We start from the raw sequence: 288,358 nt of genomic DNA, 5'->3' as shown, positions 1-288,358 counted from the left end.
TGTGTAACGTGGGCTACTCAGTTTTTTTTTTCTTTTAAGAGTGGGGAGTGGTTATTGCATTCACGGCCGTTTTTTCGAGCGTTTCAGTTGGGGGAGGCGTCAGCAGCTGCGAGGAGCTATCGATCTTTGAGCGTTCAAAGATTACGGCCAAGATAACGTGACTCGCAAGCATTACCAGGAACTCGGGACAGTTCCCAACCAGTGCCGCTAAGCCTAGCGGCGTAAGACGTTCTGTTCTGCAGTGACTATATTTCTTACGTCACGGATGATGTCAACACGCTATACTGAAAATGCTCAAAGCCATGCGGCACATGGTGGCAAGCAAGGAAACTACAAGCGTATGTCCTGAAATTCTTGGCAATGGCTAAAAGCGGAAAGATGGGAAAGCGCTTGTTAGATATCAATCAATCAATCAATCAATCAATCAATCAATCAATCAATCAATCAATCAATCAATCAATCAATCAATCAATCAATCAATCAATCAACCAACCAACCAACCAATCAATCCTATAGCCAAGACATTCAGTGATTTAACTGACTGCCAAGTGGGAAAGCTGCGCAAAGAACAGGAATTCATGATAAGAAGGAGATGCACTCACTGAACGCGCTTGAGTCGTCTAATTTAACGGTTACAATTTTTCTTGGATAAGGGATGAATACAGCAATCAGGAAGAATTTGTTTCATCGCCGAGTATTGAGGAAGGCTCCAATGCGGCACGACAGGTAGCAGGGGACTGTGGTATAGAGGTCGGACGCACGAAGAGCAGAATATGCACATCATGTAATGCAATTCAGAAATATCAGTCGCTAGAGAATCTCACAGAGTGACCGACTATGCCCACGAGCCAAAAGTAATGTGGGAAAGGGGAAAGCATGAAAAGTTGTACGAAATTATTTAAAATGATCACGTCTCTGAATGCACGAATAAATGAAATGAAACCTAATGAGGAATTCGTCAACCAGTCGCATGAAAAAAAAAACAGAAGCGCATTGTTTTCGGAGACTATATACAAGTACAGAGGGCAAAACACATGCCTAGAACAACCAAACTGTGTCTTCCGGAGCTCCCAAAGCCACTGCGACCAAGAAGGCAAAAAATGACGATGAAATTTTATGAGTTTAACTGCACATGTTTACAACGAGGCCATTTTTAACCAAGTATTATCGCTAGTTACCGCGTGTTACGCCCGAAACACGCTCAGAGCTTGTTCTAGACATGCGTTTTGCCCTCTGTACATGCAATAGAGAAGGAACGTTTTCTTATTCTGGTTATCCACTGAAACTAATAAGCGTCATGTTGAGCAATGTGCAAAGGAAAACCACACAGCAAACAACAAACAGAACTACAAAATAAAAGCGGATACTATGGCTGTAATGGGTTTTCCTTTGGAAACACGTAAAGGCTTTAATCACGCTTGGAATCATGCACAGACTGTAAAAGAGGAGCTGGTGAATGGTATCAAAGAAAAAAAAAATGCGTCTTGCCTAATACAGCATGATGGGGGGGAGACATCGTTTCGCTCCGTCGCTTTGATGCGACCCGACGCGACAGCACTGACTCCACAACATGCACAGCTGTGCCGCTCTACCAGACCGGCCAAAATCGGGGGGGAAATACAGGCCTTTAAGAGGTTCAGTCCGGTCGGATAAGTGAATACTTTCCGGACATACCTCGAGTACATAATGCACGTAACATAGCTTCTTTTAGGCTTAGTTATGTGGCCGTCCCAAATAACGCAGAAAGACTGTTGTTGGAACCGTAAGAGAGATCATGTTTCAACAGAAGAAGCAAGGAGCTAGGTACGTTAAAGTGAGCATAATATTGACGCGGAGCGCATATGTGAGCCCAAGCAGAACGCGCTTACGTGTAGAGGGGTATGAGCAAAGCGAAACAGCCCTTGAAAGCAGCTTTGCCCATATTTCCCTCAATACTGCTCACGTCACTTCCGTTCCCTGAATAAAAACACAAATAAAATCATGCCAGCTGTAGCTGCTATGCGAGAATGAAGAGAATAACACATCCGGAGGCGCTGGTTAAAAAAAGCAATAAAAAAGACGCAGCACGCTGTCGTATGATCAACGGATGAGAGTGCATTGACTCTGCCATGTCTGGCTGTAACAGTGATGACAGAGGGGGGGGGGGGGGGGGGAGAGATTTTAAGTTAATGACATTTCTTCTGACAACAAATCTTGCGGCTACCATGCCGCCGCTACTGTCAAATTATTAAATAACTCATGAGGAAGTATACTTGCTCATAATCCCTCTTGAATACGAACGAGTATGGTGATGCATTATTTTAAGTGCTTTATTCGCTCGGTGGATTAAACGATATGCTGTTAAGAAAAAAGTAGGAGAATTCACTAAGTTACCTCTAACCAGACACTTGTAGCCAGAACCATTACGCTCTTGGTAACTGGAGGTAGTAAAAGTAGAACTAGTGAAAGTTACTACCTCACGAAGCTAGCGAAGAAAACAAGTCCTAAATACAAAGGCTTCAAAAGTGAGCAGAAACTTCTCGCATATGCTCCTAGGTTCTTAGTACGGCGTGTTGAGAGGCTTGCTAAATAAGCGTGCACTGGAAAAATAAAACACCTATATGTTCAATTTGACTAGCGACCGACACCACAGAGAGCTACCAGAATGCACTAGCCACAAATCACACACCACTTAGGCTCATACATAGTGGGCATTAGGTGTACGTACAAATGATGCGAGGTGATTGTATCAAACATCCCAGCCGGGCACACACAAAGGTTCCAGATGCAAGATGAGTACACATCTGGAAGGTTCGCATAAGCTCGACACGTGCATTGCGCTTTCCGGGATGATTCTCCGTCTCATACACTCTGCAAATCTGGCTCTCCGTTACGGGCTCGTGGCTCTTACCCGTTGAGCTAAGACGCTATCCTTAATTATTAAGTTGCGATTGTAGAAGCAGGTTAGTTACCTATCCGGACTACGCTGCAGAAATGTTTTATTACTAAGCCATTTTATTCACAGAACATTCTGTGTCAAGTACATTCTACGACCAGGTACTAACTAGAGACCATAAGTAGTAAAAAGGTAGGAAGTTCCGACTTTTATTAACTATCCTGAAGAGGTTAGTCAACATTTATTAAAAATTAGTAAAAAGCAGCCCATGTTATTAACTGCTGCACGTACTAACTACCTCTTCTTTAGCAATGTACGCCACCGTTAATATGAAGAATCTTTTTTAACTTATTGTGATCTTGTCTTGATCAGCTTTATCACTGATTTATTGTGCTAAAGTTTCGACATCTTCTGAACCAGCGTTCCGCGGACATGCATACAGCTATGAAGCATGGCCCAATAACTATATTTTACAACCCAATTCAGTCTATTACAATCCAACAATTCCTTGCAATGCATTATGTAAAATTGTTTTCCGCAACCCAGTCTGGTCAATAATGAAGGCTAGATGGCTGTCCAGGCAGTAGAAGCCGAAGGTTGTTGTATGTTATGTATAGTGGCGCGTAAGCATCTAAAGCTATCATGCGCCAAGCTCAGCAGGCCGAAGGATGTAAACGGATTTTTCCTGGATTGAATGACGCTGCGAAATATCAGTTACAATTTCGAAAGGCTTTCACCACAGTTGCATAGCTAAATGTTCCCACTTTCCAGCGAAGATGCAGGAAAGTAATGGAGTCGGTGTAATCGACTAGCAGATGCAATAACAAGTATTAAAGGTATACACTGCTGAGGAGCAACGCGATGCATCGATAGAAATAGCCGATAGAGTACCAGGGCACCAAGTCCTTAAAGCCTTTAGAAGTACGTGTGCTGGAGGCCTGATAGCATAATGTCGAGGTCCTCGGTCATTCACATTCGGCACGCATGAAACCAAACTACAACGTAAAAAGAACGCAACGGCCGGTCAGGATCACGTCATAGAAAATGCCATTAGTGTATCAACTAGATGCACAAAGAAAAAAAAAGATACCTGTCACGTACTGCTTTCTTGGCTGAGTGCACCTAAGTAACACCCCTTTTTTTTTTGCATTGAGATGATTCGGAACTTGGTTTTATCTAACAGCGCAGGACATGCATACTTTTGTAACAATCTCTCGAATGTTTGCCGCAGCTATTACGGGTGCAGTTGTGCTGTTTTGCTCGCTCCACGAAACACGAATCGAAACGTGCACTTTATAAACGTTTTTCCAACTTGGTCCAGTTACTGGCAAAGTTCCTTACAGTCGTGAAGTTAGTTATATTTCATGGTTCGAAAAAGAATTTGGTTGTTTTTGTTCCGTCATAAATGAAACATTTCTAGACACAAAAGATTTCATAGAAGTCGACGAAAAGATTCTATAGAATGTTTTCTTACTCATCAAGTAGCTGAACTGATTTGAATTTTGCTGTGAAACAGTATGGTCCAGAAATCAATATTAACTGCACATAAAAAGAAAGGTGACTGGGGTAAAGGCGCGGTGTCTGTAGCGCATGGAACTGCTTCCAGTTCTTACAGGACTTATCGAACGTGGCAACCATTCCTCTCTAATTGCTGACAGCTGTTCGATACGCACGGAAACAGCTGTGCAACCGGACGCCTCGTTCAAATTCGCACCGTCTACTGGGTGAGGTGCGAATTTCCCGTACTAGGTGCCTGGCATGAGCGCCCGCATACAAAGTGTCGATAAGCAGCCATGCCGCCGGCATGCACTGAGAACAGCGCCCTCAGTCGGAGCAACGAACTATCGGCGCATAGTTCACTCCACCGGGGTTCAAGGACGCACCCTCGTCGAGTTGTCACCAAACCTGTTTCCAAGATGCGCCAAGCACGTATATACCAGCCGCCTGTACAAGATATCTTCATTAACCTCACCGGCGCCACCGCAAGGCCGAGCAGCCAGTGGGATTCGCTATGTATACATAGCACACTCCACGTACAGTATCCGGCCGCGGAACGAAGTGGTATACGAATGTGGGATGGAGAAGCAAGCCTTTATACAAATATGCGGTCAGCTCTGCATAGCACACTGCCTTGAATCCCAAATCACTCCGCAGACCACACAACGCTGCTTCTTAGGCAGCGCCAGTGTTAAATAACAATAAAGTAAGATGATATTCAAATTTTCTGCCCGCCACAGTTTGGACCGGTGACTCGAAGTGTGTTGTAACCTGCAGACGTCGTGTGGTCATATTATATAGTACAGACAATGTTACGTTTCTACGTACCTATTTCATCATATGCGGTAATGTTAGGAGAAGGTAATTGACGCCAACCAAGTAAAATACAGGAAAAACACGACGTTTCGGGACCGGCTCGGCCCCTTCTTCACGGTGTGACTACGGGCGAGCGCAGCTTGGCTTTTTAAGCCCCTTGGTTGGCGTCAATTACCTTCTCCTAACATTAAATTTCCCAACCAGACAGACTTCTGTCGAATGTTTTCTTTTGAGTCTATATGCGGTAATGTAATATTAGTCACTTTGGGTTTCATGCAGCATAAGCAACAATAGCGCATCACACGCATTTGGTGCTGTGCAGCTGTAAATATGCAAATGAAAATAGGCAACGAGCTCTTGTTCCTTTTGCGCATACTGAAGTTCTCAGAAATACTTTCTCCTTTTTTGCCTACATGCCTCCTTTATGCACTAATCACGATAGTTACAATTTTGTAGTGAAAATTGCGGATGGCCTCTAAAATGCACATCAATCTGAAAAAACAAAAACACAAAAGCTTCCCGTGCAAATCTATTATTGGTTTACAGAAGCAGGGAAAACGGGAAAAACAAACACTTCGAAATCTGCATACACATGCACGTCGGAGTTATTAACTCGTGTTCCCAGGGTCGACAATAAATGAAGTGCAAAGACAATATAGGCAAGCAGAAACAAATGCTGCAAGAAAAAGTAATGTGTATGGCGTATCACTGATATCAAAGATAAACCCGGTTACTTGTAGAATTAGTACAGGCGCATATTAAGCGAACACATAATTCCCTAACTCACTGGCCACTTTAGGGAAATCCGAGAAAACCTAGTTATGGGGACAAGTACCTCTTTCGTTCGAAGCAAATAAAAATGAATGAAATCGAGAACAAGAAAAAAAAATGATACGAGAGCCTCCTGAACTATAGGGCTCATTTAATGAAAGCTCTCTTACACAGATTACTCCTAAATGCATGCACGAGAAAAAAGGGTGAAGCACTCAAGCGCTTAAACGTAATAATGAAACAAACAAACAAAAACCCTCGGCAGCGAACGCGAAGTGTCAGCGACGCGGGCAGCGGCAGGCAAGGTTGCGAAAAGTGCCGATGCACGCCCCGCTCATAAAGATAGACGACTTGGCCGTAAAAGCAGCACTTTGAACAGGCGCGAAATATAACCTTCGATAACGTACGAGCGCCCTTTCTCACATATGCCACGCTCTCCTCAAAAGGAGCAGGAAGCGAAAACAGGAGAAAGACGCAAAAAAAAAAAAGCGCTGCTGCGAACGGGTTTCTCCCAGACAGCCGAATAAAATACGCGAGGACCGGGAGTACTTAGGCTTCCATAAGCGACCACGAATGTCGCTGAAAATAGTGACGTGACAGCGCCTTCAACTTCTCCTTGTAAAGATACGGCCGAGCTGTAGATCGCCCTTGTCACGTCGTCCGGAATAGAAGGCAAGAGAAAGAAAACATCGCAATCGGGAGGGAATTGCGGCTATGAATACTGAGCTCGATGTTGCGTTTTGTTAACCACGTCCCATCTTAAACACAAACTAGCAAACGGACTAGGCACTAGGAAATTTGTTTGTTTGACGAGAAAGCCATTTTTTTTATTGCTTAGTATCTTGCAGCTGAGCTTACGCTCGTGATCATCTTTTTTTTTTGTAACGATGCAGTCGTTTCTTAAACTTGCAAGGTCTCCTGTATTTTTACAAATATTTCAAGTTCTGAAACGACACGTATATTTGTGCACAAATAAAAAGACAAAATGGAAAAGTTAAAACAATAAAAAAAATTGCTGTGCAAACTTGTTCCTTCCATATGCTCGAATTATCCACTGTCAGTGTTGCAACAAGAGTAACAAGGCGCACTCGTCCTTAATAAGTTAGCAATAATTAGACATCAATATTATTTTGATGCTTCGTAGTCTAAAGCCCACCCTTACGTAGTTACAAAAGGCGGCTTTCTAGATGCATTTATCTCATTGCGTGATCACCTTTGCAATATTATTAGCACGCAGAGGAATGCTAATTTTAAAGTTCTGATATCCCCATTCTAGCGGTGAGTCAGAAAGCCGGGCTCAGAAGTTCCTTCTTAAACAACACTGGCCTGCATCAGTTCCAGCTAGCGCCATCTGAAGACGTAGACTCGAAGTGCGGCGGGAAGCAGAACAAGCAAAGGAGCAAAATAAACTTCGCACCGCCCCACGGGGGAGGGGCTTGCGGGGCAAGCGCACTGGCGCCCTCCAGTGCAGAAAACGTAAACCGCAACGACGCGCGTCACTGGTGCCATCTCGTGGAGGTTTAGAGAAAGGCAAAGACGGCGCGGCCATCTAGCGGAAGAAATGCGAAACGCTTCTGGTTTCGGTTCCAGTTTCAGTTTCGGGATGACTGTTAGGCTTGAAAATTTTGTTACTTTGCTTTGAGTAATATTTATTTACAGTAAAACACCACTAGGCAAAGTAGCAAACTGCTATATTATTGAAATCCTATTCGGCACGTGAATATTTCTGACAAAACAGGCAAAGCCCGCGAAATTAAAAGCTGTCCACTGCCCAAGCTGTGGCCGTATTGATTTGTTACTACGCACAATGTGTCTTATTAAGCATTTTTTTCTATTTTCGTCACCCATTTGAATACAAAGCCTGTTCAATTTCCCCTCCAGAAGAAAATTAAAACAAAGAAACTTGAACGCGTACACATGCTAATAGTATTCGCCCAGCTCATCAATTTTGTTTAGATCAGCTATGTGACAGATGAAGTTTGCGAAACCATCTTTGACGCTGTAGCCATTGTTCGGTTTCTTTCAAACAATTTCCTGCGATGTTAACTAAAATTTTCTAAATGTCACCAAGCGAAACATACGCCTTCTTACCAAAAAAGCTTTTGTGTGGATACTATTTCAATATAGCATTTGTGTGCCACTCGTGATACGCGGTTCCAGATTGAGGTAACACTAAAAAAGAAACTCTGGCCGTCGTTAATCTTTATTTTTTCTCCATTGGTTTTCTCAGCAGCCAGAAACCAAAATTCCAGGACTCGCCGAGTTCAAATGAAAAAACTGCGGGGACGCCTGAGATATTTTTAGCACATGAAATTTGTTGCATGAAATCAGTGAGACTTAATTCACGAAAGCGGTCACGTTATTCTGTAAACGTTTTCGTTTATTATACTGCGCACACAAGTTACCACGCTCATTCTATATATCCGTTTTTCTTTGACACTACAAAGAAACCGTATGTGCACTTAGACTATTTACGGACAGTTGCAATCCGAATACTGAAAATGACCAAAGATGTGAAAACACCTTCACCTGGTTCCGAACGTGTAAGACCGACCTACTTTTTAAAGACACCTCATTAGAGGTGCCTTACCTCAAATAAAGGCGCTTTATGTGAAGCTAACGAGAGAAGAAAAATCATTTGTTACGAACGATTGCCCGGAATTAAACTGAGTGTGCCGAGGCCGTGACAGCCTGCAACTGCATATAACTTAAATATGCAAGGACACCGCCGAAAATTACATATGGAAAATTCCGCTTTTGACAGGCAAATAAGTAATTGAATGTGTAATTGTCATATCTTGTATAAGCCGGAAAATATCTCGTATACATAAAAATGCATAAAGATATTCTCACTCCGGATACACAACTTCAAAGCGCACCCTTTTCTTAATAAAGTGCTTCGCCATTAAGTAGCTGAAATACTGCCACAAGGGATTTGTGTAGAGTGTGTAAGCTCATAAAACTGTGGCTCACATCGAAATGGCTAAACTACCAACGCACACCCAAGTACAGGACTGAAATTATGGCCGCTACATATTCTGAAACATCCAATGAAGCTTAGCGAGTGGTACGTATAATCTGCGAAGAATAAAATGCTCTTTAATGTTTCAATACATGGATTACAGATTCCTCAATCTTCTTAGCTTGAATATTTCTCTTCTTTTGAGCTTGCGCTTAATAAATTTTGATGATATCGTGGATTCAGTATAAATTCCGTGAAAGTCTGGCAGTGCTTTCATGTTTCGTTTACTCAAGGCTCCATTGACAAAATGTTACGTAAGCACCTTATGCGCAACTGCTTTTGCTGCCGTCTATCATGTCTGCATAACTTTTTTTTCCTCACAATACATACACCAAGGCTGGACATCCCGAGATGTTTCTTGCACTGTCGTTTCATTCATACGCGCCCACACGTGCGCTCGGACTAATCTATTCAGTCGCCTCGGACTAAATGAAAGAAAGGGGAGAAAAAGTAAGAGAATGGACCCCGGCACGGGCGGAGTAAACCGGTCGCTTCAAGGGCGGCCCGTAAATTATGAGCAGCTGCGCGGCGTTGACGGGCGCGACCAAGTCAGCCTCTTTTGTGCTATTCTGTTGCTCGTCGCGGTAGCCCTTGAGCACGTTGCGCGCTATGCATATGCGGGTGCACTTGCTACATCTGTGCGCCGGGCCTGCTTTCTGGAGGAGACCACTGCGGTTGCTCCTCATGTATGTACAGTGCGCAGATATCGCCTGTGTATTAATTTTTTTTGCTCGTGGGAATGATACACTAGCCATAAGAAGTCCCAGTGGGGGTATACAGGTTGTAAACAAAAAATGAATTACTTCAGTAAAGACTATACGAATTTCACCGAGTCGATGACTGTTAAGCTAGTATTTCAATGAAGATGGTTTGGTTTCGTTTATGAGTTTTACGTCCGAAAGCGACTCAGGCTATGAAAGACGCCGTAATAAAGGGCTCTGGAAATTTCGACCACCTGGGGTTCTTTAACGTGCACTGACATCGCACAGTACACGGGCCTCTAGAATTTCGCCTCCATCGAAATTCAACCACCGCGGCCGGGATCGAACCCGCTTCTTTTGGGTCAGCAGCCGAGCACTATAACCACTGAGCCACCACGGTGGCCATTTCAATGAAGAAATGAATTGTTCGGTGTATATGTCCATCATGGCACGGTAATCAGTTCAGCCTACTGGTAATTTTACTGAGGCATACCCGTATAACATGCCTTTGTCGAATATATTTTGCTTTCAATTTCATTTTCGCCTTTTACACTAAGCCGCCGCGGTGGCTCAGTGGCTATGGTGCTCGTCTACTGACCCGAAAGACGTGGGTTCGATCCCGGCCGCGGCGGCTGGAATTTCTTTGGAGGAGAAATTCTAGAGGCCCGTGTACTGTGCGATGTCAGTGCACGTTAAAGAACCCCAGGTGGTCGAAATTTCCGGAGCCCTCCACTACGGCGTCTCTCATAGCCTGAGTCGCTTTGGGACGTTAAACCCCATAAACCAAACCAAACCAAACCTTTTACACTAAGTGCACAACGTCAACAGGAATTCTCTCTGTCGAGATGAACAGCCCTTTCAGATTATGGATATTTCGCTTCAGTAGAACAACCCCGCACACCTATACAGAAGGAAGAACATTTTTTGCCAACATGGAAGGTTCCGGACTTTGCGGATTACTGTGCGCCGTGAAGAAGAAGCTCGGTTTCAGGGGGCCCCCGGTTTTGGCATGCAGAAAATGACTCAAAATATATTTGAGCACTTACGTGCCAAGAAAGAGTCATGCTTTCACACAAGCGATATCAATGTCTATTCAAGATGATCATCCAGTTCTCGACCATGCGCCGCTGCCCAAGCATCACGTTTCAGTGATCGTGAGAACGTGCATGCGATCGAAAGGATGGCGCTCGGCACAGCAACAAATTATGCAAACTATTAAGGAAAAACACCTGTGCTGAATTAGGAAGGAAACCAAAAGGCACATTTTTCAAGTTTGCGAGTGAAACTGTTTAGTGGGAAAGGAAAGGCGGAGTAATTATCGCACTCTCGGTTAAAGCGCTGCTTTGAGTCGAAGTTGTGAGGAAAATGCAAAGCGAATACTTCAGTGTTCACAGAATCGGCAGATCGCGATGGCGTGCCGATAACAAGGCATCTTGTCTTTAGAACTGGGCATTGGTTTCGAATCTGTAATCGAGTACAGTCGTGTTTTTCAAAACAGTGCTATTCTGGGTCGTTTCTGCCAAGGAAAACAGTTAACTATGCTCTATCTTATAAACACTCAGTACAAAAAATAATAAACGAATATTTTACTACCAACAATATATTCAGCAGGCAGCACAAATGACGTGTTTCACAAACCAGTTTTACCTTCTTCATTCATTTAAAACAAATTTTTATCATGCAAACTATCATCCGCATGTGTGTCAATTAGATCTACTTGCATTTTCATGCACCCCTCGATTACAATATTTTAAAATGAGAGCGACCACCCTGAACGGATAACAACGTTACAGCAGGATATTGTTAGCATGGATACGGGATTAGTATAGTGACCGATGCCAGTAAGTCGTCGCGTTGGTACCTGTTTCCCGACGTCCAACTCATAAATGTACTTTACGAACTTAGGGTACCTCGAAATGAGCCCGCGCTTTGGCTAGGAGGCATTAGGGGGGGATTAAGATGACCAGCAATTAAATGAAAACAGCTTTCTAGAATAGGTACAAGATATCCGCTACTTTCCTTGAAGCAACTTGAGCTTTCTGTACTGACAAGGAACTTTTTTTTTTTTTTTGAAGGTGCCATTTGGGCCGCGAGGTGAAACCGAGCTTGATCAAGCTTCCTAATAAAATGTGCCCGGAAAGCGGGTGGCGATAAAATTAGGTTTTGTTATAAAGCGAAGTACGCAGCAAAATAAGCGTGCGCGCTCGCTTAGATGAGGTGCACTTCGTCGTCCCGACGACTACCTTTAAATATGCCAATGCCTTTGAAATCGCACTGTGCAGCAAAAATTGTATCGAAATCTTTTTGATTGCTGACAGCTACACACCAATACACGGTGAGTGTAGTCCGTCACAGTTTACTATGCACATCTCTACCGAACAATGGGACGCCATTCATTCGCTGTGGCCACTAATTTTTATTATTATATTGAATGTTGCACCGTTGCATTAGCATGGACGCTACTTAATGTTATTCATCCTTGCGTACTATTTGTCTACAGCATGACAGTGGAGGAACAAAGTAATATAATGCAGAAACGGCAATAACTGCAACAAGAATGACGAGGTTTTAACGGGTTGCATTGAGTGCAGCCAAAGCGGGCTCACAATGTAAGGACAGCGTTATCTTTCACAACTTTTCGGCGAGAACGCACAGGGCAACGGGGGACATAAGTGTCCTCTGTTACAATTTTGTCGTTACTCTCTACACTTCTAGGGCGTTATGACATTTTTAATAAATAAGAATTCAGCGATTGGACAACCGACCTACGACGCGCCTCTGTACATTTCGTATTTATTGCTACTTAAATAAAACTTGTCGCATGTTTATAGCTAACTTCACATCCATTTGCAGTCTCTGAAACAGCGTTAACTGAATTTCACAAGACTTCCCAGCTGATCCAGCATGCTCAAGATTTGCTGCAAAAAACTGAGATCACACTTGCCGCTACTTTTACACATGCAACCTACCTACAGCCTCATAGTATTTTTCAAACCCGATGATTCCGACTATTCGCCTCCATCCCAGGACGTTCAAGGTTTTAGCTACAATACAGCAAGTAACCACTTCACTAGTCTTACAAGTTTTTCACGGCCTGGCCAGCCCAAAAATTGAATAAAGTTTTACAGTAAGAAACAGAGTCCGAGAGATTGAGATATATAAGCCTTAGACTGTGTTAAGCAGCAATAATATATTTATTGAGAAACTTTTGTTCAAAAGTACTGAAATTTCCTAATGAGATATAATGTTCCAGTCCAATGCATCTAGGAGCAACGTTCAAGAGTAATAGTAGATTTAGAGTAGATGCATAGCGTTATTTGTAACCGTTGGATTATGTCTGGTGGATGCCAGTGAGGAATTACTCTCAAATTATAACGTTCTTGTTGCAGGTCAACATGGCTTTCAAAAATCTTAATCGGCCAGAACTGCAGTTTCATCCCGATGCAAAATCATAAAATGCGCGCTTAACAGCACCAGTGTACCAATGGTTCTACCCTTATAGAACAAAAAGTCATTCAAGGCTGTATACTACGATATTGCGGCTAGAAAGCTCGAAAAGCATTTTTTCAGAGGCTTGAGCTACCAATTTTTGTAAAGTTATTTATGTAACCGCAACCAAAGAGCAATTATCGACGGCCACACCTCAGAACTGCCAACGAGTTTTCATGTGCATTCTACAAGGCTCACTATTCGGCCCTATTCTTGTCTCCTTTTCCCAGAATGACGTGCTTATATACCTTAGGAAATGACATGTTATCATGTATGCAGACTCTACAGGTGGTTACCGCTAAATGCTAGGAAGATACTGAAATTACGCCAAATAAGGAATTCTAATGTGATAAATTAGGTATTTCTCTAAAGGATTGTAATTAAACATAACTGAAACCACATACGCAGTTTTCATAACTCCACACAAGCCCTGTGTACCAGAACAAATCAGTTAGAACAGGCAAACATGATTTAATACTTAGGGGTAATAAGCTAAGATTGCAGAAGCAAGCTCTTAGACTGATCAACCTTGCAGCGCCGAACTCCATCTAGACACTCCTTTCTGGAAAACAAAACTGCGCCACCTTTAAATTTATGATGTCATTGCTTAGCTGTTTCTTTTTTCCACCAACATTACTTGCAATAGTACCAACTACCCTTTAGTTTTGTTCACATTGCTTGCACCTAGTTTCTGCTTAGCCTTACAATGAAAATACTTCCAACATGTAATAGTTCACCATCAAAAAATCTTGTATGAATTCATTGTGCCGCTTATGAATTCATGTGAGTTACATACGAGTTACTATGCGCGACAGGAGTGTGTCGTATCACCCTACATGGGCTGCATACGAGCTCGTGCGTGTCACGAGCGTCTCGAATAAACACATGTACTGCATGCGAGCTCATACCTGTCATAAAGGTTTCTTTTGTGAATTCGTATATACCGCATATAAGTTCGCGCGCGGCACAAGTCTGTCTGTCTTGTATTGAGTTACAGGTACTTTTTAGTCGTTCTATATTGTATGGCAGCTATTTATTACTTCAATTCTTAATTTCAGCCCAGACATATATGACACATCAAATAAACACACATATACGAGACACATATGATACACATAATTTTAGATAGGGAATCACAGTGATGGGAATGGCCAAAACCATTTTGTAGCAGGCCTTGTAGCAGGAAAATATTCGCTTTGTAGCAAGCGTCACTTGTTTTGTAGCAAGAGCCGGCATTTCCGAAAAAAAAAGCTTAGAAGACAAATTTATAGTTTATTTGTAACAGCATACATCAATGCAATGCAATACAGAAACACACAACGTGTATATTGACTAGCACTGGTAATCATTACCATGGTAATTGTACCGCAAGACAAAGAAACATTGTCTTCACCAGCAACAAAGAACTGAGACCGAAGTACTCAAAATATTAAAATAAATTATGAGTGTAAACAGGAGCAGCCACTGAACTAAACCTGCTTTCGAGAAAAAAAGGAACTGACCATCTTGGATTGCAGTAAGCATGTATGACAACCCTTCGCACAAGAATCAAGAGAAATGAAAGGGAATTAGGCATGTGCTTTAAAAATACTGATATCAGATGGACAGGCCTATGTTCCTTTGATATCAGATGGACAGGCCTATGTTCCTTTCTTTGAGCCCTTATTAAAGGCAGCCAGATGAGAGACACTATCATTCATTTTTTCCCTAGCTTGGCTCAATATTGCCTGGCCACTCGCAATGTCACTGAAGTTCTTCAGCTTCATGCCCCGCTCAATCAGCAATTCAGCATTTCTGAACATGTGCTGCGCTTCATCTACCTTCTGTTTCGCTTGTGCTTTAGACAAGCTGGCACTTGCTAGCACTGGATCCGCACCTGCACGTGGCCTTTTCGACTTCTCTTGTTCGCAGGCAATGCGCTCTGCATACCGTTTCGATGCGCCTCGAACGGCCCTAATGACATTTGGACAAATTGAAAGCTGGCATGGGTCACTGTTGTACCTTCTGGCAAATGACATAATCTGGCGAATACCATTCACGCTTGCCAGACAAAGGTTCGACCTCTCATTCAAAACCCTTGTATTCTGGCTGAAGCCTCGCTCAACATCAGCGTTCCCATGCGGAAGCGAAAGAAGGGCCTTGACAAGCTTAGTCAAAAGCGGATATTTTCTCTCACCTTGAGCGCCCTTGATGATAAATATATTATGCCAGTATTTGTCAAGTGGCCCATCAGTGCCCACATTCAGCGCTTCAGAGCTTAAGAGTGTCACCTCATCAAGGAGAGATGAAACTTGGCTAGGTTGTATCACTTGAGGCGCACATTTTGCAAGATATCTGAACGATTCTGCTGAAGACTCCTGGGAGTGGGTGTTTGGGTGCAAGCACCTGAGGTGCTGAAGTGTCAAATTCTGAAGAGGAAGCCTTGTCAGAAGGTACTTTGAGCACGCTATGTAAAATGACCTAGCTCCTAGTCGAAATTCAGCTTTCTCTGAAGCAGACCAAGATTTCATAGCTTCCTCAGTATCTGCCCCAACTACTATGCTTTCCTTCCAATTCTGCGAACTTTCGACATCAATGGAAGCGAGCTCATGTCCCTGTTTCAACATGAACACCTGAGGCCTCAGAAATCTGCCCAAAATTTTCTTCAACATCATCACCATTTCATCATAAAGAACATGCAGCAAAGGTTCACTCTTTTGAAACAGCGTCAGAAATCCCACAACTAGGTCACCTGCATTCTTCACAAACAGAGCCTTTGCGTAGAAACTTTTGTCATTCAGGTTTCTGTTTAGTCTCGCCCTCATGCTACCTGCAGCACGCACTGGTTTCTGGGAGTCTAGGATGCTCTTTAGGGCAGAAAACTGCTCGACTAGTCTTTCCACGGCTGGTACAAGAGACAACCAGCGACAGTTGACATGACGCAAAAACACAGTTTCAGGCAATCCAAGAGCCTCTTGTTTTTCTTGGAGCTGGGCACTTTGCACCGAAGATGTCTTGAAAAAGTAATACACGTCACTGACTACAGTTTCAACTTCACTACCAAATGAATCAAGAGCACATGAAAACGCGTTGTGCACCTTGTGCAGCGAGCACTCTCCGATTTCCATTAAGGGGCCGTTTTCCTGGGTCAATTTTTTCTTTAAACACTTCATTACATTTGGACCATCACTGAAAAATGAAAAAAACCCTGCTCGAGGAATATTTTCAGTGGCTTCATTTACACATTTCAAAAGGATATCAGCCGTTGCCCTCCCCAAACGAAACGACTGCAGGTGCTCGACCACTACTCCTTTTTCAGCACCAGAAAAGTAGCGCACGAGAACATCAAACTGCTGGCACCGCTGTTCTGGCAGTGGTGTTTCATCTACACTGATACTGTAAAACACACCAGGACGATTCAGTTCCTCATGCACAAGTCCCTTGAAATAAGGCCCAAGCCCATCTGACACAACGTAAGACACTTTTTTCCTACTACAGGAGAAGTCTTTAGCCACCTTTGAGTCGGGAAACATCAAGCGATGAAGGGGTGTAGCCGTATCCGCCCATGAGTATGGGAGACCTTTTATCGTCAATGCCAAAACAAAAAGTGCTTCGCTAGCTGTGACACGGTCTGCATGGGTCATCGTGCCTGTCGATGAAAAATCCAACGATGCTTGAACAGCAGCTGGCCTCTTCAGCCTCCCGTCAGGGCCCCGAAGCTTGCTGGTCAGCTCCAAGTGCTTTTTACTCTGTGAATGCCGTTTCACTGCTGTGACACCATGCTGTGAGCAGTTGATTGTCTGGTTACAAATAATGCAATAAGCATTTTCTTCCCTTTTTCCTGGTCTGCACCACACCTCGAAGCAATCTCCATTGCAGTCGACATCTTTCAATATGCCAGAGTTAAATTTGCTGTTGCGTCCTGCAAACGATAAATAATAATGTTAGTTTGATGAAATAAAAAGCTGTTATGCAAGCAATATGATCCTGTAAATTAGAGAATAATTGTTGAGTGCTTAAACATATTCTAAAAAAAAAAATAAAGACCCAGGAAACACTACGGTTCTTTTCCCACAACAGTCATGGTTAACAATTACACACTTCATTCAAACGTGGCAGTACAAGTTATAGAAACACGTTCCTCGATACAGAACTGAATATTAAAAATTAACTTTAACAAAATTTCAATGGAGGCAAAATTCCAGAGGGCCGTGCGATGTCAGTGCACGTTAAAGATACCTAGGTGGTCGAAATTTCCAGAGCCCTTCACTGCAGCGTCCTTAGGTTGTAGCTGTTGCACTAATAGCTGCAAAAGTAGCTTTTTCAGGGCTTTCAGAGCACCTGAGCTGCACATACCGGCAATCTTTCCTGCACTAATTTGATGAATAAACGTTAATTTGGATAAACGTTAATTTGAACACGTAAAAACAAAAGAGCAGTTTGTTATAAATCCAGAATAAGCAAAGTGCCAAAAATTTGCAGCTCACTAATTGCAAAGTATTGAAGGCTTCTGTCTAGATGTTTGGCAGAGCAAGCTCCATTCTAAAAACCGGACACGTGTAATTATAAAAGCAGTACCACTTTCGCCGACAAAGAGCGCACCTGCTTTGAGCGCGCGATCGCGCTATCATGCAGTCCTCGACCGCCGAGGAAGGGTGGAGGCTTTCTCCCACGTATCCCTTACCCGCCCGTTAATTGCTGCCCTGAAAAACGACCTTGTTTCCCCTTACTTTTTGAAAGCTTCCGCCGTAAATTCGCGAAGCCTGCCAAGCTTCGACAACAGACAGGGCCGTCAGCGCAGCGCCAAAATCGTACGAACGTAGCGGGCGCGCCAGAAGACGCTTGTTGCTTCATCGTATAGCCGGAAGGCTGCAAAATACCGCGTTCCGTGGAACTTTCTTTCATTTTCGCCTCGGAAGTTTTTTTAATTACGGCAGCAACACGAGCACGAAGGCCAGAAGGCCCACCAACTCCGTGAGAAATGTACGGCGTCATATACGTCCGCGGTATACACTTTATTTCAGAAGCCGCTACATAAAACTCCTTAGCATGAGTTCAGTGCTCATATCCATATAACACTTTCAGCTCAAGCTGCAAAGGCACCGCTTTAAGGACGTCTTTCAATCAGCCAAGTGATGTCAGGAAAACGCATTCCGTAGGCTCCGCAGCCGGACAATCCGAAACTACCAAGCGACCTCGCATGCCGAGTGAATAAAGGAGCGCGTGAATGGCCCGGTCGCCGGCGAGTTTTATGCATTTCGTGCCGCAAGGTTGTTATGGGCAGCCCGGACGTCACTGTAGCTTTATTTCAACCACGGAATTCGTAGAACTGCGGATGGCAATATGAAATTACTGAGCGACGTTACACGGCTGCCCAGCACGCCACGTGCTCCAGGGCTTTCGAAGCTGATACTAGCGTAAGACGAACGCCACAAAACTACAAGTACTCTTTCATAAAAAGTAAACAAACCGGGAATTAACAGCACCCTCTCTTGCAGGCTCAAACTACCGCGGTTCTGCAACGTGCATCCACCGCCATTCGCTCAATTTGCTACTGTTAAGTCATGTTCAGTTTCTAAATTTGAACCCCGCCACACTGACTCATCAGCTCTTATGTCCAGAAAGACTCATTTGAATAAACTAAAAGGCGCAAAAAACGAGAAAAAGCTTACCTTTCAGTTTCGAGAGCGCCATCGTGACGCCGCCACGACGCCGCTGAAACCGCTGAAACCACGCAGTCGAGGCGAACGAGCGGCGGGAAAGTGCAAGAGCGCGCGCCGACGCGCCAAGGCCTAGCCACGGCCCACTCCACCAACTACTCGCCTCCGGTGCCGGCCCACCGGAAACGCTCGGAGCTCGGACGCGGTGGAAAGCGTGACGCGTTCACGACACCCTCACTCAGTCACACTCTCCCATCAGAGACGAAGTAGACGGAGCACCATGCGGAGCACTCTAGACGAAGACTGAGAACTGGATCGTATTGGATTTTACCGGCTACTCTCAGACTTCAATGGCGGACAACAGTCGCAAGCATAGTTCCCTCACAGGGCAGTACCTGACGTTGGCGACGGCTCGTTTTGGCGCAGCTTTGGCGCAATTTTGCAAAAAGGCCCCTTTTTGGAGCAGCATGTAGCAGCTTTATCGAAATGGCGCAGATTGGCGCAATTGGCGCAGCATTCCCATCACTGGAATCACTACGGTCCCCGGCAACTTGGTTTTAGGGTGTTGAAAATCTGGGAGAACACCCCCACCTTTATCGTACTTTCACCTCACGTTACTAAAGCACTCAAAGTTTTTGTTGTTTCTTAAGAGTATTAATTACTCAGCTTTTGTGGTGACAGTTTTTCAGCATGCGATGTGGCCTAATAGCATCGCTAATATGACGCACCTGTCAACTTTCCTTAACATCACTCAACATGTGCTGTGCAGAAAATTTTATAGATCGCGTTTATCTTCGCTTTCTTGGTGGGCTTGCTTCATTTCTGCCCTACTGAACGTACATTTCTATATGCTATATTTCTCGTTGCGCCGAATCTTCACTACAAATACTTGTATCCGCAATTACATCCACGAGTTGCCACTACGTAAGGATCCTTGTATGCGAGTGAGATGTGTATGCATTGAGAAATAAAGAGGAGACTTCTCAGCTTCTGTTTTTTGCCACTGGGCACGTCAGTGCAGCACTATAGGAGTACTATAGCACTATAGGAGCCCAATAGGAGCACTATAGAAGTAGTATGAACGAAATTATTATTTCGTCTGTGGGTCTCTTTTCCTTGGGGTGTTACCATAGCATTTAATTCCACGTAAAAGTCGCTCTGAGTAAGTGCACTTAAATTAGTAGAGACACTAAATTTTTGCGTCCGCTTTTTCTTCTTTCAAATGATGTGTTAACGTTAGTATATAGAGGCCATACCGGGATACATCATTCGTTGTCATTCCAACTCTTGAACCAGGCTGGTGAACTGGTATAGCGGATTAAAACTACCTATCAGCGTTTATACCGCAGTTTTCTTTTGTGCCTTACGTGGCCTAAAGGCAAACTGTACGTCAGAGCCATCCATCGGCCGATGAAAGCGAAATAGGATCAAGAAGAAACTCAATTAATTAAAAAATATTTAGTGGTTGTAAGTGAATTCCCCGCGGTGGTACATATATTATAATGTATAACGCATAATTAAAAAAAAGCACCAAACTACAGTTAGGTGTATTTAGTACTTTTATCCCAGCAAGACCGTTAACGGAGCGACTGACCGACTGAGTGGTTTATCAGCCGGCCGTGTTGGCCAATGACGATCCGTCACAGAACTAACCCTTGCCATGGGAAGAGAACTGGTTGCATCACAGCATGAGTGTGGCGTAGCTGAATGAAAGGCTAATAACTTGTATTGCAACTATACTATTTTCTCGATTTCTGTCAACAGGATGTGGATCCCCTGCAGAAACAGGTATAGGCGCTTTCTAAACGGCTCACCGAAAATAGAACGAAGGTAAGGGCTCGTACGAATTCCGCAGGGTGATCCCATTCCCTGCCGTTTAGATTATACGCGTCCGCTCAATAGACTCCTGTCGGCCGTAGCTACACGCGCCGAGGTGCGGCGGGCGTGGGCAGCAGTAGCTCCGGAACGGCCGAACAGGAACAATGGGTCGCTTGCGAAACGCACTTATCGGCGCCGACTCATCTCCAATAAATGTTAGGGGGTATACAATTACTGCGCAGCGGTGGCGCGACGGCCGTGCTTCGAATGACTCATGCGGCGCTTCGCTGAGCCCATCTGTGCGCATAAGGAGCCGACCGGAGCCGTTATCGGGAGCCGTGTATCTTCCCACCCGTGACCAGAATACTGGTCGTTAATTTCGCGACTGTACACAAAAGACCGTTCCGCTCACTTGTGTCTTCGTTTAGTTTTTAGCTTTAATTTCACTCTGCCGGTGTTGACGGCCCGTGGCCGAATCCACCTGCACGCACGTTAGAACTGCAGCAGGAAGAAGCGGCGGTCGATCTGATAAAGACATATTCGCTCGTTTGAAACCGCGGCCCAGGGGAGCCGCACTTCTGTCCGGAGCGGGAACGAGTGGATTGTATTACCTGAGCCTACCCTTGTGCGAGAATGCGATATACCTGAAAGAGAGGAAGGGAATGAGCTGGACCATGATAAACCAGAAGCCGAAAAGGTAACGAGAACTGAACACAGTTAGCTTTATCTGGCTTCAGAAGAAGGACGCCGCAAAGGATAAACGAGGTAATAGGAATGAATTCGCGTAGCGTGAAAATAAAAAGTCGGTGCAGAAACACAGTAAAAGACTGCTCTTTCGTGGGCGCAGCGAACAGGCAACGAGTGCTGTGTATTGGAATCCACGCGTTAAATTTGCTGCCCTCCGCGAATGTAAAGCCACAGAGGATGGCAACATCCACACCAGACCAAACACATCACCTAAACGTGAAGAGCTGGTCAGGCGCTGGTATACCTCGAGCACTGCTGCGATTACACGCACAGAAGCAACCGCGGTAGAGGTTGCCAGAATGGCGCTGTCAGGATAAATACCGAGTGGTGAAAAATTAACAACCCAGTAACCTATATAGAAACCGATGCACAACGAGAACGCCACTGCGTGTATGAATGCTGTCTCATATTCGAAAGAAATGCTTTCGAACATTCCATTTCGCGTAAATTTTCTCATAAACTGTCGGCTGATTGGTAATTAAAATTTGCGTAATTTAAAGGAAACCAAGCCGCGAGCATATCTTGAGCACTGCAAGAAACCAGCGAAGTCCGGTCACTTGTCAGCAATAAATGTGACTTTACCAGCCTCTCGCACACATTTTTTACAAATTGCGACAGACACCAGATGGTTTCGAAACCACGAGAAGCCCCGAATCTAGGCGGCGGTATTTACGGGCGCTCATTTTAGTGACTTCATCGTTAGTTGGCCGCGACTTCAAGCGTTTTTGCTAGAAACCGAAGAATGAAGATCAACTTGCCTTCCGCAGGAATTATCCTTCTATGACAGGGTGCTACATACAACCAAGCTGAAAGTGGAAAGAGGCTTGCGCCATGATTACGTAGATTGGCGATAGCACCATTTAACGAAGTCTGTAAGCAATGTGAGTTGTATACGGCTTTTTTGTTTTTTTTTTACAGAAGACACAGTAGGCAGCACAAATATAATAAAAGGTGACCCACGCGGAGCACATGAAACTCGAACTTGAATCCTTATACGTGTCAGAAAATAGCATTAAGGATATACTTTACGCGGCATCACTGAGGCTACGCTGATAAAAAATTCAGTCACGGTGTGCATGACGTTCATACAGCCATAAATGGTCACTAGTAAATTAACTACCTAGTCCATTGACGACAAGCGCCGTACTATGCTCGCAAGTGATGACGTCTAAGATCCCGTCGAAGATAAATCGCAATCAATATATTAATAAATGTTAGCGGGGAAAAGGAAGTCACGAGGTCTGGCGTACTAATAGAGCACTAAATGGGCCGCGAAGAAGCGGCCCAAATTCGCAGCATATGAATCGATATTAAGGTAGTACAAGTGCTTCGAGTAGTATCGACAGCGATACGGAAACATCAACCACCTGTGTACGTACAGCCGGCCAAATATTTAGCTGGCGTGCGCGACGGCCGCTTTTTCTGTGCTCCTGCGCTTAGGGATGAAGCAAACTTGCGGAAAGCTTAATATTCAGCACGGGCTTAGTGAGCCTGTGCTTAAATTTGATATTTTCGTAAGTTTGCTCCGTCGTATGCTACAGGAGCGCGAAAAATGCGGCCGTCACGCACGCCAGCTAAAGATTTAGCCAGCTGTACACTTTCCTGAGGGTCATGCGACGTATGAAATTTCCCTCACCTTAGCTGACTGCCCATTGCTTGACTCCATGCCTTCAGAGCCACAGCACTTCAACTATATCGGACCACTGACACGGCAACATTCGCCTGTGAAGCCGTTGCATGCACACTGTTTCACAGTTCAAAAACGCATTCGACGGCGTGCTTCGTCACATTGCTTTGGCTCTTCAGCAGCGAAAGAAAAGTATTGCTGCGCTTTCAAAGAAGTTAGAGAAAAAAAAAAAGTAAAATACGCCATCCGAACGAATTCTAAGAACTGAGATTCCTTGCGTTTGTTTGCTTTCGAGACGACTGACACTGTAGAATTATTGCGTTTTACAAGGTCTGAACGCCCAATGGCAACGATGTCGCATTGTGGGCCTTTTTCCCTCACCCCGGAGGGCAGAGAAGAAATGCCTTCCCGACGGGCATTCGTGGGAGCAAGGCAGTTCTGCGCCCATCCAACACAAACTGTCCCCATGTCTTCGTCGCCGTCTTTGCCGATGGCACTCCTGATTAACTGACGCGCATTTCTAGCCCTTGTTAGCGCTACTTTTGGCAGTCACGCCACGAAGGACTACGTTCGCACGCGTCCAAGTGGGATGCATCGTGCCTGCGTCCGATCGCACAAGAAGATAAAGATAACATAAAAAATAGCAGCGTCAGAAGAAAAAAGTGCATGGCTTTAAGTTTTCCATTGAACTTTTACTGAAGATAAGCAGCAGTGCATCCCAGAACTGAAGAATGGATTGCTTCGTCATCGGAGTGTCCACGAGCTCGAGAAAGGGAAGTGAAACAAAGCAGCTTTAAAAAAACGCCCTAAAGAGGCAGCGCAACAACAATCCCACTCCTGTTGCTCACATTCGATCAAAAATAACAAGAAAGACCTTGTATCAGAATTTGAGAGTAACCTTAAACGTTAGGTTTCAAGAAAAGCTACACGGTCAATTCCTGCCTGGGAAAGCACTCTTTCAGATTCTGTATCAGTCTTCATGGAATATTGTCACATCGTGTTTATAGGTGACATAAATCTTCTTCGCTCGGAGAAACTGCAGCGGCATTTTTGTTAAGCTTTCTGAGCGTATTTTGGTAGCATCACTCATACTATCATCATACTATCATACTAGCATCACGTTACTAGAACCTACCAGACGTGGTAGTACAGCCGTTTTTCATTAAAAGACCGTAGAAAGAAAAGATTTGCCGAGCCGATAGAGAAGACCGGTAGAAAAAATTCACCTCATCGATTATGCAGACACTGCAGCACTGCCACACGAATTGCGAACAGGTTGCTTCGCCGGACAGCACGAACTCTACGATAATTTTCTTACGATAAGCTTTCCTTTGGCGGCAAATTAAATGCGCTGCATGCAACGTTCAAAGGCGCGAAACAAATTATGGAATGCTTATTTAAGCTTCTATGCCATTGTCATTCACATACAGCGTTCCGTAATACCAAAAACAAAGCAACTTGCATTGAAATCCAACAAACCTCTGGTCGATGCCGGTTATTGATAAAGAGATGAATGATCTTCCACACAATGCCAAAAGAAGAGAGTGGTTGATAGTTATTTATCTGCTCTCCGAAAATAGCATCGCGCCTCCAAAGGTCTATATGTGACAGGTAGCGTAATCAAGGATTGCAAGAAAGACAATCTGCACAGCCGGGCAGCGGCTCGACAAGATACAATTAAACAGAGAAAAAAGTAACTTCGGACGCAGTTGTTCAATAGCAGATTTCAATTTCGCCTTCTGACATGGACGGCTTTTCAAGTAATTAAGAAATGACAATAAAAACAAACAAAATTAAAGCACGGATATGTACAGACGTGCCATAGTTAACCCAGCCACGAGGGCAGGAAGTAACAATGAGAAGTAATCAGTGACTGCAAAGAAAAATACACAAAATGTTTGTCACATGGCGGCTTCTTAGCGATCCGCTCACGCATTGTGTTTGATTTCAGTATTGTTCATTTCTCTTTGTGCGCAGCAGCATTCCCTCTTCAAACGCACACCACCCGAGCTCACTCACTACGTGACATCTTGCGGCTGAGCAAGAGATAGCGGTTTCGACTTCCGGCTCTGGCAGGGACGTTTCGAATTAAGCAAAATATGAAAGGTCGTTCGTTCCACGACATCTTGTTTTCAAATGTGCTCGTTTAGTTATCTGTAGAACTATTATTTACCTATCTGCGACGTTAAGCGGACGACGTCATGCCTTATACATACATGAATAATTCGGCTGTGCACTCGCAAACGCTACTAGTCTTGGCACACGCTGCCAAACAAATAAACAATCAAGTAAACGAAATATATGGCCCACGAATAAGTTAGTTAACGTTAAGCTGGCGTTTTTACTGCAATGCGCGAAGTTGCAGCACGTGACGTAGTTACATTTGGTCATGCTTGACTGAGCAAGTTGGCTGCACGCAACGCCAGTGCCCCTAAATAAGCGACACGACCAAGAATAATCACGCAGACGGCTCTGCCGTGCTCTGTCAGAGCCATGATTTGGCCTTCATATGTTTTAATAACGCTGTAATAATACGTCACAGAATTACTTTAATAACAGCAGGAAATACGTTACTAGTAAGCTGGAGTGCTATAAATACAGAAGGCCTCATTAGTGGCGATTTTCGCGTGAGAAATATGTCAGACAAAAACTAGACAGAAAGATGCGAACGTGATCTGTAGAATAAGCACCACATTCTGGCAGCAAATAGGTTCATTAAAATGTTTACATGGTGGTGGTGGTGGTAGTGGTTTATTAAAAAAAAAAAAAAGTGAAGCAAAAGAGTGTTGCCGGCCGCGGCAATTGCTATCTAATATCTTAAGCACCCGAGCTGCAGCCGGCGGAAACGACACATTTGTTTACGGTGTTCCGAACAGTAAACACAACTTGTTTCGGCCAGTGCTGGGTTATAATTGGTAGCGAACGGCTGAAGCTTATGCATTTCGAATCCTTTGCTGCAGGCCTTGCAGAACCATCTCAAGCCAGGAAAGCGAAATGAAAGTGGAATACTCATTTATTAAAATGCATCAGAGTTTTAAAGGAGTGCCGGAGTGGCTCCTGACTCCTTGTTTTTACATGGATCAGCGCTTACATAAAGTATTCTTATGACGAAAATGAATCAGAAGTACAATAAGACTTTAAAGCAGTTTTGATTCATGATGTGTTCATACGAGGACCCGACAGAAATTGTGTATTTAATCATAAGGATGAGACATATTTTTTGCCTTGGCATCTAGAAGTTTCTTTTAAAAATCAGCAAATTTGAAAAAATGCCTCTAGACCGTAAAGTATTTCGCGACTGAAAGGGATTACGTACAAGATTATTTTATCTTTTTTTTTTCTTTTGTTATGCGACTCCTGCCCCTAATGCGCCTAACGAATGACATTCCACCTGAATACTATGCATGCTTTTTGTATAACCTCTAGCATGGGAAATTTAAACCAAGTTACAAACATTCTATAAATTCCAGCTCCTTCCGTAGAAGTGCGCAGGAGAATAATAATGCTCCGCTCAGAGAACACCGCATGCACTAAAACAAAAACAAATCTAAATTTACTCGCCTATTTTTACAGACTAGTAAACAATCTAATAAAACTTGCCCTGTCATAATTTCAGAAGAGTTACGTGAACCATGAAGAGTTTTAAATGTATTACACCTAATGCGACTCGTATAGAGTAATTTCTTAGTGCTACACATAGCGCAAAACTTTCTGGTACTTAGAATGTGAATGAATAAAGGCAAGCACTTAGAACTTTGTCTTCCTCTCTCTCTCTCCGCCTCGAGAAAAGAAGAAAGTATTTTTCAGTGCGGTGCACAAACCTTTTCATACCCAACAATTGTGGAGAAAAGCATTTTTGAAAGAGAAACAGTTTATGAACGCAATTTTTCTATATAATGTAAGATTTAATTATAACAATCAATATATCCTGTGATCTCCCGTTGGCAGGCTTGAATTGTTTTTGTTTTGCTATTGGCGTTCTTGCTATCGTGGAAAGCGTTCCCCATTGGTTTCTAAGGCAGCCTTAACTGCTCGATGTGAGCTATGGAAACAATTCAAAAGAAAGATTTTGCCACACATCAGAAGATTGGACTATTAGCTTCAATATTTCCATAACAGTGTCTTAAATTTTTCCAATATTCCAAATTTTTGTCCAAAAATGTTGGACATGTCATGCCAAGACAAACGATTTAACATTACGCTAGGTGATTCGCAGCAATCCAATAAATTTCAATAAGCTATTTTTAATTTTATTTCTTAAAAATCAATTTAACTTTCTCTTCGTTATCCTCCACTGCCTTTGGCTTCACTTCTATACAGTGCCAGAGCTTTGCATGTTTATTCCAGTACACGTGTCAATGCTTTTACCCCTCATTTTTATGTCATATATTCATGTTACGGTTGTTTTCCTTCGAGCTGCGGGCAACAATTAAGCTCCATTCACTCGCACTCTCCACGCTAATTGCACGTCATTCGGTAACCCAAACAAAGAATTGGATTGCATTTACCTGTTCGTTTTCTGACATGCTAATATAGAGTAGAGACCTCTCGCCTGTTATGCAACGAGTATTGTTTCAGCGCTAACAAGCCTGCCATAAAAGTGGCGGCTGCAAGAACGATGCTCGGGTACAAGAGCAACAGAGCCATCCGGCGGAAGTCTGGTCTGTTGGCATGCGGTCCAAGGCCGTGATCTAAGCCTCTGCAAGTTCAGTCTATTTGTCCAACTTCGCCTCGTTCACGAAGAAGAAGGTCGAGGCCAGGAATGAAGACAAATACTAAGCCGGCTAGAAAGTCGAGCACGAGTGAGAACTCATGCCTTGAACCTTGGTTTCTGCCGGCTACGCAGCTGCGGCGCTTACTACACAAGGATCGCCTCTGCTGCTTTCCATTCCCCTACGCATACAAACACATACAAAACGACGAAGCTATAGAGTTAGACTGCATAGAGGGATGCCGCACTGTAGCGACTACGGCGCACCTGCCAAACAGCGCGGGCTCGTTTGAATGAGCCATTCAGCTCTCAGAATGGCCGGCTACGTGTACACTCACCACGGCGTTATGCCGTCTGGGCAGATATACCTCGCCCCCCCCCCCCCCCCCCCCCCCCCCCCCCTACCACCTTTACCCCCTCGCCCGGTATCTCCGTCGACCTCCAGGGCTTGCTTTCAATGTCTTCCCATTTCCTTCTCCGTTACTTGTTTGTTTCCCCAAGCGTGACGGCAATGCAAACGTTAGCAACTGAGTCGTTTGAAGACGCCGCCTTTTTAGCGGCTGCGCGAGGCGCTTGCTTTTCCAGATGCAAGATGATGCGAGACGATAACGAAAACCTAGAAATGTAGCGACTGCTGTTGACACAGGGAATGAAAAAAAAAAAAAAGCTGTAGAGCACGTGTAGCTTTTATTACTATTAACATTTTTTTTTTCTCTTTTTCTCCGCCCGACGTCTCTTTTCCCCTGCGACACCTGGAGCTACACAGGTATAGGAATGCAGCTGTTGCTAAAAGGCTCTATGAAATCTGCACAAGGGTTCGGAAAAATTGCCCGCTGTCTGCAGCTTACTCCGCGCGAGTGTATGAGAAATGTGCTATCGACTCACTGGAAAGGAAATGAGGCTGTAGGTGCAGCCTACATGTAGCAAGTTGGCGGACGAGGGAAACGTAGAGTACCGCCACTGAGAGCCCAAGCGTAAAGACTTTCGAAGCTCCGTAGATTTGTGAGCGCGATATGCAAAAGACATGAGTGTTAGACTACTGGAAACTACAGACTCCGCAGCGGAGAGCAGGCACGGCTTGCCTACGCCCAAGACTACACTTAGTCACCTGCGCACATGGTGTCCCGTAGGCAGGAGCAAGGTGCACGTGGTTTTCCAAAGCACGTGTGGTAAGCAGGCCTTCAACCACAAAATTTTCTTTAAATTTATTATTTATTATTCCTGGTTCATCACGAACCAGCTACACCGACTGCCGCTTATACCGATAGGTAAAAGGTTAGAAACTGACCTGACACAGTGCCCACTTTTACTGATGGATGGATGGATGGATAGGAGCGCCCCCTTTGAAACGGGGTGGTGGCAATTGCCACCACGCTCAGCTTTTCTTTTTTTCTTTTTTTTTGTTTACTGTGTTGGCAATTCTCGTTAAGAATCGCCATCATCTTTACCTACGGTTTCCTACAATTCTAACCTTATGCCACATCTCTGCTTTTCAGCCACCAATCCTCCAATCGCTTTTTGCTAACTTCCACTGCAGATTTATTTACATGAACATTGTTATCTTTAAACCCTAGGGCCTCAGGAAGAGTGACTGCGCCTGCATCGACATCCGGATGGATACCGTCACATTTGATTATGAGATGTTCAATTGTTTCCACAGATCTACCACACACTGCACATGTGTCATCTTCTTCGTTAAATTCTGAGCATTCTAAAGCTAGCGCCATCTGTCGACAGCCAGTAGCGAACACCATTTAACTAAATGAAGATATTTTAAACCTATAACTTTTAGAAAAGTAGAGAGCCCCGAGAGATTCTGCGGGTGATTGTCATGGCTGAATCGTGGACCTTGCCGCAAAATCATCCGCATAAAATGTTTCCGGTGCTCACATCAGCTACATTTCCGACGGTCATAAATAATCCGTGGCATGCAACTAACATCCGAAATTCCCGCGGTGATATTGAGTATTCAGTCTCACGTGGCATATGGTGACAGACGTGCAAGCTAGAAGCGCTTGTTCAGATTTCCTGGGCTTGCAAAGTGAAATTCACGACAGACAGAACGAAGAAATCGCATATCAGTGACAAAAATGAATTTAATGATTTTAATATAATTAATTCGCCTGTTCCATGACGCATTTGGTCCCTGGGTCATAAGTCGAAGCCGAGAGACTGCTCCTGAAAATAAGACGTTCCATAAATGCAAACATTTCAGAAGTTCGAAGTCTCGGATCTTAATCTGAAAATTTCATGAACTTCAGGCACTGAATATTTCTGGAGACGTTTGGAGAGGAGGAATAACCGCGAACTTGACAGGACTGAAGAACGAGAAGAGGACAGGACGAGCGGTAACTAGCAACTGAGGTTTATTGAAAAAAGACATGTTGCAGCAAAGGTTGCATCTGCGCATAGCGTACGAGAACTGAGATAGTGACACGTGGAACACACGATATAGTTAATGAAATACATCGAAACGAACAAAAAACCAACAAAAAAAACAATGAAATGCCCGTCACAGGTTTAACAGAAACCGGGTCTCTTTATCTAAAAGCGCCACGGAAGGCTCACTCACACACATATCAAGCCCAAGTTTGCGCATGTGCGCCGCTTCTAAAATCTCCCTTTCAAGCCTCGACCTGCCCCTTCCGATGATGGTGGCTTTGTTGAACTGTGGGTAGCACAGTTCGGAAGGGGCAGGTCGAGGCTTGATATGTATACGCCTGTATACGCCTCTGCGTCCCTACATTTAAACTGAGTAGCATGGTGTTTGATGCAGCCAAAAGGAGACACTAAATTCATATTCAACGCAAGAGCAGTGAGAATACAACGACAGCGACAAGGTCCCATGCCATCATTTCAATTTCTTCAGAAGGCAGACAGTAAGGTGCAGGCCGGAATATGCGCGACGAAGAATAAGCAATAACAAAAAATGGATCAATTAAGCTATACCTAAACCAAGTTTCTCAGCATAATAACAATGCGAAAGAAAAATTCAAGAATTTTTAAAGGGTGTTTATGTAGATTTCGAGCAATACAAGTGACTACTTTGCTGCACTGATTTTTTTTATTTGTAGCACGTATGATGTTATGAATGAAAGCCAGTAACAGTGCGCACCCAATATGACTACCGTATTTCCCACGTCCATGATATTTTTTCTGTTAATGAATGGCAGACATAACTTCACCAGCGAAAGGACGAGACACGAGGGGAAGAAGAACACAGGACAACGCTGGACTAACAACTGAAGTTTACTCGAGAAACGGCCAACCTAGGTCACCAGAAGACGCATGCGTATCAGACACACCAAACAAAACAAACAGATACATAAGTGGTTTATGTGCACGAATTGCGAAGGCCAGAGAGGGGAAGAAGCCCAAGAGCTGCACTGTTAAGCATGCTATCAAGTTCGTTGCTTGTTCGACTCGGGTCGTTTACAAGATACTCCTGTCATGTGGTAGAGTGTACACGGGCCAAACTGGCAGATGTGTGAATGACCGGGCACGCGAACATAATAATTCTCTGAAAAATTCGTCAGATCAAAATACTCTCCCACGTCACTGCAGGAGTTGTAAAGAATGTGTTCCAGGTTTTAACAACATTTCTGTTATCGGAAAAGGGAAAAACAGGGAGGAGAGGGAAATCCTTGAGGCCTTTCATATTAGGCTGCAAAGCAGTGACACATGCATCAGTGCACCATCCTTGCATCTCACTAGCAAGGAAGTTAATTTCCTAAGCAGAAGTGTGCGCGTGCAAGATTGATAGACATATTATCTGTATTTTGTTGTTTGCCAGTGTTGGAGCGTGTATCCACTCCTCGGTGATCTGCCACTTATGTATCTGTTTGTTTTCTTTGGTGTGTCTGATACGCATGCGTCTTCTGGTGACCTAGGTTGGCCGTTTCTCGAGTAAACTTCAGTTGTTAGTCCAGCGTTGTCCTGTGTTCTTCTCCTCGTGTCTCGTTCTTTCGCTGGTGAAGTTATGTCTGATGTACACCAACTAGCCCACATGGCTACCTTGTTACAATGAATGGCAGTCCGCCAAAAAACTTTTGCTAATTAAGTATTATTTTTTTCTCGCAGGAGAGCTGGGATACACAACGCTTTCAAGTCAAGCCATTACTGCGACCCCAGGAAAGCACAGACAATACACAACAGGTGAAAAAAAATTCATCGCGACAATTAGTTTTTAGGTAACCCTGATTACTTGTTTTTCTTACAAACAAAACATAACTACAAAAATAAGGAAGAGGTCCTTCAGGTGAAATGAACGAGCCCCATTCTGCACAAAGGGCCTTCCATGGTTTTCCTAAACTTCTTATTTATTTATTTATTTATTTATTTATTTATTTATTTATTCAAAATACCCCCCAAGGCCCTCATTTGAGGGTATTACATGGGGGGGGGGGGGAGTAAGTACAAAACATTGTTATAAGGTTAAAAATATTGCACTAAAATAAAATAGAAATCGCAAAATATTAATCATAAATAGGCATTCACAGAAAGGGTCGCAACAATGCACATAACAGCAAAATTTGAGAATAAATAACAGCACCGCTAGAAAAAGAAAAAGACGACACTGGAAAAAGCGCGCTGAAGTACAAAACAAAAAATATAAAATAAAAAGAAGACAAGGCGGAAGAAAGAACGCTGAAAAAAAAAATACCTTTTAGTTGTTGAAACATGAGTGCATAAGATGTTGGAATTTATTTAGATTAGATTCTGTGGCAATTTCTGACGGCAAAGCGTTCCATTCGGTTATTGTGTGTGGTAAAAAAGAATAGGCATAATGGAATGACTGGCAGTTAATGCGTTTAACTTTGTAAGGATGATCGCGACGTGGAAAGATAACTGGCGGTGGCTGAAAGAATTCATCATGAAGGGAAGGATGGTGATAAAGCTTGTGGAAGAGTGATAGACGGGAAATTTTCTTCTGGCACGGAAATATGAGGTTATAACTCAGTTCGAGTGGTGTCTTTCTAACGGTGCACCTCTATTGTAAACATCCACTGCACGTACAAAAGGTAATCAAGCGGGAGCTTTTGTAAATTATGGCTTCGCTGTCCGAAGCTGTACTCCTGAAGCAACAAAAAGGATAATTTTACGGGCGCCATAAAATATGATACTCGTATCTCCGACAGCAGGAAGCGAGTGATATCGGGTCTGCTGCAAATATGTATTAAAAAACAATGTCATTGATTTCAGAGCTGCTAAACGTGAGAGTTTTTTTCGAGACATCATCACTATTCTGTTCTGAGTTTTTTTTTTTTTTTTTCACAACTCGTTGCCGATTTAGTCATCACTTATGCCATTTCACAGCATCATACCCATCTCACCCCTTGCACTTCGTGCATGAAGAACCAGCTGATTTTTTAGCTGCTTTTTTTTATCAAGAACCTAGAATTCGTACAAGTCGGCAGCCCTCTGCGAAAACTAAATATTATTCGCTGATTTCAATGTAGCTTAAGAAATTATTCCATTTGTGACGTTTAGATGGAGAGGTAACAGTTTTATAAATTATGAGTACTTATTGCTATTGTTTAATTCTATTTATGGCCATGAAGTTGGTTGGTTATTATGTCATATTATCTCGGTCACTTCATTGGTGGCTGTCCGATAAAAGGCAAATCAAACGATAATGAGATATATATATTAAGCTACACAAATCTGAAAGTTCCGTTTCGTTCGTAAACTTTCATCTCTTCTGAATCCACTTATATTAGCGCATTGAGTGAGTGCTTAAAAACCTTTATTAGGTGCAGTAAAGCGATGTACAACGAAAATGCAAAACGAAAAAAATGTAAAATGTAAAACGAAAAGCGATGTACAACGAAAATGCGGGGTTCGATGCCCAGTGCTGTGGGGTACACTTCGGTGATACACTTCGGTGCTGCTGCCGCCGCGGTGGCTCAGTGGTTATGGTGCTCGGCTGCTGACCCGAAAGACGCGGGTTCGATCCCGGCTGCGGCGGTTGAATTTCTTTGGAGGAGAAATTCTAGAGGCCCGTGTACTGTGCGATGTCAGTGCACGTTAAAAAACCCCAGGTGGTCGAAATTTCCGGAGCCTTCCACTACGGCGTCTCTCATAGCCTTAGTCGCTTTGGGACGTTAAACCCCATAAACCAAACCAACTTCGGTGCTGCACAATACGTGCAGGCTTTCGCGTAGCCTGGTGGAAAATGGGCCTTTGACACCACCTTGATCAGGAAAAAAACACATTGTGGTATAGGGCTCCCACAGTTGCCCTCGCGCCATGAAAATTCATTAGCATCATTATGAAGGGAAGCTACCCACTTTCTTTCCTTCGTATACACTCTAAACACAAATACGCCTCTATGGGAGTAACAGTGGAAGTAAGCTCTCCTCTAAAGCACACCCATTCCCTAAAAGGGAGTGTGCTAGAGAACACCTTACTCCCTTCTTACTCCTTTTTGTTTAGATTGTAGCATCTGATGGTTGCAGTAGAGTTATTCGAAGAGCACACGAAAAGCGCGTGACTGATCTGAGGTCTTGGCATTGAAGGTTAGTTAAAGCTACATACTTGATGCCGTTACTTGCGCTTTAGCAAAAGCGACAAACAGTGTCATTTCCAAATAAAACTCTGTGTCCTTATAGGGCCGTCGTACACTACTCGTCGTGCTGCCTCAGGTTCTTCCTTTACGCTTTCTAAACGGCGCCCTTTGTTGACCGAGACGGCCCTTATTATGACGTTAGCACTGCCATCGGATAACCACGAAATGATTTTCACGAAAAGTAGCAGCTTTTTATGGCCTTGTAAGCACAGCCTGAAGAATACATCTAATAGCCATTATTTGTTTCGGCTTCTACTTGCCTCTGAGACTGGCGCAGCCCGGAGAGCAAGCGTTTAAGACAGAGATCTTGCAATGCATTACTTTGATGCCACGGTATAGACTGGCATGGGGCCCTACATAGGGAAACTCAAAGGGCGCCCACCGCCATGGTGGCTAAGTGGTCATAGCGCTCCGCTGCTGACACGAAAGACATGATTTCGATCCCCGCCGCGACGGTAGAATTTCGATGGAGGTGAAATGCTAGAAGCCCGTGTACTGTGTGATGCGAGTGCACGCTAAGAAACCCAGGTGGTCAACATTTCCGGAGCCCTTCACTACGGCGTCCGTCGTAGTGCGCCCATCCCGCACAGTGCTGGCTCTGGCTTTTTCGGAAGAAATTAGTTTTCAATATAGCAACGTTTCTTGATCTCTACTAGCCCCAGCTTTCTGCAACCAGCAAGGAATAACTCAGCAGATGAGTGCGCACTTCGTGTACAATGAGCAACCGATAGCTAAAGTAGAGTGGTCAAAATGTCTTGCATTACACGCGTGCGAAGCGATAATATGCAATGCCAATGTGCATGGACCGGGTGCTGGTCTCTCTCTCTACCGTCACTGACCTTCATGTCTTGCTGCCGGTCCTTTTCCATGACCAGAACTTTTTCAATGTATCCACAACAGTTCCTTGATTTTTGTATGCCGACGAAATTTCCCCGGAATATTAAAGGTGTTTTACCCTCGAAACAATGAAACAAAAACGCTGGCTCGCGTAGAATAAGGAGCTTAGTCTGATACGCTCTCATCCGTTCACATGCACAAACATATTCGACACGCGACGTCCAGATCGCTGCTTTAGCCTGATGAACTGATCAATTATGAGCTACCTGAACACTAAGTGTGCGACTTCAGTAAGATGACTTGGTCTTAATGAGTTCCCTTATAAAGCATAGATTGCTTAAACACGTAAAACTATCCACGGGAAATTAGCCAGTGCTGGAAATTGACGTTTGGCTTCACATTAGCATACTTGTTGCTACACTGGTCAGCCTCACAGTCGTAAACTTTCGTACATCTTACAAGTTACAACCGCAGGATTTAACACGACCAGAGGCGAAAAATAACACATTGTTGTGCATCCCGTAAATATGACACCAGGACGGCTAGAAATCAAGCCATGAATTACCTAGCAGGGTTTAAGGCGATTTGAGGTACGAAAAATAACACATTGTTGTTAATCACCTAAATATGACACCAGGACAGTGAGAAACCCAGTCATGAATTAACTATCAGTGCACTCACTGAGGAAAAAAAGCTCCGGCCACTCCGGCGGCCAGTCAGATTAAGAGACTGTATACCACCTACGCATGTTCAACCCTCGTTTTAATGGAAATGAAGCAAATAGAATTATAAATGTACTGTGTCCAACTCATCACAAAGCGTTTAGGTTTATAGATTTTTGCCCATAACCGACCAAGTGGTGGTTTTCTGTCCCACAGACAGAGTAGTTCAGTGATAGATGCGAAAGAAAATAAACCTGAAATCGATTCGTCAATGAGTGCCATATTGCCGAGCAAATATACCTGAATGCACTACCGCTTTAGCACTTGGTCTTCATCGTAACGCGGCCGCCGCTACCATCTGTCGAACCCCGATCAGCAGCCGAGCACTCAATAGGTGCCGAGCCCCAAGGGTAAATATGTGGTGATATTTTATCAATGGGAAGGATACTGCGGTATCCTGCTAATTGTGCAAGGATTATTCCATTAGTGCCTGTTTTTCACATGGCACCTTGCATTCTCTCAGACATTTTCCTTTGCTTCTTCCCTTTTGCCCGCAGCATCAGCCACTTCCTGGCCAACTCCGGAACGAGCCAAGGAAAGCGGCCGGCGAAGCGAGCCCAGATGCGAGCCACCTCCCTCCACGGACAGTAAATCAAGAGCTCCTCATCGAGGCCTCTCGGAAGTGGTTCTCGCATCCGACGTCCGACACCCCGCGGGAACGGACACCGCGAGCAAGCCAGGAGGCGTAGAGCTAAGGCCGGTAACAAGTGTCCAGCAGAAGGAGGGAACGGGTTGCACGGAGCGGCGAGCCATCCCACGGACCGTACAAGACACAGGAACTCTTACACCAGCACACCCTACACGCCGGGACCGGGAGGTGCATCATCAACCCAGTGCGTGGTACCGTAGCTCTGCGGAACTGGCAGCGGGACAAGCCCGCGAAAGAGCGAGGACCCCCCTTCGCATGCCATTCAAGCGTTTCCGTGCCACACAGGTGAAGAGGCAGAGTCGGCAAAGGGGGCGATAAAACAGTCGCGTGTACACACGTTCGGTGATGGGAAGGTAAGGGTGAGGGGGGAGGCTACAAGGGCAGGGAAGGGAGGTTGGAGAAAGATGCCCGTTTAAAAGCTGCTGCCACTCGTTGATTTACGAGGGAAGTCAGAGCCCGTTCCGCGCCGCTCTCAGCGCGCCGTCATCCGCGGAGAGCCGGATGTGCAGCAACGGGCCTCTGCGGCCGATGCCGCCGCCGCGACCGACGCCACTGCTCCGGCGTGCTGCTGCTCCTGCTGCTGTTTCTGCTGCTGCTGCCGCTGCCTGTTGCTGCAGGCACAGTCACGCCGGCCATATGCTTCGCTGGTTGCCCAGAATGCGCCCCGGAGCAGGCGACCGGTTCCCGTTTTCTCGTGCTGACTCGCGCGAGTCCTGGACAGCGTTCGTGACGCCGATAGCGCGCCAAGCGGGAAACAACGCAAGGCGAGCGCACGTTCAGTGATAACTGGACCATTAAGGTTTTGTCATCACTTTTTTTTCTTAAAGAGAGCAACGGATTGGGCTAGCGATGAAGGTATTAAAGGACTACCAAATATTTAAATTTTTTGGCAAAATACCAAATAAGCATATTTAATTACACTCTATTTTGTTTTCGGTGCATTATATCGATCGTCGTCCATCACATTGTTGATGAGCAAGGTCAGGAGCAGCCAGTGGATGAGTTGGTGGATGTGAGGAAAAGGACGAGCATTTCCAAGCTCAGGGGTGTCTCCGGTGTGACGGCCTTGCACATGCGGTGACATTGACTAAACATTCGCCATGCATGATTGCAGACTGAATACGTATGAAAGACTTGAGTAGCACTAGTTGCCCAAGAATTGTAGCAAAATGTAAATAAGACGACACGCATCCGATACGACGACGAGATAAACCACTCAGCACATGGCCGATCGGCAGTTTAGCATAGCCTACATTAGTTTAGGGCTAAGAGGGCCTCATTTGTAGCCTGTTATGAACTGCTATTCACGAAAGCCATGTAGAAGGTTGTTGACAAAAATATAAAGATCATGGCTCTTTCTTAGACTGTTTACCGCCTGACGCCTTTAGTGTACCGTCGTCAGCACGCTTAACACACGCTCAACACGAAGGCTCGATTGCGCGTCCTGCACTGATATTACAGCCCCTGAGCGCTGGGCGCTGAGTCCGAGATGATGCTGCACGGTGTGTTTGGGGCGACTGGAGACAGCTCGTGCCCTGCTTCCACCCTAATATTGTCTCATATCCAGCGGCCAAACTCCAGTGACGCCAATGTCAGTGGAAGACACGCGCTTCAGCATTCGTGTTAAGCGTGCTTGCGGTGGTACCTGATTCCATAATACCATTTACATAAAAGATAGCTTCCGCGATACAGTGCATTAAGTATGCAAGGTCTTTGCATGCAGTAAGATGAAGTTATAATCTACCTTTCTCTTGTGCTTACAAAGAAACTTTAAAAACAGGCACTGCGCGCATATAATATACCGCTGCGCTGGCACACTGATCACGTGCGACGATGTAGTCTGCCTAAATTAAGAAATTCTATTAGCATTTGGACCAAACAAAATCATCGCACTTAACGTCATTACTCAAAGAATGGCCCAAAGTGAGTTTAAATTTTTCTGCCTCATCGGAGCCTCTACGCACGTCCTTAGACACTCACCAAAATTAGGAGAGTGAAGTCCGCTGCGCGATAAAGTCGTCTCCCAATTAGTGTCCCCATTTTCCAACGTCCAACGGTAGCCACGGCCTCGCTACAGCTAAAAGTCAACATCTATACATCCCCTGCAGTGTAAATTGTACGACCGCCAAGCTGGTTAGCTGCTCCGGAAGAGCTGATGACACACCATAGAGTTATTCCCGTAGTGCTCGAAACAGAATTCAAAATCAAAACAACAAGCTGGTTGCTTCAAGGTTCACAGACTGACTGCCTCGAGGGGTGCAGAAAAAGACAAAAATGTAAGCACAAAAACGAAACATACCTGTGTTTAGCGTGCATTACTGGCGCATCTAAAAATATAAACGCACTGCCGCTTCGCATCACGAAAGAGCCGTATAGTTCAAGGGGGACAGAAAATGGGAGATATTGACCCGGCAGTTCCACGCAGGCACGAAATATATTCACGAGTAACAAACTCCAAAGAGCCTCCCGACTCCCATACATACCGCCAGCGATAATATCCGACTCGATCGCATCGCGCGCGCCCACAAGCCCCAGGCTGAAGGCGGAAGCAAATCACCGCCTCTATACACGTATGGGCAAGACGCCCGTATCGTGAAAGCCGCGCTCGTGACAGCTCAACTATATCCAAACAGCCCGCTCGCGCACCCAACCCTTCACTGCCGCCGCAGGCACGGGGACCTCGACACACAAGAGTCAAAGCACATCGCGCAACGATAATAATAATAATAACGGTCCCGTGAAATACATATAAGGCTCGCTCGCTCGCGCCACTGGCACCGCCGCCGCCGGTGCTCCGGGCAGATCCCGCGCACCGCATATGCATGCAGTCGCCGCTTATTTATGGCGAGAGCATGCATGTCGGTAAAATCCGCGTCGCCGAAAAAAAAAAAAAAGAGGTAAAGAAACGAAGAAATCTCAAAGCAACGAAACAGGCCAGCGGCAGTCGCGCAGGCGAAGAAGGAGAACAGCCAACACAAAAGCGACCCGAACACAGCCGCCCCACGGAGAAAACGAGAGACAAAGAATGAAAGAGAGAGAGAAAGAAAAAACTAACAACAAAGAAAAAAGGAAAGGGTTAGAAGTAGTGGTGGTGGTGGTAGTAGTTTCGCCGCGGCTAATGGTAAAACACTGGGACGACGCCGCCGCAGACTGGGCGAGTGGAAATTTTGGAGCCCGTATACGCCGCGCATACCTAATAAGAGGCATATATAATAACTGCCGCGATGGCGAGCGCGGCCGCACGCGCCGCCGGGCTGGCTAGGCCTTCCTTGCTTGCTGCGCGTCCGCGGAAGCTGTCAGCCGGCCGGCCCCGAGCGCTGCCTGCCGCCTCTTGCGAAGGCAGTGCGCATACATATATATACCGGCGCGCGCACGCCGGGATTACAATCCGCCTTCATAAAATATAAGCGACCTCCGCAACGCACCGCACCGTCATCGTCGTCAGCGCATTATAGTGTATACGGTGGGAGGGCTGGGAAAGGAGGCGGGGAGGGCGAAGGGTTAGGGGGAAAGGTGTTGGCTGCGTAGTGCATGTACTATAATATAGTACGCTCCCTTCGTCCTAACGTCGGAAGTCGACTGCGCGGCGGCGTCGGCGCACCAGCCGAGGCGCTTCCCTTTGAACGAGCCAGAGACGATGCTCGCCAAGATAGCGAGTGCTGCTGGAAGGGAACATTTGGAGGCGCTATGGCTACTGAGGCACACGATCGAAATGAATTCTACAAAAGAAACTCACTACCCTTGGCTCTCTCCACCTCACGTTCTTCCTCCCACTCTCCACAACACACGCACGCACCTCGGGATAAGGTTCTCGCTTACGCCACTTCAACTAAAGGTGATGCGCTCCGCACAGCACCGAAGGAAGCGAGTAGGGTGCTTCTTTCGTGGAGAGCATCAGAGGCAGTAGCGGCAGACGGTCAGCGTTTCCGAAAGCGGCGAATTCGAGACACGTATATGTGGGCGCACAGGCGAAAGAGAGAGTGAGAATACGGCGAGGTTGATCATTTGGTACGATAGGAATCGGGCGCCCGCGGGCGGCGAAACAGGCGAAGCGGCGGTAGCGAAGAAGGGGCAGCATTACCCGAAATACGCGCGCATAGCACGCATGCGACGTCTTTCTTCTTTTTTTTTTGTTTCTGCAGTGCTGGCGGCTCCCTTTATAGCTATTCGTGCATAGTAGGATAAACAAGTATTTCCTTGCGTCACGGCGAAGTCTATCACAAATTAGAAAGTGGGTTGCCCCAACGCCGGATGTACATACATACGAAAAGTACGGTTAATCTTGACCTTGTGAAGCACAAAATTCGCGTGCAATGTGAAACGATAGAGATTTTTCTGAGCTGCGTCGGTCGAGAGAATAACTGATAAGGAGAGACACGTTGATCAAAATAAAACCAATACAAAGCAGCCGTGAGTTTGAATAAGACATCTATCTCTCACCTGTCGAATTCTAGCCGCCCATTTGCTCCTCTAATACGGTGCTCTTCAGGCAAGGCATGACTCAAGGACAGAGACTCAGTGGGACAGCGTCATATGGGGACACCGGATCGGGTTGTTTGTGCCTCGTTGTGGACTCAAAGCAATGCTCCCTATAGCTGTCAGCCTTATACAGACGTCTAGATAAGCGGCTTTTAATATCCGCTGTCCCGGCACGAGAAGTGGGGAAAGGTAGCCATCGCAGCTGGGGAACGATGAGCTACTTCACCCCTGAGACACCCTGTGTGTTAACCCTCGTCGCATCTCTACATTCGGGAAAGTCGAACAGTCGGGGTATTATAAGTGACTACCAACTTATAGGCATGTAACAAATGCTCGCTGCTTGGTCAAACAGAACTTGCAGCTCTGAAATGTCGCCGAAAAAAAAATTATCTAAAATAATTTTCTTTTTTCAAGAAGCTGACAATGAAGTTTTCCTGATCAGTTCAGAACTACGCTTTCTAAAAAAGATAGCCAAGAAAGTGCAAGTTTCGCGAATGAGGTATTGAGGTATTGTTTTGCATGTTTTTGCCCTTATTTCCCGGATATATGGGCAGCGCGTTGGAGGGGAGACCCTTCCTTCCTTCCTTCCTTCCTTCCTTCCTTCCTTCCTTCCTTCCTTCCTTCCTTCCTTCCTTCCTTCCTTCCTTCCTTCCTTCCTTCCTTTCTTTCTTTCTTTCTTTCTTTCTTTCTTTCTTTCTTTCTTTCTTTCTTTCTTTCTTTCTTTCTTTCTTTCTTCCTTTCTTTCTTTCTTTCCTTTTTTATTTCTTTCTTTCTCTTTTCTTTCTTTCTCTTTTCTTTCTTTCTCTTTTATTTCTTTCGTGCTTACTTTCCTGCTTCCTTTCTTTCCTTTCGTCTTCCTTCCTTCCTTCCTTCCCTTCTTTCTTTCTTTATTTCTTTCTTTCGTGCTTTCTTTCCTTTCGTCTTCCTTCCTTCCTTCATTCCTTCCTTCCTTCCTTGTGGTCGTTTTACGCATCATGAATCCAAATAAGGAAATATCAACGACCGAACAAATCCTAACCACAGCATTTAAATGCAGTGCACTCTGTGCCAGTGCGATCGGGGTGGGGCCATGCATTTTCACTAGCTAAATCTTTAAGAAGACTAAAGCCTCTGAAAAACAGCATGTATTAGATTATGTACATATGAGACTCAGGTAGAGCGGTAGAAATTAAATTACAAAAAGCACAATTATAAATGACGCAAGCGAAATGACCTCTGATAAGTTGAAAGAGCATTCAGGGGGAACATTTTTCACAATATAATTCCGCACCTGAAAACCAGCGCGTGTAGATAACGTGCACTGAAGTTCCTCAGTGACGGATGAATTGCGCAAAAACAATGAAGGTATCTCAACATTCGCAAACACAAGCAGGACAAGCGCCACGCGAGATTAAAAGAACTGTGCCCCATTGGCCCGCGCTCACAAGCAAGGAAATGGGAACGCAAAAGCATGCTCGCGCGAAGTCACAGCCACTCGGGAAGTGTACTTCGTTTACTAGATGGAATAGAAGACACCCGAGAGTAAGCCGACAACACATCATCGAATAAGTTAGCACCTCCGCGTGCTTAAAACGAAATATGAGATAAACTGAATCAAGTACAGAATTGTTACTATTACTAAAGTCGAAAATGTTTAGCAGAACAATCGCGCTAGAAATCCCCAACATACGGATACTGAAGAAGGTTGCTTCTTCAAATCCCTCGCGGCCATATAAATCGCTTATCACAATTTGGCCACGGACGTGCGTAAAGCTACATAGCGTCCAAACGACCGATCTTATAGACGGCACTTTTTGAAAAAAAATGTGCTCGTTTGCCCATAACGACCGCTTTAAAAGCATTAGGACGAATGCCCCATTTCGAGGACGGCCACAAACGATACTTTCCCTTTCTACGAGAAGGCATCTTCCACGGAGGCCCAGCACCCATCCCACTAGAGACGAACAAAGCCCTAAAGTCCGAAGGCGAGGGTGAGGACGACCCAAAGGCCCGCTTTTAGAAGTCGGCGCCTCGGGGCGCCATTCCGAACCAGAAATCCTTCTCTTCGAACCAGGGATGCCCCCCGCGCGCATATTCACAAACGGGCATACGAACTGCTAGCACTTTGGAAGATACCGTGCCAGGCGTCAGGAAGAAGCCCCCGATAAAAGCGAAGCTTAGCGCTCTGCTTCCGAACCAGAGGAGGGATATAAATATAAGTCAGACAGAGTGACCCAAAAGAAACAGCCAAGACTAAGAGGAGAAGGAACGAGGGTATTGAAAAATAAATAAATAGAAATGCGTATAGAGCTGGTTCTTTCCTTTTCTGGAATCGAAGAGGTGGCAGAGACATCTTTCATGTCAAGGCTCATTGTTAAGGGTGTCGTGACATTGATGTACAGAGCGCCATCGCTGGCTCTGGGGCGGAGAAGGCGACGAACTGTTCCACGCACCCTCTGCGACTGCTGCCAACATTGGGGGAGTCGTCCATGTTTTCGGAAGAGCCTCCGAAAAGTCGCGAACGATGATGCTTGACGGCTGTGCGCGGAATACGGTTGCGTACGCGTCGATGATCATTCAGTGGCCCGGGCCAGTGCACTAGCTTCGGGATCGTCAATACCATCGTGTTCATCACTTGAGGATTATCCTTTGCGGAGCAGTGGTTTAGTCGAACGTAAGTCATCCCATGTTCATATATGTTTAGTGCTTTGGAAAAAGTTCTTGTGTACCAGTACGAAGCGCGGTTATTTATAGGGGGTGATGGGGCAGAATATCGATTAATGAGCTCTGTACGATCCAGTGATCATTACGATTGGTTCGCGAACAGTACATCTGCAGAATGTGGAACACGTGTCAGATGCGCCTCCGAGGTGCCACATGACGAAGATAATGTTTCCTCCGCAAAATCGATTACGTATAATTAGTGACTGGAACTCTCAAAGAATGAACAAATGCAAAGAGCAAAGCAATGGAAAACTATCATTCCTTGTTTTGTTTATGGCATGCGCGTGACAGCGCTAAATATACTGATAACCCTGCCGTTTATATATCAAACACAAGTGATGTAAGATGCGTATGCTATACGCACAGTTTCCAGATTCTTTGGAAGACGACCACCTGATGAATAAAAACTAGAAAATGGTCTTTGGAATCACAAAGTCTGCAAAACAATTATGCTTTCATTGTCACCCATTTTTCCTGTGCATATACACAATGCTTGCGAATTAGCTGCATGCACTGAATTCCCTCATGCAAAATTAGAAATGTTATTATGTTACCATGCGTTTTAAGCTTAGTATTGCTAAATCTAACGACGTAATTAGCTTACTTTCGATTGATACTGTTTCTATATTGCAGAAATTCTTGTTTCTATGGCCTTATTTCTTTTGCGGTGTCATGAATATCATTTTAACTATGATAACTGATTAGAGATTACCGCGTGGACTTAAGCTAGCTGGCAAATTTTTCGTTAAAGCCGCGCACAAGTGCAATTGCCTAAGCGGCGCCTAAGAAAGATTTCAGATTCTATAAATTATATTCAAGAGAAAATGTTCCCTAATGGTGATTTTACTGAATTGCTGGAGTTTGACGTTGATAAGCTTTCTCATTCTCTTATTGCTTTTGAAGATAAATCATTGCTTTCTGTGGACACGTGGGATGTTGCGGGATAACAGTGTCGAATATCCCCGAGGCAGTACTTAATATCCGCGAGCCTAAGTGCGCATGAGTCACGCAGCTGTGTTTATGCAGAAATGCACCAGTAGTGAACGCCTTGAAAAGTGTGCATGCATAGAATGCTTTGTGTTATATGTGTTATATGTTGTGTTATGTGTACGTGCTTGTGTGTAACATATCGGGAAAGCGCTTGTCAGCACTTTTGCGAAAGAATGCACTCTGAAATCTGTGCAGTGTGAGCGCTTGCTTTCTTATGTCCTTTTACAGCAGCGTGCTACCTTTATTTCCTGTTTATTATTTTTGTGTGGCTATTGTACACTAATGAAAGACGGGGCGGCCAATGCGGGCACTGGGTCTATTTTTTAAGAGTGCGAAATTTAATAATTATATTCCATTCCACGGTTATGAACAATCAGCGATGCTGCGGTTGATATGTGGAGCAAAAGCTGCACGTAATTGTAGACGACCAATTAATCACTCATGCCGAATAATGAGCGGCCTACAATGAGGATGAAGAGTACGCTGCGTTATCAAATATGCTTTTTTGGCAAGTACATATTCGTAAACCTTGAAACCAAAGTACTACAGCCACAACCTTGTCATCCGATGAAAGCGAAAGAAGATATAAGCCAGTAAACGAACAGTGCCAGTCGACAATATGAGCAAGAAAAATTTCTGAAATGTGTCGTTTAAAGGCTGTCATCTCGTCGGGTTTGTTCAGAAATGACACGAATATAAGCGTAACACCCAGAGGAGGACTGAAAGTAATCAAATTCTGAATATGGAAACTTCGCCAAAGCATAGTGAGAAGATACATCCAAATTTAGGCTCAGTAACGAACCAATATATTTGCTGTTGCTTAATAGGCAATCATCGCGCCTTCGAAGAAAGGCGGAAAATTTTGTAGCAGTCAATACTGGGTTTCCCCATAAAAATACCTAGTTGTTAAAACATATTTTTAGTTACAGTTCCAAATGCTTATTTTTCAGCGCATAAAGCACCTCGTGCATACATGCATAAACCGACTATATGTATGGAACGGCTTCTTCCTAAATTGTTAGGTTTTAATCGCGAAGTACGGATATTTTTCTCTTGTGTTAATTCGTAACCTACGTTGGACTGTACCATACTGTGAGTGCAGTCTTGTGCTGGATGAATTAGTAAGTTGGCGGTTGGCAGATTTTCAACTTCGCGTGTTCATGCGTAAAAAAAATTAAATGCTCAGTTTCTCACTCTTCTTAGCTTTGCCTTACCGTGTAGAGCAGATGATTTCAGGGTGGTAGGCGTAAGAAATTTATTGACTAAAACTTGTAGCACATCATACTGTAGCTAATAGAGCTCTCGTTTTAATGATAAAAACACAAAGCAGGATGTCAGTTGTTTACGAAGAAAAAAAACTGATTTTCAAAATTTACGAGGCTCGCACAACGATTCATAAAAATAATATTCACTCAGAGAATACGCAAATGACCAGTATAGAATATACGTTTCATGCGTTACTTTGTCAGAAATTAGTATTAAAAGTCAAAGAACTATTCATGCTGAACTTTTCGATCAGTAACAAAAAAAACAATTTATCGCTCCCTTACAAAAATTTGTTTAGACATTCGATAGACTGTCCAAGACTTTTGTTTATATAGAGTAGTCTACAGGCAATGCAAATCCTACAGACAGTCTATACACAATCTACAGATTTATGGCCATACACTTCTAGTAGACTTTTCTCTATGGACAGGCTATAGACTATGAATAGACGAAAGGAAATATCTATAGGAAGGCAATAGAATGTATAAGAAGTCTATAGACCATTTTTATAAGGGGTGAAGCACTTTGGGCTACTCCGCAGTTCAGTGCCATGGTCGATCCTGGGACGCCACAGAGAGTATTCCAACCAGTACCCTGACGGTGACACTAAATCGTTCAGAACATGCCCGGTACCCTCAAAGAGGCTCTGAAAGCAGCAAATCGCCTTGAAAACAGCGAATACCAAAGTTACAGACGGGCAGCTGTCGATAGTCCTGGCTGGGAGGATTAGTCATCTCTGTTCGAACTAAGAGCAGACAGATGAACTGGACATTTTCAGACAAAGCTTTTTCTTGCATCTACAAATCAAGTATCGATGCTTAGGAATCGCAAGAACACTGCCTTTGCTAGGCATGGTCAGTACGACACGAGGGCGCCATGCTCGCCTTGATTGCTCCGTGTTGACAAGTTTCTCGGAACGTTCAAAAATACTTCACCATACGTCTGACGAAACAGAAAAACAAGCGAACAAATCTGAAAGTGTAGTACAGTTTTTTTTAAACCAACTGGACGGCATTACTTGTCCACAAGCGGACCGTATCTCACAGAATGGGTCATTTTGCGCCATCTTTCAAATTTAACGATTTGAATAGGCGTGGTAAGGAAAGAGTAGAGTGATGTCCAAGTTGGAAGTCTTTCTCAGTTACTTTTCGCATTATGTACATAGTCACGATATTCTGTCTCACAGGAGAATCCCCCACCCCTACTCTTGGCCAGATGCCGCAAGAACCAGAAATTTAGTTGGCTCCCAGAGTTTGTTAAAAGCTAGTACATTAAGCCACTACTATAAAAAGAAATAAAGATACCAGACGTTTTCTTCAAAGAAGGCTCCAACCAGATGTGCATATCGAGTAAACCAAAGATATATCTTCATTTTAAGAATTCTGAGGGTACAAGTGAAGCTCCGTACGAGTTAGCTAATAAACTAAACGCAGATTAAAGCTACTTGGAGGTATATAAACAACGGACACACTCAGAGCAAGCTTGTAAAATCGGCACAATTTCACGATAGAAATTGACAAAAATTGCTCTTTTGTCACGCAAACAAAACGCCAGAATTACAAGTCTTCAGTTTGCAAGTTTCGCGACAGCAATATCAGGGCGAATTCCTAGGTATTGATAACGCAATGCTCATTGTAAGTGAAATGAAAGCGACAATTATAAAAAGAGAAACAGCGCCACATGCGCGATTTGGACATAGCAGCAGACTGTTAGTATAACTGACTGATGTAACCATCTGATAAGACATACCCAACAATTCTGGACAAACGCATTTCTTTACGGGAAAGAGTTTACGAACGCAATTTTTACATATACATGTATTGTAAGATTTCGCTATAACAGTCAATATATCCGCAGATCTCCCGACGGCAGTCTTGTACTTTTTTGCTATTGACGTTTTCGCTATCGTCTTAAGCCTTGCCCATTGGTTGTCTGTGGCAGACTTAACTCCTCAATACGAGCGATGGGAAAACTTTAAAAGAAATATTTTGGCACGCGTCGCAAGAATGGACCTTCACCTCCAATATTTACAGAACAGTGCCTTAAAATATCCCTATGTTCAATATTTTTGTCCAACAATGTTGGACATGTAGATTACAACTCCTCCAGCGTGCTAATGATGTCGACGTTTCGCACATACAAATTTCCTCAACAGAAGTCAGACGGCTGCATTTGGACATCCCGCTGCATGGACTCATAAGCTAAGGTATACAACAATGAACGCGATATTTTTTGGTGATTTAGAGCTCCTATACTGATGTCCGATTGATATTCAGGTGTACTTAAATTTGTTTTTTTTTTCGCCCAGAAAGGACATATAAACATTACATAAAGCTTCGATTTTATTTAAATGTATTTTTGGCAACAAAAGTATTCATCTATGACTTCGCTGCCCTTCTTGACAGTCACTTAGGTATCAGTATAGCTGCACTGAAGCTGTAGAGAGTAAATGACTCCGACTTCGTATACTTCAATTTTCGAAAAGCATAACTTCATGCGGCGTTGCTTATGAAAAACGAGCGGATATGAGAGTTTTAAAGCTTGAAAACAAAGCGTATTGATATTTTTGACGCTCTTGAAGGCATTCAGATTTGGCTACACAGACCCGTATGGATAGTTCTATGCTGCTAAATGTCCCGCATCAGGTTACTCACAGTGGCAAAACAAGAGCTATAAATTTGTAAGCACACTTGCGCAACTACGGAACTGTCATTTCCTTACTTTATTAGCACCAAGGTTTTCGAGTGGCCTGTTTTAATAGTTGAGTGCCCCTATTCATTTATAGCTACTAAACATTCTTCTATGTACGGCGTACCTAGGCTGTTGTCGTTAGAGCGACTTTATTCCACTTACTTGCGCCAGTTAGCCGATCGTTTATGCAAAACAGTGATACGCCGCCACGTTTCGGTGATATGTCCGCACTGCTTCTACATGTGAGCAAAGTTGAGCAAGGCTTGGGCAATATGCTGCACCCATTTCATCTGAAATTGTTTTCCAGGATTGATAACTGTTGTATATGGAAAGCCCCATTCTAAAAACTAGAGCTTCATGGCAAGCGAAACATTTTCCATCCGGTGAAGTTTCGCTGAAGCCTCTTCACTGAATACTGCCTTTTTTTTTTTGGTGCCTTCAAAGATATAGTCGCAAATAATTTCCGATCAAGCAAGCAGGTGAATCAGTTGTCAGTGTGCTTCAATATTCGTAAACAATAATGCATAGGAACAATGGACGCCTACAGGTCCTATATCAAGACAAGTTAATTTACTCTTATGTTTCGCGCATGGTCCGAAATGTGCTACGTCAGGCAAGCAACACTGACCGTCTTGTTCAAGTAACGAGGCCAGTATCAATATATAACAAATTATATTTGTGCACACTTAGACATCTTTACTGCTAGCAACTTTGTTTTGTCAAACGTAACAGAACTTAAAAGTGTCGGTGTGGATGTCGAAATGTAAAGCACCTCAAAAGAATTAAGAGCGGGTGCTGGACGAACTTACCCATTGTGAGCTCATCTGGACAAAGGCTCACATCGCCGAGGCTTGCATACGACATGATTTTATGGCAGTTCATCGGTTTAGCTTAGGTTAAGGGTAAGTTAGATTTTGAATAGATGGGGTAGCAATTAACCGCTAATAGCAAAAAAAAAACTGCGTATATTCACGGCAGTTAACTGTAGGTTCGATTAGGGCAAGGTTCTGATAGTTTAGGTTTAAGGATACGGTAGGTTTGAAATATTGGCGTTCACAACTAAAGGTTCTGTTAAGAGACTACAAGGCTTCGATGTGGTGAATTATAAGCGACGTAGCAAAAAAAAAAACACACAGCTCAAAAAAGGCGCATGTATATGAAAGTGAATACATCACCGCTACTTTACCAGCATCCAAACAAGTCTTGCTTTCCCTTCTAAAGTACAGCTTTTTGTAAGCAAATTGTCGAAACGCAAGCTTTGGGACATACTTGTGGCAATATTTCAGTGTGGCATGTCTATACATCCTTCGTCAAAAGGTTCTGGAACTATACGCATTAACACAACCAGCACGCTGACCACACGCTTCCGCCAATATAAGTGCGGCCACTGTACAGACTACAGCGACCATTAAATCTTACTGCCTGCCAACTTTGTACTCACTTCCGCTGAGAGCACAGCCAGCTTTCTTTCTCACTCAACTCGAAGGTCTCGACGGTTCTCGTCCATGCCACGGCCACTCATCGCCGCCATATTGCCGCAGAGAAAACACAAATAGAGGAGGGCAGAGCGCTCCTCGGGCACTACCAGGAATCCAGTGAAGGATATATGGTGGCACGCAGTTCATCTGTCGAGTTCCTCCCGAAGCCACGCTTGCAGCAGGCAACGGCGGCGGAGGGGGGTCCCCCCGACCCCGAGGAAGACCTTCATGTCACAGGCGCGCCACATGGCATACTTTCAGCGGAAACGGCTGCTGCTGCCAGCCACCATTTGAGAACGTTCCGCCGTTAGTTGGTTCTCTCAACCTCCCTCGTCCTGACTCCGTATATATATATCTACACAAGCACACACACACATATATAGACACATAGACACATACACACACGCTGGCCATTTTCAGAGAAGACATTTGTAAAAGCTGCACCACGGGAAAGATGCTCAAATGTTTTCCCTGCATACACGCAAACGAAACACGCCGAAATGTTTTGCAGAGCCGGCCGACGCGCCAGCAAGCACCACACATTCGTATAGGAGGATGGCCATTCGAGTGCAGGCAGCGTAAATCTTTAAACACGCGAAACGACCCGACGGGCAAGCAGCGAATGGGTCGTTTCTTTTTCGGGAAGAAAGACAAAGTGCGACAGCGCATAAGGCGCTTCGCGCATGCGCCTCCGCGAGGAGCCTCTGCGCACGCACGAACGAGGCCGGCGGAAGCAGGCAGTAAAATAGGAAACGTTGGCAAGGAGGTGGTGCCTGTTTGCCGTCTGTCGAAATATTGAATCTCTCCTCCCGCCCCCGCTGCGTCGTATGTAGGAAATACAAAGTGCCAGGCCAATGGTGCGCCCTGAACGAGCTCGAGGGTAAACCAACTGTCTCTGGTCAAAGCTTCCTGGTGCGCGAAACAGGCCATCCGATTACCGCCGGCAGCTGTTTGCATTAAGAAGCGGGATTATAAACGAGTTCGTGGAAATAAAGAACAACGTATACTGTGTAGTCGACGTTTGTGTTGTAGGTTAGTAAATCATTCGTCCTTACGTTTGAATAATCGTGACGGATTAAGACGGTGCAGAAAGACAGAAATCAGAGAACACCTGCAAAGAGAGCTCAGAGGAAGAGAAATTGTGTATATAGTGGAAATATAACAATAACAGTGGTAAAAACTAATTTGCTTTATAACAATTAGCGCCGAGCGACTTAGTAATTTTTCGGGAGCTCAAATTTTCACCAATGCGGCTGAAGTCGTACTTCAGTAACATTTCGCGGCCACTAACTTTACTGAAGCAGAGGTGGCAAGCCCCTCAGTGGTCCCCTCTTACATGAGAGACAGTTTCACGCTGGTAAATGCTGCGCTTATAGGACAGACATTCAAGCACAGAGAAAGTACAGTCGACATAATGTTTGACGAGAGCAGTCGTGATGAAGCTCATCCGCGCCGCATGAAGAGTGTAGTAAAGTCGAAGGGCACCAAGAAACGATGCAGAGTGGATACTCTATGCTAAGAATTGCGAAATAAAATGCCTTTTATTGAGCGTGGGATAAACCCGGGAGCATTGATTTAAATTTATTTTATTTAAAGGCTGCTTTGTTTTTTTGGAAGGGAGTGGGGGGGGGGGGGGGGGGGGTCGAATTATAAGTCGACATTTTGTCGAAATTATTCGTGGGAACAATTTTTCAATCCATCTGTAGGTACGCAATCACATAAAAAAACACATGATTGCGCTGCATCTATAAAACATATCCAGAAATTGCGGAGCGGGGCATTTTTCAATGGGAAAAAATTAATGAACGGAATTTTTTCACATTAAGATTTCACCACAATAATCAAAATATATCCAGAGATCTCCAATCGGCAGACTCGCAGTTTTTTGCTATTAACGTTTTTGCTATCGTCAAAAAAGTTACCCAGTGGTTTTCTATACAAGCCTCATGACTCGATGCGAGCGATGGAAAAATGTTAAAAGAGAGACTTTGCTATGCATTGGAAGGATGGACCATTGCCTTCAATGTTTCCATGACAGCAGCGTACAATATTCGACATTTGCCCACAAAATAATAACTGATGTCCAAGAATCCTGGACATGAATAGATTATCGTTCCTCAAAACACTCCCTTCACATACGTGGGCACTTCTACGGTGATTTCACCAGTGAAATTTCACCCAGTACCCTTGATCAAACAGCTTGTGTCACAAATCGTATCATATTCAGTTGTGGTAGTTGCAGACCCTGATTCCTCAAAGTTAAAGTGCACGCGTAAAACTGAAAGGGCCTTCAAATGATGTATTAAGGCTCATAACGCCCATCTTCCAACACCATTAATAAATATGAAGTTCTGAAAGAATGACATTCGATACAGCCTCTTCACTTCATGCCTAACCGTTGGTTTGCAAGAATCGTGAGTGTAGTTCTTGATTCAAATCATTAAAAGAAGTCCCTAGTAAAGCCAATACTGTTTATTTATTGACTGATCTTCGCGAATTGTGGGGGTTGTGGCTCATATTTAACAGAAATAGCGCCTGCAAGGTGCGATAGCGGATTGAAGCATCGCTTGTACTTTCGTATGAACGTTGGAGTACATAACTTGATTGCAGTTGAGTTCATCATCTCACTTGATCCTCTCTCATTCTATAACGCAACCCTCTCTCTTGAACTTTACATTTAAGCATGCTTGTCTTCGCTTTCTACTTTCAAATTAAACCTAGAAATTTTGTCTGACTTGATAGCCATACAGCACTCTGACTTTATTGCGAAAGTATGCTCGCCTTATAGAGCGACATTTCGGAACTGATCGGAATGGACCTTCCACACGAAATCCTGGCGTGAACCATTCCCATAAAGTGGCAACTGTCGATTTGCAACGAGAGCATTCAGCTTTCGGCCAGCGGACGAATCTTTTACACTCTTGATAACTGCCGCGGGTATGCGGCATCGGACGAGTCCGACATTTCCCGGTTTCGTACTGCCCATGAGCCCTTAGACCCAACTCAACAATCCAAGTTACTTGAACTGTGGCAATAATTAATTTATTTTTTCACCACGGCAGAAACAAGCTTTATAAACCGAGACCGGCATGGTGGTGTGTAAGGACTACAAAGCACTTCTACGTCATTCACATTAGCTGCTATCATAAACGAAAATTTGAGACACATTGTTAAGCAGACCCTTTCTGATAATTGTACGTGTTCAACTTAGAGATGAGGTGCCTTTATTTACTTGTGTATTCAAACCTGAGCGGCTGTCTGTTAGTATACGGGCCAAAGAAAGCGGTCAGCTTCAGTTCAGAGCAGTTGAAAATCTTGGAGCTTTTGTTGGGGATTCCGGAACGCGACCTCTGTTGCTATCCGAAGGAGTAAAGTTGCCTAATTCTTATAAACAGCACAAAACGTTTCGCTGTAAAGTGGTACGTTACAAAATAAGTGCTGTTGTTTAAATACGTCAGTTTAAGTTTCCCGTGCAATATCTCATAAAATACCTTTCCCGGTCACCGCCTTGGAAGGAATGCAGGACACGACATTAATCACGCTTTGGTTGTAGCAAAACAACCCTGAAGAAATCATGGTGCAGAAACCCCGGGTAGAATTGATTAAAATTTTTCTTTAACTTGCCGCCATATAGGTAAATAAGGGCTGTAAAATATCCCACAGTTTAAATGTAGATTGCAAATACTCTTTCGCTGTGAAAGTGGAATGTTGAATGCTTGCCAATGAGTTTGATTACGAAGTAGAACATTATTCACAATAGTACTGTGTTGGTATTATTCATAAGTTGTGTAGTGATGTCATGCGATGTTATTTCTTTTAAGTTTGCATTAAAGTATCATTTACAACAGAGTTGTTTCATGCCCTCCATAATGTTTAGCAGCAATGTTGTGCGGTGTTAATTATATTGTCACGCGACTGAGTGTTATGTGGCCCCTTGTGTAATTATGTGACTTTACATGCTGCATGGCAGCATTGGTGATGCCTACTTCCTTTTTGCGGGAATTCAGTACATCTATCCCGTTTAATTTTGTTGTTTGATGCGCGAACTGATGCAGTATACTTGCTCTGTTTAATTTTGTTCTTTGGTACGCGGGTTGCTCCTGTTTACTGCTGTAACGAGGCCAAGGCATTAGGCAGGTGAACAGAATCTTCATTTCTCCTTGCCTCGCGCGCACAACTTGTAATTACCCAAATAAATAAATGAAACAAAAAGAAAACAGTGCCATGGTTGTCTGTAGTACTTGAAATACTAAACGTTGCATGCTATTTTCTGCTCAAGTACTAGCGCTGCCGGTCACTATCGCTTCACCAAAGAGATGCAGACGGTGCCGTCGTTATTGCAACATTGATGTCTGCATTCTTGGCCCCGTCACAATTATTTCAACAAGAGACAGACAATGCCAGCTAAATATCCTAATGAAAATGGCAACACTGCAAAGCAAACAAACGCCGATTTTCCAAAACGCAGTTCTTACCATGAATGCTCTGTTTTTGCGCAGATTTTTTTTACTATAAATTGTACTACATTTATCAATAGATTGCATTCATATTAAGCACTTGCGCCAGCATCTGTGTGTGTACTGGCTCTTCATGTTTAGGATCGAATAACACGCCTTCAATTTTTGAGGGCAGAAACTGCCATGCCTAGAAACATAAAGAAACGTTCACACTTCGATGGCATCAGTTCTCAAAGGAACCGACATGGTCATCCTCTTCACATTCATCGCTTGAATATGCAAGAACCCGTAAGTACGCGCGTTTCCTGTTGTATCCCCCGTTTTCGGCTCTTAACTCCAAGAGAGATCTTGGCTCCTGCGCCAACAGCAACAGCTGAACGGAAGCCTCAGCCGTTCTGTGTACGCAACACATTTTCCCTCGACGGTAGCAAGGGGGAAGTCATTAGAGCAATTAGCGGACCCGCTGAAACCGAGATGGCCATAAATATCAGCACTGAGCCGGTGGGAAGGGCAAACTTGACCGCCACGACTTCCACTCGCCGGTGTTTTCCAACACAGCGCAGGCTGAGTATAGGAGACCTTGAGCTGCTGCTGCTGCTGGGAAGCAGAGACACAGAGATTTCGCGCACATGCCCACTGGCGTCTCCGGCAATGAGAGTCATAAAGCTGTCAACGCAGCGACGAAAACGGAAACGACGAAGGTGCAGTAGTAGATCTGCGAAACAGACCCCTTTAGGAAAATAAGCTATAGAAAAGGGGAGGGCTATCCACGAAAGCCAGGAGGGGGAGAAGCACCAGCAGTAGCAACAGCATCGTATACCTCGGGTTGGGCGCCCGCCCGACAAGCGGACAGCTGCCGCGGCATCACGCACGTGACGTGGAAAGATCACGTTCATTTGGAGCGCAATGGCAGAAACAATGCCCTCCCGCCGGCTCCGAAGGCTGCTGCCCGACGTGATAGCCGCGGTGCGGGGGGAGGGGGCAGTGGGGAGGTATCAGGTCGTGTATAATCCCTTCGCGGTAGTACTAGTGTCTTGCCTCGCTGCCAGGGCGCGCTGTAGCGGGCGAGCGCGAGAAGCGTATATATATATATAAGGGAGGCGTATTTCGAGAGGCCATTAAAAAGCCATTACGGCGCTTTTATGGCGACTCATCGATCCGATCTCTCCCGGCGGAAATCTTTTCCACGGGCGATAAAAATCAGTCTCCCCCTTCCTCTCGCTAGAACAGCGATGCTGCCGGTGGCGGCGGCGACAAGAGCCGAAGCGGTACGCGCGCGCGCGCGCCGCTCGAAGAGGAAGAAAGGGGGCAAGAGGAGAGCGGCGAGGCTTTGCCGGAGTGGCTGTAACTTAATCTCGGATTCCTGCGAAGAACCGAAGCGGGATTTCACGCAGGAAGCAGGCACCGTAATCTGAATGAACGAGGCGCCGTAAAACGAATTCCGCCGCGCTCTGCTTTTCTTTCGTTCTGAGAGAGAAAGAAAGAAGGCGGAGAGAAAAAAAAGGAAGAAGCGGCGGTGCTGAACGGGTGCAGAAACGATCTCCGATATGTACTGTCAATGGACCATTGGGATGCATGCGTCTCCGCGAAGGCCGCGATAACCGAGAACGCCGCGTCTCGGCGTGCACGCGTTTGCTGATTTTGCCGGCATACGCGCACTGCGCGCGGAGCCAGCTAAGATGGTGACACCGTTCATTCTGCTTTGATCGCGTGCGAGCTGCTGCCATATTCGGAACCAAAGAAGATAAAAGAGAAAGAAAGGTTAGAACAGGCAAGCGCTATCAGCACAGCGAGAACAGAAGCTAAAGAGGCGAAAACGAGAAACTAGTTACGCACATATCCTAGCTTCGCTGCATTTCACGATAGGTTCTTGGTACGCTTTTATGTGCAGTTAAAAAAGGAAAACCTAATGGGCTTGTTGCAAGTGCAGTGAGCACAGGCAAATTCCACAGCCTTCACTTGCAGAAAACTGAATGCCCGCTTATGTGTCACCATGACGGCGATAAACAACCTACCACTCGCTGTTTCAGTGAAATGGACCTGCTAGCAGTTTTTCGCCATAGCTATGCCCTGAGTCGAAATACACATACTTCCTTTCCGACGGCAGCTTCGAAAGACAAACTACGCTGTTACAGAACGCACTGCCGGTAATCGATAGCTTCCATCTGCACTTCGGGGCCCAAACGGCCGTCGTGAAGATATCGCTTGACGCCCCAAGAATACAAGCTAACAAAGACCCCGCCGAAGCACCCCTCCACGGTACCGAAAAAGAAAAAAAAATACACCTCAACGGCTACTTGGGCCCGAAAATTATGCATGAATAGTTGGCGCAGGTCATTCCCGTGAGCCTCCACTGCGCCCTCCCACATTTCCTGGGGACCAATTCCCGAAAAGAGGACTGGGGGCCCCCCAAGGGGGCAGGCACCTCGTATGCAGATTTCGGGGCGCACACGGTCCCGCTCGCTTCCTCCTCCTCCCAAGCCGGGTTCTCCCTCTCCAACGATTCCCACGCATCATGCAGCTCTCCCAGCGAGCGTTTTCTTCCTTTCCCAAACTTCTGCTCGCCGCCACCTCTCCCCAAAAGACATTCGTCACGTCAAGCTGTACGTCTTTCTGTTTATCTTTCCCCCTCCACCCTCTTTCCTTTTCAAACCCCCCTCCTTTCCCGTTGCCTTCCTTTCGCTCAGTCTGCGCCTTCGGGAACTCCGTGCTGTCTGCGGCATTCGATTCGCACCCGGCTCTTTTTCTGGTGCTCAAGGCAAAGCGAGAGCCCGTTTTCCTTCCGTTTCACACGCGCGCTCTCTCAAGGCAAGAGCGTGCACACTTTCACAAACAGATACATTGAAAGTCGCGGGAAAGCTGCTTCTGAAAACCGACCGTGCATTTGGGAAAGAAAATAAAACCATCGCAGGAAACGAAAAGGAAGAAAGAAAGAGTCATCGCTCGCGAAAAGAGGCGAGCGAAACGCCGTCACAGCTCCCCCCACGCCTTCCTCTGCTAACTCTCCACGCCTGCCTCAAAACCCGGGCGGCGACGGCCGGTGTTCTAAGCCCCACGTCGCACGTTAGGCCCGCCAAAGCGAGTGCTGGTGCTTGTTTGGAGCCCCCCTGCGTCGAATAAGAACAAAAATAAACACGCCTTCTAAAGCCAAAAGCGTTCATTCAATGCACGCGAGGGATCCCTTTTGCGCCCGAAAAAAGAATAAAAAATGAGACGCGGCTGCGCTAGAGTCGCTTCGCTATTCCTTTTTGTTCCTTTTTTATTCGATACAGAGTTACGCTGAAGGTTTCTTTTCCCTTTCTACGCCGATATTTCTGGAGTCTTGCTCTCTTCGTCTCCTAGGCGCCTCTCGCGACTGGGGCTCTGCTCTTTTCATTCCGCTGTCCACTGCCGAATCAACCATGGCGCTCCCCACCCCTAGTGGCTGCGAGCGGAAACCGGCAGCAAAAGCGCACCGACCTGAGGCCTATATACGGAGTCAGATTAGTTGCATGCAGCGCGTAACAATACAAAGCCGAGGCTATAGCTTAGAAAACAACACGAAGAAGCACTTCGCCAATCAGCCGGACCTCACACAGCCTTTCATCCTTGCTTCCACGGGCGCAGTTGCTTGCAGTAATCGTGCGCTGGTTTTGTCATGTGATTTCGCGACCTTTTGTTCTTGAGCGTGCGTGCGTGACTGTTCCAGAGCGTGTGATCAGGCGCAAGCCCTAACTTCGGCCACGGACGGACCCTGTGACACACTTAACAGATGGAGATTGATGACCGTTATACCACGGACTGTATTTTAGTGTGTATGCTTTATTTTGCGTGCCGGAGCCGTGGATGGAAGGCGTAAGAAGAGTAGCCTAAATAACGCGTTCACAGAAACTGCTAGTTTCAAAATTCTGAACGTCAGAAAACACGCAAGGCAGCAAAGCTAGGAATGGCAGCGTCTAAATGAAGGACCATTTCACTGAGCGTAGATTGCGATGAGTATGCTTCCGAAGGTCCAGTTCTCGCTGCAGTGCACAGAATATATCTGAGGGGAGAAATGAGTGCCAGTAGATTGCCACAGATAGCAGCGCGAGGCGAAAAAAAAAAGACGCTAGCTCTGTTCTTTCTCTCCCCTTTTTTTCTTCCCAGAATCTGCCCGCGAGCCAGGCCGCCGCGGGGTCCTCGGCGGGAGCAGTGATGGGGGCCTATAGGGCGCTGGGGATAGAAAGAAGAAGCAGAAAAATCACCCAGCTTCAAGCCGTGGTGCCACATGCGTAGCGATCCAAAACACGGTTCGGTCTGCTCCTTCTCCTCACCTCTTCCTTCTCTCCATCCGCCCTCTCTCTCGTCTTCTCTTCGTTACCTTCTTTCTTTCGTTCCCTTCACCGCCAGTCTATCCATTCCTCTCTCTCTCTCTCTCTCTATCTCTCTCTCTCTCCGGCCGTCCGCCCCACGACAGAGCTCGCAGTAATCGTAAAATATGAGCGCCGCGGAAGAGGGGGAAATTGATTCGGAGAGGATGGCGGGTGCGGTGAAATGGAGCGAGAAAGGAAAAACTGACCAAGGCGAAAATAATGGAAGGGAAAACTTGAGATGAAGAAGAAAACCCAGAATCCAAGCAGAGTCGCAGGAGTAGCGAGGAAGGACTAGAAATTAAGGAAATGCGCCCCCCCCCCCCCCCCTCCATCGCCGCTCAATCCGCTCCAGCAACTCCACTTTCTTCGTCTCTCATCCTGGTTCGTGATGAAACGAATAAAATCGCGCTGCACGCGTTGTATCTACGAAGGGAGATACACAAAACCTAGGTAATGAAGCGGGCGGAAGAGTGGTGCTATATATACAACAACATGGAGAGGAGCTCATATATAGGATGAAAGAGGCGACTAAATGCTTTAATGAAAACGGCACCGTCTGATACACAGGACAATGCCAGGTCCATTACGGTCGCCGTTTCACCTTGTATATAGTACCGTGAGGACACTGTTTTGACTTTCTATGCTCCCGGTTAAAATTACATGAGCCGTCGAGGAACGAACGTCTTGCCATCGACGCAGTGAAATTTTTGACGCACAAGTTCTGTACTGCAGCTTTCTGAAATTCCTGAATGCGCACAAATAGTCAAATCGAAACTCTGAAATTTTTAAATAGATACACAGAAATCGTCCTGTGCGCGCTCTCTCCAGGACGCACACAAACTGTCGAGTCATCTCCTCACACAAACAAAAAATGCTGAGTCATAACTCAAAAAACAGGCATAGCCTTCTGTTGTTCGATAAGAATCGATTAAAGGAGCACACGTAATAATGCCCGGCAAGAATGACGCTAAGGCGTCTTGCAAAGAAAAAAGAAAGATGGAAGAAGCAAAAGAGGATTGGAGTAGAAATTCAGAAACAAAAACCAAACGGACTGACCCTGCGACCATGATCACTCGCTCGCGGGCACGGGCGATGGTGTAATAACCGCACCGCGTCCTACTCCACCACGGCCGTGCTATGAGCTTCTCACCGCGATAGATACGGTGGCGCCCGACATCACCTACACTCTCCTCTTTCTTCCACGGCTCTAGCCGAAAGCTTAACTCAAGAAAACATCCTCCTCTTCATGCCGACACACACAAGCACACACACAACATACCGCCGGAGAAAGGCGTGGCCACCACGACTGCGGCGCCGCGCGTCGAGCTTATCTGGAACGGCGTGGATAACGAGCTCGTTGGGACAAGCAGTTTCCACTGCTTTTATGGGCCCACAAACGAGCCGTTTCGCCGCCGGAGCCCTGCGAGCGGCCACGTACGCGGTTGTGTGTGTACATACACGGGCAGGTAGGTAGGTGGCCGATGTGCATGCCGAGAGAGAGACCCGACATGCAGCTCAGCAACCGCGAGAGCGACGCCGGTGGCTCGCAGCGCGCGACAAGAGCGCAAACGAGTTTTTCTGTCGGCCGTAATTGCGAGCGCGCCGTTGCGTGCGCGCAGGAGGAGATGTCACGTGCGCGATAAATGCTTGTGCGGTTGCGGAGGCGTAGGAGGAGAACGCACGTCTGTTCCAGTATTACTGTTGTTCCTATTTCTTTCTCTTTGCGCGTGTGTGGTCCTTAGTTCGTTTTGCTTTTGTGAAGCCCGTTTACCTCTTATTGTCACTGCTCCAAATATAGCAGGAACTACGTGCGATCTCTAACTGCTCATATACAGTATCCAGTTGAGATAGCCGGTACGCATTCATTGAAGCAAACTACGAAAAAAAAAAACCCTGCGTTTTCCATAAATGGCTTTTTTTTTTTTTCAGGAAAACACAGATGATACAGCTCACTGTATCTTCCGCTTTTTGCATAATCCACGCTTCGGAGACAGCGCATGCGGTTACAGTGGGATTGGACTGCGGGGTTAAGCAATGTGAGTCACATTTCGGTGTGGTCGTTTAGTGTTGTTGAGTGGATAAATGGACGCGTTTGTATAGAATTGACCGCAAAGAAGCAGTAAAGTTGCTGCGATGACGGGTGGTTGCGTATGCAGGACCGCGCCCAGATAGTCTTCCTGTAATCCTGATTAACCAGATCGGAATCACGTGTAACTGACCTAGACTATGTACAGATGAAAGGCACTTAATAGTTTGTGTGTACAAAATCATACTATGCTTATACGTCCTTTTGTCGCGCTGGAATCGCAGTAAACAAACATTCAAATCTAAGTTACATCATTTAGAAGGGCGTCAGAACATGTGTGACTGTTGTTGGTAAGAAACTGACTACATACATACATTTTGAAAACTGAGTTGTCTCTCACCTTATACATGCGTGCAAACTGAACATAACACAAATGGAATTCTGCTGACAAACTTTTAGCCTGACAGGAAAATCCTGATACAAGCACACGTCTTGTCTTTCTCCACCCCACCGTTTGGTAATTCCGCTCCTCTGCGCTGTAGCCAACTGTAGACAATACAACTAGCAGCCAATTCAAACTCTTCGTGATTATGATGGCCAGCATAAAAGAACAACAAGGAAACAACTGCTTACTTCCAAGGTGTGTATTTCATTGAAAGGTTCTAAATTTATTGGAATTTCCCTCGATTGAGTAATCTTACTTTCATAGCAAGCCCAAAAAGGCTAAATATCGAGAGGCAAATGCAGTAAATGACAGTTATGGCACTCAGTTAATATTTTCGTCAAATTCTTCAGGAGCTATATACAACTCTTAACCCAGCTGCTCAAACAGGCTGAATTTATTAGCTACAACATGGAAGGAAGAGTGCTCAAAAAGAAAAGTTAGAAGGAAAACAGCCTTTCCCCCCACAAAGCTTAGGATATCATTATGCAGGGGCTGAAATCTTGAGGAAATAATGCAAGGGGAGATTTAAGGGAGAAGTTAATTAGGAAGGAAATAAGAGCTGCTGGCTGCTGTTGTAGTGATTGATGTGGTGACGGCGCTTAGAGAGAAAATGACTTATTAATCCTGAATGTGCGGTAGCCGGATCAGTCAAGAAAAAAGCGGCTTTTCCTTGTCAAAGGGCCTTCTTCCAGCCAAGGCGTCCGTCAGTCCTCATGAACCTGCAAGCGTGACAATAGGGGATAGTCCAATCCCTCATTGTCACTCCACTCCCTCCCTATACATTGTTATAGTACTTATGCTAGGAGGATCATGAGAATCGGCCGACGCCATTGGCTACAAAAAAGTTCCTTTGACGGAGAAAAGTCGCTTTTTTCTTGAACTTCATCCGGCTACAGTGACGCAGAACACAGAGCGGCTGAGTAAGGCAATGGACACTAAGCATGACGAGGATACCGCGAATGGAGCAAAACACGCTTGAACAACAATGGCCGCCTTGAAGGAGCGATGGACATGAGAGAATGCTCTTCGCCAAACAGATCAAAACTTACGGGAACTTAAATAGTTCTGGCGGCACTTTCCACCGGCACACATTCTGATTACACAAGTTTCAGTAGGAGATGAACTTCCTGGCTTTAATGCGCTCCAACAAAAATGATACTTCGTCAGCGCACATGCGGACTGGACGGCGAAGGAAAAAAATTGTACTTCTAGATAAATAAAAATGCTTAAATGACGTGGTTGTGTTGTTTGGAGTACAATATTTTTGTATATTTTGTGTTTTGTAACATATAATATGTTACTATATTCAGAACAGAATGTATTTATGAAATGAAAGCGATATCTGTTTTAGAACTATTATGGTACAGTAAATGAAAAGGCATGCAATAGGTTATGGTCAGATTTGGTGTTATGCCCTACATACACAGCTCCTAGTATGCATGCATCCTCTTGTCATGAGTCGAGGTTTTCTCTTCAAGAGAAGTCAGCCGCGACTAAGTTGCACTTGTTATTGTCGGTAACGTTAGAAATTTTTATATTTTTTTCTGGCTCATAGAATGAGGCAAAATGAACCACATTGATAACAATAGGTGCCAAATGGGGGGAAAATACGTTGAACGAGTGAATGCCAGTGCGGATGGAAGTAGCAGCCCAAGTGCCCCCATACGTGACGACACGAACTGCCGAAAAGACGCCGAAGGGCAGTATGGAACCAAATGCGCAGGTCCTAAAGCCGGAATGTTTCAGGCGCTGGTTTCCAGAGGGCGCTAAACGCAGAGCTAAAGAGCGAGGAGGAAATCGCACAACGTGGAAAGGAGGGGCCGTATCAAAAGAAGTCGCCCAAGTGGAAAGAGAGGGAACGAAAGAAGGGGCAAGAGCCACATCACGTGAGGGAGAAAGAGAGAAAGCGAGCGCGGCAGCGGTGAGTAACCAGGCGGTAGTCATGGCGACGACGCGGTGACGTCACTCGTCGCGGCGTTGGGTGAGCGGGCCGAGTGGCCCCCAGCCCTGCTCGCTGCACGGAGGATCGATGCGAAGCGGGGAAGCGGCGTGCCAGGAGGACCGGCCCACGACGAGAGGGTGCGGGCGCCAGGAACCGCCTTCTCGGAGGACCGGCCGCTCCCCGCGGCCCCGCGCCCTCCGTCTTGCGACACCGCCGGCCGGTGAAGGCGGCGACGCCGAAACGGAGCCAAGACGCGACTTGCTGCCGCCGATGGGCCGTGGCCGCTCTCTGCTGGCCGCAGCGTCCGACGGAGCAGGCGCAGAGGAAACGTTGGTGTTGTTACTAGCGTCAACATTTTTAATAGACAGCCCGTTTTTTGTCTGCGTAATGCTTGTAAATAAAAGCTAACGTGAGAGCCTGTTTTTAATGCGAGAGCGTCTTGAAATAAACAAGAGAAGCAATAAAATGAAGGAAAAGGGGGCGGAGTGATGACAACTGTAAACAATTGACCAGAAACAGAACAGTCCGCTGGGACTAAACCATGCAAGGCGATTCCGGAGAAAGCCAATTCGCAATATGATGCGCTCTCTGTCCTGTTTAGATTTAATGTAATTATAATGTGAACTTCCGACATTATGGCACAATTGTGGTGGAAGTGAATGCTTAGATAACCAACCTTTTTCTATTTCTTGCATACCTAGCCAAACAGCATACTTACTTTCGAAAACAAACCATACACGGAAGTGGTAACGACAGTAGAGCGTAGGTCGTGAACGGCACGGTAACAGACGGTTCACGAAAAACGCAAGCGACCATTTCAGGTTTTTGTGGATCATGGAACAGCAGCTGAATGGGAACCTGGCATTTGAAAACACAAAGCGCAATGCCCGAAAAACGACGACCGTTTCGCTTAATAGCCATCTGGGCTGTTAAACTTCACTGGAGTACCTATCACCAGTTAGGCACTCCACAGCTCTTAGTGAAATGTAGTTGGATGGGAGGGATGACTCTGCTGCGACGAATTTTCGTTTCATGGCGCTGTCGGGCTCTGTGCTTTGAACTAAACCGTGTCATCTACGCCGGTGCAAGCGAAGGTCATTCATAGCTATTTCATTACCATAGCATCACCAAGTATTGAACGGTGTTCATTTCATAACAGCTCAATTTTAAATTACAGCGCCCGCATGATCTTGCTCAATCAATTTACTTATAAACCCGCGACCAGTAGAGCACACGTTGCGAAAATAAGCAAATAACAGACAGCACCAGCAAGGAAAAAATGAACCAAGAACAGCGAAAGTTCACTCAGGATGAAACCCGAGTCCCTCTAAAGCCTCACGAAGGGCTGGCATTACCGCCTCCACGGCTGTGACCCAGATTCAGGGAACCTCCAGGAAATAAAGTTCCCCAACAAAATACGGACCGCACCTGGACAAGGGAGAGAATGGCCAAGAAAAGGCCCTAATCGAGCTCAGCTCGCGCAAGCGGGAGAGGTCAAGCAGCATCGGGCACGCACAGCTGACAGAAAGGCGACATCTGGGCCCGCACATACTCGCACACAATCAGTTCGTGCGTCCACAAAAAGGCATCGATGACGCCCGTGAATAGAGAACTCCACGCAGGACGAAAGAGGCGGCCGTCCGTGTTCGCTGCGAGACTAATTTCCCAGATGGACGTTACGACAAACTTGGCCAGTTTTTCTTTTTTTTTTTTTTTGAGGAAAAGATTCACAGATAGCAAAGGCAACGCGAGTCTCTCCTTTGAAAGAGCAGTGTTCCATACGATCGAGATCTGCAGGACACAAACGGCCTCTTGTGCGGACACATCCCCCACTCTATCAGATACTGCGCGCTCTCGAGCAAACAGGATTGTATAGCCCACATTAGACGCGAGCATGCAAGAAAATACGGACATTGTGACAAGCACATCCGCCACAGTATCAGATACTGCGATCTCGAGCAAACAGAATTGTATAGTGCACATTAGAGGAGAGTCTACAAGAAAATACGGATATTGTGACAACCCACACATACGGCCCCCGCGTACAGCTGTAGCCACCTCTCCTCACGGTGATCCTTCCCTCTCGTTTTCTCACCTCGCACAGCGCATGCTGAGCGCTCCCCCGCGCAAACAGAAGAGCTAAACACATTACAGGGCTTCTTTTGCTGAACCTGGCAGGAATTTCGGATATTGCGAACACGCCAAATATATTCACACAACAGCAGCCACCCTTGCTCCCTCTCTCCATCCGCCTCCCGTTTCTTCTGCAGCTCACGCGCCCTCTCTGGTGCGCGGGGGGAATCAGCGCGTCTCGTGCTTTGCAGTTCGCCAGGGCTTGCAGGCCTCGTGAAGAGGGAACTGCAGCAGCTCCGGCGGCCATGGCGGCGGTGGCGGCGCGGCCGTCTTGAACGCGTTGCTGCCGCAGTAAACGAGATTTGTAGCGTCGTTAGCTGCAGCCGCGCACTCGTCGCGCGTACGCTACGCGGGCAGCTTGGCGGCGTCGCGTGAAAGCGAGGAAGGCAGCGCGTTTCCTTCCTGGTCCCTTCGGTGTCTGCGCTCACCCTTCTTGGCCATTCATCGTGGAAACTTTGAACGGAAAGCGCCCCCAACTTTTGCCTCCGGTAGCGCACCACAGCGGGCAGTTGCGAAGGCTACGCACGCACACGGACTAAGAGCTTGTTTGTGCATTACGTGGCGACAGCTTGGACGCAGTGATGCGTTTTGCGATTTAGTTTGCGTCCCTCTCATTTGTCTCTTGGCCTCCTGCTTTGCTTGCTCCCGTTACTATGAGACCATGCCTATAAAACAAACAAAAAGAAAGGAGAGATTCGCAGAGATGACCGGAAAGAATGGAGACGAGCCCAGCCTGTACTGCAGTAAGGTGCAGTGTGGCGAATCCTGACGAGCAGGAGAGCGCACGGTGCCTAACAAAATACAGACATGAATTGGCATTCGAAAGATATTTTCTTTCCGCCTATAAAACAAACAAAAAGAAAGGAAAGATTCGCAGAGATGACCGGAAAGAATGGAGACGAGCCCAGCCTGTACTGCAGTAAGGTGCAGTGTGGCGAATCCTGACGAGCAGGAGAGCGCATGGTGCCTAACAAAATACAGACATGAATTGGCATTCGAAAGATGTTTTCTTTTCGCCTATAAAACAAACAAAAAGAAAGGAAAGATTCGCAGAGATGACCGGAAAGAATGGAGACGAGCCCAGCCTGTACTGCAGTAAGGTGCAGTGTGGCGAATCCTGACGAGCAGGAGAGCGCACGGTGCCTAACAAAATACAGACATGAATTGGCATTCGAAAGATGTTTTCTTTTCGCCTATAAAACAAACAAAAAGAAAGGAAAGATTCGCAGAGATGACCGGAAAGAATGGAGACGAGCCCAGCCTGTACTGCAGTAAGATGCAATGTGGCGAATACTGACGAGCAGGAGAGCGCACGGTGCCTAACAAAATACAGACATGAATTGGCATCCGAAAGACGTTTTCTTTTCTAAGAATTTGTAAGTCCAAGATTTCTTCTTGAAAAAGACCTTTGGCCTACAGTGAAATTTGTTGGGGTGATAATGATGACGTCGATGGACCCAATTTTGGAGAGGACACTGAGGCACCGATAAATGGGGCCGGGTTTACTGATATTTAGGAAATAGACATTATTATTTTTTTTTTATCAGGCTAAGTGCTGCAAGACGGACGCCCATGCGAAGCTCTCCTTTCACATCTTCACAATTTGAGCGTGAAAACTAGCGCGGCTGGTCACTGTTGCTTTTGCCTTTATATCGCCAGCACGCACTGGAATAGACAGTGGAAATGTAGAAACGAACAATGGCATAGATAGTACGAAATATGCTAATAAAAAAAACGAGTTAGGGCTTACGCAAACGCGCTTCATTGTTGCGTAATGTAAAACTGGCAGGAACTTGGTGGTCGATGGAAATGAGACGACAAGGACACGCGTAGAGATTGCCAGGCGTATTTGCAATGAAGAAATTGTGCTCCGGGCTCTGATGAGCTCCATGCGGAACCTACTAACCTTAACCCTCGCAATAAACTTGCAGGCGGTGTGCAGCCGGCTGTCTGTCCGTCGATCATTGCTTAGCTAAGAGGCAAAAAGACGATAGGAAACTTGCCAAATGGAACACATCACCGCAGTGACGCAAAGTAGTGCCTGCTTTCTTTGTGTTTTTATTATGCTCCAATCTGCAGCGGCGCCACACAAAGAATTGCGGTTGAGGTTTAATGATCCCTTATCAATTCGCGCAGGAACTACAAGGAACTGGCGTGCGCTCGACACCATTACTTAGGTCGCTAATAACGATTGCTGTCCTCACCTTGAGAGGCATCGTGTGTGTCTGATATCTAGATCTAGCCGGTTAGCTAAAACTGGGGTCTTTAAGATACCACCTTAATAGAGCCATTCGACGGGGCTACAAATAACAAGAATGCTAATGGTAGATACCTGAAAATGTGAGCAACAAAAATCAGTCTGTAAATGAGGGTGTCGGCAGCCGACTGACCGTGGTGTGCTGCCGAAGTGAGGAAAACGACGCAGAACAAAACTCTGCATCCAGCAGGAACAAACAGCAATACATATGCATTCGAGCGCGAAGCATACGCGTTCTGCACTAACGCGAACGCAGTCAGAGAAGAAAGCAGGGTGCGGCCTGAACCCAGGAATAAGTGCAAGATGAAGAAGAATGAGAAGTAGAAGAAGAAAGAGAAAGAAACTGCAACCCTTGTGCAACGCGAATGTCTGTGGAACCGGTATTTCCAGACAGCTCTGCGGCAGGGAAGCCTCCCGGCTTGCTCGGCAGATGGCGCGACGGTCAGCGGACTGCGCGGCGCGGCGGGCGGCCCGCGCTAGAGACGGCACGAAGCACTCCAAAGCATCGTCGCTTGCAATGCCGGGCCAAACAGGTTAGCCATTCGGCCAGCACGCAAGACGGAGGAGGAGTTCCGCCCACGCAGCCGCATCGCAGCAGCGCGAGCCGGCGATTATCTGCCGTGTGGCGCCGCAGTCGCCATGCTAGTAGTGTACAAGTCGGCGCCGAGGGTCGACCGCTCAGCTCAGCGGCGGTGGCGGCAGGGTCTCCTATGCTAATGGGCGCCCGCAAACACGCCCGACACGTTTGAAAAAGGTATCCATCATGGTAGACGCCGAGCCTCTTGACTTTATCATCATCTCCTTCCAGCGCCTCACCCTCCTCCCAACAAACAGCCCTAGCGCTCCGCTTTCCAGCGCCAGCCGCGACACACCTATGCTGTTTCTTGCTCCCTACAGCAGCAGCAGTCGCCGCGTCGCTCAGCGGCGTTTCGCCACGCTTCTGTATGCTGGCATCGCTACGCGACGGAGTTTTGTTCGCTTCTTTAAAAAGGGAGAGGCTCGTTTGACAAACTGCGCTGCCACTTCTGAGTCGGTGCGTCTCAAAGCGCTTGGAGTCGCGGCGGCGACGACGACGGGCCTCTCTCGGGGAGCCAAAAGAAGTCGACGTCTCTCGCCTCGGCCAGAAAGGAACCGCGGTTCGCCCACGTTTTCAGAGCTGCTGCTGCTGCTATTTGGCTCGAGAAAAGCAGTAAAGTAAAAAAAAAAAGGGGGGGGGGGGGACGTGGAATACAAATTTCCGCCCGGGTGCTTCACCTCATGCATTCACTAATGTGGCTTTAGACGCCTCGGCACGCGAACTTGCACATGAAAAACGTTCACGCAGTGACGACGACGTCTTGTCAACAGGAACGGCGTCACTTATAAAACGGCAAGCCGCAAAGGTGTTCTAACTTGCTGCTGCCGGACACAAGTAAGGCACACAAATGTGAGGTGGTTTGTGCGTGGGTTTGTTTAAGTTGTATACGAGCGAAACGCTCAAACACCAGATTGAACAGAACTGAATGTTGATACTTGTGCTTTTGTGTTATGAACCGTTCTTTCTATAGACATCGCTGCAACCTGGCTGTATACTCTGTAGGGACCATGTGAATGCCAGGAAAAACGAGCCGTTGACAGTCATGCACTTTCGTGCTTGATAAATCACACCAGTCCAGCGTTCAGCATAACGACACGTGCTAAACAGAACAGCCAGCAACTTGTAACGTGAACATGGATTCCGCGTCGAAAGAACTGCCTCAGCTATGATTTTTCGTTGAGGTCCAGTGGGGCACTGAATTTAAATACTAGTGGTAATATCGTTGACAGATTTATTATGTACATTTCCATTTCGCACCACATAATTACACCGTGAGTGCGTCCGATTGGTGGGCAGTAATATTAAGACTCATCCTAACCACTCACTGCGCTTGTTTGCGGATAATCAATCCCAGTAACCTTGAGTACGAAACAAAACTTAGCAAAATAATCAGGCAGCATGAGTCATACGAAATAGAAATACGTACGCTTTGAAGACCATTAAATTTTTCTTCAGCGTGTTTACCTCTCTCTTGCGCACAGAGCTTTTGGTTACTTTCCGCAAAGATGGACAGGCACACTAAATCTCATTATGTCAGGAAATGCGCCCTTGCATGCATCACATCCACTTATGACACAATTTTCCAATCACATATCTGCAGGAAATGTCGCCAGAATGCAACCACGCAGAAGCCCACATAAAAGAAAAAAACCACCGCTGCATAAGCAAGCGTTCCAATTGCCTACGTTCGCGGAAACGGTTCCTCCCATCTCATTTCCTCTCGCCACAAAATTATGCAGCACTAGGGGAACGGTGCCATATGCATAGTAGTTGGTTTTCTCGTCCCATCGGAAGCTAGCAATGAGGGCCATTCGGCACTATACGGCCCCTGCCGAGCATAATCGAGCAGAGGGATGCGTGGGAGGCTCTACAACAACCATGGCACGGTTACTGTGGGGAACAACCTGATGCCCTCGCTATTATAGATACTAGATGGCTGTGTCGGCGTGGGATTTTTTTTTTTAATCACTTAGTTACGTGTATGATGGGTGTCCGCTTTCCTAAGCGCACAGAAAATTTGTTCAAGGCCGTAGATGAAATAAAGGTGAAACAAATCTTCTGTGTATTCCGTCGAGCACGTGAATAACATTCGTACGTGAATAACTCTGTCCTGGTAGCTGCAAAGTTAAGTTTCAAGTGTAAAAAGTTCAGAGAAAGATGGACGCCTGACGCAAGCAAATAAGAAAATGTACACAACGCTCTCAACTGGATCTGACTATCGCACGTCGAAGGAGTCCCCAGTTAGAACGTCCAAGTGGTGCGAAATGGTTGCTTAGGCTACAAGATATCCTTACAAAGAAGTTAAGACGCATCTGTTCTGTGGCATGGAGCGAAACGTTAAAATAAAACCAGCATTCGGCGTTAAAGCAGCGCTGTCCTTTATGTGAGAAGAGTTCTTTGAAGGTCTTCTCCGTATGCCATTATTCCGTTCATACTGGAACCCTATCCTCAAATGTGAGAAGAGTTCTTTGAAGGTCTTCTCCGTATGCCATTATTCCGTTCATACTGGAACCCTATCCTCAAATCCGTGAGGTTCTTGAAAGCTGGATGACGTGGCGTGTGAAACGTCTGCGAATACCAGTAACGAGCATGCCAGGGGCGACAGCATTTGATTGAGCACCATCGTCTTAAAGGGAGTTAAGTCACTGTTTTGTGTCGGTTTCATTGAGAACGAGTAATTCAAACACGGGTGGTTTTGCACGATGCATCCGCTAAAAAAAATGGCAACGCCGAAGAGCAAATCAAGAGCAGATGTGCCGGAAATTCATTGCAAACTTGCACACACAGCAGCGCTTGGACTGAATCCTTGAGACGGCGAAAAGGAAGACGAGGAAAAAGGAAATCAGAAAAGCCGCTCCGCATATGGAAACCAAGCGCGCCCGGTTGAGACGTCACATGAGGCTGCTTCTCCATTGCACCAAGACGGCCGTTACGTTAAATGACACAGCGCACCCATTAGATGCTATACACTCAAGCGTCATTAGTTAGTTGTGACTCGAAAGAAAAAAAAAACAGGTCTCAACAGGAAGTTAAGAACAGGCTGCGTTCTATCCAGAAATGGTAATCGTTTTTAACGACGGCAGAGACCCAACTGTGCGAGTACTGACTGAGGGTTTAAATGGCCCGGAGACAAGACAACCAAGACAATAGCCGATGGCCAGCAACGCCTCCTTGCTTCCTTGTCTCGCGCCGGTATCTAAGATGTCCCTTCTCCTCCTCGTGTGCGAGTAGCCGACGTCAGAAGCCCCGCCCCCTTCGCGCGTACCACGAGGCAAAGGGTTCCTCTTATCCGCAGATGCGTCATTCGCGTCCATCCCATTTATCCCAGAGGTCCCAGTGCCGCGCGCGCGCGAGCGAGAGAGGGACAACTGAGATAAAGGGCGAAGAGAAACGGACCTCGCAGCAAAGCAGGGGGGCGACAGCAGCGGGAAAAAGCTCACGGCCTGCGCGCGAGCGGGAGACACGTCGGCCCGCATCACCAGGCTAATTGAAGGGAGGAAATACACTTAGTCGCTATGCGCTGCCGCTGCAATTGCATCGATCGTCGTCGGCCCGACTGCGTGCTGCTGCCGCCACTGGCGCTCGGCTGTCTCTTCTTTCCCGGGCGAACTTATTATGCAGCCTCTGGGCCGAAACGGAACCAGGCCATTGGTCGTAGGGGCCGGCGACGTCGTAGACACGTGACCCGCTCAGACTCTCCCCCTTCCCCCTTTCTTTTTCTTCCGCCACACATACACACACAAACTCAGTGTGAGTGAGGCGAAGTGGGGAGGGAACTGCTTCGAAGAAGGCAGACGCAGCGCAGCTAACGACGCGCATTAAGGCGGCTTGCGCTATCGATCGTCTTCTTCAAAGTGGGCATTCCACCATCGTCTCCAGCCGCCGCCGCGGCCGGCGGGATCCGCAGCAGCCCCGCCGTTTCTCGGAAGGGAAAGCCCAGCGTCGCCGTCAGTTCCCGCGCTTCTCGGGCGGCGTGGGAGAGACACGTCGAGGACGTGCCGGCCCTTGGCGCTGAAACACGATAATTGTGGCCGCGGCTTCTCTGTGTGTGTCGGGAGAAGGAGGGAACCGCGCAGTGCCTCGGTCTATTTTAGAGCCGCGCGGCACCGGCCTGTTAGAGCTTTCTACCGAATGGAGAACATAGGCTTGTATTATAGTATACAGAGGAGCCAACGAGCCTCTTCTAAGTGCCTGGGGTCTTGTGAATAAGATACCGGGTATTGGCCGTGCCGACGACTGTTTGGGCTTCTGGCGTTGCCGAATATAATGTGAACGACCCCTTTATACTAGTCTGCGGCCAATCCAATCGTGTGAATGGGCGGATGAGCGCCTACCCTTGCCGGTTTTTTGACCCCCAAGAAAACAAGCAGTCCTTAGCGATGGGCGTCTGCTCGAATAATTTAGTCATTCGACCATACACGCAGGCATAAGATATAATGAAGCATAAGAAATGCTCTCTTCTATAAAATTAGCTTTCATTATAACAAGGGTTCTCAAACTGGGTTCCGCGGGCTGTCTTCTTGTGTTCCGCGAGAACCCTCACCGGCTCTGACCCGGCAGCTGATATGAGACTGGCTCTGAGTGCTGCTGAGCCACGCTTTGACTTGCTCTCAAAAGGGAAGCAGTACCACCCATCACATTAGTATTTGTATTAATCGGTGCAATAAACATTTAACTTTTGCAACTCTCTCTTTGCAAAAATGCACTCGACAACATTGCTGGTAAGTGAAAGCGGGGGGGGGGGGGGGGGGGGGGGGTTCCGTGGAACTTATTGAAGGCTTTTGGGGTTCCTCCAAGCAAAAAAGTTTGAGAACCCCTGCATAATAACAATGCGCGAAACTGAACTCTAAACACGAATAAGCCTACACTGAAGCGAAATGGGTGCGGGCTGTCCGCTACAGCACGTCCTTTTAGGTGCAATGTATGCTGCCTAAGTGCCGGAGTAGATTTCGATCACTAAATATACAGAACGCTTACTCTTGCCAACGGAGGCATGCTAATTACCACTGCAAAACACAGTAACGTAACGCAGTTAGCAATACGGGAGTCCTTTAAGCGCAACACCAGAGTTCATGAGGTTAGCAATTAGAGGAGATTGAAATCTCGGTTAAAATCTTTGTATCTGCCATAGCTTCGCATGCTTTGAGCAGGGAATTAATTTTCTTTGCCAAACCTAGGTATTCCCTATGTTCAGTGGTGGAAACCAGCCCCTGACCTGGGCAGCATACCCTGCTCTTAAAAGGGAGTGTGCTCAAAGGAGAGCTTACTCCGTTTTGCCCCCTATGTAAGCTAATTCGTGTTTAGAGTGCAAAAGGATAGGACGAGGAATATCCAGTGCATTATATTCACCTAACGACACACATGGTATTCGTTGTAGCCACGGATAACACAAATTCCTGCTAAACAACGTCCAACTTTCAGTACACATGAAATAGCAAACATGGCCACATTCTCACCGACTTCCCGGCGCCCGAGGCGCACTAAAATTTCATCAAACAAACCAAGAACTTCCAGCTCAGTTGTACGATTGCCTGTAGGCTGAGCGAAACCAATTCCGGGTCAGTTAGTCAGTCATTAATATTTATTGAGCATTACTTGGCTCCCATAAAAAGGAATGAACCAATCTTCCGCCTGCCAATCTGCTCACAGACCCCGTCATTCCTTATTCTTCCATTCGGAAAATAATACACAAACGACGCTGGAAGAAAGCGAGCCTCATCAATTATTTCTCGTAGGTTTCCTTCGTGATTCGTTTCTTCGCGATGCGGGCACCAGAGCAGCAGCGATAAAGCAAACATCGTCAAAAGGGCATTGACAAGAACGAAAAGAATATAACTAGCTTACAAGAATAAAACTGATTGGCAGCTCAAGGAAAAATATATAATAATGGATTAAGGTAATACATGTAACCTAGAGTGCAGCCTCACAGCCTGATCCGCTGTATATACACTACGGTGGATGCAATCTACACTGCACGCTCCGTTCAGCATCTCGGCTAGCTACGCTCCGACCACACACGCAAACTGCGTACTACAACGCCACGCTGAGCCGAGCGCGCCGGTGCAAGTTCCGCATAATGCCGCCAGGAATGCTGGGAATACCGAAACGGCACCTTTCCTATCGGAGCGCCGGCACCCCCCCCCCTCAACCCCCCCCCCCCCCCCCCCCCCCCCCCCACTCCTCCTCCCTTTACTACAACAAAGAGCGAGCACTGCGCGCGGGTCCGGAATAAGCGGCCATTACGCGTTCCCTGCTCCAGTGCGCCCGAGGCTTCTTCGCGCATGCCTGCATGTACGCGGAAGTTACAGCACGCCTCGCGGCTACGCTGCAGTCGTACTCCGTGCAAAGAAGAAACCGTATTGGGGGATGGAGGTGCTGGGCACCGGGGAGGGGGGGTTGACAGGGCAGCCGAAGGGAGAGAGGGAAACAGCCAGCGGCCGTCACACCGTGGTCCACCGCAACGCCTTCCTTCTTCCTTTCTGTCTTCTTCGTTTCGCCATGCGCCCGCGGCTTATTCACTTATTTTTTACGACACCGCAGAAGCCGTAAAACTTAATCCCTTCTTGTCTCCGGCTCATAAAATGTTTTATGGCGTCGGCCTTGCCGCCTCCCATATAGAGCGACTCGGGAGGAGAACTCCGCCCCGCATAGCAGCAGCAGTAGCGTAGGCTATAGCACCGTCGGCGCTTTGGCCACGGTCGTCACTCTACACCGCATGCGGGCGCGCCGCCCGGTCAGCCTGTGGTTTGCCTGCTCGCTTGTCCGCCCGCTTGGCTGTATGTGCACAGAGTTCACAGTGCACCTGGGAGAACGAGCGCCCACGCCTTGATAAAGGCCTCGCGGGGATCTAAACCGTGCACAGCGTATTATCGCGCGCACTGTTCTGCTGCTCCCGTGGGAGGATTCCAGTGCATCGCAGCGTAGCTCTTAACCCCCTACCCTGTTCTCTTCTCTAGCACCCATCTGATGTATGACGGTACTGTCGCGCTGCCTTACCTCCTTGCTTAACGCCGATGAAAAAAAAAATAAAAATAAAAATAAGAAACCATTGTGGATTCGGCTAGTAGAGTACATCAGTCTTCAGACTTTAGCTGGACTCCCCTCCGATGAGCTACCCCGAAAGCGTGAACAGTTTTCTCGACAGGCTTAAAGGAATAAAAAGGGGAATCTGAATAAGTAATGACATAGAGGATTCAGAGACGCAGACGTAACACAGACGGACAGGACAAAGGTTAGTGTCCTGAGAATTTCAGGAGCCAGAATTAACTAGCCGAATAAAAGCTTTGATGATTAATTGCGTTCTATTATAATGCTTACAACAACAAAAGAAAGAGCTTCGAAGTCGAAGGAACGAAATAAACGGAAGGAATTATTTGCCCTATCAAATATTTTTGAATTCACCAAGCCTTCTCTATGCTCTAGAACCTTCGTTATGCAAACCAATAGGCAGCAATAAAATCTGCTGACAAGATATCCTTCCGGCGAAAACCTTGCGCATACGTAAACATGTTTTCGTAATAATTTTGGTAATGAGTGTGCACTTCTATCTTTTTAAGTCATGGTGATGACCACAGAACGGTGCCGACAACAGAGACGCGAATGTACTGTAGCAAGAGTAGAGTGGCAGTCAGACAAATAGGAGATCTGCTTGGTTACCAGGGTCAAATGACAACGGATAAAGAAACGAAAGAAAGAGAGAAAGAAAGAAAAAGGAAGGAAGGAAGGAAGAAAGAAGGAAGGAAAGAAAAAAGAAAGAGAAAAACAAACAAGCAAAGAAGGAAAGAAAGGAAGGAATAACGTTTTTCCTGCGAGCGCACGAAGGGAATTAATTAACTGTACTGCCTCAGGTTCATTTACCCCCTCATATTGTCAATTCGGTGCCTCACGAAGTTTACGTGCGCAACTAATTCTACATGTTCCACATTTCGGCGAACAGAGGCCGCGTCCACTTTCCGGCCCCATTTGTCTCACCTTGCCTGAACATGCTTGCCAGCTGTACAGGCATTGTGTCCGCGAAGGTTCCAAGAAATAGCTATAGTGAGGCCGATTGAGAGTGGTGGCTAACACCGCCCTATAAATCACTTGCTTGCGTCATAAGCACTGTGCCCTCACTTAAACAAGCACTGTTTATTTTCATCTATTCTTCTCCATATACTCACCGAGTGTTTGTTCCTCCTGGGCTGCACTCAAAGTGTGCACCCTAAACGAAAATAAAATATTTGCCCAGCCGGCACTCACATACTCTGACTCTCCTCTCATATTGTGCCCCGTGCACCCTCTATACACACGTGCGAGTTATAAAAAAAAAAGATAGAAGAACAAGTCGCGCACGATTCCTTCCTGCGGATATGTCAGTATTTCACCCGGTACGTCTCCATCGCGGGGACAGATGAAAAAAAAATAAAGTTGGCCAAAGGACGTTTACTGTCAGCGCACGACGACATCTCGCATATATATATACGGCCCACGAACAGCTTTCCGCGCTGGCCCACCTCAATCACGTACACTCTGCACACGAGCGATGACCCCCGCCCCACTATTCGCACAGGGACAAGTCTGAACAGACATTTCAATCAGGCGCGGTTCCACCGAAAGAACAGTTCCGCTCCGTAAGCCATAAAAGGACGTCTTTCGTCGCCAGGGCCTTCCGCACTCGTCCGAACGCGCGTCGCGTCATTAACGAGGCGTGACGGGGACATTTGCTGGTGAAGACTGTTTTCGTAAGGGACGAGAAAGAATGGAAGAAAGCGTTCTGTTCCAGCTGGACACAGGTCCTCACGCTTGGCGAGCGTCGGATGACGCCGAGAAATCAAGGCTGGACACAGCACGCAGGTGCCGCTCTAGCGTGGGCTCCACTGGTCACGCAGGGACCTCGCTGCATCATTCCGGGTAGCTTATGGGACACTGTGTGTACGTGCACGAAAAAAGCTCGGTGGCCGAAGGGTAGCGGCAAGTTGTGCTCGGCTATCCAGGGACCTTATATGGAAGAGGAACATCATGATTGCCATAGTGCATGGGCGATGGACCCCAACAACCAAACAGCCTACGGTGGCCATTGTATAACCACTGCACTCTGCCCCCCCCCCCCCAAAAAAAAAACAAAAACAAAAAACAAACAAACAAACAAACAAACCTGCAGTTGAGCCTCATTGTAACGAATCTGAAGCGGCCTCGCGGTGACTTCGTTATAGCCGTAGCTTCGTTATACGGTTGATCCTCACTATAGCGAATTCGAAAGGGCTCGGCGATTGCTTCGTTATAGCCGTAGCTTCGTTACAGCCCGTGTTCACCGGGCTTCCAAGGGGAATCGTAATTCCTTTGTTATATCCATTATTTTGTTGTAAATCGTTTCGTTATAACGAGGTTCGACTGTATAATGGCAATGAATGCGGAGCTTAGCCCTCGCGAGTCCCGACCGACCATTTGTCCATGGGGAGAAAAATGACGACTGAAGAATCTGAGTTCTATTATCCACGTGAGCAATGGTTCCTCTCCGAGGAAAAAATATTTGTGGTAGTGCATTTGGCCTTCAAGAGGACGAACCCTTTTCTTTTCTGGCATACAGTCTGGGGACTCTCATGTGACGTGTGACTAGATTCTACTGACTGTCCTGAACCCTTCGGGGCACTTTGTAGACAACTGTGTACAATACGAACACGCAGCCTTTTCCCAGCGTGTGCACTGAATGGCACTAATTTCTACGTTGCAGACGAATTTAGCATGCTTCATATTGCCAACAGAGTGATTTTTATGCAAACTAGCGAACAGAGGAAAAAAATACATTTCACAGAACAGAGAGCTCGGTAGCACGTCCTCCACTGCTTTCTTGCTGATTTTGCCACTAGTACGAATGTCTGTTTTTTTTTCTTGGGTTTCTTGCACAATGTGAATCTTCGAACGCACAGAAAAATGCTTACACAATAACTACACTGTTGATTACATAAACCCTGGTGTGCTAATATTATAGCTTCCAAATATTTTGACAAAAATTTCGTACTAAAGGGCAACTGCAGCACTTTTTAGAGAATTTCGCGATATTCAAGGATTAAAATCTATATAGGCTGTAGGTAAAGCATGCCAAGTGTTTTTGCACTAGCATTTAAAATAGTGACCTAATCGACGATTGAATTTAGCGCTTCTCCTCAATGCACCGGAGGAGTGCAGGGAAACTCAGCGTGACGTCACGGAAGGTATGATTTCAAATTACCGCTGTCGTCAGCCACACCCTGCCCTGACTCGTTAGGCGCTGCCAAATAACTCTCGGCAGGGTTTGCCTTCGGTGTCGTTGGTTTTTTTCCTTGAAAGCAGGCGTTTGTGTGTTGGAAATGTACCGATACCTTGGATGACGCCATCATGCACCCCCCACTTGGCGTTGTGCGCTGCGGAGAAGCTTGAAGGGCGTCTGGATATTAATAGGCGATTACTTCCCTATTTTAAGTGCAAGCCCAAAAAGACTTCGCATGCTTTACCTGCAGGTTTCACACATTCTACCGTCTTAAGCTCATTGATTTCTAAAATCTATACAGTTTCCCTTTAACCTAACCCTATACCCTGATCACAGTATACGCATTTAGTAGTACAGCCTTGGTCAAAAGTCTTCAGTCCAAAGGCTCTCCTTTCGACCCACATTATTGAGCCATGACGGTCACATTAAAGACCACAGGGCCTTGAATTGCTAGGAGAAGGTTTCTCCACGCGGCAGAGAAGCTTGGTGCTTGACGTATTCTTTAAATGCTCCGCTACAGGGAAAATTAAACGAACATATTCATTCCACCACCAGTGAGCGCTGCGGCCTAAATACTTATGACGGAGGGTACACCTGTTGCACCAAGTAACGGAGCGGTTAGACTGAACGAACTGGAGAGGTGTACGTAAGATCGGAATGAGCAGTGTGACTTGGCGATACTGGCAGCGAAGAGGAGACGCCCAGCGTCGAAAACGACGTAACCGGCTCCGTGGGTGACGTATCTGACAGTGCAGTTATCGTGACGTCAGAGCACGACACCCGTGGGATCGCCCCGCACGCCGCCTTCCACAGAATACATAGGGAGCAAACGACAATTCCCGGACATATTTGCTGTCGTTGTTGTGACTGAGAGAAGGATGAAAAGGAAATTGCACGGGCCTGCCTACTGGCTCGAGCCAAGCCACCACCGCTGCTGCCACGTGCAGATAGAGGAGAGTTAGGCCGCGGTGTAGATTTACATCTACACCGCGGCCTTAATAATAACTGGTGGAATGTAAAACTAGGCACGCTTATAGCTTCGTCTTAGCGAAAAGCGTTGTAAGATCAGAGGTTTGAGAGTAATTGTGTTCGAAGAGTAGCCACAGCCACTTTCCGTGTTCGTAGACCTCGTATAGAAAGTCATGCATCATGGTTTCTCAACGTGATTTAAGTAAGCGACGCGTAAAAAACTACGGCATATAATGCAAGGCTATTTTCTGTGGCAAAAATATGGACTAAGATCATGCATACTCGTAAGTATGTTTTCATTAACGCACCTCTGTTAGGATATTATTGATGCAGCCTCGTTTTAAAGGCACAGAAATTGGATCGCGGGACCAGGTTAGACGTAGCGGAATAAAAAAAAAACAAAAGACCAAAACGCGTGGATGGCTGTTTTGCACATGGTCCGCACATACATGGTTCGCGCATAAAAAAGAACACATAACTTTATGTATGCTACGATCCTCAACTTATCTGGCTTTCCTTTAGTGCATAGGCAGCATTCACTACATCACTGCAGTGTAAACAGTTTTACAGGAGCCTTTCACATTCAGCAGAAAACAATTATGACGTGCGGTACAAGTCATAATGAGGTAACACAAAAACACACAGGTCCAGAAAAAGAGAGAAGTCAACACAAATAATTTTGGTATTTTGGTAGGGGCGCTGTAGTGGAGGGCTCCGGATAATTTTGACCACCTAGGCTCTTTAACACGCACTGACATTGCAGAGTGCACGGGCCTCTAGCATTTCGCCTCCATCGTCTCCATCGAACCAGCGTCTTTCGGGTCAGCAGCCGATCATCATAACCACTGAGCAACCGTTGCAATAAAAAGCCGGATCTGGGGCTTGGGAAGGCTGCAAGCAATCCGTTACGTGCTTTGGACTTGATACCATCTGTAAAATGAAAAGAGTGTGGAACCGGGTACGACCGCTGTGCGTAGTTAGAGAGAGCGAGAGAGAGTGAAGAAAAGATTCGGCTTGACGGTTAAAGGCAAATCAACCTAAAAAAAAAAAAATGTTAAGTCAGTTTTCATGGAACACGAAGTAAAAACAAGGCTACCAGTGAGTACAACTTGACGCATTAAAAAAAAAAAACTTTACTCAAGAGCTGACGAAGATAAAACCAGAAGCCGTACCAAACAGTTCCAAACGTTTAATTTTACTTTTGAAGAAGACACTCCTCTGTAGCCGTACGGATCACGAAAACGACGCTCCATTTCAGAAACAATAAGATGAAACTAAGAGTCTTGGATGTGAGTTCTGACTGCATGGTTCGTGTTTCTAACTATTTTCGCGGATTGCGTTTGATTTATAAATTACTCTTTACCCTCGGAGTGTTGTCCGGAGCCGATCCGTACCCGTTCGTGTCACGTGCAGAATCGTCGCCGCCAACTTCGACGCGCTCTAGGTCGCAACCCGCGGCCGCCGTGTCTGGCAGCCTGACGAGACAACACGCGCCGCTGCGTTCCGCTATACCGGGGGGGGAGACTCCCCCGACGAGCTGCGGCGGCGGCGGCGGAGCTCCGCGGCTGAGAGCGCTGGCGGATCTAGCAGCTCCTTCATTGTGCGCCATGATTTACGATCCCGAGAGAGCGCTGTTCTTCCCCCCTTTCTCGTCCGTCCTTCCTTTCCCCCTCGCCGAGCCGCCGGCTCTTGGAGAATCCGCGCGCACTTTGCATAGAACGCGGCGTACGGGCAAAGCGAAGCCGCAAAGGGAGCCAGCAACGCGGCATACGTGACGCGGCAAAAGGCAGACGCGCGGCTGTGACGAACCGCGCAAGGCCGTTGGTATTCGCGCGCCTCCAAAAGGGAATGGGTTCGTCGCCAGTCGGTGCGTGACACCGGAAATGGCTCGCCGGATGTGATGGACACGATCGGTGTGCTACCCTTCATTCTTTCGTTTCGTGCTTCTCTTTTTTTCTTTTTCGTTTGTAATCGGGAGAGCCGAGGAAGGAGGTAATTTCCGGCGCACGGAGCTCTAGGAATCGGTCTTACAAAGAAAAATGAGTATCCAGCGCAATTGTGAAGATGCTTGAGTCACACGGGGCCCGCTTATAACGGTTCTCGTGCCTATAACGATCGTTGCACGTTGGCCAGCTTTGCTGTTAATAAGACACGCGATTGCATGCTTGACTTATTGAACGTTCCTAGATCCGTGTTCAGTATAATATCCGAGCAATATAGCCCACACTTTACGCTTACACCCACCACGCCCATAAATTGGTCAACAGACAGGCATAAAGCAACAGGCATCAAAGTAAGACAGAGCATTATTTGATCGTCTGCAGTGTATTGCAGAAGAAAAGTCAGCTGCGCGAGTTAGTACGGTGCCATATTGAAGAAATAAACAGCGCGAAAGACAGGTAGAACAGCACTAAAGACAAACATTTTCTACCACGTGTTGGTCGGCGGAGTTCTGTACCTTGTCATTTTTTGACAAACTAGTTTCGCTCCTTGCACGACAGAAGCTGAAGTCGTGGAATTATGTTTTAACTCTGTCGCACCAAGTGATCCACAGTTTGAAAAAAAAAAGAGGTGTTAATAAAGGATCGTTCCGACGATACTTAACGAAAGAAGATACGGAAATACTGTCATACACACTACTACAAACAGTGTAGCGTACATCACTACAGAGCTCTTGATTCCAGGAGATGTCACATAGAGAGGACAAGAAAGCCGTTCTACAAGGCTTGAAAGCTTTAGCAACATTGCAAGAATGTCCTCAGTAGACCCATGCGCATGTGCATGATGTGCGCAAACGAGTTACGCTGTAATCGAGAGTGATATTCCATTTCTTCGCGAAGTGTCTTGGCCGGTATGAGCATCTGGTATAGATCTCGTAGATATCTGTACTGTTTCAGTCGGCGAGCTGCGCCGACATTCAAGTGTGGAGTTTGTGTGGTTCGAAACACGAATATGCGTGCGTGTTTGAAACATAGAATCAAGAAAGACACGACAAGGGAGCTTTTCAGTGTGATGTAATCCAGATTTGTATTCCTTCATCGAGTCACACATCACATCACGCAAATGAAAACGAAAAAAAATAAAAGAGAGACATGGCATAATTACATGGCAATTCATAATGAGGCGAACATAGATGTCACTAACAGTATGAACACCTGCTCTGTACAGAAAAACAAACACCCGCGGTGAAAACAACGCTCAAAACCACACTCGTTATGAACTCACAAAAAAACATAGAACGCGGTGGGTGGCTTTCGCAACACTTTTTTTTTTTTGGCTCATCCGAACGCGATTACGTATATGTTGTGTAGGGCCAACGGCGACTGCGTCGCCCGAAGTGTCAACTAAAAGAAATGTGACTTTAGATGTACGACACGTCTAGATGTATAAATATAGTATATCAGTATATAAATTTCAAAATAGGTTTGCGGCTAAGTTTATACAACAATCTGTTCTGTTTACGTATAGTGAGCAATCACAACTGGTTGCGTGCCGCTTATAAAGCTAGAGTGGTCTTTTTAGCTTCCTTTCTGAATAGACTCGAATGTGCAGCGGCGACTGAACAAGTCTTTTGTTTCTTTTCCCTTGCTTTTGTTCTTGCAATTTTACGTATATTGGTATTACATACACGTATATTCCGCACACTTATGTGACTAACATCAAAAAGCAAAGGAGTCAAACACTCAAGAGAACAACCACAGCGTTTCACTCCGCTGCGACGCTGCGAAAATTCGGGTACTCGAGGTTCTTAAGTATGCAAGGAAGTGAAAACAAGAAACAAGCACTCAAACGCTTCACTACAAAGACGTGGTAGATAAGGAACAACAGGTGGCCACAAAAATCAGGAGAGCAAACACAAGAGATCACTTGAATGTGCAAGGAAACACAAGCTGGCATGTGAGAGTCCATGTGTGGCCCGTAAAATAGGCATCATGGCTGGCCTCAACAAAGGTATTCACAGCTGAGTACAGAGTGTCCAGCGCAATACCTCTGCAATCGTCGGCAGAAATTTGAAAGAGATGTACAGAATTCTCTGGGAGAGCCTCCTCTAGTGCTGACGACGGCTTTTATAACCTGCTGGTTGTTCACAAATTTTGTCTTCTCTGATTTCACAGAACTAAGTAGGTACACACGGGCGTCACTCTGCAGTCATCGATGAAATGCATACCCAATACTACGTGAAAAAAAAAAAAAACATCTGCATGTACATTCTGTTCACAACTCTGTAAACATTTTTTTCGATACGCACAGGAAAACATGATGTGGCGTGGTTACTCATTATAATCGAAAATCCTACTTGTGCGACAAACCTGGTCTTTATGCCTCTCCGTGGACTTATAATATAAAAGCTATTATTAGCCAACGTACATAACCGAGAGTGAGAACAGTTTTTCTGTCCTAATTTGAGTAGTTCAGATTTTAATGCAACCCAGAAATTTACTTCTCTGTGATTCACAAATGTTCAGAACTCTCAAGATGTCAAACACACAGTTGTGTGCGAAGTATTCCCTTATTTTCCTCGTCACTTCCTTCGAATCAGACATAGACATTTTGTGCACGTAGTGACTTCAGCTCCGTCTCAAGTTTGAGACGTAGCAACACCATGAATAGAATCATCCCGAACACTCAAGCCCTTCGAGCAGTGAACGACCGGATGTAATAAAGCGTTACTTAAGGACTGCCCATTGATACACGCACGGTTTTGTGAAATTCAGAACGCACAGAATATGCTAGCAAGCTTTGGAGACGACTCATGATCAAGCTTAAATTAAAGGTGGGCTTAGAAAAATCTAATGTGACGCTCGCGCGAGTTGTGAATAATGCAATGGAATGTTTGCGAATACACATACATCTTCCAATCCTCTTTCTCTTTTGCCCCGATAGCCCAGCGAAGGCACAGGATTTCGGGATCTACGGTGCTTACGTATAACCGGTATGTGTCAACTGTGAATATGATGTACGTATCTGTCAGAGATCAGAGAATAAAATGTACTCATTCGATTCTAGCTGCGGTATTTGAATCCTTTACAAAGCAGCGATTTTGTATTGATGGGCTCCTTTCTACTCTCTTACTGATGCTGCAGCAAAAAAAAAGAAACAAAGCAAAAAAGCAAGTGAAACCGTGCTTTCAAAATAAACACCATAGTATTTACCTATGCTCGCAGTGTTCCCTTATTGTTTGTAACTGGCTAACGCCTACAAAGAAAACTCTTATTATAACACTCATATCAGATTAAAAATTAAAATTGTGCAAACGCATGTGCAAGAACACATAGTGTCGGTTTATAGACATCCCAGCACGACTGTCAGCAGTGAACAAGGCTACGACTGACAAGAGCAGAATGAATACGTCGTGCTGCAATAATGAAAAAAAAAACACGGCTTACACGACTATGTGGCAAGGTGAGAAAGCCAACGCTGGTATAATTTAACACTGAGAAATAAATTTGTAGCAAAGCACGAATTTACAAGGCAGATGAGAGTATCAGGCCTGTGTTTCTGCTTCAAAAGGGATAGTGGACATAATATAACTAAGTCTGACCTCATAAAATAAGTCCAAATTTGTCGTCAAACACTGTGCGTTTGAAATGTTTAAGCAGATCGATTTAATACTCGCAATAAAAACCGGCACTATTCTCGTTCCTAAAACGAGATGTGCCAAGAAAGGCTTTAGTGTGGTTCGTTTCTTGACACGCCAGTAATGTGCGCAGCAAAGTTTCTTCACTGAAGAAACTACGACGGCTTCATAAACGTTTAGCATCGTTCAGCATGAAACACTTCAACCATACTCAATGAATTCGAAATAAGGACAGAGACAGATTGCTGAGAGGAGCACTTGGTAGAAAATATCTCAGATTGTACATCTAACGTGACATATTTCTTAACGATTCGCTCGATGAAGAACAAAGCCTAGGTTTAGGTTTTGCTCGGGGCAGTCACGTACGTCGAATATTGGACACCTTTAGCACACAGTATACCGTGTTACTGTTACCGTTACCGGGGTACCGGGAGCCAGCCCACCTCCGCTGAGCGCGCGCTGATTGGTCCCGATGCTGCAGGCGCGCGCGCAGCTGCCGGGTACGTGGCGCCATCTAGCGCCGTCAAGACGATTTGCGCATGCGCATTGGCTGCGCGCGGGCTCCCGGTACTCCGGTACCGGTAACGGTAACCGGTACTCGGTATGCTAAAGGTGTCTATTATCTTTCTCTGAAAGAGCCGGGTGGCCTCCAAAATGACATGCGCATTTCCAATTTTGACTTCATTCAAGGCTACCAGTAGTAGCGAAAGGTATAATGTTAACCAGATTTAACTTTTTCCTGTTAGCAAAATATAATGCTTTATGAACGATCTTGCTGCTATTAAACAGATAAAAGATGTTTGGCAAATCAAATGCAAAAGGTTGCGGCGTCTTGTCATGTGCGTTCTCGAATTTCTTTCATGATGGTTTACATTCTGATGCCTTCCTCGTGTACATGCGAATTAAGAACGTGTCTGTAGATGTGCCTCAGAGTGTTTGTGTACACAAGGTGTTCTTGTATAGATGACGGAACCACCAAAAGAACAACAACTACACTAGACAACACACAATGCCAGAAAAGTACAGACATACGTCAGAAACAAGAAAGTCGCTTGCGAAACACGCGCGAAGGTTTGACCAATACGTGGTCACATTAACTTCCATCGCAAGTCGTGCAGGGAGGAATATCTACAGGGTTTCTTTCGCTTCCCATTTGTCGAAGCTGACCATTTCTGGACGTAGAATATGAAAAAAAAATACCTGTTCACACCTCCAATCTTTGACAAGCCTTTCGTTTCTATTAAAAACCTTGAAACAACGGTCTGCGTACTGGCTGGATCTCAAAAAATTTTTTAAAAGTGATGGAAGCTTGCTGCTGTGAATTTAACCTCGCACACAGAGTAGTCTATATTTGCTTGTCAGACTAACTTCTTTACGCAGTGCTTTTTTTTTCACAGAAAGATTACAATGTAAGTACTAAACGAAAGCCGCAAATCTCAAGTCAGGGAGCTGATCAAGTACCTTTTTGCCAGTTCGAGCTCAAACCGCACATCTGAAATCCACTGCAAAGGTATCTGCCTCTCAACAACGTACCAAGAATACCACATATTAGCGGCTAAAAGTCACAGAGTTGTCTCTCGTTGAAGAATCACTTGAAAGCGTTCCTTGCAACGTGAAACGCAGTGATATGAGGCAAATAAATTCCTTTGACGACACAGCATTATTCGCAGAAAAGGTTGCTGCGAGTGTATACGTATATGAGAGGAAATGCACGTACCAGTTCCAAGCACTCTAAATAATTTTACGCAGGTCGAACAATATGTAAATAGATCAGTGCACCAGAAATATGCCATCTGTACACTGTTACAATACCCCAACGTCACGTATGCTCGGTATTCGGCGTAGAAGATTGTTTTACGTATATCTAGAAGGTTGCATGAATGCACATTGCCGTCAACAGGGCGGAAGGACTTTGCACTGCGAATACGTTTTGGTGACAAGCGCCACGCTCAAGAGGATTTGCGAGAAGAAACGTACAAATGGAGGGCGTAGAAGGCGATCGACTGCAATGTCAATTTCGAACGAGAACGACGTAGCGCATGTATTTTTCATTGTCGCTGGCTTTGATCTCTCAACCATTTTCATGATTAGCACATGGCTTCTGATTGCACAACGCTATCAACTTCTTTGACTGTTTATTCGTAAGTCATTTTCGGAGTTTAGGCGCGAAAACGCACTGATATTGAAATGTCTGGTCGGCCTTGTGCCATATTTCTTTATTATCGACATCAGTGACTAAACCTACGTAAGCAGTTATCCAGAGCCTCCTACGTCACTCCAGAAATACGTTGTCCTCTCACGGGTCCCTTAACAAACGCTTGCAATGGGATGCTCAAAGCAACGTATATCTCAGGTTCTACGTATTTTTGGCGGTGCCATGTTTAGAAATGGCAACTAAGACGCACCAGGCTCCACAAGTTAATGTGAGCAAAAAAAAAAACAAAAGAAAGAAAAAAATCTCCCAGGCTCAGTTGGCAACAAGGCGAAACAAAAAGAAACGATAAGTCCTTCCTGTGAAAAAACACTGGTTAGGAATGGAGAGCCGTAAATCTTGTCATCGCGCATCGCCCTTGACAGTACAACCGAGGAGATCAAAGAGTCACAACACAGTTTTTAGAGCATCCGCGCCTTGCCACAGGTGGTGTCGCGGGCGGACAGTGATATCCACCTTTCGCTCCATGTGGTTGAACTCTGCTCCGTCCTGTGCGCACACCTTTTCCAACTCTTGCACTCGTGAAGCCTCAAAACACACACACGCAGCAATCGATGCAGGTGCAGGTCGACAAACACATCATGTGAAACTAAGTTGTAAGACAAAAAGAAAAAAAAAAGAGCAAAAGAGTCTCGGCCTTGGTATAGCGTCGGGCAAGCTGCACAAGTGTTCCTCCATGGCGAACGTTCCGTCGCCACTGATGTCGAGGGCGTGTCCGTGAGACTTTATCGAGACAAAAACGACGGGCGCACGGAAATACGTCTTCCAAACGCCGACGACAGGCGCTTCTGTCAAACGTCTTGGTTCAATCCGAGCTTCCAGTCTTGCGGCTTGGAGATGCCTCAGATGCAACACGCACCACCGTTAAAAAAAAGAAAAAAAAAGGAGCGCACACTGTAAAACAAAAAAAAAAAGTAGAGGGAGGGAGCGGGCCGAACAACAGAGTCCAAACTTTCCTCGCTTCGACGGCGACGCACTTTCGCGCTCTTCTTTCTCACGGGACTCGCTGTATAGGGACGTGTGCCAGCCGACAGACAAACGCGATAATGACGGACACCTCGCGAAAGTGCGCGCCATTGCCGTCGACGTTACCCGTGCGGCGTGGTGGCCGCGCGCACAGACACACACGGCGCCCGTGCAGCGCGACAACGCAGCTATGTACGCACTCTACGCGGCGCGGGACGGCGCCGCACATTACGCGCGAGCGTACATGTACGCGAGGACCAGCGGCGGGAAGAGGGGGCGACACAGCCATGGGCTTCGCGAGGAGCGCGCTCGCCCGCTGCTGCAGTAGTAGTAGTAGTGTGGTGTAGTAGTAGTAGTAGTACGGTTGCCGCCTGTCTACAAAGGGTTGGAGGGCAAGTCGCTGCTGTCTGTTCCTTTCCCTCCAGGTTGGGGGGCAAGGAGGAGGAGGTGAGAGACCGGTCGGATCTTACGTTTTGCCGCCGGCGTCGCCCGAAGCCTGCGCGGCCGCCGCCTGCTGCGCCTTGGCTGCCTGGGCCTGGCGTTCCTGCTCGTTGAGCTCCTTGATGGCCTGGATCTCCTTCTTGAGCTTCATGCGGCGGTTCTGGAACCAGATCTTGATCTGGCGCTCGGTGAGACACAGGGCGTGCGCCATTTCAATCCTCCGCCGCCGCGTCAGGTAGTGGTTGGTGTGGAACTCTTTCTCCAGCTCCAAGGTCTGGTAGCGGGTGTAGGTCTGGCGGCCTCGGCGACGCAAGCCGCTGGCACCTGCAGACACGGGGAGAGAAAAGACAACGGACACAGCCTGTGAGACATGCTGCTGATGTCTATAGGTATACACGCACACACCTGTCACCTCTGTATACAGTACACTGTGTGTGTGCGTGCTTGTGTGTGTATATGTGCAACGAAGAGAGAATGATGCGCCCGCCTTGGAACTCACTAAGGCATTGTGCATCCCTCCAGCTATTCCCTCGTCAGAAACAGCATTAATGTTAAACCAGCTGGCGGAAAAAGATACTGGCAATAGAAGTTTAACTTGAAGCAGTAAACTGACACTGTGGTCGCTACCGACAAGTGCTCAGATTAAAATTCTGCAAGGAAAACCTCTCAAACCTACAAAAACTAGCACAGTTTCAAATATAGAGAAAATGACAAAAGTTGCACGATGTGCAGTAATCTCGCGGTAGGGCACTTCCCATTGTAAATCACATATAAGGTAAAAAAAAAAGGCTGTATGAATTCGACACATTTCTTGACCAGAGCCTGTCAACATGCAGATATTTAATTTTCGTTAAGCCAACAACAAATTCATCATTACAATAGTATCTTTTATTTGATGAAACAATCACACTGTTAGTGTAAAGTAGTTACTGGCGATCAGTTTCATGGACTTTTCGCCCTCTCACAAAGAACTGCCTAGGTGCTCACTGCTTCAATAACACGCTGACAGATACACAATAATAAGTTTTATCCATGTGAAAGCAACACACTACCCGCCATTCTAAAGCATAATAACACGAACTGTACTCATAAACGTTGTGCGACTTCCCCGCCAACAAGTCATTTCCACTTGTTGCACAAGCATGTAAAATCACCGTGTACTGAAAATCTAAGCAAGCACTGAGACATTACTATATTCCGATCAATGTGAATGCAGAACAACAAAAATGACAAAAAACCTTGACCGTAGATTTCGCGTTTCGTCATTCTGATGGCTGCTAAATGCCTTCCAGTTACATGGAGTTAAGGTTGACATCGGTTCGAACAATACATCTATCCTTGATACAAATATGCGTTAAGCGACATACTTTATTTCGAATGCACGCAATCTACAGCTTTGAAACCGACGTACAATACCGACTTTCTTCGTAACTAAAACCAGGTTCCCTTCAGACGTATTATATTATCATTGCACTGGTGTCCACAGCACTTTTTTTATGGGGATTAGACATAGTCAGCGAAGGCTCACAATTCACGTTGGTATGTGTTGGCGATGTCCATTTTCTTTTGATTTGCTCCTTTCACATTCTTTAATACAATCGCATAAACTACGCAACTCTGAATGTCATGCAAAGCGATACAGGTATACGTAACAAGGTCGAAGAGTTGTTGAACTGTTGGGAGCGGAGCATCTTCCCATCCACATCTTTCGTGTCCTGCCCCGTTCTGGTGGCTTTATACCAAGAATAAGCGTCAACCAACTAGCCTTAGAGCAACTTTGCTAGCAGCCCTCTCTGTATGCAAGGCCGAACGTATCCAAGCCCTCTCCCTCAAACTCGATACAAGTCATTGCCATGAGCCTCTCCTGAAAAAAAAAGTCCTGGCAACGTCCCTGATGTAAGGTATCGCAAGTCGGTTTAAAAACTCAAGCGGAGTATCTCATTTATTCTGTCGTGACCGTCTCAGACAGAAAAGTGTTGACAGCCTCGCTCACCCGTAACCATATTTGTTTTCGCTACTAAATACCATGAACTCTCAATTTCGCGGCTACATTTTTACGCAGATTATAAATTTGGGAAGAGAAATGAACACATGTCGACAAAGCAAACCTATGCAAGCTTGCTTTTTTTTTTTTACGGTTATACAAGACTTTAGAACATCATCAGCTGCTTAGGTTTCCCTTCGTTTTCGTTCCTACTGCAAAATACTTTTTGTTTTTTTCCTTTGGATGGCGCTGCAATCGTATCTATTCGAAAGCTGCCCCTTTCCGCTTGAAGGGTGTCGGTGCAAAAACCTTCACCTCCGAGGCCTTTTGAGGGAATCATATGTCATTTATTCTGCGTGGCAGCGCACCGCGCGCCTTTGAATAAACAGACTTGATTCTCAAAGTTGTTTGAGCTGCTCGTCTGACAGGAGTATGAATTGCACGCTTCGGGCGAACAGCAGCATAAAAGCCGCTGTCAACGAAGGTGACGAATGTAGGTGTAATGGAAACTCGTGATCGTGAACGAGTTTCTTTTAGCCTCGCCAGAGACGCTTCACAAGAACAAAAAAAAAAAAAAAAGGCGCGGGGATGACAAGCACTTCAGTCCTTCCTTACTTAATATAGAAGTAACGCTCAAGCTCTGAGGTGTTTACGCTATTGCATCCATGCCTGAAACAGACACAGTTCACCGCGGAGTAGCGACATCATCAAGAACGGTAATGTTTTCTTGCTATGGCAGGAACGTCTTCACAGCGGAAATAGAACAGTGCAGACTGTCCCCTATTTTCTATGAGACGTACATTATATGGACTCGAGCGAAATACATCAATAATGCTAAATTCAGTGCTTCAAACTGGACGTGTGGCCCACAACTTCTGCTTGGTTGTACGTTCAACACCTTGTGCATGGTTATCAGCAGTGCATGACTATCGACAGTAAAGGGGACGCTCGTCTGCCAGCCTGGCGCCTCGTTGCCATTCTGCCATCCTCTCGACATTATGAATGCGCTCACAGAGAGTAGGCACGACAGGTGTAAGAGATTTCTAGTTTTCAGTTATTCTTAGGCGTAAAGGAAAGTTGCGGACCGCTACTACAGAAACGTTCCTTGCTGCAGTACTATTTAATCAAAATACTTCGCGAGAGATAGAGATCAATGCTTTGAATTGTATGAAAGCTCGCAGGGGCAGAAAAATAATTCGTTGCAGCAAGAACTTCTTTGCTGCACGATTTTCATATTAAGCTGCCCAACTGACCAGGGACTGTGCATTTTACAACAAAGAAATCAAACTATAATGCACTTGTTTTACTGAATATCTCCACCGAATACGACGATATATTGACAGAAGATAAGTGGAGAAACGTCGAAGATTTCACAAGTTTAAGCAGTGCACACGAAGATAACGTGTCCACCGGCGCTTTTAAGGTTTTATGGATGCAAAATAAATACGATGCAAATATGTACCAGAAGTGATTCGATTTACCGCACACCACACGAAGAAATGAGGCAGTACAACAGCCTCGGAAGAGGTTGAAACCATTAGCAAGCGCGCTTAAACGTATGCACAAATATATGCCAGTAAGATAGCAGTTTCGTTCGAAAGGTCGCTTAAGAAATTCACTCTCCAAATTTACATGCGCAGCAATTTTCGGCAAGCAGATTTTTCAACGGGAAAGACTTTATGAACGGGATTTTTTCATATGTCGTTACATTTCACTATAAAAATCGATATATTCCCAGATCTCCCCTCGGCAGGATTGCGTTTTCTTTTGTTTGGTATTAACGTTCTTGCTATCGTGAAAAACGTTTCCCATTGGCTTGCTACGGCAGTCATAACTACTTGATGAGAGCGATGAACAAACTAAAAAAAAAAAACGAATTTGATGCGCATAGGAAAAATGAACCATTACCTTAAATATCTCCAAAACAGTACCTTATTATATTACACATGTTGCCTCACAATTAAAACAGATATCCAAGAATCCTGAACTTGCACGAAGCAGCTCTTCGGAGGAAACTCCGAAGAAGCCTGCCTAAGTTTAGAATCATTGTTTTGCAGAAGCACTCAATAAACGCGGAGAGATAAAGCCTCTAGATACAAATTAGCCAGAACGCTAGCACCGCGTTCGCAGAGTTCGGACGTGTAAAAAAAAAAAGAACTTCAGGGAAGAGTTTTACCGACGAATGCATAGTTTCGTGAACAGTACACTGTAAATAACCCCGTGCATTCCAAATTTCACGGCGTTTTTCGTTCACGTCAGAAACAAACACTAAAATGAATGCTATTCTCAGTGCCGACATAATTCCAGAAAGCTCTGTTTTTAGTTTTTTTTTTAATGGAAATATTAAAACTCCGCATTGAGGTACAGGGCAGCAAATACTACCTGCAGCGTGGAATAAAGCATAGCCTGGATATACGTTCAAGCAAATAAGCTGAGGCTCTCCTATCGAAGAAAAAAAATGTGTCCAATAAAGCGCGCTGCGAATTTGTCGAAACGAGCACGTGGGAGCTACACGGCAACAAGTCAGTTAGACGCACAAAGGAAACAACGGCTGTGGGACGTAGTGAGAAATTGTGAGATATATGCGACGACAGAGCACTTCAACAGGCGAGGCGAAAAACAAAATGACAAGAATATCTGTATTTAACGCCTTTCGAATGTTTCTAGGAACAGAACAGTAGAAATCTTAAGTAAGGACCAATTCAACAGCGATATAAACTGTACGTAAGCCTTCCTCGTGGTCTCAGCGAAAGAATGAAGTGTCTTTTGGAGCAACTTTTCATTTTTTTTTCGTGACATACAAGACCCCCCCCCCCCCCCCCCAGTCCAACCATTATTATATCACATCTTTTCGTTTCCGGTTGATCATTTCCTCTCACAAAGCGTTCCAAATATAGATGTCGGACAACTTTTACTCGTAGTTTCCATGGGGCAAAGTTTTAAACCTCAAATCTGTCGCACCGCAGACAGATTTTCCCATTATCATCAGCCTGACGCACAAAGTGAACTTCTATGCGTAACAGGACGTGACCAAAGAAATAATCAGTAAGGAGCATTATTGTCCTCCTTGTGTCCCATTTATTGCCGTCGTTGCATTCCAGTTGGCTTTTATTATTCCTTATTCCTTTCATGACTTAGACGTGTTCATAGAAAAAACTGCAATTTGCTTTTCAGAAATAATCAATTAATCATTGTTTCTTTTTGTTTCTCCCAGGGTTGCCAGCCAAGGACAGCACTCCGCAGCTATCTCCCTGCATTGCCAACTATGACGGCGAAAACGTCACAGATAAGAACCCGCACCCTGTCCACTGTCGAGGGAAAGCTAGCGAAAACTATCTGGTCCCTATATTCCTAATCCGCGTAACTGGTAAAGTCGACGTACGTTCCAGCGAGCGACAGCACTTGATTAGCTGCTAAGAAGACAGTTGTAGAATAAGATCGCTGAGGACGTAGCTATCACATAACGCAAGAATAGTTGCACAAGAGAAAAGAAAAGCTCCGATCATTCTGCACCCCAGTCACGATGCTTACTGAAGGAGTTCGAACAATCAAAACATTCTCAATGTCTGCTGCTGCTCACTACGGAGGCATATTAAGTAAACCGACAGCGGCTATGCGGAATCGATGGCGCGCGTCAGGCAAACACGGCAAGCGCGCGGGGACGCAGTCGGATTTAGGGAAGGCAGCCGCCGCGGAGTCCCAGCCCCGGGCCCACCACCTGCGCGCCGAGGCCGTAAATCCTAATTCAAGCGCAACACAACTGCGCCGCGGGCAGAACCGGTGGCACTTTGTCACGGCCACGCTGCCTCGTACGTTCTCCCCCGCCGACGCACCTATTGACTCGGTAAATAGTTTATTACCGTGTCAACGCGTTATGCCACCTCGTCGACGTGCCTTCCCAAATTTAAGAGCGCGGCCGGGTATTGCTCGAGTAGGAGATGCCCCAGTAGAGAAAAAAGTCACGGACTAAATTTTTGCTCGCCGGAGTGAAAAGAGGAAAGGACGCGAGCACGCTTCAACGGGCCTCCAAAGGAGCGCCTTCTTTTTGGTTATCTCTTCCAAGAATGCATGGCGAGAAAAATAACAGCGCCCTCAACGCACCCTTCAAAAGCATTTGCGCACGCGCTTAATTCAAATCTGGCAGCATGTAAAAAAAGATCGTCATTTACGTTCAAGAAATATGAAACATTGCTACGTCAAGCACTAAAAATGCTTAGAGAACCGCAAAAGAGGTAAAGCTGCAGTTATGGTTAGTTACGCTAAGTTCGAATAGGGATTGTGGAAAAAATAAAGTGCATCAGTGCATATTTCTTGCAAAAGTTAGTTATTCCAGCAGCTATCAATCACACTGAATTATTTTTCGCCCGTGTATATTCCTGGAAAAAAATATTTGTATATTTTATATAAATAAAACTGCTTAGCCCAGCGTACGCATGTAGTTCTTTAACCTGCTTGCTTTGGTAAAGTAGTGCTCAGTAAGCACAACACCCCTTGCTAAAGTCATCTAAGGACCTGTACATATGCATAGAGCCCTATATGATCACAATGCGGTTGGGATATACATTCGAGCCCAATAGAAAAAAATTCAAGATTGCGGCACAAAGTAGCAGCTCTGACCGCAAATCAGGATGATAAACTATCTGCGATTTTCGTACGGTACCACATTAGGCCGTATCTGTTAGATCGTAGATTGAAGTAAAAACTTCTCGCGGTTATGTGTTTTCGAAACATGGGCCCGTTGACAGCGCACAGAATATTTCCATAAAGAAGACTGGCGACAACAGGCCAAAATGAACCACGGATGGGGGCAACGACGTTCAAGTGTGGCCCTCCGAGAAGTACTACCTATCCCAGTGAGGACTAAAATAACTATCAAGACAGATTGGGCGGATTCGTGGTTTGAGGGCGCTTTCAGTGTCTAATCATCTGTACAATAAACGACATACTGTGCATGTGATCTCGGGCAATCTGCAGTTCTAATTTTAAAACTGAAATTTCTTACGTCAAGAAGTTAGAATTGACGCGAGTTTGCGGGCTCCAAGCAGTTAGGTGACAAGCTTTTTTACAATGCGTTCGCATTTTCGCTATAAATATGCGGGGAAAGTTTTTGAATATTTTTCACTGATAAAATATTTCTGTGTATGCTGCTGCTTTGTATGCTCAAAACGAGGAGAGGTACAAAATTTTGTAGGCTTTGGCTGATAAAAGAATTGGAAATGTACTAAAATAAAGTCGATTCATTAAATATTTGTCGACGTATTCGAACTAACGTCAGTGCATTTCGTAACGTGAAAGATTTATTTCTCATGGCGTACTAAAAAATTACACCTTTGTAACACTTGCAATTCGTTATAATTTCTGTTCACGGTGACAAAGAGTCCTCATTTTTGAGGAATTATACAGTTTTCCACAAAGAAGGCGGGGGGGGGGGGGGGGGGGGGGGGGGGGGCTCACAATTGTCACAGGGAGCAAGTCAGGATGTTTATACGGAAAGGCACAGTGGAGCAAACATTCCTCGAAAATAAAATAGAAACATCCTTCTAAAGCTTGAGAAGACAAGGAGAGACTCATGCAGCAAAATTTAGTGCCCAAGTGTAAAGACTTCTGGACCTTCCCTCATATTTCGTATAGGTATACGGGGTAACGAATACCATTATACGACATCCTATATTTCTCTTTGTATACATTATGCAGCCCCATATTTCCCTGGATCTGGAAAGATGCGCTAAATTTTGAGGTTATTTTGTAATATCGTATTGTGAACATGAATAAAATGAAATAAAAAATTGACCTTGCTGGGCTACAGCATAAGCCTGTTGAACAACATGTTCACTAGTCACTCATCTGGTGGTTATTTCCAAACCCCAAGTACTGTAGTGCGCCGGTGTCATTTTATTAATAAGACAATAAACACTTAAAAACTGCCTATCGGAGTGCCGGCCATGTAGCAGCTTGTCTAAACAAATGCCACAATTCATATGCCTTTCACCCTGCCGCGAATAGGGAACAGCTGCAAGAATTTGCAGATTACGGCGTGAATTCTAAAAAAAAAGTGACACACGGCATAGCATAGCGTGCATACTGCTTTCTACCTTGGTTTAATATCTATGCCGCATTAGATGCAAATAGGACGTGTGTATATTCCGCCACCATGGACGTAAAAGAGAAAGCAAACACTGTTGGTGATATGTTTCGGGGAATCCCCCAAGGTTGTTTAAGTTTGTAATACGGGAGTAATTACTCATTGGCAATCACCCAAGCGCCGCCATACGGCTACAAAGGAAAGCTATGGAGCTTTCTCAGAAAAATTCGCCTGGCCCGGGGTTCGAACTCGGGTCCACCGGTGCAGAGGCTCTACCAATTGAGCTAGCCGGGACATCTAGCATATGGTAGGAAAAGAGCGAATTGATCAATGACTCGAAGAAGGAGCGGTGTTAATCCAATGTTTAGGGGAATCACCCAAGGTGGATTAACGCTGTTCACACTTCAAGTTGTTGGTCAATTCGCTCTCGCGCTACCATATGCTTGTCGGCCCGGTTAGGTCAGTTGGTAGAGCGACTGCTCCGGTGAAGCGGTGGTTACGGGTTCTAACCCCGAACCAGGACGAATTTTCCTTTAACTACGAAGTTTATGAGAAAGCTGTATAGCTTCCCTTTGTACAAGTACGGCTCTGCTTGGGTAGATCAGAGTGCGCAATTACTCTCTTATTATATAAGTAAATAGGACTTTAGGGCATCCACAAACCTTAAGCTATATTCGAGTCCTCACGCCAAGAATACAGAGTAATTAATGTGTCAACGTTCTCAACATGCCAAGAGGTAGAAGATTTCATTTGCACGGCATTAGATTTAGAATGGGGTGTCCCTACTGCTGGGTATAAGGCAATAGCGGCTCGCCAGTGCGTATGCACAGAACGCAGATGCCCATAATAGGGTGTTTTGGTTAGCGGGTGACGCTAACTTAAAACCGGCAAAATAGCGTGGTCCCCTAAAGCCGGACAGGGCCGGGCAGCATGACGGCGTCCTTCAAAGCAGGGGCCGTCTGCATCACAGCCAATTTGTCTTCCCCGCTTCCGTGTGTCCCTTGTTCGCAGAAAATAAATGCTGCACGAAGCTTTCAATTTAAGAAGAAACCCGTAGCACAAAATTCCAGCGAAAAAATGGCGCAAATTTAATTTAAGACTGATTTGGGATATGTACAGCTGCTAGGCTTAGCGAACACGCGTTATTTCGTTTCCGTAAAGGCACGACGTCTGAAACCGCGGGATGTTCGGACAGGTTGGTGGTGCTAATTTATAAAACAGGTACTAGGCTACAAATTTCACGCAATACGTTTTTTATTATTAATCAGCGCATTTAGTTTATAATGACTTAAATGAAAGTGCAACTAAACTCTATTTGCGGATTTGTAATATAGCGTTCCACTTTTAAGATGCAGTGACGCTGCAAGGGGCTAACGCAATCCACATGCGGCTGGCGTCCATTTTAACGTTCTCGCGAGTACACGCCGCAGTACCGGCATACGGCGCGCGAATAGGGGGATTCTAAGTTTGAGTACCCTATTCTAAAACCCTCTTTTTTATAAATGCACAACTCTAATGTGGTGATAAAGATTTGTTTCCGGAGTCTGGTAGGTGTGAGCTTGATGAGCACTGCCCAAATGGTTGATGAGCACTGCCAAAATGGTTAATTTCTAAGAAAGAGTAAGGCTTGAAATCCAAGGACTGTGCGCGCCGCAACTGCGCATTTACATGTGCTGTGAGAGAAACGCTGAAGCCAGCATCATGTGCCCGGAAATTTGGAAGCTTAATTGCCGAAAATATTTGAACGATCCATGATCTAGAATGATCGGTTATTAGAGGTTAACTTAAAGAATGACGAAAACATAATGACTTCAAAATAGCTTTGAAACAGTTCAGGTCTCGGACAACGTAAGTTGAATTTTTATACACAGTAAAAGGAATCATTTTAAAGGGCTTGTGAGATCCCTCGAAATTGTGAATTTCATAAAGACTTCATTGGCACGAGAAACAGCGGTGTAAAATACTATCTGCAGTGAATGTGCCTTTATATATAGCTGAAATGCTCAGTACTTTCGTGGCGACGTAAATACCCTCTTAAGTGACTGTGTGACATTCACTCACGGAAGACCCCAAATATACTCTCATGCACGTGTGTTCAAAATAATGTAATTGATCTCCTTATATTACCATCCTTACCCAACTATCTGCACTCCATAGTTGTCAAATAAGAACTTAAGACACAAAATTTAAGAAGTATCCAGCATTCATACAGGTGTCAGAAGGGAACCTGAATAATCGATTTTCGATTATCACACAACCTCCACTTGTCAAAAAAAAAGTTGAGATTAAACCTATATAAGAATTATATTCTATTCGGCATATATTTCCTCCGTATCCAGATACCAGAAAGATTTTATCAACCGAGCACTAAGCCTAATTGTCCCCTGCCCCTGTTCAATCAAGAGGCGGCAGGGGCAGGCGCCTACATGACCGTAATGACACAAGAATGCGTTCAACTGTTCACTAAAGACCCCAGCAAAAAAACTGACTGATCCGATTCTTGTTCATAGTTGATGGGATGCTAGGTACAACGATTTGTAGAGTCAGACTGGAAAGAAACGCAAACACGAATATGCCGTAGTTTCTACTTTTACGGCATATTCTTTAACAACATGTTTATGAATATGTATTTCGGTAGACCCTTTCTCCAGAAACATGAATCAGGCTTACTCATCTGAGGGTGTAGGGGTAAAACATTTTTTTTTGTACACAGGCGCTTTTAGCGTTTCATTTCTAAAGCCTGACTGTGCGTGCCTCAAATGGAATGGGTAAGCCCATCGCCAGGCTTAAAAATAGCACGAATGAGAGCAATACATTTGCTGAGGAACGCAGTAAGCTGTAAACACCACCAACATTATACTAAAGTAACGCATTCGGATTTAGTGAGTATTTCTTTATTTAGAGAAAGCCTCCAAGAAGGTATATTTCTCAGGATTGTGATCGGGCCAAGAAACATCTTGCTAATGAGTTACCTATTGTAATTTTTCTTTTGCGAAGATAACTGACACTAAATAAAGCTAGCAGTACATAAAATAACACGCTTTACTTTGTCTTCTTTTGTTTAATCTTTGTTTTGGGTGGTGAAATATATTTTAGCAAATTATAGAGTTCCGTTTCGGATGTTAATCTTTCAGGTCGGGTCAGGTAAAAATAGGGTGATCTCTCTCGAGTTTGACATTAGGTAGTGAATAAGAGAGAGCTCGCTGGCATTAATATTTTGCAGTCTTAAGAAAATCATTTCAAACGTCGCTTTTTTTTTTGCTAGGAAGTTTTTATATATAAGGACAACGAACCGCGACATGATTACATCAGGTTGCATCAGATAAATTTGTACAAAATTAGATTTCGGCTGGCTGGTTTTTAATTATTTCCTCTTAAATTATAATTTCTATTACCATCCCTATACGTATATCTGATCAGCCGTTTTAAACCTGCCCTGACATAACTTTGCAAAGCGATTCCATCGCAGCTGCCATTCTAAAAGCACAAAATGGTCAGAAGCGGGTGTCGTTAGCATTGGGCAACGCTTCATACAGCGATATCAGAAAGATGTCAGCTTCAACGCTAATGTTCTGGCGGTGGAAGGTCGGGGGCATTTTTAGAACTCGCCTTGAGGGCAAGAGACAATCTTCGAATGACGAAAGCTCAAAGAGACAACAGTCATCAAAATTTAACTCGGGAGTGCTTCGAAATGGGTCCGGATATCTGCGAATTTTTACACGGTAGGTATTTCCTAGGCATGTAGGCAGGAGTTTTTTCGGGAGGAATCCAGGTTAGGGGGGGGGGGGGGCAGGAGTAGGGGCTCTCTCGGGCCACCCCTTCGATACGGGGCTGGTACCGTCATCTTTTGGACTGGCAAGCTACAATTTGGGTGAGGCGAAAGACGTGGGTTCGATCCCGGCCGCGGCGGTCGAATTTTCGATAGAAGCGAAATTCTAGAGGCCCGTGTACGGTACGGTGTCTGAGCATGTTAAAGCACCCCAGGTGGCCGAAATTTCCGGAGCCCTTCACTACAGCGTCCCTCATAGCCTGAGTCGTTTTGGGACGTTAAACTCACATCAACCTGACCAAACTAATTTCAGTAAGGGTGCCGTGGGTAGATGACGTATTTAACCCGACAGCTATAAAATCTGCACGAGGCGAGAAAATTAGAAGAATGCTTTATTTGAAAACGAACTCATCTATGCACAATCCGGTCCGAAATTAGAGCTGTAGTAGACATGAGCGTTTCTTTGACAACTTTTAATCTGTACGCTCAGCATAGCACTCTTTTGTGGGACACAAGAAACGTCCACAAATCTCCTCTCTACATCACTGAGTATATGCTTTGTTAAAGATAAATGTTTCCAGTAAACAACAGTCTCGTCACCACGGGCAGTGACGAAGCGTTCATGTCAGTATTAGAGTGATATATGGTTGCTTTTAGGAATGATGTCAGATGACATAGAAAAAAGTAAAGATTTCGATTACCTTTTTTGCATTCTTTGCAAGCAAACCGAACGCAGCAGACCTACCCAAGTTTAAGTTAGAACCGCTACACTATGCACAGAAACCAACAACGACACGGCGTATGGAGTAGAGATAAGAAAATTGCTTGGAATTATCATATGCACAACAATATGATTTTACAGCGCACAGAAAAACCATTCTCCGTAAGTGTGAGCTCTCGGATCACTAAAAGTTGGAAATTGATAAATGAATGCATGCAGATCTCAGGGACGCAACCTAAAATAACGTTCCCCTTGTCGACCATAGCAGCGAGGATTTACTGTGAGGACATTTTTTCATGCAAAACTAGCAGTGATTTCAGCGTGGTTTTTTTCTTCTTCTTGATCCCTGATTTTCATTAGGGCCAGGCCTACCACAGTATATTTATAGTACAGTATTTCTCGCATCATACAACTTTCCAGAAGACTGCACCCAGCAAACCAATATTTGAATGTATTCGCATCATTTAGATGAAACTATAATGAATTTTTCGTATAAGAAAATACGAAAACTTTCGCATCTGAATATTACGTGTAACCGTTCTGCTCTCCGAGTGCAATGCCCATAAACAGGGCGTAGTAGATACCGATTCTAAAGCGAATACCAGTGGACTTAAAAGCGGAGCATGTCCTGACGCATTCTTTCCAAAAAGCATAAGATGATTTAAAACAATAGCACAGCGTAGGCAGAGGTTAACGTTCTCGAATAGCCGGACTCAAATTCAATATTGCCGAAAGATACGTAGTCATAGAAACAGAACATTCATGCCTTTCCCGACCCAGAGCAGATGATATACAACGCGAACTCTTTCGCGATGTTAGGGAAATATACGGCCCTTGTAAATCATGCAGACAACGAACAAAATTCCTAGTACTAAGACGAGCCCAAAGAAACACAAAATTCGCGACAGCTATATATCAAGGTACTGCCGCCGCTGCGTTAAGAATTCCAGCAACAGCATAATGTAAGGCTATGCCCGACTGTATACTTGCTCACTTTCCGCTGGCTACGTTTCTTTAACAAAATATTTTCCAGCTTTTATGAGGCATTTAAGAGCGCTATATAATGCTCCTTTTGTTGCCTGCATTCTTTGAACAACATCTTAAAGTGGGATACGGAAAGAGGCCAAAGGTAGAAATGATCTTCGCTGCAAATGAACACGGCCGTATGAGATCAAAGGCGCCGAGTCGTAGTTAAATACAATAACAAGTCATAAAAGGGGCATAAATTTCGCACACACAAGCACACACACACGTATGCTCTCTCTGTCTATATATATATATATATATTTGTGTGTGTGTGTGTGTGTGTGTGTGTGTGTGTGTGTGTGTGTGTGTGTGTGTGTGTGTGTGTGTGTGTGTGTGTGTGTGTGTGTGTGTGTGTGTGTGTGTGTGTGTGTGTGTGTGTGTGTGTGTGTGTGTGTGCACATACACTGCGTGCGCGTGTGTGTGTGTACCGCCACCATGGGCGCACCAATGACTCGAGCAATTCTGAGTGAAACAAACTGCGAGCTTTGGATAGCGCTGCCAAGAAGATGCATATCTGCATGCAGGCTGCCATATTTTCGCTCGGCATTCGAAAACTCGTTTGACAGTGTAAGCCGTTGCCGTAAGCACAGGACGGGACTCGAGAAATCTCCCTGTTCGAAAATCAAGTTTGCTTAGCTAGCGGAGCTACGTTCTTAAAGAGTTACAGTGTTTGCCCTACAACAAACGAGTTCTAATAAAATGCAGAGAATCAGTGTGAATATAAAAGAGAATATTTTGCTTTAAACATACGGAAAGCCACGTTTCGCATTTAGACATCTGAGCACAGGACACTATGAGCGCCTACAATACAGAATGCGAGACGTTGTTTGGAGACTCAAGTTTGAATGGGTCACAAAAATTATCTGTACTTCTATTCCCACAGCTAAATTTTAGGAGTTTGCGAACAGTACTTTTCCTCAACCGAATAGAATACGAATAGTCCAGCCTTGCTGCCGAATCGAACACGATTACAATAGTCGAATGGAATAAGATGGTTTATGGTTTATGGTTTATGGGGGTTTAACGTCCCAAAGCGACTCAGGCTATGAGGGACGCCGTAGTGAAGGGCTCCGGAAATTTCGACCACCTGGGTCTCAACTTTAACGCGCACTGACATCGCACAGTACACGGGCCTCTAGAATTTCGCCTCCATCGAAATTCAACCGCCGCGGCCGGGATCGAACCCGCGTCTTTAGAGCCAGCAGCCAAGCGCCACAACAACTGAGCCACCGCGGCGGGGCGAATGGAATAAGAATTGAATAGTGAACGAACCGACTCCAATACGAATCGCATATTTGCATGATTATTAGTATCTGTTTCTTTACATTCGTAAAGAAACAGACACTAATGCAAAATAGAGAAGAGTAAGCAGTTGAGGTAAACGAGATGAAGTTAAAGCTGCAGCTGTCGAAAGAGGCAACAACGATCTGCACTAGAGGGAACGCAAGACGAAAACTCCATGACCGTCATGCCCATACGCACATGAAAATTACCTTTTCCTACTGACGACGACAGCAAAGATGCTAGCGCCAAATATCAGTTCATGAAATGGACGAGAGTTATATGCATTGGCCTACGGAATTGGAGATCAAGGAAAGACTTGCTAAAACTGGCTGAGCCTTGCCCCGTAGCCCAGTGTTGGAGGTCATATGTGTAAGCATCGTGAGTGATGCCTCACTAATTGACCGCGTCGCGGCGCTGAAACCCCTTTCCCGCGCAGACCACTGATTTCACAAGGTGGAAGGTGGAGATCAGTGGCGCAGACTGATCTCGGCAGCATGCTGTCAGGCGCGGAAGTGGGCTTCTCTTTTGAAACAGTCGGTAAAGAAAATTATGCGGCGTGCCGTACACGAACTTCTTGCCAATTATTCGAAAACTATTCGAAAACTTGAGAACATAGTTCATTCGTATTTATCAATCTTGAGCATGCACTATTTGGGTCATTCAGCGAATCGAATGGGAGATTATTCGACTCAATATTCGAATACTTCGAATATTCGCACACCCCTATTAAATTTCTACCAAAGGACACACAAGAAGTTAAAGAAAAGGTATTTGCGCTAAGTGTAAGATGTGCAAGAAATCAGAGATACTTTTGAAAGTCATGGTTACCAACCAATTCGTGTCAGCAAGCAGTGTTATGTCGATTCAGCGTTCCCCGTTGACTGGTTAGTCCACAGAAATTTATGCAACATGGCAAAGCAGTTTAGACGCAAGAAGATATACCAACTTATACGGCGTCTGTAAAATGCTCATAATCTGAAGTTGGCATTTTCTAGTTAAAGCTCGGACACTAAATTTTCATTCTTTCTTCAAATTTTACCGCTTTGCTAGATAATATTAGTATAAGGAGTGGCTGTATATTTGTTTAAATCCCACTCATCGTCATTAACAATCCGATTGATTATCCGATTTCGATAAATCAACCAAGATTTTATTTTGACTCGCTAAATTTTCCTTTGTGGTACCTTTGTCGTGGTGCTACAGGTCCTCATTCTTGTGATGCGCGATTATTCAATGCTGCGAATACGAATGAAATATTTCTTGTCGTCGTAACTTTGCAAGATTTCAGAATTTGGTATTCTGTCACTTAGAACATGCACGCGTCACAATATCTGACTGTATGCAGTTATTACACCTGCAGTTGACTTGTTTCTGCTAGGCTCACAATGTCTGCAACATCTGCGCAATAAGTAGTGTTGTGGAATTACATACAAAGCTATTTGCGAGTGCAACAAGCACTTATTTTTCCTTTGTTACCGTTTTTCGTCACAAGCGCACTTGATCGGGAAAATCGCCTCCGTGCGTGCTGCAATGTGTAGTTTCTTTCTCACGTTAGCACTGTTGTTATGATGAAAAACAATGTGGTGAACATTGAATTGCTGACCGAATGCACGTTCTCGAGTTAGGCAGGTTTTCAGACACTTCCAACTGCAAACAGTGTTGCCGTGCTGGCAGATATCAGCCAGGTATATCAAAACTTTAAGACCTCTCCGCCATTCTTTCAGAAGTGAAAAAAATTCAACACTAGAATCGATATTTCAAGCCAACTTTATCAGAAATCCTATTGCATCGAAAATTTTCGCCATTTGGGCACCTCCGCTGTTAGGCTAGTTCTCTGTGCCTAACTAACAATACAGATCGAGAAATGCAGTCCGTCGCCTACAATGGCTAAGATAAACATAGGTAGCATACTTAACACTTGCTATTATTACGTACACATTAGAAATGCTACAGTAGTGAACCAAGACGGCCGAGATCGTGTCACCTTTCCAAATGAAAATGTTCAGCTTCACGCAGCAAGAGGTAGTATAGACGTCGGCTGAATTTTAGGAATATTGGCTATACGAACGACATTTATACAGCAACTCACCGTAGCAAAGGGCTGAGTTACTGGGCACAAGAACTAACGCCAGTTAGTTTCAAGTTAATGTATCGAACATCATAACACATCTCAAAGTTAACGTATCAATTTAGCATTTCAAGTTAACATCTCTTCGTTAGCATTTGCTATAGAAACGCCGGCACGATTACAAACATTTCTCTTTACTTTTTCTCCCTAAAAGATAGCTTCTATGGTTCGTAACCAGAGCGTAATTAGATACTGACATGAGTTAACATCAATGTACCTTGCTTGTGCACATCTTCACTGGACGCAAATGCAAATACTGTATAGCTTATTCAAAAAAAGACATAGACTAATAATGCGAACGCGAGTTCGCTAGTGGTATAAAAAAATTCTTGGGAAGAAATAGCCATCGCAGATAGTTCCAGCCAGCAAGGAAAATGAAAAAGTCAGCGCTCAAAGATTGCCTTTTCTTGTAACACGGAGATATCAGGTACCCGATGTTTTCACATGTGCAGAGAGTTGCAGCCTTCGGTCCAGGAGAAATATTTCCGTTGTTCTGACCACTTCAGAGGCTGTTCGCGCACATTGAATGCTCAAAATGCCTTAGCTCGTAACGGAGTGCGATTAGGGATGTTTTAGGATAAATACTAACAAGCGGCCGTTATGCGACCTCAAAGTGGCTAACGCTGCACTGTGAGTAACACGAGCCGTGCAGAGATATTTTGCGCTCCTTAGGTTACCTGCACCTCGAAGTGAACCCTCTTGAAACCTTTCGAAGACTGAACTAGCCTTTCATCTGTTCTCAGTTCCTTAATAAGCTTTGAAGATGAAGCAATGAATGTAGCGCCAGTAGAAGAACATATCTACCCTTAATCAGGAATAATCAACATTTTTGAAGCTGTACGCGACGTGGTCTAGTATACACTGGTTATAATACCGAAAAGCTCTGTGAAATACCAATCCACATGAAGTAAGTATATTATCACATTATGGCAGAGGAAAACATTACCGAAAGAGTTTCTTGAAAATGCGATTCCAAACCTAGAGCCTTCACTTTCTGGATTTCTGCCGCTCCCTAAGACCCCAGGAATCATGAAGCAACGAGGCAACAGAGAGGCAAGCAAAGAACCGTCGATTCGGTATTTACCCGCAAAATTTGGTGACGTCAAAAGGGGTGCCGCGCGGCGTCGCCATTCAGGAGGATCACCAGTGAAAGGAATACACTGCAGTATTGCACAAGACATGTGGATGCCGGCCAAGAAGCCCGCGGAGCGTCCAACCTTGCCCAAACACTGAGCTGACAATGGCGTCGAGCGCGCGAACCTCGCGAAAGTTCGAACCCCTCCCCCTTTTTTTTCCTGTCTGTTGTCCCCTGTTTCTTGGGCTCTCATTTTTATTCCTTTCTGTTTTCTTCGTTTGTTGTTTCCGGTTTCACAGCGCAGGTCCTGAAAGATTCCTGAGAAGAGGAGGAGGAGGTGGAAACGAAGCGCGCACCCGGAGGGCTTGGCTCGGCTTGGCTAGGCTACGGTTGGATCGTCTTGGCTGAAAGCGAGACCGAGGGTTCTCCTCCTGTCAAGGGCTGTCGTGACACCCGATGGGATCAGCGCCGTTGGACGGCGCCAGCCAACACGCAGGACACATCGGGTACGTGAAAAATTGTCTCGCTAAGCAAGAGTCTCCCTCAGATCCTGACAGGTCAGACTCGAGACGCTGAAGGCTTCCTCTCTCAACTCCCTTGCAACAAAAAAAGAGAGAGAGAGACAGAGAGAGTGAAAAAAAGAAACCGGAAAGCATCCGAGCATTTCCTCTGCCGCCTCTTTTATCTGAAGGCGGTTTCTCGAGGAAAGCGGCAATTACTGAGCTTGGGAGGGCGCACTCAAGGCGAGGAAATATTTCATCGCGACGACGTTTCCGCGAAGTCGGTGTCCTCTGATCTGTGGCCGCAGAAAGGATATCGACTTGGATTTATGACCGTACCGAGTTATAAGTTAGGGCCCTCCTCGGAAGAAAGGAGAAAAGGAGCGACTCCGAGGCAGAATCACGCGAAGTCAGACAAAGAAGGGCCGAGATGTTTTTCGCGCTGTGAGGAGGGAGCGAAGAAAATGGAGAGTGGCTGAGAGAGGAGGTAAAAGGAAATCCACGAAACTACGCGCCAACAGCATAGACAATGGCGCCAGTGGTAGGTACCGAGGCGGTCGTTTCAAGATCGAATAGAAAAACGAGCGGCGAATAGGCGACGCGAGACAGGACTGGAGCAAGCTTGCGATTGGCTGCCGGACATCCTGTGTCCGTAGATGCATTTAGGCGGTCACTTTAGCCGCAGAACGCGACGAGGAGGAAAAAAAAGAAACTAAAGGCAAACATTGGAACACAAAGACCGACCGTGTTTTACGTTAGAGATGCTTCGGAAGAAAGCCAGACAGAAACGGAGAACATGATCACGATGTTAAAATCTTCTGACGAGTATTTAGAACTTGTTTCTTGTGAAGTGAACGTAAATGAGAAATGGTAGAGCGCAGCGAAAGGCGTTAGACATCGGAGTACATTGAGAGCCACCTTGAAGACCAGGTGAAAAAGATTTGTGCACAAAATCCACATTTTACCTCGAAGGTAAATCTGAGAGGCGGTAGATCAGTGTATACGATCCCAGAGCATTCGATATCAAAACCAGCCAAAGTAAAGGTTAGGCTTTGTACTGTACATATTTAGTTTCCTTGCACATGTTGAACTGCTTTTATCAGTAATCTTTGGCGTAAGAAATGCTGATACTACTAATTTCGCATTGCCAGCATCAGTAACTAAGAAAACAATACATTTTTCTAGTTTCCTTCCTTCCGGTGACTGTTGCCTTCTTTTTAAATGTATGTCATAACGAGCCCCTCATTTCCCTACCCTTTAGCATAAATGGTTTCTACTGCAGAGAGAGAGAGAGAGAGAGAGAGAGAGAAAGCAGACGTATAGTTCTTGGTTTCCTGATTTCTTTATTTCTTTGATATTGGTTTCGGTACATTTTGCCGTTCCATGTTGGTTACTTTAGTTAGGAGCAGCTCAGATGGTGTGTGCTTATTAGGTTCGTATGATCAGTAGCTACTAGCACATGCTGCCCGCTATCATAAAAACTGGCAACTTATGACAAGAAAGAAGTGGGCAACTAGTAACGTTGAAGGATGACTTTATGGTTACCAACATCCCTGTACATTACACCCAACAATACTGGGACGGCGGTCTTTTGCTTTCTAATGCATTCTTTGAGGCAGAAGGAACTCCGTCACACCTTCAACCTGATCGAAAAAATTAACTCGCAAGAGTATGACTTCAAGGGGTCAGTATTATCTAGCTTGACCATACACACTGAGAAGTCTGTCTGCAGAGTCACTTTACATCGCGCGCATTGTGGTGACGAATGTCATCGATTTCTCTGTATTCCCAACCTGAACTGCGGGCAGAAACCAAGCATCCGCCTCACGTTCAACAGACGAACAGAACGGAGAGAAATGCGCCGCAAAAAGTAGCGTGCAGGACGATTAGGACGCGCCATGCAATGCTATAAACTAGCTGAATTCCAGAGAAGAAGTTTACTGCACGCAGAGCCGATCAAATTTTCTCTTCAGTTAAATTCAGTTTTTAGCTTCTACCGCCGCAGCAACTGATATATCCCCACAATAGCGATGGTGCACAGAGTCGCTTCGGTAACGACGAATGAAAAGCAGTACAAAATGAAATAGCATAACTGCATTATACCGGCTCAGGCCGCGAAATATTTACTGCACGAAACATTCAACATCGACTAAATCAGATTAAATTTGGGCAAAGAAGGGCTACGCTGTCCTTGGCTTCAGGACAAGTTTGCTTTTTGAAGCTAAGTTGCTTTATGACGCATGCCCTTGCAATGTATAGTCTGCCATTAACCTGCCTGATCGAAAAAAAATAACTCGCAAGAGTATGACTTCAAGGGGTCAGTATTATCTAGCTTGGTGACGAATGTCACCATATTAGCGGCAGAGATAAAAGCTAGTGCCAATCGCAGGAATTCATATACATATTTTTATAAATGTCCGATTAGGTGTTGTTCAGTTAAGTCGTGTCGTTAGAAGCTTCTGCAACCGCATGCACTTGGATAAGCGATGTTGCATGCTTGCACAGGATTAATCGCAGTATAGCTGGGTAGTCGACTTTCGCAACGGCTGCTTTTTGTCCTTTCTTCCTCCCTATTTGTTGACGCTCAGGTTACAAGAGCATAACGTAATTCATCGTGGCTGTCTTGCACACCGTGTAAACATCGAGGCCGTTTGGATGCAAGCACCCTTGCGAAACATGCATTGGTGACACGATAACGTAATGTGTAGTGGTGTCCATGTTTTGAAAAGGCTGTGGTCATTTTAGCGTGATTCGTTCTGTCAGCTCCCGGAATAACATGTTCCTCATTTAGTTTGACACCTCTAGAATGAATGAAGCCGCGAAAAACAAGTTTTGTGCAGTGTTTGTATATCTGCGCTATTCTCAGGGAATATCAAGGTGTAGCAATATAAACGGGCGTTAAACAAAACACGTTTGCCATGCGCCACATCATATTTCTGTGCGATCGAAGGAGCAAATGCTTTAGCTGCTCCCTGGAGAACTGAAGAAAGGCAGCCAACAAAAACAATGCTAACCTTACTGAGACTTGAACAGGGTGAGCTGAAAAAATTATTACTGAGACTGCAGCTGACAGCGGTTGTGGGAGACGATACCTGGTTAGTCGTAAATGTGATGCCCCAATATGACATGTAACAGAATAGGATGAGAGGCTGTCATAATCAGGACGACTAATCCGTAACACGTCATATTACAAAAACATCGCCTTTAACAACGTGAAACACGAAATGTGAGCGACATTCTAACACACGATGTCTGCGTTCCTGCGTTTAAACTGCACGCAGAAATACAGAAGACTCGCTGTAAGACTTCTGTCCTCCCATTCAGCTCAATTGTTAGGTGCTAACTGCGGCAGATTGTGGAACAGTCGGTGCTGGGATGAAGCGCAGATTGAACGCATGCGTTCAAAGTTTTTCACCGTGTCCAAGACCCTCCAATCACTCTTAACTGCTATTTTGCGGTGGTGTTCTGAACACCAGCTCAATTCATTCCGTGGTCCGAGAAACGTGCGCCACATATTTGGACGTTCACGGCTAGGCATAGAGCGAAAAAACTGCAGTATTGTTACTGACGCCCATGCAGAGCAGAGGCCGTTGCCCTACGAGGCGAGGCACCACAGAGCTGTATAGGCTTGCCTTATGTGCCCATAGATACGAGTCGGAGCGTTGCACAAGCATACAGGCACTCGAAAAGTCAGGCAGCTGCAAAATACTGTAGTGCAAGGGGAACGACTGGGAAAAATTTGCCTGAGGAAACACGCTTATAAGATAAGTACAGGCGAAAGTACTCTGCGGCTTATACACGCGATGGGTTTCAGGCGAATCAAATATCAGTGGGAACGGCAGAGATAAGATTCAGTTTTACCAGGTTCATGTGGCGTAAAGTAGGGAAGCCCGGAAATGTAGCGTTTTATTAGCAATCCAGGTAATGGCAGGGCGGTAAACGCTCAACCAAGAAGGTTTAAAAAATAGACAAACAGGCAGAGCCTCTTGTCTGCGATGGGACACATCGTCCTGAACTAAGTATCGTGGCATTCTGTTGGAAGTCCCGCCTTTTTCTTTACACGACACGGAAACTATGCATGTCAGACCGCATGAACATTTGTCGTTTTCTTAATCTGGTCGTCATTTGCATGCGCCAGTCTTCTCAGCTACGCAAGCGAGGCGAGCGAGAACCTCATGATGGCTGCCGTGCCAGGAGCAATGCACAGAAGGCGTGCGGCGTACGTGAGCGAACGAGCGGAAAAATAAAAGCAAACACATAAAAACGCAACCCTCAAGAAACGAGGCAGGACACGTTGCGCGGTTTCTTAAGTCCCGATTTACATTGCAGGACGATTCAACGGTATAGGTACCCGTGTCCATATATATGCAAGTGCGAGGCGCCGGAACGTTGACACGAGCCGGCCGCGCGTATATGATTTGCATACATGAAAACAGAGAACGGTCCCGTCGACTCCGACGCTGTGTATACACCGAGCACGGAACACTAAACGGGCATGAGCTCCATCCCACAGAAAAAAAAAAAAATGAGAAAGGAAACCCAACACGAACTTTCAGCAGGCGAAACAAACTTTTGTCCCTTTCTCTCCTTTTATTCTAATCTTTCCCATGTTCCCTCCGGGATTGTTCGAACGAAAATTTCGCCCGCTATGCGCGCGTATACGATTGTCGTATAGTGCGGAAACGAAGGGGGCAACGCTCGCCGAAGGCGGAAGAACCGAGGTAGAAGAAAGCACAGACCGCGTCGTCATCGTCATAGTCGTCAAGAGATGTCGCCGCCAGACAACGGCCTCCCCCGAAGATATCGGAGCCTATTTCCATTCCGGAGGCATATTCGCGAACCACACGGCAGCACCCGAAGCGGCGCCGACGACTGCAGCGTGCATAGCAGAGTGTGTATACGGCAGGCAGGGATGGGAGGGTTTTTCCCGCTCGGCTGTTACGATAATATATCAGCGTATTATGCCGCATATCTGCATGCGAACGCACGGAGTGAATGGCTCGGGCTGCCTTATCTGCAATTTCGGAGGCGTGCAGAGAGAAAGAAAGAAAACGAAAGAGAGAGCAGAGTGTATTCTCCGCTATACCGACGACGACGTCGTCGTCGTGGCGTAGCGTCACTAACGCTACCGCTACCGCGCTGGAAGCAGGCCGGTTGCGCGCCGTCGCCTACGGCGACCATATATGCAGAATCGGACTCGTGTATGCGGGCCCGCGGCGGTGTACACTGCGGCTTGTACGCACTGTGTGCGAGCAGGCATGCATCGAGGTGTGCCCCCCCCCCCCCCCCCCCCCTCCTCTTATTTTTCCGCATTGCGCGCAAAGGCAACGGCGGAGGTCTATATGCGCGAACGCGCCCGATTCGACGATATTGCGCCATAGAGTCGCTCCGTCGTATAATGGGCGCGCAGGACGACAACTGCCTCTGTGTGTATGGGTATATATGCACACTGCTCGAGGGCATGCACGGTGGGAATATTAGGTTTTGCTTGTTTGGAGGAGGAAGCTTCCTTTGAAGGGGTATATCGCAACGAGCAGCCGCGAGATGCAAAAGAAACTCGAACGTACGTTTTGGAATGTTACGAAGAACGTTCGCGCAGAAATTGTCGATGCCGAGTGCAACGCACCGTAATACGCGTATGGGAACAAACGATCGCGATAGCGTTGCTCTGTGCGCCACAGAGAAGAGCTTAGTGGATGCATTTTACAACCGCGCCTTCCACGTCCGACACTAACGGAGTGGTAAAGTAATAGCTTCGCAATGCACGGGCAGCTGCGGACACGTCGACAGGCTGGCGTTTAAATTTTACGGTTTCTAACCCGCGGTATCAGCGTCATCAACTTACGGGTCAATGAATGAGCGCGCACCGCGAAGCGGGTACACAACTGCTGTGGGTACTGATCTCAGGCGAGATAGAGTGCGAAAGCAAGGGTGAAAAAGCGCACGCCGACCACATACGGCTATGAAAGGTCTCTTTCACAGTCACTTCGCTCTTTTCATGCCACGGCTAGTGTAGCGACACGTAAGAGTGAACTCCATTTATTTCCTCACGATGCCACGCTCTCTCTACGAACACACACGACAACATTGCTTGTGAAGGGATTATAAAGGCACCAGGAGAAGAAAACTCAAGAAGAGCACAGTTGGGGTGCTCTCAATTCCTTGTCGTGCGCTGTTGTGCAAGGTTTTGCTTACTGAGGCGGTATGCAGGTATATGCTTGCCTTGAGAAGGTGTTCATAACAGTTATAGTGGTAGCTATAAGGCGGAGACTTACAAGTAATGACAATACAATAGTAACTCTAAAGGGGCTTTCACTGAGGTAAGGATCTCCCACATTGGCGGTCTGAAAGCCTTGCGTGTGTTCTTTGTAGCACACGCTTGTGTTTCTGAGCTGCGAGCAAGTATTCCACTTGACAGGCATCATATAACCATAAGGATGTTCACATGCAAGCAGCAATGCTCTTTATCTCTGACAACTATGGAAAATCTTGGCTCTGGTTACAAAGAGAAAACTAAATGGAGAAATTAAGTTTAAAAATACAACGACACGTAAGTTTTTAGCCTCACTACAACTTTTATGCTCAATACATTACCACTGACAGTACACGTCTGCAGTGAAAATATAACGACGGGGCGAAATGGTAAAAGGCCAGACAGTTGCAACTGAGCAAAGTGGAAGTTTGGGCTAGTTGGTAAGTCATGATTTCGAAAGGGGCTTAGCGCACAGGAACAAAGAAATGTGAAAGACGTAGGACAAGCGCTCGCCTTGTGTCCCTCTCATGTCCTTGATTCTCGCGCGCTATACACCCCTCCAAATTGCAATTGAAACATTTAAAAAAAATACAGGAACATCATGCAATTTGATGCGAGAAAGCTGCGATAACAGTTTGATTTGTCCTCGATGATTACTTTGATCTCCTTCCCGCAGAGGGCGCCGGCGCTTTCGCCAAGTGCCACTGGAACTGCTATCACAGTAAAGCACAGCTCGTGATGAGCAGCGGAGTGTAAGCTGGGCACAGAAGTGCATATGAGATGCTAATCAGAGCTCGGAGGTCATTTGCCGAGATGGAGGTGGCGGGGACGGCAAAATTATGTCAAACTCTGGAATAGGTTTTACTCCTACCTAAGCTTCTCTATGAGGCTTCCCTTTCTAGGCACACAGGAAATTCGTGGAGGCATTTTAACGGATAAGCGCACGGCACTTTAAAACAGATGAACGGACGTACGTCAGCTCTTTCTCTGTCAAAGGAAATGAACATTAAAAAGAATGCTGAAAGTATTCTGCTACGAATAGGATGCGATGGTTATACTGAAAAGTGAACCATTTCTAGAAGAGAAAAAACGGAATCAACGTGGCATAGTTGAAATGGGGCCGCGTAGTTTTGAAGAAAAGTTGCAGATATAGAATAAAAATTTCACAGCGCGCAATAATGCCAAAAACAGTGAGCATTCAGTGCTTAAGAATACGACAGCGTGTTGCTCACGCGGAAATCATTTTGAATCTGCTTAGTACTGCGTCCTTTGCGACTACTGCGGATCGGCTATAGGGGAGGGAGGGACTTTATTTTAACAACAAAAGAGAAACTTAATGTCCTCAAGGGTGGGCTCCTACTTTTCCAAGAGTCTGGGCTTCACGGAGAGCCCTGTGCATTAGCCACGCTTGGCTAGCTGGTTGAGTAACTCCCAGAGTGGAATGAGTGTCTGCAATGTGACTGCCGTTGCTCTTCATTGAACCCCGTGATAAACTTAAACTACCCCTGCCTCCCTCACATCCCACGCCCGTTCTCGCGATCTCCAGATTTTCTTCTCCAATACCATAGTACGCTCCTTAAAAAATATCGCGTTATTCATGCAGCCAAGAATTTACCATAAAATTCCGAGAAAAAAAACCATTGCCACTCTAATTAACAAGCCAAATAAATCAAGCCTAGAACAATGGCGGAGGAAGTTTCGGTGGGCGAGCTATGGAGTTCACGGACGTATGTCATATCGAGGCTACAAGCAGTCTTCGAAAGGTAATATGTTTATAATGACGATGAAATATTCGTAAAAAATCTCATGAATCGCTTCATGCAGCTGACGTACGCTGGTGGAAGTTATATCCTGCACAGTTACCCGATGAATACAGCACATGCATGTGCCTCGACGCAAATGCTTTGTGAGCGCTTTCTGTTGCCAGGACGGGATCTTGAGATAGTATGAGAACAGACGCCGCACGCCATCTAAAGTTGAAACCCAGATACATTGTTGTCATACCAAGAGCACGTCAATCGTAAACTATAATAATTCTTCCAGAAGGACAGCCGGACGTTATCCGCACCGATATTTTTCAACGAATTTCTACGTCCAGCTAGATTTCGCTGTTTTCGTAAGATTATTCATCTGCGCCAGATACAAAAGTGCTCTACCTGATAGAATTGAGTCATCTCTTGTGATTTCATGGCAGCATATTTTGGGTTTAATAGTGGAATGGCTGCCATATCCACGCGATGACGCCTGCTGTATAACAATGTAACAGCTTAAGTTTTGTGTGCAGCAGTTACTAAACTCTTCAGTTACATAAAGCCCTGATGAAAGTGCTGTATATTCCTGCATGCCTTTTACTTTCCAGAGTCTTCCGAAAGCACAAAATTGTTTTTTTTGGCCAGTTTGTCTGACCTTTTACTAACGAGATTATCAAAATGCACACTTTTAAACTTGCGTCCACATGCATAGGTTATAGTACCGCTGGTAGTGATACTGCATAGTCGATGACTGAGAATGAAAATGACACCGACTAAAAGTGCGGACAAAATACACGAACACGCAAGACATCGGCGAACACACCAGCTCTGAATGGAGCGTACTCGATGAAAGAGGCGCCATGAAGCAACCAAATGAAAATTTGGCAGTATCAACAAATGCTGAAGGCATATCGTAGAACTGCCGAAAACACGTTGCGGTACGAACTCCATTCAATGTTATGCGTACTTTATGACATAAATTTTTATGTAACTTCTTTGTGCTAACATTCAATGCAATGTGCAGGGAAAATTAAAAGACTACAAAGGAATAATGTAGCCCTATCGTACAGCACGTAACACGAGTGTCCGCATTGTGTTCGTGCTCCTCAGATTTATATGGCATTCATCTAAAATTTCCTGTATTTTGTCTGAAATTAACCGATCTGAAGACTACTGCATTTTACACTGAGCGCTCAATGTTTTAGATGAACACATTTGCTTTGAGAATTGATTTCATGTCGTTTGTGAGCGGTGTAGCACAGCGCAGGAGTATTAGCGTGAAGAAAGGAAAACTGAAAACTCTACTAACCTGTTTCCCGAATAGCTCTTATTATCTCGATGTTTGGCATCGTAATATCGAGTATGTTACGACAGTATGCAGAAATATTTTCGCGTTTCATCACTATTGAGATGATCAACCAAGTAATAACTGACAACAGGTAACATTTAACAATGCCCGACTCACTGCAGGATAATTTCAGCCACGAATATTTACGGCCTGTCTCAGGAAAATGTAGAAACGTTGTGGCAGCCATAGCCACCGCAAGCAAATCAGAAACCGATTTCTCAAAACCGTTTTAACTTAGAGCGGTCTTCGTTATTCGACAACACTCTGGCTATGTCACACAACAGACCGTGAAAACTGCCGAGCAGCCAAACCGTTCTGATGAGTTCAACGGCTCGAAAACTGCAATTTGGTGACGACACCGAGTGTAGCTTTCACAGTGCTGCAGCCTTCATGATGTGTGGCGGTGTACTTCGTCTGTCTATGATATATACATAGTGGCCGGATGTATTATAGTGCACTCAAGAAGCATAAGGTCAAGTGCATGGAACTGCGAGTTCTGGATAGCTTAGCGAAGTCAAATCGTCGAAGTAAGGTAAAGGTAAGCAATAGATAACTTCGAGAAACTAATAACATGCCATGTCTTATCAATCTGCCCAGCTATCCATCCTTCTGGTCGAAATTTACGGAGCCCTTCACTACGGCGGCCCTCATTGCCTGAGTCGCTTTGGGACGTTAAACTCCAATAAACCAATCAGTCTAATCAAAATAGACTTACGTTCGTCGCCAGAATGCAATGAGGTAATTGCAACAATTTCGCATCATCAGATTAAAAGTGTCGGGCAAGCTGTGTTCATCTGAGACAAAGCTGACGGAGCAAAGAAGTTGTGAACACACCAGAGAAAATAAAGACTTGCTTCTTTTGCAGGGACAAAATTTTACCAAAATCATAATGCTTGCGAGGCCGCCAAATATACGACCGTATTCAAGCACCAAGCGAACACGTAGCTAAGTAGATTAGCATCTACCTGTGCAATTTCCAGCTCATAAGTTTTAGATAACGCTGTTTAACGGAGGCTTCAGTCACAAACTGCTTCTAGGTACACTAAAAATTATATGTGAGTAAAGCGCTGCTATGCCCGTTTTCTAAAACTTTTTTGAAGGATGAATCATTGTTACTTCAGTTGAAAAGGGGTGATGGAGCTCTATGAGATATGTACAATCTTGGTCAAAAGTCTTAAGGCCAAAGGCTTTTCGCTTAAGCCCTACAATAGAGCTTGGTTTGGTTTATGGGGTTTAACGTCCAAAAGCGACTGAGGCTATGAGAGACGCCGTAGTGAAGCGCTCCGGAAATTTCGACCACCTGGGGTTCTTTAACGTGCGCTGACATCGTACAGTACACGGGCCTCTAGAATTTCTCCTCCAAAGAAATTCTAGCCGCCGCGGCCGGGATCGAACCCGCGTCTTTTGGGTCAGCAGCCGAGCACCATAACCACTGAGCCACCACGGCGGCTCCACAGTAGAGCTATTACGACACTATTAAAAACCGAAGGACCTTGAAATACCAGCAAAAGGTTTCTTCTGGATGAAGAGAAGCTCTCTGCTTGACTTTCGTTTTGAATGATCCGCTGCACGGAGCATTCTAGGGACATTCATTTCGCTGGAGGTGAACGCTGTGGCCTTAGAACTTCTTACCAGGACTGCACGTAACAGATTTCTGAAATGTAATACGCATTTGCGAATGACAGACCGTGCAAGGGACGGAAAAATGAATATTTGGCAATTATGAACAAATACAGTGCGTACGGTCGTTGGGCTGTAAACAGATATATATCATGTAATGATATTTCGCAGTTCTTTAATGTGAAACATGCAGATATGTGGACCAAGGTGTGAGCTTTATTTAATGTGCGCCCGACGGGATATACAAATCAGCAGAGTCTACACAACTTAAATTTACAAGCAATTATTTAATTTTTTAACTTTATTATTACAATTTTACATATTTAATTAACAATATAGAGTACAATCAGTCAATAAGTTGCAAGCCCATAGCAGTGTCACGACTGGCATAAGAGAAAATGCGGATGAACTCCAGCGCTATTCAAATGAGCGCGGCGGCATTCACTTATTGACACACAAAAAAAAGTTCAAGGCCTGTCCTGTGAATGGTTCACAGAAGAACCAGCAGTACGGCAAAGAATGAAAAGGACAATAATTCGAAAGTAAAGGTCACACTGCGCAGACTGCGCTTGCGTTTAAACTTCCCCCGACAATGCAGTAAAATGGTCCCACCATTGCTTCTACCAGTATGCGTTGTGCGCGCACAGTATGCATTTATGACTCAGATCACGTGACAGTGGTGAAGCCAAATGTCTCTAGCACCAAATAAATCTGCCAAATATGAGAAAATCAGAGACAGATCATTAGGGACGGCTTATTACCTTCGCTCCGACGCTCAAACGCGCAGCAGTGTAGCCAACAGAGCTACAGTCATGCTGGTTGAAACCAACGCCGAATACAGTTACCAGCTAGTATATTTCACAATAGCGCTCGATATCCGACAGTCGCCGCGCAGCTTCACAGTGCTGCTGTGAAAAGAACCACTCTCCTGCAAAGTTCACTTCAATTTAGTCTCTCTTTTGATGCAGACGCTGTTTTCTATACGTGTACTTATCAGTACCAAAGTAATGACTACTTTTTGAATGGATTAGATCTCTCTACATTTATCTTTACGTAGACAGAACAGTGCGTTCAGCACGTCAGAAAAACAGAACGGCTACGACGATATCCGGAAACTGAAAGGGCTCTCACGAAGGCTGGCTCAATGTCTAGCTAGCTATCTTCTTGGAAGAGGCACATGAGTTAAAACACTCATGAGACGCACCCACGAACATGCATACAAGCGGGCACACGCTGGCAAATATTTACCTAGTCGTAAGATATCGATGTCCCGAAAGGGGCCTGGCATAGATTAGTCTTGTGCATCGCAATGAGTGCCGTGCCTGGAGGCCGACCGCGCGCCCTTGGTTCGAGCTCTTAATAACGCCGCATGTCTAATGAGGGATTGAAAGAGTACTTCAACGAACCATACCAACTATACGCAAGAACTAAAAATAAAAAAAGCCGGGTTCAGTGTTCCGCTGAACACTGCACAGCACCCCCGTGAATAAGAGATAGTTAATAGAGAATAAAACCTAAATTTATACAGGGAGAAAACAGCTGGGCGGCTGTCGTATTGGGATGAGGCCATCAAGAACCAGTTCCTGGGAGTAATGGTAAAGTGATGACCGATTGCGTTTAGCTCCGGCATGCTCTATAAGGTTACGAAGCACGCACAAGTAACGTGAACTCGTTTAATGTCTCCTGATATCTGCACGTCGTGCGAAAGCTAAGAAACTAGAAATAATTAAATATAAGCAGGCGGCAGTACTGACACAGTTATCTGAGGCTTTTTAGACGTAACCCATTCCTCTTCAACATGACAGAAAGCACGAGCAACTCATCACAACATAAAGAGAATTTCGGGGCGCAATCGAAATGCAGCATATTATCGCTGGCTATAAATAGGTTCATTTATTACGCTGCCATGAGAACCTACTTCTATCCGGATAGCTACCAAAGCAATGAACTACGCAATCCGAAAGCACGGTCTTTTATGCTTCCACGTTCGTTCACAAGTTCAGCTAACGTTGCCGTCAAGTTCGAAAGTGAAGGTGCACCATAAAAAACTCCTTTTTGCTGCGCTAATAAAATTATAATTAAAAAATAATTTAAAAAATCTAGTGACGCTGTGCGCGGCCTCCTGTAAGAGGTTTCGTTCAGACACACGCTCGCATTTCAGTTTGCATCAACAGTACTCTGAATGTATGAAGTGCCGCAGAAAAAGAAATTACAAACATATTTCGAAGTCGTGTTAGCGCGCACTCGTGTTCGGACATAGACTAGCTTTTTTTCTTTACGTGAGAGACGTATACCTGGGCAGTATGAAAGCTTATAGAGTAGTGGTTAAGCGTACCAAACCGGTACACCAGTAGAAAAAGAGAGAGAGCAAGATTTTAATGCATACAGGAGAGACCAAAAAGACAACAAAGCTAAAATGCTGTCACTAAGACTAACACCGTGGAGCTTTAGAATCAATCTTTTTAAATACTCATTTTTATCCGCGCAAGGTAACAGAATGGAATGAACTCTTCCCTGAAGCACTAAACAGCATCAATTCCATTGGTAAGATTGCTTATTGAGTGAGAACTGCTGAGCTGTTTCTTGTTCATGTCTCATTCATGTTTGTTTTCCTGCAATCCCTTAGCGAAAAAGAGGATGTGCTAAAAATGCATTTCAAACGTATTGTAGTAATTTGATATTTATTTCGCATTTTTTTGTCCCTAGGCTTAAACTGCAATACGAATGCTTTCTAAGTATACTAGGAATAATATTTTAAACGTTCTTAAAAATACGTGAAAAGTACATTTTTGCCCACTTAGCATATTTATAATGCATTAAAAATATAATAAAAATATACATTAGAAATATACTAAAAATATACATTTAATACATTAAAAATGTGTTTACTCGGACTTAAAAAAAGTCTGTTGGGCGGCTACATGGAATGACACGGGTTAATTCTTCAACTGGAGAACAAATCGTACACGGGTATTTATCATTAATCAACAGGAGTCTAATATTATAAGGTCACGTGATTGAATGGGAACGGCAGATACCTACACACAGCATACCAAGACGACAGTGACACAGCAAACAACAAATCCTACGACAAGCGCAATGCTTGGCTTGCGGTATATATACCCAGCGAAAGCGACGCACTATTTTGCTCGGTGAGGCCTTTTTTTGCGCAAATACTGTGGGCTGCCAAATTATCGCAGAAGTACCCTACTGGTCGCGTTCGAATCTGGGGTTAATTGAGAACGGAATTGCTAGTTGAAACTTGCGTCAGGCCCAGGTCAGGAGTCGAACTGTCAACCAACAGATACATGGGCGTGTAAGGGAGCCGGTCTGCCCTGCCAGACGGGGTCCTTTCCGCTGGCTTATTCGGACCCAGAAGTACCCAAGGCGCTTTTGCTGGTAAAATGCTATCACGTTCTCACACGGAAATGTTCGAATGACATTGAGTGGAATGACATTCGAGAATAGGAATGACATTCGGACTCGACGGACTGCCGCGGTGCTGCACGACACTTTCGAAACGCATTCGAAAGCCTCAGCTCGTTTTCAGTGTACAGCGACGACGACGACGGCGGTCACACTCGTCCGACAACGACAGTATATATCACGCTGAACAACAGCATGTAATTATAGTGAAATATCTAGTTTACTATAATATGATTCTAGAGGGACACGTTTTTCAGGCCAACGACACCGACGAATCCGGTCGGCGGACGGTCAGCCTTGTCGGCGGCTGGTCAGCCTTGTCGGCGGCTGAGCGAGAGCACGGTGATGAGGCGGCGGTGTGTATATGATCGCGCTTCTAAATGAGCGAAACGAACGGCTATATTTCACGTGTGCACACCTGAACACTCACCAGCGATAAGCGCTTGCCAGATCAATTTCAATCGACGACGGCTCTGTTCCCTTCCGCGACGGCTAGGCCCAGCGAGTTCGCAGGGTTGGATCTGTGATTTCGGCGGTTGTGAAGAGCGAATCACAAGCTTTAGGGTATGCAAATGGTCACCAGGTGTAGTTTTGGCAACAGTGACCTGAAATCAACTATTGCTTACATCGCAGGGCACGCGTACGATGAACGGGAATCGCCGGTGTGACCCAGACTGCCGAGCCGTGCTTTACGGCCAGCAGCAGTCGTCGCCGTCGCTAGCTTGTGGATAACAAGTTAGGCCGTTTCAGTTAAAGCGAACAGTCGCCAGACATACTTCTGGATAAAGTAGCTTAAAAAAAAGTACTGGTCACGTCGGAGAAAGCCGGGACAAGAAGCGAGAAGCGCCAGTCTTGCGCGATGCCAACAACCCGGCTTTCTCAGGCGTGCGATCGCATCATCGCTTCCCACACATTGTCGCACTGCGTAAACAAGCACGAGTACAACCAGTAAAAAAGAAAACAGATTGTTTAATAGAACGAAAGCGCAGATTGCGTTTTATGTTATGTAAACAAGCGATGTAAACAACAGTATGAGTGCAGTCGTCCTCATCGGCGCACTCCCGGGGAAATTTCATGCTGACGCGGTTGATATTCATTGGCGTAATATTATCTTCAAGCACTCCCTTAGACAGAACACGTGTAGCATCGTTAGATGACATTCGGCTGGAAGGCATTCGAAGCGCCCGTGTAGCAGGGGTATAAGTGGTGATCACCTTCCTGCTAGAAGTTAGCATAAACGAAAGGATGACAAGAAAGGGAAAGTTTTCACTCTTCGCTGAAATGTCATTTCGAGCCCTAGATTGTTCCACGGTAGCTTGAAGTGTAATGCAAATATGTTTACGCGGACAACCCATTTGTTAGAATTTAAATATACTTCAGACGGATTAATTACGTATTTACGAAAGTACACTTTAAATAGATGGCCAGCACCAAAATGCGATGTCCCGAAACTCGATTTTGAGCATTAGATTGTTCAACGATTGTAGTGCGCTGCAAACATGCTAATGCGGACTGCCAATTTGGTAGAATTTCAGTGTTCTTTGGACGAATTAATTGCGTATTTACGGAAGTACACTTCAAATACATTGACGACATGCAAATGCCATTTCCCGAAACGCGATTTCGAGCACTCGACTGTTCAACGGCAGCTAGAAGTGTGCAAATACGTTTAAAAGGACTGCCCGTTTGTTAGAATTGAAGTATATTTCGGATGAATTAATTTCATATTTACGAAAGTTCACTTTTAATACATTGACAAGATGCTAAAACTGCATACATATTTTTTCACGTATTTGAAAAGTGCTCGAAGTATGCTTTAAGTGAGGTATTTTTGGCACATTTTAAAAATATATTTCGAATACCGAGCATGAATTTTCAGAAACGTATTTCCGACATATTTTTGGTGCATTCATGAATACAAAATATGTTTAAAATACATTTTAAATAGTCCACCGTATATTCCAAACGTATTAGTTTTTGCTAAGGGATGTTATTTGCTGTTTGTTTTTACGTATTTTCGCCTCTTCTGCAAGGACTCATTTTAGGGTCTGCAGTATACTACAAATAAATTAAATAAAGCGTGCTAGAATGCGCTTTGGACGATCATCAGAGCTGACTAAAATTAAAGTGTTTTCAAGCACCAGAAATCGAATTTGCATCCGAGGGCCGCGGTTTCTTTCATATCTTTGGCTTATATCGCAGTTATAAGGCCTCACATAAGTTGCGAACCAATGTAAACTCTGCAGGAATGTGCAATTTAAAATTCGCAAAAAAAAACACGCTCTACCTTCCGCTCTCCATTAAGCCTACTCTCCGAACAAATCTTTCAATACTGAGCAATTTCAGAAGCGGGCCTCGCGGTTGAAGGAGATAAACTCAACTCGCAAACAGGCTGCCAAATTTTCATCCTCCAAATTGGCACATGCAAAGAGTATACCAGCTTCCTCTTCGAGCTGTTTGATGTATTTGTATAGGAGGCTCCAAAGTAGGACAGCCTTTTACTGAATGCATATGACTTCGATCTTAGGAAAAACGCCTTCCAAGAAATCTCTGTATACATGCCTGTGCTAGACCTCTCCATCGCTTTCGATGCGGCAAGTTACCACGTCTTGCATCACCAAACCACCTAGGTAGCTGCGTTAATGACGGCTGACCACGACGTCGTAAATGATGGCAATTTTGATGGAAAGCAACCAATGATAGACTTTTTGGCAGCTATTTTGAAATATACGTGTTCGACGTTCACAGCGCAAAGCGTACATTGTTTTCCTAGTGGCATTTTTCTTCAAGCGGCGATCACGTGGCAGAACCGATAAACGCTGCGCAAGGCACAGAGAGGTTCCATTCGTTTAATTACTCAACTGAAATTATCCGCGTTTTCACAGAAAAATTATTCCTCGTTCGTTGCACGACAACTGTTACGCTTCAAAACATGATCTCGCATAAACTATCGCATTCAGCACATAACGTTACGTCCATAATTCTGCCCTTTAAGCGCACTCGAGGGCTATTTGCTTCTGAGGTTTATAAACCAAGTTACATAGGCAAGAAGGCAAAGAAGGAAAAGAACAAAATATTCAACGGGAATTTAAGGCCTCTTTAATGCAACAGCCTAAAGAGCACTCAGTAGTATAATGCACTGTTTCACCGCTAAAATCACTGCAGATTTCTTCTTTAGTACATTTAGGAAGCAGTAGACTGTGTGGTATAAATTTTTTTTTGCCCACACTTTGCATAGAATCCCGTTCCCATGGTATGGAAACTTCACAGTTCTTTAAACTTTGTACAAAATGCGCCTCTCTTGTACCCTGCTCTGCGAATGGGACTAAAATAAAGCACTACTTACTGCTTCGCTCGACGTTCCGAGCTAGACTTGACAAGAATGCCGCGCGTAAATGCGTGTCAGTGTATGTAAGCAAGCTTCAATATAAAAGGGAACACAGTAAGAGCATTCAGTCAGTGATTATTTGGAGGTACGAGCGATAAGCGCACTTTTTACCGTTATAAGAAGTTTTCCTCTAAGTTTACAATACATTGAAGATGTTTTAAACTTAGGCGCCAAATTAACAACAGATTGCCTTCGAATGTGCGAAACGACACTTCACTTTTATACTGAGGCTAGCGGTACGTCGCGAAGTTCGCAGCCTTCATGAGAGCCTGGTATCGAGAGTTTCCCTACGGTAATGAACTACTTAAAGGTACACTAAGGGCAGCTGCGAGCAATTACGGGTACCAGTCAAAACTGATGTCCTGGTTTTTTCTGGGTATGAAGACGTTTGTACGGTAGCAAACGGTGCATATATGGCCGAAAAAAAAATTGATTCAAAGATCATCCCGACAATCAATCGAAATTCTTGACGCCCTAACCGAAAAGTACAGGGTTGCCGCCCTTTTGAAGCGAAATGTGGTGTAGCGTATATCTGTGGGATCCGAGCCCAGATATCGATACTACATGCTCCCTTTACATGATCTGTTTTTTATTTGCAATCGCTTTTCTGGGCTTTCTTATTCGCGTTTCTTCTTTTTCCGTGTCGCTTTGCTGGGCCTCCTCGCGCACTCTTTAAACCTCGCTTTTAACTAGTAGTGCTCTACCTCATCTAAAAGTGAAGCCTTATCTTGAGTGGCCAGTGTTAAAAGAGGATTAAAGGAGGGCCAGAAAAGTATGCGTCCTCCAAAATTTACCACACAGACCCTTTTGAAGTTCTCTTCTGACGTATCCGCTATGTTACTTCATTGCAATTTTTCTAGTCTTAAAATAGTTTAGGAGAATAGCAAATAGAGTTTTCCGGTACAAATCGGGTGCAGCCTGAATAAGATGACATTTGCGCGCAGTGGTGATGCAGAAAAAAGATAGGTTGCAGAAAGGCATGACGCGATAACTTAATGTGTTAATGCCCATATATGCAGAATTGTTCATTCTATACATAACATTCATAGATCCCTGAGAGCCCTTATACCGCTCCTGGCGCAGTGGTGCAGCGGTCAAGCGACGCGCCACTCCCTTACGATGAAAGGTGCTACCACGAGAGGGACCTGTGCGACCCAGGTTGCTCTTCCCATAGAGTTTCTTACTACTACCTAGAGGGAAAGCTGGCGGCGCTGCACTTCAGCCAACATGGACGCTCAAAGCATCATGGGGCGGTGAGCTACTTGTTGCGGCACAGTCGTAGTTTTTCGGGAACACAGAGTGGCAGTACTAAGGCGTTTCATTCCGAAAACGTAGTTCGTGTGTGCGCAGACGACTTTCGCGCGAACGCAGTGTGCAAAAGCCATAGTAGTGAAGACGCGACGACACACGACGCCAATAAAAGGTTTTACTCTTCCGAAATGCCATTAAAAAACCTCTTAAAGTATCTAAACAACATTTTTTTTAAAACATATTTACTTTTAAAAGTGCGCCTGTTAATTACGAAATATTAGTTTTTTTAGTGTTCATCACTTGGCCAATAGGAAAGCTAGTCATGTCTTGTTTTAGGCAAACTTTGCACTTAAATGCTTTTCTGCTCGTTTGTTGCAATCATTAGACAAGATATTGAATGTTAGGACGTTTGTAGCTATCAAACAGCTTTATTTTTCTATTATTTTTTGGCCAAAAGTTACAGTTCCGCAACAAGTAGCTCACCGCCCCATGATGCTTTGAGCGCCCATGGTGGCTGAGGTGGTCACGTGGGGTCGCCATGCAAACTCCCATAGACGGCTTGCCAGCTTTCCCTCTAGGTAATAGTAAGAAACTCTATGGCTCTTCCTGAGCAACCTCTAGCCACGAATCAATAATTTAACTGCCACCTTCCACGGTGCGCAGTTTGCTCACAATGCGGTGGGCAGGTTGTGATGGCGCCACAAGGTTACGAGACCTACGTGGCCCACCTGCCTCCTAGGTTTATTCTGTGGGAATTTTTCGTGGATTTTTTGTTCACGGCCAACGACTACGACGACGCCGTGGACACCAGATTTTTTCCAACATGAGCTGCGTAAGGCTATCGCTTTAAAACAAGTTTGATCGGCACGCGCAAATATGGCCCCTATACATGTAACGTATCTGCGCTGCCATAAATTAGTGGCGAGTTATCGCTTTAATATTGCATCCATCTTTATTGTACAAGCGCGTCCAAGTTTGCGGTAAATGTACTATTTTGCAGTATCAACTGATAGGAACCGAATTATTATCGGAAAAATAGATATTCATAGCAGTTTTAAAATAATAAGACTTTGAACACCGACTCCAAGAATGTGTAATTTCAGATTAGAACTCCTAAGTTCTATGCCCCCAGTTCTTAGAATTTATTTCGACTAGAGTCACTACTCATTAGCAGAACAGAGATAGAGGGGAGTGCGATATCACATTAGCATGGTATCGCTGGCAGAATGCATAGTTGATATGCGTATGTTCCAGATTGTTCAAACACGTAAATCTCGTCGGCTGACCAGGACATCCGCAAGAACTCACCCAAAGTAAAAAAAAAAACGAAGATAGAAAGATATGTGCACAAAGCAGCTTTTACTCTATGAAAAGCTTTTGCAGTAAATCTGGAGACCGGTCACCAGCGTTTCTTCCCAGCTTGAAAATCACATTGCTTAAGAACAGAACACAGTTTACAATCATTTCCCCGAGCACTAACGGTACTATTAGCAGAAAAATATTCGCATGTACGGCTTGCTTCAGCATCCCGGCCTTGAGAAAAACGCGGGAATTCATACGAGAAAAATAAGGCATGGAATGTAGTTGCTACAATGCTGTCGGTTATCCCTGTGTACGTTCCTTGAAACAATCGTCTTTTTTCACCAGCGCCTTCTGGCACGCATTGGCCTGACCAAAGTTTAAAGTAACGGCTAACCCGCTAATTACTCCTTTGGGGTTCTCCAGCTCACCTTAGTTTCTGAAATACGCAGTAGTAGCAAGAAATGCGCTCCTGTTTGAAGTGCGCCATTCGCAGAATAGCAGTCTGTGGCACCCCAAAAAAATATTTTACTTTCGTATAGCTAAAGAATTTCGGTTTTCGTCAGCGGTACCTACCTGGCTAAGACACAAGGCTCTGTACATAGGAATGTAACCGGCGACGAAGTTATGGAAATTTCATGTTCTCTAGTCCAGCTGCCCTCACCACCCCTTTCCATCCATATACTTCTCCACGTTCCAAGAACACTTCTCGAGGCTGACCTCGGTTCAGCTTGATCACCAGTCGTTGCCGGTGGGACTGCGTCTGGAAATTTTTAGCGCCCATCTATTCTGCCCGGTAAAAAGCTTTCTGCCTCTCTCTCTATCTCTCTCTCTCGCCCTCTCAAATAATAGTTAGTACCTAATAGTATTTCAGAATGTCAGGAGCTTTAAGCGCGGTAGAGTTACGCCAACAACCGAAATTCATGCATACAACCAAGGTAGAAGAGGTCCTATGCCACCCATCACCTGATCCGCAAATTGGGGACTCTGGTGCAGGGCAAATGACTAGTTAATGATTCCAAGCACATCACATTGATGGTGAACACATACTCACGCCTGCCATTATTTAGCCTAACGTCATCAGCACATGAGCGTTGACGTAGACAGGAAAGGAGACGTGCACACACCTTATAAGACGCGCTGTCGTACTCCCTCACTCACTCCAACCATTCCGCTGCCCTCCCCCAACGCATTCTTCTGTCCTCTTTGATAGTCTTTGTTCTTACTCGGCGCGCCATACTTCGCTAGCTACCGTTTGGAATCTTTGAGTGCGTCTATATAGGTTGGAGTCAAAATTGCAAAATGTCTGGGCATACCTGCAGATGTTGTCGTGGTATAAAATAAAAAGAAATAAAGACAGGTGTTCCTGCCCCAGTAACTAGATATTATAGGCTTCGGATATACATGGCCTGGTAGAAAATACCTTTCTTCGATAAAAAAAACCCAGCAAACAACTAATATTAAAGACAACAAATGTGTGCTCAAAGCGTCGCATTTCTTAGCATTGAAATAATGCTGCCAGTCTTTCGCAGCCTTTCGGAAATTAATAATAACTCCGTACTTCCGAGTGTTCCGTCTGGCGCAAAATGCTTGCTATTTACTTTTTTTTTCTTACCGAAACGTTGCAATATACCATAAAGGACAAATGAAATGTCAACTGGGCGAGATGCAGACAGAAAAATGTGGATATTTGAGTTCAATAAATGCTTCCGTTCTTAATTACCACATCGAGACTGCCGTGATCATTTCTTGAAAGTGCCACGGTTGTAAAACTTCTTCTCCTTTAGCCATTAGTTTGGTACTTTTGACATTGTGTTTTGCATTCTATTTCTTCTGATAGAACAACGCTGGATTCCAGCAAAGTTCCAGCTAGAGCTCGACTAGGGTTGTCAACTTAAAATCCCACTGTGCTGCACCGATTCGGCTTAGAGGTCACAGAAATTTTGTCTGGGCTAATATCCAATTAACAAGCTAAAATTTTTAGTCAAATTCACACGATACGCCCAAAATAAATGAATAACGTGTGAGTTCCATGCCAGGGAAACACTTAAAGCAAGTGTTTGCCTAACTTCCCCGAACGTTAGAAAAGCACCCTGAACAAGGCTTATTATTCAGAGTAAGTCAAGCTCTGAGCAGTCGCTATCGTACACATTAACTTTTAGCACTTATCCACATATGGTGAATTAAATGAAATATCTAAATAACTATTTGATGAATAATTATACGATTGGTTCTTGTAAATAAAAGAGCGGAAAAGACAGAATTTTTCTCAAACTTCGATGATTTTAGAGACATCTGACTTCGCTGTCAAGAAGATGGGCTCATCTATATTCTGCAATCCATCGTTTCTTTTTGTTAATACATGTCAAGGCATTGGCAGCCAGAGTGGTTCATACCGAAAGGTAGAAGATAACTTTCAAAGGAATATCTGAAGGAATGAAGTATTCTCCGTTACAGCATCATTAACCACCCAAGAAAAAATATTTAAGGACTGTTAAAGATTGTTGAAAAATAGTTTTACGTTTCTGCAAATTATTTCAGGTCTGTTAGTCAAGCCCTTAGAAGTTGCAATCGTACACATTACCGTTATTTCATCTGAGCTAACCACGTGTGATCGTTGGTTTGCAGGACAAAGACACGTAAAATATATAAATACCAATCGATGATCTGATTGCCAGAGCTCCCGAACGAAATTTAAAAAAAAAACGCCTTTGACAAGCTGCTTAATCGGCGACTGCAGGTCGCCGATTAAGCTTCTTTTTATATAGAGCGGAGGTGAAAGATCACGAGCACAGTGCATCCTGAGTGAAGCGCTTGCAGATCAGGGATGCCGAAGTGCAATGAGCATTTTGATGCGTGAGATGTTGTGAAATTGGGAAAGCTCTCCAAGAGTCGGGAAGCTTCACAGACAGAGACAAGTGGTGGGACCCAAGGAATACAGTTGTGCCTCGTTGAAATGGAAGACTCGGATTATGGCTAATTTTTCTGGGAACGAAAATTTTTTCATGCATTTTCACCTGGTTAAAATTGATTATCTCTTTCAATGCAATGAGCACGGCGAAAATACACAGATTTGATAGGGGGCCATATGCAAAATCTTGTATCGTTAATATGAAGAGCTATGAGAATAAAAACCCCGACTTCCCCAACCGGATATTTTCTATCTTGTATTTTTTTGTGCTGGACACACGCGAAAGCAGTGCGAAAGCGCAAATGCGAGACTGACGGCTTTGTTTTGTGTTTTTATGCGTTCCAATGTCACGGTGCTAGATCAGTGGAAGTAGCCATTTGTCATACTGCATGAGTGGTTACTAAAGGTGCTCTCTCTGCAGCTTGTGTTCCGCTGAAAGCTCTCTTCAGGTTTGTGATATGACAGCAGTCGTACGTCCACAGTCGTGTCTCGCGTGTCTTTCTGATGTTCGTGTCTCGCGTTGAGCATGAAAGCAGATTCGCGAGGACATGACACTTAGAGAGTATTCGTGGAGCTATAGCAGCATGTGATTTTCAACGAAATTGAGACCATCGAAAGACGCGCAAGTTAAATGTTTCGGAAGCCTGCTTATAGCAGTACGGGAATAATAATCATCAGCGTGACTACGCCCACTGCAGGGCAAAGGCCTTTCCCATGTCTCTCCAATTAATCCTGTCATTTATCAGCTGCGTCCACCGTATTCCCGCAAACCTCATAATCTCATCCGCCCACCTAACTTTTCGTCACACCCTGCTACGTTTGCCTTCTCTTGGAATCCACTTCGCTACCCTTAAGGACCAGCGGTTATCTTGCCTTCGCATTACATGCCCTGCCCAAGCCCATTTCTTCCTCTTGATTTCAACTAAGATGTCATTAACCCGCGTTTGTTTCCTGACTCACTCTGCTCTCTTACTGTCTCCTAACGCTGCACCTATCATTTTTATTTCCATAGCTACCTGCGTTCTCCTTAATTTAAGTTGAACCCTCTTCGTTAGCCTCCACGTTTCTGCCCCATACGTGAGTGCCGGTAACATACAGTTGTTATGTACTTTCTCTTGAAGGATATTAGTAAATGGCCATTCATGATCTGATAGGACCTGATAAATGCTGTCCATCCCATTCTTATTCTTCTATTATTTTGCCCTGCCGTGGTGGCTCAGTGGTTATGGCGCTCGCCTGCTGACCGGAAAGACACGGGTTCTATCCCGGCCGCGGCGGTCAAATTTCGATGGAGGCGAAATTCTAGAGGCCTGTGTACTGTGCGATGTCAGTGCACGTTAAAAAACCTCTGGTGGCCAAAATTTCCAGAGCCCTTCAATGCGGCTTCTCTCATAGCCCGAGTCGCTTTGGGACATTAAATCCCATAAACCATAAACCAAACATTCAAGTTCTTTGACTATCGTGATCCGTATGTGCGGTCACTGCCTCGCCTAAGTAGCCGCATTCCCTTACCACTTCCAGCGCCTCGCTACCAATTATAAGCTGCTCTTCCCCTACCGAGACTGCTGAACATTACTTTCGTTTTCTGCATAATAATATTTAGACCCACCGTTGCACTCTGCCTGTTTAAGCCATTGATCCTGTTTGTCAGTGCATCCCCTGAATGACTTAGCAAGGTAATGCGATCAGCGAATTGCAGATTACGGAGGTACTTTCCATTAACTCTCACCCCCAACTTTTCCCAACACATGACTGAATTCCTCCTCAAAACAGGCGGTGAATAGCATTGGCGAGATCTTGTCTGCCTGCCTGACACCCTTCCTTATTGGAATTTTATTGCTGGCTATATGCAGGACTGTGCATCCGTTATAGATATCTTGCAGTATTTTCATATAAGGTTCTTCTACGCCGTGATTCCGTAATGCCTGCGTGACGGCTGTGGCTTCGACTGCGTAAAATGTATTCCGGTAATCTATGAACGCTATATATAGGTTGGTTATATTCTGCGCATTCCTCTATGACCTGAATGACAGTGCGCATATGGTCTGTTGTCGACTAGCCTTTACGAAAGCCTATCTGTTCATTTGGTTGATTGAAGTCTAAGGTTGTCAAGGCTCTATTAGCGAGAACCTTAGTAATTTTTTTTTTGCAGGCAACGGCTGCAGACCTGATCGGTCTGTAATTTTTCAAGTTCTTGACGTCTCTTTTCTTAAGGAATAAGATAATGGAAGCTTGGAGATTCCTCCAAGCTTCCGGTACACTCGATGCAGTGATACTTTCATAAAATCTGAAGTCCTTGTTCAAGCACCTAATGACTGCCCGTATCCCCTGCAGTATTTTTCAGTGTCACAATAAAACGATGAAAAAGCGAAATCTGACAGAAAAAACAAAAAAAAAACGGGCGCACCCTCCCTCTTATATCCCAGTTTCACCATATTGCTGGCGAGCAACGACACACGTTATACACAGCTTAAAGAGAAGGCCACGTTCTTAGAAGTATCTGAGCAGTTCCGCCGCTTCCCGCTGTGTTGTACAGACAGACAAGCTGGGTGATTGGCTACAATTCGCCAACCAGTTCCCGCCCGTGGTGTACAGCGGATGCAGGGCCTCTGGCCGGTGGAAGCGCGCCGCCGCCCAAAAACTGCCCACGCAACACCGAAACATGTAATATACGCACTTATTCGCTGCGCAAGATAAATCATTCTAAAAATACAGAGCTACGATAAAAAAACAAAAACATCCAAAAAAATACTACGGGGGCGGACCAATCAGGAAAACAGGGACCCGCTCGCTTCTCGCTCGCTTCTCGGAACCGCGCGTTCCGGCATCAAGACCCGCCGTTTGAGATCAACGCAGCGAGGGCATGGCATGCCTCGAGGACGAGGGAGCCGGGCCCCGCGGAAGCCGCCGCCGCCGCTTTGAGGATGAGGCGCTGCTGCCGGCGCACCGCATCAAGGGACAGCGCGGCGTCGGCTGCCGCTATGCCGGGCGCTCGTAAATTTAATTCACCGCGGCTGGCTTGGCTGGCTGCTGCTGCTGCCGCAGCCAAGGAGAAGAAAACAGAAAAGGATAGAGCGAAGAAGAAGGCGGGAGGAGCCGCCTCCCCTTCTTTTCCGTGGCCCGCTTTTTCGCAAACGTGACACCAGCTGCTACAACGCAAACCGAGCGAAGCTGCTGCTGCTGCCGGGCGTCGCGGTCAGGGCAGAAGAGAAAGCGCGCGGCACGCGAGCGAGCCTCCAGCAGCTCGCTTCTTCTTGCACCAACTGCGCGCACGGCTACCATGCATGCGGCGAGGTTCCTCTAGCCGAGGCTTCAGGCGCCCGGCAAGCAGCAGCAGCCGCGGCTTAAAGCCTGCCTCCCGCTCTTTCTTCCCGCCGCAGCTTCTTCTGGCGTTGCGGCAGCCGGGGAAACCTCCTCCTCGCGGTTCTCTCCTGCCTTTCTCCTTCCGTTTGTTTTTGCGCGCGCTCTGAGCGGGTGGGGAGGAGGGGTGGGGAGGAAGGGGGGTTCAGATCCCGGGTTTCGAAGCCGGGAGCCTCGTGTGCTTGCCTGCTGCCGCTTGCTCCCCGCTGATGCTGCTGTGCCGCCGCTGCAGCTTGCGCGGCGGCTGCTGCTACGCGGACGAGGCTCGCTCGGAGTGCACAGGATCGGCCGGGCGTGAGTCGGAGGTGTGTGCGCGAAGCGAGCGGGAACGCGTGCGGCGTCTTTCTTCTCTTGAGCACCAAGAGAGCCGCGCCGCCGGCGCCGTCACACAGCGCTGTTTCATATTTCGGCCCGAAATACGCGCTTCGCTTCAACGCCGCCCTGCACCCACCGTCCTCCTCCCCCACACCACCCAACCTCCTCTCCTTTGGCGTGTTTTCATTTCGCTCGGCTTTGGGCCCAAACTGGAGATGTCTAGGAATGCGCGAGGGTTAGATGTTTTCATTTCGCTGTTGGCTTTCTTTTGAGTCCCTTTTTTATTATCATTATTCCGAGCTGCATCGGCGTCGGCGCCAAGTATGCAAGGCTGCGCGCGTGGCTCTTAAGTGTAGCAGAACGGCAGGAGAGGCGCATTCCGGGAATCAGACCACCGCGGTCGAGTATGGCTGCGACACGGGGTAGCAGGCGACGGCCGGGAAGGGGAAACAAACACTGGAGGCCAGCGCTCTTGAAGGGTGGGTCTCGACAGGACGGCAATCAAACAAACGTGCTCGAGCCAGCATGAGTGACGGACGGGATGTCTGAAGACTTTTTTTTTTTTTTAGCGTCAGCTTAACGTGTAGGTCATGAAGATAACGAGCGATGTACGAGCTGAACGATTATTAAGCCAGCGATAACACTGACATTGCTGCCACTGCTTGCATTGAACCGAGACGCTTACTGCTGTCCATCACTCTTCTGAATTCGCAATTTATTACCAAGCGAGAATTTAAAGAAGGGGAAACGAGGAACCCCCCTCTAAGAGAGCAATTGTTTGCGAGAAAAATCCACCGGCCGCCGCCACTGGTTTTCGTGGATGCTTTTTTAGCGATATGCAAACGTGGTACAGCAAGTTCTATGACTATTTATTGCCTTCCCAATTAATTAATTTGTTCTCAAATTGATTGTTCTCAATTTGATTGACTGATTGAAACAACTTACAGCTGCCGACCATGACTACAGGGCTGATAGTAGCATGTCGGCACAGTCTGTACAAATTAGGTGTCGATAACCAGTGGCCAAACGCCAAAAGGGAAAGGTTGAGTTGGGAGAAAAATCGATAGAATATCCAGTTTTACGTTCGCAGCACGTGGACAACGAAGTGTCGTGAGCAGCGTAAATAAAAAAAAAAAACACGTCGACTAAGATTAATGTACACGAGTGCAGGAAAGATTGTTTTGGCTGTTTAGAACCGTTCCGAGGCTACCACTGAGAGAACTCAGGGGTCTAAAAAATAATAAAATGAGTGAAATGAACTAGGCCTCAAAATACAAGGCGAAGTGGTCAAAGCCGTGTGGAAAGGGGTACTGTTAGAAGCATGTAAAGAACGATTGTACAGAATGTATGAGTGAGCGGCATGATTTTTCTTCGCGCAACCTTTTTCTAAATACAGTCCACCCTTTAATGCCTTTTCTGGTTCAATGCAGAAGTAAAAGTGAACTTGGGTTGTAACTGCGAAGTGTCGCTTTTCCCTTTGCTCGTACCAATACGTAGCAGAGCCCCATTTCCAGTTCAGAGCCGCAAAATCAACATTACCGAAGTGTACTGCTCCCTCCACCTCTTCCTAACTCTTATTATGTCTGCAAAAATAGTCGGGGATCAGGAGCAAAAACATTTATTGCCCTAAAATTTGCCGAGCACGGTGAAAGGAGACTCATCATCAGTCCAGGAGTCCAGTCGCTATGGCCACCACGCAGGCCCGGTCAATCAACAGCAGCTGGCCTTACAGTCGCTCGCTGGACGTCACTTGCTCCCACTGTACCAGGGTGGGATTAGAGACGACGGGGACCACAGGGCTCTATCGGCAGACCTCGGTGAGACGATAGAGGGTTGGGGTGTTCGTGGCACCACGGACAAGCGGAGGGACATCGAGCGCGATGTATTTTGCGGTACAAGTGGAAGCTTAGAAAGGTATTAGTCTGTGATTGGCGCCAGTAAACGGACTGTGCGATAGTGGGCCGTGGGTGCGGGGTAGGAAGACGCGCTCGCCTGCCTCTAAACTATTCCAGGACATCGTTGTAGATTGACGGGTCTGGCACGGTGTCAGTGCCACGGATAGACGCTCGGTTGTTAAAAGCTCGATCTTCGGCATCAGCGGCAATGCTGCTGGCCAGTCCATCATGTCCCGGAGTCCAGATAATGTTGTACGGGCCCAGGTCTTTAGTGATGTTGCCTAGCACCCGGAAGGTACGTTTGTGCAGCCGGCAGTTAAGATAGTTAGTGGAGGAGGATAAACGCATTCGCGGTGCATTTGCAAAAGAAGCGGTGACCGTCAGAAATCCATTGCGTCGAGCCGTACAAAAAAAGATTTTCAGTTACGCCAGCTAAGGAAAGAATAAAAGAAAACGCTAGCCACAATGCTTACGCCATGTCGTCCCACGTGTCACCGACGTCGCTGCCCGCGCCCGCGTCGTCATTTGGTTAATTGCACGGCGCGGAAATCATAAAAGAGCCCGTGTTCCTTAAGCGAGCCGCAAGAACGTGCCCACGAGACTCGCCGACGACCACCGTACAGGCATAAAGCGTGCAGCGGAGCAAAAGCTGAGGGCCGCACGTTGTCAGACCTAATCAGCTGCTCCATTCACAAAGCTGTTTCCCCGCACCAACAGCTCCCGATTGGCAGGCATTCCTCACACAGCCAATCACTGCTGCGAACAATGCGATAACAAAGACTGTATATGGCCAATAACGGAACGTTTATCGCGATCGAAGAGTCCATATACGAGGTTGATCCCCAATTAGCTCACATCTATACTTGTACCAAACTGCACAGTTTTGTGGTGAGATCAGGCGTATGCGCTCTGTATGCCTGCGCACCGCGGCCAAGGAACAATTCCGCGAAGGCCGTCGTCTTTGAGCTGTTGCACGGCGGCGCGCGGGCCGGGCTTCTGTCTGCAAGGTCCCCGAGTCTCATCGACGTGCTCCGAAAGCGCGTGTCGAGGAAGTTACGACGCCGATAAATCTGCGGACGTGGCCGCGCTGGAGAAGGCTGGAGCCGCGCGAGCGCCTTTCTTTCATATACCGCTAGCGTACATTACAAGCCGTTCCCCTACCCTCTCTCTCCTCCATCGCAAGCTCCTGCTCCCCGTGTATAAAGAAGATGAAGAGGGGTTAGCTTCCACTATACATGAAATCCGCGCATTGTGTATAGTTTGCATACTCAAGGAAATAGGAATGCGTAGAAAGAAAGGGTAGGAAATGTATCGTTTCGCAAGAAAGCTGCCCGTTTGTGTGTACATAAAGCGAACGTCGTCTCCGTGTATACAGAGATATATGTCCGCACACAAGCGCTCACTGGCTCGCAGTGCGGAGGCAGAGGCTCTGTAGCGCGGTGACGTAACGGGCCGCCATTTCCATAAACATCGATAACCGTACGGATCACCACAATTTCGAGCCGCAGCCGCCCAGTTGATATCGTGCGGATGGCGCCGCTTATACGACGGCGCTGAGTGGCAGTTTTATGGCTCGCCACATTGCTTCACGTATAAGCGAGTGTGCGCGTGTAAAAGGCCGCGCATATTCTTTTTCCGCGCTTCGCTATCTTCCTGCGCATGCTTTCGCGTGCACGTGGGCTCGGACTCTTATATTACGGTAACGCATACATATCGCTGTTGTGCATCGCTGTATTCGTGCATTCCTGCCTCCCATCACTCGGCCGCAAATTGAGCCGTGATCAGAATATTGAACATTGAATAGATTTACACCCAATGCTGGAATGATATAAAGGGGGCCTTTTAGACTCCGCAGACACGCTTGCTTGTGTTTTTTTTTTTTTCTCTCCTTTTTGGTGTAGCAGACGCGCCGCGAGCTGTCGACGCCGCTACTCTGATGAGTCGACACTTTCCATCACTTCAAGCCGTTAGCAAGAATAACGATGCAAGCGCTGACTTTCATGCAAAATATGCAACATGATACGTTGTCGAACAAGCCCATATCTGAGGGCTTCGCTGTGTAAGACTGGAATGAAGAAATGAGAAATAAAGCCAGAAAAAAAAATATTTTCTGGGTTAGAATGAATGAATGAATGAATGAATGAATGAATGAATGAATGAATGAATGAATGAATGAATGAATGAATGAATGAATGAATGAATGAATGTCTTTGATATGGCGCTTAATCAAAGAAAAATGAAAAGAGGCTGTAACTTCTAGGCTGTAACCTGTAGCCTCTTTAACAAAGCGGCTGTAACTCCTACTCCCCTCTGTAAGAAGCCTGCGAACAACTGCTCGAAGAAAATTGCGAGGACACTTTGGCAACTGAAGTGTTGAGAGGCGAAAGCCGATGACACTAAGCCGCGACGACTTCCGGTGGATGTGACGCCACACCGTTCCCGAGGCTATATCGACGTCTGCGTTATTTAGACGCAATTTTTACATTTTGACTATAATTAATTAACTAATTACTCTACAGTCATTACTTGTCGCTTCTTGGTTCACTTTGTCCACCTCTATTTGAAGCAACCATTCGTTTTCTCCTATCTATTTTAGTTCGCGAGTTAACACGCTGCCAAAGGTGTGACACCCTCTGATTACGGACGACAGTATGAGCCATTAAAGGCTTTCGCCTTAACACTAGAAAGTACTGAGGAACGAAGCTCCCACAAGCTGTCCTCGCTGTTAAAGGGTTACTTGACCCGGGAGTTGAGCAAGCATGAAGGATATGGGCACACGTGTACGTCGGTCTTGTGTAATAGTTTGTTTTTTTCTTGTCTGTAATTTCTCGCCGTTCACCAAGATGAATCCGATGGTTATTTTTATTTAGAAACGGCAGAAAAATCGCCTTTTTCCCCCAATGAAACGAAACGACGAAAAATTTAGGATTAAGAATGTGGATTTTGTTTTTCTCAATTGTCTAAGAGGTCACTCTTATGCGCTGCCAGTTTTGCCAACCTGAATCCGGTAAGCGCGTGCAGGTTCCATTCGATTCAGTTCCCTTTATTCTCATGACGCTAATACCGAAGAACGGGGGGGGGGGGGGGGGGGGGGGGGGGGGGGGGCAAGAAAATAATAGAGCGCGTCACAGGGATTAGTTATTTGTGCTGAAAATTGCGGTATTGCAGAAATGTTGAAGGAAAACATTGTAGGAAGCGCTTACACACTTGTATAATACAAAGTGGTTCCGAAGCACTCCAGCAGGGTAGAAAGTACATATGGAAGCAGATGCGGGACTGGGACCAAAAATACGAACCCCACTATAAGTTCCTTTACAGATCCTGCTCCGAGAAGTCGAAAACAATCACTTCTTTCGGTATCAACTTGCGTAGTTGCTATCGTTCCCGGAATGAAAATGAGAAAATAGTTAACTTGCGGCTCAATACTTTTTTTTTTCTGCTAAGAGCGCTTTATTTTATATTAAGAAGAAAATACACGCGAATGTCTTTTGGTCGCACGCAAACGACATACGCTTACTGAAACATGAAAGGTGTTTTGCCGTCAAACGCGTTTATTAATTACGCCAGCAAACAATGGAATGGTTTTCGCGCTTACGGCACTGCCATCTGCGGCAACAACTAAGATTTGGAGACGAACAGCTATTGCCACGAGAATGAAAGAGCTCTGCAATAGCAGCTTTGTGTTAGACTTGTCTAAGAAATTATATAAACTAAACGTCTTTGCGACGTGCAGCGCTGGCTCAGACATGATTGTCAGCCTGTTTGCAACCTTGCACAAGCCTCTTATAATTTTTTCCTCCTTCAAAAACTAGGATGTAGGAAATTCTGAACATTTTGTGCATTGAACAACTTGGCAGTCTCGACGATGGAATCACTTTTACGTGACAATAAAATGAACCACTTACTAAAAGGCTTACACTTCTCCTATAGAAGCATCACTGAATGGAAGGAAATAGAAATAATCGGCGATATATCCCTGTGCGATATATCAAATATTATACGATTAATATCTCGTTGCCATCGTTGCAGGTCGATACCGTCTTGGTTTCATCCATAACACTATGCCAAGTCTGCGGGTCATACAGCAGAAAAGAAGCGTAAACTCATTGCTGAAAAGACTAGAGTTCGCTATACAGTGGTTACCACAACGGCACAGTAAGTTCCTAAAAAAACCATAGCTGGACGATCATTTTACATGTATCAGTAACAAACTTCTGAACCTTTCCATTCCCTCGCTCTCTGCATTGAGCTATACTATACTCAGGTTGAGCGTTCGTGCTATATTTTTCATGTATTGCTATACGAGTCAAGTGGGTGCAAAATCTCCTATATAGGCTGCGAAGGCTACTACGTTTAATTCCCCTCGGAGGCTCTCAGAATACTGTCATAACCTTAGAGGCCACCGACAGAAAGGAATTTCAGACGGGTGGCAAGAAGCCAGCTGCTAAGCGAGTTGGTCAGTGGCTGCTTTGTGAATTACATAGAGAGCTACTGAGTCTAGCACCTGACGACCATGTATTGCCACTCGCACTACTTTGGCTGGCTGAGCGCGTTTTCTTATAATTCACATTCCGCCACTTCGACTTATAGCGACTGATCCAAGTCGGTACTAATAAACCCCGGAGCATGGCAAGATTAATAAGGCGCCGGTTAGTTATCCTGCCTAGAGAAATATGGGTTCTAAAGCACATCAGGCCCACCCGAAACTGGGATATGTGAAACAGAGGCGCACCTATGAACCGTGGGCCAGATCTAGCGGGCAGCACTTTTGCTGGGCGATTTTTCCGAATACCTCCGTGATTCAAATCGTAACACACGATACAGGACATTATGTAACCTTACTTGATAATCCAAATTTGTCTTCGCACGTCTCCCGAGTTTCGCGATTTTCTTTATTACGGAGTAAAAGCCAATCATTAAATAATATCTTCGGGCTACGGCGAATCAAGCGATAAGTCGTCGAAGTAAACAACAACAAAAAAAAAGACATTTGTTCTGTGCTTGGCCATAGGTGAAATTATTTTTCTCTTTTGTTCTTGAATTTCATAACTTGGCAAACAAAAGAGTAAGGATAATCAAGAATTATCTTAGTAGGGGTGTGCGAATATTCGAAATTTTCGAATATATTTCGAATATTATATTTTTAGTATTCGAATTCGATTCGAAATCCAAGTATTCGTGTTGTTTCGATTATTCGACCCGACGCGAATATTCGTATCTAGCCGAATATTCATTGTGAGCACCGGCGTTCATTTCGATCCGCAAGCCCTATCGAAAGATACATAACAACATGGCGGCGCCTACACGGAAGGAAAATTCTTTCTTCCTCCAAGGGTCATGCCGTAGCTGACTGCGCTGGTGAGCTTCTTTGTGGCTATACCTGCGAAGCTGGTACAGTAAGAGCTGTGCACGAAGTACCTCGCAATATGTGCCAGGTCAGTGCCAAGTGAGAGGACATTTTCTGAAGCTGGTATAGTAAGAGCTGTGCACAAAGTACCTCGCAATACGTGCCAGGTCAGTGCCAAGTGAGAGGGCATTTTCTGTAGCTGGTATAGTCAGAGCTGTGCACGAAGTACCTCGCAATACGTGCCAGGTAAGTGCCAAGTGAGAGGGCATTTTCTGTGGCTGGAGGAGTCGTTTCAGTTAGAAGGGAACTACTTCTGCCTGACCATGTGGTGCAGCTGGTTTTCCTTCACGACAACCTTTTACGTCATCCCAGCAACGCGCTTTTGTGCTGATGGCAAGCTAGCCTTAATCAATGCTGTGTACTAGCCATCTTCTCTGATATTTCCACTCTTCTAAGAATAATGTTCTAGACTTTGATACTTTTTGTGCAGCCACACACACCTTCTGTGTTCATTTAATCATCAATAGTTGAACTGTGATGTTCTTTGGTGCCCAAATAAATGTTTTGTAGTGATTAAATGCGTCTGTCCTTGATTATTCGATATTCGATTCGATATTCGGAACTAAGTATTCGTATTCGATTCGTATTCGAAAAATTTGATATTCGCACACCCCTAATTATAAAAGAGACCTGCCGTTGTGTTCATTTCAGAGAAATGTTCGACGTTTGAAATCGTTCACTCTGGTTCCGTCTTAAAGCCCAATATTTCCTCACAACACTGATCAGTTGTTACTGCTGAAACCAATCCTAAGTATTCTTAGCATAGCTTTCTCGCGGAACAGTTCTCAATACTAAATCATGAAATGCTTAAGTGTTCCAGAGGTAGTGAACCTCAATATTTGTCTGGGCTAGTTTTTTTTTTCCCCTTGTTAAGAACCCTACATTTCATAACACTATCTGTACTTAGTCCGTCAAGCAGAGCAAACACAGTAATCTATACTGGCACACAGCGAGAACCGGTAACAGCTTGTAATATCTGTTACTTTTGACCATTAGCCACATTCTTCTGCTATTCTCTGCTTTCCGAATTACGCTTCTGAAGTTGGGAATCATGCAGAGAAAAAATTTCATCATCGTGAGAAGACCGCTGTAATGTCAGGGTTCCAGAGAAAGTGCATTCTGCCCACTGGAGGCTCCCGCGTTGTAATCAAACATTGTAAGTAACAAGAGGGGGAGTGATTTTACGTATATAACTTGGGGAAAATGACGTCCGCTTTATATACTCGAACAATCTCTTATTAACCGAAGTAAAAAGTTACTAGATGATGTATATAACGCAGACGTGGCTCCCTGCGTTTTAAAATTTTGTCTCCGCCTTATGGTTTACATACACAAGGTACGTGCGATCAACGACAAACACTAAAGCCGAATGCTAAACGGTCATGCTTGTTTTGTTTTTTTTTTTTTTTAAACAAATGTACTGCATCATGAGTGCGTGATACTCGAAAAAAAAAAGCTCTATTCTAGTGCATACTGCTTTTATACTTTGTAATCGATATTTCTCTTGAATTGCAGGTACTAAAGACATGGACACCGCAGCAACCCCTCAACACGGGTTCTATACTGATCGAGGAAACAACGAAGAGTCCTGCAACTGAACTTTCTTGGACACGGTATACATTGGTCACAGTTCCACGTTTCTCAGACTTGCTGTCTGCGCTAACTGTCACCCGTTCAGCTAAATGTGAAAACTGTACGTAGAGACGAAGCGTCGAAGTATGATAGTAACGTGAGAAATCAATAACAAGGATAGACAGGTCGCTGCATGCACCCTGTGCACTCATGCGAATTGATCCTGCGGGCAGAGAGCTAAGCCTAAAATTTGATGTGCAGTAAATTAATGTCCATTCTCTCCCAGTGAAGTTTGCCATATTTCTCTATGTAGCTGCACATAGTAATATGAACTATGATTGTAACAGGCCAGTTGAAACTGAACTTTAGCTTTTGCTTTGCGTAGCTCTAACCAAGAGTCAGTTGACAAAAACAAAGCACATATCATCAGTCCCACGGATGGCTTCGCTGACGCACTGTACTTTCGTGTATGTGTATTTTGGGCACAACCGGACTTATGCGACTCTAATGAGAGCATAACGAAAAGGAGCCCGCTTTTTTCGGATAGCTAAGAACTCCTCTAAGTACAGAACGTGCCAATGCAAAGTGTAACTTTATACACCGGAAGCGCTAACAGGACGCAGAAATTTTTATCAGGCCGGATGTCCAAACACAAAACGTGGGCCATTCATTCTGCGGGGACGCACACATGAACCGGACAAACACTTTGCCGATTAGATTCAGATATGGGGAAAAACAAGGATTTTCCTTGCCATCTAATGGCTGCCATCTCACTGAAAGACACTATCCAGGACAAAGAGCTGCCAATGTGCCTTCGAGGCGAAGCGTACACGAGCAAAAGAGGAGGAGGAGGACGATTGGAGGCGAGTGCATGAGTATCTTCGCTTCTCAGCTATACCATTAGGTTCGCGTCCTCCGTTTATGTATGTTTTTCTTATTCCTCACAGCGAAAGTGGCAGGCTTTCCTGCATTTCACCTCCTCTCTCGCTCTTCCTGAAAGCGCCCAGAATGCGCACTGACGAGTGAGGAACTTTGAGTGAGCGAAAGAGAGAGAGAGAGAGAGAAAGAGATAGAAAGAAAGCAAAAAAGAGCAGCTATAGGCCGGAACCCGGCGGCGCTGGCTCGCAGAGGAAACACCTCTGGCGCTTGTGATTGGCCATTCGCTTTGAAACGACGTCGTCGACGTCACTGCGAGAGCTGGCAGATGTAAACAGCGTGCGCCGCGGGACAGGAACCGGGTAACGCGCACGCCCTCGCACAATTTACGCGTTTATAACCGGCGAGTCCCGGCACAGGGCTTTTGAGTTGCTTTCAGCGTGTTTTTCCTTCGTCTCTCGCTCCTTTCCTACTCTTCTTTTTCTCCCTTCTTTTTTTCCTTTTCGTCCTCTTTCGAGCGGTGAAAACAGAGCGAACCAAAGACTCGGAGACTCGAACGTCTCCTTAGAAAAACCTCAGCTTTGAGTGACATTCGCCCTCTATAGGCCGTTGGAAATAAAATACGTTAAAGCGAGCGAAGAGAAAAACAGAAAAAAAAAATGAGGCGGAAGGAAGTGTCCGACCTAACGCGACTAGTGGCTATGTAGAAGTCAGTCTCGTTGGTGTCCCAATGTGAAAAAGTATACTTTTCTGAGACGTGCGCGTGCCTCCTTGGGGATATTTCGGATACGAACCACGCAGGCCGACGTGAAGTGGGTAAGGAGAGCGACGTTTATTTTCATGCACGGTGCATATATGGATTGGAGAAAGTGTTGCCGACGTGCGGGATGGCTTTCGACACTATTGCGCTGTCTGATCGGTAGGGGAAAGGTTCAAGCTAGCCCTTTTTTTCTTCTCAGGTCTTCATTCGTAGAATATCACGGTTAGTTTTCGAGTTCGCGTTGCGATTCAAGCACGGATATTTGCATTGGGAGCGCATAATTTTATGCTGTGACGCCTACTAAATCGGCTGTAATACATTTCCATTCCTGCTCTCAGACAACAAACACGTTATAGTCACGTGACAGGAAAGAGTTAAGCAGCTAATAATTAATGGAGATTATTCGTATCTTTGAAAGTATATTTCGGTTTAACGATCAGTAGGATACAAACAGCAGTAGCCACTGGTGTTGAACCCATACTGAATCGAAAAAATGCGCTGCATTTCTAAAATGCTTAAGCAAAAGAGCCTGGGGTCATTTTGCAAGCAGTTTGTTGATATGTAATGCTTGCTGTGACCGCTGAGAATATATTGCGGTGGACGTAGTACCACAGAGATGCCCGCACAAATAGATTGTGTTGTGTGGTTGACGCCTTGTAATTCAGGCAAAGATTGTTAATTTCATTTTCCTACACACAATCTGCCGCAATCTAATCAAACCTCAGGCCGATACGTAACAACAGATAGGAAAGTTCCTTCAGTACACGGCAAGCTTTCAACGATCATTAGCTTCCCTAAGGCATTCGTTATTGCTATTTGGGTGCGTAAAGCTAGCTGAATTAGGGCTATTCAGGCGACCCTTTTTTATTCTCCGAGTCTGTAATGGTAAATAATGCCAGTGAATGAATCGCGGGTACGTCAGTCCACATGTTACTGGGGCGTACCGCAAGTGCTCAATCGTCAAGTCGGGCTGAAGACTCTTTGCAGGCCTAGATGCTAGAAATGTGCGAAAATAAATGAAAGGGTTCAGGTTACCGCTTGCTATTCATATGATATTTATGCATTTTATTTATTTGTGCATATACTGCCAATTCTATATTGGATTAAAGCAGAACGGGCAAATTTTCAAAAAGAACGCTAAACCTAAAGAGCTAACTGGCTTGGTACTGCAAGCAGTTACACAAAGTGTTCTGCTAGTAAGGGGGTCCAGGTAGTACATAACAAAGTTTTCCATTGCAGAGTGAGTGGATACTGTTTACAGTAAAAGAAAATAAATGCACGTAATGAAGCAAATGGTAAAAGTACCTGTAAGCGTAAGCAAGATCAATGAGCAATGATCTCTATTTTTCAGACGCTGTCCACACTCCCTCAATGAAGTAAAAACACCACACTAGAGCTGGAATAACAGTGTATGTAAATATTGGTTGATCCCCTATAGAAAGTTATTTAGAGATGTGTGGCTTGTGATAAATGAATCAAGTGTTTTCGCGCCATATATAGTTAGCGAAAAGAATGAGTACTTGAAGCAGTCAGCCCTGAATATGTACATTTTTATTGTAGGAGAGTGCTTAAGGCGTGTAGGTCAAGTTTCTGAAATGTAGATTTCCTTTGGCGGATTGATGTTTCACTGATTATGAAGAAGTTCGCACATGAATCTCGGACGTGCTGGTTTGCCTCTGTTCTGCGAGGCGAGCATGCAAGCTTACTAAGTAAGTCAGTTAATGATGTGTTGTGTTGTGTTGGGTTTATTGGCGCATAAGCAGCTAAGGCAAGTCAGTTAATGAGTCATCTTGCTTACAGTAATTGTGAATGAATCTGCGTTTCTTCCCGCTCCTTCTAGTTATTTTGTGTTTCTGGCGAAGGGAAACCAGACAAAACTAGCTTATTCCAGGTCTGTTTTTACACATGCACGATACGCTAATAACTTCGTCTGTGATGTTTCGAGTTTTGTGCGCCATCGTGGTGGATTTACTGTCAATTATTAGAAGTTCCAATGGCGTCATGAGGCATAATTAAGCAATGTACTTGTAATCCTCAAAAGTCAAAAGAGTCAAAAGAGTTTCACAGGAGGTATACTGACAGCCGGATTTTTTTTTTTTCTGGCGTTAGTCAGATAGGGTATTTTTTAACGTTTAGAGTCCTTTGCGAAACATTACACCACTTGTCTGTAGTTCTTAAGCACTTCTTCAATGCCACATAACCTTCAGGTCAATTAACGTAAATGAACAATAAATGACGAAAACCCTGACGTTCGAGAGGATACTCGGAGGCTGAATATCAGTGAAGATAAAAGTAAAACGCGGGTTACTAGAAGGCAACTTCGCGCTAATGCACATCTTTCAAATATTAAGCTTGAAATATTATGACGGATTGCTAAGTATTGCAATCTGTTACTTGTATATCTTAAACCAGCACGTCCGAGATTCATGTGCGAACTTCTTCATAATCAGTGAAACATCAATCCGGGTTTTTACATTTGCTTATGGTGAGATACGCAGCCCGAGACGTTCGGGAAAACCTAGTAGGATTAAATCTATTTGTTTTTTAGTATCAATAATCAGGAGAATGTCACGTATCGTTCGATTAACTGTGGGACCTCTGAAAGTTTCTTTGGAAACGAAAGGTGATAAGAAAGGTTTGTGTTCAGGGTACCCCGTTATTTGTGTTCAGGTAATGAGTTCGACTGGTTGCAAGCGCTCTTAAGTAAAAAATTCGAGCAGCATAAAGACATTCTCCAGAGAAAAAGGCAGTGGATATCAGTGAGATGGGCCTATAGTCATAAATATCGTATTTTCCATCTGATTTGTGCATCGGTATTAATTTTACAGTTTTTCATTCCTTCTGTAACTTGCGGTGATGATTCGACAAAAATTATGCGTAGATAATATGCAATCCACTGTGCGCATTGATGAAAAGTGCAAGGTGAAGAAAGCACTGCATTCAGGAGCGAGATTTTAAGTATAGTTTGTTAAACTGGCCGTAAACTATATTAACTATACTAACCTAGACTAAATTTACAACTTCAGCTTTCATTTCAACTAACCTTTATTCGCGCAGAAGGTGCCGTCAGGCAACCGTGGATGTGGATCCTTCTATTGTGCGAGCTCGCTCTCGTGCAGGAAATACCGATTAAGTAAACACATGTGCTACTTGAGCTCTTGCAGGTCTCCGAGCACAGTTACCATTTTTACGTCTCGCGATGGAAACATACTCCTTTAAAAATCCTGTAATGTTAAATTTCTCATCGAAGAGAAAATGGTACTCTTTTTTACTTGTGTACTCGTATAGCCATGCATGAACTGAAGAATGCCTTAAAATCCGACGCTTTAATTTGTCTCCATTCCCGATCGTCTCGAGTACTGATCACATTTATTCTCTCTGATTCATATCATAGGAATGAAAACATTTCACATTTTTGGAGGCAGATAGAAAGCTTTATTTAATAGAAGAGATGCTGGAAGTGATACCCACAAAGCGTATTTTTGTACTTTTATTGCTGTATTTCAGTGTACTATCGGCCACAAACGAAACGCGAACAAGAGGCACGAAATTCCAACACAAAAGCACAAACATATTAGCTTCCGGAGCGAAAATAAAAGCCAGGCTGATTAACAGTTTTGAATGACAGTCTTCGCACCTTCGAAATTAAATTAAAATACTCCGGTATTAACGTTTTCGCGGTTAATATCTTCTCATTTTGCTGCTCGTGCTTCATTCATCTTGTCCGCGTTTCATATATTGCTGATATTTGCTGTCTTGTCTTTGCAATAAGCTCAGCAACACATCGCTGAAATACCGGAGCTAAATTATACCGGTTTTGAATTAAAATGTTTTTTTCGATGACACAGTACCAAAGTGGACTATGTAGTTTCACACCATTGACGTCTAACATAGCTAGGCATTAACTGCATCCATAAACTTGACCACTGTGAAAAGGTGCCACTTTATTCTGCGCATGCTTAAAACCAGGCGTAAAAACTGAGACTAAACGCAATTCATAATTCCTTCCGGTTGCTGTTTGGCAAGTTAAGTAGTTTCGCGCACGGTTATTTGTGCACATAACACAAACTAGAGTAATTCCTCAGAGTAATCTATGCAGCGGCCGCTCTGATAATATTACCAGGCGTAGACCCAACCCTGATGTCATTCGTTTTCGTCTCTTACGTACACAGAGGCTGATGACCTGCTCACGAACTGTTTATAGTAGTTGCACTCTATGGTGTAACGTAAAATACAGATCTGAAAGGTGTCACGCGTATTTACAAGTGAGTACGCTGTAAGAACATTACTATCGATTTTGGCAGCCACACAAGATACGATCCTCACTAAATCCATTTCCTTCAAATATCCCAGCCATAACAGTAGTGTCCTAACAATACAGACTGAGACAGAAAAAAGAGAAACAACGCACATCTCAATCCTCTATTTTTCTGTCGTATTTATGTCTTCGTATATATCGTCTGTTATCACACTTGTTGCAACTTGACGGCAGATATCTTTAGTACAACAATAAGGCTGCGCTTTAAAAAAAGAAAGTATGCCGGACAAAAATTAGCTTCCGGTACTTGCTTGAGCAGTAAACGACGAACACCATGCACAGATATGAGCGTCTATGTGCTCATCTTAATATATATCATAAACAGGGTATTGCTGCTTAAATTGGTCATGTTACATGAAATTACACTGACCGAAAACCGTAGACGACTGGCTCGAGATGTGATGGGCATAGTACTCACGTGCGATGTAGCTGTTCAGCCCTGAAAGCAAAGGAAAAGAAAATTAGGGCGCCACTTCACTGCACGCACAGAACAAGCACACGTTACAAAAATATCACAGGCAACAAGAAACCAATTTTCTTGTATTGTTTGTATGCATTCAACTTAGCATAGCATGACTATGTGAATACAGACCGACAATGTGCTGGTGCTCTAACCCGCTACGTCAAAAACACCGCTTGCAAGCAAATAACCCTAAACAAATATGCACGCAGTATAAGTGTTGGCGACTCATAACGGGGAATGTCACCCGTAATGACCTAGGAAACGAAGACGAAAGGCACGTAAAAGTGGAAATTAACAAGAAATTTTGGAATACGTTTCTCAGAAACTATATTCGCGCTTCAAAGCGCATATAACGGTTTCCGGCTAGGTCGTCTTTACGCATGCACAAAAGTGGAGAGAAAAACTGTTGGGAAAAGTAGTGCAACACAGTGTTTAACTTCGCTGGTTGACCATTATCTCTCAGTAGCCGAGAAACACTCTGAGAACGCGACGCCGCGAAACGGAGCAGTATTCGTACTTTAAAACTGTTGCCAATTAACTTTCGGATTGTTCTCCTTTTAAAACAAGTGGTGTCTTTTGACAATACTTCTTCATTCTTAACGAGGGTCTCGTGATGATGTTTGGCACAGCACAAACTCATGTCACCAGGCATATTTTTAACGATATTATATCATCGCTATAATATTCGCTGCTTTTTGTGTCAGCGACTTTCATTCACTTATCGATCGGCTGTACTATATTTCAGTCAGTTCTTATGGTAACTGGGGTACAGGAACAAAGAGGATGTATGCGTTTCTCAGCATCTAGTTTGGTACAGCTTGCCGTGGCCTTCATTCACGATAAAAAAAAATTAAGAAAAGAGGAAAACGAAGTGCGCCGGTGTATATTCTTTAAAGTCGGTGAACGAGGTGCACCGCAATAGGAAAGCGCCACAACATCTTGACGGTCATGGTTAAATACGTGCTAGCGATAACCCGCGCTGCAGTTTGGCAGCCAAAGCGGTGTTCCTTCCAGTGCGATAGAGAGTGGATTAGCTGCTAAGCAGCAAAAGCTAACAAGTAAAAAATAGAGAGTCAGCTACTCGCCATGCAGACCAGATAAAACGGCATTTTAACTTTTGTTTCCACTTCCTTCAGATACAAGTTGTATCAAACAAGCAGCCGGCAAAAGCAAGATGAGCACCGATACTAATTAAATTAATGCCTACCCTTAATGAACGAGAGGGCAGCGCGCAGATGCATCCTCAGATAGTCAAAAATCAACTTGATTATAGCAGTTCAGACCACTGCCAGTAGTTTAATTTGTACACCCATGTTCAGAAGGCAATATATGGCTGGTTCCTTTTAGAACCGCACTTTCGCCCTCAACTGATTGAACTGTTACTGATCTTGCTACTCTGGTGAAAGAAGCTAACATTCACTGAAACCAAGAAAAGCAGAGGGGAATGTTTCTACCTTTCTTCTTTAATCTCGTGGTGTTGATCTGTGGGCTATAATGACTCGATTAATTGATGGCTGAGAGAAAATTGAGTAGAAATCATAACAAAAAAAACTGGCACATGCTCAGCCATAAAGAAATTAAACCATTATGTACTATTGATCTGCATCGCGAATTAAAGAAAAATGGAACATTCCACTACGCTTCCCTTGGTCTCGCTGACTGTTGGCTTACTCCATTTGTATGTGATAACGACCCCCCATTTCCCTACCCTTAATTAAGCACAACCTAATTAAGCACAAAACAACAAGGAGAGTAACTGCTTCATCAACTTAATCGCTAATGTGGTTCAAAGCGGGTGGGAGGAGGAATAATATTTTCTCACCGGTGTGCCATAAGCTTTTTATACTATCGTAGAGTATGTTCATTTCTCAAGGCCAGCTGCTAATAGACGCAGGCAAACCTACAAGGAATACACCTCAGTTGGCTACACAGCACAGGGTACCAATAAAAACTTGGTATAGAGCTAAAACTTCTCCACACAGGCTAGACATATAACTACCATTAGCAGCTAGAAGGTGCTTCATTGTTAATGGGGAAAAAGACGAGACATACGAGGCCGAGACGCAGGCGGGGGGAGGCGTGTAGCACACATATTCCAAAGAAAGATCCGGTTTTATATTAAAAATTTTAACGCAGCGGCACTGAAAAATTCTTCAGCATGTGTATAGTTCCAAGATTCATGCTATAACTAATATATCCCTCAGATCTGTCATTTTCAACGGGAACGGAAACGCATACACGTTCAAAGGAGCTTGCATTTCATCAGGTCATTATATTTGATCGGGTCGATTATATTTTTTGCATTCTTCACGGAGGCTATGCAGCCCCCTTACATCCACGTCCGTTTCCGCGCCCTCTCTCACACGAATGCACAGAACTCACAACTGTAAAACCAGTTCCAGCAGCAACGTGTGCCACCTCGGCGGCAAAGAAATAGCATGAAATGTTTAACGAAAGCCCTAAAACCCGATAATCGACATCAATTCGTCATCCGTATATACTGAGCACGCGAGTCAAGGAAAAACGTGCAGAACGGCTGCGAATACGAAATGCTGTAACAGTGTTTATTCACTCAGCCTTTGACTGAAGAACGCTAGGCCTGATGCACAGCGCACACATCTGAGGGCAGGCCGCCGCCCAAGAGCCCAACTCGCCCAGACTGTTGAGCAGACAATAAACACACCACTCCCAGATGCTGCTCGGTAACTTTGAAGTTCTACCCTATCAGCCTCGCCTAAGTACTTCTCCAAAATAAACCTCTTGTAGGGCGGAGCGCCGCACCGCCACAGATGCCTCCATCGCAGTGCATATCGCTCGGCCAGGATGGGCCATCGAGACGGGTTCTCATAAACAGCGCTATATAGATTATGTGGGTAAGAGCTTCTGCATCGAGAAAACCCCCTCCATAGAGCGGTGGGCGAGTGCGTGCGCAAGTTCGGATACCGGAAGCGCCAAGCTGTATTGAATCACGCTTGAGAGGAGGCTTGAAAATATGATTGAAGGAAACGTGGCAACAAGGATCTTGACAAAACTTACGAAAAAGAAAAAGTACGAAGGTAGTCAGAAAGGAGATGGAAAAGTTTTAATAAGTCATTCCAGATATCCTAAAACTTTTCACCGCGTCTTTTCACAAAGTTTTACCACCATCCTGAAGCAACCTTTTTAAACAATGACTTATCCATCTGAGCATTCAGGCATCTATCAAAAAGTTTTGGCCTCTTTTGTGATGACACGCAAGAGAAGAGCTCTGTCGATGTCAGGTCTTAATTTTGGTCACAATTGTTTTGAACGTCGTATGCTTCCCGTGTATTCTACAGGCTTTTGCTTGGCCTGTGAAAAAAAAAAGAGAAAAGAAAAAGTAACTCAAGTATATGAAGGACGCGCCGAACAAGAGAGGACTAACAACTGAAGCGGAATCGGAAGACACCTTTCCCCGGAGAGCATGCGTGCATCTATTCAGTACTTGTCAGAAACCTAAAAACAAAGCAGTTCATGATGAGGCTGTGTTCTTAAAAGCAAAAAGAAAAATGAAAACAAAAATACTGGAGAGCGGTGAGAAAAACCGATACGTGACTGCAGCGCTTGAAATGCGGCCACATCACGAAAGGCGCTTCTGAAAAGCCCTACAAAACTCCTAAAAGCCTGCGTTCTAAATAAAGAAAACTGATGCCGAACTTAGGCATGAGTCACTCCACGGACGGTAATTCTTGTATAGCACTCAAGTCAGGCACACACATATGCCCTCGCCGTCCTTGCTGCTTTTACATCCTGTTTGCAATGCACTGGAAGGTGCGAGCTAAATCGAGATCCTAATGACGTTCCATTGCATTGAAAATAACTAAAGGGTGTAAAAACGGCGAGGATGATTGTTGTTGGTGATGGTAATGATTCTGTTTGGCGCAAGGGCAAGCGTGAAGGCACCAGATAACCGAGCACCAGACCGGGGGCAAGTTTGTACCCACTTTAACACGGGTGGGTACCCGACGGCACTGGGGATCGAACCCGGCACCTCTCGCATGCGAGGCGGGTGCTGAAAAGACTCGGCCATCGCATCGGTGTCGTGAGGACGAGAGTGTGCCTGACTTGAGCCGTATACGACTATCTTAGGCCGCGGTAAGCAAAAACGTAACAGGGAGGTTTCAGAGGCCTCCACCATAACTGCGGCATATAAGGACTTGCGCATGGCTCGTCATCAGTATTATTATTATGCAAAAAGCGCAGGTTCTTAGAAATTTATTAGGATTTTTTCAGGTCCGTCTTTCATTAGGAGGTCACTGTTTCACGCGCTGTAATCACGTATCGGCGCTTCTTGCCGTTCTCCCGCACTTCTCTTTGATTTAATTTTGATTTTGGCACTTGCCTTAAGAATACCACCTCATAATGTCCCGTTTTGTTTTTAGGTGCTGAATACACACGCACTGAATAGACATGCGCATGCTCACCGAGAATAGGTTTCTACCGATTCTGCTTCAGTTGTTAGTGCGCTCTTGTTAGTCTTGTCCTATATACTTGTGTTCCGTTTTCTCTTTAGTTTTTTTCTGCGCGGTGTTATACAACGTAATGAAAAGGCCCTACTTCTACGTTACTGAGCTTTTGCTTAGTGCTCGTAGGTTATGGGAAAATAACCACTATAATAAAACTTTCCGCTTTAATATGAGGAAACAATACTTCATTAGTTTGCCGTCCAAAAACACCCATCTTGTCGCTCGAGTCTTGTGATAAAAACTAATATTTTACCATAGGACGTCAAGCTTCTGGCGTATTTTCGAGCTGTGTGTTTTTCGACGACAGGTGCCCATTGCAATCAGGAACAGTAATTGTACAGATCGTAGTATTTACGCTAGAGAAAGCTATCAGAAAGAAACACGACGAGCATATCTCGTGAGGAACGCAAGTTCTTTATAGCGGTAAAAGCTTGGCAGACCAGCCGACCTACCGACCGATTAAAATCTCGTAGTTAGAACTGGTCCTAAATACAACTAACACACACGCTAAGGTCCATGTGTTCTCCATGCCATGGTATTAGCTGACTGACTCAATGTTTCATACAGTCACTCGTTCTGTCCTCGTTCATTAGCTGACTGAAGCCAACAATAGCCTTGAAGATAGGTAAACGATTGCATTGTTTCCACATAACCAGATCAATGAGCTCATGAAGTTAAGATATACACAAGGATGACGTGTCCTGAGGAAGCCGTATTTGCGCTGCTGCAATAAGTTCAAAGCATACGCCGTGAAAAACAGGGACAAAACGCAATATTGCCTTCCAGAGAGGTAATATTGCAGTGAGAAACTGTACATACCGCTATATGCGCGTACTGCTCCGACCGATCGTATCAACAAACGAACTACGAAAATTCGAACTGCTGACAAGCCACATCCTGCGGTGCACGATCCTACACACCGCCATTTTAACGCCATACCGCAGGCCGTTTCGAAGCCGCGGCCAGGGCAACGGAAATAGTCGTAGCCACGTCATCGCGTATACTGCGATGCCGATCTACCTTCCACCCTTGGAGACCGCAAATAACCGAGCATGCACGCGCGACGACTTTGAAGAGGCAGGAAAACAAGCCATCGAATCCAATGTTGTAAACTTTATTGCCTCAAGGGCAACTCGCGAAGCGAGCAGGCAGTGGACGAGGGCGCAGCACCTCTCTAGCTCGATGTTTCTTATTGGGTTTTGTGTGTCCCCGGGTCACACTGTGAGCGTCTACAGTATATATATACTTGGGTAGCCTGATAGAGCCGCAACAACCCATAAAACGGCTCTTTATGGCCTCCCGATCGTGCACGTGTACGGTGGAGGAAGAAATAAAGAAGTCTGAAGGCGCGAACCACGTACAGCTGCAGTGTAGAATACCCCCCCCCCCCACTCCCGTCCCCAGGAAAAGAATGGGGAATCGAGTGAAGGTGCAAGCAGCACGCGCCTAAAGCATTTTAATGTCGTTCTATTGGAAAAAACGGTGACGCATTTAATGGCCATCGAAAGTGAGCCATTCTTTTCGAATACGCGTATACACCGCGCGTGAAACGGTGCGCCCTATTTGCCTCGCCTGCTGTGTGTTTAAAGGCGAAAGCAATGGCCTCGTTTTATGGCTACCGCAAGGAAACATATGCGCCTCTGGTCCGTAAAGTCCGAGCTCGCAAACAAATGCCTCACTTTGTAATCTATAACACGCCGTATATGACGCAGGTATCGAAAATTAAAACAGAATAAGTTTTTTTTTTTTTTGCTATCTGGCCTATTCGATAAAACGTCAAAAAGGGACACGTGCTTTTTGGGAAAGGAAGGTAATGCTAAGTGAAAAGGACATCATCTGCCCAGCTGTTCATCGCTGCGAAATGTTCAGTTTGGCCCTTAAAAGTCCACATGTCTCATACACTTAGCGTAGGACATGCAACTATTTGTGATGCATTTCGGAACGATGCTAAAATACGCCATCGCTTTCAGGTTATCTTGCAGCTCTTGCTGCAGGCGAAGAGAGATGTGTTTACCGTGCTCGGATTTCATTCTCGTAGCGTCTTTTATCGGGAACGTATATGACCTGCATTCTAGTGGCATAGAAGCACTTATTCCCCATCGAAACTGCCCTCTATTGGCGAGATGCACAATATCGACGCTATTAGGGTGCGGCAACGTCATGAAGCGCTCACTGCAGGATTAGCGCACGCGGCACCGTGTCGTTTGCGCCGTTGCGTGAGTGATTCGTACGCACACTCAAATATTTTTGCCAATTTTAGCCGTAAATATATATTTCAGAGGCAGCGATACTTAAATTAGTTCACGTTTATAAATACAAAATATTGTCAAGTGTCGTTTCATCAGCTTTATGTCGCCAGAAAAACAAGAGAGCTTCGGCAACAGTCAGTTACGCTGCAGTGGAATCCTTGAAAGACTTTCATAGAGACGACACAGAAGGTCACACGTTACCTCAACGTGTACTTCATTCATTGTCCGTCATATAACCAGCCTCATTATCGGCGTGTAACACTAAGTGGCGTCATTATCGATGTTAGACGTTCCAAGAGCGAATAATTTTGCGCGTGACGGGCTCAGCACCGCAAGCCGTTATTATACGTGTCTGCTGACACGGTTCTTTGTAATACCTTTAGAGTGAGGATGATAGGAGTTATACAACGACTACATTTGAATTAGATTTCCTTTTCATTCTAGTTTCGTTCGCCATCGTCGCTGTTTCACGTTGTCGCTATCACTGAGATCAGTCATTCATAAAGGCGAACATGGTAAGAAATGACTACAGCACGATAAAAAGAATCGTATCATATAGTTGCATCACGAATATTCATTACACGCTTTGTTTACGCTATTTACGAACAAAGTGAATACAAATGGAGCGCTTACTTCGGGAAAACGGTGCAGAGCATCATCTGCATGCTGCGCGTTCAATCATTTTGTAGTGTTATAAATTCGGGGCCGCTAACCTTAGAGATCGAAATACTTCTGAACGAATTCTGTGAACTGTGCAGGCCTTCCCAGTGCTCTCCCTGTCCTCGCAAATACATACGACCTCCTGTCCCGTTCATTATAAACCTTTTGCGATTTGGGTACATAGAAAATATCGCTAGTTAGAAATAAATATTCGGCAATGTGATGTTCGGTAATACAGGAGTACAGCCAAACACTCAATAATCGATAATTTCGGCAGTGCCATATTCGCAGTATTCTAGTCTAAACACGTGTGCTTCGTGTATGATGCAGCTAACATTAGAAGAGGTATACTCTCAGTGGCTACGGCGCCCTCTGTTCCTGAGACCGGGTCCGCGGGTTCAACTCCCACACGGCCGCGACGGCCGCATTTCGCCGAAGAATTCAGAAGCGATCGTGCAGAGGAATTCTCATATTTACGTTGTAAATTATCCGACGTGTTTGGTCGAACCCAATCCGCAGCCATTCCCTAACAACACGCCTCATAATAAGTGCACTCTACACCATATGGCGGTAAGAATGCGCTAATAATTTTAAAACTTGGAACACGGAACTCGGAACATGTTACGCGAAGTTTAACCTCGCAAAACTGCACATGGAGTATCAGAGACGCCTTAGCGGAGGGCTGTGGATTAATTTCTACCCCTTGTGATTTTTTGATGTTCACTCACATCGAACAGCACACGGGTGCCTTTGGCAATTCGCCTCGGTAGAAATGAAGCAGCCGCGGCTTGGATCTAGTACCGCATTCTTCGACTCAGCGGAGAACTGAGCCACCGTAGCGGATTTAAAAGTCGTAACAGCGACTCATCTGTGGACAAGCAAAATCGTTCAAACTTCAGTTCAAACGGAAATGCGGAAAGCATGCATGGCGACTTCGTTCGCTTCAGGGCGTCAAGAATTACAGCAACGTATGTAAGGAAGGGCATGCATGTGAAATTCAGTTCAGTACAGCGGTGGATCAATCAAAATGCTCGTTAACAAACGACACAGCCAACCGAGCTACGCCAACTTTGTCACACGTAAAAGGAAAGATGCAGCATTTATTTCTGCAAAAGAAGTTACACGGAGCTGTATATTTCTGTGTATTTTAGGTTTATTATATTTTGTTTCCCGATGAAACTTATTCCACTCGATATACGCATCCAGTACTGCTCATTCAAGAACTGCTCGGAGACGTTGTCATTGTGACGTGCGCATATTATTTTGTGGCACGTGGAAGCGGCAAAGCAGTGTTAGCGCAGTGCTGACTGCCTGTTCCACGCGCCTGCTGTGTCAACCGGTGACCAGGCATGCAACCTGTGGCTCAACACAGCTCTCTTATGTGCAGCTGCTAGGAGCCCACTAACATATACATCATTTACTAAGCGCCAAATTATTCTATTACAAAAGTATGTTCGTGCAACACCGGTGATATGTGATATGATGGAGCATACAACCTCAGACGTCGAATGGAGAAAAGAAATGACCTTGTCTGCGCGTTTTTAGATTAACCAAAAGTTTTGGGAATTACTTACCGCACTCACTGCAGAAATTTACTCGGAGCTCAAACGTTACAGCACATGCAGAAATCCAAGCAAAGATTACCTTTCATGTGAAATGAAAACAGCTAGCACTCATAACGCGAAATGCGTAGCATACAGTATGGTGCGATCTGAACGGTGCCCCAGTTTTTTGTTTAGTCGCTTCAAGTACGAAGGAATCACTTTTAATAAAACCGCGCGAGTATTCATCCAAGACGACGTCAGTTATCCTCTCTGTACAATGCTCGTTTTGCGCTGCCATACTGACATGGCTGCAAATGCACTTCGCCACGAAACAATTATTCGGCTTCAACCTGTGAGAAAGTGTTGAGGCGTCGTGTCGAAACTGAAATTTCAAAAGTTCCAATTTTACAAGATGTTACGAAACACTAATATTAAAAAGCAGAATAAATTTCGCAGGCCACATGTGAAACAGGCGATTGCACAGATGCGCTAGAGACATTACAACCTAAACAAGAATACGCCTATATGGGAGTAAAAAAGGGAATAAGCTGTCCTCTAGCGCACTCTCTTTCATAGAAAGGACAGCTTATAAAAGGCCCGGAGGACAGCTTACTCCCTACTTACTCCTTTCAGTTTAGAGTGTAGGTTTACAAAAGCACGGGAAGGAGCATCTGCTAAATCCGCCCTCGTGTCCCGTGTCATCAAGTGCGTAATCGGCCACACGCATGCCACACTGTTGTTTCCGCGCTATCAGTGCTTGATTTTGCTAGCCAAGTATTCCCACTTGTTGTGCCTCCTTTTACCCCTTCAAAGCTACAGCCCAACTAATGCCCTCAAACAAAATTAGACGGCTCCAGACGAAATTACAAGCGTGCAGAGTAACAATTACATTGGCACAGCTGATGAAGCATGCATGTGCATAGATGGTTCCCTGTGCCGACTTCAGAAGGCAAGGAGTTGGTTGGCTTTTGAGGTTTAACGTCCCTAAGCAACTGAGGCTATGAGGGACGCCGTAGTGGAGGGCTCCGGAAATTTCGACCACTTGGGGTTCTTTAACGTGCACTGACATCGCACAGCACACGGGCCTCTAGAATTTCGCCTCCATCGAAATTCGGCTGCCGCGGCCGGGATCGAATCCGCGTCTTTCGGGTCAGCAGCCGAGCGCCGTAACCACTGAGCCACCGCAGCGGGTAGAAGGCAAGGAGTTTTATTAATTGAGCATACATCCTAAAGTAAGCGTTAAAACCCATAAATATAAATACTGCCTCCCTCTCTCCTTCCTTACTTCTGCTATTGCGTTCAGTAGTCAACATGCGTTCGTTCACGAAATTTTCAGCCCATAGACATAATCTACATCACGATGGAGACATTATATGAAGCACTTTGCGAAGTTGCATTTCTGACGTCTCTTGAACCATTGCAAGGTGCATGAGCTGGTACTTACAGTGAGTTGGTGCACTTTCACGCATCTCACGAGAGCTCCGTATAGACTCGCTACTAGATGGCGTAACAGATGCCATTTGCCGTTTACCTTCCCGAGCTACCACACAATCTGAACGGACCGTACGAACCGAGAACAATCGTGAAAGTAAATCAATCTGATGTTCGTGCAGAGATGACGTTCCGATATCATGGTACGCCTTTATAGAGACCACGCAGTTCTGATGGATATATAACACGCCCGAAATGCGCAGATGGGAGCAGAAAACGCCATTCGGATACCGGAAACAACGAGACCTTTCAGCGATGAGCTATTGCTTCCCACCAAGCTGCCCATACAGCCCAACCTCAACTCGCGAGGCCGGGCTGAACTCGGTGAAATACGCATGCGCATATACTAAGGCGCCACGCAGCTGTTATGATAGCGAGGTTCACCGTAGCTGAGAAGGATGTAGAAGGAAGGACTCGTAACGCGATGGTATCAGCTCCTGTATGAAGCAGCTACTGAGAAAGCCAGCGTGACCAACTAAACGCAAATTCTCTTGAGCGCTATACTGAACAGCTTTCAATAGCGCTAGTGAACACTAAGTAACGAAAACGAGGTATTGAAAACGAAGTAGTGAAGACGAATGTCTTATGAGAAAGCGCATTAGAGCTTTCATTAATAAGCCTCTAGTAGGTTTACTGTCTCTGTTTTCACCGCCACCGCTTCTGCGGTAGGTTACTGAGACCAGCCGCAAGTACTGAGCTTCCTAAGCTCTCCAGAAGCCCATATACATAAATGCTTTTAATTCGCTTCTGTACAGCTCACCACATTGCAAACCGTCGAATTCCTCACGCCAAGCAGCATCTTCCGAAATCCGAAATCGTACCGAGGACGCATTGAATTGTGTGGCCTGTTTATTTCGTGCAAAATATGACAACAGCCGCTGTGCGCATTTGATCAGCCGGTTGAAACACCTTGAAGAAGGGCTCCTATAAGGCCAGAACGCAACTATAAGCAAAAAGACCATGCCTTCCGCCTAAAAACTGCACCTGCAGCCTCCTGCGCAAAACAGGCGCGAACATTATTATTGGTATTCAAAGTGATTCCCACATGCCAGGTATATGCCAATCAAAGAGGAGGTTGACAACACCTTTTGAAAGGAGATTCTGTAGGACAGCAGGCGAATAGGACAAAAAATGACTCCCACATAATATCCTAGCTCGTTCAGTTACAGCCTGTTAAGCAGCAGACGATCATGGTGTCTCGCACTTCGGATAGGCGCTAGTTCATAATACTGTTTAAGAACAGCGCCGTTGCGGTTCACTCGTAAAGAACGATAAGAATGACTCTGACTTGATAACATCAGCGCTCGTTTAGTGACAACTTGTAAAACGTCGGACCACTGAAGTCATCATCATCTGCCCGCACGGCCCTGAGGCACTTAAGTATATCAGAAAGCTGCGCTTAAACTCTGAGCGAAGTTTCATCACAAAGCGGAGCCAGGGCAAACGAAAATGTCGTGCGGAGCAGGACACCGGGTATAAGCCCGGCGGGCAAACCGGGGGCCAGAGCAGTAACGAGAACTTGCGCGCGTAGACGTTGCGCGAACGTCAGAGGCCTCGGAGAGTTTCTTTTGTTGTGCCGAGAACGAACCCCCCCTTCCCCCCCCCCCCCCGGCCTCCTTTTTCTCCTTTTCTGCGTCTCTCCCGATTTCGCCATCGCCATCTTAACGTCGGCCATAGTCTGGAAACATTTCGCCCAACGACGTTACCCCATTGGCCGCTTGTTTCGAGCCTGAAAATGGTTGGCGTTCTTCCCCCCTTCCCATTTCTACCCTCCCTTCGAAGGGACGGCGGCCCGCTTTCTTTCCCCCGGGCATCCACCATTCAAGAGAAGCCGGGAGGGCCGGGGCTGTTTTCTTTTGCGTGGGGGAGCTAGCGCTCCTTTCTTTTCCCCCTGCTCCTTTCGCCGCCGCCGCACGCTTCTCAGTGGCACCCATCGAGCCCCAGCAAAGTCCCTTAAAGCACGTACGTGCTGCTATTGTTCGTGGGCGTTATCGATTTTGCTGTTCCTTCCACTTCTCGTTCTCCGCCGCCCTAGCTTGCTTGCGCCGCCGTAGTTCCCCATTTTCTCCCGTTTCTTACCAAGCCCCGGAGCGCAACACCGACCCCAGAGGAAGACAGCCGCGGGAAAGAAAGGAAAGGCAAGGGATAAGGAGGGAGGGCGCAACGCTCCCAAGCCCCGACCCGGACGGGGGTGCCTCGAGGGAAGCGGAACAGAGAAATAGAGCACGCCGGAGGGGAAAGAAGGGGGCACGTGGGAAGGCTGGCACGAGAAAAGGGAAAAAAGGAAGGAAAGGAAGCCGACAGCGCCAGCAGCAGCGGAGGCTAATCTAAAGCTGGGAAAACAGAGGACGGGGCTCGAAGGGAGGCACGGCGAAAAAGGGAAGAAAGAGGGATCGCCGCCCAGCGGAAGGGAAGAGGAAATCGCTGCGCCCTGTCTCTGCGGGAGCGTACCGCGCAAGTCAGTGACAGCTGTGACCAACAATGACGAACGGCTGGTGCAACGCCTGGGAAAAACTGCGGACCCTCCCCCTTCCCCTCAACTCCGCCCCTGGTGGGTATTAAGAGTGCAGAACGCGATTTTCTGTGCTCGGGCTTCCAAGTGGAAAGAAATTAAGGAGCGAAAAAAGTAGCAAAAATAAATAAATAATGGCAGAGGAGAACGGCTCGAAAAGTGCACGGCTTCGATTCAAGAGCGTCGTTCACCCGACGCTTTTTCTTCGCTCGTTCTATCTGTCTATCCTTATGGCCTCTCATGGTCGCCTGCCTGCAGGACGTGCGGTCGGGAAACCTTTCTGTATCTATAGAGAGCCCCCCTCTCTTTCTCTCGCTTTGGACGGCGTGCATTCGAACCCGGAGCCCGTTTTCCCGAATGATGAGTGGCTTCGCTGCCGATCTGGCCGTTTTGGCCCGCAGGGATGACCATTGTGGAGGGGAAAAAAATCTATTTAGGCTTCCCAAAATGACTCCTTCGGGAGGAGACTCTGCGGAATGGGACGCAGTTGAGCCCTCCACGTTCTTATTTCCCTCCTCCTACTCCTCCTTCCCCGCATCGCTCTCGAGAGCGCCGACTCTCCCTTTGTGCTACACTAGCTCCCCCTGCTTGGAACTTAGTTCTTGCTTATTTCGGGCTCTCATTGCTGCTCGAGAGGTTTTCAGCTCGGAACAGTTTCTCCTTGCGTTAATTCCGCACGAACACGTCGCGAAGTTGCCGATTCAGCACGCCGCTGCGAGGCAATGAAAGGAATAAACCGTTTGGACGTGACGCCTGGTCAGCAGGGGAAGCCGGACTATTTTCTTGCGCGACTGTTGCCTTTGTATTGATTGGTTTTCTCCGTCGGAGCGTTCTCAAGTCGGAGCGAACGGAACGTGATCGCGCGAAGCTCTTTCAGTTGCCATAAGGCCCCTACACTGTTCCAACGATATGGAGGACAGAGTCAGTTTTGTCTGGAATAGCGTCCTAGCTCGCTTATGGGAGCACGTAGTTCCGAGTCAGGTTTGTGTAAGCTGGAAGGATACTTCCATACAGAAGCAACTATTGCTCGCAGTAGGCATTGGGAAACTATAGCAGCTTCTGACAATCAAGTCGAGTCGTTTCCTTAGAGTCAGCTCAACACGCGCAGTAGACAAGAAGTACAGTTACTACTGAACCAATACTTTGAGGCGCCCCGTCTAGCTCCTTGCGTCCAATGAATTCTGACACGGATAAATAACATACTCGTGTAGTACGTGTACCTCACAACCCCCGCTTCCTCTTCATACACCCTGTCGCTTAACTAGCATGCACCTCAAATCACTAACTTATTACGCAACTGGCGTGAGGCGTATGAGGGAAATAATAGCATGTACTTCGGAACGGGGCCAGAAGCTCTCCCTCCAGCAGCTTTATACGAACGTTTTGCCTTGTAGTGAGCGCAGCCCGCGATACAGCAGTGGAGCGGTATAGGTAGTTGCTCTTATTCATTTAACACGCCTCGAACTACAATACCTATTGAGGGCCGCGGAACGGGAAACACCTTGGAAGGACTAACAGCACCTTGCGCCAAACCTAAATCTTCGTTCTCGAGACCTTAGCGAACATCCCTAATCGTTCATCTAACTAAACCGCACCTGATGTGGCACAAAACGAAACACGGTGGGAGACAGAAAGCCTTTTTGCCGATCTAAACCAGCAGAGGCGCCAGCGAGCGTGGCAGGGTCGAGTTTCCGACGGCGCATACAAAACGCCGCTCTGGGCGCGTAAAAAAAATAATAAAACCGCAAAGAACAAAGAATCGCGATTCGGTATCGGCGCCGAGAGGCCGTATAACGAGGTGTCGCAACACGAGGACTCCGCCGTTGAGATGCTTATCGCTCGCCGTAACGACCCGCGTCGCGCGTCCTAACGGCTGCGTCCGTCCTCGCTTCCTCTCCCCGCGGCGGACTGTTGTGTCCGCGGGCGTTCCTGGCCTACACCCTCTTCACCCCCCGATCGCTCCTCACTAGGCCAGCCGGACAACCAGGGAAAGAAAAGAATGCATGCGTCCATTCCCAGAAACGCTTATCATCAAGAGAGAGAGCCACGTGCACCAGCTATCTGGCAGCGCATCCACACACGCCCGTGCATAAGCACCGCGCTCTCAGTATTAGATGAAGTGAAAGAACCTACCCGGAGGTCTAAGTTATCTCGGTGGGATTGCAGATGTGCGTGCGTGCCGTAAATGTATTATGCACGGACTCCATTCACAGACCTGCTGTATCAGTTGTCATGGCCGAGGGGAGGAATTTAATAACAAGTGCGAGCACACATAAAAAGAGAACCAAAAAAAAAACTTCTATTCGCGTTCGTTCAATGCATGTGAACGAGAAAGAAGTGCACAATGATGCTTCAAAGTGAAAGAGAGAGAGAAAAAGGGGAGGCTTTAGAAAGAAGAGGGTTCGAGCAAGGGGTTGTCATCGCAGCGTGAAGAATGCTTGAGAGCTCAGCGGCAGCCGCTCCAGCTTATAGGAAACAAGAAGCAAAACAGAAAGGGGACTCAGGGGAGCACTGGTACAAGCCCTCCAGGATGACAGGAGCCAACGAGCTTCGGCGATTTATGCGTGTTTTTTAATACATTGTTCGCCAGGGTCCCTCGTGATTCGCGCTGCACACACGCAGACAGAGACAGAGGAGTGAGAGAGAGAGAGATAGCATCACCTCCCGCTTTTCTCCTCTCGACGTCCCTCTCCCTTTCTCGATAGAGAGTCCTTCCAACGTCCCGCTCCAGCAGAGGCGCGCATCTAATGCGAAGCCAGCAAGCGCTGTGGGGGCAGGGAGAGGAGGGTGCGGCCATCCGTCACTGGCCCGTTCTTATCCACGCCGCTTTACCAATTAAGCGAAGAATGCCGCCGCCGCCGCCGGAGGAGCCCGCGGGTGCGCCCAGCGACGGGATGCGAACAAAACAGAAAGCGCAACCAGTGAGAGAGAGCGCGTACGCGCCACGCCACCCCGTCTAGCGAGCAACGCGAACCGTGGAAGATGGGTTGCATGCAACGTCGAGTGGGAGCCGGCGGAGACCCCGCTAACCGGGAGGGCAGGCCGGTTGGCCCTGTCCTTATATAAGGAACGAGGAGAGATTGATCGGTGCCGTGGATGCTTGCAAGCGAAAGGGGACTTTCACCGGTTGGTTGAGAACAAGATTGAAGGGCGGGAGCGAGTTGGGGCGTATATGCGAGTCAGTGAGTTCGAAGAGGCCGAAGCGTGTTTAATCGCGAGACAGACATTGCATGGCATGCATAAAGGCGGGGGGAGTCTGTAATTTATGAACGATCGCTTATGCTGTAGAAATCCAGGGCGTTTCTTTTTGATAATAAATAATAGCATGCAGATAGTAACACGGTTCAGGACCTGAGTAGGAGCTGGAAGTCCTCGCGTACATACGCTTGAAGGACGTATGTTCATGCAACCAGCGTTTCTAAAGCTCCTACCGTAACATGGTTCCTTGTCTGCCAGAGGATTTTCCGGTGCATAAGTGACTCCGTTTCTCAATATAATGGCAAAGCAGGCGATCGACGTTCGGTGGAAGAATTTTCCCCTCTTCTGGACTTATGCGCGATCGAAACCACAGCCACTGCATATTATTTTCGCTTCCATCATTAACAGAAATCATCGGTGCCATACTGTCACGGGAATACTTCCTCCAAGCTTTCGCATGACTCAGTGTATGAAACCGCGGGCAATAACGCATCGGAGATGGTGGCTGCCTCCCCTGTCTGCCTGCCCAAACTCATTTCCGACAACAACAAATTAACCTTGCTTTTAAGCGGTTGCTTTTCCCTGCGTGCAAGTCCTCGCTAGAGCCACACAATCTAGCACCACTTTATTTCATGTCTTGAAGGATGGGGCGTCCATATATAGTTGGGTTGTGACACACTCAGGATAGGTTACTCATGAACACCATAAAAGTATCTGACTCGCTAACGACTATGACTTTTGATTGGCGTGGTCGACATCGATGTCTACACTGAAGAGGAGCCACTCAATAAGCTGGTAACTTTCAGCGACGAGAAGTACGCGACATGCATCTGTGAGCGCTACCGACCACACAACGCAATCCACCGAACACAGCCAACTTATGCTCAGGTTGAGTTTCATGTGCACAGTTGCTCTCCAGCGACAACGCCTTATAATTTCTAGCACGGTCGACATGGACATCAACTGTATACTAATGACAGGCAGTTCAATGAGTCATTCAATCTCAGTGACACACGATGCACTCCTAGAACGAGCACTGCTGGCCACGGTGCGCAATCCACTGGGCACTGAATATGTGCGGATGTGTGTTATTCGACGGTAGGCGAGCCCTAGTCGAGCGCGCCGTTCCCAACCCGTCCACACCGCGGGCAGGAAGCGCTTTTCCACGTTAGTGCGAGGTTGTATAGGTTCCTGTGTAACGCTTCACCGAAAACGGCCCCATTTCGCGGCAGAGACAGCGAGACGGAAACGCTATCGAGATAAGCCGAATGGGGCGGCCGTTTAAGCGCAGGGCCTCGCGCACGACGGTCGTCGGAACCCGGGGCGCCGCCACGCGGCAGCGCCCGGAGCGGGAAGTGCGTTATGGCGACGGCAGCGCCGCCCAGTGGGCCGTTTATGGCCGCCGACACGACTGCGCGTTGCCGGATAAGCACCCGCCGAGCGCGTTGACGAGAAGAGGCGTCGGTCAAAAAAGTTGCGCCTCCTTTAAGAGCGGCTCGACATTACGGACACCGTTTTCACGAATACGATGTCTTTTTTGTTGTTGTTATTTCGTTGCGCGAGATGCTTAGCCGTTAAATAGGTGTAAGCTTGCAGAACCTTCACTGCATGCAAAAATAAATGAACAAAAAACACATTTGAGATAGTGGCACGTGACGGCACTTAACGCGTTTATAGTGAGTCCTACAAAGTGGAGAAAGTAACAGTGACGTCACTTTTTACGTTTACTATAGTGGGATGCAACTCAAGAACGAAGCGGCTTTTCACCGACATAAGACCCCCTTCCAGCCAATGGCGTCGGCCGATTCTCATCAGCCTGCTAGCGTGACAATACGCGGAGTGACAGATGAATGGGGACACTCTCCTCCTTCCATGGTCGCGTATAGTCATCTCCCTGCATTGTCACAGGGTCATGAGAATAGGCGGACGCCATTGGCTGGAGAAGGGTGTCCTCTGACGGGGAAAAGCCGCTTCGTTCTTGAGTTTTATTCGACTATAGTGAAACTATATGACATGTGTAGGAGGCACAGTAAAGAGTAGCACTATAGTGCAAGATTTGAAGGCTCAAGGAAAACGTTTTTCCTCACGTATACCGGACATACGCAAACAGAAAGAATAAAAAATTGCGAGCTTTAATCTAAACTTTGCAGATGTATAATAAGGTGGCTTGCATGACGTATTTGCTGGATATTTAAGAACATTCTTGCAGAAGAGTAGGCCGGAGGCACGCGCATAATTAAGGCAAAGACAAAATAAAGCCGAATCACGTGCAGTGAAGGGGATTCAAGAGCTGAATACCGCTCCTCCCCGGAAATTTACGCAGCTCTGCCGCGAGCGTTTAATTAAACGAACTCCAGGGCGCAGATTAACGCCGCAAAAAGTTGTGGGCTAAACGCGACCCGAAGCGCTATATAACCCTGCCGTTCCGTATATACCTTCCCGGGTATATATATATATATACAGAGCCACAAGGGAGTTTAGCCTTGCACTTTAATACGCTGCACGCTGTTGGCCAAATTCACTTTCTCGAGCGTCGATAAATTAAACAGTGTGGCATGCCCCGGTCGCAAGGCAAATTAACGAGAACGCAGGCAAAGGCGTCGCTCCAAAACGATATCCTCGTGGGCCTATAGGTTAATCGTACGATCGCTAAGTCAGGCACGGTATACATGACACTATTCTCGAGTATAGGTGGCTATAATGAAAGGCTTATCATGCTATAACAAAAAAATAACGCCATTTCTTTTATTCACAAGTTCGGTTTCTCCACGTTTTCAGAGGTGAGTAGCTTATATGCTATAAGCAACAGTTCCTAAATATGTCTTCGCGAAAACTTAAAGCGCGCAGAACACGTCGTGACTGCTCGAACGACTCTGCCAACACCACATAAATTGAACCTTGCCGCTCTGCGATCGAGCTACAACCGTTAGAACGCTGTCAAAACTTCGCGAACGATACGTGAACAAAATGGCCTTTTAAAGGGTCTGTGTGATACAAATGGCCAAAGTGAAAGCAGTGTCGCATATGGCGCCATTCAGTCAAGGAATTGATTCTTACGGGTCCGTATAGCAAATCCGTGAACTTCTTGCCCAAAGTTGCGTACGAAGCTGAGTGTTGTTCGTTTTCCTGTCCGAGTCACATACGCCTGTATAGTAGTAAAAAGGTAGTAAGTTGTACTCTAGCGCACACCCGTTTATAAAAGGGTGTGCGCCCGAACACTCCAATATATGCGCTCGTGTACAAGTGCGAGCAATGTAAAGAAGAAGACATAGTACGTGCTCACTATAACCAAATTTATTTTTACTCTGACATTGAACTTGAAAAAGCATTAAACGGGTCACGTGTCTAGGAAAATACCATTCGTAAACACCAAAAAATTATGTTCCTCATTCATACTTGGGATGTAAAATCGGTGACTGCACGCTATTAAAGTAGTCCCTTCCTTGTTGTTTCCGCCTTTAATACGCCTTGCCAAATGTGACCGTGACAAAAGTAGGAAACTTTATAAGGTACGCGTAGGCGCAGAAACCATGCATACAGAGGAGGGCGGAGTAGCGAAGCCCATCTTTTACCTCTCCCTCGCTATAGTCGCGAAAGACGTACGAGTGTACAGAGGTCCGGCGGCGGTCACCGAGAGCGCAGAAACGCAGGACCACGCCCTCCGCACAACAGCGCGCGCTCTTCGTCGTAAATTGTCTCCCGGAAAGAAAGCAGCTACAACGAATGCGCTCGGACGCAGCCCTTTCGACGCCCAAACTGCGCGCCAGAGATTGCGTGTGTGCGTCGGTGATACGCACAGAGTCACAGCATCGCCAGGCGTACACAGCACAGCGTGCGGATGCCCCGTGCTGCGGCCCACGCTGATAGAGGGGCAGCTGCGCTCGGAGCCGAATCTCGGGCGGTGGTTTTGAGCGAGGGCTCCACGTCTACCGCATCAAGACTTGCTCAGTGTGCACAGTCGATACGAGATTCTCATATCCCGACTTGCATAAATTGCGGCGTCGGTACGACAGCGCAGTAGATGTATTACATGTAGTCGTGCGTGGTACGTGCGTAGTCGATCAGCCCAGCCTGCGTTGCCGGCACAACCCTTGTAGCCGTGCAGTGTAGATTCGTATACGATTGCACATTCCGGTGCAGGAGAAGTATCAGCTGTTGATCCTCAAATTACGCAACCGCTTGCCTACACAGTTTCCGCATCTTCAATATCAGGAAGGGCATGAACGCCGCGATGTATGTACAGAGACTGAACCCGTGCAGCATGCGCAATAGAGGTTCCGGAACATGCAGTACACTCAGAGGCATATTCATAAGGTGATCACCCGCACAGCGGAGCTTTTAAAAACAAAGAGGGATCAGGGGGGACGGTGCTTACATTCTAAGCAATTCTTATAAGCCTGAAATTTTCTACAGAAAATCTGCAATAAATGCCCCCCTCCCCCCTCCTTTTTTTTTCCCCCCGACGAAGAAGCTTCGAGAAATCCGCTTTGAAAATATCTCTCCTTTCCCCCTTCAAGAACTGCTCCCAGTAAATCTGTCTCTGTCCTCGCAATTGTAGGATGCGTAAAAACCGAAGTTGAAACAAACTATAGGCAAGCTGTGGAAATGAGTCCATTAAGGCACGTGCGGTAATTGCTCACGTCAAAGTCGCTGCTATACTACAATCGCTGATCTTTCTTCGAGTAGACGAAGTTTTCTACATAAACGGCTCGGCTAGAGCTCACGGAGGTGAGCTGAAACGCACCCTTTTTTCGACTAATGGTCACTTCTCTACCCCGCCTGAACATCTTCCGTGGAAACGACAGGCACAAAACACCGCTGCGGCACAGAGCAGTGCACAGGCACCTTAGAATGACTCCCATATTCACTACGCGAAGAGATGCCCCATTTTGATCAACTCAATACTCTTTTCCACAGGCGAACTACGAAGACACTTTGCAATGGTCGCACAAAACCATTACCGTCAAAATAAAGCGAAGGCTTCATTCAAGCGCCCGCAGTTAGTTACTCGTAAACACTGCACCGCAGTGCATGCTAGTAACAGAGTGTAAACAACTTCCGACCAAGCTGTAAACCGATTTGCAGGGCATAAAAGCTCGCCTACGCCGAGCCGGACGCGACCGCTGATGCGCAAACAGCACATTGCGTGCATTCCAGAGGCATGTATAAGGGGAGTTGCAGCGCGGCCAGCAGGCGTGCGCTCCCAGGGCGCATGACGGCGCTTATCCCTGCGCACAAAAAAAGTCTCGCTCGATGTGTCTGTGCGTTGTTGGGAACGGGGCCACACAGGCCCACCGCTGGAACCAGTGTTAAAGATGGGGCTTCTATCCCACCGCTGGAACCAGAGTTGAAGACGGAGGGGTCCTGGAGATGACTAACTCGTTTAGCCTCACAGGTACCGGCTCCGAATGACGTTGACGGACTGCGCTATCGAGGAAACTGTACAAGAGGGTTTATTCTACATATTTACAGAAGAGAATCGAATCGAATGCGAATGCAATGCAATATCGAATGCTGAATCCTCCGATCACACAACAACATCCCGTTAAATACGGTTCGCGTTCCCTAGATCCCTGACTGGGGAACTTAGTTCGAATAACGTTGTCCAATCGGATGGGCCATTGATGACGCTGGCGGTACCACCCACGGCACGGGGCGGTGCCGAAGCTCTCGCTCTCTCACAGCTCGGGGGATGAGAAGGGGAAGACAGTCATCAAACACAGATGCGTCACCTTGACCACTGCCGCAAGTGTTCTGTGCGTTGCCTCCGTGGGAAAGCAGAATCCCGCAGACTCCTCGCAGGTGGTTGAACCTTCTCGAACTCCCCCGCCGGATGGCCGAAGCACGAGACTCCTTCGACACAGCGTCTTTCAATTAGCAGCCTCGCTCAGCGTGACCTTGCGTAGCTTCATCCAGTCCGGTGACCCGAAGGTCGACTCGGCCAACGTATACCGGTGTTTCTGCCGTGCTTCATGTGCATCTCTGCTTCCAGCGTTGTTGCCGCTGTCCAAAGTTCTCGCCGCATCTTTGCCTAACGACGACACTCGTCTGACAGTAATTTCTCCCAGGCCCGTGGTAGACAGCGTCCTTCGATCGGTCCGGTGATTTGGAGAGCAACAGCCCCGGCCGTCGTCGTCTATGCTTCCGCCGCCGGCGCCAGGCCTCGTCATATCCCTTGCTTTGCGATGAGACACACCCGGCTCTCAGGACCACGTTGTCCACTCTTAACAGCTCGTCCGCGGCCCGAAAAATCTCGAATGGCCAGCGTTCACGACCGCTGGGCAGGAAGAGATGAGGCTGGAGTCGGGTGGAAGGGCTGGTTTCCAGTAATGGCATCCAAGCTCGAACATTCAACAAAGAATGGCATCAGTGGACTGTTCCACGAGACAGGGCACTGACCCACAAGCAAGCGCTCGGAATTTGCCAAAGACCCACCAGGCTTCCCACAATGACAACAAATGTTTACTAAATCATGACAGAATTTTGGCGTAATTTTGGTGCCGAGAAAGCGCAAAATATCCCCTTTGAAATCGCCAAAGACGGATTGCCTGGACCAAGGTTAAAAACAAAAACCCACACACAGTAGGTGGTCCTACCAAGTACTCCTGTCTGCAACAATCGGCTGAATCCATCAGCATTTCCGTGCGGTTTTCCGTTCCTGAAACGCATCGAGAAATTCTGTTTTTGGAGAGCAGGACTCCGTCTAAGCAAGCGACCATTTTTGGGGGGACAAAACTGTCATAAGCACGTTTGAGACGATGGTCAGTCTCAAATATGAACTTTGCGCCGTTCAAGTAACTCTGGTAACCCGACAACATCTGTGCCGCCTAAACCAAACGCGCGCTCTTTGTCTAAAGCGCTTAACGCTTCTCTACATGTCAGCCTGTGGCTGACGTACTGAACATGGTGCTCTTCGTGGCCGTCGTCAACTTGACTTAATTAAAATAGCACCCAGTTCTCTATCACTGGCGTCACACTGAACTTAACTCTTCACCATAGGCAGCGGTCCGAAGCAAAGGTCGGGACACGCGCGCTTCCCCCAGACGAGTTTTCTCTTCGGTCATTTCAGTGTACGTCAGTGAGGCTCCCTTCTGTAAGGTGTCAGTCAACGGATCAACGCTCCGTCTACGCGACTCTAAGCGTAGTTCTACGCGAGCTGCACTCCTGTGAGTGCCGTTATCTCTTGGTAGCATGGGAAATCAACACCTGTGATTTCTAACTCAGTGACGCCATAGCCTTTGTCTAAGGTAAGGAAAAAAAACAGTAACCTCCGATCAACTCGTTTTAACTCAAAAAGTAGCCTTTCCGTGCCTGATTTCATAAACACACACGGAAAAAAAAAGAGGAATAAAAAAAAAACAGCTACTTCAAATCGCCACGCGGGGGGGGAAAGCTGACTCCCCGCCGCCGAGTTGAAAGGATTAGTCTTTCAGACGCGCCCGCCGGGGTCGCGCTTTGACTGATTGTACTGCGGTCAGCTCGTGACAAAAGGCTGCAGAAAAAAACGATCCCCTACTCTCAGTGGCGTTTCCGCGCCCCCTCGAGGCTCTCCGAAAACCTTGGCCGCTCCTACAATGTCGATAACCGACTCTGGCTCTGGACAACGAGCAGTGACCAGCGCGAGAAGGTACCTCTTTCTCTCGCCCCACGCAGGAAGCTCGGCTACCCATTCGCCATGCGCGCTTCCTAGAATGCGGTGCCAAATGTGAAGGACGATTGCTTTTCAAGTGCGCCCGCCGAACACGCCTGCATGTGTCGTCTCGGTTGTTCGACGCCTGCGTTCGCATGCGCTGAGTACCGCGCAACCTTGCGTTTTCTGATCTCTTGGACCGCTTTGCTTTTTTTCTAACTGGCTTTTTGTCCCGTCTAGGCTTTCTTACAGGCCGATGCCCCTTGAAGCACTTCGCGCCTGTTCTGGTCGGAAAACGCACACTTCCTTTTCCGTTGCTGCAGTCAACCTTCGAACGAGCTGCACATGTCGCCAGATCGTTAACTGCAGTTGCAAGTCTGCGAGGTACAACGCGGGAAGGAGCAGATCGGGAAGGTTTCGCTTTCCTTTCTTTGTTAACTCTGGCAGTCGTCCACGCTAAGGAATGTATGTCCTTACATTTGAACCGTTTTCTTTTGGTTCTTGCCCTTTTCCTTTTTCTCTGCCTGGACTGTTCCGCGTGCGTCTCTTGATCATAACTAGCTGACTCTAGTTTTTCCGTCGCACCTCGGAAATTTTCATGAAATTCCACACTGGCCTCTGTGCCTTCGCAGCAGAGTGCCAGCTCCACGCAGCTGACAGACGGACATGAAACTGCCCCTGAGATCCCTGGCTCATTCCTTAGGGAGTTGTCCTCTACCGCGTGCCTGTCGCTTTGCGCTATATTCTCTGCATTGCAGTGCTCAGCCACAACTGAGCCCGCCTGGCTGTCGCTCTGCGCGCCATTCTCTGTACTGCAGTGCTCAGCTACAACTGAGCCCGCTGCTTGGCTGTCGCTCTGCGCGCCATTCTCTGTACTGCAGTGCTCAGCTGCAACTGAGCCCGCTTGGCTGTCGCTCTGCGCGCCATTCTCTCTACTGCAGTGCTCAGCTACAACTGAGCCCGCCTGGCTCTTATGGCTATCCTTTTCCTCGGCAGCCTCGCACTCTTCTTGTGCCAGTATTACCAAGGTAGCCTCTCCGGAGCCTTTGTCACTGAAGCCACTGTGACATCCCAACTCGCTCTTACCGCGGTTGTTACTCTCAAAAGGGGTTTCCGCTGTTTCAACTTCGAAACCTTTCTCGCTAGGAAAATCTCCCTTTTCGCGGTTCTGCCGGTTTGACGCCTGTATCGACTCTACTGAAAGGGTCGCGCTCGTAACTGTCCCTACAAAGCTGTCCATTGCCACTCCTACCTCACTTGGAGGAGAATCCTCGCACTCGTGTCGTTGAGACGCTATCTCGGAATGCTCTCTCTTAGCATTACGTCCAACTACACTGGACACGGTCTCGGATTCTGCGGCATTCCTTGGACTACCGCACCGGTTGAACGCGTTCTCTGCCACTTCCCTCGTGGTGTCGCGATTTACCAACGCGGCTACGGTCACCGACTTTTCGGGTCTTATCTGCGGACCTATTTCATAAGCATCGCTTGCTCTTTCAGGAGTTCCGGCTCTCACACTACCGCCCTTTCTTCGTATTTCATTTTGAAGTTCTAATATTTTTAGTTTCCTTATTTCATCTTCAACCTTCCACTGTTGCCGTTGCCGTTCCCGTTCCTTCTCTTTTTCGCACTCCCGATCAGCTTCCTCCTTACGTGCTTTTTGTTTCTCCCGATCGGCTTTCTCATTAGCCTCGGCTTTCTCTCTAGCCTCCTGGTCGGATTTTACTTTGCGGGCTTTTTCCCCTTGTACCAAATTCCACGTATCTACCAGCAACTGATCGTTATGCTTGACTTGTTTAAGAATGAATTCGCCCAATTCAATTTTGGTTAGTTTGCTAGGCACTTCAACCGACAGTTCCTCGCATATCAACAGCAAGTCCGACTTGTACAACCTCATTAGGTCCATGACAACGCTTTCTCCGCTTTGGCTCTGCTAACACAACAATGCCTTGAGAATAACCCCTCTCAAACGACAAAGCCCTGATTCCCAGTCAAGATTATTCTCTGAATCTTAAAGCCTGGCGAATCCCATAGCAAAAGCCAAAACGCTCACCCGTGGAGAAAGTACGATGTCGCACGGTCCATCCCAGCTGCTGCCAACCAGTGTTGGGAACGGGGCCACACAGGCCCACCGCTGGAACCAGTGTTAAAGATGGGGCTTCTATCCCACCGCTGGAACCAGAGTTGAAGACGGAGGGGTCCTGGAGATGACTAACTCGTTTAGCCTCACAGGTACCGGCTCCGAATGACGTTGACGGACTGCGCTATCGAGGAAACTGTACAAGAGGGTTTATTCTACATATTTACAGAAGAGAATCGAATCGAATGCGAATGCAATGCAATATCGAATGCTGAATCCTCCGATCACACAACAACATCCCGTTAAATACGGTTCGCGTTCCCTAGATCCCTGACTGGGGAACTTAGTTCGAATAACGTTGTCCAATCGGATGGGCCATTGATGACGCTGGCGGTACCACCCACGGCACGGGGCGGTGCCGAAGCTCTCGCTCTCTCACAGCTCGGGGGATGAGAAGGGGAAGACAGTCATCAAACACAGATGCGTCACCTTGACCACTGCCGCAAGTGTTCTGTGCGTTGCCTCCGTGGGAAAGCAGAATCCCGCAGACTCCTCGCAGGTGGTTGAACCTTCTCGAACTCCCCCGCCGGATGGCCGAAGCACGAGACTCCTTCGACACAGCGTCTTTCAATTAGCAGCCTCGCTCAGCGTGACCTTGCGTAGCTTCATCCAGTCCGGTGACCCGAAGGTCGACTCGGCCAACGTATACCGGTGTTTCTGCCGTGCTTCATGTGCATCTCTGCTTCCAGCGTTGTTGCCGCTGTCCAAAGTTCTCGCCGCATCTTTGCCTAACGACGACACTCGTCTGACAGTAATTTCTCCCAGGCCCGTGGTAGACAGCGTCCTTCGATCGGTCCGGTGATTTGGAGAGCAACAGCCCCGGCCGTCGTCGTCTATGCTTCCGCCGCCGGCGCCAGGCCTCGTCATATCCCTTGCTTTGCGATGAGACACACCCGGCTCTCAGGACCACGTTGTCCACTCTTAACAGCGTGCGTACATGAAAAAAGCGACTCAGCTACGGACAAGAAGGCATCCCCGCGGAAAACAAGAGGCCACCGTTCTGATGCCACAGTCGGAGCTCCATGCAGGGCCCATAACAGTTGTTGGCACTGTTCGCGACGGCACAGCGTCAGCGCCACAAAGGACCCCCCCCCCCCCCTCCTCCTCTACCCTCTTTCTATCCTGCCGCTCCTCTGGAGATGGAAGAAGCAGCAGAAGAGGAGCCCGAGCGAATCCGGTCTGAATCAAGGGGCCACCACCGAAGCGATGGACCCTACTACACCACCAGCGCACCGAGAACCCACATTCTCGTCCACGTCGCGACCTGATTTATGGAAAGGTCACGCGAGGTCAAGAAGTTCCGAAGAAGAATCTCCCCATCCTCGTCCCTACCCTCTCCCGCCTTCTCTTCCTTATCCAACGCTCGTACATATGCACGCCCTCCTCCTCTTCCCTTTCCCTCACCCTCTCTCCCCTGCCCGCCTTTTCCCTCTGCCTTCATTCAGCGCACATACATGTATATTCTTCCAAGCGTGCCTATACACTCTATCGCGTGGTACCACAACCTCGCGTGCTCGCACGCATTCGCTTATTACGGGCATCAGTACCGGACTGTATAGCGCCCAGTATCAGATAGATGCCCACCCCATATAAAGAAGAAAGAATACGTTCAGGCTGTTACTCCAGGCTGGATTGCGCAGTTTTAGTATTCAAATTCAGTCTTTCAAGCCGCGGAAAAGAAGATGCGCCGCTGCACCCATCCAGCCAAGCCAAGCCTAGACCGTACTTTAGCCACCCCCCTTTCCCACCCCGCCAATACTCCGTGCGCAGTCCTCCCCTCCCCCTCCGCCTTTCTCCTCGCTTTCTTCGTTTTCCACTCAGTCGTAATCCGCGTGAGGACACGACGTTCATTTCACGTATGCGGGAAGCGTCCGCCATTATGATGCGTGGCTATAGGCTGCCGCGGCAGCGTGGCACAAGGAAAGACTGTCGCGTGTCTGTGTGCGTATGCAGATCGACGCTGCCGCCGTATCTGCGGCGCGTTCATGTGCCTCCTAATCCGGGCGAGCGTTATGAACGACTGCCTTTCCATGCGCCGACTCACAAAGAAGCCCGTGCTCTTTCTTGCGCCGTCGTCCCGTCTCGGAGGCTGCTACAAGGGAGGCAGTAAACAAGGTTTCTGAGCTTTCTAAGTTGCGCCGCCGCATCGTTCGGGCAGTCAAGTAAAGTAACACCGGGCTCCCTCTCTCTGGAAGGTTGTAGCGAAGCGGCATTCGCCGCAGTTATATTATATGCTCCTCATCCACGCCACGCAATATCGCCGCGTTAAAAAGCTCTTGGGCGGGCTTAACGCGCATGCTTCGTCGATTATATTGCGTCGGCGCGACTTCGCGCCTCGTCGAATGCCGTCGTGAATGGAATCTGTGGAAAGGTATGGCGTCATTTTGCGCCATTTGAACGACCACTGGCTACCGGGTTTTAGCTGACTATTTCACACTTTTGCGCCTGGGACTGGATGACGCAATAGGAGAGAAATATGCAAGCGAAAAGAGAAAAAAAGGAGCGCGTAAAAAGAACCGAAAACAGAATTATCTGAGCGTTGCATAAACTGAGAGTCCTCCTCTCTTGGCAGCCTGAGCAATGCGAACATGCGCAAGGCGGAGTGATATAATCTAAAAGTTTATTTTTTGCGGACTTGTGGTGAACTGCGGCTAAAGATAGCTGCAATGTTGCCAGCCATAAGGTGAACGTACAAGCGAAAGTTGGTCCTGGAAGGTATACTGTGAGTGGCAGCTTCAAGTATACGGAGGCATGTAGGGAGAAAACAACAACCTCCAAGAAAAGTAAGGTGCTCAAAGTGCGGAGCCTGTGGTTCGCGTCTTCTTACCCGAGGTGACGGAAAGTAAAATTTCACACCTTTACAAAAAGAATGGAACTAAAAATGACCTCTGTGCAGTTGAATGCACCAAGCCCTCTACAACCGCACTTGCCACAATTCCCTGGGAAGCACTTACAACTAAATAGTAGTAATGGCGGCTTTCACTTTCGGTTTCATTGTTACAAGCATCGACGACGCTGCGGAACAACGTATTGAACGTCCTTTATACACGCTACACAGGTTTCCTTGAATGACAATATAACTTCTGTCTCTATCAGTCTTCTATTTATTGTTTCTCCAGTACTTAGCTTGCGACGTCAGCACCCGAGTACTGCCATGAAAACCAGCAATGCAATAATTTTCAGAGTGTCAGAAATTAAAACTTCAGCCATGTGTTTCAAAGGGGACCAAATGGTATACCAGTTGTTCCACAACGGCGTAAAAGGCAAGTTCGCACAGTTTACTTGCCAAAATATCGCAGAATCAGAGCAGTGACCACCGCCAGCATGATCAGCACGTCCCTGGCATGGGCAAGGACACCAGCTCCAGTATGAGTAAGTAGAGACTTATGCAAATGCATCACAGTGCCCACCATGCCAGTACTCCATGGAAACGCTACAGCAACCCGTCCGCATCAAACATTTCCGCTAGACCGCAATCCACCAGATACGAATCCCGCCTCCGCACTACGTCAAGTACTCATGCGAACGTCTCGGAAACAGTACTCAGCACCATTCTAACAACCTACAAAATGTAATTGTAGGCTCCTGTCAGCATTATAGACAGGGAGGAACTTTCTCTCCTGCGACAGCATGTGTCATATACAGGGCTTTTTGCATTGTTGACGGCGTCCCAGTTGCAAGCGACAAAGAAACTTGGTGATCGCAGAACTCCGAAACCACGTGATCACCTCTTGACCAATGAAAATTGAAGTGTGGCTAGTGTGCAGTAGCTAACAAGGGTTAGCCATTTGTTGTCACGTGGTACAGCTCTACTGCAAGATGGCTCTCAGTGGAAGGGACGCGACTGGTGTGTGTGAGTGAGGGGGGGGGGGGGGGGGGCGGCAGAGATATCACTGTCTCTATGATGATGATGAAGTTTAATGGCGCCAGGTCAACTTCGTCAAGCAGCGCCTTGGCACAAGGTATTTTTCGTCTGCACAAGGTAGGTTCAAAGACCCATTTTCCAAGCATTTCACGCCAAAGGAGCCGATGAACGGGCCAGGGGAAAGCTGGTACCCATTGCATTACCAGTGGGAACCGACAGGACTGGGGATCGAACCCCGTACTTGCCACATAGGAGGCGGATGCTCAAACCACTACGCCCCCACTGGAGTGTCACTATCGCTACCCCTTCTTCGGCACAGAAGAAAGCTACAAGTCGGGTATTTTTTTTTCCACTTATTGTTTAATCACCTCGCGCGTACTATGCAATTTTACGGCAACCGCGGCTTAAGCATTTCGTTGCGCCCTAAGCTCGCTATCGCTGCACGCTTTGGCAGGGTCCGAGGCACTGCATCTATCTGCCGAGCCCTTAGCGTGGGACATCTGGAAGCTCGAGCTGCAGTGCGCGCATCGTTGTAGCACGCCGAGCGTCGCGTGCGTGCAGGTGTTGCTCGCCGTGGGGGGCCCCCTCCGCTATCAAAGCTACGGACGGACCGCCTGCCGGCTGCGGCCGCCTCGTTTTGCATGCTAACGACGCCGGCGTGATTTTTTTTTTATTTTGCCAGGCTACTCAGCTCGAATCGCTGCGAGGCACGCACACTGTCGTTGCGTCAGTTGCACCTCCCGTATTTTCTTATTGTTTCCCTACGGGGCATCCGCAGGCGTCAGAAACGCGATATCTGCCGCGTTCGATAATTTGAACAGGTTACGAAACTGTCGCCCGCCGGGATCCCCTGAGCGGTGGCTCCATGCGCATGGGCAACTCTTCGCTGCAGTGGGGAGTCCTGAATACGCACGCAGGCTCCTATAAAGCTCTCAATCCCATAGGCATTTTCGTTTCTCCTGTTTCCTATTCGTACTTTTGATTTCAAATCTTTCAAATCTTGACCGCTCTGACCAGACGCTTGCGCCCGCCCCTGTCTTTTCTGTCATTTCTTTTAGAAAGTATGTGGGAAAACTAGTAAGCGTGATATTTCGCAGCCATTACAGAGAGTGGGGCTTAATACTTCCAGAAGAATTGGGTCATGCGCCAAGGCTCCAATGAAAAGACTTGGTTGATCGGAATACAAGCAAGCGGTTCAGCGTTTGCGGTCGGCTCAGAAACAACGCCAGAGGTTTAAAGCTTGCTGACCCACTCCCCTAGCAGGATTCAGCAGATAATTAGCATGTTATGATACATTCGTATGAAACAACATCCTATGAGAAGTGTAATTAATATAATGAGCGTAATTGCATGTACCTCTCAACGCTACAAAGCCCCGCAAACGCTATGAGCAGAGGTACAAAGACGCAGTATTTCAAGAAAGGACTTTTCCGCAGTTTTCTATACCTTGTTGTGAACCGGATGACGTTGAAATGTATACCCTCTTCCAAAAATGCCCCGAAACAGGAAACAACATACTCTCGATTGTCAACAATGAATACTGAGAATAATTAATCGCTCACTTTCCTAGTTTCTCCATGGCCAAGAATAAAAAGTGATTCGTTCAGAATCCAGAATCCTGGCATTGATGTGCAGAAGACTAGTGGTGACAGCCTTCGGCATGTTCCTGACATCAAAGCTTTTGTCTCTTTCACGCAATTTCAACACAGGAGAAATATATAAGGTAGCATTAGTAAGGAATAAAACGTTTTCATGCACTGAAAACCAAACCAAGAGATAAATGCCCTGAACTGTGACCACTTCCCTGCAGTGCTAAAACGGAACGCAACTTGACCTCTATACTTTTTGTTTAACATATATTTTTGCCTAAAAAAAAATAGAGAAAAACTAAGTAGAAAGCCCCAGCACACTCGACTCATTCACTTTACGTTACGCAGTTCCGGTTCGTGCTTTTCTTTATATCGCTATAGTCTCCAACGCCCCAACGCTTCAACTGTCCGCGTACTTGTCATCATGGTACGGCATACGTGGGAGTCGCACTCATCTGCCGTAGCGCATGCAGCTGTGCCGCGAGTTCTTCGAAAAAGACGCAGGACATTCATAACTGCTGCGTTCCGACGAAACTCTTAACATGACAGAGAGGAGCTTGACAACTCTATTTAAGTTGCACGTACTCAGTTGAATCGCGTGTTCCGTCTTTGTAATGTGTGGCTTAATCATCTGTCCTGAACAGGTACAGCGTTTTAGCCTAGTATAAATACATTTCATCCCGCATGTAGCGTCATCCATGAATCATACATAATTGTACACGCGCTTCAAGAAATAAGCCTACAACCCGAAATTATTAAGACATATGTATATAATACTTATCACAGTTGTAAAACACTACAGCCAAACCACGCTGGTTTCGAATTTTAGCCTTATTTAGCTTCGACCGTTATTTGCAAATGAATCCCCCAGGAGATTACTATGGCGTTATATATAACAGATTGCGTTATGTTTATCGCCCTGTGCGGGCGTGGCGCGCACTCTTTCGTTCGTTATAATGATGTTCCTGTCTCTCGTTCCCACAATATTTTAATAACAACAGCCGACTCTCTTTTCTAAGGACATAAACAGCTGCACCTCTTTTCTCCACATTGTGCCTTATCGTCAGTTTCTGTTGGTGAAAGAACCGTCTTTCCTCGCCCAGATGCGATAAAATTGCCCTAAACAAACAAATTTTCTCTGACCGCTTGTACACCACGCTTCGAACTCATTTCCATTCGTCAAATAAACATATTTAGTGCGCTGATTACGCATAACGGCTAAAGCTACCTTCAGAATCCGTCTGTCCCACCCGGCTGAAAACTGAAACTACGCGACACACATTATTTATACCACTGTCAGCCAATGTTTCTCTCATAAATTTGCAGCCGTTAACTATCCCGACACTGCGCGCTTAATCGCCTAAAGCAAGCAAAGGAGGTGCGTCGAGTGAATTAACATAAGGAAGGAAAAGGACAGTATTATGTCGGAGGAAAAGGCGTAAGGAGCACGAATGCGCACTTTGTCTTTGCTCTCATCAAGATGCTGTAGGCTAGATGAGTTCCACAACACCATCACCCGTCATCTCCCTCAGAAAGAAAACGTTCTAGTTATAACATTCATTTAAATATAGTAGTTACAGACGGGAGTAATACGGGAGCGAACAACATTTTTGCACAAAGTTGCGAATTTTCTCGATATTCCAGCACTAAATTTCAGAATAATTCCTGGGTATTATATGCTAAGAGGAAAATTATTACACACAACAGAAAAAGAATACTGAGCTTGTCTCACATAATAACGGCACAATCACTAAATGAAGGCTGAAACTTTGTTCTCTGTGGCATTACTCACGACAGTACATGCATACAATACATGACGCAACCGGGGGAAAGCATAGGCGCTGCTCGGACATGCTATACTCCGACCACGGGAAGATTAACCCACCCATTACATACAAATAAGCCTGCAAGGGCACATTCGCGAACAAAGAGCAGGCCAGCGTTAGTAAATACGTAACGAAAGAGAAAAGTCATCTTCGCCAAGTCCTCGTAAAGAACCCGTCCCGTTTAAGTGACACTCCTCGTGAACCAGACATGCTATACGAGCGTATACACACTTTGCAACTCCCATAATGGAGTTCGCACGTAGTACAGCGAGCACTCAGCCCTAGGCGCCTGCTGCATGCAGGGAGCCAAGAAGCGACTCGCAATACACAGAACTCGCCGCCCGCCGGCGACCCGGGCCACAGACGTTCTCGCAAACCTGGTGTGTGTATGTGTCTTCAGGGCTGCGGGCGCATCGCTCTGATTTAGGGGCTCGGCGACGCGAGAACGTACAGCGACAGGCACAGAAAGGAAAGATGAAGAAAGAGAAACAGCGAGTTGGCGCCTGTGCTTGACTTCAGGGAGAACAAAACAGGGCGCTCCATATACGGTCGGGAGGGGGGGGGGGGGGGGGGTCTTTGTCAAGCGGTTTGACTCTGGGGCCGTAAAATGAGCTAAGGCTGTCCCCGTCATAGAGCGCGAGTGGAGTGGCGTTTTGGTTAATTGAAAACAAGAAGCACCTTGTATATACTGCGCACTTGCTATAGCTGTTGTCTCGCTCCAAAGCATGGCTCTTTAGCACGTCTCAGAGTCTTAACAGAAATGATTAATACGCTCTAGTGGCAGCTGTCCGAATGTAAGGTGATATCATGCTTAGATATACAACGTATTGATTAGTTTGGCACCGCCCACAAGCTTCCTTGATGGCCGAGCTCTGTGTTTCAACTGCGCGGCGGAACGTTACGCGATAGTACGTGCGCTTTATGACGTGGTGTTTTTTCCTTATAAGCCACTGAAAGGGGAGAAACAGCACTGCATAAAGTGCAAAAACGATGACATAACGTTGTGACGCAGACCCAAAAGCCAATTTCCAGCCTTGAATCCCCGCCTCCCTTGCTCACTTAAAAGAGGCCCACTTATTGCCCGGTTCAGTTACAAAAGATATCCACATGTGCGAAAGCGACTAAAATTGTCAGATTTATTTTTATTTTCATAAACTGGTTTTTGAACGAAACAAGTAGAGCTACGTGTGATATTGTAGAGTACGTGGACATTTGTTACAATCATATAGCGCGATACTGTCCACGCCTCACGCGAAATTTATGCGCGCGCTTCCAAAGGGAACGCCTCCTAGTTCCGCCTTCTGCCACCAGGGGCTCAGAATTTCCTCTACTGGCGAATTCTCTCGTATGATAAGGGCGAGAACCGCAGACTTTTAGAGTGCATTTTGCACAGCATCGAACTATATGTGTAAAAACAAATTCCGTTTCCGCACAGCTCACAGTCCTTAGTCTTCATTCTTTATTGGTTGACACGTCGCCTATTGTTTCTGCGGCTGTTGTGATTGGTGAGCGCGTAGACGCCAGCCAATGGAACCGTACTAGGCATGCGCATGCACCATATTGTGAATCCAACGGTAGTATATGCTTTCTGGCTTCATAAGCACGACGATTGTAGGCTGTATTGTGGTTCCGACTTAACATAAAGCTTATAATAGCGATATTATACCGGCAAGCTGTAGCAAGCGTTTGATGGTTTTAAAAATACTTTCCACACAGAGTTCCTTCAGTGGTCAAGGTGGGCATTTCTAATTAGCTGTCGCGGTCTTAAGTTTATGATATATGATAGATGATATTGCTTTCTAGACATACCAGGCTATGAGCTAGTTTCGCCTTTGTTCACAAGGATATTTCTTCTCATTAAAAATGGTCAATTCTGTTGCGAGAACTCAGTAAGCCACATTTGGACGCACGAATCATATTTCAGCCTCCATGTATATCTCAGAAAAACAATAACATCTCGCAAGTAGTTTCATGCCTCGACATGGCTCTGTTAGTGCATTAACAGCTCATTTTTTCTCCTCTACGACTGCAAATTTCTTCCACCGGCGCACACGTGCACAGGGAAAGATGCAATAACGGGCATCGAACGAGCAACACTTCCGTTGCCGAGACTGTCTGCGGCCGTGTTTGCACAAAAAATGCGCATAACGCGGAAAACTTAACCAAGTACCCAGAACGCTCAGACACAACGCCCCAGCATACATCCGTTCCCTATATTTGTGCACGTAGAGCTATTTGCAAATTTAATGCCCGTGTAGGAGCAATTTTCTGGACTTCCTCGGTATATAAGCATTATTTCACATGATATTGTATGTATATAAACATACCCAACAATTCCGGACAAAACCTTTTTGAGCGAGAAAACATTTATGAACGCAATTTTATTATATAATGTAAGCTTTCACTATAAGAATCAATACACCGGCAGATCACCCCCAGATCAGCAAACGGTAGTCTAGAATTTTCTATTGTCATTTATGCTATCATAAAAAGCATTCCCCATTGGCTTTCTATAGAACTCTTGAATGTTCGATGTGATTGATGGAAACACTTTAAAAGGAATATTTTGCTACATATCAAAAGAATGGACCATTGACTTCAATATTTCCATAAGAGTATCTTACAATTTTCTAATTTTCAATTTTTTTTTCCCCCTGAGGATGTTGGGCATGATGTTACAATATGCATCTTCTATGTGCACAGGGTATGCAACTCACTTTAGTCACATTGCACCTCAACTCAATATTTACTTCCATCGAGCCTTACTATCAGTTAGATATTCCGGCTGCCTTCACTACTGCTGAAAACGCTGCCAATAACAGCCGCTAGACTGCCGCAGTTATCGAAGCGTTCTGTGCGCGAAAAACCCGTTTTCTTCGGGGTAGTGCAGCGATTTATAAGAGCCCCAGAGTGACGAGGCGTCACGGACGATATATATAAAGATATGTAAGAGGGAAAGAAATGGCCACGGGCTCGTTTCGCCATCGCGGAATTCGAGCCAGCGAAACTTCACATGTCAAAGCCCACTGATTACAGTCCCGCCTCCTTCCCTTCACTTCTCTCAGCTTCTGGTCCGATAACACGATCGGGCTAGCCACGTGAACTCTTCTGCGGTGTCGCCATTCGTATTCCGAGACGCACGCGGCAGTAGTTTTTTTTTTTTCTCGTTTTCAATTCTTTTTTGTACCCGAATACGCACACAGGAAAAGTAGAGATGGGCTCTGCTAACTTGGGGAAATATCTGAAATACTCCCACGGCCCGAGAGAGGGCGAAATTGGAGAGAAAGTGATACAGTTGAAGAATGTAGGGGACCGGGTCCGTCGGTGCCCCGCCGCCGTCGCCGCAGCGCGTGAGGGTCGCCGCCAAAAGAGATTATGCAACTCGAACGACTTTTATTACCCGTGATAGGTGAGTGCTTCGAATCTGCACTGCCCTTCGCGGACTGCCAGCTATCCTTCTTACCTGCGCTTCTTTTTTTTCAAGTCCCGCCTCTTGGTATAGGTCTGCACGCATGATTCCATGCTACTCTAAACTTTCTATAATAAGATGACGCAGACATATTTGTCCCGAATCACGGTCAAGCCATCTTCCAGTTCGATTAGTCGTCCGTGATCTCGAACGCTGGAAATACGCGCTTAGTGCTACAACAAGTAAAAAAGTTGAGGACTTAATCCCTTACTGCACCTCGTTTTGGGACTCCCTACAAGCGCCATAAATTAACGAGACAAGTATCGCAATAGTACACCAGGGATGAAGAGAAGAGGGACCGCAACTGGCCATATCGAATGATCGCAGAAAATAGCGAATAAGAAGACGACAACGCAGTGCACGAACGAAAGGGAAACGAAGACGTCGTTGCAAGGGATGCGAGAATACTTTTTACTGCGGATTCTATAAACGCACTCGCTCGCATTCAAAGCAGGTCGACTTGCACTGCGCACATTATGTGCATCGCAAAAGACCTATTATGAATCTCCTTAATATCGCGGCTGCGCTTCGACTACCGACGAGTCACAAATCATTCATAATTTATGTTCGCAGCATAACAATACGCGGGGCCATTCTGAATAGATACTAGTCGGCGATTATGCGGCGTTAACTGAGCTTGCCCCTTTGTAGAAGCGCACCCCGCCGTAATAAACTTTTAGGTGATTTAGAAGCGTATGAAGGAAACACAAAAGCCGTATTTAATCAGGCATTCTGAAAAGAAAACCGAGAAGTCATTGTTTCGTTAAGAGAAACATCGTGAAAATTTGAATTGAATCGTTTATTTGTATTCACTCACGCTTTCGTCAGTACGCCGGAGGGAGACGCAGGCCTGTTTTTTATCTATTGGCTTGCGTTAAGTCCAACCACAACTATCAGGGGGAAACGGCTGTTAGGGACCGATCACCACGTCTATATAAACACACACGCAGCAAGCCCGCGCGAACAAAGCTTGAAAAACGCGGCTCTAACTGCCAACTCGTATGGGCGGTGGCGGCGCCCAAGCGGCCCATCGCAATACGTCACAGTTCGAGAACCAGTGTGTGTGTGCGGTGCGGCCTGCGCTTATTATTACACATCGAGTGGCACGGCTCAACTCATGGGGCGCCCATCACCACTGGCTGCATCGACGACAGGAAGTCAAAAGAGGGCCGATGGTCTCGTAAACCGTTCGCAAATTTGCAAACGGCCCCATAAGCCATCTCCTCCGAACACTGAACTACCCATCCTGGCCACCACGCATATAGACACGGGTTTAAGAGCGGCTTTGGTGGTGACCCCTGACGACGCCTTACTTGCAGCGAGCGTTGCGCTACTCCCGTCTGTCGAAGCCGGCGGCAGTTTTCGATTGAAGGGCCCCCTTCGGCAGACCCTCACAATAGTCACCCACCCTCCCCTTCCTCGCCAGTCCGCGGCCCCCTCGAGGTTATACCCTCCCCCCGGTTCTACCCTCTGACTTCCCCGCCAAGGGCTCCCGCCTCTGCTGTGCTTCTGGTACAGCGGTTCCTGTGTGGCCCAGGTCGTCCACCGCACTGATGGTGCTCCCCCCCTCCGACGCACAAAGTGGCGGCGGTCTTTGGGTGAGACCGCCACTTTTCACAGTCCCGCGGCGTGGCACCATTCAGAAGAGAGACCGCCTCTCGGTCGGGTGTGTATATGTGTTTGCGAACGGCGGCGTTGAACCGCTCGCTGGAAAGGTCATGATGAAGATGGGGGACACTTCTTTGGGAGTTAACAAAGCCGGCTGTACTCAACGGGCGTTCACAAGCATGTGCAAACAGCGGCGCGAGAGGGCGTGACGTACTCGTTAGTGTTCACATCACTGCCTTTCTTTGTACAGCAGCGACAGAAGTGGGCCGCAGACCACACATGTGACTGAGAGGATACGTTTGGTCGCTACAGAACGGTACACAGCTTGATTTAGGGAAGGTTCCGAATTAAGGCCACCCCTGCAAAAGTTACAAGCTCCAACTTGCTCTCTACGGTACTCTATTTGCGGACGCCTGTAATACACCTCATGCATAGTTAGTTATAAAAGTACATAATCACAATCCGAGCTTTTCGTCTCCAGTTAGCCACGCTGTTTCTTCTATTCTACATAGTACCACAGGCAACTCTAACCAAACTCTTTTAAATGGTTACTGAAGGGTGCCTATAAATCGAAAGAGCTAAATCGGTTCCAGAGGGTCCAGCAGTGCACGTGCTTACAGTGATCGAAGAGGAACTCTACGAGACACCACTGTGACTTGCCTGTTTAAAGTACATGCGACTGCACTTTCACTAACTTTCGAATAGGCACAGAACACAGAGCCAACGTCTGCATTAACTTCGAAAACGGGAAACGAAAAGAAAGGAATAACAAAAGTACGGCGAGTTGAATAACCTGAACACGGAGATTTTTACGCACTGCTCTCAACACCCGACGTCAATGGCGAACAAAACAGCTGCGAGGAATGACAAAACGCTACGCTTATGGGTGTCCTGAAGTCGAAACGTGCAGAGATTGAAATCGCAGTATACGTGGAAGCCTTCGACATATTTATACGTAAACCGGAGCTCGTGAAAGTTATGAACGGAGTGATAAGCAAAACAGCCTCACACGTCACATGCGACTGAATGTACAGCAATAAGCCGCGCATGAAACGACGTCGGCCACGCGTAATTGACACGACAATTGAAAGACGTCGCCTTGGTATTGACGCGACGTCTCTGGACTAATAAATAGATCGTGTAATGAGAAGCAACGACTGGGTGTCTTCCTTGTGCAGTGTGAGCAAACGTGTGGAGCACACCAACCTGCGATGGCCATCCACGGGTAGAATGCATTGGTGGGCGCTTGCGCTACGGCAGCGGCGGCAGCGGTGGTGCTCTGGCAGCAGGAGGTCCAGGCGTCCGAGACCCTGGGCGCTGCGGCCGTCGCGTCGAAGGGCCGCATAGGGTCGGTGGCGCGAGACAGTGAGGTGGAGGGCCACGATGCGGCCATGTCCTTGACGGCGCTGCCGAAGCCATTCTGGTCCTTGACCAGGCACTCGGTCTTGAAGGCTCCGCTGGCGTCGCTCGGGTAGAGCTTGCAGGCGGCAGCGGCTGCGGCCGCGGCTGCCGATCCGGCGTCGTACGAGGCGGGTGCTGCGGCGCCGGCAGCAGCGGCGGCGTCGTGCGAAGACGCGGCGCGGGCCGCGACCGCGGCGGCGGCGGCGGCCGCAGCGGCCGTGGACTGCGGGTACGGCGGCACGAGCAGGCCCTGCGGGAACCGGTAGGCCTGTTCCGCCGCGCTGCCCCCCTGGCCGTTGTAGAAGCCGCTCTGCTCGAAGTACGAGTTCATCATCTGGCGGCCGCCCTCGCTGCGTCTTCCGACATGGGGGGAAATTGGGCAATTTGTCTTTTTTTACGCTCCTCGTCAAGGTGTTGGATTAAAATCGCCCATGGCCGGGCGCTCGCCGAGACTCCAGCTTTGCGCCCCCGGAAGGTTGGCCGCCGTGGCCAATCAGGGCGCCCCCACGCCCCTCGGCCGCCTCCTCGCCCTCGCGCGCCCGCCGCCGCGGACGCCTCCCCGCGGCAACGCGGCGCAACTCGCCGCCACCTGAGTGACAACGGCGTGCCCCCCACCCGCTCCCTTTGGCGGGCTTCCACGCGGCGCCCGACGCCGGCTGCTGCGTGCGAGTTTGCCGCCGCCGCCGTGGTTTTGCTTCTCTTTTCTTCCACTGCCGTGCACGCGCAACTGGCTCTCTCTTCGCGGGCCCACGCGGCTTCTTCTTCGCCGCAGAAGCCGGTGCGTGCGCGTCGACCTTGAAGCTGTGCTGCTGCTGCCTTCTTCGCGCCGCTTTGCGCGGTGATTTACTGCTGCTCGCTTCGCCGGCCTCTGATCAGTCACTGTTGGGCTTCATCTCGATGCCTCAAGATCCTTGCCCGGCTAAACGGCTCGGCGCCGAATTAAAGGTACCCGCAGCGACGCTGGGCGCACTACACTCTTGGTCGTGGTGTTCACGGAATGCTTCGGTATCGTATGTCCAACATCATGTACGAAATGCCGATACGCCTGATATTACAAGGACCCCATTTATTACTCCTCTGTGATGGTAATCTAATAAACAGAGAGCTTCTGGGCTGCTCATTCGGAACGTTTGGGATGGTAAGTACATCTCCGAGGGTCGAGCACAAATACGATAAAACATTCGTATTATACTGCAGGCCTCATTTCCTGATGGTGTTTTGTTTGCAGGAGCGCCTGAGATACTGTTTGTGAGGAGGCTGAATGAGCTTAGTTCAGGAGGAATCGCACGCTTTACTAAAGGACTCTACGAAGGCTGTGGGCAGATGTAGCGTAGCAGCCGAAGGAGCTCCCTGTACGACGCAACAATGAAGAAAAGAGTGCTGTAGAATCTCTCTTCAGCTGTGTCAGATGATAGCAAGAATAAAACGCACTCATTTCCAAATGAGTGCCTAATGAGGCTGAATGAGCTTAGTTCAGGAGGAATCGCATGCTTTACTAAAGGACTCTACGAAGGCTGTGGGCAGATGTAGCGTAACAGCCGAAGGAGCTCCCTGTACGGCGCAACATTGAAGAAAAGAGTGCTGTAGAATCTCTCTTCAGCTGTGTCAGATGAAAGCAAGAATAAAACGCACTCATTTCCAAATGAGTGCCTAATAGACCTAATAGTGCCTAATAGACCTTTGAAGTCTGAGGAATTGATTTAATAAAACCCCATAAGGTCACTGGATAATACACGCGTGAAGAAAAACGGCAATGACTAGCTTTAAACCGGGTCCTATTTTTTATGAGCAGAAGGGGAACACTGCGCATCATGATGGTATGCGACTTTGAGTGGAATAATCTCGCTTAGATATACATCTGGCTGGAAGCCACATTTACAAACTTCAAACAGAACATGCAACACTGCGGCTGTAAGTTCCAATAATGAGGTGGTGATAGCAGTTCGTGCACAAAACCGGTCCTCGACTTCACAGAAGACATGTGAATTGAGTGTAGTGCATGAAGCATCAAGGGAACGTACCACTGATGATCGTTACGGGCGATTGAACAGAACATTCACCAGGCTTCGAAAGGTGGGTCATTGTAGGCAGATATGATGTTCATCGGGGCCACCTGAGATTGAGCTGGTTTTCTGACTTTTAATGTTTTGTTTTGTTTTCAGAACTCGAATGAAGGAGGCAAATTTGCTTCCAAGTGAAAAAGTAGTGAAAGTTACCTAAATGCGGGAGAAGAACTGCAGGTTTTAATTTCATGAGATTGCACAGGTATCGGAATTGATATATAGAAAAGAGAAATACGTACGCAAGCGGTCAACCGTTTCATTTCGTTTCCTGAAGGAGACACGGACGATTTGTACGCTCTCATTGTTTACTACAGGCGCTTAAACTCACTTAACGGATGAACGAAATGCATTCATTTGAGCGGAAGCCTCTGGCAAGTACCCAACGGTGAAGAAGTAAAGCAAGCAGTTCATGGAAAAATAACTTTTGGCAATTGAATTTGCACAGAAAGTCACTTTATTTTCATAAACGATTTCCTTAATTAAAGCAGAAATACACTTAATATATGCACACCTTGACTGAAAATTTTATGCCTACAACTGTGTACACTGAAAATAGCGTCAAGCTGGGGAAGAGTCGCAGATAGTGTTGAGCTAATCAAAGAGGTAAAAAGAAGAAGCAGCGTGCACGGAATTACCGATCATGGTGCACATTACAGATCTATACCGTTAAAAAAAGCAATGGTTGACTGGTTGGTTCTGAAACATATCTTACAACTAATAATATGTTGCACTAATTGTACAATGTAGCACAAAAGTTCATATACATTTATGGTACTGATGAAGGGCACCTTGGAAAGCTTCATTATGAATTAAAAAAGAAATAGAAGCTCCTTTGTGCAGACACAGTTGTTATGGAGGCTGGCCTTGCTTAGAATGCAAACTGTTGTAATGTGAATGGCACTTCCTTCTGTATTTCGTCGCAGATTCACATGCAACACGAAGTCTGGCCTAATCTTATATTTGACGAGCAGCAGATATGCAGCAAGGTTTCTTTGCTAACGTAAATGCAAGTGGTTTAAATAGGCTGTATACATGCGTTAACCAAGCGCCATACAGTGTCCTTTCCTCAGTTGTGTGTCTGAAACAACAAGAGTTCGCAGGTATACTTTGTCAGAGAGCTTGTTTTTCCCTCTCGTCATAGTAGTTTTAAAGCAGAGGAACAAAGAAATTATGTTAATTTTCGTTGTTACGCCTTTTTACTTTTGACTAAGTTTTATGCCTAGAGGTCCCATTATTATTCAGCTTCTAGCACAGCGCTTTACTTGGGCTTAATAAAAAATTGTTATGAAGTAGAATTTTCCATCTTGGCTGTGGTCAGCGCTATGCAACCGAATGCTTCGCTTTGAAAAAAAAAAAATGCTCTGCACTCCGTACGCCACAGCCTGAACTCGATAAAGGTATGCCCACTTCAGTGTTTCGGTTTCGGTTTTTTGGGACTAGGTAGTTGCCTATGGTGTTTGACGTACTATTGAGGTAATCTGGACAAACATAGTAGTGCATGAAAACAGGCTGCAGACCGATTCGTGCTGGATGTGATTCAAGTAATTTGCCGCGCCATTTCGCAGCTACTATGACTCTATATCTGTAAGTATAGCGATGATGATGAGCTAGTACACAAAGGCTTAGGCGTCTTGGTAAAATATACTTTAGAGGCTTTCCTTTAATGCATTGAAACAAGGAAATGCAAAAGCTGGACCCATTTTATTGCGTGTAAAGGCCTGGAAATGATAGGCCATGATTTTATTATCTCCCATTTCTGTTTTTTTTTATTAAACTTATGGTTATCGCGTCCTATTTGTTTAATATTTTCACTTTAACAGCCTGTGTATCGTTGTAGCCTGTTTATATGGGGGCACAGCTTATATTCACAGCTTTTAGGGTGAAGTTTCGTCATCCTGAATCCAAATCTAAGCAATGAGTGGTATAGCCGACAGGGCGTAATTTAGTTTCTCGTTTTTAAACCGATCGAAATCCGTCACCGAATCTGAACTTCCCCCCTGAAGACCTGCATTTTTTTGTACAATCCTGGAATTTTGTTTACTGTCTTATTTAGCTTCTTTGCCAGTCATGAAACCAAAAGATTAATAAGATACCACGCGCATGCGCGGGGGCCGAATAATGGGACAAGGCATAGCGAACAATTTGATTAACCGGAGCATAACTGAAGCGTAGGGGAGCAATAAGAGTGCATGAAATAAATGTTTTGAAGCAGTCTTTTTAAAGCTGCTCGAAACTCAAGCACAGATCTGTATATTGTTTCTTCTAATTTGTCCTGAGTGCCCCGGTAAGCCTTCTAGCCTGCAATGGTAAGCCTTCTAGGCTGGGAAAGAAAATCTGTGCCCCATCTTCACAAAGGCCGCTGGTTTGCAGGTGCCAGTGCAATGCATTTTAAATTAATATTCCTAATTATATTTACAGCAAATTTAAATGCCATTGCAGCGGTCAATATGGCCAGTGAAAGCTGTCATAGCATTTCTCTCTTAGCGGTTTTCAGGCCCCGCTCTCTGATTGTGACAGCACGCAGTCTTCTAGAGATGAGATGACAATCTTCTCACTTCATTTCCTTTCAAACGATTGCCAAAGCAATGGACGCACAAAGAGGGCCTAAAAAAGGTTCGCGAAACCTTTCACTTTATACCAAACTAAGCCTAATTTAGGTTTTAGAAAAGAAAAATAGCAGCCCCATGCCTAACAAAACATTTTCGACGCTAGTAAGAAATTAGTCCAACGTCACAGGTGTGCACGCGATTTTTTAAAGGCGGATCCTTGGTGGAGATGGCATCCTTACTATTTTGGAGCAATCGCCACTCTTTCGAAGCGCGCACCGTTCAACGTCGAACTTTGAAAACCAGCATACAACTTCTCCGTATCGCTAAGTGAGTCAGTGGGAGAAAGGCTTGATGTCAATTAATTAAGCGTTGACTATATGATTTTCGAGCTCTTAAGCTTGTGCTGGCGAGCTGTACCCCCCCTCTACTATATTCCCATGGTAGGCCCCATGGCACCAAGGTGCAAATGACTACTCTCAAAACCACTTGTTTGAAATAGCGTCCCGATCAGGATGACAGCTCTTATTTGCTCATCAAAAACTAGAGAACTGCACGTGACGTCCGAAGGCTGTGGATTCGTATTCCAAGGGCAGAATGGGGTTGTAATCTAGTTTCAATTCCATCTCTACATATTACCAAATCATTTTCGCTTATAACGGAAGACACCACAAGAAAGTAACACTGCTTGGTGCTTTCCATGTGCCACTGAATGCTGGCTGTTTTGGTACAAGAGCCAATTAAAATATGGAATCGTAATTAGTATAATTATGGGGCGTGTACCGAAGCTCACGGGTGGTTTAGCGAGAAATTGTTATAGAGGGCCGGTTGTCGTCGTTACATGAAATAAATTAGCTACATGAAAAGTATTGGAAGTGACCTATAACGACTGCACAGTTACAATAGCCCTTCATAAAGTCAGCAATAAAATTCAAATAAGGAAGGGTGTCAGGCAGGGAGACACGATCTCGATGATGCTATTCACCGCCTGTTTACGGGATGTGTTCCGAGGCCTGGATTGGGAAAAGTTGGATTAGAGTTAACGGAGAATACCTAAGCAGTTTGCGATTCGCTGATGAACATTGCCTTGCTAAATCATTCAGGAGATGAACTGCAAATCATGATCAGTGAGTTAAACAGGCATAGAACAACGGAGGGTCTTAGAGTAAACATGCCGAAAACCAAAGTAATGTTCAACAGTTTCGCAAAGGAACAGCAGTTCACAATCGGTAGTGAGGTGCTGGAAGCGGTAAGGGAATACGTCTACTTAGGGCAGGTAGTAACCGCTGATCCGGATCACGAGAGGGAAATAGCTAGAAGAATACAAATGGGATGGTGCGCATATGACAGGTTCTATCAGATCATGAATGGCAATGAACCAATATCCCTCAAGAGAAAAGCATACAACTGCTGTATATTGCCGGTACTCACCCATGGGGCAGTAAAATGGAGGCTAACGAAAATGATTCAGCTTAAGTAAAGGACAACGCAGCGAGCTATGGAAATCAGAATGATAGGTATAACGTTAAGAGATCGGAAGAGGGCGGAGTGGGTGGGGAACAGACGCGAGTTAAGGACATCCTAGTCGAAATCAAGAGGAAGAAGTGGGCTTAGGCTGGGCATGTAATTTGAAGGCAGGATAACCGCTGGTCCTAAAGGGTAACGGAGTGGATTCCAAGAGAAGACAAGCGTAGTAGAGGGCGATAGGAAGTTAGGTGGACGGATGAGATTAAGAAGTTTGCGAGGATACGGTAGCCGCAGCTGGCAAAGGACAGAGACAAATGGAGAGATATGGGAGAGGCCTTTGCCCTGCAGTGGGCGTAGTCAGGCTGATGACGCTGATGACATGAAAAGTAGGTGCATGTTTAATACGAAACGAAGAGCTGCTTCATGTATAAAGGACTGACAACCTTCCATTGCATTCCCTCTCCTTTCCTGCTGCTTGCTTCGAAAGCACTTGTGGGTGCTGAATTTTGGTTTAGTTTTATGGGGTTTAACGTCCCAAAACGACTCGGGTTATGAGGAACGCCGTTGTGGAGGGATCCGGATAATTTCCACAAGCCGGGGTTCTTTAACGTGCGCTGAAATCGCACAGTACACGGGCCTCTAGCAGTTGGCCCCCAACGAAATGCGACCACAGCAGCCGGGATTGAACCTGCGTCTTTCGGATCAGCAGGCGAACACCATAACCACTGAGCCATCGCGGCTGCGGTAACGTAACGAGTTTTGTCACATTGTATGTAACAAAGATTCCGGTTTTGAATGTTAGGTATTTCAGGCAGTGCAACGTTTCTGCACGAGTAAGATGTAGTCAACGAAGCTTTATTCGTCTGAAAGAACGTTTAATTTTTAAGTAACACGAGGCAGCTTGAAAATGGTTTGGTTGGTTTATGGGGTTTAACGTCCCAAAGCGACTAAGGCTATGAGAGACGCCGTAGTGGAGGGCTCCGGAAATTTCGACCACCTGGGGTTCTTTAACGTGCACTGACATCGCACAGTACACGGGCCTCTAGAATTTCTCCTCCAAAGAAATTCTAGCCGCCGCGGCCGGGATCGAACCCGGGTCTTTTGGGTCAGCAGCCGAGCACCATAGCCGCTGAGCCACCGCGGCGGCACAGCTTGAAAATGCACTGGCCTTTTCTAGCAACTGTGGATTTGCCGTATAGACGTGCTAATAAATATTTTGTTGTTTATTTCAATATACACGTCACGATGCTTCTCACAGAGCAGGCAGATCCAAGCGCGACCGCAAAAAGGCAGAAATGGTAAAAGGAAAGCAATAGAACAGTTGCAGGGTCGAAACCAATCGGAAACGCTAAGAGCAGCGGTTCACGCTTGGAAGGTTTCCGGTTCGTTTAGTTCAGCGAAGACTGGCAGAAATAATGGTGTATGACATCTAGGGAAGCCTGCTGCGAAGAGAAAGGGGATAAAATAGGGCCAAGAAAGAGCACGGGTGCGGGTTGCGCGGTTGCGTGGCTGCGTTTAGTGGGGGTTGCGTGCAATGCTCAGTACGAATAAAAGAGTTAACATCCACGTCTTTGTTTATTATTTATCTGTTGGTGAACTTTTCTGTCACTTTTTGTCAAATTAGCCGTGACACACAGAGTTTCTATTACAAAGTCCCCATGAAAGCAGCCAGAGAGTACGAATGAGCATCACCTGCGTAAATCGACATCACCTCTGCAGACGCTTCGATTTTTCTGCTATGGCAACAATGCCAGAGTTAACTGAGAACTGCAAAATGTGAAAAAATGACGCAGCGTACCAAAATTCATTTGTCTTCAGTTCCCACAAACATTTTTTATGCAAAAACATTTATCGCGCTTGTAAGCTCCGTATACGTAGACCACACTCAATACCCGTAACACATTTTTTTTTCTACAGCCACCAACAGCAATGCATGCGCCGCTTTACAGAATGCCAAACGCAGCGCTCAGTTTGTTATCAAACCTGCATCTAGTGCGTCAAACCTGGATCCCAAATTTCGAAATAAGATGAGGAAGCTCGCAAACATTTATTTTTTATTTATTTATTCATACTGTTAACCCTCTGTATGGGGGTCATACAGGGAGGGAAACATATACAGATACAAGTGCAATTCTCTTCCCTAAGAAACACTCAAATACACAGAATTACAAATTTGCACTGCAATCTTCCAGGAACGTGTTCACACCTATCACAAATTTGTCTACATCTGTTTGGTCCACAACGTCACTTGGTAGTTGATTCCAAATTTCTACAGCATCGGGAAAAAAGAAGTAGCGATAGACATCAGTACGTGTAATAATAGGTTGTAATACCTTACTGTGATTTTTCCGTGGGCAACGCTTCAGGGGAGGTGTAACATAGTGTTGTTTATTAACTTTGACTTTATCATTCATTATCAGAAAAAAAAAGTTTCAATTTCTGCTTTGTTCTTCTTATTTCTAGTGATTCTAACTGACACTGTTTTAGCACTGATGTGACTGAATCAGTGCGGCGGTATTTAGAGCATATAAAACGTGTTGACATCCTTTGCAATCTTTCCAGTTTTCGTTTTAAACCCTTTTGATGGGGACTCCACACTGCACTTGCGTACTCTATGATTGGCCGCACGAACGTCTTGTACGCAATCAATTTAATTTCTTTAGTCGCATTCGGCAACTTCCTCCTCAGGAAACATCGCGTCATCAAGTAGAAACCATGCACACGGTTGTTTGCAGATCTCTGGACGGAGCAGTCCAGCTTTCCTAAAAACAGGCTGTGTTCGAGGCGAAGGAAACTATGGCAGAAAAATTTACGGGCGCTGCAATTCCTCTCTCGCACTACCAACGAGGCGTATTCGATGCTTCATGGTCCTCCTCACACATGAGCATCTGCTGGAAAAAGACACACGACACGGGCATTGTCTCTGATTGTCTTGTCTGTGTAGTGTTTTTAAATGCACTGAATGCCCCACACATACCTGTTGGATTGGAAAGGGCGTGAGCGCTGTGATGAAGAAAAACAAGCGGGGTATCCCAGCCTGCTCCTTTCATCTTCGAAAGCATAATTCCTTACATTCACGCAGCTTCCCCCTTCCTCGTCTTACGCCATATACAAATAGTCGGTGGCCACAGTCCGAGCCCTCTAATCTCACATCCTCTGCGAGGACCTCCACGATGAACTTTCTATTGCCATCCTCTCCCTTCTACCTGCTATAGAAGCCGGTAAGTGCATGGATACCTGGATACATTGGGATTACAGGCAATGGGCAGGTAGTACATCAGCTGACCCACGATACTCTACACGGGGCACCTGTGATCTCCTGCTGAACTATACCCAGCTTTGAAGAAGCCCTCCTCTACGAGAAACAAATCATTACACAGTATTCACATGTGAGTGAATCCTTCCAGAAACTTCGCTCCCCAAACCCGAATCTTTGTTATATCACACTCACTATTCACTACACCCAGATTATTCCCCTCTCGGGAGCGCTCCGACCCCTGTCGTCCAAACTGCTCCAGCACTTACGCCAACTTAGAACACTGCCTATATTCCATTGCGTCATCACCGGGAAATCTTCCTACTTCGATCCCTAAACACCGACCGTTAACATGGCGTGCCTGGATGGGGTCGGTGCAGCTATAGCTGCTCAACACTCCGGGTACGACTGGCCGAGAAGCTGCTGAGCGCATAATTTGTAGCTAAAAAAAATGTTACTCATTATCTGTCTCTCATACCCTGCACTTTCTGCATGATTGTGCTTGAGCAGTTTAGCTACTCCAACTGCCGGGACGAATCGAGGCTTCTTCACTGATCTGCAATCAAGTCTGCTTGTATTAGCTACGGCCATTTCCTAATCCCATCTAGGCAGCTCACTTGACAACCTTTCTGCCTCCACTGAAAAAAAAAATGCCCCAACACTAAAAGCAGAAAACAGCCCGTACTTACAAATGAAAGGCAGTGCAATATCGACTGCTATTTTTTTTTTTTTTTTTGCATACAGAAAGGCGTTACAGGTCTGTTGGAAGGCTCAGCGTCTCAATGTAATCGCCCTGGAAGCAGCGCTTTTGCCACCTGTGAGAGAGTCTGGCTATGTCCTCCTGGAACCAGCCCCCTGCAGTCCTGCACACCCATGTTCACGCAATACTGACCAAACAGGGGTTTCTATAAGGTTCCGAAAAGATGGTAATCACACGAGGCCAGGCCGGTAAAGTACGGTGGATGCGGCCACATATATACGGAAGTCCATTTTGGTGCGTGCCTAGGTTGTTTCGCGAATAGTGTAGGGGCTAATGTTGTCGCCGGGTAATTTGGTGATCGGGTAATCCGGGTAAAGTGAGTGGTGCCTTCCATGACCAAAAACAATGTGGCCTTATGCTGCGGGCCGATGATGCCGTCCGGTATTTCTTCGGCAGATAACTCCATGCGTGTTTCCACCGCATAGACTGCTGATTCGTCTCGGGCTCATGGTAGTGGAGCGATGACTCTTCGCCAGTCACGACTCGTTGCAAGAAATCCTACTGATCTTGGTTATGCCACTTCCCGAGACGTCCACGCACTGGTCCTGAAGCCACGGTAAGCATTTCAGGGGACCAACTTAGGAGACAGCCCTCCCATTTTCACGTGTTCATGCACAATGCTCTGAAGTGTCACACGGGCAAGTCGCGTGAAGGCCTCCATTTCTGAGAATATAAGGCGCCTGTTCTCCATATAATAATGGCTTCCACCCGAGCGATGTTGTTGGCGATCGTTATCACAGTCGGTGGCCGTCTAGGTCTGGTCCCATTTGCTGTTGGCGTGCGGCGTGCTTTCCAACCTTCCACACAGTAGAAGTCCGTTTTTAGATATGCTGCCTGCTCGCCACACACTGCCACAAGAAACCGGTGAGTCTTCACCGAGCTCGCACCCTCCTTCCATAAGACCCATGTCATCCAGCGCTGTCTTTGTCGGTCAATCTGCATGCTGTCCGCTCGGCTACTGACAAGCGCTGGAACAAAAAAGTGAGCTGGCAACGACAAAATGAATGCTTGCGGCTCGTACTGTCGCCTGATGGGGGAACACAGCCCCATTCCTACTGACACGCGCGACGAGTGATAAGGCGCTACATGCGGCGCGGGAGATACAAAAGTGGGAATGAATACGCAACGGCCTCGTATATAATGAAAACAAAAGCAATGTTCTCCAGTGTGACAAAGAAACAACAGCTTACTACAAACAGCCAAATGTTGGACGTGGCGGCGTAGGGCAGGTAGTGACCGCCGATCCGGATTACCAGAGTGAAACAAAAATGAGACTAAGAATGGGGTGTAGTGCACTTAGCAGATACTGTCAAGTCATAAATAGCCCATTACCAATACCTGACACTGAAAGAACAACTTTGCGAGCTTGTCTTCAAACTGCGGTGGCTGCATTTTAGCGGAAACGAAAGGACACAATATACCGCAATTAGCATTAAAATCAGTAGTTATTTCCTAGTGCCATATTTCACATTCCATGCAGCAGCCCGTCTTCTCCCCTTCTCCACTCCTGATTGTTTTTTTTTTTTTTTGCCTTCACGTCATTACTCACTCCACCTTTAATAGCACCGTGACGTCATCGACGATAGTGACCCGTAGTGCTAGCACAAAAGAATGAACGGGGAAAATAATCATTACGAAATTGCATCCTAGGTCGTCCACATTAATGCTGTGCTCTAGACGAAGTGCCTCATCAAAGCACGATCGTAGTTAAGTAGACACATGAAAAAAAAAAAAAGATGAATCTAAATTGTAAAGAACAAACACTACCACCATGAGGAAGCAGCTAGAACATTAAGGGTGCACAAAATGGCGCGGATATGAACACTGAGAGAGCGCATAATCTCAGACAAAAATGGTGCCCATTCTACAATTCACAGCAAACGCGAAAACAAACAAAAAAGTGAATATCAAGAAAGAAACATTTCCAACGTTTCTAAAAGGGGCAGGCGTTCGCCTTCTGAACCAGCATTGAAATCGGAAGCCGTTGCCGAAGTGTCAGGGCCGTTATATTACCGTCCTTCGCCGTTCCATTCCAGCTCTCACGGTTTTCTGCAGGCAGTATCGTCTCTTTTTTTTTTTTACTCTGACACTTGTATTTTTTGTTTTCTTTTAACAGTTTGCGTACTCTCATACGCTGCCCTTTTCTGCGCTCGCTCATGCTGCTGCTACTGCCAGGAAGGGGGCGCGGGCGCCAAGATGAGGCCATTAATGCGACACCGGTCCCGATGAGCAATGAAAGTGACTTAAAGTGCCGTGTTTTATGGCCTGCCACATCGGCGGTTATTACAAGCCAGTTCCGGAGCCCCGCTGCGCCCCCCGCAGACCACTTCGCCTTCTTTCCCTTCTTTTATTTTCCTTTCTTTGTTGTTGTTTCTGACCGGCAACACTGCACCGTGCCTGCGTCATGCGTGCGTGTATTGTATATATACAGAGTGCGTACACACAAACACATTTTAGTTTCGCGCGAAAACGGGCGCGCGCCTATCAGCGGACGCGCCTGGAGTATGCAGAGCGTACACATACGCACACGTGTATAGCGATGCCACGCAATATGGCTCTTTACGGGGCCCTTATTGTTTTATCAGGTCACGACAGTTTTACGTCCTTTAAGAGGAGTGCGCCCGGATTTTTGGCAGCACTGCTGGCTGCAGCGGGGACTTAAGTGTCCTGTGTGCTTCAGGACGTTGTTAGCTGGGCAATCTTCTTTCTTTATTTCCTTCCTCCTTTCCTTCCTTCTTTCTTCCCTTCTTTCTTTCCTACTTTCATTCCTTCTTTCTTTCCTTTCTTCCTTCCGATTCTTCCCTTCTTTCCATCTTTCCTTCCTTCCTTCTTTCCTCCCTTCTTTCCGTCCTTCTTTCCTTATTCTTTCTTTCTCTCTTTCTCTCTTTCTTACTATCTTTCGTTTTTCATTCTTTCTGTCTTTCTTTCTTTCTCTCATCCCTTCTTACTTTCTTTCTTTCTTTCTTTCCATCATTCTCTCTTTTCCTTTCTTAGTTTCATTTCTTTCTTAAGATTGGCGCCTTCAGTTTGGTAAGGGATGAAGGCGCCGCTTGCTTCACGGTATTTCTATTAATGTGGCCGCCGCGGTGGCTCAGTGGTTATAGTGCTTGGCTGGTGACCCGAAAGACGCGGGCTCGATCCCGGCCGCGGCGGTTGAACTTCCTTGGCGGAGAAATTCTAGAGGCCCGTGTACTGTGCGATGTCAGTGCACGTTAAAGAACCCCAGGTGGTCGAAATTTCCGGAGCCCTTCACTACGGTGTCTCTCATAGCCTGAGTCGCTTTGGGACGTTGAACCCCATAAACCAAACCATTTCTATTAATGTCTACCAGGATGTCGAACATAAATGTTTTTCTCTCCGTCTTAGCGAAAATTATTTTTCGCTGAAGGTCCGGGATGAAAAATTAACTATTTATTTTATTTTATCTACACAGGTTCCTAGAGCACCCTGCTGGGCATTATTGTCGGGGAAATGAATGAAACATGAGGGTTTGGTTTGGTTTATTGAGGATTGACGTCCCAAAGCGACTCAGGCAATGAGGGACGCCGTAGTGAAGGACTCCGGAAATTTCGACCACCTGGGGTCCTTTAACGTGCACTGACATCGCACAGTACACTGGCCTCTAGAATTTCGCCTCCATTGAAATTCAGCCGCCGCGGTCGGGATCGAACCCGGGTCTTTCGGGTCAGCAGCCGAGCGCTGTAACCACTGAGCCACCGCGGCGGGGCAAACATGACGGAATACAGATATTCGGTGTACTGTACAAAATGAATACATTACGCAAATGAAACATGAACACTGCAGAACTGCAGTGATAACACTATGACGATAAGTACAGATCATACAAAGTAGATATATAGTAAAGTTGGGAAAGAATGCAACAATTAAGTTATGTGAAGATCTAAAAATGTGGTCATGTAATGATGGGAAAATGGACGGACAAGGAGCACTGACAACTGAATGTGGCAGACAGTTCCAGTTGTGCATAGTGCGGGGGAAAAAAGTAAATTTGAAAACATTTATTCGGCAGCTCTTATTTTCATACTGTTGTCCACGCGGATGGACACGTAAGCAGGCTCCTTTAGGTAGGTTACATATTAATTCCAGTTTTATTTTTATAATGTTAAAAAACGATGCTAGTCGTAAATACTTACGCCTATCAGAGAGCAAGGGCCACTCCAGTCGTTTCTGATTATTAGATGAGCGGTTCGTTAAGTCATTAGCGCCCGTTACAAATCGAGCTGTACGCTTCTGTATTCGTTCCAGCATATCTACATTCTTTTTTGTTTCCAAGTCCCGTATCACGCACCCATACTCTCGAAAGTGTCTGGGGTGTTATTATTTAATATAATCATATGCTTACTAATGCAAGATTAGTCAAGGTTAATAGGAAGCAAGGACAGCGGTTGTGAGAAAGCATGCAGCTTATTTCGCGTCCCAGAGCTCGCCAGGGTACAACGTAATAAAGATGCGCCTCCTCAACCCCTTCACCGCCAACTCTTGTCGAAACAATACAAATATGCAAAAAAGAATTTGCAGCTGTCATCATCATCACGCACCCTTCACTAAACTTATACCCAACATCATCTCTTCCCCCCTCTCTTTCCCCCCCCCCCCCCGCCCACACACACACTGACCCCCTCCCCCCCGCTCGCCCATTTTTGTTTTAATTGCAGTTTCTCAGTAGTATGAACGATTACTAATCACCCCATCGATTAATTCTCTCCTTCACTATTGCGTCATCCCGGCTTTCCCGGGCCTCTGTGATGCCAGTTACGAGTGGCGCAGCCTAAACCACACATGAATAGCACCCACCAGGCATTTATCCTTCATCCTCTATCTTCCAGTTGGCTTTTCTGCAGAACAGTGGTATGCTGCCAAAAAACAGCCTTGCGGAAATGAAGGAAACTGCAAACATTTTGGCGGGCTAGTTGCTCTTGATACACAGTACATGGATTCATGGGTACTCTCTACCTAAGTTGGTTCTTCTAACCAGTGTGAAGGACGGCATCACTGAGCACGACCATGAGCCGGCATTCACAATGAGCTGCGGCACTTTCACTTCATGCTTCTCGCATATTTTTATTTGGAACTAACCCTCGTAGGATGACAAGCGGGCTGATATGCGCATAGGATCTCGGTCGCTCAAGCGCTGAGTAATATTATTATTTTTATTTGCAAAATCTGGCAGGTGAACTGAGCAGTACCTTAATAGATCGGCAAATATTGCTCGCGAGTAAGCGGACGAGTATTTTTTTTTTATATACTTCACGGCATTGTCAACTTTCGTTTACGTTCTAAAATTCTTCAAAGAGCAAGAAAATTGGAAGCACGAACTGATGGGCGAGTTGGTTATGCACGATATAATTGTGTGATATAGCGCTGTGTTGTCCGTTTCCTCCTTTCCTCTGCTCTCTTCTAGGGCCTTGGGCCTTGCGGTGTTTCAGTTCTATCAAGAAAATTGGGTCAATGTCACATTTGAAAGCCTGTATAAAATTACGTCCAGTTTCTGCACTTCAGCATCAGTTTCATTGACAATCATTTCTGTTGGTGATATCACCCAGGGACGTTCTAGCTGATCGTTCCAATCACTGAAAGCTCATCAAGAGTAGAATTCTTAGCAGCGCAGGTAATTGCCCAATATTGGCAACATATTAACAAAGGTCGGTCTTACAATGGACCAGAGCCAAACCATACATTTGCAATATTGGGCAGATTACCTGTGCTGCATGGGATAGCATGCAGCTACTTTTATGCGGCACTGCATAAGTACCGAGCACATGCTATTGCTCTGCCAGTTCATGAAACACATTGAATCCAAGCCGCTAAATATGCCTTCGTAGCGGTACACAAAACGTGCCAAACTTAGGTTGACGTTGTAAAGTTTCCGCAAAACAAAGAACGTTTTCGAAGCATAGATTTCAGTGTTGACCGGCGAACTTTTCTTGAGGGTGGTGTTAAGTACACTCGGGCCAACCTTGCACGCTTGTTGCGGTGAAAACGCGGTTGCGACAGGCGTGGTCCTCCTTTCCAACCGCACTGCTTCCTCGCGTTGTTGGCAGTTCATGCACATTCTTAGGGATCGTATATACCGACTTTCAGCTCCGAAGAGAAAACCTCCGCACGTTTCGGAATCGAAGGCGCGGAGGAAGCAGAACTGCTCCGTCAAACTGCACAAAGGGAACTTTGAGCCGTATAATGGGCCAACCGAGTCCAACGAATATAGACATCCCTAGGAGGTCCCGCAAAGCTTTCCGCACCACCACGGGGTATACATATACACGCAGCAAGGCCGAGTATAGGCAGTGTGTGTCCGGAATAAAGATTGTTGCTTATTGTTGCTATTTTTTTTTATTCACTGCGGCGGGCATAGCCGAATCGGAAGACAAGTCGAACAATAAAAAGGATAGCGGCAGCGGAAAGGGTGGAGGGGTTAGGTGAGTGAGAACTATTTTGGAACGGGCCAATCCACGCTGTTCTCCGGGATGAGGAAAGATTGTAAAAAGAGCAGGAAAATAAGGAAGGCAGGGTTCCGCAAAGCCCCCCCCCCCCCCTTCCCCTTGAGCTCCAAGGGGCGACGGGAGGCCAACTGAGCCATGCTCCGCCACGACCACCGCGCTTTCCCCACGCAGAAAGGATTCGGCCGTGCAGTATCGATCGGAGCCGGGTTCCTTCTTTCGCTCGCGGGAGCGGATGGGGAGCGATCCGCCGCTGCCGAGCCGCTGGCGCTCGATGCAGCGCCGGAATGCTACCAGCCGCTCTACGTAGTCTTCGCCAGCGTGGAGCGGACGTTTCGGCGAAAATTGTGAAGCTTCGGTATAACGAAATGAAGCTCACTCAATTTCTTCGGAGAAATCAACGTTGTATGTGTTTTCCACGCCGACAAAAACATTACTCACGGAAGGACCTACAGCCTAGCATGATCGACAGGCGTAATTTATGGTTGGATTTACGCAGTTTTCCTTGGTAGTGTCCTGAATTACGAGCACGTGCTGCTACTTTCAATAACAAAGAATAAGTATGCTTCCGAGACGCGATGTTCTGTCATTAATAGAGCGGCTGTGTCACTAATAAGGCACCCAGTCAGTTCTTTACGTTAGAATATGTTGGAACGTTCGTATTCCCTACCGGCTTGGCGAACTTTGCCTCTGAACTTTGCCAGCGTCCTGTCCGCCAGTTGAAGCCGGTGGCGATCAAGTAACATTGCTAGCCTAGCCGTTCTTCGGGAGGCCCCTCTTCAGTTCGGCGGTTGCGACGTGCAAAGCGGCATGACTCCGCTCCGAAGAGGGCATAGGGCCTCACAGGCAGCGACAGCAGCAGCCGCCGGGGCAGCGCCATTCTTCCCTTTCGCCAATGCCCGCGTAAAAGATATCTACTGCGCACCTCCTTCGCCGTGCATGGCTCGCGACGCCCTGCAGGGAGCCAGGCGGGGGCGGCCAAAAACTCGAGCGCCGAGGACGCTGTCTACATACCAATGGCGCATTACCGTTATGGACATATCGATTCAGCCGAATCATGCGACCGGAGCTCCCTCTCCCCGCTGTCCACATAAACACGGCTACGTAGGCCTGCCTCCGCAGAACTGCCGAGCAGCCAGAGAGCGCGAGTAAGCGTGCGTGTGTGCGTGCGTGTTCTCAAGCATGTGAGACCTCATTGCAAACGTTTGGAAGAGGAGACGAGAACGCGGTATTTCAGAGAGAGGATGGGATAGAGCTCCGAGAGCGCGCAGTACTGGCTCAGCCTGTTTTCCCTTGGACTGCATGGCTACGCATCCCGCGGGTGCAACGACACCCGAAACGGGAGGCCGTGCTCTTTCGGGAGAGCGATGCGATGCGAGCATGCCGCTGTATCACGTTGCCAGAGTTCCCGGCCTTCGCTTAGAAGGGCCCTCTTTGCCGAGTCGACCGGACACTTTTGGAGCTTCCTTTCAGAGCTGAGCACTGCTGAAGACAGTGTGCTGTTGGATTTTTTCAGATGGGCTGTTGTTTGAGGCTGGTACAGGAAATAATTTCAGTTTATCTTTGCCGGTTTTTTTTTTGGGTTGGTTTGGAATAAAATGGTACAGTTGTACGACAAATCAAAAAGGGTAAGTAAGGCACCAATATTTCTTAAGTGGCTGAATTGAAGGGTACTTTACAAGGACGATGCAGAAAGAGCTATAGAAAAGTAATGGAGCAGTAATTCAATTTGAGAAATGAATACAGGAAAGAAAGATAAAGTCAGGAGAGATAAGGAATCTCGTGCTTTCAAGGCACGATTGCTATCTACACGCACAATAATTTCCTGTTTGTCTTCAATGAAACCTTAGGATTCAAGTGGAAGAAATAACGGTAGTGATTAAACAGCACTGAATATTTCAAATACTTCTTGCATTTGTGAATAGAAATGAGAAATTATGGAAAAACTTAGTCGACAGGAGTAAAGAGATCACAGAACACTTGTATTTTCTCTCCACTGAAAATGTGTACGAACTATCCCAGCTCCGCCCTATGCAGACACTGACAAGAAGTGTTATTTTATCGGTTACAAGCCATGTGCATGGTCTCGCGAAGATTTGATAATGTTTGCATGGCAGTCTAGCGGTATGTTTGATCTTTAAAGCAGCACTCCCGCAGTTTCGTCAGTTTTATTACTTCCTAAATATCGCTGATTAAGTTCTTAGAGATGCCCCGAAACAATGTAAGTAGCGTAGTTCTCTTATGAAATAGGATGAATAAGGAAAGTATGGGTAAGTAACTAATGCTGCCACAAAATCCGATCCCGCTCTCTGGGAGGTTGGTCGTGGTTTTGATCACGTGTAGCAAATGAATTGCGACATAATGTTGATGATGAATATGTAGTTTTATTTCGCAAGGGAATCTGTGTCCAAAGAATGTCTTGGCCCAAGCTAATAGCGGTTACACAAGGTTGGGTAAAAGGCCCATTTCCCAAGAATTCCAAAGAATCCTAGCACCAGACCAGAGAAAAGCTTGTACCCGTATAGTATTGTAGTGTGAGCGCCGTGAGATGAGGACAGCAATTTGTCAGATATACAAAATGAGGGTTAAGAAAAAAATTAACTTGACATTAAAAAATTATTACCGAAAAAAAAAGAGCTGGAATACTAGGATAGAAGAATAAATTGCGCAGATAAACTTTCAGAAATTAAGCTCTAAATATTAGTTTATTAAGTGGCTTAATAATGTTCTCGAGTTAATTGAGAGGCGAGAGACGTGCACAGAGGTATAAGAAAGTGGTGAGTACACATCATTGCTGCTCACAAAGCGGTAGCGGTTTGGGCAACAACTTAAGGAGTAATATTATGAAAGAGAAGACCTTCATTTAGGATCAAGACAAATTCGGCAGCTTGTGATGACGTAGGGCGACAGACTTCATTCCTTTAGAAAAAAAATATCAAGATTTGGTTATATGACTTGCTCTGGCAACACCATTATTTTAGCGTAGGTCGGAAGAAGAACAGTGGGGGCCGCGTGTCACTATGGCTGCAAGCTACATTTATGCGGCTTGAAGGTTTTATTCCTAATTGGGGCCCCCAGATGAAAGAGGCACATCGTTGCACGAGGTCGTACGCGCATAGAGAAGGAAAGCCAAAGGAAGAGGGAGGGAAAAAGGAGGTGGTCTCGAGGAACGGGCGCAGTCCATGCCGTAATTCTGCGGTTCGACGGCGATGGCCGACGAGGAAGAACGGTCACCAGACCGAAACGGCTGGCGGGAATTGGCGCTGAATGAACGGATGTGATACGACACGAAGACGGCGGGACGATGACGACGACGGGCAGTAATAACGACGAGCGCAATATGGGGCCCCAAATTCACGGAACTAGTCCGCCATTAGCGCTGCGCGACAGGAGGGAGGGAAAGAGAGAGAGAGAGAGAGAAGGCGGAAGCAGGCAAAGGAAAAAAGTAAAGGACTACGGGAAGCTTCCCCAGGAGCACGCAGCTATAGCAACAGAGGGGAGAGAGGGACCCTGCGGCATAAAATGGTTTCGCTAGCGGGAAAAGAAAAAGAACTAGCGCGAGGATGGAAAGGGAGGAAGAGAAATGGGGAAACCGCGGGTGAAACAGAAGGGAGCTCGGGATGCGAACGAAGAAAGGGGAGAGAAACATTGGGGAGGGGGGATACGCGGGCACGGGAGAAAAGGGGCAGTACTTCTTAGCAGAGAAGCAGCGCGCGCTGTTCTCCGGTCGCCCTAATCTTGGTCATCCCATGCAGGATGGTCGGTAAAAACGAAACAAGTCTACTGCTCTGCTCAGCCGCGGCCTCCTCCTCTCCCGCTTCTCCTTTCGGACCAGCTATTCCACCCTCTCCTCGCTCGATATATGGCCCTGAGGCGCCGCAGAGATCCTTGGCCGTGCTGTGCTTTCGTCCCTGCTGCGCGCATGCGCGAAGCACTGAGCCGCGGCAGCAGCAGCGTGTGTTTGTGTATGTGCGCGTGTGGCCACTCGGCGAAAGAAAAGCAAGAGAGAGCCGCCCGCGCGAAGGAGGCTTTCCAAGCGAGAGAGGAAAAGGACGCGCGAGTGCTGCCGGCCCGCCGAGCGGCTTGGGTTAGATCACGATAAATCTCCATCCGTCTTCATATGGCCCGGCTCAATTCGATCCTCCCGCCCGTACAGCCCAGGACTTTGCGCGCGGACGTACGTGGCTATCTTTGTACATACAAAGTCCCTCGCCGCCGTTGGCGTTCTTGTTGTTGGCTTCCCCCCCCCCCCCCCCCCCTCCCCCGCTGCTGTCCCGTGTCCCCCCTCACCTCCCAGACTCCGCGCACTGTCAACGAAACGAAAAGGCAGAAGAGCGGCCGACGCGACAATGCAGCGACTTCCATTCCCTCTCCCCGTATCCCTGTGCCTTCGCTGTAGGAAACAAATTCAATCTATAGTCTTTCTGGCCCGCAAAAGTGAGGCGAGCCATCCGTGTTCAAGGGACTGAGAGTACCCGCAAGAAAGCACATTGATCCAGCGATGAGGCTGTTGCCAGGACAACTGCGCACATTAAGAGAGGAAGTAACAGAGAAGGAGGAGAAACGGCAGAAACATGCACCACTGTGTCTCGAGCGCACTGTGTTCTCAAGCCGGCGCTCTGCTATACACAAAGGGAAAACTGGATCGAGCCGTAATGCGGAGACACAGTAAGGGGCCTAGCCGAGGCCGCCGCGGCGGGTCGCTCTCGTCGCCCTGGAACATGCTCAATGGCGCGTGCTCCAGTGCACATGGGTTCGTCCTTTACAAGCGAAGTAAACACAACTGAGTAGAGAGAGAGAGAAGGAGAACAGGGGGAGTGGAGGGGGAGGGATGGGGCAGCATGTTGTTTTTGTTTTTTTGCGGTGGCATGCATGATAGCGGTGCCTCCGATGCTAAGTTGCCGCAGGAAAAGTGCACATTGCTGCTTGTAATATGGAGAGTGAGAAAGATGAGAGGAGGGAAAGAAAGAAAGAAACAAACACAAGTAAACAAAATAGGGACAATGCTAGGAAGGGCGGAAACGGAGAAAAAGTGGCAGCCACCGAGAGTAATGGAAGCGGTGGCGCGGGTAGTGCGGGGCACAAGTTCCGTCCTATCTCGGAGTCGCAGACGCTGTCCCGAGCAGAAATATTGCGGCATTTGGAGGCATCGGAGAAGAAATAGACAGGGACTTCCGCCGAGCAACGCTATGGCAGTCATCGGAGGAGGGGGTATCTTAGAAGGAGCGGAGTGAACTAACTTCTTCGGGACGGGGATTTATAAGGAGTATACCCCCCCGCCCTTTTCTACCCTTTCCTTTCTTCCGGTGCTGCTGCGAAGAAGAATGGCTGCCCAAGCTGAACGGCTCAGGAAGTGTCGCTAAATCATCCAACACGACGGCGAAAACAAGCGGCTCGCGGCTGCAGCGAGAAGCAGCAGTTGAAGCGTGCGCTGAAGCTGCTTCCTGCCCTGAATTGCTTCCCTGAATTGTTCTTGTTTCGCCAGTGTTTAATATCATTTACGCACACGCTGTGAACCGTTGTCTGGCAAGTTAGCGTAAAGCGGCTCTTTTCTCAAAGGACCTTCTTATGCGTATACTCGCAATGAGAAATACTGAAGCGTCACAGCATCGGAAAATACAGCTATGGCGATATTTTTCTTGCTCATAACGTTAAAGAAGATGGTTTTTTCCTTCCTCCGGAAGTTAGCAAAGTTGGAATTCGAGTACGGTAGCATACAGCCGCAGGAAAGATCGACACCGTATAAATCTAAACAATAAAAAATGGCCTTGCTTAGCTTATGGTTAAGCCTAGAATGCGAAGCATAGTAGCCTAAAGAATTAAACATTACCTCGCTATACCTAGTTAACCATTCATAGACAAGACATTACCTGGCTATACCTGGTTAGCCATTTGATAGACAAGAACAACTCATGTGTTACTCTGCTTCTTCCTTTATTTTTCTCAAACCAATAAATAGACTATGATGATCAGTAAAGTAATTCGTTTCTCACGTTGCTTCTTCCGGTAAGCACGCTCCTTTACAAGGCGCTGTTCCCGCTGTTCAGGAGTTTCGTCAGCACGTATTTTCCGTTTGGTAGCATTTCGCCGCTCGAACCGAGTAGAAGTACTCGAAGCTTCATCCTTCACCTCGGCATCGGTGGTCGAACGCTGCCGTCTAGCTGCATACTGTGCACGTCGCTTGGCAAGCCGTACTTCTCGTTCTTCTCCCGTTCCCGTGGCTCTTTGTAACTTGCGCTTTGCGGTCTGGCGAGCCGCCCTCTCCCTGGCCGACATCTCGCTGCTCAACTGACTCAACGAGTGCGTCGCCTTTTGCGTGACGTCAGTATCTTCTAGCGGGAGTTAGGCCGCTGGCGGAGGCTGCGCGTCCGCAAGCGAGCGCACGAGGCCCCAGCTTTCACAGCTCTTGTGACGTCATATCACGTGGTGCGTCGATGAAGGTCAAGTGGTAGCTACGCGGCCGTGCGCGGCGCACCAAGGAAGAGCTCGGTTGTGCGAGTAATATGCTTCGCATAAAAGCGCAGTGTTAAATAATGAATGTGATGCGACGCTTGCTTTTACAATTCTGCAGTGCTGCATCGACGCGCGTTCATCACCTCTGCCTTTGTCTCGCGATGCTTCTGGCATAATTTGATACCATGCCCTCACTGAGCTAGGGCAAGGACACAGAGACGAGACTAGATGTGCTAATTGAAGTGTCAGAGCGACTAAAAACTCTGTGACTTATAGAACCATCTTTGCATAAAGCACCTAGGTTGTCCTGAGGAGAATAAAATAAAGTAGGGGAGCGTAAAAGGCAAGCTGTCTTCCATCTTTAGGGTGTATGGCTCGCTTTACAAAACGCTGACGTATAGTCGGCGCGCTTGAAAATCCCGTTGGTGTGAATGAAAAAATCTGCTCTGGGTCGTCTTATTGCACTATACGTGAAACTATTCTGTTGGAATCCCAATTTACCAGCCTGCCTTTCTTTTAATTTATACTTGTCCTTTTGATAAACTGCACACAATTACGACGGATATAGGCCATGAGCGCATTTGGAATGTGTCGTTTCTTCTTTTATTGCCCACGGAAAACTTGCACAGTACAGCGAAATGAAAGCCTCAAATATTAGCGTCCAAACAAGCTACTCCCGGTACACGAAGAATCAAAAGGTGCCGGTCTGCATGGCACTGCCCAGATGACTTCAAAATTCCATGTACCTCATCGAAAATCAAATGTTTCACCACGCACATAGCGAGCTGTGATTGTCCACGAATTACCTGAAGGCTTGCAGACTGACGGACGAATGCACACTGCTGTTGACGTAAGGCTACATACATAGGACTGCAGTGCTGGCCCGTCGTTCATAGTGTATCATTCGTGCAGCCGAGTGGGGAAATCGCAGTTACATTAGCCCAGCTTCTGTCCCAACCAAACCAGATGATTCCACAAAAGGTAGTATAGCATTAGGCGCACATTCTTCAGCCTTGTTGATTAAACATTTCAGGGCTATATTGAATTGAGCAATCCATTTGATTCTATAATCGGCACAGGTGTATGACGTTATCAACGGCGCATTTAATACGCCTATGAAGCGTGTGAAATAAAGTGGACTTATGGGGAGTGTGCTTTAGCCCCTCCAGGGCACTTTACGCTACGAGGTGCTAAGTGGGAAAGCATGTAGAGTGCGCTAAAAGCAAAATTTTTAGTAATAACGATTTGTAATCGTAACCTTCAGTATTACGCAATTGTTAAGAGCTGTAGAAAGCATAAAAATGAACATAAGTTAACCTTCGACCACGACCGCATAAAATTTGTTTTTTGGTAACAGTGTAGCAAGTTAAGACAAGTTCCTAGCACAACCAGAATCCGGACAACAAACAACATGGCGGATTACAGCGTGTTTTTGTGATGTGTTGCTTCGCTGGTCGCTGTCATAAAATCATTGCACAAATATATGTAACACAGAAAATAAACTCATATGCATATTTTGTCATATATCCTGTTCTGAGAACGCACCACGACCTGAGAACATACTTCGGCGAGTGAACTTTAATTACGGCGTTTAGCTGCGCTAGAGTGCACTTTTCGCGAGTGACACTCTTTATGTAAGTACAGCTTATTTTTCGCGCTCGACAGAGGTAGAAGTCGCGGTGGGAAGGGAGCACTTGAAACATTTAATACTGGCTGCACCCACTTCTGACGTACAAAGAATTGGCCGCACAGGACTTGTGACATAAGTAAATGAAGTTTTTTCGAAAACGTTTTGCCACCGCAAACCTGATAGGGACCAAATTTAGATGAACCAGAAAAGAGCAGTTTAATGCCTCCATGCTGATACTTTCCCAGTGTACCCAGGGGGCTTACCTGTACGAATTTTGTTTTTGTTTTGTAGCGGCGACGTCACTCAGAATCGTCATCGGTCATTCGCACACGAGGCTGAGTGTTTGAGCTCCTGACACCCCTTGCTTCTTTTCCCTCTGTGGGCTCCAAATGTTGTCTTTGTCACCGTGTATCAGTTGTTAATACACAAGTTTCTTTTTCCTTTCCTCAGCTTCATAAACCAGCGACTGCAATCGTAATTATAAATGTACAGTTCAGCTGGGCTGCTCAAGATTGTGCAACGGAGGGTAAATACACGAAAAATGATTTACATAAATGAATACAAAGCATGTAAGACTCTCTCAGTTCGAAAACAGCACTCTCATTTAGAATTGATGGCAATGATCAAAGAAAACAAAACTTCAGCAATATGAGAAACATTTACTCTTTTTTTTGCTCTCACTTCACAGAAGCGTGCATTTTTGCTAAAAAAAAAGGAATCGCTGAAATTTGACGCTATGCAGCAATCAGCATAAATTAACGCTGCAAAGCATGATCGGCGCTACCCACAATTAAAACTTATCGCAACTACCGAGAAGGCATTCAAGGATGCCTTGTACAGTACGGTCCATTGTTGAAGGGAACATGCGATCGCGTGCACTCCGCTCTTCACGAAGCCCTGCCGCTTAGATGCGGCGAGAATAGGCGGCGGGAATAGGCGGCACATGCGCGGAATGACCAGCTGTCATGCTTACTGCGCATGCTTCTTGTGCCGACAATTCCCACAAGTTCTCGGCGGCAGCGCTCCGCGAAGCGCGGAGTGCACGCGATCGCATGTTCCCTTTAACATTGGACCGTACTGCACATTCATATAGGCTTTTTGTCTAATACGAAGCAGACCCCGACAAGATGTGGTGAATGTTTTTTTTAGTTTTCCAACTATCTTTAAGGCTAGAGAAAAGATGCAAAACATGGCAATGGATGCCCAAACGGAGAAAACAAAAGATTTGTCCGAGGGCCGGGAGTGTTTCAAGAAAGAAACTCTTGAACCATTGGCGGATACTGTGTTTCAAACTTACCGCGACGTTTCCTTCTACGTCTACAAAGATTACGTAACGGCCAAAACAGTGACTCAGGCTCAACGGCTGCCCGCGGCATCCCCATCGAGATGCCACACCCTGTACGCGTCGGCCGGGTGAAGACGAAGGCATAAATTAGGCACAGTCTCTCCCTCTCCAGGGCAATCGCATGCAAATGAAAACCCTTCCAGACGCCACCCCCCCCCCCCCCCCTCTCGTTTTCTGTACGAACTCAAACTTGAGGGTTGGGGGGGGGGGGGGGGGGCGCACATACGATGCACCCCCCGAGACCCACACGACGCACCACGAGCGCGAACGCCATCTATCGCCTGCAGAGCATGGATGCACAACGCGCCTCTGGAGATTCACGGTATTCGGGCCGCCCACCCTCTCGTCGGCATCAGAGATAGACACGCTCAGACGTGCACGCGCTGTTGTGCGATCTATGGTCACGCTCGCGAACGGCCTGGTTAGAACTGCAGGGGTTCCGTCCTCCTACACTCTCACCCAGACCTCCCTGCTCCCTCCTTTCCACCACGGTAGCATCGCGTGAGCGCGCATCTCTCATTTCAGATGCAGAAGACACCATGGGATCAGGGACGGAAGCCCCCATCCCCGTTACCCTCTCCCTTCTATCCTTTCCGTCCCCCCTACCACCTCCTCGCTCATCTATGGAAGAGGAGTTTCTTTCTGTTCTCTCTCCCTCTCCCCTTATTTAAACGGCGAGCCTGGTGGAGATGAGAAATGGTCTCATGGGTGCGCGCTCATTGTGGGTCCCAGCTGCGCCGTTCCCGGTCCCAGAGCCCATTACTGTTATTGGCCGGGGATGGCGGACGCGGGAATTCCTCACCGCGAGCGCCATCCATCGTGAGGGAGATGAACCCCGCCTCCCCCTTTCCCCATCTCTCCCTTGTACAGAGCGTGTAACTTCAATTTCAATCCGCATACAGCTGCGGTATGTGTGCGCAAGCACGAGGGAAGGTTTTCCCCGTAGTAACAAACAAGTAGCAACCAAGCTAAAGAGGGGGAGGGAAGATGCACAGAGAGAAAACTAATTTTCGAAGCCCAGGGAACAGTTCGGGTATCATTGCGTTTGGCATAGCATTACGTGGTTAGAAATTAATTTTGCTCGTGATTGGACGGATGAGTGATGTCGCTTTGTTTTCTGTGTATGCAGAGGAAATTAATAGTTTAAGAAATGTCTGAGCCATGGCCTTACCGGCTGCGGCCTATACCACTCGCCATTACGCATAAGCGACCATGTTTGTAAACGGTAAAAAAAAAAAAAAATGTTTCTGCTTTATCTATTGCCTGTACTGTAATATATTGCTTTTTTTTCGAACTGAATGAAGTTATGCCTTAATAAGATTATTCTGGCTGTTGTGAGTGAACTGCACATATCTACAACAATACCTAACGTTTTCTGCTTGATGCGCCTTAACTACGAAAAAAAGGTCTAAGTTGATGGCCTATCAACGTTATTTTGACTAAGGTTCTGTACGTTAGCCTATTGTTAAGCACCGAATATAACCGCAAATAAAGCCGTTGCACTCATCGCTGATAACACAATAAACTGAGTAAACGTACATTAGAACCAGCTAAGGCTTAATTCAATTTACTAGTCAGTGAACGGTTAACTTGGTTCCGACTGAACTTTTCTATGACCATGAATATTTTTTAATGGCGCCTCAGGCCGCGCACGGTCATCACTAACAATAACTATAAGCTTGCAGATTACGCAGCAAAAATGTCAGTCAGGCAAGCTGATCGCCCCGTACAACGATAGTTAAGTCTAATGAAGAGTGACGTGATCGCTGTGAGCAAGAGTGTCTAGAGGACGCTGGAAATTCACTGTAGTAAAAGAAAAACAGCGCAACAAATGCACAACTCGTTGCCAGTAAATATTTGTAGCCGGTCAGTAGTAAAGGCGATATCACATTTTAGAATTTAGAAAACGAATTTCGAATATGCTGCGGCCGAACAAATTTTGGCTGCATCGTGACAAAATACATGCGCATTCGAAAAGCATGCAGGCAAAGCAACCCTTCCACTGTACATAGCTAGTCGAAAAAGCCAAATTTTGTTTAGCCACAGCGCCGAGGGTAATCGCGGTTTCGAAATTCTAAAAACTGATATAGCTATTACTAACTACTGGCTAAAAACCTCTATTGGCATACAGGTGTCTAACTGTACTAGTTGAAAAGTTAATTATCAGAAATTAGTGAAATGGCTGACAAGTTAACATGATTCACCAGTTTTCTGATGTCCACAAGTGCAGAAGCTATTATGCCGCAGAAGCCGCTTTCATACCTCAAAAAGGCTATACTTAAAAATTAGTGGCGGTCTTCCTCGAAACACTTGGTATAAGCTTGGTTGTTCATATCTAAAGGAAGTCGGGAGCTCAAATACTCAGGTGTTACCGTTACGAATATTCCGTCTTGGAACACCAACATTCCCAATATGAGTTCATCGCCATTAAAAAAACTGTTTCATGGGGCATCTATCACAAAATTTCTTTCTAACGTGAATCTCCTTAATTACCTTTCTTGATAAAGCCAAAACTTGAACAGGCATGCGTATTTCGGGAGCCGTATACAAGATCGAATATAAAGAAGATTGAAAAAATGCAAAGAAAGCTGTCAGGTTTGTGTATTCAAAGTTTTCAAGATCTGATTCTCCCTAGGAAAACATACAAGCTGGCGTTTTCCCGGGATACCCAATGAATGTCGACGAAAAAAAAAATACTGTTTAGCTTTCCTGCCCTTACAACTCAACAACAACCTGGGACTTGATTCATCATATCTATTTCCAGGCTGCAAAAAGCGCTAGTCTCTTCCACACCTGTTTATTATCACGCACCATACTTCGCACGAATAAATTTATATGTGTTTTCCTTATTCCTCACTCCATAGTGGGTGGGAATTGTTTTCTCGGGCCGAATTACCCTCCCACGGACAGACACTGACATTCTTGATATGTGCCACGCATTGTATCTTTTTGCAAGTTGTAAGGGCCTTGTAAGTTGCAAAGTGCCGCGCAATCTTTGTGTATATGCTTTTTATTCACTCTGTAAACTGCCCTTTCTAGTTGTACGTAACCAAGGCCTGTATATGTTCACAAATAAAAAAAATAAACTGTTTGCACCCGAAGGCTTCCTTTTCCTTTACGCGTGTCGCCACCAGCTCATCACACTGCGGAATGCAGAAAAAAAAAATAGCTGACATCATGCACTGCTTTACGCTGTGGAATTTAGGAACACAGAATGAAAAATGAATCTGTCGTTCAGGAGAGGGAGCAAGAGGTACCGAGCAATGCTGGTGTGGTATCACTGTATTTTCAGCGCGCGTATTACCCACGGTTTTCTTTTGTGAATTGTTTACCCGCGCACACTTCATTCGCGCGACACGGGCTAGCTCGCAGTCAGGAACATAGACACGGTGAAATAAAGAAACGCACCTAAGGCACACAATGCTTCCCAGTGTGATCATCGCGGAAGTAACCGCGCTAATATACACTGCAATGTTTCAGAGTGTGACGAAGGGCCGCTGGACGCGCGGTGGAAAATGGTTGCGGAGAATTGGAAAAGAGAGGAGCTCCTTTTGTGAGGAGCGACAAGGGTGCCGCGTCGGCGAGCGCCTTTGATCGCAGCGCCTTCGGAGAAGGCGGCAGAATCGTGAAACTCCGCCGCAAAACCCCCACGCTCTCCGCTCGCAAAGGTGCTGGTGGCGCCATCTCTGTGTAGCGCAGTGAAACATAGCCGAGCCCGCGAGTTTCAGCAGTTTACGATCTGCTGTCTACGCTGAACCTCGCCCAACGTACTTCTGCGCCTGAAACAAACATAAACGGCAATGTTTTCTGTACCAAGAAAAGGTATCAGACGATGTCAGTCATACTAACATCGTCTAACAAGCTATTCCTAATTTTATGATTTGAAATTATTTTGTCATCAAAGTATGGGAGGCTGTATTCTGTTTGACTTCTTATAATGGCTGTATTATTCTCTCCTCTGCTATAATGACAAAAGTTACGGGACCCAGCAGCATGTCTGGCTCGTCGGCGCTTTTTCTTATGTGCTTGTCTGCCTGTCTTGATGGGAATTGTATTTGTCGATTAATTAATTGCTTGGTTTTTAGCCGTATATTCGTTATTGCTCTATATATTCCGTTTTTAATTTCTTTCACCAAAAGTTAAGACCGCCTTGCTTTTAACTTAAGAAGGTACCAGCAAAGCACAAGAACCCGGATGTAAGAAAAAGGTGGTTTGCTTCTTGAGCCCACGTTCCTTTGCTTCTGTGGTACGTTATGAAAATCTAAAGTTCACCAACCGGCTGAACAGTTAACTTTATTGCTTTGAAAAGCAGCAATCCTTCTTGTAATTCGAATCGATTGTGCTGGTTGCTGAAAAAGACAGGGTGCCTTACACTAGCGTAGCATAGCGGAAGTTGCGCTAAAGCCATTACAGACGGAAGACTGTTTTAAATGTCACTTCACAACTTTGATTTTACGCACTTCCCTTGGTGCAAGAGCGTAGCTACCTTACCCGAGCTTACGCTGATTTGTCAGCTAAAATGTGCGCAGCTGATTGTTGATGGTCTGTCATTGTCCAACTGTTTGAATTTTAAAAACTTAAACCTTACTTGCTCTCGGGCATTGGTTCGCAATGAAGCCACTCTGGAAGGCAATGGAAGAATGATCGTGTTGGAGATACATGTGACTTATAACTGTATAACTGACAGCGATGGCTTAGTCGCTATGGTGTTCGGCTGCTAAGCCCTACGGCACGCGCTGAACACCAGTTGAGGGATATGTAGTTCACTGCATTTAAAATGCGATAAGGCCAGTGTGCTGACATATCGTGCACATTAAAAGAACCGCAGGAAAGCAGTCATTTCAATGTATTCGAAGGCTTGAAAAAAGAAAAAAGCGAGCGTAAAATTCCATGTGCAGCATGTACACATAAAAATCCAGAAATTAAAAGGACACGCGACCTATTATCTCAGTTTACACCAGCATGTACGTGTATACTATTCCAGCACCAGATATTATAAGGCCATTCCAAGGATGCTCTGGGGTCGCTGACTCTATACTGCTAAAAAATATATGAACGAATATAGTGTTATAAGTCAAGCAAATCTGCAAAGCGCTCGTCCCTGTCTACATCTATGTCCGTGTCTTTTATTGCGCCCCTGTGTCCTCCTGAAAAATTATGAACTATCACGCCCAAATACAAGTACTTTTAAATCTGCAATGCACTGTAAATAAATATAATGGGAATGAAGTTTGTGCGCCCTTTCCAATAGTTTTAATTCATTATTAAGTAAAAAGAAAAGTCCGACTAGATTGTGTCCCGAGGCCGCAAGTCTTGATATATTTGTCTATTCGATGCGCGTTGTATATATATGCTCCAGCTTGCTTCCATGTACACACTGCCACGCAAATCGAGTTATTAATCATACACTCTCCAGACACGGCCGGAACACTCTTGAAGTTTCAGGATCACTCAGGATAGCTTGTATGATGTATGGGATCATCGACGGTGTTTTAAGCACGATTTCTGGAAAGTTCACCGTTGTGTTTAAATGGAGGGCGGCTGAGAGCAATGGACATTTTGATTCCGGCAACTGCTGAGTGCTCTCATTTGATGATAATGCCGCCGCCCATTTGTTATATATATTAGTTTACCGGCACAAGCTCGCCCCTATGTAAACTTTGGCTGGATTCTATGACCTGTTCTGAGTTCTGGCAATGCCTGTCGTCACTGCCAGGTCAAACTATTACACGTACCGATGAGGGGGTTCGACCACGTGAAGCGTTTGTTCGAACAACCTACTGTAATGAGAAATTGCTCAAGAGTGAAAGGCGATTCTTATGCATCTGAATCCGCTAAATTCAACTTCCTCTTTACCCGAACTGATTATTCCGTCCCGTAATTAAAAATTATAACAAAATAATTTTCTTTATATCGAGCTCAGCACAACTCCAACAATTCAGTCCCCTTCGAAGCAGGTACTGAAATCAAACAGCAATTTCCTCCCATCGTCCCGGCGCTTGTGACGATATGAAGAAACAGTGGCACATTTCATGGAATAGATTTCGTAGCTGTCATCGTGTATAAAGTGGTCTTTGCACGACAGGACATCACATACTCCGCGCTTTGCGACACTGGGAAGGGGCTGCGATACAGCGGCACTCTTTATCAGACGCAGAAGTGAGGCCTACTTCAGTAATGACAGCGGAGAAGGAGACAGGATAGTTGTGGGGTAAAGGCGGAAAGGGTGCCCATAAATCCGCAAATTGCGTGTGTTTGAAATAAAGCACGTTTTTTAAAGCATAGAGACCAAATTTTTGGCTGCGTGTTTTCTTCATTGAAATTACGCGTAAGACATTCATGAATCACAACAGGGCAATCACCTACATCAGCTAAATAATTTATATTTGAATTTCCTCTACTGTTGTGCAAGTTTCGGTTGCAACAGCTGAACGACGGCTGCGCTATAATCGTTGCTTCGCACTAGTGGCTTAGTGGTTAGAGTGCTCGGCTACTTAGCTGGAGAAACCGGGTTCGAACCCAGGCGCGGCGGCCCCGTTTCGGTGGAGGCGAAACAAAAAGGCATCAGTGCGCTGTGTGGTGTCAGTGCACATTAAAGATCCCCGGGTGGTCGAAATTATTCCGGAGCCCTCCACTACGGCACCTCTTCATCTTTTTTGTTCTTTAATTCCCACTTTCTTCCTTTCCCTCAAGGTGAGGTTGAGGTGTTCACTGGGAAGCGTGAAAGTTACTGTAGCTTCAATTTCGTGAAAACCAACCGCTGTTTCGTCGTTTTAATTTCCTACAATTCTGAAGGCAGCCTGATTCAAGAGCCGCAGTGACAACAAATGAAGACGCAGCTATTATTTAACAGTTTTATTTAGGTACTTTACTGGACATATAATGACTCTTGGCGTCACAGGCACCATTTGGCTGTTGAAACCGAAACTATATGATAGAAGAAATTCAATTATACATAATTTAGCGGCCATCGGCGAATAACGCTTTGGGATACATGTATAGCAGTGTGCTGCGAATCGTTACAAAGAAGTAAACATTACACGTAAATAAAATTTTGCGTCTGCTGTACTGATTTAACTCATATGCCGTCCACACTACACTGAGGGCCGTCTAAAGATTTACACGAAAGCGACTTTTTCCAGTTCTGTTTCATAGCGACATCCCGTGCACACTATTATTGCATCATATCATTGCACCGTAGACTGTAATGCTGCGTCTGGCGCGTAATTGGCGATGCTTTCAAGTTTTTTCATCGCTAAAGTTGTCGTTGCTGGTCGGGCCCGGCTCCTCGCCACCCTGGTAAAAGAAGCCATCTTAGGGTTCCATTCATTGCTTTCGAAATTTCCGAACGTTTAAGACAATTAATAATGTACGAGAACTCTACACGCCATGAATCCAATATCCAGTAGCACACAAGCTGAGGCAAGTAATGCTGCTCTTAGCCGCCCAGTTTACGTCACTTCGTGGTAAGCCATTGCTGTCTACTACTAGTGCAGGCGTCTGAATTCTGCTTTATGTGACACACAGCTACACAGCGCTGAATACTGGAAGAGGATGTTAATGATAGCAACAGGCGGCTGTCGTCACCTCGCAGCTCACCGGAGAACGTGCCCTATATATATATATACGTGAAACGCAGTGGCTATTTGCGTTTTTTTTCGGAGGGGGGTGGTCATATTATACATTCTAAACAGAAAGGAGTAGAAAGGGTAAGCTGTCATATTTCCACTAACTACACCCTTTTATGAAAGGGTGGGCGCTAGAGGACAGCTTTACTACCTTTTTACTCCCATATAGGCGTATTCATGCTTAGAGTCAAGGCTTCCAAGATAAGGAGAGCGGCCCACTTGCGATCGAACGCGGCCCATAGCCGACTGTATGCAGTAAATAGCGATCTAACTGCGAGTTCAGGGTAGACGGAAAGCAGAGATTGCATATTAGACAGCACAGAATAAATAAAGGGCGAGAAGGAAGGCTCCCGATTGGGTGATCAATCAATCAATCAATCAATCAATCAATCAATCAATCAATCAATCAATCAATCAATCAATCAATCAATCAATCAATCAATCAATCAATCAATCAATCAATCAATCAATCAATCGATCGATCAATCAATCAATCAATCAATCAATCAATCAATCAATCAATCGATCGATCGATCGATCGATCAATTGATCAATCGATCAATCGATCAATCAATCAATCAATAAATAAATAAATCAATCAATCAATCAATCAAAATCCATGCCGTGAGACAGCTGCAGGCGGCATAGAGGAGTGATATCAGATGAGGTCAAGCGATGGCTGGCTGGTGGGCACCTTGTGCTTACCTGTTAGTTTTATTTGTCATTATGTGATGAATGGAAAGAAGGAACATCGACAATTATTTTTGTCCAGTAAAATTATTTCAAAGCACTAAAAATTCACGATTACGACGAAGAGTACTCTCGGCGCTTTTGAGCACAGCTGCGTTTGCGAAATTGGGTTGCGAATAAATGAACACATAATACAAGGACATACCTAAAAATTGATAAAGCTTAAAAGCTACTTTTCTGGAGTTCGCTCAGTTATTTTTATTGATTCTAATTTTTATTTCTTATTATAAATTTCAAAAATACGGAACATGGAAAGTATTATGCTAACTTCAGAGGTTTTTACCGGAGAGAAGAAATAACCTGTAATCAAAACAATTAATATCGAATTTCGCACATACGCTACCACCAGCTCATGCACATACAGCCTTTGCACAAAATGTCTTGCCGTCTAAGTCATGACCATTGCATTGCACACATAAACACCGGAACAGCGCGCACTAAGACACGGACACGAAGGGAGACAAGACACACACGAGCGCTGACTTTCAACTATATATGCATATATGTTACAGTATCTGAAGCCTCGGTTGTACGTAACGGCCGAGCTTTAAGTTACGGTGAAAATGAGTTACCAACTTGCCCAAGCATCTGTTTTAACACATAAACAGTTGCACGGCAGCCCTAAATTCTTCATTATTTCCCGGTGCAAAAGCCCTGCGGACCACCCCATCACATGCTGCCGTATTATAAATTGTCCGTAAATCAATCCATGAGACACTAAAAGACCAGTTTGGTGACGGCAATCCTTTCCGCCTTTTAAACCTAGCGTTATTCGCTCTCCTAACCTTATTTTATCCGATTATTTCACCCAGATCCAAGTTCTTAAAAATTAGGTCAATGGGACTTTCTAGGCTGAACCGGGTTATCCAGCGTTTTGAGCGGTAGAAATCCAAATTTCCGCATATATGTTACAGTATCTGAAGCCTCGGTTGTACGTAACGGCCGAGCTTTAAGTTACGGCGCCAAATGCAGGAGTTTCGCATATTACTTTGTCTATATTTTTTCACCCTTAATTGCGCATGTGAAATAAAATGGCCAGATTTTCATACAAGTTACAAAATTCTTCACGCATGTAATATGCGTTGAGCCTTCAAGAAGGGTGTCATTAGAAGCATTGTATGTGCCGGTATTATAATGCAGCATGTTTGTAATAGTTATGAAGGTTGATGTAGCGAAGAATACCTGCTCAGAATAAAAAAAAACAATATAATCTTTAGTCATTATGGAAAGACTTTTATCTGTGCATTTTTGCGTGTTGAGCAATTATGTTTTTGCGTAAAAGATATATTCGGTAGTTCAATACCACTTAAGACAAGTTCGCAGAAAACGCTGTGTAGATTGCCTATGTTTATAGCTTAATACTTTTCTATGATTAAGAACTGTAGGGTTAAGAAAAAAAAACTGCGCGACAAATGCGGAAATAAAAGAAGAATAAGGTTAGGAATTGTGAAAATAATATGGCGCGTTTTACAGCAAACAAAATATCCTTTCAAATTATAACACATAGCAATGCAAGACATTTCAAGGAATTTTAACAAAAAGTTGTCAGAAAAAGTAGTGCGCTCAAGAAGAGGCGTCTGGGTATGATGTGTCTCCTACACTAGCAACGTTATGCAACTTGAATACTCATGCAGTCTTCAATACACGAATAAAACATTAAAAAATATTTCTTTTTAATCCACACCCAAGTTCTTGGTTTTTGTGGTTTTTCCAAGTTTAGACAATATTCTTTTTAACCAAAAAAGAGATGTCGGTGGCTTTCTGTTAATTAGCAGATAAGCTTCCGTAGAATGCAGCGTTAAAAATTTATTATTTATTTTATATGAAAACTGTCAAATCTAGCAAAAAAAAAAGTTTTTTCGTGGGCCAAAGACGGAAAAACTCCAAAAAGAATTAAAGTCATCAAAAACACTTGGGCGCCATCCACTACAGGCATAGATTTGTTCTGTAAATTTTCAGGCAATTTCTCGTAATATATTTCCGGTAAAGCGGAACCAAATTTGGCAAAACCAGCATTTCTATTAAGCTCGGGAGTCCTCCTGTCTGTTTAATTTTTAGTTTTGTCTGGAAATAATTTTTGAGAAAATAATTGCACACCCTTCTTACCAGTCATCAGGCAATGCCATAATAATGCTAGGTAGATCCAAGGTGCCCACCAGTCACCCAAGGCATGATCTTATCTGAAAGAGCCCATGTTTTTCTGTCCCTTACTAAGTGCCGGAGGCAGCCTAGTCAGTTATTGCATGCAGGACTGCGTAGGCTGTGTTACTAGGCGTCACAAAAATTATACAAAAAAATTTCAAGAGTGTACCCCGTCCGATCTCCTGCCGACGGATAAGAAACGTAAATTGAATTACACCTTCTTAGCGTATTTAGTGCACAAAAATTACTTCTGCCTTAAAGAATAAACACTGATGCCATGGGCTATTTGGCTCATGAGCAGTCTGGAAATATCAGGGCCTCCGTCTGAGCGCAACTACCACGTGTGATCGTGTCAGAGGAGAAGATCGATCCACTCGTCGGCAGACCCTTCTCGATAACCTCCGGCCATGCCGTTTTGTGCCGCCACTAGCGACATCTGTCGTTGAGTCGGCACACTGCTTGGGCTCCTCGGCGCATGGTTGCGCGTTCGAGGTGGGGCCCTCGAAATAATTTTTGTTAACACTTTCTTTTTGTTTACAAAGATCATTCGAGCTGTAGTTGTCTACACAGGGTGTCGGGGGACGGGATTTATATAAGAGGAGGTGTGTGATCTCTTTCAGATGTTATTATGCCTGCAGCTTTGAAAAAAATAGGCTCACAGGTTCCCAAGAGGTGGCTACTCTTTTTGCAGTCAAGAGTGTTTATTCAGGAGTTACAAATGAGAGTGTTAGAAATATTTCCTCATTCCTCACACGCTGCTCTGATTATTTTGAGAATTGTAGCCTATATTAGCAAAAAGGGATTGCTTGAAACCCAATTTCAATTTAAATCCTTAGTTTCTATAATGGTCATTAAAACTCGCAGAAGTTGTAGCTCTGAATAATTATCTTTCAAGGAAAGAAATATTGTTTTTAGAGCTGCAAACTTATTCAGAAGAAATCACGAAATATTGAAACCTTTATATATTCTATAATATTTCTTAAATCTGAGGGTTGAACTCGGCTTGCAAAGTCTACTTGTGCGATGCCCTTAGTCCACTTGCAAAAATGGTGGACATTAAGTGTTTAATGCGACAGTTATCTTTCAAGTTTTTTTATAAGCTGCCGAGAACAGCTCCAGAAACGAAACTTTATCATGCTATGGGTGTATCTGTGCGGCGGCCATAATTCTTTTCTCTCTTGGGTGCCCTATGCTTTCTAATATGTTTTCTTCCCATTTTCATTGGCCGCCTATGGAAGTTATGTGCTTAACTTCTCGACACATAGTCCACGACTTATAACATCAAACGGAACAGAAGCGCGTATAGAACTTCAAAAACACATAGTCCACGACTTATAACATCAAACGGAACAGAAGCGCGTATAGAACTTCAAAAAGCGTTAGTTCTTTCTTTCCTCTTTTGCTTCCTTTAATTCCCCTCTCTAAGTGGATGGCATATCCAAAGGTACGCTACGCCTGGCTAACACTCTGCTTCTTCCATTTGTTCTATAGAATTTTGATGCTGCCATAGATTCACGTATGCGATTAAATTTTGGGAATAAAAAGAAAAAGTGAAAATGAACACTGTTTTAAATTTATGAAGTATCCCCATTGTCATGAGCCGTTCAAATCTCTTAGCTTGAAATAGATATCACCGATGGTATAAGGATTTTGTGGTTTCTGGCGTCTGTAATCGCCTATCACCCTTATCAAATGGGCGACCACCATCTCTGCTGTGTATTACCGAAGTATGTTATTTAATTACCGCCTGATCGGTAAAAGTCGGGCTCCGCTTCAGGACAAGCTCAAGTTGTACGTGCTACAAAGAAACAAAGTCGCAGACCCCTGTATGCCAAAACTCCGTGGAGCGCTGCAGGCTGTATTCTACGCTGTGGTTATTCATGTATACTGCGTACAATAGCTGCGATAAAGAAAGATTGTTTCCGCTATTAAGGTGCACTCTAAGGCACGACATTTTCGCGTGAATATGCTGCGAATGCTTTGGTGATGAAAGATGGAATGAACTTAGAGGTGGCAAAGAAAGAGAGAGTTGAGAGTTTGGCATGAAATATCTTTCGTGACTCATTTGTTTATCTGGAATACTTTACGTCTCACGTAAGACAAATGAACGGGTGCGGCAATAGCATAGTTGCGAATGTGACCATAGAAAAATACTCGTAGTGTAGAAAGGTTTTCAGTCTGGCAAGAAACAAAGAAAAAAAAAACAACAATAAAAGAGCTCCAGGCCATTTTGCTACCCTCTGGGGCCAAAAGAGGCAACGACGTCTTCACCCCCTCCCCCCAACTCTATTCCCCTCCCTCCCTCCCTCTATCGGCCTAAAATGCTCACTGCGTGTGTCAGGCCTACCTGCATTAGATGAGCACAGATCTACTTGAAAGCACCCGTACTCCTCGTCTAACCTGTATAACGTTCTCATCAGTGAGCAGGAGAGCTCAGGTGCTTTCGTCTAAGATACACTCTACCGACTGTGGTGCCACTCACGTTGTAGAAAATACTTCGCATTGCTATCATCCCAGAAAACTTCGATTCTGAGGCAAATTTCAACTGAAGAAAAAGTAGCACATTTTTCTCCCAGAACTTGGAAATATATAAGCCTGCAAGGGAATGGCCCTGGAAATAAATATATTGCCTGCGGTGCTTCCTGCAGCTATTGCGTCGAAAGAGCATGAATAAACGTAGAGTATATTACACCCCTCTCACACAGGCATTGAAAATACCGTAGAACTGATAGTCTATGGACTCGAAGGCAATTCAGTGCTGCTACACGGGCGTTTCAATGGCCATCGACTAAACAGAACAACGCGGAACTCTATCGAGATTTCGAGTGCCTGCGAGCGTTGTCCAAAGTTGCTAGCGCTTATTTGAGTGGGTCCAACACGCACTATCGGACACGCGACATTCCCGGTACGAAAGCATGAACAGACATTACACTCTCAAACTTTAATGCAAGCAGAAACATTAGTCTGTACAATAATTTAATGATTATATCGGTCTGCTTAAAGCGCATTAATTTTGTACTCCCCATTGCAGAAGACGGAAACTCCAGCGGGACCAGTATTGCCAGAGCTTTTGAAAACTGCGACAACTAATTGTACAAAAGACAGTGCCTTTGAGGACAACTCAACTAGCCTTTAATAACAACTATAATGCTCCTATGACTCGAACATGTAGTTGAGATTTTTAAAAATATTTTTGTTATTGGCGCAAAACCGAAAGTAGATATTGTGGCGCCACACAATCTTGGCGTAAGAGACGAGAACCATTTCAATGGCCACTGAGATCTGCCGTGTAGCAGCGACACAACTCCTTTGAGTTCGATAGCGATTGCAAATCTCGAAGGCTCTGAACACGATGGCCATTGAAACTGGCCCTGTGACATCAGTATTACTTCGCCGCCCTTCTCTGTCTTTGCCAGATTACACGTATACTTCCGTGAAATCTGTGTGAAAAGTGTCACCTTCTCATCTTCGGCACAATTTCTGTAATACAAACGTCCAGCACAAGTTCGGAAGCACCCGTCAGACTGAATTTCGTGACAAAACCTATTCAAGTATTTTTTGTATCGTTTTGCTTGTATACGATACCACTTACATTTGGTACACAGTCAGGAATAATTTGTGAGGCCCGTTGGACCTGGAAGTTCAATTCTTTGGACACTGAGCTTGCAAATATTGACAACGTCGACTGCGCGTTCAGGAAGTAATATAGTTGCGGCGCCTCTTTTTGTCGCAGGCGTACTTTCTCAAGTCGCTTTTTTAATGCACGACGTTGCCCATAAAAGTAAAATGAAAAATAGATTATACGTAGATTTCTTGAAAAATGCCACAACATGCAGTATAGCGTCAAAAATCTTATTGCAGACAATCGAGTGGTCAGAATGTGCTGCGCTTTACGGTCGAGAGCCATCCTGCACATATGATATATGCATCAATTTTTTTTGTTTCTTGTGCTTGCTGTTGCTCTTTGCTAGTGTTTTGTGCTTTTGTTGTCTTAGCGCTGATGACAGCCGCGCAGCTACGTGAACATCAAAACACTTGAAAGCTGCAAAATTGCTGAAAATACACTAACATCATTATTGATGTCTTAAGGTTTCGCCTGTGTTCCAGACAAAACTAGTTTGCTTGAAATAAGTTTTTATATAGCTGCGGGACTGACTATATACGCTTCCTCTGTGAAATGGTAAGGGATGGTTTAACTCGAACAGCGTGCAGTGCAAAAGGTGTCATCCCATTAAAACCAGTGCCGAGCCTGGCTGCTGTTTTTAAACCTTCTATGCACATTGTCTCTTACGCATTACTGCTTTTGTCCTAAATACACTCCACTGTACTTGGCATCATAACGAGTACAACGTAAAGCGCAATGTATATAGAAAGCTCGAGAACAATAATTATGCGCGTAAATATGATGACATCATTAATGGACGCTGCACGAATTAACCCATGCATTGCTTTTATTGCGTGCATGCATCGAAATGATCAATCCTCTTTGTGAAAAGTTTTGACTGTGTTGCACTGTGTTGCTCTGTTTTGTTGTGGCTACCCGACGACCAGTGAATGCACCTTGTCTTGTCTGATTCGAGTATGATGACCAATGTTCGAATCATGTGCCTGCAGTGTGGCGCTTTAAGTGCCGGTTTATGTGCCGTCATTTCGTCCTTCTAGTGCCCCTTTTTTTGCACCACGGCGAGCCTATTAGTTACACTTCTTGCATGGTAACTAAAGCAAGAGGAATCGAACCGGCTGGCGAAGGCAGATCAGCCGCTAGGTATTCCACTTTCAAAACAATAAGGAGATTTAGAATAGGGAACCCAAGCTTAGAAGCCCCCTATTCACGCGGGCACGGCGGCCTTGCAGTGTCTGCTCGCGAGAGCTTTGAAGTAAAGGATCGGCTGCACTCGGATTACGTTAGCCGCTCGGAACGACATTTTGGTTAAAAAGTGAAGCGGTACATTGTAAAGCTCGCAAATTTAATTTCATTTACAATTTAATCTACGTCAGCATAGACGAAAATCCGTTTTCAATAATAAAAACAAGGTATATGAAATTTGATAGCGTGCAAGGTCTAAAGTGAAAACACCAAATTCTTGAACACCCTGCTCTTTCTGACGTCATATCATCATTACGACCAAACAGCGCATATTCGCTTTGCCTAGCAGCTGCCCAGATCCAGAACCAATCTTAAAATTTGGGTAGTTTTATCGAAAAATTTTGAGGCGCTGGAATTTTCAGACAAATGAAAAGCTTTGTGCACCATTAATGTGCTGTGCGATGTCAGTGCACGTTAAAGAACTCCAGGTGGTCTAAAAACATCAGGAGACCTTCACTACAACGTCCCTCATAGCCTCAGTTGCTTTGGGACGTTAAACCCCCCAAAACCCAAACAAACCCAAATATGCCGCGATTGCGAGACACAGTAAACGAAATCGGCGAATTGGTGTTGAGGCGAGCGCCCCGCTTCGACATATGCCGCTGTTTCCTGACCCCATCCAATGCCATAGGGACCGCGCTATTTCACTGGAGTTGGGTACAGCCTCTCCCGTAACCCAAAGACTAAATGCATTTTGCGTTTTGCGCATGCACGCTGGCACCTCGCAATTTCCTGTACCCCTAACCGAAATGTCCCTCTATTTAAAACTCTCCAATGACTGATCGTCGTATGTATATGGGACCGCTAATGGAAGCGGTGTGACAGCGGCTGGTGTATAAAAGATGAAGCGCAGAAAATATCACCACACAGGCGAAGGAAAGACAGGGAGTTGGCTGTTGCTTGGCTGCACTTACAGTGAAGCAATAGACAAGTAAACCAATCAGGCTCTGGGTTATAATATAGTTTAGGTCATTAATGTGCTGCCGTGATTAAGCAGGCCTACTCATGCGACAGGTTACTCTGGTTTTGGTAACGTTAGTGGAATGTGATTACTACAGCTTACGACTTCTCTGAAGTCAACAGAACAGAAGTAAAAACATCTAAAAAAGGAACGAAGAGCTATGTGAAACGGAAAAAATTGGCACATGCAACAGTTTTGTGAACGATCCGTTTAACAATGTGCAGGGCAGCCACTGCTTATGGTGAACATGGCATGCCGCACAGAGTGCGTCCATCGTCGTACGGGTAGCCACAGCTTATTGCTGATGATTTTGCTACACTACAGTGCTTCTTATTTGCTTGTGTGCTTGTTTCACGCTTGTCTATCATTTTTTATTGAGTGGTCGCCACATGCATTCGAGTTCTTGTTATGACAGATTTTCAATGATGCATACGGTATATAAAATGGCATAGATTGTCTGTTTTCAGAATCCATTTTCATTTTTGCTTGGTTGCGGCGAAATGGTATCAGGGTGTGTCAGTTGTATTGGTTTAACTTTGTGAAGGTGCAGTGAACTGGTTATTTCTGTGCTTTATTTATTTCGCCCGTCGGGCTGTTCACATGTGTTTCTTCAAATATTTAGTGATGATATTATCGGTTTCTTTACGTCCGAATAACTTTCCGTAGTGGTACGTGAAGAGGATTAATTATTTAATACAAAAAATTGGTTCCTGTGGTTACTTTTATCACAATAGTGCTGGAAATTAGACGGGTGCTTTTAAATCTGAAAGTGCGGCCTGATTTCTGCTTCAGTGTCCTTTTCATAAACTTTGCCACGCAAAATTCCAGTTACTGCAAAATGGAGGTGGCCTTCGATGATGTTTTATAAAATTTCTTATGAACGGGAAATCTTTTAATGCTCGTTTTCTCACCAGAAAAAGCCAAAAAGAGCCTATGGATAAGTTATCACTGTAAATTTAGGCGTTGCGCTAGTTTTATGACTGACCTGATTGCTGACATGCGGTCTTGTTAAATGTTCGCTTCATCGTTAGCACTGTTATGCATGATTGCTTCAATTCTTTTTTTTTTCTGATGGTCTTTGGAGCATGGTCGAGCGTTATGTGTCTGACTAAAAGTTTATATGAGAAAAGTACACGAATTAGTGCACCACCAGCGCGTATGAGTTTACTGCCTAATAAATGAAACCTTGAAAGTTACATTCTTTACCTAATTTGTATAAGCTGTCTGAGTAAACAGCCATTATGCAAATTTTGGTCTCTTACAGCGATATAAAGTTTTCAGCTTTTTTCTCAGCCTCTTTGAGTTTCGACGAGGAAAGTGCTCAAATAGTGTGGTGTGAAAAATGTGGTTTAACATGCTTAAACGCTAAGCGTATTATCCGCGGAAAATCATGTCTCGATTTCGGTTCCTTGCGTCGACTGCTGTTTGCGAACTCCTTTTCTGCCTGTGCTGAAATATGTCCGTCAATTCCTGCTTGCTGCATTGCCTAGCACTGTGGGCAAATAGTGCCCGCAGCTATTTCGCTGAGGCACTGGAACGCAACATGGGAATTTGATCATCTTGCCTCTTGATGTAGGTCAACATCTACATGCGTTATAGTAAAATGTTTGCTCTGTCTGCAGGTGCAAAACAGTTGAACTGTTCTGAATAAAAAAGAGTGATCTTCACTAGACATGTGTCAGGCAATAAGATTATGTGCATAAAGAGTACAATTAAATGACTGCAAGGTAAGTGTTAAGATTTGTATGCACACAAAATTAAAGCCTGCTTCTTTCCGACAACATCGCTAGCTTGTGACAAAACAGCTTTCTGTACTGCGTTTAATTTAACTTCCCCAAGAGGATGGCATACTGTTAAGAGCCGCGAACAAGTAGATACGTAGATAGCAATTTTCTTCCGACGTCTATAGGACACATGAACGACACTACTGAAGAAAGGTAAGAGACACAAGAAGTGCATAAAAAATTTCTGCATTGAAAACGTACACAGAAAATGGTGGTGTTCAAGGGCGTCCGCAAAACATTTTGCAGGGGAGGGAGGGGGGAAGGGGATCCCGTTGCTTGTAGTCGATAGAGGGCAACAAAAAATAGTGGAGGGAGACGGTATGAAAGCACAAAATTCACTATTTGCGGTCTTTAAGACGAAGATGTCTTCCCGCACAAGTTTACTGTAGCAACTATTCTCCCATAATTTCTACGTGCAGATGACCTGGCGAAAAGCCAGAAGTTCTCATTATTTCAGCTGAATGACAGAAGCTGCCCTAAGGAATAAGTTCGAGTTAGTAACTTTCTTACTCTGGGATTTAAAATACGATGCCGATTTGATGAATTTTTGCGAGACAAGGTTTGAATCACATGATTAGTGCTACCTGCTCCATGGATATGAGTGGTTTTCTAGAGAGAAACGTTGTGCTGGCGTTTTTATGTGCGTACATTGCACTCATCAATATAAAACAATACCCGAATACACTGTTGATCTTTGGAGAAAATTTTTCAATATTTAAAATTGCAAGGTAATGTTATGGAGATATTGAAGATAATGGTCCATTCTTCCAATATGTAGCAAAATATTTCTTTTGTAGCGCTTCCATCGCCAGCATCGCGAAGTTAAGACTGCCATAGAAAACGAATGGGGAACACTTGTGACGATAGCAAAAAACTATTAATAAAAAATGCCAGCCTGTCGACGAGAGATCTGCTGCTATAGAGGTTTTTGTAGTGAAATCTTACAATGCATGAAAAATTTGCATTCGCAAACTCGTTCCCGTTCAAAAGCGCTTTTGTCCCGAATTGGCGGGCATGGTTTCACATTGCAGTGTTCTTAAACATTATTTTGGATCGGTGCCCAAATTTTTTCAGTTTATGAAACGCCTATTTGAATCTTATCGGAGAATGCAATATAAATGCCTTTTTGGAAAACACAGTTTGCCTGCCATTCCAAGAAATGTCTAATCCTATTCATTTACAAACAATGTATATTCACCCACAGGGATAACAGCTCTGAAACTGAAGCCACGATTGAACTTTACATCACAAGTTTTCCTCCAGAAGAAATTCAGTCCAGGAACATAATGTGTGCTATAAGCGATCACCTAGCAATATTTTCCGTGCTACCTAACAAAGTCTTACATACCTTGCCCCATCACAAAATGAACAAGGGAGGGGAAAACCTCAGGTTGCTGGAGCCAACGTTTCGACAAGGGGACTTGCCTTCGTCTGGGCCCAGACGAAGACAAGTCCCCTTGTCGAAACGTTGGCTCCAGCAACCTGAGGTTTTCCCCTCCCTTGTTCATTTTGTGATCGCAAAGGACCATCTACCACACCCTCTCTCTACCATGGATACCTTGCCCCATGTTTACTTATCGCGGTTATATTCAAAGAAAACTGCGAATAAGTTCATCGATCACCTCTCTGGTTGTGATTGGGAAACAGTGGCAAAAGAAAACCGAAAAAAAAGCATACAAGACTTTTCTTGCCTTTATATAGACGAGTATAACAGCCTTCCATTTACAATTCGAAAAATAAAAAAGAAAATAAGAACTTCATAGATGAGTTACGACCTGCACGGTATATATTTAAAGAAAATAACATACTCTTGAAAGTGTCTTTAAGTACTAAGGATTAAAAATACCTTAAACTATTTAATAAAAAGTGAAACAAATTAGATGCTGGCATTAAGAAAGCTAAATGCTGTGTTGTGTTGTGTTGGATTTATTGGCGCATAAGCAGCTAAGGCTATCATGCTCCAAGAACAAGGTATGGAAAAAATATGCTTGAGCAGAGTTTGAAAACAAAGTGGATAAAAACGGTGGTGTAAAGGACCTAAAAGTTATTTTTACTAACTAGGAAAGCTAAATGCGAATAATATGAAAACGAATTCTCAGGTATTATAGAAAATAAATGCTTCATATGAAGAACGATAAGGGAAATATCAAAATCGCAATCGGACTAAAAGACCTGTTCCTACACAAGAATTGACTAACAAAAACTTCGCAAATATTTTAAATACACAGTGCTAGAAGTTGGTGCTTCAATTTTTACTCCCGTTACAACACTGTGTGAACAATACATGATGGTAAAATGCTCTTTAAAATTATTCCTGCTCCAGCTTGCCCAGAAGAAGTATTGGACATAATCGTGTCATTAAAAGAAAATTGCTACTCGGGTTCTAAAGATGTTAATTCTATTCCTCCCAAAGCCACGGCTGCTCATAAAACTCCGGTTTTCACATGTGTATGCAAGTGCATACTTCGAACAGGGATATTTACAAATCAAATCAAGGTCGCACACGCTTCAGCTATTCATAAGGGCTGCTCTGTTGACAACTTGAATAACTATAGGCCAATATCGGTTCTTCTGGTGTCATATAAATTCGCGGAGCATACAATAAACAAGGCAATTACCGCTTTTTTGCACACACACAACTCGATGGTAAACGAGCAGTTCGGATTTAGAAGAATAAGACATCGGATATCGCACTACTTCACATCAAAGAAAACATGCTTGACAACACTAAAAAGCTAAAGCCTAATTTGGGTGTATTACTTGATCTCAAGAAAGCCATTGATTCTGTCAAGCATGAAATATTATTAAGAAAGCTCACATTTCATGCAATTCGACATATAGCATATACACTCATAGAAAGCTATTCAACTTACAGATGACAATATAGTATAATAAATCATACCAAAGCTAACCAAGATACTATTAAATATATATTTCCACAGTGATTTGTTTTAGGACCTACAATATTTTTACTATATATAAACGACATTGTAAACACCACAAGTTGCTCTAAAATATTATGCGCAGATGAAACTAATATATTTTCGCAGGTCACGATGAAAGCCCGATTTTTAGACAGCCAAATGAATAACTTCAATATTTTAACTCGTCGTAAATTTCCAGTAAACGAGACATCAACATAAATAAAACGTAATATCTAATTTTTAAACCAAAAGGCAGCGAAAGGGAAAATTACTTCAATTTGACATTCTGCAATAATTTCATCGACCAATCCACTACAACTCTCTTTCTGAGTGTTTTATTCCACGAAAACTTACTCTGGAATCCGCACATAAGTGCCCTCCGAACTGAACTTTCTCTTGCTGTTGGTATACAAAATAGATTGCGCGACTAGTTGCCAATATCAGTAAAACTACGAATATATTAGGCTCTTTTCCACTGACGCTTCCTTGAATGGTAAAGTACAACTCAAAGAAGCCTGAATAATCTGCAGTATTTCCAGAAGCGATCAGTATGTGCTATTTGAAACGTTTAAGAAACAGAAGATTGCTTTCCGTACGTTAAGAATTTCCGAATATTAGTAAGCTATTCAAATGTAAGTTATAACTCGAAATCACTCGGCGCTTTATGTTAGACAGGTCACTATTTGAGGTTGAATAGCATAAAAATATACGCTATATGAGTTTAGGAAGCATGAAATAATGAAAAGACATCGCACGAATTACGGAGATCCTAGGTTATGAACACAAATACCCAGCCTGCTGAATCTATATCTAGTCATCTTTGAATTACTATCGACTTAGTATTGAATTACTATCTGTGAATTACTCAGCTTCGAACTAAGAAAATACAAGCATATATACGTTACGGGATAAAAGAGGTACACACATTATTTTGTGCCATGTGGATGCTCATCCTTCTGCACAGAAACAGCAAATACTTCCCACTCGTAAAAATTAATTTAGACGTATTTCCATTTAGTACTTTACTGGTACTTTACCTTCCATAATGTGCATAAGCATGCATATAATACTCCTGGTATTTTCAGTTACCGTGTTTTTGATGTAGCTGTACTTACATAGATGCTTCCTATGTATTGGATCCGAAACATGGTTGTGAAATTTTGTCTGATCTATTGTATTAAAAGTACTTTCTCTGAATTTTTTAGGAAGTTGCCACTGGTCTCAAAGGTAGGATGGCTTCGTTAGGCGGGAAAATACCTTTATCCTTCTCACCCAGGACGAACTTTGTATTTTTTTCGCAAATAAATCATATCGCTTGTACAACTACTAGTATTTAACTATACAGATCAAACAAAAATTAGAAATGGAAAAATTTCTCCTGTCACTTTTCGTCTTCCCTGATTACTTTGGTGACCACTTCAAAATCTTCTATTCGCCTCTTTCTTATTTAGTCGTTGCTTGTTACATTCTTCCGTTCCGGCCGCCAAATCCCGCCGTTACAGCGTGCGCACTGTTCCATATTGTACAGACGCACCGCAGACGTCTTGATGAGAGTGTGGCTTGCTGGATATTTACATGGTTCACATTTCTCTGAAGCGCTTGACACTCGTTCTCATACACCGAAAACTAAACAAGGTACGCAATGTTACGTATATAGCGCTTCCAGGAATAAAAAAAACGCATCTAATAACTACCCTATTTAGATAGATACACCCATGCACAAAACTTGGCTTGAGTTTCATTTAACTGGGACCAAAATAGCTATGGGGTGCTTGCTATCTTATCGTGTTGAAAGCGCTCGCATAGTAAGGATACTATTGGTCTCTCTGACTTTAGTGCAATATACAAGCTTACAAATTTTTTTAGGGCCGAATATATGGGACAGGTTTGGGTGCTTGGGAGATAGGGAGGTCGAAATTTCATCAGGGGAAGAGGTAAAGGGGGTTTACGAGGAGAGGTGACGCCACAGGAGGGTGTTAAACTCCTCCTACTAAGCGTATAGAGGGGGCACCATTTCCTGCTAAATGTAGCTGGAAAATTATCCCAAAACTCACCTTCTCGCAACAAGAATACGCAAATATCTAAAAAGAAAACACCAAGCTTTTATCTCAGTATCGTTAGCTATCTTTAATAGCCATGGAGCACAGCCAAGCTTTATTTCACTGTCTTGACATTACTGGCAAGATTAGTCATACTGTGTAACGCGTAAAGTTGGATCGCAATCCTGAATGGCGTTTCGTACTGATGTGTGGGACCTGAGTGTGCTGATCAAGCTGCGTACATTTATGCCAGTGAATAAAAAATATACTATAAGAACTTCTAGAGGGCGCGGTAGCCGCCCCCTCCCCCTTCATGGACGCCCATGGTTGTGAGGCAGAATAAAAAGAAGAAAACATTTATGAGAGGACATTTTCTCCAACCTCGACGTACTGGGTGGAATAACAAATCTGCAACTCTGTAGAAAACAGAATGGACAGGAACACTTTCCAAGCTGTTGAGTGTCGCTCGACCGTACTCTGTATCTTTACTTAAGAAAAAAAAAACGAAACAAAAATAATCCATTGCCACTTTTGAAACATGACACGACGCGCTTACGCAGAAACAAATCCTAAAAAGTCTGCCCAGCCATTTCTATCAAGCTTCGACAACGCAGGAAGAAAAAATAAGGAAATAGAATAAGCCGCACCATGCAAAAGAGAAAATCAAACAAATGATGAGGAAGCAACGGCTTCGCCAGCCTAGAAAAACAAATAAAAAGTCCTTGGAAAGAAATAATTCACAGAAATAAAGAGGAGCCAAGAGTGAGACTCTCTACGACCAGTGTAGGGCCAACATTGGCGCGTACGCGGCCGACGCCATTGTACGCTCAGCGGGCATTCCTTCGAAAGCAGCATTTTCTGCTGCTGCCCCGAGGTCTCGGTTATGACCAGCCCGCAAGGAGGCCCGCTCTCTTCCCCTTCCCCCTCTCCCAGCCATCCCTCGCGCTGGTTTCGATTCGCAGAATGGCATAATAGCGGCCTCCGCTCCAGCGACGTGCTATGGCGCCCGCGCGGCTGGCTGACTGCACGGCCGCACTGTTACTGAAGGAAGCGCAAGATGAAGGGAGGTGGTGTTGGAGGAGGGTAGAAATGCACCCCCCATCGCCACCCAACCCCCCCCCGTTGTCGGTGGCCACAGCTCGCGAACATAGACGCGCGCTCGACTGCGAAGAACGTCTTTTAGCCTAGTCGGGCTCCCCTCTCCCGGATCGCGACCACCACGCCCCTGCTGCCCGGTGGTGAAGCGTCGAACAAAAGAGAAGCAGTGCTGAAAAGGAGCAAAGCAAAGTAAAAGAAAGCCGCCGCCAGCGCCGCTCTTTGAGCTTACTCCTAACTAACTACGCCTCCGAGAAGAACCAGGTTATTTTAGGTGCCCTGATGTTACGAGTTCAGATGTAGCACCACCGCTTATTGACTGGGCATGTGAGGCTATAGCTTGTGGTGGCTGGCGGAAGTTACCGCAAGCATAATCTTCGGGTTTTACAGGCGCTAGCTTTCCGTGGCCTTCACTGCCTGGCGAAGGAATGGCGTCTACATTTAAATGCACTTCCGTGCGCGTCCTGGTGATCGCAGCTATGCTTGTCAAGAGAATGTTGCGAAGGCGGAAGTGAAAGAAAAAGAGAATAGCTTTAGAATATTTCATTCGAAGGAAATACGCGAAATCAGTTGTCCTTTGAAGGTTGGATATGAAGCTGTAGACTTTCCAAATCAGTTGTGAATTACGTTAATGATTCGGAGTTTTTCGGGACAAAAAGCTCTATCTTTTCTTCATTGCCTACAGAAGCCAAAATATACTTTTTCAGGGATGTGGGCGTCTAATTCAAGATGTATGGGAGACGTCAAATATGCGCAGCAATATAACAGCTTTGACGATCACTTTTTTTTCTCAACTGTTTGCGATTTCTTGCGTCAGTGTGCGCGATAAGCTTTCCTCGGCAACATTACAGCTTGCAGGTAACGAAGGAGTGCCAATTATCTGGGTAACTATGCCCGTGATACACCCGACAAACCATCTGCCCATAACACATTCCCCTCGCACGCCAACATAGTGTGATATAACTTATTTTGGATTCATCTGATGCAGGGTCATAAATGTCGCATGAGTTAATGTCCACTAAGCGCTTTTAGCTACAGTTGCTTAAAAAACGTGCTAACCTAACATTATAGTGTGGCTGCGAAAGGAAAACAACATAGCCTGGGCGTCCAAGATTATTGAATTTTTTGTGTAAGCAGTGTATTCTAGTATACACTAAAACACCTTAAATTAGATAAATGCAGCAATCGCCAAAGCAACAAATGTGCTATCCGAATTAGGAAATGTTAGTCATCCAGATTTCGGTTCTATCCATTTACATTCTACGTTTATGTAGGCTAAGCTACTTCCCTGCATTGCGACTACGCATGGGTGCTCTGATTAATTATAACGGTCCCGAGAAACAAACATGCGTGCCCTTATTAGCGATGAAATCTTCTTGTTATCCCCTTGTGCGCACTACTTGAACTGTAAAACAGAAAAAAAAAAGAATGCGTAAGCATACAGTTCTGAATTAATGCAGCTTGTTTTCATTTATCTTAGTGCGCTGATGACCCTTGAATAACCTCAGTATAAGGGCAGATTTATAGTGGACGCTTTAGGGGAAAGAGGAGGGGTTATTGTATTTGAGCAATGCATTTTTCGCACTTTCTTCTTAGAAGAAAAATACAGTTTTCATGGTTTGCCCAGTAGAAAATTCCAACTGAAAGGAGGCATAACCACCCTATATCTCCCGCCTATATCCGTCACTGCCTCCGTAGCCGACGTCACAGATAGCAAAGGACCTTAGGAAACCCCAATTCCATACGGCCAGCACATGTCTTCCCCTCACGCATAAGTTGCGGCATGCAAACATTAGCAAGAGTGCTTACCCCACAACGAACTGACGCACTCACTTGTTCCACGATAGACCGTTATGAATTCTTCGAACTCCAAACCCACATTTAACCTCTATATTGCGGTAAGATGACATTATTCCACTAAATATCTTGTGTTTTATCATTTTTGGCCTCTCTGTGCACTTGGAAGTGACTTGTACAGCGACAGTTATTCCGTGTTTATTTATTTTTCTTTTAGTTTAATGCCTTTTATATTTTCTTATTGCGTTCATGAGCTTCCATTCTGCCATTTTTTGATTCAGTACCCCGCTGCAGCCCTTCCATGTTATCTTTGGGGCGTGGGAAAATTACACTGGTACTCTCTTGAACTTGAAAATAAATTATCGTTCCATCCACCCTCGTCAATAAGTTGTCATTATGTGCAGCAGCAGTGGGGCTTTATAGCTATACCTGTTTATGTAATACATTGTGCGATACGGCTGAAATGATTACGCGTTCTGTGTGGTGCAGCGTTACACAACACGCAGATCTCTCAAGCCATGGCCTAGTGGTACTTTTGGATCCTGAAGCATTCAGCCTAAAAGAAAATGTTTGATTGCACCCAGCTCTTGGTGTCAGACACCATGGGTACTGTGGGATAGCAGTAAGTCGATGTGTCCGCGTTTCAACATATATTTGGGTTAAGCATGCACACAGAGGTGAAAAGTGCTGCAATCTAGGCTGTCATGCAGGCATTCTGCATATTTAGGGCATGCACGTAAAAACGAGGTTGTACGGTAAAGCTAAAGGGCGCTGATAGCTTGTTCTTTCAATGACGCTGATTAGAGGCATCCATAAATAAATCACGAAGCCACGTGAATTTGCAAAAATAAATATGGGCGTTTGTATAAAACGTCCTGCACGAGCATATCACGAATATCATTTTCATCTCCATTTTTCCTTGAAATAAAGCTGGATTATTTTGCAGTCTAGTCCACGCATGTTCTTTCCTTCCTTCCCGACGAAGTCGCAGTACCAAGTTAACAGCGCAAATCCTAAAACAGCTGCTAATTTGTGTCTTGTTATACACGTGCCCGCCCATCATTCTATTTCTTGCTGCTCTCGCAGTTTTACTGGACGGTATAAAGGATCACCATATGATCAGCATTGAAATCCTTTTTGCGGTTTTCATAGTTAGGTGAAAACAGTTTTCATAGTTTTCCCAGTTTCATATTTTTGCGGTTTTCATAGCTAGATGAATGAGAAGTCTGTAAGAGCGAGAGCCAAGTTTTTGAACTATTACCAACCATCTCCACTCCCTCCTTTGTTATTTCTTTGTATTCTGAGAAAATTGCTCTGCAAATGCCGAGCTCAAGAAGGCCAAACTAGGGATGCATAATATTGTGAGAAAATTTGAGTGGCCGTGTCGAAATCAATTATCTCAATGCTCAACCAATTGCAAATACGAGACATGTATGTGCATAAAATATGCACAAAAGAAAGTAGTGTTAGGGCGGAAATATAGATGGCGCTACGAGTACTGATCATTGCTTCCGTTAGAGGGCGGTTAGTATGCGTCCGTAAATTCCGTTTCCGGTCATGGTTGTGAGAAAATGCGAGTAGGAGGGAAGCTGTGATATGCAGCTGCACCAACGGCAATATATCTTCTAGGAAAACTTTAGTGCATTAAGTGCGAGAAGCAAAGTTATTGCAATGTTCGTGCCTCCTTTATGAAAACGAAAGAGCGAAAAATGCTCCAAATGGCTCGGTGCACACCGCAGCTGGAACGCCTACCGTTATGCATGCACTTCGATGCTGAAAGTGACGCACACAGGCTTCAGTACACTGTAGAGATTACTGGCGATCGACCGCCTTCACTTGTCCACCCATCTAAAATGCTTCCTGAGCTTATGGAACGCCCGATTTTCCCTGACCAGACCTTTCATGAGCCTTCTTAGGCTACAGCCTTCATGCCAGCTCCACTATATATATATATAAGGTAAAGTCACCAGAAAGTGAAAAACATAACAGGATTCAATTCGCGACGTTTCGGCTGGAGGACCTTTTTCGAGTGTATTACAGTATTCGAAACAAGGAGCTTTTATAGCTGCTTTATATATATATATATATATATATATATATATATATATATATATATATATATATATATAGAGAGAGAGAGAGAGAGAGAGAGAGAGAACGGTAGTCATAAGGGAGAAGTTAGTGGTCTGCCTGCAGTAGGTTATTTTTCTTCAATATTAACGCAACCACTAGAGATGTCTCCCTGAAAAAAAAACGAAAACAGATAGGCTTGTGACCATATATCTGGAGCATTACTGTTTCTCTAGTGTCGCCGTTTGCACTGTTTAAAAGTCCTGGAGATGTATAAAGATTCAGGTGAAGTTTGGCAATCCAACAATCTGTGCAGCTGGTAATCGTCCCTCAAAAAAGCTGCACGGTCCCATTTTGGCCATCGTTGTAACGTTCTGTCCTCGTTCTTGCATATTACTCGTGGGGACGGTGGGCGTTCTGTGCTCTGAATTGATTCTGACTGGTCTATTCGAACATCGGCAGATGGGTCCCGTAAACACCAATCAGGGAGCAGGAAAAACACATGTCGGTACATAATTTTAGCGTCGCGGTGCCGAAAATTACCCAAATTATATAGCATCTTGAAGCAGCGGGTTGCTCAGAGACGACACAAATTCTCGAGCGCATAAGCTATGCCACAATAATCAAATTCAGTTTAATCAAAGCACCTGCTTTAAGAAAACAGTTTAGGAGAAAGCTTCCGTGCCGTTCTCACATGTTTTTGCACCTACTTACGCATGGCTATGCATATACATCCCGCGTTTGTCTTTAAGTCCCGGGATGACTTGGTAGCGAAAAGACAGAAAAAAGGATCAGAATGCTTGTAAAATTTATTTATTTATTTTCTAGTTTATACATTAAATCCAGATTTTCTCCTTGTTAAAGAAGCAAGTGAACAAAGAAATTTTAATTCCGTATTGTTCATTATCTGATTTGACCGTGTTTGTCTATTTATTTCTTTCTGCTCACATTCTGCTTTGGTCCATACATTACTTTTGTATTTGACATTTGTAATTCTTTTGGAAAGACCAATAGTGCTACTAATAAATGGCATTCCCTTTCGTTTGTGACTCGTTCCGATGGTAAATACGTGATGGTGGCTTTATATACTTGTCTTTATTCTTCGGCTCCTTTTAAACATGCTTCATCTCAGACCACCTTTTTTCTGGAAATAAAGAAATTTCGCGTCAAAGCGACACTTGGGCAATTAGGTACACAGTAGTGCACGACTTCGAAGTAATTTCGAGCACCTGGGTTATTTCACATGCCTCAGAATCGCAGTACACCAGCATTTCTGCATTTCTGTACTATCCGAATGCCACTTGGATCGCACTCCTGGGTTTGTTCTTTCATACTTATGAAGTGCCGCGGCAAGGGGGTCTGTGTTTTTTTATCTAAACACGACCGAACAAGAGAGACCGCACCTGTGTTCAGCACTGCACGTGGTGCCAAAGTGGAAGCTGCATGTCTCTCTGAACAGCATTCTAGAGTAACAGTTCGTTCGCATTGTTTTACAAAAAAAAAAAATAAAAACTCGTTTTGCACCGAGGAACTCTCATGGCAAAATTTTCGGCCACCGTGTATGCTTTCTCTGGCGTTCCTATTTTGTCGGCAGGGCGGAAATACAATGAAACACTCGCAAACGGTTGAACAAGCGCTGAAGGATAGAAGGCACATTCTTTTCGAAATTAAAACCAGCACAGAAGAAAAGCCCCGGGGAGCAACGCATCGCGAGTGCAGGGCTGCGGAGCATCACCAACTGAGAAAAGCCTGCGTGCTTCGGGACTCCGTCAACACTGAGAAAAAAAAATAAATAAAGGATAGGAAGAAGGAAAAGAAACGAAAGAAGCGCAGATAGAAAAACGAAACCGTTTGCACCGCGAGCAAAACGCTCCAGCCGCCGGCGGGTTCAGATGGGGAAAACAGGCTCCCAGCGGCTGCAGGGACCAGGGATTGCACTCCCCACCAACAAAATAAAGCGATGCAGAAAAGAGGGACAGATGCGCGGCGCTGTGGGCACGCCGCGGTCGCTAGGGAACAGAGCAAAAGCCCGGCACGACACGGAACGGAACCGGCGTTTGCCCTGGCGGGAGAGCGTGCTTCTTTTTCTGATTGGAAGCCCAGCCAGGGGGGCACCCTATGGGCGGTCCCCGCGCGCTCTGCTCTCCTTTGTGCACAGTCGGCGACGGCGCGCAGACGCAGAGAACGAGGGGGACAGATAGAAGCGAAGGACTCGAACGGAGGGCAACGCGCGCCGATTTTTTTCCTTCTTTTGCTTCCCGTTATCTGTAGTTTGTTTACTCGGATGCTCTGCACAGCCTCACTACTACGCGCCGACTCAAAGGAAAAAAAAAAAAGGTAAAGGAAAGGGGAATACATGGCGAAACTGAGGAGAATGGTAGCTGTAAAACCGGCAAAAATTTTTTTGCTTCACGTCGCGCCTCTTCGTTCTTCAACCGCTCCAACATAGATGCGCATGTTGTCGAATGTGCATGGATGCGAGGAAATGCTGCTTGAAAGTGTCAATAGAAAATGTGACCTCGAAAGGACCAGTCTGCATTGGGTGCTCTAAAGATGGCACGGATGCAAGCTCACGCTGCGCGCGGTTCTTTTACAAAGCGCACCGTGGCAACCACAAAGTCACCCAAAAAGGGGCACCCTGAACCACCCACGAGTCTTTAGAAAACGTACCGAAGAGAGAAGGACAACACAGAATGTTTCAGGCCCGTGGTCGTCGAATCCTTGACAGCCGGTGAGAAACAGGCTTCGTCGAATGCTGTAGAAGGTCCGTGCTTGTCACAATATCTGTGGTCGTTCCTATTGGGTGCCTTTCAACACGCCATTCCAGCGGCGGCGTGTTGGTTGGAAACGGCAGGAAGGGACCAACTGCTGGAGCTTTGTGGAACACCGGCTGGACACCCATCTGTGCTTTAAGATCGTACTTGACCTCAAATTTATGCTTCGCTACACCTGGCTATACAGGGTTCCCAAACAACTGTGATAGTTGTGGACAAGGATGCCGGCGCTTGACTCAAACTGGTGCTCCTCTAGAGCTTGGAGAGCCCGGGGCACTTTTGAATCCGTCATGCTCTGTTTTTTTTCTGTGAATGTATTCAACTCTGTACGCTTTTTGAGACCTAGAAACGGATACTAGTTTAACGTTTTCGAGGCCTGATATTCTCCTCTCATCTGTTCCTCGACGGTACACTAGGGAGTGTGCTAGCTTTAAAAAGAGAATAATTATTCAGCTTTGTACATCAGTAATGAAATGTGCTCACAGCTTCCTTGTTTTTAAAGTCTGGCTGCTTGTTCTCCATTGGTTTTGAAACTTCTTTTGGTTTTAACAGTTCTGTTCCTCCTAAGTGAAATGCTAACCACTTGAAACATATATTCGGTTTCCGATAATAAGTGCTGACATAACAGATTTTTGTTCTATCTTGAGACCATTGGAGAATGGATTAGCGTTTTGAGTCCATCACAAGCTGGTACTAGCCACAACTGCGAGATATAAAGTCACAGTAAGAAGCGTATGCTTTCAGATGCGGTCTGAGTTCTTCCGCAATACGTTTCACCGACAAATACAAAAGTAGCAGAGATATTAGAAGTGTGGTCTGGAAACTTCATATAATAGAAATAAAAGGAAAGGAATAGAAGGAAAAGAAGGAGGAAGAAAGGAAAAAGGAGGAAGAATAGAACGAAATTATGCGTTTACAGGGCACAAACGTGGAATTATTGTCGGCCTATGGGGTACATCGACTTGCGAAAGAATTAGGGCTGAACAGACTAACGCAAAAGAACATGAAGGAACAGAAACCTTCTTCCGACGGACCTGTCTTCAAATGATCGTAGGAAATTATTGCCGCCGTACACAGCCCGTTAACACCGTATATATTAACGATATTTGTTAACAATAATCACAGGACTATAGAAATTATGACATACTCCCTAATTTATTTCTTGCGGCAGAACTAGTCATAAATAGTTACAACTTATTTTCGTATGTGAAGCAAGCTGACGAGAGCAGGTCAGTCTGCTAAAGTTTCAGCAATAGAATTTCAGACGCAAAGAAACGTTTGCGCCTCTGTAGCACCAGTAACAGCTTGCTGCATACACACATAATATTTGATGTGTCTGTATGTGTAAAAAGATAAATTTGTCTCAACGAAATGAGTGTACATCGAGCCCATGACCCCTTCACACAATGTAGCGAGCGGGCTTCTGCAGACTTTTCCCGTGCGGGTTACTCCTATTATCTCAATTTACCCTGTCCCGCTTGCCACACTTAACCTTGCACCGTGGAAAACAGACCTAGAAAGCCTGTCGATTTCACCTGTCCTCATCGCATCCCTTAAAGGGATATTGAAGCAAAATCTTAAAATTGAACAGAAACACTGAAAATAGACTCTCGGAATGTTATTACACCGAAATATAGTCGTCACTTCGCATATTTTTCAGCGGAGGGTTTTATTTTCGATGTTTTATGAGCGTGCGCCAAGCCCTCCCGGCCAGCGCGAGGTGAAGAGCATGACGTCAGACACCCTCGCAAGACAGGCAACCGGTCTCGTCACGCGCGATGTCGCACTGCAGTTTGGGTAGACCAAGCGATAAGGGTCCGACGAGTGCGACGCAAAACTGGCAAAACCCGCGAGTAGCGGTGGCCATCGTGCTCCTGCGGAAACAGTGGGCGCGCGGGTGTTATGACGTCTAGTCACAGATTCAACAGGCGGCTGCCAGGCGCAATGATACGGCAATAAATCGCGACAATAACGCGCTATCCGCCTTTTTTCGCTGAAATGTCTGTCGCATTTATCAGTTTTAGCAATCAAGCTCTTGTTTACATGAAAAAGAGCAGCTCCGAAAGTTTGGTTCAGTATGTCTTTTAAAAAAGAAAGAAAGAAGCGGGCTTGCCTACCTCAATTGAGATGCGGCGACGATACACTGCCTTTTTCACGAGCTCATCCACAGCCTCTATACACAGGCTCTTTGGAGGCCATATCGTTCGCGCTTAACATCTCGTAAACTGCTACCCGAGCGCAAGCACGTTGTATACTCCCACCCGTCTCATGCCCCACACACCTACCGCAGCTTGGAAAGCCCATGTACGTCTGTATATGACAACACAGTGTGCTGTATATAACAAACCACCGTTCCAGACTAAAGCTTATTCTGCGAAGCGGAGTCGCGCCTGAAGGAAAAAAAAAGAATGTGCAGAAAAGACAAAAACAAAACAAAGAAGGTCAGGAGGGTAGGGGGGGGGGGGTGGACGTGTGGAAGAAGAGACCACCCCCGTGGTCCGTATATACACAACCCCTGCACTGAAAAAAAAGAGAAATGGTGAGATAGCTCAGGGCCAGGGTATTCCGTCCCAAGCGGCGGACGTAAAACTCTCAACAGCCGCGCAAGTCCGCATGCAGCGGGCCGCTGGCCCGAGGCTCCCGTTTTTACGACTTTACAGCTGTTTCTGGTCGCGCGCGAACGCGGCGCGACGACAGCTAAGCTGCCTGGCGCGTATGTGTGTATTCACAAGTTCGCGTGCCGCGGGCGTGCTCCTGCACGGGTGAAGAAATCGGACGGGATGCTCACAGCACCTTGTGCGGGCACGCGACAGAGAGTAATACAGAGATAGAGAGAGGGGAAGAGAAAGAGAGTGGGCGACACAGATAGAGAAGAAGAAAAAGAAACCATGATAACGAGAGGCGATGCGTAAGCCTGCCTCGCATTCACATCGGGGTTGCGAGACAGGAAGTTTTCGTTTCACAGCTTGGTGGACAGATCCGCGCGTCAAGTGAAGGAGGCCTTGGAGGCTGAAGAAGGAGCCAACGACGACTCCACGCGTCAGGCTCCCCAAGTGTTCTGCGGCTGCCAAGTTGGCGGCGAACTCAAACCTGCGCTCGTGAGAGAATGTAAATCACTTTGGTTTTTATGGAGTTCCCGGCGCTGCCGTGGAGGAGAGGTTGTTCTGAACTGATGGCTCGCTCGATGCGTTTGCCTTCGGCGCCTACCGCGTTACACTTTTCTGTCCGCGGCACGCTCGCAGACGTCTTCCTCCTCACCTTTTTTTTTTATTTAAAAAAAAAAAGAAGAAGAAAAAAAGTGCGCTTCTATTTGTCGCTCGCGCGCGCGTTCTTAGGCGCCTTGCGTGCTTGTTATAGGGTCTGGCGTTTTGTAGAACAGCTGAAAGAATGCCTTGTCAGTTACGTAATGATGCTTGTTCGGTGTCTTTGCGACGGGCATATCACCTTAGTCTCTGCGCGCTGGGCAAGCATGGAAAGGAATTCAGGAAGTGCCCATGCAGCTGGCATTACGTTTGTTCCTTCAGTTGAAACGTGTCTTTTTTTGTGTGCTTTTAATGAAGGGGCGAGTTTGGCAGCCTCAAGGATGTCATTCAAAGCTGCGTTCTTGAAAATAGTGAATGCAGTTTAAACGGGGATGCAGGAAGTTCGTTGAAAAATATGCGAAAGGCATTTTCGGAAGCCGAATTAACTCACTCGCACATTGTTCACGCAGCCAGAGTATATGGTCCAACTTATCCCATTACGCTTCATCCAGTTCAAAAAGATCTAAAACGTAGCACTGCGGGAAATTTTTGTTTCTTGAAGGGCATGCTTAAGTCGCATTTGCATACCCATTGCTCACTTTTAGCCCGTAATATCGTGTATTATTACCATGCGCTAATCCTAAATTAGGAACTAATTCGTTACCTTGTAAGTCAGGAACACATGATTTCCGATCAATTTCGTCCAACACGCTAGCTGCACCATCCATCTGAACAAAACAAGGATCAATCCCATCTTCGTTCTTGCTAAAAAGCTGTGCATTAAGTTATCACAAACTATTATGTGCGATATGTGATTTAGTTCATATAAAAAAAAAAAAAGCAATCAGAACACTTACACTCTTGGTAATATAACAAAAACTATACAAAGATGAATTTTTTTGTACTTTTTGTAGCTATTAGTTCTTGTTTACTCCCTTTTTGTCCCAATTTTGTACCAATTTTGGACTTCTCACACAACTCCTGGCCAGGGGTCCTTCTTTTATAAAGGGTAAAATGTAAAACCATGGAATAAACAAAACATTTCTTATTCTGATTCTTTCCTAGTGGGAATACAGTTCTCTGCGATTGCTTGTCAACATAAGCGAGCCCACACACCGAAAACTACTTCACACCAAAGGCATCGTTCATCAGTTAGCATGTGGAAATTTTCGCGCAACCAGGGCGCTCCTTTGTTGCTGCGCGGTGCGTAGTGTTCAAATGAGTATATTATATCCCGACATCAGTAGCGCTCGTCAAAAACGACGTTGACTAAGCCTGGAAACTAATGAGTATATTATAACCCGACGCCAGTGCTGGTCGAGCACGACGTTTACTAAGCCTGGAAACAGTGTTGCTGACAACCAGTAGCTACGACTTATACCCAGTGCCAAATTAACGAACTTTCGAAACACACCCGTATGTAAAACTTGGTTCATGATTATTGGACACTTCTGCTTGGGCCAGTCAGATTTTCCGACAAAAGAATAGTCAATATTCCCATTCCGATAAGCATGTGAGTTGGCGAATCGCAGCAGTTAAAGGGACAACATTCAAAGTGCTAGCCAACCAGGGGAACTACGAATTGCATTGTGAATCCAGACCGAAGGCCTCAACAATGAACGCACAGCAGACCAGTTTAGTGCATAAAATATGCGAAAACAGTAGTTTTTGTAGCACCGGATAGATGGCGCTGCATGTAGTTTAATTTGCATGTACTGCAGGTTACTCACAGAAGAAAGATTTTACATATATTCAAGAGTGTGGAAGCTGATGTGTCACAGCTGCATTTTTTTGTTGGTTTGGGTACCTCCGCAGTGACTAGAGGAAACACAAAATAGATCAGTGTAGTCACAAGGCGTTGCTGTTGTGTATGTTGACACTACAAGCTTTTAGCTTTCTCTTAGGAGGAAAAAACAAGTAGCTATAGCTTGAAGCATCCTCCCCCCTTCCCCTTTCCCCTGCTACCTCCCTAACCTCCTTTTGAGTTCTTATTCCAAAGCCCACTTCCCGCAGATGTGAATCACGTGAGCATACAGATTGCGTGCTATTATAGGTCAGCTGGTCACGCAAAGTCTGTTCTCATTGGACAAAAGTGGACCACGTGATTTCCGAGTAATGCCGCCCATGAGCTTTCTTTTCCGATGCGCGAACTGGTAAGGCGTCCGTCCAGCTTTGGCAACGTCACTGATACCGCTATTGTCGTGAAATTGGATACACTTAGGCAGCTCATCCGCCAGTAAGTGAAACAATAGTCAATCGCTCGCAATAACCCGTGCCTAATTAGCGTATTACAATACACTCCGAACGAAGTCGCACAATTACCCATGCATTACAAGTACATTAGAATGCAGTTCTTTCCTTGTGGTGCGTCATATATGTATTTACATAAAACATACGAACAACCCATGCAAGCGCTATTGCACTGGCATGTGCCCAGTTGTGATAATGATGTTTATGAGAATGAATCCAGCTACTTCGACTTGTCAATATTTGCAGCTTCAGTACTGTCGAAAGTAGTGCCACTGACAATGGCTGTGTTATTGCATTAATTTATTTGTGGTAGTCTCTTCATCATCATATTTTCATCATATATTTATTCCCATCGTGCGATGCAAGAATACACAAAGATATTTCAGACCTCGGCTGCTGTAAACTGCAACTCAGTTTTTTTTTTTCAATAGCATTGATTCATCAGTAACGCCACCGTGATAAAACTATGATGGTGACTTTCATTTTGTATTTTTTGTAACTATATTTGTTTCCTTGCTGAACCCGCTATTTTCTTTTCCCTGAATTGGCATCATTACCACCACGATGCCACTATTGTGATGAATTCTTATTTGTATTATATATGTACCTAGCCTGTTCACCTGTATTGTCTCCTTTGTATCCACTCCTGCATGCGCCCGAGAAAGGCCTGCAGTATCTGTAAATAAATAAATAAATAAATAAATAAATAAATAAATAAATAAATAAATAAATAAATAAATAAATAAATAAATAAATAAACAGGAGGAGGTCCCGAAGTCAGCAATGTCTGCTCTTGCCTTTCGTTTTTGGTTAATGGGGTTTTAACGTCCCGAAGCGACTCAGGCTATGAGGTACGCCGAAGTGAAGGGCTCCGGAAATTTCGACGACCTTGGGCTCTTTAACGTGCACTGCCATCGCACAGTACACTGGTCTCTAGAATTTCGCCTACATCGAAATTCGACCGCTGCACGCGGGATTGAACCGCGTTTTTCAGCTCAACAGCCGAGCGCCATAACCACTGAGCCAACGCGGCGGCCTGTTTTCGTCAAAGGATGACTTGGTGTATTCGTATCCACCTCCATTGGCCCATATTTATCACTACTTGTGGTCCTAAGAAGATGTGTAGGAGCACTCGGTGCTAATATTACGGGCCAAGTCGCTTTTCGCGTGTTTGAGGCAACAGTTGGTTTCAGAAAGCCGTCCGCTGTTAGTATGAATAACTTAAGTTTGCAGCAGGTATTGAACAGCTAAAAGTTAGGTAACTTCACCGCAGCCCCAGATGCGTCAAGCATTAAGACATGGTTTACAATATATTGAGCGTATTAAAATTTACTGCGTATTTTTGCGGTTTAAATAAACTGTTCAAAAGTGGTCCACAAAGTGACGCGCGTTACTGTCTCATTGATTCACTTGACAACGAGCGTTACAAACCTGACAACATTGAAACGAATATCTGTATTTTTCAACCTGTAAATAGATCAGTCGAAGGGCGGCAACCACGCTGACTGGAGGCGCGTTTTCACCGCCTAGTCGCGAAGGTCGCACGGCTGGTTTTGGCTATTTTTCGACGGTCATGGCATTGAACACAATTCCTTCAGGACGGTGACTCACTAAACATTTTTTTTTTGTGACACGACAGACAGCGTCCTCAACCATTTAGCAGCTTCACAGGAAATTACGTCTCGATGCGTATCATTTGTTTACATTCGTCGTCACGAAGACGTGGCTCTCCTCGTGGGCAGGAAAATTGCTGACATGGGATGCTTTTAGTGACTGTTAGTGGCTGCTAAGAAAACTCCTTTTCGTCTGTTCTATCTCTGTTTTGATGAAAACAGCAAAGGGGGAGGCTGCTCAGTCATCTTCTCACTAACGGTAATGCGCAAAGGAACCCTCACTAAAGACTGTCCCTTCAGGAGTCTTGATGCCTGCGCGTAGAACCATATAAATTTGCATACTGTGCATGAAAATGAAGGAAAATAACAGATTATATATTACACTTTACGTCACAACCATCTGTAAAGAATACTACTGAGTAATTACTCCCTTAATAAAGAATACTACTGCACAAACAGGCGTTCACCCGGGGGGGGGGGGGGGGGGGGTGATACCGAATGCATAATCACATGGGGACAACGAAAAAAACGTTTTGGATGCGAAAGTCGAAGTGATGAATCCCGCATGAAGTGCATGGTCTGACCGAACTCAATACAAGGGCCCTAACCACGACATCTAAGTTTTTGGTCTCTCTCTACACAAGTCGCCCAAGTAGGGATGAAATGGGCGCTCCTCAATTCACCAGTGGCGCTCTTACACTCGCATACATTCCATTCACAAGCAACTATAAATACCTCGTCACTGCTTTTCTCGAAATAGAAGCGACTGACATCGCGGTTTTTATACTTCAGCAGCCAGCGAACACAGAGAAGAAGCACAAAAGGGTCTAAACCGAGCTAAACGAGAAGAAACATCACGTCACAGAACTACACAGGTGTCGCGCGGAGCAGTTTTGTGTGGCACCGAAACAAAAAAAAGAGCCGTTCACGCCAGTTCCTCGATGGCATATAGGTTTTGTGCCGAGAGCCCACGCATATTCTCCGCTTCCTGGGAATTCTGCCAACGGGACCGCGTGCTCAGTGCCGGCACGGCCGATCATACATCACGCCTCGCAGACCTTCTTTCTTTCGCGCCAGCGTGATTTGTGGAGCTCGAAATAAAAGTAAGAAGAGAAAGACAGCGAAAGGAAGGTGGAAAGAATAGGAATAACGAAACGGAAAACGCGCAGGTATATAGGCGTCTGGAGAAACACGCGGAAATAACCTGTGCACGTCGCGCACCTGACCCCGAACCGACGCTTGCGACGCGCAAACGCGCGAGGGCGCTGCTCATACTGCGCACGCTTTAGGAGGAGGAGGAGGTAAAAGGAGGGCTTGGTGACACCGCCCACGAGCGCAGGAACCGTGACGCAATTGGCTGGCGCGTCGCGCGCTTGAGCGGTGCCCCAGACCGGACAATACGCGCGGTTCGTGCAGTTCAATTTCACAGCGCGTTGAGCATATACCTGTACATGGGTGTCCCTGACGGTATAAAAATGGAGAACCGTGGTCGGCGCGGAACGCGGTGTCAGTCACGGCTTTTTATGTTCACAACGAAGGTCTGGGCACTACGTACAAAAATGCACTTATGTAGTCCTTTAACCTCCCCCACCATAAACACCATCTCGACCGGAAAGGAAAGCGAATGAAAATTAAAACCGAAATCAATTATAGTGAAAGGGTGAAAGACAGGGCACAGATCAGGTTACGGCGCAGTTTCTCATGTTACGGGGCCTTTTTTTCATCCGGCTTTTTCGGGCACAAAACAGCCAGACAGAAGTACTCATCGTTGCGTGAACTCCTTTTGACAACGTTGTGCATCCATGGTTCTACCCTACTTTTCGCCACTAAACAAGGGTATAAACAGCATGGATGGCTCTGTAATCGTTCCCGTTATATATACGTTCAAATCAGAGAAATGCTTAGTATTCAATTATTTTTTGCTAGGCGTACATAAAGGCATAAACACGAAGTAAATGTAGGCGAATGACGACCAATATTAACACGCTAAACACGCTCGTAGCTTTTTCTCGTTTTAATATCCTCATGCTGAGATAGAAATGACAACCGTCTTGCATATGCGCTTTCGAAATGTCGCGCAAGTCACGACTCCTATGTATATTAGGTGTTCATATAGGCACGGAGCCCGCCCTCAGTGAATATGAAAGAATTCCCCATGCAAATGAACTTCCGGGCACCAAGCTTTTTGTCGCTTCTCCTCAGTGAGCCTATCACAATATATCTTTCATACCGGTGAAATCCTTTCTATTCGTTACCTAGTATGTCAGCTATGATGCAGATTCTATAAATCTCGGCAATTTTCATTTCTTCCGACAGAACGCCTCGATCTGCTAACATTCTTGATAATCTAAGCAAATCCAAAGCGCCAGCTGCAAAATGTGAAACAAACGAGGTATGCTTAAAGATAAGTTCACGCAAAAGCCACCCCTAACGGCTAAGTATGTCAGCTATGATGCAGATTCTATAAATCTCGGCAATTTTCATTTCTTCCGAGAGAACGCCTCGATCTGCTAACATTCTTGATAATCTAAGCAAATCCAAAGAGCCAGCTGCAAAATGTGAAACAAACGAGGTATGCTGAAAGATAAGTTCATGCAAAAGCCACCCCTAACGGCTAAACAGGCTAAAATTTCTATGGTCGTAATGCTTCATTGGCAGATGATGGAGCGCTTTCGAATATTTCTATCGATTTGCTATATGCGCTTGACTATCTGCAGTCAGTTTTATCATCCCTATACATTCAGAAATAACCAAACTAGGTAGATTTAATTTTGCTGCAGTAATATTGTCCTGAATAAATATTAGTCTTGTTTTTTTTTCATTGCAGGGCCATTTGTAATAAAATCCAGGGAGTTAGTTCATGACTTTTTATCGACGTTTTCAATGCCTGGCCATCACAGGGTTAAAACTCTGACGTGCTCCAAACATGGTTTTGTCTCGGTCAAACATGTTCAGTGCTTTATGGAAACTTCTTAAAACTGTGTGTCATGCATACTCGCCAGAGGCAGTTATCAGCAGTTATGCTGACTCAACATGTTGACAGTAACGCACACCGAAAAGCGTTCAAGCGAGTGCTCAACATTGGCTCGTTCTTCTAATCCCGCTCAGAAAAGATGCGTCTGTCCACTTCTGGTGTATTACGTCGTTTTGATGATGAGAGCAGTTTTTATTATTGGTTATTCAATAAAAATTTCATACCAAACTAAGCATAGGGAATATCATTTAGCTCCTTGGTTTCAGTGACTGTCACCTTCCGTCATGTAGGCTATTTCAGGTAAGACAGCGTCTTCTTAACGCTTAAAAGTCCACATTAGTATAACATTACGATTTTAACGTAGCGGACAACACACTGTTTTGTTTTTTGAGAGAGACTGCCTTGATTGACAGATTGTGACTGTTTCCCGTTCCTTCTCTCTTTCCTCTTTAATTCCCCTCATTCCCTACCCATGTGCAGGGCAGCCAACCGGAATCCTTTCTGGTTAACATCCCTGCCTTTCCTTTCTGTCTGTATCTATCACTTAACGTAGCGGAGACATGAGTGTTAGATGTATACGGGTAAGCTAGAATATGTCTGCGTTAGTACGTCTCTGCAATTTTAATAGTCTATCATTCAGTGACTCGCATAGTGGGCAGGTGCCCAAGAGTGTGTGTGTGTGTGTGTGTGTATTGGGGGGGGGGGGAGTAAAATCTTGATGTGCAATTTTTTTTTGTTACATTTGACCAACCTATAAATGATCTGGGAGACATAGACAGCTGACTTTTTTTTTTCAGCTTCATATAAAGAAAGGTGCGAAGACGCTGAACTATAGTCGGATACAACTCAAGAAGGAAGTGCAAAATGTCTCTGAAAGGAGCCTCTCTAGCCAATGCATCGGCCGATTCTCTCCCTTGACCGTTTCATCCACTCTCTCCCCCCCCCCCCCCCCCCTGACCGATTCCCTTGGTCCAACTAGCCTGAATTCACAGGAGATTGTCTATAATTCGGGAACAATCACGGCTTAATCGGATTAACCACGGTGTCACGAAAATAGGTCGACGCCATTGGCTTGAGGGCCTCGATTGTGAATTATCTGCCCCTTCATTGTTAGTTGTATCCGACTCTAGAACGGTGCACATCTACGCTTTAGTTTTTAGCTATAGCTGATGTTTTTCTGCAAAAAAAGCGGAAGAAAAACAAAACAATATCTGAAGGAAAAAAGAAAACAAAAAGTGAATTTCTGCTAAAACAATCCTTCTAGTTAAATGAAGCGAAATCATGACCTATTTAGAGTCTTTGCTGAAAAAGTAGGTCTTAAATTTGCCTCAAAACACATGGGACGTATACACTCCAACTTGTGCTCTTAGTCATGTCTGAAATTTGCTGGTCAGCATTGTAGCGAAATTTAGTAATTGGTGCGTGAAACTTTTTTGTTTCCAAGCGTGTAATTTATATTCCAGTCTATTTCTATATCGCTACCGCATATAAGCTTTTTTTAAGGACTCTATCATTCGGTCTCAGAAACTTAAAGCATTTTTTATATAGCTACGCTTTTGTGAATAGGACTTCTTTCCTTATGTTTTGAGCATATACATATACTGTATTGACCAATTGAGAGCATGTCGATGCACACCTTGACTTCATCTATTCTTCTGTTTTTTTTTTTTGTTCTCCAGCCTCTACCAATTAATGATGTCCGTGTATGTGCCAAGTCTCCTCAGTAACTTTTTGCCCTGGTGGTCATGAGATTGCAATTTTACCGCCGAATGAAATGCAAACACGACAGTTAAAATGGTAGTAACCAAACAAGAGGAGTTGACTTGCGGTTGACTTATTTTAAAGCATTTCATTACCACTTTGATGGCGTGAAGAACGCGGCGTGAAGCCCTGTATGTATTTACTTTTTAGCAGGTCAAATTTATGTCTTCGTGTTTTGGTGGTAAAGTTTGCCCTCTCGCATTTTCTATTGACACCTATGGTATTTTGTACAAATAAACAAATTTATTTGGTTCCAATGAATGCTTTAAATAGGCACGTAGACACAGCGAAAACTCCTGTGACTCCTCGGAACGACGTTAATGAGTCGCCGACGGCGATGGCACGACAAAAAGCAAACTTGGGTGCAATAACGTTTGCTATAGTCTCATTACGTAACCTGTCATCGCTAGTCCTCCTGTAGGAAGCTTCTAAAACAAGCAAGTGAAGTGTAAGAAAAACGGAGATATGAACTCCGTCAAATTGTTCCGGCGTTGAAACCGGGCCCCGTTTGTTGGCGTTCGAAAGTTCTAAATACACAAAGTGCCCGCGACGAAATAAACGCCCTCTTTCGAGCACGTTCTGAATCAATAAACAAGCTGCCAGCGTACACTTGACTTCGCGAGAAAGCCGTCACACGGGCAATCTCCACTTCATTCAACTGACCTCTCCCTTCTGAAAAACCGGCAACTGGGCGGGGGTGGTGCAAACGCTTCGCTGTCTGCTGTGCGAAGACATTTCGCAGACGTTCGAGTCAAGCACGCAGTGCTCTGTCTAAACAGAGGGGCTTCTTAAAGAGAGAAATAGAAAAAAAAAAGAGAGAGAAAGAGAAAGGGAGAGAAAAGGAAAGAGGGATACACACGCAGCAACTCAAGCACACCGCGCGCAGCCCCTTTGCGGTGTACCCCGCACTGCACCGCCATCTTCTTCCATGGACGCGCTGGGAAGGGAGCACTGGGAAGTGTCTTCCACAACACGGGAAATGTCCAGCGACAACCTCGAGGGGCAGTTCCGGGCACGAGCAGTACCGCAACAGCGATGGCTTCTAAATATACGTTAGATGCTCACACGTGAACCCTCACACTCACATCTCCGAATTCCTTGGGCCGACGTTGGACCCACCTCGGGCCGCTGCTTTGCCCTCGGGCTCGCTGTGTAAAGCCATCCCCGCCGCAAAAGCAGCAACAGCGCCACCACAGAAGCCCCCAGTTAAGGGGCGAGGCACAAATAGCGGGTGCCTTATCGGGGGACACCTGCGCCCTGATATAGGAAGCCTCTTCCCTCCTTCGTACGCAACGACCCCTATACGGCAGCGTATATATATACGTTACGCGGCGAGAGAGCCATCCCGTCGCTGCCAACGACGGAGATAACTTCTCCGGAAAGACCGTCGCCCGCTGCGCTCGATACATTATCGAGCTCGGGAGTCAGCGCTTTTTCGGCTTCTATAGAAAGGCGGTGTATAGTGCGGCAGAGCGCATCGCAGTCCTTAGAGGTCGACCTTTATGCTGTGGTTTCGTTCTTCCGTTAGATCAAGTTCTCTTCATTCCAGTCTTACAGCTGCTAAAATGGCGTAAAGCGAAGAAAATAGCCCGTCACTACAGCATATGTGAGTGCTTTAAGATATTTTCGATTCGACAGGCTGTGAGCATGTCATGGAATTGATTATTAGCAAAACAGCAGAAACAACAAGAAAAAGGCGGCAATAGCAAAACACGTAAATGAAGTTTGCACACTCACAGCCCATTTATACAGAGCGAAGACAAATTTTGCTTAGTGTTATAGCTTGTTTTCGGTATTGTTTACTGGCTGTCACGGACGCTGTCTTGACACTTTCTGGCTAGAGAAGCCCCGGTCATGAAAATAAGGCTCATGCTGAACGAAATCGGATTTATAACATGTACACAGGCGAATCTGCCGTGAACTTTCTCGGTGCTTCAGTTCGAACGCTGTGATGACAAAGCACTTTAGTCCATCGTTTCGTATCGTGCAACATAAAACCTTTGCACCTAATATCTGGAATGATAAGGAAGACCCGAACAGTGTTGATTGCATGGGCGAGGAGTCTGTCATTGCACTGAGCAAAATGTATTCCTAAAAGATATAACGGCGTCTTAATTTCTCGACAAAAAAACAAGAAACACCTGTGTTCACGGGATTGCACAGGGTTCCTTTATCACCAGCTGCAAAAGACAGTCACAATTAAAATATGGTTTGGTTTGGTTTATGGGGTTTAACGTCCCAAAGCGACTAAGGCTATGAGAGATGCCGTAGTGGAGGGCTCCGGAAATTTCGACCAACTGGGGTTCTTTAACGTGCACTGACATCGCACAGTACACGTGCCTCTAGAATTTCTCCTCCAAAGAAATTCTAGCCGCCGCGGCCGGGATCGAACCCGCGTATTTCGGGTCAGCAGCCGAGCACCGTAGCCACTCAGCCACCGCGGCGGCCAATTAAAAAATATATGAAAATTTCTGAATTTTAGGCTCGTTCAGAATAGTGGGATTTCTGTAGCTTTTGAATGATATATAACACGTCGGGGTTTTTCAGGCTTCCTTTGAGATGTAAAGTGTGGGAAAAAAAAGTGGCCGTGACCAAAGGCAGCATCATTCAGTTTTCGTTCATTTGCATTATTTTACGCCATTTCAAATTCATTTATTAAGCGATATCTCGCTTTTGATTTTTCAACTTTCTCTTTGAAACCACAACGATTTCTGGCTGCTAGCTGCATTGTTTAGCATGCGCTTATCAATATTGATAAAATGGCAGTTGGCCTGTCAACCAAATAATTCTGGCCAGGTGCCTACAAACAACGTTTTCAAGAGTAAAGACTGTTCAGAGAGCTGATGATGATGCAATTTAATGCTTTAATGGTAGAAATAAGGGAAGGATCAAAGTGTTTAAGTAGTTATGTGTCAGTCCTTACCGCTTTCGCGTCCATCGGGACATATTCGGACCCACGACGGATACAAAAAAAAGGTGTTCCAAAGTTACCGGTTTATGAAAAGCCCAAAAAGAAAAAAAAAACATGGAAAGAAGCTGCGCTTATGCAGAGAGTAAGAAAGACTGTAAGCAAGGAACATCCTAGTGTAGTAATTCCTGTTCCGATTGTACACACACGATTATGTTCTTGTATACCTGGCCAGTAGGTTGGCTTATGCTCCAGCTCGCATAATTTTTTTAGTAGCAGCAGTAATGTCCGCACAAAACTTACGGCGGCAGTTTCTATCAACAGACACAGAGTACGGCAATGGGAGCGTCAATATCCATTACAACGGCCAATTTAGTAATAGAAGCCTTGGAAGGAAAGGTACTAGCCACCTTCAATCCTGCACCGAAAGTATTCTACCCCTACGTAGATGACTGTTTCGGCATTTTGAAGAAGGAAGTCGTCTCACGCTTTCTGGACAGCCTAGACGCCGAGAATGCGCATATACAATTCACCTTGGTACTGGAGAAAGACAGCTCATTACCTTTCTTGGATGTACTGGTCCGCAGGGATGAGGGTGCCCTCACCTTCTCCGTCTACAGGAAGCCTACGCACAAAGGGTCGCTGCCTCAATTTCATGTTTTGTCATGCGGCCGGCCACCAGACGTCAGTGGTATCATCCTTAAGAACACGTGCCGTACACATCCGCTCAGGTGGCAATTCATTGGAAAAAGAACTCAGGACGATCCGCCGTGAGCTGACTTATAACGGCTACCTTATAGTCGCTTTGTCTGCACGATTGAGAGGCGTATATTGAAGCCGGAAACACAGAGTAACCAGACATTCCAGGCACGTGCAGCCGTTCCTTACGTACAGGGAATCAGCGAGACACTATCGCGCGTATTTTCAAAATACGACATGCGCATTGCCCACATGCCGACCAGCCAGCTCCGTAATCAGCTCGTGAACGTGAAAGAGAGTCTGCCGATTGAAGTGTTTCCAGGCGTCATCTACCAGATTCCATATGATGATTTCCCCCAGGTTCACACTGACGAAACGGGAACGTTCTCGGACGGCTTAACGGCCACAAGCGCGACGTAAGAAATAATAATCACACGACGAACGCCATTGCCGAGCATGTGCAAGAACATGGTCACACGATTGACTGGGACGACACCACTGTCGTCGCGAAGGAAAGGAACGTGTCATCTCGGCGGCTGCTGGAATCTCTAATCATCCAATCGACACCAGCCACCATGAACCGGATGCAAGAAACTATGCCACCCATCTACGCACTGTCTTTACGCAACGTGTTGCGTGTATAAGTCGCGATGATTCCTTGTCCCTCTCAGTGATGAGGGAACCCATACGAGGTTCTGAAACGTCTCGAATTTCTTGACCTGGTCAGTGACCGTGTTCTTTTTCCTTTAATTCAATGCCTGACCAGAAGGAATTTCGTCGAGCCACTGATTATGTTAATCTACGGTAAATAGTCTACTCAATCTCGATGAGCATTTAATAAATATTATGCGTTTGAAACTAAGGAAGTTTACTCAGTACAAATAAAAGGAATTTTTAAAAGTAAGGTTTCCACTGCAGGCCCAAATTTGCGTCTAGCAAATGTTCGTGCAAACGATTATTACCGCAGCTTTGATTATGCAACGTTACAGAATATTTTAGGGCTAGCACTTCTAAAATCTCTCTGATTCTATTCTGCGAACACATCAAGGGTGTATTTATGGTTGCCCGCCGCCGCTGCTTTCTGTATAGAGCTGTCTATTGCATCCAAGAAAACGGTGTTAAAGTATCAGTAAATATGAAAAAGACCTCTCCTGGTGACATAGGTTCGAGCCTATTCCTAACAAATACCATGAATTCCATCCAGATATTATGAGTGGGATATTGTCTGTCTCCCTATCTAGAGTGAATTCTGCGTAACTCTTGTTATATCATCCCATAGCGACAGGAAGGGGACTGGATTGCTGATACTTTCACATTATGATCAGAACTACGCTCACGCAAGAAGGGCGATATGAATAAGGAGACCACACTGCGTGGTTCGAGGACACTGCGGAGTGATTCTATAAAAGTGCGCCTATGAACTAAAGACGTACGAAGGCACATTAACTGATAGAGGTGCGCTCAGGAACGAAAGCCAGAAGAAGGAACAACACCAAAGCCAAGTCTGAGCATTTTCTGAGGTGAACTTGATAAAACTTCTCTCAGGAAAGAAACACTTCGGAGGCTGAGGGTGAGTGCTAGTGAGTAACTGATATGAGCACTTGTATCTTCTCCCTTCTTTGTTTTGCGCTACGGAACCTCAGGACGACGCTAATAGATAACACCACTGCGAAGAGCCTTTTTTGAGGTAACCTGGTAAAACTGCCAACGAGCGCCAAGACGAAAAAACACCTGTGCGATGTTTGAGTACCTTTCGGAAAAACATGATGAAAAGTGGGCTAAAGAAGACATGTATAGAAGGAATGAAGTGATGTTCTGCAGTTTTCTCCCTCATCTTTGTGGCCGAGCGTAGTTTTTACCATATGTTACCGGAAAAGGCAATTACTAAACAAATTAAACCGCCAAGTGCAATTTTATAAACTCTCTGTCGCTACCGCAAATAGGGCCCAAGACTCTGGTGGAACATTTTTCTACTGTTCCTTTAAGGGAACAGCAAGAAGTCATATTCTTGTCCGCTTCCCACTTCCCACACACGTTCATTGAACTCTTCATTGCCTTGTTTTGAATTTACTCGTTTATGAGCGCCGCATGGATCTGGAGATACACACCTGCTGTTGTTTATCCACCTGCTTCATCTTTATAAGGATTATGCAGGTAATCAGAAGAGGGAAAAAGCAAAACGAAAAGATAGCCTCGTTTAACACGGCGTGCAAAATCTGGCCTGCTCGCTGATGACATTAACAGCACCTACAGCCAGACAAATAATAACTTTATATGTGAGGCCAGTGTCCGAAGAGGTACACGCAGAGAGAGAGAGAGAGAAAAAAAAAGAAAGGCTGCACCCTGTATAGCTATAAGCCAGAAATACGCTGTCTATACGGCAGCAGTCTGGGTGAACGCTATAGCATAAATCATCCCCAAAGCGACAACTACTTCTACGCGGGACAGATAACCGCCACGGTACTTAAAATTCTCAGATATGAATGTTCGACACGAACACAAAGAATAGACCGGTCGCGCTCGACGTGGTGGAACATCTCTCCAACCCCGCGAATCCACAGAGGGTATTCTTTTAAAACTATTTATGTCTAACCTTTCCTCTTCAACTTTCTTCCTCTTTTCATGCTGCCGCCTTTTATACAACCGACAGGCGTGAAGGCGCTGCACTCAAAATTGTGCTCCAAGAAGAAGACGACAAAGCAGCGACCTCTCGACTGGGGGGAGTCAAACGTCCTCAACAAGCAACGCCTATATAAACAACAACAAACAACCACATGTATCTCTCGCGCTTCAAACCGCAGGATGCTTCCTCGCAGCGCTAAAACAGGTTTCGCACTTTTCGATGTATTTTACTTCTTTTTCGTCGCCATGTGTATGCATGTGTGTGTTCGTGTGTACAACACGGTAGTGCACAGCCAAAACCACACCCTCCCCTCGCACATCGTTCAATGTGCGCGGCAGAGGCTTCTCAATGATTTAAACGCGTAGAAATGCGAAGCCACCAGGGCAAAAGCCAAAACGCGGCCGTAAATCCTCGGGGAAGAGCCGTGCGCTCGTGAGGGTGCCGGAACAGGACCGCCCGCTGGGGCTTTCGACATTGCGACCAACAATACTGCGTGCCTGCGCCGAGTTCGAACATCTGTAACGACGATCGCGATGCCTGCATGCATGGCTGCACGGGCCAGCAGAGCATGCATCCGCGATGTGTTTCCGCCCGTTCCCATATACACAGCCACGACACCGTTTGCAGTGAGAGGGAGGGTGAGGAACACATGTATACTCATGCAGAGACTACACCGATGGCGAACGCACGGCTTTCTCTAATCAACAACAAAACTGTCATTCACGGGAACCTCCCGCGGTAGCCTCCGCGCTGGAAGGCGGCAGCCTCGGATGGAAGCATCTGCGCTCAAGAGAAAGGCGGAGAAGATTTATGGTCGGAACATCATATCCTGGGTGTCTCGTCCATCAAGGACAGCCATCGAGGCCCACAGTTCGCGGCGTGCGCGCAGTGCAATATCGCTTCTTTCTCTATGGACTCCCCCTCTGTGCCTCCCTCCTTTGTAAGGCTTAAGACGCGGCCCTCACACCTGAGTCGAATTTTTGAAGGCAGCCAGCGCATAATGAAAAAACGATGTCAGGTTTAGAACGCGGACGACGAGTCCCATTGTTTCGCCGAAACCGAACGACGCGACCCTTCTTTGTGGGCTGCACAAGAAGCGCGAATGTATGCAGGATGAGGGGAGCTCCGTGCGTTGAAGGCACACGTCTATTCTTCTCAGCTTCATTTTGAACTCGTATACAGACAGGGACCAAATGCTGTTCACCTGGTGCGGAACAATGTGGTAACAGCGTTGCTTCTTCGCGCGTTTTTTTATGCTGTATCTGTTTCTGTTTTTGTGTGTATGCATAGCGCTGCGTGCGGAGTTCCTCATTTGTGCATATGCACGTGTAGTTCGCTTTGATTTATTCGTTGCGAGGCGAGGTGAAAGTGCGGTGCTCTGGACGATTTGTATTCGGAGAACAGCATCCTTGACACACAAGGTGACACTGTTCGACGTAATGAGGCCCTTCGTGATTTTGTCATACACTTGAAATACCCAGGTGGAACAACATCACCTGAGCGACTTCAGCTTGAGACGCGAGGAAGCCCGCGGAGGTACAGGCATGCAAGGATACCGGGCATCCTTGGGCTGCTTGGGCAGTGTCTTCTTTAAGCAGTTCCCCCAGCTTGTAAGTTCAAGGGCAACATTAGAAAAGTAATATGAGTCTATTGAGTGCACTGTTTCTCCGAGTTCTCAAGCGTATTGCTTTCTAATTACTTGACGAACGTCATGAGAATTTGGTTTTGTGTAACGAAGCAATTGTGCATGCTCTGCTTGCGTACTTTTGGCACGCTCGGAAGCCTCCAGCGTTCATTACAGTTCATGAATTTGACCCGTGACAACTTATTTCTGGGAACCGCGGTCAGGATGGACATGTTATACGAACCAGAATAGTTCAATTACAAGAAATGACGGCTCATCAAAGCAGAATAGCTTTCTTAGATGGCTAACTTGGCTATGCTATGAAATACATGCTGAAAAGTTGCGGATTAGCGCACTTGTCTTCGAGAAGTGTAAACACGCGCATATGCGTGATGGAATTCTGGCGCAAAATGTTTTGAATAACCTCGAATGTAGTAAAACTACTAATAGCCGCAAGGACGTCAGCAATATATGAAGAATACGAATTACCCCAGGTTTCATGAAAAAAAAAAACAATGCCAAGAAAGAATACTTCGCGAAATAATATTCGATCCAGAGGGAAAACTTATTGGTGCAACCTTGAAGGAGTTTCGTTTGTTCAGCTTGTTCTATTTTTTTCACATTTATTATTGCTCAAGCATTGTTTACTTTCCTCTAGAACTACTATTCGCACGGCGATGATGTAGAGGACGCCATATTGCCATCCAATGAGCATAAAATTGAACAAAAATAATTACGGAAATTATACAGCGACGCCTTTCAACTTACTGAACCAGAATATCGAAGGTACCTAGCTCGAATCCCGATGTCACTTAAAGTATTCACTGGAAAAAGAACCGACTCAGAAATGGATCGAAGAGATGAATGCATGGGGCGATGCAGCCTGATATAACAGGGCGAGTTTATAATAGGAATAACTGTGGCCAACGAGAAAGCCCAAAATCATATTCAGGTCCAAGTGATAAAAAGACGAGCGATAGCGGCAAAGTGAAGGCCCAAAAAGAAAGAAGTGTGGATTGCAGAAAATAAAACGCGAGTTGTTGATACGTTCTAGCTATGGCTGAAAGGGCTTACGCGGGAAGTGCAGTGTAGAGAAAATACAAGCGGTGGCAATAAGTGCCCAGACAGGGAGACCGTAGCCAGGGGCCTTAGGGGTGGTGTGAATAGAAAACTTGCTTGCATAGGGTTACCGTGGCTCCTTTAGGACAGGGTTCACAGTAGGTGAATCGGAGAGGCCTTTGCCCATGACTTTGAACATGGTGTCACTTATTACTATGCGGATGATGATCCTAGCTCCTTGGTGAACGTTGAGGCTCGAGTGAGCGTTAAAGTGTTCAAAGTTTTTCAAGGCATATGCACCCCGTATAATAGACAAAGCAAGTCAAAACTGCATTTTTTCCTCCTGTACAAGTGAAACCCTTCCACACTGCGTACTCTTGAGTACTAGGAAGGAAACAAGCTGACCCGCCATTATTCACCGTCCGTTCCGGGGCATCACCTACGTGGCAGGTCCCCGGCGCTTCCCGATCCCACATAATACGTTTTCGTTGTTCCGGAAGAAGCGTAAAAAACCAAGAGAAAACTTCCCTGCCATCCCTGTTCACGCGCACCACACACGAGGGCGAAAACAATACGCCCAACCCCCGACGCCGCCCGACAGCGTGACTTATGAGGCCCCAGCGGAACCTCAGTCTGATTTTATAGCCGAAATAAAACCATGCAGCCGGAATTGGGATCGGCCTTGTCTCTCCGGCGTTCGCCGCCGCATCTTCTCTTGCCAGCCGGAGCTTCAGTCCGCACATAGAACAAAGGCTGCTCGCGAACCAAAGCAAGAGAAGGAGGAAAAAACCGGAGGGGAAAGCGGGAAAAAAAAGATGCAAAACAAAGGAATGGCAGCAAGCAGGGAGGGTGTATAGATGGTCCAAAGAGGAGCAGGCTCGGATTCTTATATACGCACGCACAAGTATGTGAACGGACCACGCACCCTTTCCCTCGGCAGCAGCATGGAACGGAAGCCGCGACTGCCTTGCTCTCCTTTGCACGCCCGCCTAGCCATGGCCGAAATGGTGGGGCGCCGGTAGAAGCCACGCTTACTAAGACCACCACCAGTGGAAGCCGCCTATCTCTTCTGGCGCACCATTGAGAAGACCCCGCAGAAGCCAGTGGCGAAGCTGACCCTACGGGCCCGTCTCGGAGAGCATCCACTCTGCGTGCCATATCCTCTTGGGTGCACGGCACTGCGTCTCCTCCTCGACCTTATACCGAATGCCCGGTTCTCGGCTTTCGCACCCCCCCCCCCCCCCCCCCCTTCTCGCAATTCTTGGCTCGCTTCTTTCTCGCGCTGCTTACTGTCAGAGAAAGCAGAAAAAGGGTTGGCCCGTCTGCATGTGCTCCTACGGCGGAAAGAGCTGCCTGGGGAGCCCCCGGTAGAGATAACGAAGTTTTCGCCTCTCGGTTGTGCCACCGGCCTCTTTCGATGTGCCCATGTGGAACGTTGGCTTCTCCCTTGGAGGCAGGTTCCAGTGGGGCCTATATATGTATAGACGGGGACCGGCGCTGTTACGTGGCGAGGTCTAATCCGTTTACGCCGCGCTTAATCCACTCGAGGTGTAATCGAGTTGCAAGGCCCTTATGAGGGTAGACGTCTCTTGGAAGCGATTCCTATGCTGGTGGATGCTTGCCCAGGGACGGCTGATAATACGGGAAGGAAAATACAATATTAGAGCGCAAGAAAATATATGACAAGAGCTTCGTTAATCGGCAAACGAAATTCTCCAACGCGAGGCAGCATTCCACAGCGAGATCGAGAAAGGGCGATTGGAAATGAAAGAAAAAGTAAGAAATATGAACTAGAGGGAGGAGATAACAATTTTAACGAAAAAAGAAAACACGCCAAGGCCGCACTGCAGACGTGTTAGAAGCACGGACTGTCTGGCTTTCCCAAACATCGCCGCCGCTGTGTCGAGATGAGCTACCTGTATTTTTCTCAGCCTTTAACCGGACACTCCTGTAGCCGGTCACCATGTACTAAGCTTATACGATGTCAGCCGAACGTTTAGAAACGGCGTGGTAAATAAACAAACGTCGCATGACTTAGCTCAATGGTATGGGGCGTCATGAACCTCTCGCCTCTTCACGAATTGTCTTTGGTTGCCCTACTGCCGCACCTCAAGTGTGAGGCTCGGGAATTTATTAATATCGACAAATATCTTTAGGATGTTAATTGCATAGTTTTTTTAATTTTAGCACTTCCGCAACTTTTGACATGGCCCGTGTATCAAAATCCGGCACTCTGATTGGCTAGAAACTCCAACATTAGCAGATTGTCAGGCCACCTGGGGAAACCAGCCAGCCAGACAGAACTGCTTGGTGCTGCTTGAAACGACGCTATGATCAAGATAGAAAGGTTTCGTGGCACTACCAATAGCTGATTTCTCACATTCTAGAGGTCGCCTCGTTCTGCTAGCCTCCGGAAAACTACACTCAGGCAATGCCCGGATTTTGGTGCTGAGCTACGTCTTTGTTGTGGTCAAAGAGTCGGGTTCAAGCCATAAGTTGTGCCCTGTACATACATCGCTCACAATAAACTTGTCCCAGCATACATTAACTCACTGAGTGCAGAGATTGGCATGATGAAAGTTATCCTACAGGAGCTTGCTTCCTACACTTAGACTTATTTCACTCCGCAAATCCTTCTCAGGAGATTAACAAATTGGAATTCAGTCGCAGTATACATGATTAGCGCTACCGAAACGCTGAAATGCATGCGGAATTTGTATACGTGCCATGAACGACGCGCAGTGCCGTTTTTTCAAAACATGCACGTCCCGTTCGCCTTCAAAACTCACTGCACGTTCGTTTGCAAGCTGCACATAAATATATACTGAAGCAAAAGCTCTGTGTGAAGGTTCTTCTTTCGACGCGCCAATTACCGCTCTGGCATCGAGAGCACCGAGCGATGCATGCCAAAAATAAAAGCCGATGGCAGGCTTCTATAAACGATGGGAAAGAGTGCAGATGGCAGCCAGGCTACTGAACCACGCGTGAACCAGCGCCTCATGGATGGCTGGCAATGGACTGAAAACGTATGCACGTGGAGTTCGTCTGATTGAAAGTAAAAAAAAAAGGAAAGTAGAAAGACAGGAACAAAAAAGAGGAAGGAATAACGAAAGAAAGAAAAGGGTAAGGCATACGTCTTTTCCTTATTGACAGCTCGCACACTCATCGCAGTCCGTTGAAATCAGCCGTTTATTTACAGAATATTTTAGAACTAACGTTTCCATGAAATAGCAGAAACGGGCAGAGGGCGAGTAAAAATATCGAGGACACTTTGGCAACCAAAGTGTTGAGAGGTGAAAGTCGAGGACACTATGCCATGATGACTTCCGGCGGATGTGACGTCACGCCGTTTCCGTGGCTATATGATACCTAAATTGTACATTTTTGGGGCATCTTAAGTGTTAATTACGCTTAATTACACATTTTTCCATCTAATTTGACACAAATTCGACGTTTTCTCGACCATTCTGTGACAATTTTCACTATTCCGTGACGACTTTTGGTGGATGTGACGTCACACCGCTCCCGTGTCCATATCGACGTCCGCGATTTTTCGACGCAATTTCGACATTTTGCCTATAATTAATTAACTAATTAATCTACAGTCATAAAACTTGGCTTCTAGGTTCATTTTGTCCTCCTGTATCTGAAGCAGCCACGGTTTCTATCTTTTTTAGTTCCCGAGTTAAACGCGTGTGACACGCTCTGTTAACGGACGGCAGTTTGAGCCATGAAAAGCTTTCGCCTTGATATTAAGCTGATTCTTCGCATACCTTTCCTCAAGCAGACATGCCTAGCTTACCATGACGGAACTTGGTAGCCGTCTTCTTTCCTGCATACTTATATGGTTCTTGGAGCCAGAAACGTTTTTTTGTTCCGGCAGTCACACAAACACTTGGGACAGGTGAGGTAAAATTGCTGGGAATAAATGAAGTTTAGACACAACTTATTTGTCTACAGAAATGTCTTTGAAATTATGAACTGCAGCGCAGAAGGCTGCGTATAAAGTGTGCCTGCTGTGCACATATTCTTCACCTCTTAGTCAACACTGTGTAAACGTGGGGCTCAAGTGTGCTGGTAAGCAGCGTGTCAGTTCCTCGATGCGTATATATTTTTAGCAGTGACAACTGAAGTTCCTGCGTTTGGATGCCCATCCGAAATTTAGAACCATACTTGGCCTTTAATCAATTTAGCAGCAGCGCCGGTATCCCATCTTGCGTCATATACCACTGCAGGTGTTTGCATTATTCTCAGGATGCGAATGGGGAGCGAAAACTATGAGATGAAGGGCTTTCTTTCGTTCAGGACGCTATGCACAATGTACTCAGCACCAATAGCAGCAGCTAGAGATGGCGGCCAAAGAGCGTTATCATACAATGGGCTAATTGGTCATGGGCGCTCAATGAAGACTAGGAAGACATACCATACTTAGGCCAATGGTGTTTCCAAAATTGCTTTACATTTGTATGAACGCAGGAGCTTCGCTTGTTGCTTATACGTACGCTTCGACCTCAGATGTTGGCTTCGCAATCTCCAAGTGTAACAGTTGTTTTCAAATCGCTTTAATAACCATTGGAAAAGGCCATTAACTTGGAAAGCTGAGTGCAAGTTTAGAGCAAAAGAAAGTGCAGTATATCTCGCGGTCGAGATTGGGCATAAGCATCGAATGCGTTTCAAGAAAGGCGGAACACGTTTTAGGACGGCTTATATGAGATGGCAGTCGCACTTGGGCATCAAACCATTCGTCAACACCTCATTTCCCCTGCTTGTATAATATATTTGCCACATAGAAGAAATGTTTTAATGCAAATGGCATTCTTACATAGCTCGTTTTCATAGTCAGGTGGGAGGCTGGCATCAACCGAGGATACCCCTTCTGTATCACTACTAGTTTTCCATTAGTTCTCACTAGTTGGTTAGTTTAAAAAAAAATCAGCCTATGTCTAAGGACGTATTCGAAAGGCGGGTTAGATGCTCTTCCGACTACCTACGTATTCATACTACTAATCGAATGGTCTAGGGTAAAGCCATTCACCTTATGCGCAGGAAGTGCTGGGTTCGAACATATTGTACTGAACCTGCCAGTTTTCTAACTGCTTCAGGCGTCTACCGGGCAGATATCTGCTTTCCAAACGAGAAAACTTCGAAAATCTGATCTATTCAAAGAAAATATCTTCGCCTTGGCACAGACGTCGAAAATTTGCATTAGCTTTAGAAGTATGCCTCAGATAACCAGTATTGTTAGTGTGATTGTGTGAGTGGAGACAGCCTGTAATTGAAACCAGGGCTATGTGCAGCTGCATAGGAAGAGAGGACTTAGTTTAGGCTTCGGTGACAAGGACAGCTTGTCGCGGAGTGCAGTACTAATCCTCGAATTTGTAGGACATCTCAGTGAGGTTGACGTCATCATTCACGCAGAAACAGCGCCGTCGGCGCGAGTCGCCAGAGTAAAGCAAAAAAAAAAAACATGTTGAGTCAAAATTTCAGTCACACAATCCTACAATTTATCATTCTAGACCGCGTGTTTCTTACGGGAAGCCGCCGAAAACGTTTGAACGGCGTATAAAAAAATAATATAGGGGAGATGACTGGCTCACACTGGCTCTGTCAGGCGGTAGCGTTGACAGTAAGTAAGTGAAGTGCAGTTGAATTTACTGACGCTCGAGATTTGTTCAAAAAAGTGTGAAGCCGACTTTTCCTCAGTGCCTCGTGTGGATGAACAGAACATTTTCGAAACAACTTATATGTAGCCGTATTTGCTCTGTTTTCTGCAGCGAAACATATAAACGGGGTTCCTCCGACAGCATTACGCGCACTTGTCATGCACGGTATTCGGGATGAACACCTAATCCGCTTCTTACTAATGGCCCTGCAGGAACGCCGTCAATAGTGCTACGTGAAACTTGGGGAAACCAAATTAACAAATTGTGACGGGAATTCATTATAGGGTGGAGGTGCGTGATAACAAAACGGGATATGCTCTCAATTAAGTGATCTGCTCTCTTCCGTGAGCATGCAAACTATACAGGTCTTTCTCGGACGCCAGTATTACGACAACGAAATGGCTGTGAGCTACCGTTGGAGCATATGCCAATGTGTCGCATGAGAAAGCATTTAAGGCTTTTCGTCTAGGGCTGTTGCCAAACCAAAGCAGCTCTTCTTTCCTTTTTTTCTCTCTCTCACGATGCTTTTTATCGTAACCTTAAAGCACCAAGCATTTTAGGTGAGTTCTTTCCGGGAAACTCTAGTGTGTTTTCGTACGCAGCCATGGAGCCGGCAGAATTCCGCTTCAAAGAAGTATTCCTTTACCGCGTTAAGGACGTTTTCTGGGGCTATTATTTCTTTCCAAGTCCAGGTGAAAGTGCACATTAGTTATAGCAAGTGCGCCACCTGCGCCATTTGTGCCACTGGCGCAAGCTACCACATGAGGCACCAAAGTTCCATAGTGCTATCTTTTCGTTAAGCTGCCGAAAGAAACCTAACTCTACAGCCTAGCGTGAATGGTTCTAAAACTCAGGGGTGGGGAGTTAGCACCAACATCCAGTGTGCAGCCAATTGCAATAAATAGCTACTAGACGGTGGTCAGTTCAACTAAGGCGGTTTGTATGCTTGCTTTTGTTACAAAAAGCCGCCCCCTCATCTCCGACCGTCGTTAGGAGAGTGGCAGCGGAAGATACCTTCGCTTTCGTGCAGGAGGTAGAAAAGTGTACTGCAAAGAGTTCCTGAGTATGCTAAATAACAGCAGGCGTGTTCGCAATGGTATCCAGATAACAGAAAAAAAATCATGAAGAAACAAATAAACTCTACCACCGTCGGAAAATGGGAGCCCATGTGGAGACGTTCGCGTTGCGAGCACAAACCGCGCTGGAAGCGAGATTTTATCTCCCCCTGGCGACTGCGCGAAATGGCCAGCGGTTCCCGCAACGAAGACACCATTGGGCAAAACCATCGGTAGTTACTCAGTGCCGACAGAAACGGAAGCACGGATTGGACGGTGCGGCTCTATCTGAACCTAAGGCCATCCACTCACACGATTAGCGTCGCCGGCTTCTGCCCTGTATTTCCTATATTTATATTCCCCTTCTCCCTTACTCTCAAACTCCCTCCAACACTGGGTAGCAAGTGTAACTTCTCACTGGTTCAAACCACGCAGAATTCACCTTCTCAAATAAAAAAAAAAAGTTTTTTTCTTTTTTTTTTATCTAGCGAGACTTAACCTTTTGGAGCTCACATGTTCGTTTTTCTTTCGTGTCTTATTGCAGAGCTAACCGATGAACGAGCCGTGCGGACGTGGGGCGGGGATCCATTTCTTCGGGATCATCGCCTATCGCAGCGCCGCCTGCCGTAGACAGCGGCCGATAGGAAAGCCGTGTCGGCGGAAGGAACAACGCCGGAAACACCCCATTGGACAAGCCGAGCCAACTGCCGACAGGAAGAAACTGGGACCTCGCTGGGCAACCATTGTTGGCGCCATACGTCTGCCGGAGCAGCACCTCCGGCCTTGAATTCAGATCCTTCTTTCCATCTCCTAACTTTTCGTGTTTTTTTTTGTGAACAGTGAGGCAGCGTACCAGATGGGTTACTGATGTGTAGTCGAAGACAAAAAAAAAATATAAAAATAACAGCGTCACAGCACAGGACGCCTATTGCAGAATAGAACTTAATAAAAAAAAACAGCAACAGTGCGTCATGCTGTATTACTCCGCTGACCAATCACAAGCAGTAAACGAAATCAGCTTTTCGATGGTTTAATGTATCAAACAAGCCACAGGCATCAAAACTGTTGAGCTTATAATTTCGTCCGGCGATTAGGTTTTTGTCTAAGCGTCTCTCATAGCCTGAGTCGCTTTGGGACGTTAAACCCTATAAACTATAAACTATAGGTTTTTGTCTAAGTAACAAAGAAAGCTTTAACATTGGACTACTTTCTGTCGCGGAAGAATTCTGTGTGGTGGTCACTGAAGGCTTATGCTGCATGCGACTATAACCTGGAATACAGAGGGGGCGTGCAGTGTCTGTGTCTTAGGTATATACTTGCTGCCGCATTCTCGAGCGCTGTTTTCTTGCAACGCATCCTCGCAGCGCTGATTCGGAGGCCCTAGCCAACAGGATTCTTTATCCAAAAGCAACATGAAATAAAGCTAGATACGAGATGTATATATAGGCAGGCCAATCCTGGCCCCTTGTTTGTAAAGCGATAATGAAATTCTACAATGCGATGAGACTAAAAACGCTGTCCCTTTACTTCAAGAGAAAATTGTTTTCAAAGATTCTGCGAAGAAATATTCTTGCAGATGAGATCGTTTTGTTCTAAAAAAAAACAAAACAAAGCGGTCAAACCGCAAGTCCTATGCCAATGACCGATAGCCTGTCGAGAATCCCAGGGTCGCAGAAAAGAGCCAGAATAAAGGAACCAATTCAGCAGCTGGCTTCCGAAACGGAACTGCTTGCAGTTCTTGCGCCCACAGCATGCTCCGCTGCTCTTTATTTTTTGTTTTCTCTCAGATGTCTCAGCTGGCGCCAAGGCGCCATCTGTGAACGCCGGTCTTAACGTCTCCGCGGCGCAACGCAGGGCAGGTTAGTGCTACAAGTTGGCTGATGCAGCGGCTGATGATACATATTTCTTCACTGAACAGAGCCGGAAGGCATATCAAGATTAGAAAAAAAAATATTCTTTTCGAAGTTAGGAGTTACAAGTGAGGCGCCAAAAATGGAGAAAAATTTAGAACAAAAACCTGGCATGCAGTAGACCGAAGGGAATCAGTCACCTAAACTGAGAATTGATTTGTATGCTGATGACGCATAAACCAAGACAAACCGCGACAGCAGTGCATCATTTATCACCGTGCAATGTTTACTTCTGATAATATGCACCATGCGTCTCCAGAACAAGCCTCAAAGACAGAGCAAGCGCTGCAGGAGCACACTGAGGTTTCTCAAGGCTTTAACGAAGTACCGTCGATGCAAAATACATACATGTGATTAGCGTCAAATCGTTGTCCATGGATATTCGAAACTTTTTCCAACACCAAACTTTTCTTGCAGGTTGACAAAGCATTCGCTGAAATGTCGCCGTTTGCAGAGGCCAACCCTTCACTGGACAGAGGCGTACTGAGAGCGGGCAACGAACTGAAGAGGACCCTTTCTATAACAAGAGGTATGTCCCAGTGGACGAACTTTACGTGTCTCACCATTCGTGCTGACGCCGAGATTACACAAACAAGCGAGAGAAAGGGAACGGACGACTTCGTCAAGCCTTTTCAGCGTGTAAACTGGAATTCACCTCGTACTTTTCACTTTTACACTTAACGCATCGCCCATCCTTTCAGGAGCCTGGTTTACGATTCAACATAAATTCAAAATTTAAGCGCCACTTGAATTTTCAAGAAAAAAAGAATTCGTCATAATGTTTCATGGTTTACTTATGACTATACCTATTACACAGACACCTGGCCAAACACTCACCATGCACCGGCTGCGGCGAATTGACTCCTTTAGTTGTTGTACGTTATTTGTTGGTATACTTAAGCTAATGCACAAACAGCCTTTACATTAAATTTCTACGCTCACAGTTAACTTAAAACAGCAAGAAACAAAAACAAACAGATAAACGTGCCTGTGCTGCCGGAAGGTTTGGTCGAAATTGTTCACGGCTCTTCGACTTGTCAAACCGAATATTTCAGCGGACAGTCTTCACGTTTTCAGAAAATAAAATACAGAATCACACCGTGTAAAAAAGTGCAAAATATTTCAAGAGGAAATATAGAAGCGCTAACACCTTTTTGGGGACATCTGCTTCCTCTCCACTTCTCTATAAGAACAGCATAGTCTTTCCATCCATATAGCTTCTACTTATCGTTAACACGGGTTACTATAATACATATCCGAAAGAACACAGACGATGGAAAGACCCCACTGTGTTAACAAGAAAGCTCCCTCAAATAAAGACATCGCATCTGTACATGCGGCGAGGCACTCAACTGCACCACTAGGCACATGTTCCCATTGTGCTAGCGCGAACCGTTTCGGAATGGCCGATAGCGCTTCATATATACCTCGGAGTCCAAACACACAACTATACCCGGCATACAAATGACCCATTTGGTCTCACCCTCAATGTGCTTTTTTATCTTGCCGAAGCGCCAAAAGCGTCATACGAACGCGTTTTGGTCGAAGCCACTCAGCGGCTGTCATTATACAACTCTGAAAGCCATAGGGATATCGAGCGATAGAAACGCGTCAGGCAATGATGCAGCTCTACACGTACGGCCCTCGGGAAAACTGCCTACTCCGAAGCTCTCCCGGCAAAAGGACAGGTCGCTATCTAAATGAGCCACCTCGGCCAGCTGCAATTAAGATAACTCATTTCGCTCATTAGTCCAGCTAGGTTGCCAGTTTCCCATCACTTCTTTCAATTTCTTTTTCTGTCTGGCCTCAAGCGCCCTGAGGTGTCCTCGGTAAGCTGGCGGCGCTTAATGGGAAAAATACGCACGTGGAAACGCCTCACCAAATTTGCCGTGGGAATAGACGAATGGCCGGCGAAGACCTCTGAATATGAGTGCCCGCATTTTTTGCGGCATTGGGGCTGATACCACGGTGTGCTTATATAGAGAGCATGGCCAGTCGTTCTTTTGTCGCTGGTAGCAGCGGCTCTTACCTGTTTGTGTCGAGTTCATTCTGTACAGGCGGCTGTTTATCCCTACGGTATATTTGGAAACATTTCATTAGATACCGCGTTTCGCTGAACTACACTTGTTCGACTCGTTTGGCCTGGGACGATTTCCTGGAGGCCCCTCGCCGTTTCTAGTAAAGCAAAAAATCTAGGGCCTAAGTTTCTTTTAGAGACGGTTTCCTGTTAATGGACACTATAACAACACTACATTGAATAAGGCTTAAAAATTAGTAATACAGGATATTGATATTTCATGAAATAAGGATTTTTAACAAAATTTCTGATATAAGGCGTAATAAGCCAACAGCGAAACTCGCGGCCATACTGCCAAAAAATTAAAAATGTAGCTTTTAAATATGCAGAAAAAATGAATGAAGCCACTTCTTCATGAGAGTTCGGTCACACAGAATGAACATCGACATTACAATAGTCTTAGTTGTTCTTCGACATAATGGAAGTGGCATTTAAGAATCCGAATTTGAATCATTTCGTCATCATCAGTCAAACTATGCCTACTGAAGGAGAAACAATCTTCTATATCCCGCTAATTAAACCTGTCCAGTGCCACATTGCAAGCCATGCAAACTTTCTAATCTCCTCCACCTGTCTGACTCTCCGACGTCCATGCTACGCTCGCCCTCTTTTGAAATGCACTCCGTTACCACATGGGGCCATGGTTATTTTGCTTTCGCATTACCCTGCCCTGCTAATGCCCATTTCTTCTTCTAGATTTCGACTAGGATATCATTAACTCACATTTGTTCCCTGACCTACTCTGCTCTCTTCCTGTCCCTTAACGTTACACCTAACATGGTCCTTTCCATAACAAGCTGCGCTATCCTCAATTTAAGGTGAATCTTTTTCGTTAACCTCCATGGTTCTACCACATAGGTTAGTTAAGTTCACTCCACGCCAGGCGAAGAAGACTTTGCGCTCGACCCTCCCCGATTGCTTTCAGACAATTTATGGCTCTTTGTCACACTGTCGAAAATAATTTCCTTCAATATTTCTAAGAAAAAATGTTCTTTGAATTTTTTATAGGAATGCAGAACTAAGGCTCTTTAGGAAATTCACAAATATTTAGTTCTTGTTTCAAGGTGCAAAATTTCCGTGAAGAAGGTAAAAGCATTCTACATACTTTAGTAGCAGCCAAGAATGAACTGTCAGCAAAAAATGTTTTATATAATTACGTTCTTCCAAGTCCAGCTTTCCGGGAAATAAATTTTGAAGTATGGAATATTGTAAGGTACTCTTATGGAAATGTTGAAGGTGATGGCCAATTCTTCTGATGTGTAGCAAAATCTTTCTTTTAAAGTTCTCCAATCACTCGCATCAAGTAGTTAAGACTTCCATAAAAAAAAACCAATGAGGGACTTATTGCAAATTTGCAATTTTGGTTATAGCAAAAATATCCAAGATATATCCAATATATCTGGTGATATCTTTATTGTTGTACTGAAATTGTACGAAATAAAAAATCTGTTCATAAAAAACTTTTTCCTGTTGAAAAACGCTTTTTGTCCACAATTGCTTGGTGTGTTTTAGCTCAAACAGTACCATTTGACAACTTCTCCACAAAACGAACTCGACATTCGTGAACAATATAAAACGCTGCATATGCTGTCTGCGAATTAAAACTTGGTAAAAATATCGGTTTTCGAGCAGAACAGAGCAAGTTATTGGAAACAAATTCTGGAGTGCGATTTGCCGTGTATTCAGCCTTTAATCCCATGCGAGACGTTCTAAGTACAAATACTAAACGCGGCTCATTCTCACTTAATAAGATCGCAACTACGCTCAGCAATTTTTATCAAAGCTTTGTTTGTTTTAGTAAAGAAGAATAATTTTGAAAGCGGATGCCATCAACACCGGTGATTGTTGCGCAGTAATGCCACTTTACTGCATGGCACGCCCTCGCCAATTCCTGAGAAGAGCAAATCGGCCATTTTGTGCGCTGGTTTTCAAGTGAATATCGGGAACTGCAGAAACAAGTTGCATCCTTCCTGATTAAGTGAAGATTTGTGTTCAATGTCTGTGTGCGCTCTCGCTCTTGTCTGCTAGGTTGCGCAACACTGTCGAATGCAAATGCCGCGTTCGCGCGTTCCTATAGCAAATCTGGGCGTGATTTTTGGCTTATACAACTCACAGCTAGGAGCTTATTATCCGAGGCGCCGATTCACATGGTAAGTGCTCTGCAGCAATTACGTAACTCCTACAAGTACAGTTTGCTGGCTCTGTTTCGGCAATTAAAATTGTCTGTGCCAGAGAAAAAATGTGTACTGTGCGATGTCAGTGCACGTTAAAGAACCTCATGTGGTCGAAATTTCCGGGAGCCCTCCACTACTGCGCCTCTCATAGCCTTAGTCGCTTTGGGACGTTAAACTCCATAAACCAAAACCAACCTAAAAATCAGTTCACTTTGCCGTGACTAACGATGTGCCTGTTTAATCACATGAGCCGGAAAACGTGGCTCAGTAAAGATAAGTGTTGACACGAAAGCTGTGTGGGCACACGACGAAGGATATCTGAAACTGCCCTCTTGCAGCAAGTTGGCTGTCATACCCTGCGTAGGCCATTAAGGAAACGTGGTTGGCATGTCTTGAGGATCGTTTCGTTAACCAGGTGTTTCACTTTAATTTGTGCATATCTGTAGCCGTCGACTAGCTTTAGGCTGTTTCAGAAAGTTGGCTTATTATTTCGTGACGAAAAAAACTCAAAAAATTTTGTGGAAGATGGTCTATCCACTCGTGATGTTGAACGCATCATCTCTGTCGTATTTACTGCGGCTGAACCTGCGGCATAGAGGAAATTTTGCTATTAACACCGTCACTACAGCAACACGCCTCAACACCTGAAGGCGCTTGATGCTCCACTGGTCCGGCAAAATCTCTTTTTCTGTATTCGGGATGAGGGATGTCCCGTCTTCTTCGCGCAAGTACGTACCCGTTCAAAGATGCCCAAACATGAGTATTACTTGGGATGAGGACTGCATTTCCCCTGCTCCATTAGGCGAATAACTGGTGTTACATATCTCGGAATCCCGACAAAATTTGTCGCCTCTGGGCGATAGGTGGGAGGGAATCAACAGAAGACAGAGCGAAGCGGTGGCGAGATGCCCGAGTCACTTGAATTTGCGTGCGCCACAGCTCCTGTAAACACAGCACGTGAGAAGCGCTGCTAAACCAACTGAGATCAGGGCGTGGGAGCATGAACGCCTTAACGCACCCGCCTGGCATGCGGAGGTGCGGTGTTCGATCCCCAGTGCCGCCGGGTACCCAACAGTTATACAATTGGTAAAAGCTATCCCCTGGTCTGCTGCTCGGCTTATTCAGGGTGAAATGCTTGGGAAATAGGTCTTTGACCCCACCTTGTGTAGAAAATAAAATACCTTGTGTCATGGCGCACTTTGGCCAGAGATGCCCTTGCGCCATTAAAAATTTATGATGATGATCAGATTAGGATTTCGAGCAGCGCTGTCGCCGTGGCATTGCACGATAACAATCATAGGCGGTGATGGCACTGAACTTAATTTTTTTCTCGCCCAAAACAGAAATTCATTGCTTAAAAATTCGTGAGCGTAATTGAAATCATGCTAGCTGTGTAATCATACCCAGCAATTCTGGACAAAAGCATTTTTGAGCGGGACACCGCTTATGAAAGCACTTTTTCAGATTTCAATATAACAATCAATATAACCGCAGATCACCAGACGGCAGTCTTGAATTTTTATTCCAGCAACGTTTTTGCTATCGTCAAAAGCGTTCCCCATTGGTTTTCTATGGCAGTCTTGACTGTTTGATGCGATTGATGGAAGCACTTTAAAAGAAAGTCTTTGCAACGTATGAGAGGAATGGACCATTACCTTCAATATTTCCATAGCAGTAAAATCAATGCGCGCAAAATTCAGCTTTTTTTGCATCATACAATTTTTTCGATAACTTATTGTTTTCTGTTCAGATTCACACGTTAATACAAAGTAGTACGGTTGTTAGAAAGCGGATGAAGCGTTTTGTGTTGGTCACAAATGGCGTGTACGTTTTCTGAAATAGTGTAAACGTTGTACTTTTTGAGCTGAAACAGAAAACTAAATATATAGAGCAATTTTTTTCTGGTAGCTTATAAATATATATATTCTTGGCTGATAGTAAAGTACTATGCTTCTATACTGTTCAGAAAAAACTGCGAGCGCAGAGTTAGAACAAATTTTTTCTAAAATATTTAATAATGCTTATTTTTGCGCTCGCCTGGAACATTCAAAAAGGCGTGAGGTGATCAGACAATGTTTTCTTCCCTGAAGTATTGAAGGAAACTACTTTCGAGAATGCGATAAAGAGCGATAAATTTTCCGGAAGCAATCGTAGAGCGTAAAAGTGTGAAGGGCTTGGCAGTAATGGACCCTTAGCGCTTTCCTCTTGAGGGAAATTGGTACACTGTTATTGATACCTCACTGCCTGCCAAATACATCCGAACCCTTTCTCATTTTATTAATTATTTCACTCTCATGGTCCGGATCTGTGCTATGTAGATGTATTCCCTTACCCCTTCTAATGCTTCGCTTCCTGTTGTAAACTGTTGTTCCCTTTCGTAACTGTTAAACATTACTTCAAATTTCTTCTAATGAATTTTATAACCCGCAGTTCTGCTTTGCCGCTCTACGTTCTCGATCATGCTTTGCAGTTAAGTAGCCGAGTTAATTAGCAAGACAATGTGAGCAGCAAATCTGAGATTTCCAATGTACTCTCCATTAGCTCTTATCCCCAGTTGCTCCCAAACCAGTTCTCTGAATAGCTCCTGAAAGCACGCCGTGAATAGTACTGGAGAAATCGTGCCTTCTCGCCTGCACTCTCCCGGATTCGGATTTTATTATTTTCCTCATAGAGTGGCTTTGGAGCCGCTATAAATATTTTTCCGTACTTTTACTTGTGCCTCTTCTACACCCTGGTTCCGCAATGCCTGCAAATTTACACAGGTTTCGGCAGTCAAATGCTTTCTCGCAATATATGAAAGCTATACATATATATGGGTTGGTTATACTCTGCGGATTTTTCTATCAGTTAATTGAAGTTGTGAATATGACCTATTGTCGAGTAGCCTGGCCCGAAGGTTGACTGGAGTGTACAATTGCTCTAATTCTATACGCGAGTACCTTAAGATACCTTGTAAACAATAAAGGATAAGCTGATGGTTTTTACATTTTCAAGTTCTTGACGGCTCTAATCTTATGGATTAAGATGGCCTTTGCGTTCTTCCAAGATTCAGGTACTCTTGGGGTCACGAGGTACTGGGTTTTTCTGGACAGAAGAAAAGAAGATTCTGAGTGCTTATGTACGTTCCGGCGCAAGCGAAAGCTTGTCTCGGATATTTCTGTGCTCTACAAAGTTGACGTCGCGCATGTGCCTATACGCGGAGGCTGAAGCCAGCAGTGGTAGCCGTGAAAGAGAATTTAACTAAGGAGAAGTCCTCGGGTGTAGTATAGATTAACTCACGTTGATTGTTGGCATGAGTATACCGAATAAAGGGGCAATTTTGAAAAGAGGGTGATGCAGCACAACAATGACGTGCACAAACATGTGTGACAAAAAAACGTGCTTGTGGAGCATGCATGTCTCCTGGGGCCATAACATCGACTGGGTAAACGCGAAGATAATAGGAAAACAAAAGAAGAATAGTAAACTATCCAGACTGCGGCATGCACACTCAGTCATAATAAAGGCAGACTAAGACCTACTACAACCATTGCTTTCGACATAACATAAAACATATGTAATCAACCTACACTTACCTTTTTTTTAATTGTAAACAAGGGCCTCGAAGCTAGGCCGAAAAGGATTTTTATGTCCTAATGAGTTGTCGGCACTTGATACTTTTCTGGCGTGATTAATCGCGACCGGACAGGTATGCGTTAAACCGCTGGATTCATTGGATATCTGCCGAAAACGTAAGCGCACAAGAAGGCGGTGACAAGAGACAGACACACGACGAAGTACTGACGCTTCGACACGGTGACGAAACGCGGTGACGAAACGCTGACGACATGGACGCATATAAATGCTAAAGCGAGTAAAACAAAACAAAGATGAGAACTCAACGCATGCGCGATCCAGTTGAATCCAGGAACGCCATTTCCTTATCCGAGAGATTAACTGAAGGTGTACTGACTCACTCGGCTTACGACTCATTCTTGCTTCTATTCGTAACAAGGCAGCTGAGTGCGTCAGTACACCTTCAGTTAATCTCTTGGATAAGGAAATGGCGTTCCTGGATGGAATCGGCTTCCGCATACGTTGATTTCTTCTTATCTTTGTTTTGTATTACTCGCTTCGTTACTTATATCTCTCCGCGTCAATAAAACACGGTTGCAAGTTAGTGCTTCGTCTTGTGTCAGTTTCTTGTCTCCTTCTTGTGCGCTTACGTTATCGCCAAAAATATGAGCAATTAACCAGCCCAGGAAACAGCTTTGTCGATATCTGTGTTCCCAATCTGTTGATGAGCATGTCAGTTTAATTTTAATGACACAAGTACGGTATGGCCAAACGGTGCGATGCCTAATTTGTTTGGTTTTTAAGAGATATTGGCGGAAATTTGATACTTCTAAATGACTGCGTCATGGATAATTTGCTTTGTCAGATATATTGGCGTGAAGTCGATACTAATGAAATGACTATATATAACGACTCGTGTACAGGACTAGGAACAGGAATAGGAAGATTGGGGAATGGAGTGCAGGAAATTGCTTGCCAACAAGCGTTGTTGCGCATCGCTTACTTTTGTGGGAGGTCTGAGGCAGGTGTCAAAGCTAACTTCATACTCTCAGCCCTGAGGGCAGACTGATGTTAGGAATGGTACGCTGCATAGTATACGTACCAAAGTGGGGAGGAGAGGTATGAAATAGCTGCTTTACTTCAGAAAAAAAAGGACAAAACACCTCTTAAACTGACGATCGCAAGATACCATAAAAGTGAGCTTAGGTGTGGTTGGCATAAGGGCTGTGTACATTTAGGGGAAGCTCCATTTCCTAGTGTTTTCTTGTGCAAGCTTTCGGCAGGGCGCGGAGCACAGTGAGGCAGGCTGCACACGTGGAAAATTTCAGTCCTAGCAGCACGTTAAGAAGCTGTTAAAGTCTTCTTATTGTATATCTGCCTATGTCTGGTTTGATAACGTCGAGTTCTTTTTATGTTCGACTGCACCAGTTATATGTGTTCGGTTAGTCTGTGAACGGTGGCTAGCGATACGTTTTCTAAGCACACTAACATACAGTGCACCTCGTCATCGCAATGTCAAGAGCTTAATGTAAATGAGCGCAGGTAAAAAAGGGTGTCATTGCGCTTTTTTTCCTCTTTTTAATTTTTTTCTTGGGGCGTGCGGGGCTTGTATTACAAGAAATACAGGAGCAAGTAAGATAAGCTGAAGGAGTACGCAAAGTGGGAAACTGTACTAAGCGATCATTATTTGCGCACATCCGACTCTTCGCTTCATGCAACCAATGGGCGCAGAACAGGGCACTGAAGAATATATACACTGACACAAGACCGCCCGAGAGCAAGTGCGCATTGTAGAGCCCTGTAGAACCCAAGAATAAAGCCCTTCAGGTTGGAAGTCGCATAACACCCATCGCCAGTCAAGGGAAATTTGTTCGTCAATAAGTCACGAGTACGACTCTTAGTTTGCACAACTTCACGCGCTATATTGTATAAGCACACACACATACACACACGCTCGCTCAAGCACGGACACTGCCGCTCGCGCGAGAGAAAACACACCGTCGTCCGCTCTTCCATACTTTCGCTCGGTATAAATCCTCGGAAAAGCGCTCGGAGAAAGTCGTATAATCCGAACAGAGCGCTGCGCAGCGGCAGATATGACTGCCACTCACATTGCAAGCAGTGTCGGCCGCGGCAGCAAGCTATATAGTACAACCAAGAGAGGGGGGGGGGGGGGGGGGTGAAACAAGGACGAGAGAGAGGTTTCGGGGCCAAACTGCAGTGCGAAAGGAGCTGCATGGTGGTGATGGCGAGGGAAATTAAGAGAGGTCGGTGGGTGAGTGCTCAACAGAAAATCGCGAGAAGAAACAACGACACTCTGCCTTTTCGCGCACGGGCACGAAAGGAAGAAAGATACGTCTTATAAGCTGCCTTTCCCCGCGGGCTGCAGAGCGAATAACAGGGCAAACGTATATATACAGGGAGACCCAGAACTGAGAAGGCTTACGTATAAACGCACATAGCATTGAAGCTATAGCGCGAAGGAGAAGCAGCAGTACAGTGTGAAGGGGGGGGGGGGGGGAGGTGCTGTAGGCATCGAAGAAAGTCGTTGTGAGTTACACCCGTCGGCAGCAGTCTCAGCCAGCGGTGCGGACCTCCTGCGCGCAGCTACCGCGTATATCACGCGCTCCGTCAGCTGGAGCCGCCGGCGCGGCGCTAGCGCCTGGCGAAAAGTGACTGCGGGGCGCAAGCAGCAGCAGCACCGAGCTTATTTACGACGGCGTAGGAAAGAAACTGGCAGCGGCCGACGGCACGCCGGCGCTCGGGCCTTTCTCTGCTGCGTGCTTCGCGCACCGCTGCTGGAGCGGCGTGAACGCCTGAGTGCGGTTGAATTTGTTGGCACTCGCGCGACATCGTCCCGGGCGCTCGAGGACGATAATTCTCTTTTGTTCGAGCCCGCTCGTATATAGCTGCAGCGAGGAATGGCCCCGCGGGGAGGACAGTGCTGGAAATGTTTAGATGAAGACGAGAGAGGAGGCGATAGTAGTGGGAGAGAGATGAAAAAATGAACGCAATAACGATTCCATCATCGCGCGATAGAGGCAGCCGGGTCCTGCTGCGTATACAGGGGAGGATGACCTGTGTGTATATACACAAAGGAATTCGGAGATCTACTGAGCTAAAAGAGGTAAAGTTGAGAATTGTTCCACCAATATATGATAACATTATAAAGGTGGGAAACTAGAGTCTATTCTATGCCAACATATCTCGCACCGGCACTATCATCGGTTTTATTTGTCATGAGGCTGTCAGTATAGAAAACTCGCATTTCAAAGAGTGTATATATGAGCAGCGACATTTCCTGACGCTGTGAACCACCGGTGGTCTGCGGTGTTGCCTGCAGGAGCCTTGCACCATGGGCATCTGAGGGAACATCTTTGCTTTCATCACATCAGGAATCCTTCTCTCTATGTAACGCCTTTTCTTTAAGCTAGTAGCAAGACTGAACTGCAGTAATCGGACGTGACCTTATTTGCGGTAAATCCTCTGTCCTATACCGTCATCTATTTTCATAATTTTTTTGACGCTGCAAGGAAGGACTAAATCGAAAGTTGAGGGGAAAAAGTGTTCCTTGAAGCACCGATGCTCTAGAAATCAATACAAAACTAACGTAAAGAAACGTATAAAATTTCTGAAGTGCTACGAAGAAAAAGCTTTTTCACAAATGTATTTGGCTTCGCTTCTTAGAATTTTGTCACTCACCTTTTTTAAATTCTGCGTGGTGTCCTCACCGGAGAGCGAGTGTCACACTAATGGCATTCATCAATTTCATCAGCAAAAATGAAGTGTCACTTGGAAAACTTGAGGGGACATTGAGGAAATATCCGTTTCTGTGAACAATCGTGTAATTTACATGAGCATGCAGCCACATATTTTAATTTTGATGAAGTGAAGACATTTCAAGGTTACAAATGCTACCTAAAGTCATTTTTTTCGCAGTAATATAAAATGGGCATATGTCTTGTGCACACATGAAACTATGTAAAAAATGCAGAAAATTTATTCAGAATGTCTCTATTCATCATTGTAAATTTTGCTAATTAGGGGAGCTCTTCTTTGCTGTCAGGTACATTTTTTTTGGCACAAATGCCGACTGGACGGGAGAAGCCTGCCACTTCAATCGATAAATTAGTGCATGTTTAAATGAAATTCCAGCGTAATTTTTTTCAGAAATCGTTTCTTGCTTACCTTGTTCCTCAGACTGAAAGTGCGGCAAATGAGGTAACAAATTTGCCCAGCTTCGGCTCTAGAAACAAGAGAAAGGGCCGTCCATATAAAATTAAAGTAGATATGAAATTGCGAATTTTTGTAAGTGGAAGTATCGCTTAGAAAAGTTTTTCCAAGCTGTGCAGCTTCTGAACTAGTACTCAAATTTTTCTGAACAAAAATTTCAGCCTGCCTGCCGACATGATGCAGTTTGACAAGTAAGAAGTAGAGTAATAGTTCCAATATAGTCACTGACCTGGTAGCTGCACTTAGCATTCCTAAGGTTCTTAAAAGACTTGGGGTTGTATTCCCGTTTATAATCTTTAAGTTTTTAGTGCGCGCCCTCTGTCCCCTTGATATAGTGGTCAATGGACACTTGAAAAAGTCATTTCATTGCTGCTCTTTTTCCTTTTTTCCCCCTTTGTTCCCTTCCCCAAGTGTAGGGTAGCCTACTGGGCATCGCCTGGTTAACCTCCTTGCCTTTCCGTTCATTTTTCTCTCTCTCTCTTGGCCGGGCAGGCTGCAAAGGTTTAACTGAAAATTTTTGAGGGACATTCCTTCGAGTTGCATTTCTCTGCACTGATTTGCCAGATATTTATCGATACTGACCGGCATTTGGTCCGCAGTAGACGAATGAATAAAGATACCTGGGGATTTCGATTTATTTCTTTACACGTATTAATCGATCGAACAAAGCCTTCCATTAAAGGGTAGGAGACTTGGGCGAGTAGGTAATGAATTGGTGCTAAGAGGCGCAAGCGCAAAAATAACAAAAAATTTAAAGCCCTCATGAAGATAGCGTCAACTTTGAAGGGAAAGTTATTTCGAGGAAATAATCATAAATATAAGCAAGAGATTTATATGAAGCTTCAGTGGCATAGCTGCGTCCTATTCTTTTCATGGCACCTTTATTGCCTCCGTACTTTCAGGCCAGAAACCTTATTACTAACTAACCCAATTGTCCACCACAATATATTACAAGGCTTTGCCTTAGCGCCTGTGCACTCTTGCCGCACAGGGGCTAAATCTGCCTGCTGTATTTCCAAACTCAAA

At 45.7% G+C, this 288,358-nt stretch overlaps 1 protein-coding gene across 1 annotated transcript; it reads right to left on the bottom strand.

Moving 5' to 3' along the window:
• Nucleotides 1–82,459: 82,459 nt before the first annotated feature.
• Nucleotides 82,460–189,500, bottom strand: LOC149339614 (homeotic protein ultrabithorax-like). The gene is made up of 3 exons (XM_089548319.1): nucleotides 188,909–189,500; nucleotides 149,393–149,413; nucleotides 82,460–88,979 (listed from the first exon to the last, which is right to left on the bottom strand). Exons 1-3 carry the CDS (start codon nucleotides 189,435–189,437, stop codon nucleotides 88,681–88,683), a joined length of 849 nt encoding a protein of 282 aa, XP_089404445.1. The 5' UTR covers nucleotides 189,438–189,500; the 3' UTR covers nucleotides 82,460–88,680.
• Between the last annotated feature and the right edge of the window lie 98,858 nt (nucleotides 189,501–288,358).

Source organism: Amblyomma mixtum, chromosome 6 (genome assembly GCF_055824585.1).
Source record: "Amblyomma mixtum isolate Tamu chromosome 6, ASM5582458v1, whole genome shotgun sequence".
NCBI classification, from domain to species: domain Eukaryota; kingdom Metazoa; phylum Arthropoda; class Arachnida; order Ixodida; family Ixodidae; genus Amblyomma; species Amblyomma mixtum.
The sequence above is the reverse complement of the archived record's forward strand: the minus strand, read 5'-3'. Positions and strand labels throughout refer to the sequence as shown.

Bases quoted from the DNA above. Each gene is read 5' to 3' on its own strand.
- LOC149339614 (XM_089548319.1), bottom strand. From the start codon at position 189,437: ATGATGAACTCGTACTTCGAGCAGAGCGGCTTCTACAACGGCCAGGGG. The intron at 149,414-188,908 runs GTTGGTGTGCTC...CTTTGCTTTCAG, and splicing joins CCCGTGGATGGCCATCGCAG to GGCTGAACAGCTACATCGCA. The intron at 88,980-149,392 runs GTGAGTACTATG...CCGTGTCTGCAG, and splicing joins GCTGAACAGCTACATCGCAC to GTGCCAGCGGCTTGCGTCGC.